The sequence below is a fragment of the Aythya ferina genome (assembly GCF_964211825.1).
Source record: "Aythya ferina genome assembly, chromosome: 1".
NCBI lineage: Eukaryota > Metazoa > Chordata > Aves > Anseriformes > Anatidae > Aythya > Aythya ferina.
Window position 1 is genome coordinate 70864898 of NC_140296.1, and position 288358 is coordinate 71153255.

General features: G+C 41.3%; 6 protein-coding genes and 2 long non-coding RNA genes across 25 annotated transcripts; 6 read left to right on the forward strand and 2 right to left on the reverse strand.

Moving 5' to 3' along the window:
• Positions 1-3396: 3396 nt before the first annotated feature.
• RGN (regucalcin) lies at positions 3397-14495 on the forward strand. Of its 2 annotated transcripts, none has more exons than XM_084506794.1 (7): positions 3397-3548; positions 4163-4327; positions 4984-5166; positions 6144-6359; positions 7683-7814; positions 13186-13340; positions 14162-14495. In XM_084506794.1, exons 2-7 carry the CDS (start codon positions 4165-4167, stop codon positions 14210-14212), a joined length of 900 nt encoding a protein of 299 aa, XP_084362920.1. In that variant the 5' UTR covers positions 3397-3548; positions 4163-4164; the 3' UTR covers positions 14213-14495. The 2 variants fall into 2 exon arrangements, with proteins under 2 accessions (XP_084362920.1, XP_084362919.1); XM_084506793.1 differs by lacking the exon at positions 3397-3548 and adding an exon at positions 3864-3937.
• Positions 14496-16352: 1857 nt separating this feature from the next.
• Positions 16353-27186, forward strand: LOC311440027 (regucalcin-like). 2 transcript variants are annotated; one of them, XM_084526425.1, is made up of 7 exons: positions 16353-16449; positions 21122-21290; positions 21611-21793; positions 23508-23723; positions 24972-25103; positions 25242-25396; positions 26557-27186. In XM_084526425.1, the coding sequence occupies exons 2-7, from the start codon at positions 21125-21127 to the stop codon at positions 26605-26607; spliced, it is 903 nt and encodes a 300-aa protein (XP_084382551.1). In that variant the 5' UTR covers positions 16353-16449; positions 21122-21124; the 3' UTR covers positions 26608-27186. The 2 variants fall into 2 exon arrangements, with proteins under 2 accessions (XP_084382551.1, XP_084382550.1); XM_084526424.1 differs by lacking the exon at positions 16353-16449 and adding an exon at positions 16542-16981.
• A 15462-nt stretch (positions 27187-42648) lies between these two features.
• On the forward strand, positions 42649-59247 carry PLCXD1 (phosphatidylinositol specific phospholipase C X domain containing 1). 3 transcript variants are annotated; one of them, XM_084525791.1, is made up of 8 exons: positions 42649-43026; positions 43682-43734; positions 46271-46413; positions 49855-49991; positions 52652-52780; positions 53881-54036; positions 56555-56738; positions 57457-59247. In XM_084525791.1, the coding sequence occupies exons 1-8, from the start codon at positions 42949-42951 to the stop codon at positions 57747-57749; spliced, it is 1173 nt and encodes a 390-aa protein (XP_084381917.1). In that variant the 5' UTR covers positions 42649-42948; the 3' UTR covers positions 57750-59247. The 3 variants fall into 3 exon arrangements, with proteins under 3 accessions (XP_084381917.1, XP_084381918.1, XP_084381919.1); XM_084525793.1 differs by lacking the exon at positions 42649-43026 and adding an exon at positions 43170-43280; XM_084525792.1 differs by lacking the exon at positions 43682-43734 and having other exon boundaries at positions 42918-43026.
• A 101-nt stretch (positions 59248-59348) lies between these two features.
• On the reverse strand, positions 59349-70296 carry GTPBP6 (GTP binding protein 6 (putative)). Of its 2 annotated transcripts, XM_084525772.1 has the most exons (10): positions 69951-70296; positions 68675-68812; positions 68174-68244; positions 66479-66609; positions 65699-65769; positions 65095-65253; positions 63551-63759; positions 60918-61066; positions 60457-60609; positions 59349-59975 (listed from the first exon to the last, which is right to left on the reverse strand). In XM_084525772.1, the coding sequence occupies exons 1-10, from the start codon at positions 70288-70290 to the stop codon at positions 59834-59836; spliced, it is 1563 nt and encodes a 520-aa protein (XP_084381898.1). In that variant the 5' UTR covers positions 70291-70296; the 3' UTR covers positions 59349-59833. The 2 variants fall into 2 exon arrangements, with proteins under 2 accessions (XP_084381898.1, XP_084381899.1); XM_084525773.1 differs by lacking the exons at positions 65699-65769; positions 66479-66609; positions 68174-68244.
• A 521-nt stretch (positions 70297-70817) lies between these two features.
• Positions 70818-134880, forward strand: LOC311429945 (cohesin subunit SA-2-like). 2 transcript variants are annotated; one of them, XM_084506209.1, is made up of 32 exons: positions 70818-70997; positions 76367-76451; positions 77059-77205; positions 78393-78489; positions 79651-79727; positions 84410-84481; positions 87893-88097; positions 89069-89220; positions 90393-90466; positions 90871-90994; positions 96744-96842; positions 98997-99076; positions 107507-107614; positions 109517-109625; positions 110475-110592; positions 111433-111536; positions 111979-112071; positions 112181-112270; positions 113295-113498; positions 114921-114997; positions 115947-116034; positions 116992-117069; positions 118984-119076; positions 119807-119975; positions 121227-121378; positions 122181-122282; positions 123619-123773; positions 123874-124002; positions 127423-127613; positions 128618-128786; positions 129806-129896; positions 131601-134880. In XM_084506209.1, the coding sequence occupies exons 1-32, from the start codon at positions 70954-70956 to the stop codon at positions 131607-131609; spliced, it is 3585 nt and encodes a 1194-aa protein (XP_084362335.1). In that variant the 5' UTR covers positions 70818-70953; the 3' UTR covers positions 131610-134880. The 2 variants fall into 2 exon arrangements, with proteins under 2 accessions (XP_084362335.1, XP_084362336.1); XM_084506210.1 differs by having other exon boundaries at positions 70830-70997; positions 131604-134880.
• On the reverse strand, positions 133783-183418 carry PPP2R3B (protein phosphatase 2 regulatory subunit B''beta). 12 transcript variants are annotated; one of them, XM_084506220.1, is made up of 16 exons: positions 182939-183106; positions 181949-182394; positions 176237-176341; positions 154039-154224; positions 152160-152263; positions 151509-151611; positions 150705-150779; positions 147148-147234; positions 146576-146732; positions 144435-144483; positions 143313-143402; positions 142427-142602; positions 138732-138850; positions 138541-138647; positions 134777-134967; positions 133783-134454 (listed from the first exon to the last, which is right to left on the reverse strand). In XM_084506220.1, the coding sequence occupies exons 2-15, from the start codon at positions 182291-182293 to the stop codon at positions 134823-134825; spliced, it is 1848 nt and encodes a 615-aa protein (XP_084362346.1). In that variant the 5' UTR covers positions 182294-182394; positions 182939-183106; the 3' UTR covers positions 133783-134454; positions 134777-134822. The 12 variants fall into 12 exon arrangements, with proteins under 12 accessions (XP_084362346.1, XP_084362345.1, XP_084362341.1 ...); XM_084506219.1 differs by having other exon boundaries at positions 133783-134591; XM_084506215.1 differs by lacking the exon at positions 182939-183106 and adding an exon at positions 183375-183413 and having other exon boundaries at positions 133783-134967.
• A 117-nt stretch (positions 183419-183535) lies between these two features.
• LOC311443055 lies at positions 183536-208714 on the forward strand. Its single transcript, XR_014697052.1, has 6 exons — positions 183536-183657; positions 185373-185426; positions 191580-191632; positions 193875-193955; positions 195077-195139; positions 208418-208714. It is a non-coding gene; the product is annotated as an uncharacterized lncRNA (long non-coding RNA).
• On the forward strand, positions 200241-201211 carry LOC311443059. Its single transcript, XR_014697054.1, has 2 exons — positions 200241-200442; positions 200547-201211. It is a non-coding gene; the product is annotated as an uncharacterized lncRNA (long non-coding RNA).
• Positions 208715-288358: the final 79644 nt, after the last annotated feature.

Sequence of the window (288358 nt, forward strand, 5' to 3'; positions counted from 1 at the left end):
GCTTTGTGAAACCGAACGTTTGGTTGCTTTTTTTCCTCCGAAACTTTCCTAGCAGCCGGGGAGCTGTCCTAAAGCAGCAGATGCGTGTGGTGCATCTGTGTTAATCCCTCGGCACAGAGCCCCGCTAAGCCCGCCTGGCTGTGTGAGGAGAAGCGGCCCCAGATACTCGCCCATCGGTTTCCCTGCCTGCTGAGTAAAGCTTCCAGCTAATCCCTTTTTCTCCGGCGGGCTTCTGGTGGCTGGGGCCCTGTCCCGGAGCCACCTCGCCCTGCCCGCTCTGCCTTTTGTTCTGCTCTGGGCTGGGCCCTTGTTTTCCCCATCTGCCCCATCGGAGGCGTTGCTTGAGATCTGCTGGGCTCGCTGATGACACCCTCACGGTTTCTTTTCACCCAGCCATCCTCAAGACATTTTTACCAGTTTCTGTCAGAAGATGTCTTCAGGAAACCTGGTCAGCCAGAAGCCTGTGACGGACACCAAGACAGGCCACTCTTCTCCTGTGGTCCCAGCAGCCACCAGAAGCCCGCTGGGGGTGGCACCTGCAAAAAGAGCCGGTGTTGGGTGCCCTTTGGGCAAAGTTTCGCCTGTTTTGGCTCTTCCTTTAGAAATGCAGGTCCTTGAGAGGGGATGGGATAGCTGGGGGGGATCATTAAGTGAGCCTGTTCTTAAAAACACCCCCTGGCACCTGAAAGGGCTGTGTCTGGTGGCATTCCTCTGAGGTTTCGCCTCCCTTATCTGGGGGTGGTGCTGCTCCAGCAGCACTGGTATGCTAGGCCTCCTTTGCATCTGCTTGGAGGGAGCCAGACAGGTGGCTCCCCTCCTCCAGACCTGATTCCTCAGCCTTTGTTCTGTTATCTCCTCTAAAAAGGTGTCTGGGCATCGCCTTGCCCTCCCGGGCCCCAGCAATCTCCCCTGGCTTAAGGAGGAAAAAGCCAAAAGCGAGGCACGCCGGGTGATGTGGAGGCTAACACAGCAACCAGACTTCTCTCAGCTCACCTGCCTGAACACACTGAGTTAAGCTTGGAGCAGTTGTCCCAAACCTGCAGTTAATTTGAGATTTGCTTCTGACCTGGGCCTGAAGAGGGGCTTGTGTGCCTGAAAGCTCAAAACACTGAGGGCACTGTTGCCAGCGGAGGTCCCTGAATGAAAGCTGCGGCCTCTCCCTCCAGTCTTGGCTCCCTGGCACAGCCTCCATTGTGCCTGTCCTCTTGCAGCTGCCACAGAACATAGCAATGCTCCTTTTTTTTTTTTTTTTTTTTTTTTTTTTTTTTTTTTTTTTTCCTGAGGCAAGCAAAATGCAAATGCAGGTCACATGGGGTACAAAGAGCAGGGAAGTAAGGCATTAACGCAACATCTCTTGGCCAGGCTCCACCGTGGAAGGCTTGCCCTTTCTGAAGCACCCTCTTTCCCACTGCGAGGAGCAGGGGCCTGGAAAGGCACGGCTGGACACTCGGGCTTTGTCAGATGGATTAGGATGGCAGGAGCTAGCACAGGCAGGTGCTGCAGTGATACAGGAGCTGGAAGGACACTTGGATGGTGATGGTGTGAGGGATGTTTGAGAAACTGCAGCGGGAAAGGCCACATAACATCTGGTTATAGCACTGCATATATGGTGTGAGGTGATTTGTCAAGGGACTGTGTCCAGCATGCACAAAATGCTCCTCAAAGAAGCCTGCATAATGCATTTTGATAAGTAAAGGGCACCTTTGCCAGATCTGAGAGAGAAACTGGACTTTTAAGGCTAAATGCTCTGATGTTACTTCATGGTAACTTGGTGCAGTCCTCTTTAGAAAAGATTCCCCATTTAAGACTCTTAATCCATTCTGCATTAACTTCCCTAACAGTGTGCTAGCAGTCTGTGTTAGACATGATGTATAAATTCATCAGTGGACAAGTCTGCTGTTAACAGCTCATGCCACCTTCTCCCAAGGAGAAGTTTGCAAAGCAGGTAAATGCTTTGGGAAACGTTCAAACCCTACGAGCATTTAAGGATGTGATTGTGATCCCCCAGACCAGTAAATGCTTGTGACCTCTCAGCAGTCTGATCATTCTTGGACCTACCTGCTGCTTACCAACAAATAAAACCTTGATCCAGACACACGAGTTTCTTCCAAGAACTATACCTGGCTGAAAACAAGCATGTCACAGCACTAGCTTTTGCTTTTCAGCCAACGGTTCACAGTGACTGATCTTAAATTTCTACTTCTTGCTTGCTTTTTTTTGGTTGTTGTTGTTGTTTGTTTTCCCAGACTGTGGTGTTACCCTGTAGAGGCAAATTCCCCCGTGCGCGCTGTGGTTACCTTTGTGGATGTGACAGCAGGGCAGGATTACATGCGTCTTTGGGCAGCAGGACCTCTCAAGTCACAGATCTATTCCTCAGGCTATTAGTGGCTGTGATAATACAAATGCACGGGAGGGGGTCTGTGAGCCCCATGGTTCCCCTTCCCCTGCTTCCTGTCAAACTGGAGGAGTAAGTGTGCGAGGAGCCCTGCCACATGAATACAAGGTGGGCCCGCTGAGCCACAGCTCTCCCCTTGGGAGGCCGCAGGGAAGCCGTGGGCTCCTTATCGCTCGCCGTGTGGTAAATGTGGTGGTTGTGACATGGCAGGGAGCAGCTGCCGGCTGGGAAGCCTTCGGCAGCCACCTTCCCTGCCCTCTTCCTTCCCCTGGTAAACCTGTGCTGCCAGAAGCACTCAGAAGGCATTCATCAATGAAGGAACCCGTGAATTCCTCCCCCTTTTACCTTCCAGCAAGCCAGGTTAGCTATTACAGCACAGGCACAAGAGAGGAGTACCGTGCCGTGTAACCAGAGACCTAAGTTCAAAAATCCTTGTCACTTCGGCAGAAGAGAGAGTTTGTGTTGTAACCTGGAGCTCGTAGGAGCTGTTAATTTTCTCCCAAGGCGGGTGCCAACACACAGCTTGTTTTGATGCCTCCAAACCATGCTGGCAAATGCCGCAGTCAGCAAGGAGCAGAGCCCCGCCAGGTGGGTTGCGGGTGTGAGCATCTCTCCTCGGTGATGTCAGGAAGATGTTGCGTGAGCCCTGCACATCCCGAGTGGCCTCGTGGCATGCAAGGACACCAGGAGAGCAGCCAACGTGGCCGAGCTTTTTAAAAAGTGGCAATGCATTTCACTGTACTTACAAATTACAGATTAATTCTGTTTATTCATTTTAAAAAATCTCTTCTTTCCTTGTAAATTGTATACAAACAACCAAAAGCCCACCAGCTGCTGCAGGCCTTTCTGGACGGGTGCTTTCTGTGTGGGCAGGCAGTGCTAACGCGCTTGCCTCAGGTCTGGGCTGAAGCCCTGCGGTGCGTTACATGACACCACAGCGGGGACAGAAAAACTGAGGCTTAGCATGGGCTGCAGTAATGCTACACAAGCCCGTAAAATAAAAAGCCAAAGTGCTTAGGCACGATGACAGTACGCTGATAGGCAGTGTGTCGGTGTTACTCTGAGGGAAGCCTGCATGAAACACGGCGTGGTGGTGCGGTTGTGTCGCCCGTCAGCTTCCCAAAAAGAAAAGGAGCCGACTGAAATCCAAGGGGTGAGTGCCTGTTGCACGGACAGAGGTAACCCACTACGGGTGCTTCAACAGCAGGAAGAAGTAGGGTCTGTGAGGAGCTAAGAAGCCACTTTTACATCATGGATCCCCCCGGGGGCGACCGGACCCAAGCCCCAAGGTGATCCACCACGTCATGGGGCGCTGGCACTAGCACAGCCGGGCACCCCAGCCACAACACCCGCAGGCTCCCCATGGCCACGGAGCCCAGCCCACCATCCCACAGCCCCCATGGGGCCGGGGGCAGCCTCAGGGCCCGCTGTGGGGCGGCGGGGACGGCCCCGGGCCCCGGCGGAGCGCGGCCGCCCCCCAGCCCCCGCCTCCCGCCCCATAAAAGCGGCGGCCGGGGCCGGCGGGCGCCCTGCTGGCAGCAGGTAGGGCCGCGGCGGGCGCTTCAGTTTATTTTTTTATTTATTATTTATTTTTTACTTTATTTATTTTTTTAATTATATTTCTAACGACCCGCGGTGGGTGGGAGGAGGAGCGGCCGGGGAGGGCTCGGTGAATGGGGCGGGGGGGGGGGGGGGGGCGCGGGTCCGGGGCTTTTCTTTTTTGGTGTCATGTCGTGCCATGTCGTGCCATGTCGTGCCGCCCCGCAGGCATGTCGTCCGTCAGGGTGGAGTGCGTGGTGAGCAGCGGCTTCGGCATCGGCGAGTCGCCGGTGTGGGACGAGAAGGAGGGCGCCCTGCTCTGCGTCGACATCCCGGGCCGGCGGGCCTGCCGCTGGAGCCCCGGCAGCGGGCAGCTGCAGGCCGTGGCCCTGGGTAAGGCGCTGCCCGGGCTCTGCCTCGGGGCAGCTCCTAAAAACCTCCGTTACTCGGCTGGCAGTGTCCCACCATTCCAGGTTTTCCTCACACTCAGTAAAACTGTTACCTAATTGCACCTCTGTATAGCTATAAAGACAAAAAATGTTACTTATCTATTTATTTTTTAATTAAAGTGTTGGTGATCAGTCCCGTGCACGTTCCTAAATCTCATCTGGTAAATACTACCCCCAGATTTTATTGCTCTATTTAAAGTTGTTATTCCTTACGTTATACCTGATTGAGGCCGAAATACTATCTCCATGCACATTTCTCTCTCTCTCTCTTTTTTTTTTTTTTTTAAACTAATTCCTTTATAATAACCTGCAATTGAGGTTTTACTGCATAACAGTGTAAACTAACCGTGGAGCGTTTCCCAATTTTCTGCTTTGCTTTAACCCCTGGAAAGCGCTGCCACTCCTCAAGTGTGCTTTTGGTGCTGCTGGAGGCATGTCTGAGCTGCACGGCATCGTGACCTGTCGCAGTGCAGTTCGTGGGTTGTTTCTCATGCCTGTGGTCCAGAGTGAACTGCTTGCGTGTCTAAAGTGAGCGGCAACTGGGTAGGAAATAAATGTCTTCATAGCACATGCCTCTTGTCCATCGCACCCTGTTTCTAGATGCTCCTGTGAGCTCCGTGGCCCTTCGGAAATCGGGGGATTATGTCGTCACCCTGGGCACCAGGTTCGCTGCTTTGAACTGGAAGGAGCAGCAGGTAACCACCATCGCGCACGTGGACAAGGATAAACCAAACAACCGATTCAACGACGGGAAGGTGGATCCCGCGGGGAGGTATTTCGCAGGTACGCTGGGTCTGCTGCCTGTCTCCTGCTGCTCCCTGCTGATCCGCTCCTCCCCTTGGGTTTCACAGACCACAGGCAGCGATCGGTTGTAGATGCAGTAAGTGTTCATTCAGAGTTGATATATACATATAAATACGAACTACATAGTTCACGTATATATTTGTAGCTTATAGGCGAGTTGTTGTTTTGTTTTTTTTTTTGTCTTCAAGCAGAGTTTAATCCCATTTAGAAATGCATTTATATCACCTGGCCAACATATTATCAGAACTATTTATGTAAAAAAAGGCCTGCGATTCAGAGCCCCCCTAGTTTAAGGCACTGACTTTGTCTCCTCCCTGTTGGTGTACTCGTTTTGATTGCTGGTAAAGAGCCAGCAGAAATGCTGGAGAAGAGAAGGGTCAGGGTATCTTATCCATGGGTACGAGTACCTGGTGGGAAGACAGAGCCAGGTTCTGCTTGGAGGTGCCTAGTGACAGGACAAGCAGCAATGGACATAGGCAGAAATTAAGGAAATCGTGTTTAAATGTTAGAAAGCTCTTTTACTGGTAATCTATTAAGATAGTCAAAAAGTGGCACAGGTTGCCCCCAGAGGCAGTGGAGTGTCCATCTGTGGAGGTATTGAAGACTGGACACAGCCCTGAGCAACCTGCTGTACCTGACCCTGCTCTGAGCAGGTTGCTCAGGGCTGTTCAGGTGTGTTGGAAGATAAATGCTGCCCTCACCTTTCTTAATTTCTGAGTGACCGAGTAAAGCATTTTGCAGAAGTCACACTGCATGCCACTTCTGTCACAGTTCAACAGACAAAACAAAGGCTCTGTGTTGAAATCTGCGAAGTGCAGCACTTCTGAAATCTGCCTTTCTCTTTTGTTTTTAACTCAGTTTCTTCCCTGAATTTCTGAAGCCCCCCTTCCTTCTGCAGACCCTGGGGAGAGCCCGCTCACTCTGAAGATGCTTTCCTCCCCGTTGTCTCCACACAGGTACGATGGCTGAGGAGATTCGACCCGCTGTGCTGGAAAGGAACCAAGGCTCTCTGTATACACTTTGCCCCGACCTCTCCGTAGTGAAGCACTTTGATCGGGTGGACATTTCTAATGGGCTGGACTGGTCGCTGGATCACAAAACCTTCTTTTACATTGACAGCTTGTCCTACTCGGTGGACGCCTTTGATTATGATATCCAAACTGGAAAAATTGGTATGAATCGTCCTATTTTAAAATACGCACTTGTGCTTGAAGATTGTGGTGTTGGTTTTCATGGTGGTTATTACCAAGAAGATGAATTCTGATCTGAGATCTGAGAGCACTTCTTGGGAATCCTCTGTAGAACAAAGGAGCAGAAGCCATATCAAAACTCGTTTGTGCCCACATAGGCTGCCATCTCAAACTAGTCAGAAGCTGTTGCTAACATTATAAAATATTTAAATCGCATGATGGGGTTTGAGTAGTAGTCTGGAGTGCTGTTATTAAACATGATGCGTATCTGATCTTCCTGTGTAAAAAGGGCAAAGTGTTTCTTGTTAGATTTTGCAGATGGGTAGATTTCCGTGGCTGCATGAGTCTGACTTTTGCAATACCTCTGCTATGCTTCTTTAGATTTTTTTTTCACCCTATTTTGTTTTTTTAAACCTCAGCTCTTAAATAAAGATCCTGCAGACAGAGCTAAGCAACAACTGGAGAGCAGTAACTCAAAGCTCTTCTTCCTTCATTTATTTAAAACAAAACAAAACACGCCCTTAAGGGCTTCTACAAGCTGGGGCAAAAGAAAATTCCAGTGACTTGGACTAAGAAATTGCTTTTGAATACATGGGCTGCAGAATTTTGCTTTAAAAGAGCCCTGTAAATTTCAAATTTAGTTAGCTTTAGCAGTGTGAATTCAGAGTTATTTTTGGTATAGCATCTTGTCCTGGTGCCTCTGCTATGTTTTTTGGTTTACAGTTGAATTTTTCTTTAGGAAGTGGTGTGGTCTCCCCCCTTCTTTTTCCGTGGGCAATCTGATAATTCTTAGCAGCACAAGGGAAACTCATTAAAAGTATTGCAACATATGAGAAACATTGAAGTTGTCAGAGCATAAAATAAACAATGTTGGAAAGTTGGTTTTAATTTTCTTTAATAACAGTGGATAAAAGTTCAGATAGAACTATTTGTTTTTAAGTTGACAGTGTGCCTTTGAAGTCGATGCTTTTCCTAACTCTCTGTTTATATAAACTCTCAGTTTATATATCTGAAGGTCAGCTTTGTGTTGGACCAGTGATTATTGGCACGTTCCAGCAATCTGTTTTGAAAGTCTTTTCTGTTTGAAAGTTCAGTTTCTCTGACTGGAAGCAACTCATACTTGGAAAAGTCCAACCTACCTTTAGAATACATAGTTCACATCCTGAATATATGTATATAATATTAATTTATTCAGTTACTTATTTGATATTGTGAGTAGGGAACATGAGCGGTGCACTAGAAAAGAGCATCAAAAAAAGGAACTACATTGTGTAATTTTGTTGTATTTTTTCTTCTATCTTGCAGACAACCGCAGGAGTGTATACAAACTGGAAAAAGAGGAGAGCATTCCTGATGGGATGTGCATTGATACGGAAGGCAAACTCTGGGTAGCTTGCTACGATGGTGGGAGAGTGATTCGTCTTGACCCTGAGACAGGTAAGCCCTTGCAAAGGGCGGACTTGAATTTTGCAGAATTCAAACAAAGAAAAAAAATGCAAGGAGTATGTTTTTTTTTTTTCTTTCCTCCATACAGAAATGGTACTACTTTTCTTTTTAAATAATTATTTTTTTTTCCTTTCTTTTTTTTTCTCTTTTTATTTAGCAGTTTTGTGTTTCTGCTCCTAAAAGTTCGCTTCATAAATAAGCCATTGTTCCAAGCCTCCGTTATGTTGGAAAAGATAAAGTTGCTGAGAGGGATTGCCATTATATGTGTTAGAATAGAATAAATAGTTGAGTTGGAAGGGACCTACAAAGATGATCAAGTCCAACTGCCTGACCACTTCAGGGCTAACCAGAAGTTAAAGCACATTACTGAGGGCATTGTCAAATGCCTCCTGAACACTGGCAGGCAGGGGCAGCAACCACCTCTCTAGAAAGTCTGTTCCAGGGTTTGACCACCCTCATAGTAAAGAGATTTCCCTAATCCCAGCCTGACCCCCCCAGCACAGCTCTGTGCCGTTCCCACGTGTCCTGTCACCAGTGCCCAGGGAGCAGAGACCGGCACCTCCCTCTGCACTCCCCTCCTCAGGACACTGCAGAGAGCCCTGGGGTCGCCTCTCGGCCTCCTTTCTCCAGACTGGGCAGCCCAGGTGTCCTCAGCCTCTCCTCACAGGACTTGCCTTCCAGCCCCTCTACCGGCTTTGCTGCCCTCCTCTGGACACTTCCAAGTACCTTAACATCCCTTTTTATGTTGTGGAGCTCAGAACTGCACAGTATTGAAGGTGAGGCCGCACCAACATTACACAGCATGTACTGGTTTGTCTCACAGTTGATAACTTGTCCAGGATGCTGTGAGGGATGGCATCAAAGGCCTTACTAAAATGCAGAGAGATTACATCCATCGCCTTCCCTTCATCCACCAAGCAGGTGACCTTATTGTTGAAGGAGATCAGGTTACTCAGCCAGGGTTTTCTCTTCATGAACCCATGTTGACTAAGCCTGATAATAGCTTTGCTCCTTAAATACCCATTGATAGCACCCAGGATCATCTTCTTCGTGACTTTTCCAGGGACTGAGCTTTGACGGGTTTGTAGTTTTCCAGGTCTTCTCTCATACCCTTCTTGTAGATCAGTATAACGCTGGCTAGCTTCCAGTCAGCAGGGACTTCTGCAGCCTCTCGAGACCCTTGGTAAATTGTTGAGGCTGGCCCAGCTGTAACATCTGCTAACTCATTCAGCACTTTGGGGTGAATCCCATCAGGCCACGTGGACTTAGGAACATTCAGCTGATACAGCTGGTCCCTTACAGACAGTTCTGGTGGCCACAAATCAAAAGACATTGCTCCTCCTGTCACAGTCCTCCGACTCAGAGGCCACCTGATGTCACCTATCTCATGAGGCCTTCTCTGTTCTCAAACAACAGGTTTAGGAGGGGCACTTTTCCTCAGTAAGTACCTGTGACAGAAAATTACCTTCAGCATGCTTTTGGAATTCCCCAGGCTTCCTCCCTGTGGCTGTATGATACTCCCAGCTTATGTCTGGGAACTTGAAATCTGCCATAAAGATAAGGGCAAATGATCCAAAGACTTCTGGTTGCCTATCAAATAGCTCAGCCATGCTATCAAACCCAGATGGAGGCTTAATAGCAGATACCCGTGATGACATCCTCTTGCATCCATCAAAGAGTTAGCATCCTCTCGTGTCCAGTGTTCACCATATTGATGATAAGTGACTTGGAAAAATATAGATAAGCCACAAAATTTCAAAGATGACTTAAGCCATTTCAAGTCCTGCTTTTTTTTTAGTGTGGTGGTTTTTTGGGCTATTTTACTAAAGTTAATACAAGTCGCACATGCCACTGATGCCAGCAACATTTTTTTATGATTGAAAATTATTTACATGGTAAGTTTTGCAACTGAAACCATAAAAGTATATTTAATAGACTCGGTGGCATTTTATCGTTCCCACAGTAATGTGTCTTGGGCACACCCAAGACATTATTGAGCCCGTCACGTGTTGCTGCTCCCATTTCAACTTTGGTGGTCTGCCAGGCATGATTTAGTCTGGGTATAAACACTTGTAAAGAGAGAGAGAGACTGCACCACGCTGTCTGCGAGATGGGAGCTTGGTTTTGACAGATTCCAGACAGCACGGGCTGCACCGAGCTGCTTTTGGGGTCTCTTGAACCCAGGTCCTGCCCTAACAGAAGTCGTGGGGTTTTGTGAGGCTGCAGGCTCAGGGATGCCAGCTTCCCTTGGTGTGTGCCCCTGCCACAGCACGCTGCAGACCCCGACACACGTGTCAGGCTGCCACCTCTTCCAAATTCTGCAGAGCCTCTTAACTGAGGCTCAGGCAGTGTTTTTCCCATCACCGTTTTATTTATACCCATCCAAGGCCCTGCCAGCCTGCGGGACTTCCTCCTGTCCTGCAGAGCCTGCTCCACAAGCCTGGTAGGATGAAGCTTCAGCTGGGAGATCCCAGCAGCTCTGGGACCTGTTCCTGGTCCCTCCTCCTAGGGGACAGAGCACACCTGGGCAAGCTCCAGCAGCCCCGTGGATGCCCTCACAGAGCACTGGACTTTACCATTTTCCTCTCCGGTTCCCTGTTTGTAACTTTTTCCTTGTAGGCTCTCACTTTCTTCTTTTTGTTTTCATTTTTCTTCCCTTTCCTGCACCCTTTTTGGAAGGAGGTAAGGTGTTTTTTTTAGGGGAAAGCTAATAACAATAGTGTCCATAAGCAGATACGTAGGAAGAATGTAAGAACAGGGGAGGTGGGGTACACAGCTTAATGCTCTCCCAGCTTCCTGCTGTTTTCATCTCAGGGTCTTCCTGAGCTGGCTGTGATGTCTGGTGCATCTCTAACTGCCAGTGCATTTCTCATCCATGAACTTGTCCTGTCTCCCTTCAACCACGTGAAGCCCTGAGCACCCACGGTGAACAGCAGCAAGAAGTTTCACAGGCTGCGTGTCCACGTCAGAAGGAGCCTTCTTTCTTTTGAAGTAGTCTGTGAAATCTGCACTTTACACAATTCTGAGGGAACTGTGACTGCTTAGGGAGGTGAACCAGACGGGTTTGAAGATGACTCCATGAAAAATCTCTCAGGTGCAGATTTCCTTGCATCTCCAGGAAGATGATGCTCGTCTCAGAGTTCTGTAAACAACATCTTCCAGGCTGTCTCTGCTGAGACCTCTCTGCAAGCACAGTCAGGGTCTCTCCCCTTATCTCAGGGGCTCATGCCTCTTCTCCTACAGCACATTTTCTCTCTCTGAATACCATTCTTGCTCCTTTTTGCCCAGACTTGCTGTCAGCCAATTTCTAGGGTGGCCTCTGGAGTGTTGTATAAGACACCGTGTAACCCATGCAGCCATGTAATCCCTCTACTTCCAGCTGACTGGATAACCACAAAGTGCTGCAGGTGCCAGTTGGCAGGAGCATTGCCTTGGAGCTCGCTTTGGTCCTCGTCACTCCCAGGCAGCGGACAGGACTTGCTCTCTCCCAGTTTTTTATGTTTTTCTATATGTTTTGCTCTTCTTAGGGGAAAAAAGGAGGTAACCAGATCTGTCTATAATCTCTGACACTCTGAGCACCATTACACTGATTGTGATTGTGACTTTTTTTATTTCTTTTGTTTTTTACTTTGGCCGCTGTGGGTGGGTCAGTGCCAAATAAGCTTGTTATACAACACCAGGAATCCCAAAGTCAGACTTCCCTGGCTATTACGTACAAGAGGCTCTTTCACCGCTGCTGGCTTGCTATTTTCTTTCATTTATTTTGGAATTAAAAGCAAGGCAAATTAAAAGTACCCAGCCCATGTGTCAGGGCATTCAGCAAGACAAAGGCAATTCCATTCGTCCTTCTCAGCCCCGAGTTTTGGATAGACTGGTTACATTCCTTCTAGCAAGTGAAATGGATCAGGAGATCTCCCTTAGTCCTGCAGCTTATGTTGCACACCCAAGCTGTCTTCCCACACCAAACCAGAGCCCGAACTGTTCATGGAGAGCAGCAACTGATGGGGTCTGAGCCGAAACTGTGCCAGGACTGCACCAGCAGCTCGGTAGTGTGGCCCTGTGCTTGTGCCCTGCTTGGTGATCTGGTGCAGGTAAAGCCATTTGGGCTGTGCTTTTGTATCTTCACTGCTCATTGCAAAAGGCCAAGGCACAGTGTGTTGGGTGAGGCAAAAGGTTTGGGGCACATAAAAGGGAAGACAAGGGTAGATACTTTGATGAACATGTCCTGGGAAATAGTGCCCAGCTCTGGAGCAGACCAAAAACTTCTCACAACGTGTTAAGTGGACCAACCTTCCCATTTTCTTCTTTCCATTTCTTCTTTCTTTCTTTTTCTTCTTCTTCCCATTGTCAAAGTTTCTGTCCCGTTGTTTCAACATGCCATGGACCAGTCAGTTGCTGTAAAGGGACCAAGCCTTCTGCACACATAAATGAGGGGCCAGGGAAATCACGTATTTTGTATGAGATCACATATTTCATATATTTTTTGTATGCGGTCACATGAATACAAAAATGAATATATAATATTTTTTTATTCATGTGCTTTAGTGTACTTCCAGAAAGAGAAAGTCAATTGTAGGTAAATAAAGCAGGCATAATGAGTACGAGCCATTATTATATTGCCCAGGTTTGGGAGGAATTTTAGAAAAATTTGCTTTGAAGTGCCTCAGCAATCTGCTGGTTGGTGCCAGGGGCACTCTGTTTACTACTGTCATTAGGATGGTAGTTATTTGTTGTATAATAAGTGCATAATATTGTTTATGGTTGCCCCGAGTTTTCTGTAAACTTCAGACGTGTCCCATGATCCCTATTTTATGCAAGCTTAATTTGAAAGGCTATTGAAATTGCAAGAAAATCTTCTAGGAATTAATCTTCCCTAACTTCAGGCGGTAGAGGCGTAGTGAGAGTTGCACGAGCTCTGCTCGCTCCAGGCTTCCTTTGTAGTTAAAATAGAGAAGTCAGCAGGTCTGGGGCGTGTTTCATGTGACCTGTTTTAAGGAGGAATTAAATCCCATTTCCATTGCCTGTATGGGCAGCCTAGATGATGAGCTCAGATGTAGATGTCTGTGCTGTGGATGTTAGCATTTAATTAGAGGACACGCTGGGTTTTGGGGCGGGATTCATTTGTGATAACTGAGATTGAAACTTGTCAAGTGATACACGGTCAACAACAAGGTGGTTTGCAGAAGTCTGCCTGCTTTGTCGCCGTGCTCATCAGTATGCTGAGGCACAGCAGGAGCCCTCCCTCGGCCCTGGGATTCCTTTTCGTGGAGCACCTGACTCCACGTTGGTTATTTGCAAGAATTTGTTTAAATCCCTTGCTGTAAGCAGACAAACAAGAAGCAGCCTGAGTGTTTTTCTCCAGGAAAAAGGATCCAGACTGTGAAGCTTCCTGTTGACAAGACAACTTCCTGCTGCTTCGGAGGAAAGGATTATTCCGAAATGTATGTGACTTCTGCCCGCGACGGGATGGATAAAGAGTGGCTTTCACGGCAGCCGCAGGCTGGTGGGATTTTCAAGGTGAACGGTTCTTCCCCCTCCCGTTTCACAAGGCCCTTCTCCTCCTGCCCTTAGACAACAAACCAGTCGGAGCGGTGGGAAGCGGGAAGAGGGTGGTCATCAAGACATCAAGAATACACGTTAAGCTATTCTTCATATCCTTGGTTCCTGTTGCAGATGGAGAGATACAGATGTATTCAGAGATTTGAAAATGCTTTTCGATTTGAAATGTTTAACTGGTCACATCCATACTAGCAAGTAAAATGGACCAAGAAGTGCCCTGTAGGTCCTGCAATATGTGGCATACCATAGCTGATACTGCAGTTTCTGTGCCATCACCTCTTTCTGCTGCTCCCCCTCCCAAGAGGGAGTTTTCTGTCTGTTACAGGAAGAAGCATGGCATGTTTTGTGTCCTAAACAATGGCAGATAAAAACGTCTGCTTTTATTTACATTCTACTTAGTTCTAACTAAATTCTCTCTTTAAAAAATGTCACTTTGGGATTGGTTTTTCAAAGCCCTAGTCTTCCATATAGGTACGTACCAAAAGTTACATTGTAAAGTGCAGAATTAAGACTTAGTAGTATCTGAGAAGAGGCTTTTGGGGAATGGACGATGGACTGAGGAACAGACTGTGGCCTGTGGTTGCTTAGCTTTAGAGAAGGAGCACAGGTTGAAATTCCAGGCTGTGACGAGCTGCAGTATACAACATACAGCAGTATGTCAAGTTGGACACGGTCCTTTTCCAAATCAGAGCATGCCTGGTTTTGAAAGAAAAGCAAGTGTTTGGCAGTGGTGACTCATTGCATTTATCTTCTTTCTTCCTCTCTTTTTTTTTTGACAGATAACTGGGCTGGGGGTGAAAGGAATCCCGCCGTATGCATTTGCAGGTTAAATGCACACTCTTCAGAATGGAGTCCAGAAGACTGGCTGAAGCAAGACAAATCAGAAGGTCTTATGTGGGTGTTCAGCATCTTTTGCTTAGAAGCCATGACACGATTACAATATCTCATCAGGAAAGGATGAAAAGCTAATGAAATACGTGGAATATTTTTAAAATCATCTTTTTTTTTTTTTTTTTTTTTTTACCCTTTAAACTCTGTTACTTTAAATATCTGATGGTATTTTTTTCTGTTGTAGTAAAAAGACTCATCCTAATAAACTATTGAATATTGTAAGTTTCTTCTCTAATGACATTTGTTTCAGTATCTTTTCTTCTTATTCCTTATTCTCCTGTCTCATTTGCAATTACAGTATATTGATATATTGATTAAACTACTCGTAGTGACTCCTTTACATATTTTCTGGAGTTTCTCATAAAATACCCATTTGTCCCATGATGTTTCCAGCAACAGAAACATCAGTACTGATTGCTGGGCATCTGCGGCTTCCTTCTTACATTATGGTTTTACAGCCCTCAGCTGTGGCTGTGCTTAAATTAACTGATGGGCTGGAGCCCATCGTCTCTCCCCACCGCATGTCATTATGTTGCTTATTTTGTTTCAGATAAAAACTTCACAATCGAACCACATCTTTGCCCATCCTTGGAAGATCTTGTCCTGTTTTGGGGAGATCTGTGGCGATAAAAAGCATCGGGTGGTGTTGGCCATGTGTGTTTTAAATAAAACCTTGCCTGCACCTCCCTCCCTCCTGCTGGACCAAACACTCCCAGAGCAGCTGGCAAGGCAAGAGGAGTCCATGTGCCCCAGTGGCAACTGCTTCCAGCAATGTGCAGAAAAGGGAAGTTTTGCTGTAATTTGCTCACAGCATCTCTCAGCATCACAGTGTCTCTCCAAATCTGTTGGAGGTAGCTTCTCTCTGCTGGATCTGCTCGTGTCTCCGAGCCCCCTGAGCGTGCAGGGGGTGACTCGGCAGCTGCCTGGCTGCTGGATGACACCAAATCCTCAGTGCTGCTTTCAGCCAAGGGGCGTGCAAGTCACCCTTTTCCCTCACTAAAGTGTGTGGGGGGTAAGTCTCATCTGCTGGAAGAGCAGGAGGTTTAAGCAGCTCACTTCAGGGCAGAAGGTGAGGAGCAAGGTGATGAAGGAAGCTGGGGCTTCTTCGAGCGTCCACCATGCCTCCACTGGCTTTACATGTGGCAAGGTAAACTCAAAGCACAGCAGTGAGGGCGTATGAGGTGAGGGAGATGGAGCGTGTGGCTAATTTAGGGCTGTGATCTCCGAAGCCATGAACCTAGCGATAGCGGCAGCTCGGGAGCTGTGCTGTAGGGCAGCTGTGGTTGAAGGCTAATGGGTGGCCGGAGATGCAGCGGAAAATAAGCAGACACAGGCAGAAATAAGCTCCCTGTACCCTAGCCATCATGCTGCAGAGGTTCCTGCGCTTCAGTCTGTATCTCTTGCTTATTCGGAAAAACAAAGATGTGGAAAATCACCAGCCAAGAGGCACCCAGGAGACCTGGGGAAGACACGCAGGGATTTTAGGGAGAAACGCCACCTCCCCCTTCTGCAAGATCACCCGCAGGGCTTCGTGCCCCTGGCTTCACAGGCACCGAGAGGCGAGGAAGAGCCAGCTGTGCCAGCAGAGCCGTTCCTGCAGCGTTACCAAACCCACCGGGCCCACGCAGCCTGTGGGGCCGAGGCCGTGGCCCTTGCAGCACCCCAGGGGCCTGACTGGGATCTCGTGATGGAGCACCCAGTCCCCACACGGGCTCAGCAGCTGCTGCTCCCCGGCCTTTCCCTGCCGGCTCCCTCCGTGGGGAGGCTTCTTGGCTTTTGTTTAATCCCTACCTTATTAGCGGCACGCACCTCTCTGAGCAAGGACTGGTGCTGATTTAAATTGGGGTTGAGCAAGAGCGCACTGACAGGAGAGGCTGTATCAGGAGCAGCAGCTGCTGCGCCCTCAGGGGTTTTCTTCATCCTCGTGACCAAAATCTATAGTCATGGGTGAAGCATATTTATGCCCAGCCAAGCTGGAGAAATCCCAAATAATCCTTCGCAGGCAAAAGAGCTCTGCTTACATAAAAGCAGGCGGCACTGACCGCCCAGGGAGCTCCTGCTCTTCCTGACTGAAGATCAGGGAGGGACCAGGCCCTTCCTACAAAAGGGCGAAACCACAAGGAGATAAGCCTTCGCTGGAGTTTTGGGCAACGCCGTTGAGTGGGCTATTGCCGGGGTGAGTAGCTACACCTGTGCCCGTCTGGACGGTTTAATGACTGTGTCTTCATTACCTCTACCCTTTGCTGCTGTTGCCAGGAGGGTGGGAATGATAGCTGCAGAAGATGACTGGCTGGCTGGAGGATGGCTTTAAGGGCTGGAGACGGCCAAATTGTATGCAAAGGAAGGTTTCCAGGGGGAGAACAGTTGGGCTGGACGCTCGAGGAGAAGAAGCTGCAGCAGGGCAATCTGGGGAGCGGTGACAAAGGGGAGCGGTGACAGATTCAGTAAATACTCGCGTGGTGGCGGTAACAAATGCAGCGCTATTGTCTGAGTGCATGCCCGTGGGTGAGAGCAGATGAGCAGCAGTGTTTAAATGCTGCGTTAATATGTATGGCGCGCCGATACACTCCCCCGACCGCGCTGCTGGGACAGACCTGGGCACTATAAGAAGCAGCAGGAGCAGCGGCACTGGAGCAGCGCCAGGCAGCGGGAGGGGAGCGAGCCAGCCCAGAAGGAAGCACCGAGGGCTGGGGAGCCCTCAGACAGAGGTACAGGGGCACGTGGCTGCCATCAGCCAACTTAGCTCTCCGTTTCTGCTTTGCAAAGCAGCCAAGTTAGAAACGGGTGAAGCGCGTGGTGGTGTTGAGGAAATTGTTAAAATAATGATTTGGCTGGGTGAGAGCAAGCGTGCACCTGTTGCTGCAGGGTCACACCGCTTGTCCCCGAAGTCCACACAGCCTTTGAGAGCAGCCTGCAGGAAGGCAGGCAGGGGGGATGTCCGCATGGTGGGTGGGGTGGGAGATGCCGCACCAGTAGACCAGGAGCTGGTGGGACTGGAATCAGAAGAACCCAAAGAGATGGTGCAGGATGGGGTGGGATCTGCACTAGGCCTGGCACGGCCGATGGGGTTACCTCCGAGCTGTTTGTCAGCATGGGATTTCACACTATATATTTTTTTTATTGTGTCCAGGTGAGTGTTTCTTCCCATTGCATGACTTGATTTTACTCCGCCACGGCATGTGGAGAGGAAGTAACTCAAGTCACCTTAGGAAGAGTTGACTGGGAAGCATGGTTTTCTCCACTGAAATTCCTTTAGAAAAAAATGCTTTGGGATGTCTTTTGTAGAAAAAAAAAAAAAAAAAAGACTTTTTTTTTTTCTTTAAAGTTATAATTCAGGTGGGAAGAAGGAACAAATGCTGTGAGGGTGGGCAGAGACGGAGGGGCCGTGCTGGCAGCCTGGGTGGCAGCTCAAGGGCAGCCCGCGGCTGGTCCCTACCTCTGGCACGACCGCGCTGCCTGAAACGCAGGCATTTGGCAAAGGATTTGGCCAAAGGATTTGGGTGGGAAGGATTGCCAGCTTTCTGCTGAGAAACGCTGGAGTTTGGCTTAGGGCCGTAGGTTTTTTTAATCTCTGCATTTGGCTAGGTGATGACTACGTCGGGATAATCCCGGGTCAAATGCGGTTATTTGCTTATCTGGGAGAAGCTTTCATCCCGTGGGCCACGTGAGCGCCAAATTAAAGCGTTTGCTTGGTTCTCACACAGGCAGAGAAATGCATTGCTGGTTCCTGTGCTGGTTCGGGACGGGTCCTGCCAGCACCCCAAGCCCCCGGAGCTGCAGCAGCCCGGGCTGGGCACCTCGCGGGGCAGCCGGCGGCACGGCCGGGAGCGGGAGCCAAGGCTCGATGGTGATAGCACAGCTTCATCACGGGAATAATCTTCCCTCGCCGTTCAAAGCAACTTATGCTACAAAACCCTCCCCTGTGTCTTATCAACCTGCCCTTTTTATCATCCGAGATGTTTATTTGCCCCTAAATTTGGGGAGAGCAGGCTATCCCCGGGGCGCACGCGTGGTGCAACGCCTGTTTTCCTCAGCTGCTCTCACGACAGGAGCAAAGCGCTGAGCCAGGGCTTTTCCCTATCACATGCCTGGCTGCTGGCACTGCCAGCCGGGCCGTTCAGGAGGGGCTTGGTGCGTGCCTCTTTGCTCAGCTGCCTGCTGACTGAAGGGGAAGCGCGGCAGGTTACCTGCTGGCCGCAGATAGCATCAGCGATTGCGCCTTGTTAAGCGGCTCCCCAAGCAGCAGCCGGGTTCATTGGAGCACTGCTGGAGAAGAGGCAGCAGCCCAGGTCTCGCAAGGCTTTCCTCGGCAGGTGTGGTGTTTTGGTTCGCTGCCGAGTGTCGCATTGGTGCCCTACGGCTTGAGAGAAGTGTTCAGCTGCCGGACCCAGGGAAAATGTGCTTAAAATTCCTTGGTTTGCACGGGCTGCCGTATTCTTCTCAGCCTCCAAACCGTGACAACTTTAAATGGTGTAACTTGGAGAGCGTGGCAGTGACACCCATCAGCCCTGTACGGGCTTTAGGCACAATTCCAGGAGTCTGAAATGCCAATAAAATTGTGCAGAGTGGATGCAGCCAGGGTGACTGTGACATTTTTAGCCTCTTGTATTTCTCTTTGGGGAGCACATGGCAGGATTTGGTGGTTTCTGCTTGGAATTGCTGTTTTTCCTGCATGCTTGTCTCTGATGCATTGGTGCTGCGGCCAGCAAGCCGAGAGGTGCCGCACAAGAAGATGCGGGGCAAAAGGATGCCTCGAGGTGATGAGCCCGGGGTGTTTTGAACAGCACTTTTTGGGGTTGATTCATCACTGGTGGTGGGACTTGGTGCCATATGAAACAGCTGGTGATGAGGTGGGTGCGTGCGCCTTGGGATGGGTCTGTGAATCAGTGCCTTGTGGTCCCTTATCTGCTGGCCCCGCTTTGCTGCAGCAGGAGGGGGATCCCACGGAGGTGAGTAGGTCTCCGCTCACCAGACCATGGCTCAATGACACGGTGTGGCCAGCGTTAAAAGTCTCTGAGCATCAAGTCAAAAATATTGCAGCCACACGGCACCAAACTTCAGCCCCACAGAAACTCACTCCTCCAGCTCCAGCACGGCTTAACAGGTTTTAGAGGGTTCATTTTTGCTGGCACCTCGTGACACAGCCTCATTTATACTTCAGAGCCAGTGTTACCTGAGCATTTCTATGCTGGAGCCTGGCCATTGTGGCTGGTATCAAAGCGGAGACCCGGAGACGCTCAGCATATATTGCATATAAATGGTATGTAGACGTGGCACTTGGGCAAAAAAAAAATGATGAGGTTGAGGAACTACCACCCCATCCCATAATGCAGGTGTGCAAAATCACTTCCTAGCCTGCGTGTTGGCTGTGTGGCCTCAGCATGTTCTTCTGACACCATTTTTGGGGACAGGTGGATACATACAGTTTTAGTTTGGGGCCCCTCGCTACAAGAAGGACATCGAGGTGCTTGAACGAGTCCAGAGAAGGGCAATGAAGCTGGTGAGGGGCCTGGAGAACAAGTCCTACGAGGAGCGGCTGAGGGAGCTGGGCTTGTTCAGCCTGGAGAAAAGGAGGCTCAGGGGCAACCTTATCGCTCTCTACAGATACCTCAAAGGAGGCTGTAGCGAGGTGGGGGTTGGCCTGTTCTCCCACGTGCCTGGTGACAGGACGAGGGGGAATGGGCTAAAGTTGTGCCAGGGGAGTTTTAGGTTGGATCTTAGGAAGAACTTCTTCACCGAAAGGGTTGTTAGGCGTTGGAACAGGCTGCCCAGGGAAGTGGTGGAGTCACCATCCCTGGAAGTCTTTAAAAGATGTTTAGATGTAGAGCTTAGGGATATGGTTTAGTGGGGACTGTTAGTGTTAGGTCAGAGGTTGGACTCGGTGATTTTAGAGGTCTCTTCCAACCTAGACGATTCTGTGATCTGGGGGAAAAAAATCAAAGCTGTGTTGTCTGAGCCTTGCCTTGTTGTGCAGAAAACAGAGCAGTCCCTGATTCCCATGTGCGAGCATTTTCACTCCTGGTGATTGCTGGCTCTTCCCGCTTACTTTGAAGCATATTAGTGCTAATTAATTATCTGCAAATCTTATCCTTGACTCACCTGCTGGGAAACAACGCCTGCACTGAGGCAGCAAGCTGTAGGAAGAACATGGTGTCAGGAACTGGCTGTCTCCCAGGGAATCTCTCCCATCTCTGGTGGGCGGGTGCAGCGGCGGCGTCTCCATCAGCGCTGAATGAGGGAGCCACCGGGGCCCCTTTTGTTTTGTAACAGCTGAGTTGTGGAAGTTATTGCTCAAATCACAGGTGGGGCCAGCGCCAGGCAGCGGCCAAGCCCTGAGGAAGCAATATGGGGTGATGTGGGGCAGAGGGATGCAAACAAGACGGATTTTTGGAAAGGATCCTGGGGAGGGACCAGCCCTCTGTGGGAGCGGGGACCCAGGATGGGAGCTCCACAGCGCTGGCAGCCTGCAGGTGGCATTGTACAGAGCATGATTAGCACATCTGCGTTGATGAGGCAGAACTTCTCTCCTCTGCGATGAGGCTTCCCCCAACCATGCCCAGCTCCTGCCCACGTCCCGTCCTGCAGTCTTCTGGGCTTTCCCTGGCACTTCTCACCTGGGAGAAGTTTGCTCAGGAGGAGCCTTGGTTTCCTGAGCCCAGTCCCAGCCCAGGAGGTGCTAGGGTAGGATGAGAGGCCACACAGATGTCACGGGGGCCTCCTAAATCACTCCGTTTTGTGGGATTTGGGGGCTTTGCCATTCGCAAATCCCACTTCTAAGCGTTGTCATTACGAACTTCCCCAGAGCGAGAGCTTTTCACGCAGTCTGTTACTGACTCTCTTCCCCTCAGGCCATGTGCTCCTCCATCAGAATTGAACCCGTGGTGAAGGAGAAGAACAGGATGGGAGAGTGCCCGGTCTGGGAGGAACGGGAGGACGCGCTTGTCTACGTCGACATTAACTCCCAGAAAGTCTGCCGCTGGAGCGCGGCCACCGGCGAGGTGCAGAGCGTGGCTGTGGGTAAGGGGCCGCTGCCTTCAGGGCCATTCGCTGCTCCGCCTCGTGAGTCTGATCCAGGTCTGCAGGGGAAAAGGTGTGGTCCTAAGGGCTGTGTCTGCACAGAACGGGGAGAGAGATGGAGAACACAGAGATGGTGAGCTGTGCTCCTCAGGGGAGGATGTTACAGACATCTGCAGAAACGTTGGCCTTGCTCTGTTGGCATCAGCTCGGCCTTTCCTGGGCCAGGGATGCCCTGATCAAGTCCTCAATGAGGTGGGGTGGGGTAGGGCCCACTGCTGGCCCCAGAGGTGCCCATCGTCTCCCATCCCTCTTTCCCGCAGATGCCCGCGTCGGCTCGGTGGCACTGCGGCAGTGCGGGGGCTACGCCATCGCCCTGGGGAAACGGTTTGCCTTTCTGGACTGGGACACCCATGTGGTCACCACCATCCTCGAGCTCGAGCAGGATAAACCCAACAACAGGTTCAATGATGGGAAAGTGGATCCAAAGGGGAGGTTTTTTGCTGGTAAGTCACCGGCAGAAATTTTCCCCGGAGCAAAGAGGAACTAAGGAGGGTGTGTTGTACACAGTGCACTTTATTCCAGGTTCTTGATTCCTTTGTTGAATTCCCCACAAAACCCACTGCCGCCAGTGCAAGCCATCGTGTGAGTAGTGTGCTCGGCTGCTGCTTCCAGTCACCTCCAGTCACCCAGGAGAGGCGGATAAGTGGTGCTGGATCCTTTGATCTAGATGAGGGCAGAGGCTGCCCAGAAGGGCCACCAGGCAGGAAGGCTCCGCTTCTACTTAGTAGATGGTGTTTCCCAAAAGTCTGCCTGTGCAGGCAGAGGAAAGCCATCAAAGGGCTTACCTGGGTGGGAAGGTTTCTGGAGGTGCAGAGGAGGATGTGGCTCCTAGACCAAAGCAGGTGCTGAGGCTCGCAGCCTTCAAATGCAAGCACTGCTCAGCCCATAGGAAAAGGTGCTGGCAGAGCAAGTGGGGCTGTTGCCACTGGCTGCAGTGCAGATAGGGACCCCTGAGGTTTTCCTCCTATCCACGCTGGGAGCAGGGAGCAACTGATGTGAGTGAAAATGGCCCTGCCAGCCAGCCACATCCTCTTATTTCAAATTTGCCAAAATCAGCAAATTTGTTTGGCTTCTGGTTGTGCTTTAGGGCTCACGTGTCACTAGAATGAGAATAGGAGAGAAGATAAAGTACACCTCTTTGTATACCTGTTCCTAGCTGTGTGTGACAGATCAATGATTTCAACAGCAGTTTTGGCCAAATGCTCTAAAACAAACTCAAGAAACCTTATAAAATGGGAGACCAATAGAAACAGATTGCCCCAACTGAAAGAAAATGTAAATGTTCCCTCTAGGGGTCTTAATATATTTCAGAGCTCTCTCCTTGGAGAAGGGTGAATCTGTAAGATTCACTTCTATAAGAGTGAAACAGAAATTAAATAATGAATGCAGCACTGAGGCATAAATTAATTAAAAATATTATCTCACCTCTGTTGTTCTTCACTTGTGATTTATAACACCTGTATTTTAAGGTCACAGCCCATCTAAATAATAAAAGTAGCCTATAAATAGCAACAACAAGAGCATATGATACTTGCCTACATCCTTGCTTCCTCTCATTGTGAGCAAAACCTCAGCACTTGGCGTCTTGTGGCTTTCTTTGTCTTTGGTGCCTACGACTGAAACCACACGGAGATGCAGAAACTCGCCCTGCTCTTGGCCAGGATCACTTCCCCAGGGGCAGCTTCTCCTGGACTGCTCCTTGTCTCCACCTCACCAGTCTTACAGCACCATTTAGTTCCGTTCTCACTGCCATGAAGAGGGCATTTTGCTCCTCTTCTATCATCCTGCTGTTTCCTGTGGGGTCTTTGCCATCCTCGGGTGTGTAGGACCTCTCCAGGCCCATTTCTGCAAGGTCTCTGTCCTTGCAGTGGCTCCATAGCTCAGCTGCTTTGTCACTGGGGATGGAGATTTTTTTGTCACCTTGGGATGGAGATATTTTTCTTCCCATTTTAGACAGCTTGTGAAATACATGCTATTGTAAGGAGGCATTCACTATCAAATGAATAGCAGGACATACCATGAGAGCTTAAAGAGCATAACAACAATATCTGGTGCTAGGATTTCTTATTAAAAGTTAAAGGTTTCTGATGGAGCATGAGGAAGTCACTCCAGTGGGAGCAAGCTGCTTCTTAATCAACACTCCTGCTTTCATTTCAGGTACGATGGCTGAAGAGACAGCGCCGGGGGTCCGAGCGAGACGACAAGGGGCTCTCTATACTCTTTTCCCTGATCTTTCGGTAATAAAACAGTTAGACCAGGTGGACATCTCCAATGGTCTGGACTGGTCCCTGGACCACAGGACCTTCTTTCACATCGACAGCCTGGCATACGCTGTGCATGCCTTCAGCTATGATGTGCACACTGGAAAGATCGGTACATGCACTTTTCTAAATTTGGTGACAAGTAGCATTATGGCTCTTTCTGCAGCAAGACCTGGGTGTGTAGTATCTTGTGATTTATCTGACAGATCTCGTATCTCTCAGCAGGCTGATCATGATTTTTCTCAAATTTAGGTATGGTGCAGGTGTATTTGGTGAGCCATCTTTTGACAGTCCTTCAGCTTTGGCATTTTCACCTGGATAGATGGCTCATATTTAGACCTGTCCAAGGAGTTGCAGGGACGAAGCCTTTTATACCGAGAATTAGCTTCTGTGATGCTGTTTATTCTTGAGTGCCACCTACTGGAATGCCTCAACTGTATTTGCTTCATAATTGCCAATACAGAATGAGCATGTGCATATCACAGAAATGTATTTAAAAAATCAAGTAATCATTGTGACTGAAGCTTAATTCTGAAGTTAAGGCTGCCTGCAGATGTTTGGCAAATTTCTCTTCAAGTCATTTTCTGGACAAAGATTTTTTTATCGTAATATCTGCGAGAAGGAAATTCAAGTGAGAGCACAACTGATGTAGTGTCATTTTAAAACTGTGTGGAGTATTTTTGTGCTGTCTCAACCTGTTATGCTCCATAGGAATTTAAGAGGCTGAACTGCCTTTCCCTGTACTGTCATCTGTGTGAACCTGGCGAATTGATGGGTGAAAGCCATACAAAGTAACTGCAATTACTCAGATTTCTGTTTTCTCCTCTAAGATTTTAGGAGATAAGATTTCCAAAGAAGATATAACACAACTTTCCCTCTCAAATACAAAATCCTGATGAGGATGCATTCCCCAAGCTTGGCCCAGTGCTGGTGCCTGCATTTTTGGGTGGTGCGGTGACTGCAGGGCCTGCACCACAGCCCAGCCTGCCAAGCATGGTTCCTGGGTCTAGTCAAAAAAGGGGGCTTTGCTGGTCATGAAAATAAGTCCAGTCCTTGATCTATACCCAGGAGAGATGCCATTATTCGTGGGGTGCATCGCCCACAACAAGACTGCCATGAGCACCGCAGCCCAGGAGAAGCAGCTGTGCCTGGGAGGTTTGTCATGGGGACAGGGCCTCTGGTCCTCGCCCCTTGGTACAGGGCAGAAGTGCTCAGAAATGCCGACACAAAATGAATTTTACAGCACAGTTTTTCTCACAGAACATGAGCTTGCCTGCTGCCAAGAGCAGGGAAGCTGCTGGGTGGGGACCTGCTGGGCACCGGTAGCCCAGGTCACCCAGCTCCGCGCCTCTGCCCGCAGCCTGCCCCAGGCTCGTGTACTGCTTGGAGGAGGAGGAGGGGATGCCCGACGGGATGTGCATTGATGCCGAGGGGAAGCTCTGGGTGGCCTGCATCGACGCCGGGAGAGTGATCCGTGTTGACCCGGAGACGGGTGAGGCCTGCCCTGGTGGCACCTTGTTTGTGGGAACATGGCCCGACCTTCACTAACAGCAATTTCCCATTTGCCTCCTCCCTACAAAAAGGGAATTGGAAAACAGTCTCTTTTTTATTTTTATTTTTTTCCCTGCAGGAAAAAGAATCCAAACTGTGAGGCTGCCGACGCCGAGGATCACCTCCTGCTGCTTTGGTGGGAAAGACTATGCAGAGATGTACGTGACGTCTGCCTACGATGGTCTGGACGATGCCACCCTCGCCAAGGAGCCTCACGCAGGAAAGATTTTCAAGGTGATGGGTGTTGATTTTTTTTTTTTTTTCCTTTTTTTTTAATCAGACCTGTACTTGCGTGTCTGTATAGCATATTCTGTAATGTACTGTAAGGAGGAACTGGGTGTCACTCCTATTTCTTACTATAATTTTGTCAGTTTCAGAAATTCCTCTCCCTTAAATCTCAGTTTTCAGTTGTGCCAGGATATCTAAATATTTACATCACAGACTGCTAGTTTAAAAGTTAAATGCTTACATTCACCAGGGCAAAAAGTTGCATCCCCATCCCCAAAATTCAGGGACTTTTTTAGTCTGTTAAGTGCTACCTTTTAAATAATTAATAACTCATGTTTTTGTCTAGGGTTCTTCAATGCAAAGCTTTTTTCTCTCATCATTTTGCAGTCCATTAGCAAAAAAGGAATTGGGAGAATAAAATGCTCCTCTGAAACAGCAATTACTGTCACTGAAAGTTGAGCATAACATGAAAGGGTTGGACTGTTAGTGAGGGGAAATGGAAAAAAATTAAACTTTATTATCAGTTTGGCAATAGGATGAAGACATGTTCCAGGAGGGACGGGGATCTAATCTGGGATCTGGGACCTCCTAACTGAAAGGGCATCCAGAACAGATTTCCCATGGCTGAGAACTGATAGATCTTTCAAGCAGACAATTTTAGGAGGTCACAGGAAAACTAAAGACCAAAAGATCATCATGAACCTTGATTTTTTTTTTCTTTTTCTTTTTCTTTTTTTTTTTTTTTATTTAATCTCTGTTCCTCAGTTCTTCAGCTATAAAAGGAAACTGATATTTTCTAAAACTCACATTCGTCTTGTACGGGCAAAGTAATTTAAAAGTTACTATGGCTTGTTTGGATAACACAGAGCTAAGTACCACATGTAACAGTCACAAATACCGTGTAAATTAGCAAAAGTCATGAGTGGTGCTTGATAATCTTGAAGATCTTAATGGTAAATGTTTCCAAAGGACTCCATGTAATGACTCTTTCTGGGTTCTTCTTGAAGCAGGGGACCCCTGATATAGGGATAGGTTGCTATGATATATTTTTGTACATTTGAATGTTTCCATTGGGCTCAGAGATTTATCTCCTTCCTTCCCTCCTTCCTATTTTCCTCTCTCCCTTCTTCCCTCCCTCTCACTTTTTTTTTCTCTTTGTTTAACAGATAACAGGCCTGGGCGTTAAAGGGATCCCCCAGAATTTCTTTGCTGCTTGAACGCTAACACTAAATAACAAAAATAACAGTGGAGAAGTGCTTGCATCTTGTAGTAATTCTGACAAGAAGTCCGATGAACTACAGAATTCATCTGTGTGAGGATTTCTAAACCCATGTTTGCGAAGGTGATTGGAATTGAAGATATTGCTATACGATAGGTTGGAGAGGTAAAGTTAATGTGTTACATTTTGATATCTTTTTGTGACTTCACATAAAATGCTTCAAGCTCAAGCTTAGGGTGCTTTTGAGCTTTCTGATGGCCAGCTCTGGATTTTTGTGTCTGTGTTGTTCCTGAAGCAGACCTGACTCCCGTTTTGTCTCGTCATGATACAGTGATAGAGCAGCAATGATATGTCAGATTTTAATACATATTTTGAGTGTGATGCCTGGAACTGGACTGCATCTCTGCTGTGGAATTTCCCCCAGGGTATTTTCTTAGTGATCAGACTTATTTGTAGTATTCAGGCTCCGATTTTAGATCCTTGCTGGCCTGCTTCCATTTGCTTTGTCACAAATTTTTGTCTTGTCTTTAGGACACCATTTATGCACTGAAAATAAACTACGCAGCCATATTTAAAAGGTGTCTATGGACTTTTTTGCTCTGCATTCAGTCATGAATGCAGAAAACATGGTGACCACCCACAGTCTGGATGCAAACAGGATGTGAGCTACCAGGATGGCCTATGGCACTAAAAACTGATGCTCCATAGAAATGGTCTGGCAGAGGTCACATTTGGCACAGGCATGGACTTCCCTTTGCTTTCCATATCTTCTTATTGAATGCACAGCTTATTTCTTCTTCTCCTGTTCCAAGTCTTTACCTGCTTTTTTTTTTCTTCTTTTTTTTCTTTTCCTTTCAGATTTTCTCTTTCTTCTCTTCACCCTGAGTTTCTATCCCCACTTAGAGTAATCTCACATTTTGTCAGCTTTCTTGTGTCTCTTTGTGGTCTGTATTGTTCAGTGTCAGGTATGAAATCCTTGTCCCTGCCTTCAGTGCTGTGCATACCTGCTCAGGTTCCTGGCTGCATTACCCTCACCTCACCTCCTCTTTCTTCTCTAGGAGGTCAAACGTGGCTTATTGACCTTTCTCCCTCTGCTGAAGATGTGCAGGTTTTTTTCCCACACCAAAGCTGACACTGGCTTCTCAGGATTCATGCAGGAGACTCTCACCCTAACCTTGCTTCTTGGAAAATAGGATTACACTTAAAAGTGAAGAAAATTGCAGCATTCGAAAGTGTTATGAACTGAATGAGACTGTTAAAGGCACTACCTAGATGTGGGAAGAGGAAGTTTTGCATTTAAAACACTTGTCTTTTAAACAGAGGCAGTGTTATTTGTGGTTTGTGAATCGAACTAACTCTTCCTTCCAAAATTTTCAGATAGAAAACTGAACTCTCCATGGACTAGTCTGAGCTGTCCAAAGCCAAACTGAAAACAAACAAACAAAAACCCACAAAACTTCCAGTTACAAGAAGAAATTAGGAAGGTATCATTTGGCAAAGCTTGAAGTTGATGGGGCACTTTCAATGCTCTGGGTCCAGGTGTGCAGTGAGTTACTTCTGCCAGTTTGGTAGGCAGCTCATTTTAAAGACTTTTTTCAGAAGCATACACCACTCAGTCATTATTTTCACTGAAATTATTTTAACAACTGGAGTAGATCTTAGTCTTAATATAGGCCATCACTATTTTAAGGAAGTTTATTTTTCAGAAACTTGTAGTTTTGCTCCAGAAATGGAAGAGAGAGATAAAGAAGGGAGACATCAGTAATTTTGGGTGCCATACTGTGAATTCTTCCTTATCGTTCAATATTTGTCAGATATGATTGTTTTCTCCTTTGATGTTACCTTTCACTGTAACTCCAATAGCTTCTGCCAGGAGTTGGGGTCCCTGTTGGCTTGGTTGAAGGGACTCCTGAATACGGGGTTTTCCCAAATGGCATCAGCATCCCTGCAGGGAGCCAGGTCCTGTCCAAACCCTGTCCAGACTGATCAGGTGGAAGTGAAGTTGTCCACTTCTTTTCATTGGAACAGGCTGCCCAGGGAAGTGGTGGAGTCACCATCCCTGGAAGTCTTCAAAAGACGCTTAGATGTACAGCTTAGGGATATGGTTTAGTGGAGGGCTGTTAGCGTTAGGTTGGAGGTTGGACTCGATGACCTTGAGGTCTCTTCCAACCTAGAAAATTCTGTGATTCTGTGATTCTGTGATTCTTCCCTCTGCTTCTATTGCACGTGCTGCAGGCAGGGCAAAAAGAGCTTCTCACATGTGAGCAAGTGAGATGCACTTTGGAAAAAGCTGACAGACATGGTTGTGTGAAAACAGAGTGCCATGGGACAGGGCAGGGGATCTCCCAATGTTTCCTGGATTTGTACAAACCTGGGCCCTGACCAAACTATTCTTGTCTCCTACAACTCCATGAACTATATAGTTCATTATCCTGTGAGCAAGAGCTGATTATACCACAGCAGTATGGAAATCCCAACTCAAGTTGTATTTTAGAGGTTATTTAAATGAGAACCCAAAGCTGTGCTGGATTCACGGAACCATTGTGACCCATTTGATCCAAGCTGGGGCAGCAGATTCTGTCCCATCAGAAGATACAGCTCTGTGGAGATCTGCTTGATCTCAGGAGGAGCTCCAGAAGCTGTTTTGAGGAAAAGCTTAGTGCACGTGCAACAACTCTTCATTGAATCAGTTCATTTTGATCTGTCTTTTGCTTGTTTTCTTTAGTTACTTTCTAGAGAAAGGTTTGATTTCTGTAGCTATCCTGTACATAGCTGGTGAAATATAGTCTTTTAATTGAATTTGGTATCTTTGTACTGCCTGGAAAGATGGACAGCACAGAATACGTTTTCAGATCCTTAATGCTGACACTGATTTTACAAAGAGTTCAACAGTGCTCGTTGCTCACCACATCGGATGTTTCAGTGCCTTTCTCTGGGGTATTTGGCCATTCTGCCACTGCTTCTCAAAGCCTTGAGTCACCTCTCAGACACCCAGCGCTTTGAGCAGGGAGTAAGAACTTGATGCCTGAGGAGGAGAATCTCCCCAGATAACTCAGGCATGGAGCAGCAGGGAAACTGCGGTTAGTTGTTTGGAAATGTCGAGCAGGATACACAGGGTAAAGGTTCTTGGCCCACTGCTCTGCTTCACTCCTACCTTGGTCTGGAAGGGTAGGTGAGTCCATGCAGCTGCACAAAGCCAATTTGACTGAGAAATAAAATGTTTGGCTCATTCTAACCTTTGCTCAAGCACCAGGCTGCTGTTTGTTTCCCCAGTGATGATTCCAGTAGTAATTAGGCTGATGGGGGTTCTTACCAGCAAAGGTGTTAAATGCCTTCTGGCACCATGCCTATGCCAGACTGGTATAAGGAACATGGACAATTATGCAAGATTTCCTGTTTACCCGCTCTGGAGAGGAATGTGAAGGCAGGATGTTTAGAGGGTAGTCAAGTGTCTTAATCTTTAATAAAATAATAATAAAAAGTAGGAAATGTATGCAGACAATTCATTTAATAAAAGATATCCAATTATTTACAGAATTGTCTGTCCAATAGCCTATGTGCTCTTCCAGAAAAGAAAAGTAGATTGTTTTGAAACACTACGCACATGACAAAACCTTATTACTCTGATATTTTTGCTAGAGCTTCCCTGGGCATGCAAGCCAGGCTGTCTTGTTTGCAATTCTCTTGCTCTCCTTCCCCCACCTCTGAAGGGAGGTACCATGTGTGCCTCTCAAACTCCAAGCTCTGAGGGCTTTGGGATCTCTCTCAGCTCAGCAGGGCCTCCCAAAAAGGAAAATCTTGAGGGCAAATTTCTCTCTGTTGCCAAAAGGCTCACTATTTCACTTTTCAGATTTCAGAAGTTATTGTTTTATGATTTTGCTTCCTAAGAAGTGTGTTTACTGAAAACTGTGGTGGGGCTGATCTCCAGCCTCATTAGTCAAGAGCAAGATGAAGGCAAGAAGGAGGGAGGTATGGGACTGAGTTTATTCACCTTGTACATTTGGGGAACAACATGGTACCTACAGTCCTCTGTCATCTCTGAGATGGCTACTGGGTGGCCCAGTAGGAGCATTGGTGTGGGTCAGCCCCGCAGGGTGTGATGCATGGCAGGGAGGCTGCTGCCTGCCCAGGGATCACCTGCTGATGGGGCATCTCCCCTGCACGGGTCATGGGCAGAACATAAAGGAGCTTGTCAACAAGGTTTCCCTTGGGAGGGATTGCTCTCCACATCCTGGCCTTCATAAGCTGTTATAAATATTTTCTGTGTTTCTGAGCTGGGTAAATTGTAGTTCTCTTGCATGCTTTCAGCTGGGGATGTTTTGGTCCTTACATTTCCTAGCTTTTGTGGACAGCCTGAATGCCCTTTTTTGCCTGCCTGAAAAGACACGTCTTTGTGGAAACCTAATTGATCTAAGCTTTGGTTTCCAAATATTCGTAAATGGAGCTAGGGTGCAAATGAAGCTGGTTAAACATCACAGCCATGCTGTCGTTGCTGCTGCACCCACAGCCCTGCAACTGGCAAATGCAGTAATGTAGGATTTGCCCAGGGAAATGGTGCCATCACCGTCCCTGGGGGTGTTCAAGGAGAGGTTGGATGTGGTGCTTCGGGACATGGTTTAGTGGGTGACATTGGTGGTAGGGGGGTGGTTGCACCAGATTATATCAAAGGTCTTTTCCAACCTTAATGAGTCTATGGTTCTTTGATTTGCTCTGCTGGCTTTTACTGTTGTCTCCAGGACTCTGGCAGAATAGAAGAAAAACAATTCTTAAACCTGGATAAGCAGACTTAATCATTTTTTTCTAGCAAGCTTTGTTTATCTGTTTATTGTTCAGATTAACCACTTAGTATTAAAGAGAAACTCTGAAGATTGTCTTTTTGTTAATGAGAAAGGGATGGACACAAAGTAAATGGCTTAAAATTAAAAGATCTCTAAGTGCCACCTACTGCAGGTAAGTAAGTCCTTGACAGAACAAAGAGGTAGCTGCCCAGGGGAAATAAACTGGCTTTGCATAGCTAGTTTATTTTACCTTGACCCTATCATGCTCCATATCCACATCAGCATCACACTGACAAACAACTTGAATTCAGATCTTTGCTACCTCCTTGCTGTTATCGCTGTGTCAATGAGAACCGAGATTTGAGTGGGTGATAATGCACAGCCTACAAAGGAGAGACATTGGACTTTGATCCACTATTCACTTGAAAACACTCTTGGAAAATGAGAAGTCATTTGCCATATAAACTATTAACAGGAATATTGGATGATCTGGGCGGGTTTGCTCAGCAGATGGGCCTGACTGGGAAAATGGCTGCAGGAGTGAGAGGCAACTCCTCAGGAGGTGTATGAGCAGGAACTGGGTGCTCTGTAAAGAACAGCTGAAGGGCAGAAAGAGCTGTAGATTAATTTGTTTTGTCCAGAACTGGAGACCACTTCAGCTGCTGAAAGAAATAGCTTATTGGCTTTGCTTGGGCTGCATGTTGCAGTATTGCCAACTTGAAACAGTTCGTGTTGGTTCTCTTCCAGCACCCAAATGAGACTCATGTGAACTATAAACGCGAGTGGTGATGACCTCCGAGGAGATGCAGGACCCTCGTTCTTCTCATTTTAATTCATCCTTTGTCTTCTTAAAGAAGAAAGTGTTAAACTCCATGTTTAGTAGCACTCAAGTAGCGTTACAGAAAACTAGACATGAGTGAATACCCTGGCAGGACAGTGGTATCTCCTGGAGACAGCTGATATCACAGTGTTGAAACACTGGGAGGATTTTAAGGAGGGAAAGAAAAAGAGTTATAAGAGATAAGACAAAAACATGGAAGCTGATGTGATAATGAAGATGAATGTGAAAACACAGACATGTTGTTGGCAGGTAAATAAGTCCTTGACTGAACAGGTGGGCTCCATAATTTGGAAGTAAAGCTTGAGCTGGCAGATTTATACCTGAAGGGATTCTTATGACTCAGAGGAAACTGAAGATGCTTGCTCCATCCTCTGCAGGACTTTCCTTGCCTTATGCTGCACTTTGTGCCTGTACCTCAGTCCCCCTTCAACCTCCATCTACCCTCTCCTGCCCCTGCACAAGCACACCCTGCTTTGGAGAGGGTTCCCCTGCCTTGCCTTGCCTCGCCTCGCCTTCCCTTCCCGTGATTCAGCATAAATTACTCTCTCTGTCCAAAAAAAAATAAATAATAATATAGAGTGCTGTGAACAAACTTGACTGTACTATCTTGGCTTGGGGAATGTTGTGTTATTTCTGGCCTGGAGCAATTTGGGACCTGGAATTGTGTCTTCCAGTGTGAGGTTGCTTCACTGCTGTTCTGGCAGTGCTCCTGGGAGGACTGGCCACAGCTGTGTGCTCTTGTCCCTTCTGCCAGGCCCAAGACTCGTCCAGGCCTCCCTCCCCTCCTCCAGCGAGCTCATTTGTGCTCTTTGATGGAAGGTTATTGCTCTGAAATCAATGAATTCTTCACCGTGCTGGCGAGAGAAACAGCCCGCTCCAGGGTGTAACTCAGCAGACGGATTTTAGATGTCTTCTCAAGGCTAGAGGGTTGCACCTTTTAATTATTTACTCTCCTTGATTGCAAAAGCAGTCTTACCTGGGTGAGCGCAGACATCAGTAGACACCTACATTGCAGGTATCTGTGGGACTGGAGGGGCTGAATCCCACCTTTGTGTCTCACTGACCTGGATTCCTCTCTCAGGTGTAGGTGGTGTTGGCCAAGAGGTTAAAAAATTAGCTGGGAGGTCACTGAGTGACGGCACAGGCTTGTGTCTGAATAGTGACAATGTTCACTTCTACTTTGTTGGTGCTCGGAGGCCTTCCCTGAGCTCCGTTCTCCAGAGATTTGTGTGGGTCAGCACTGAATTCCTCTCTGTCAGTGAATACCAGAGCCTGCCATGGCTCAGTTTGTTTTCCCTAGAAGATAGGAGCTTCTTTACTTGTGATAAATGACCGTCCCTGCAGCATGTGATGTTTGTTGTGGCAGGCTGGGGTGTAAAGAGCCCCAAGGACAGCTGATACCCTGCTGGGGAAAGCTTGCTAGAGGTGCACAGACACCGTCTGCCTGGAAGAGCTGGAGAGAGATCAGTGCTGTCATCTCTACTCTTCGGTAACTGAGGCGCAAACAGGATCGCTTAGGAAAGGTTTAGCTGATTTGGAGAGCCCCAGAGGAGCTCCATCTGCTGGTTCCTGCTCCAGCCAACACCTGGTGGGTTTTGGCAACATGAGGTCTGCGGTAGGGGTTGGTAATGCGAACCTGTGGGAGTAACTGCTGAGAGAAGGGAACGCAAAAAGTGGTGCCCAGGAAAGTGGTGACAAGTCCCATGGACTCCATCTTCCCTGTGCTGGTGGCTGCTGCTGTGGCTCCATCCTCCTCCCACCCGCTCTGGATGCTTGCACCCCCTTCACAAGGCCCAGTGGGAGTAGCTTCAGCCAGTGCTATCACTTGGTCAGTGCAGGTGAGCTCAGCTTGGCATGAAGCTACCAGGGGCAGTGTCCCAGGAATTTGCTCTTAATTTTTGTTAAGAGGCAGGCAACTGAGAAAGAGTCGCTATTTTCTGCAACCTGTCAGTAGGGATGTCCCAACAAAGCAAACCTTCTGTTTACTTTAACAGAAGGCTTGAACCATTTCAAGACTCCGTGTGCAGTTCCTTGCTGATGCAATGACAGCATCCTAGGGCAAGCAGTAGCTCATCAGGTGCGTTTCCTGCCATGATGGTGACCTTTTTTTTATAATTTAAACAGGACAATTTTATAATCTTCTAATTTGTTTTCAGCATTTACTTTAAAAATTTGTGTGTGTGGTGGAGGGACGGAGGAGGAAGAGAAGCCAAAAAATGCTATGGTTACTGAAGTCCTTTCCTTTCCTTTCCTTTCCTTTCCTTTCCTTTCCTTTCCTTTCCTTTCCTTTCCTTTCCTTTCCTTTCCTTTCCTTTCCTTTCCTTTCCTTTCCTTTCCTTTCCTTTCCTTTCCTTTCCTTTCCTTTCCTTTCCTTTCCTTTCCTTTCCTTTCCTTTCCTTTCCTTTCCTTTCCTTTCCTCTTATTATTATTTTTATTTTTTGTTCTTCTATTATTATTGTTAGGATGAGCTAGTGACTAGGACAATTCCTCTTAAAGGATACTGCATACAAATAGCTTTTAAATCTCTTCCCCCATTTAAAAAAAAAGTCATGATCTACAAGGTGAGCTATTTTTGCTAGCTAAGATGAGGAGTGACTGAGTTATGGTGATGCACTGACCTCTGTTGGCATTGTGTTTTCTTATTGAATCTCCCCCAAATGCTGAATGTAATGCTTTCAAAAATGGATGATACATCTGAGACAAGACCTGCGGCAGAACTGGGCCTATGCTGAAGCTGCGTGCTCATGCCACAATAAATCTAACACCGGGATTCTTCAACCAAGCCAAAGCGCTCGGGCATAATGACATGCTGTGCTTGTTTCCTAAATTTTCCCTAAAAAATCTCAATCAGCTGTTTTAAATATGCCAAAAAATCTGGGGATTTTCTCTTGTAGCAGCAGACTCTGTGATGGACCAGGCATTGCCTGCCTGTCCTTCTGCAGCTGGCACGGAGCCAGCCTGAAAAGGAAAAGCACCAAGATCTGACATTACTGTGGCTGTTGGTGAACCACATGCCCACCTCTGATTTTGATCTGTTTTGCGCTGCTGTATCACCCTGTAGTGTGTCGATCCCATGGTAGTGATCAGTTTTGCCTGATCATGCACTGTTGGTCTGTGGTGAGCAACCTTTTTCTCTGCAACACCCTACACAGACTTTGACCAATTATCTCCCTCATAACTCAAGCTTCATCTCCTCTGGAGACAGCCTGCCAGCGGAGCTAGTGGCCATAAGTGTTAGAGGAGCCTGGTGGAGAGAAAGAGGGGGCTGCAGTCAATCTGATTTTAGTTTGGGATGGGTTGACTTGCCCTCTAGAGGTGGTGCACAGCTAGCTCCAGTGGGGATGTCAGATGAGTTTGCCCCCTTTGGAGCAGAGACGCTTGGCACTGATCCTGTGGTGGGAACACCTTCCAGGTGCGTGCCAAGTTTGGCTTGGATGAAACTCCAGGTGACGCAGGATCTGACATGTGAAGCAATCAACATGCTGCTAAGGAGCATGATACCCCCAGGAGAATGAGGAGTGTGTGTTTAAGGAGCGGTGACAGTGGGGACGGCTATGTGAACTTTGGCTGCTCTGTAACAGGGAGCCTTCCTTCCCCATCTGTCCCTACAAGGACCGAGAATTTGGGAATTTTCTGTTTAGGAGATGTCTGTATTCCTCTCATTCCCCAGGGGGCGCCTGTATGCACAACTTGGGGAGGCACAGTGTTTAGGAATCTCCCTCGGGAGTACCAGGGCTACTGAGAAACCGTGGGGAAAATAAATAAAATTAATCCCTACTTTATTTGGACTTCTCAGTTTGCTTGCATTTTAAAGAGAAGCTGCGGCTGCAGACCATGGGCTAGCCCTTGGAGATGTGTTTTGAAGAGGAGTGGAGTAAGAAACAGGCTCTCCTGTCCTCGTTTCTCATGAGGAGAGCTTTTGTTTGGAAGGAAACCTGCCCAGCTGAGGCGTGAGGGGCATAATATGCAGGGACATGCCTGCTCCTGTGCTGCTGGAACCAAAGGTTGAGGCTGCTGCTCTGTCAGAATATCTGAGTCACATTTTCATTTGTTTTGTTCTTAGCCTGAATTGAGAAAGATCTTGTAAGAAATTTTATGGCTTTTGACATCACTCTGCGCTTTTGCAAGACAATAGCTCGGTATTTTTCCCTAGGTGTTAGATTAAAAAATAACTGGAGATTGTGCAAATATTTCTGCTTAGCCGTGGTTATCACGCCAAGGCCCTGCACCCAAGGTCCCCAGGCTGGTGACTTCTGCTGTTGGGGTGGTTCCACTAACACATGCCATTAAGATAGCAGTAAGATGTCTGTTTGCACTGCTGTTGGATGGCTCTTCTGTGAAAGCACTGGTAGAGAGCCCACATGGGAGAACCACACATCCTGACCACCCACACTTGCTATCGGGGCAAATCTTGGTGGTGTACAGAGCCTGTAGGTGACACCTGAGCAAAGGCAAGCTGCAGGTACACAGTTCTGCTGCACACAGCATTTTGACACAAGAATATCACTGGCCTTGGCTCCCTGAGGAGTCATGCTCCAGTCAGCAAGGCAATGAGAAGGAGAACAGACCACCACACAGACGTGCTTGGGCAGCTTAACTTTTCTGCAGAATTACACAGTCCTAAACTCTGTCTGTGAGAACAAAGGGACTTGAAAGAGACTGTAAGAGCAAAGAGAACTGCATTTCTCAATCTCGTGCTAACATCTACGAGCCTGAAATCATTTGGGGGATTTTATGTTCGCTTTCATTTTAAACATGAGGAAGTTCAGGGTGGCTGAGTGAAGGGGGAGTTTTACATATTCCTAATGCCTTATGGATATGTTCTCAGAGCAATTCGTGTCTCAGACCACTGCTTTCCCCTCTCCTGGCTGGTGCTGCCCCTCAGCTACACGAGGAGCACAGGCCTGAGGGCTTCCAATTTGTAGCTGACGTTTCTGGTCAGCAAACCGGTGGAGCCCACAGGCTGAAGAGACTTCTCCCATCCCAGTAGCACGGCTATTCAGGTACAAACAGTTAATGGGTGCAACGGCGTACGGTGAGTGTGCCATCATGTTCTTCACGTGGATCCGGGGAGCAGGAAAAACTCGCATTGCAACCTGCCACAAGTGTCCTTGCTCCCTGCAGCTCCGAACATGTGTGCTGTAATAAATGTGCTCGTATACTGCTGTAAGTGAGTTTTATTACTGTCCTTGATTACTGTGAATTGCTTAGTTGCCGTTGTCACGATCGCTACGGGTGGCATACCTGTGGAGATACTGCAAGGAAGACTGACATGGTTTATACAGCAAAACTTGGCAGTCATAAAAGTCTTAATCCATGGAAAAGCCCATTGCCAAAAAGACACTCTTCAGACTATCTTTTGTAGGATTTGATTTGCTTATAACAGGCAGTGGATATTTTTTTTCCTTGCAGGGAGATGTACAAAGTCCTACAGGGCGCTGGGGTGAGGGTGGAAGAAGTCTTAGTGCATCTTAGTCCAACAGAAAGAAAACTGCTGTGGGACATTAACCCGTGGGAGGAAGCAAAGACAGTCAGGTGGGGTTTGGCCACTGCTAGAGCAGCTCCTCTGTATTTCCTTGTGTCTCCTTCATGAAACACAACCAGTGGCATTCAAGCAGCTGCTGAGCCCCCAGTGCATGCTGGTGGCTTTGTACCATTGCCTCTGAAAGGAGCTGGTTTGTTAATGCTGCATTTTGAGGCTTGGCAAATCTGCTTTTGAGGCCAGACAGCACCTCATTTTGTATGTTGTGCTCAGCAGTGCTAGTAACATCCCCTAGATAGGAAAGCCATGCAACAACTTGAAGGGTACCTAATATTCTTAGAAGGTTTGGGAAAGGTGGGCTCTATCGAGTGTACATCCAGATATCGATGAATTAGCTCAGGTGAAATAAAGCACGCCCCAGGCTTGGTCCGTGGGTAGGAAGTGTCTGTAACAGGCATGTTTTTATGCACACTTCCAGCAGAGCTGCTGTCCTGCGTGTGCGAGAGTGGGATTAGCCTGGTAGCAGCAGCCCTTGTGTGTGTGGTGTGACTTTTCAGCTCTGCATTCCTGATACCAACTTTCAGCGAGTGCCAGTGGAAAACAATCCTCCAGCGAGTGGCTACTTTTAGGCCATGGTGAGGTCACTATGTTTTTTTTTTTTTTTTTTTTTACTAGGTAATAAAGTAAAAAAAATGTAATAAAGGATAAAATGCTTTGTCATGTTTCCTGGTCCCTTTGGAACTACGTAGTACATCACTTTTCTGTTGTAGATCTTAGTCTTTATTATTAGCAGCGTTTGACCCAGGCAGGCAGCCTGAACTCAGCTGCCACCAGCCCTGCACCTGCAGCCTCTGGCACAGAGGACTCGTGCTGTTTGCTCATGTCCCCTTGGAGAGCGAGCCTCTGCTACAGGTCACTTCAGACCACACCTGCACTGCCCAAGTGGCAGTGGTCATACGCCCAGGTACTTATGATAAGTGTCCTGAGGCCAAACATGAGCACCACGTCTACACAAATGCATCAGATACGGCTTTGCAGGGCACGGAGTAGGGCTGCTTTTGCACCGAGGATGTGGTTTGTCTGACCTCTGCCACCTTGTCGATAGGTGAGGCATGTTGGTGCCCAATTATGGCCCCTGAAGGGTCTTACTGTACGTCAGGCTGTGGTTATGGCTGACCATGCAAACCAGGAATGCATGGTGGTGGGGTGGGAGGGAGACAATCTTGAGGAAAATATTCATAGTTCTTTCCCAATGATCCAAGCTCAGAGCCATCAAGGCTTAATGAGAGCATCAGGAATTAAGGCCTGGATGGCTCAAAGACACAGACACTTCAGCCTCTGCCCAGTGTCAAAGGTACTGGAAACTTGTCCCTGAGGATGCAGGTGCCTGGTTTTCAGAGCTGATCACAGGGACACAAGACTTGCTCTCAGCTTCACCACTGTGATGGATTTAAGCATAAGAGTCTCTCCTCCTCCCCACTCTGCCACCACGTTAGGAGCTGCACACAGTAAAGACGTGGGCAGGGCACTGTAACACTGCAGCTCCCCTACTGCCCCAGCTGCTGCCTCTCATGCTGCTCTGAGAGCTGCCTCCTTGGAGGAAAGGTGTTGCTCTACCCTGTGGGTTCAGCTTCTGTGGGGATTGGGGTGTCATTTATTTTTATTTTTTTCCTTTTTTTCTGACTTGTCCCAGCTATCAGAAAGAGAGATTTGTGTAGGATGGGGAGTGTGGTGAGAAAACAGTTGCCAGAGCTCAGGAGTTTGCCTCGTCCCCATAATTTTTAAGGATGATTTTTAAGGAAAAGGACCAGAAAACAAAGCTGAGAAAAGGGAGGAATGAGAGGAGCAGGCTTCCTTTATTCATTACTTGTAACTGGAAATCCTTTCTAGTGTCTCCCCAGTTCCCAGGGAGATGGCTTATCACCACGCAGGGAATGGGTTCTAGCAGCAAAGCCTCCTTCTCCTCGTCCTCCTATCTTCTCAGGCTTTGGGTCTGATGAGAAAGATTTGTTTATCTTCCCCTCCAGCCTCTCTTTTTATCAGCATATTATGAGCAGCTTTGCTGTGCCCCCATGTGCTAGCTGGCCTTCTGTGGTCTGCTGATCCAGTGGACACAGCTGATTACCTGTCTGAAAGACAAGAAGAACCAGTAGCTCCACATGGCTCCTGCCCTATTTTATCATTCCCTGACTAGCAGAGGATCGCCTAGCGGGGTGTCAGGAGGGGGAATGAGTGTTTGTGGAGGACCCCGAGCCCCTAGGAGGATGTGCCACCATTGTAACAAGAAGGCTGCAAGAGTCTGTCCCATGCGCTGAGGAAACTTGTGTCATTTCTCGGGTCTTTCCCCTCCTCACAGCACACGGCTCACACTGTAGTTGACCACCTGGAAGGACTTCAGTCACTTATTTAAGGTGCTTGGAAGTCTTTTTTAAAACACTGGTGGGACCAGAACTAACCTAGCTTTACTCAGTGTTTTTTTAGGGCTTTCCAACCTTTCTTGTCAACACTGGTGTAGCAATGTTGAAATTGAAATAGCAGTTGCTTCTGTTTGAGAAGAAAATTGTTTTGCTTGGACCTTGCCTCAAGCCCACTGAAACCACAGTTAACATCAGTGGGACTGGGTCAAATTGGAGAAATCTCTTTTTTTCTTTTTCAAGAATTTCAGTTAAACTTTTTGCTAATAAAACTCAACTCCAATTTTCTTTCTCCTCTCTGTTATTCTAAAATCCACCAAAACATTTCCCTTGTCTTGCAAAACTGATGAGAAAATGCACATCGTGCAGCCCTGCTTCCCAAGTGTCCATCACATCAGGGCAGCAGTGTTGTGCTCGGTGTCAAGCTACCAGAGCAGCATTTTTACTCTGAATTCGCCTGCTGCAAATAAAGCCAGGGCTGTCCCTCTGTGATGGCGTGGATACACAGGGGTGTGTTTGGGTTACCTAAATCCCACCAAAACCCTTGTGCCAGATGATTCCTGCTGCCTGGTACTAGGTCACCAAAGACACCTCATTGACAGACACGGGGATCAGGAATCAGCGCAGCAGCCCCAGAAGCAAACACAGGGAACCAGAAACCAACTCCAGGCATGCCTGGGACATATTTTTTCTCTAGGGCACAGACCTGCAGGGTGGCTGTAGTGCTGGCCACCTTCCCAGTCCCTTTTTATTGCATAGGGTGATCTCCCTGGTGTTGCAGGCTGCCTTACCACTGTTTTCCCTGCTCTCAGGCGTCCTCACAGCTGCAGCCGTCAGATATGCAGCCTCCTCCCTGAAACGTTAGGCTGCCTGTTTGTTCCCAAAGACAGAAATTAGGTGAGGGTTGAGGGGGCTTATCAGTCTGTCAGGGCAGGAACAAACATACATTGCCAGGGTGTTGCAAATGTCCCCAGAACAGGCAAACACCTCAAATCCAGGGAATTCAGCTAAGGTTGTTTACAAGCTGCGTGGCATTTCTGCATGTTAAGGAGTAAAGAGGAGGTGTGCAATGTCTGGAAATAAAATAAAAAAACGGTGAGGGAAGAAAAAAATCTCATGCAACATCCCAGATATTGTCAGCATTCAATAAACCTCCGAAGGCTGCAAGTCCTCAGAGAAGATGACTGATTTCTCTCAGACTGAGTGCAGTTTATTTTATTTTGGGCAGCCGGGCCTGTTTAAATGTATAAAGTCCAGTTTAAGCCTCTCTGACTGGTGTCGCTCTGACCAATAAACCAGAAATATTTCGCTCTGATCCACAGCTATAAATCAGGCCTGTGTTTCCATCAAGATGCAGTGCTGAAGCTTCTGTATCTATGTGTTTTGATTCTCATAAATGTTACCAGCTTTAAACCTTTTTATTACCAAATGCTTCAAAAGCTCCTTCTGGGTAAGAAGTTCTTCTGTGTCCAATATCTTTGAACTCCACTATCCATCTTTTTAATGTAGACATTTATTTTGCAGGCATGGTGAGAAATCTTGGGCTTCTTCCCCTCTCTTCTTGAGATCTGCTATCATTACTTTTGCAAATATTGCTATAGGTTATCCTTTCCTTGACCCTTCCTTGGGAGACATGCTTATTCAGGGCTTAATCGCTTGCTGATTAATTTCCCGTCATTCCTCCTTTTACTGGCTTCCTAAATCCCCCCTAGAGAGATTGTGACCTAGGGACTAAACCAGGAGCAACTGTCTCTGGAATGATCTCCAGTAATTCCAGAGCAGCTGAAGAACAATCACAGAATCACAGAATTGGAGGGGTTGGAAGGGACCTCGAAAGATCATCGGGTCCAAGCCCCCCGCCAAAGACCTGAGACCCAAACTCAGACTTGAAAGGGTACGGATCAGAGAGGGCTTTTCCTGCTGAGGGGAGGCTTGCAAGAGTCCGTCCTTTGTAAGTCAGCAGATGCTTCACACCACTACGGTGTGAAGTCCTGTTATAATGCCTCCGGAATAAAATATTTGGGTACTTCACCTCCATAGTTTTTGTTTGTTTGTTTGTTTGTTTTTGAGCTTTCTGTTGTTCATTTCAAATCAACACAAAAATAGCTTGCAATTCTTCTTCTCCACAGCCATATTTCCCAATTAGTCCTGACAACTTCACACACGATGGTTCTCCTGAAACTGTTTGCAGCCACTTTCTGTCACGCCTATGGAAACCCCCACAGCCTATAAACAGCATCTCCTCTTTATTGCTTTCTGTTTCGCTCAACTTCACCCCTCTGGGCATCTCGTCCTTTTGGTTCCTACCTTTGCAACCTGTTCCATGTCTATTCTGTATCTCCCGAAAATTTGGGGATGATTTAGAGGAGTGTTGGTCTACAAACAGCAGTCTGAGCTGTGGCACTGGGACAGCCGAGGGAAGTGGCCCGGCGGCTGGATGTTAACCAGCTCTGCCCACTGCCACCCCGCCAAGTTTCGCTCTGTGCAAGAGCGTGGCTCTTCCTTTTTCCTCTGCAAAGCTGCGATAGTGAAGCAGGGGTATCTGGAAGATACGCCCTTGCGTGAAGAGGCACGGCACGGCAGCAGCCTGAATTTTCCCTCGTCCTGGCGGCGGTGTGACCCCGCAGCCCCACTGCAGGTGACCCCCTAGGAGGGGTGACGAGAGGCCCTGCGGGCACCCTGCTCCCAAAACCGCACCGAGGCTTTGCGTGTTTGCCTCCCTGGGGCACTCCCTCCCTGCCTCACTGCCTGCCTGCTTCCACAGGACAGCTTTTTGAGGCGCTTGCCGGCATAAATAAGGGTGCATGCCCAAACTGCCTCACGGATGCGAGACGGGCAAGAGGAGGAAAAGAAACTGAAGAACAGAAACTGTGAGAAAGGGGCGAAGCAGCAGACACCTCAGGTACCACTCATATATTTTTAAGACTTTTTATTTTTTTTTTTTTTCGGGTTTTAACGCCCTCCCCGCTGCTCCCTTCCACCCCCAGCCGGCCGCGGGCTCCTCCCGCCCCTCCGCCACCTGCACGGGGCCTGCCCCGGCCCCGGCTCCAGCCCCGGCCTCGGCCCCGCCCGGCCCCGGCTGTGCCCGCGGCTGTGCCGGGGAGCCCGGGCAGGCCCCGGGGAGCGGGATGGCGGCGGTGCCGCTGCTGCGAGGAGGTGAGGGGCTGAGGGGCTGCGGGGCTGAGGGGCTGGGGGGCTGAGGGGCTGGGGGGCTGAGGGGCTGGGGGGGGAGCCGCCCGCCCGCCCTGCTGCGGGAAGGGGACACGGCTGCGGGCAGGGCAGCGCCGGGGTTGGGTTTTGTCAGGGCGGTGGTCTCAGGCACCCCGGGGGGGTTCCGTATTTTAGGGCTCGTTTTGTTTTAAAGTGTCATTATTCTGCGCTGGGACTGCCCCGGGTCGGGTCGGAAAGCAGGCAGCGGCTCTGTGGCAGCAGGGTTAGGGCAGCGCCGTGTGGCACTGCTGTCAGGCTGGGAGCTGGGAATAAAGACACTGTGCGGGGGAATAAACTGTGAGATTTACTTATGGTTATAGCTAAGGGTTGTGATTTCGTTCCTGCAGGTTAGCTGTGGTTTCTCCCTAAAGGACGTGCCCCCTCGCCTCGCTGACACAAGGTACGAGCCGGGAGCCGGGTGTGGGGTGCGCAATGAGGGGCTGTGCTGTGCTGTGCTGTGCTCGGGGCAGAGCCTGGTGTGGTTGCTTTTTTATGGGGTTTGAGCAGCAGGACCACAGCACGGCTTGGTCTCGACATTTCTGTCACTGCTGGCTTCCCCAAGCCCAGCAGGATGCTCCTCACGGAGCGCCCTGGTCCCACTGGGGTCAGGGCAGTGACTGCGCCAGCTGAGAGGTCACTGGGCATCCCCTGTGAGGGACGAATGTGGCAGAAACCCAAATCTTTTTCAGCAGGGGTAGCTTAATTTCTGGCTTCTAATGATCTGGGTCCTTGGAGGGTCAGCAGAAAGCTGAGGCTGGATGGAGGAGGAGGAGGGAAGTGGTCTCTCCGCAAGGACTCCCGGCTTGGTGGCTTCTCACTGCCCAACCACCCCTGGGTGAAAGCCCCCGTGCAGCAGAGCTGCAGCTGGTGGAGGGCCGGGGGGCTGTGCCCGTGTCAGCCGTGGCAGTGAAAATACACGATGGCAGTGGGTACAGTGGGCATGGCCTGGGAGCATCGCTTGTGCAAAGGAGCAGGGCAGCCCCGGGGGAGCAGTGCTGTGCTGTCAGAGGAGCCACAAAATGCAGCAGAAGGGGACGAGAGCAGCAGGAAGCCTCTGCTGGCAGAGCACAGGGTCTGCAGGCGGCAGAGGGTCAGCATGTTATGTTGCAGAGCTGGGAGATGTCTGAGGTGATCCTGCTGAGATTTCAACTTAAATGTGCCAGATGTGGCACGTAGAGACCATTTGCTCATCCATGACAAGGAGATCTGCACTTTTTAAAAAATAAACCCACGGCAGTTTTTCCACTGGCCTTTGCACCGAGCCCATCAAATACCTGCTCTGTGTTTAGCAAGCAGACCAGGGGAGCAGGTTCAAACCACTTCTTCCTTGCTTGCGCAAGGGTCTTGTGCGTGTGTGCGGGTAACCTCCGAGGCAGCCGCTCTTTGCCAGGCGGAAAACCCCAGGACACGTGGGCAGTGTCGCTGTGCTGTCACCGGGCTGCGGCCGCTGGGCACTTCCCTTGGTGGATGGGATCCCGTCCTTATCGTAACTGGGGTGGAAGTACTCAATTAGACCCAGTCAAAGCCACACCAAACGTGCAGCCAGGCAGGTTGGACGAGCGATGCTACGTGCATCGTGCATCAGCAGATGTAAAAGCCAATTGTACCTGCTATGTCTGGTGTGTGCGTAAAGCTTAGGACAGCCATTCCTCACGTTACTTTTCAGATGACCTCATGTGACAGTCAAAAAAATGGATTGTGCTGTGTTTAAGGAAACCACGGGTTCTTCATATGAATAGCACAGCTTGCTTGTAAATGCTGAAGAACCGGCCACCTCCCAAAACAGCCGAAAGAATGTTTTGGGGAGAAACAACCTCGGGAATGAATGTGCAGAGATGCAGCAAGAGGGAACAGGGACGAGTCAGGAGGGCTGGTGCAGCACAAAGCCTGCATGATGCATATGTGACTGCTGTCTCTGCAGGAAGGAAACATTTACAGTGCCAGCTTTTTGAAAAGGAAATGGAAGGTGTGATGTTATTGCTGGTGATCACTGTGCCATGGTCTAAAAAAGTGTTCCACTACCTAGCTGGGGACAAAAAACAACAGGTAAAGCCTTAACACTAGTGGAAAGAAGGAAGGCTTCACAAACAAAACCCGACCTTCAGGCAACATCCTAGAAAGAAAAAAAATGGCACGAGGATCTCATCCTTGTGTTCTGTATTGTTCAGGAGAAAATAAAGTGAAAAATGAACAGCATAACTCTAGTAGGCCCTAGTGATGAGCTTGATTTCTCACCTGAGTTTCACCTGCTGGCACTCCTGTGTGACTGTTGCAAATTTTCCATGAGATCACAGAGAGATTTATCCAAGAAGAATGCTTCCAGAGTAGCTTTCAGGAAGGTCTGACCAACTGAAGTACTTGTGGTCACAGGCTCAGCAGCAGTGATAAGGACAGACATCAAGAGGTCTTGTCAAAATGGGGTGTAAGAAGATGGTAGTTTTCCTCTGACCCCAGAGGCCAGCATGATGCAAAAATCCCATGTCTGGCAGAGGCAAAGCTCTCGAGGGGCCTGCAGACCCAGCCCCTGCCTGGCCCTGCCATCATATCCCTGGGGGTTGCCAAGGATTTGGGAACAGACAGTGTTTCCCTCTGGAAGCAGGCTATAGCCTGCTGTGGTAGTTGATACAGCCAACGTAGACAGTCATTTCTCCACACTGACAAAGCTGCTCGTGTTTGTCTTGGCTCTGTTTTTCTTTCAGTTGGTCACTTTGCAAGCTCAGAGCTGGATCGTCCCTTTGGCATTGTGTGGGAAGGCAATATTAACAGGAGCAGTGTATCCTGTGCCTGTGGGGCTCTTGACGTTTTGCTGCTGCAACTTGAGAGAAGGGTTGACGTTTTATAGCATGTATAAATACATTCTGCACAGGTCCAATGGCATTAACTCAGCCACAGTGTATGGAATAATTGAGTTATCTTTTTCTTTTTTTTCCTCCCAGGACACCCTATGACATCCTAGAACAGGTACTAATGGAAGGCCCTTTGCAGACCTCCCTTCATGTGTGCCATGAAAATGGCCAGTGGATGTCAGAGTTACCTGAAAAGCTCTGGGATATTCCCCTCTATAACTTAGCTCTTCCAGGTAAAGATTAACTTTTGTCCTGTGATGCTTTATTGGCATGTCACTTCAGCACTGGAACATCCTGTTTGTGCCATTTCGGGATGGCTATATTTATTATTTGGGTCAGTGTGTGGGAGAAGGGCTTGGGGGAGTGTTTGTGTGGCGTGTGCAAGTGTGTGAATATCTTTATTTTGTATTTTGGGGGGTTTCTCAGAGGGGAGGGGAAAAATGACCTCTTGAGGAAAGGGAAGAAAGTGAGACTTCTTTGGCATCAAGATGCACAAGTTGCTTCTGAATCATCTTGTCAGGTAAGTGCTAAAAATTTAAGCATTTGCTCACCTTGGCCATTTTTTTCTAATATGGTTTTCTAGTATGTGAAATTAGATTTATCCAGTTATGGGTAAATGCACCTGCATTATAGTTGGAGTCCTCCTTGGTACTGCATCCAGACCTGCTTATCATTAGCATTTTTGGGGTCATGTTGCTGGTTCTTTCTGCTGCCTTGAGGTGATCTTTTTTTTCTCATTCTGCCTAAAGAATTTACAGGAGAACCTGTTCTCACCGGCTTGTGGGAAGGCACCAGAGGACTGTTAGCTCTTGAGCACTTTGCCTCCCCAGTGAGAATGGTACAGAAGGACAGTCCAGCCCACATTTTCTCTCACACCTTTAGATGTGACGTTTTGGGTGGAAAGCAGCACAGCATGTGGATGGATGTTTTATCTAGGTTAGAGAATCCTAGGTTAACTTAGCAAAGCTGTATTTAGAGATAACGAGGAAAATCAAGTCTTATCTTCAGTGAGCAGAGCCCTGGGAGGACCTGAGAACTGTGGTGGAGCTCTTCTACCCCTCGTGGAACAGCGGAATATGATTTAAAGTGAAAAGCAGAAACTTACTTCATGGTGACTTTTTGGATGTGAAATTTAAAGTGATGTTAACATCAAAACAAGCACACCTCTCAGTTTTGGATAAAGTCTAAATAAGAGTACTCAGATGTTATAAAGAAAATCTAATTTCTTTTTTAATCAACAAAATAAGAAAATAAGTAACTATCTTATGGCAGAAGAAAGGCCATGTTCCCTTTTTATCTTCTATTCCTCTTGCAAAAGTTGTTCCAAAAGCCAGTATCATGCTCCGTGGTTTTCAATGAAAAGGAACAGTGTTATTTCTAAAGAGCTTTCGCAGTCATGTTTCTTGGTTGAAAGCTGAGAAACTGCTGATGTGTGCTTTTGATTTCCTGGCACTTCTCCTAACAGTGACGTTGGCATTCTTGTGAATGTTTGCTGTTCTCATGAGCAAATCTGCATGCAGAACAGGCAGGCACAGAAGAACGGCTGCAGAATGGCATGAAGCTGCGGCAGGGTTGGTTCGGGCTGGATGTCAGGAAAAGGCTCTGCACCCAGAGGGTGATCGGGCACTGGGACAGGCTGCCCAGGGAAGAGGTCACAGCACCGAGCCTGACGGAGTTCAAGAAGCATTTGGGCAACACTCTTCAGACATGTGGTTTGATCTTTGGGTGGGCCTCTGTGGAGCGAGGAGTTGGAATCGATGATCCTCGTGGGTCCCTGCCAACTCAGGATATTCTGTGATTCTGAGTGCATTTTGGCAAACACTGTACAATTTTTCTGAGCACTGCAGGACACGTAGCTTGGAAGGTTTTGTTGCTTCTCCAGCTGACCTGCAAAACTCGTCCAGCCCAGGTCAGAACAAAACAAATTAAGACCAACCAGGTCAGGACAGCTCTGGCAGGTCGTCAGAGGGAGCAACGTCTGGGGGAAACTCAGTTAGGAAACGGAAGCTGTTTGACCTCCTCACAGAAGCCAGGCCTGTCCGTCTGGTCCCTAGGACATGGTAAAGGTGGCACAAGCCAAGGGGTTCCCGGAGTGGGATGGCTGGGCTCGTCTCAGATAAAGAAGACAACAATGCACTCAGGAAACCTGAGAAAGTGTGTTCTGAAATCATGACAAGGAGACAGAGGCAGCTTTCAGAAGCTGGTGCTGTGTTGTGCCAGGGTCACCACGGTGTTGCAGGGGATGCCGTTTCAAGTTCCAAAACTGCATTTTTATTTTTTTATTTTTTTTTGCTACCTCACCGTCTTTGCACTGTATTTGTTGCATCATGGATATGCCATCTTCCTCTTATCACTGTAACCCACTGACATCACAAGAAGACTCCTAAATGAAAGGTTATTATCCGCAGGCTGGTTGGCATCAGCAGATGCAACACCCATGGCTGGAATCCTGTTCCCTTCTCTCAGACTTGGATTTGGTCCATGTGGATTTAGTGGTTTGACTCCTACATCTTTTAGGGCAAACTTCTTTGACTGCCCTCATTGTCAAACTTCCCTCTGCAGTAATCTTAGTTTGGGTGCTTAAAGCAGGAAAATAGAGGCAGAAAGCAGATTGTGAAGGTGAAAAATAGTGAGACATTAAACTATTTCTGACCATTTTAAATGATTTTCTCTGTTTCAAATACAAGCCTGTCCTTTTCCTTTGGCTGCTAGAAGTATTGCCATTGGCACCAGTAAGACTGACCTTTCAAGAAGCCATCAAGATGCCAACTGCTGCTAGAAGCTCCTAGCATCAGTGAACGCTTTGACAGAAGACTTCAAAACCAAAATAATATGCAAATTCCTTGCAGATACTCTGTAAAGATCCCAGCAAATCACTTCACGGAGTTATTAGCTTATTGATGCTTTTCAAAATCAGAAGAAATAATGGAACAGAAGAAGCTAGCAAAAACGCTGGCTGCCTGTACTGAAGAAAGCGGACATAGAGGTTCATCTAAATATGATGCAAGAGCTGTGTCAGGCCTAACATTTCTTGGAAGTCAAACATTTGGACAGGCTGTACTTGACTCTAATATGTAACTTGTAATTCTCTGTGCTGGAAAGAGGTAGTTCTGAAGTCCTTAAAAGGTGGATCCTGCCCGTCTGTCACATGCAAACTTAGATTAGATTTGTCTCTGAAGCCTTCAAGCACTCATGCTTTGTTCAGGGAGGCGATCTTACCAGATATTTAAGATACAAATGCTTGAAGTGCCAGATTAGGAGTTGATCCAATCAAATGTGTAAGAAAGTGAATTTCAGCTTTCAGGCATGGTTCTGTATAGTTTCATGGGCAAAGGTGAGGGGCATGGGCATGAAATCCTGAACAAGTCTGAAATCGGGACAAATTCCAAATAGATTCAAGGAAAAGAATTGCTTCAGGGAAAAATATTGACAAGTCTCAGTGCCCTCCCTTCATGAGGATTTCGTGCTGACAATGTCACGTGGGCGATCTCTGTAGAAGAGCCCACCTTTTGACCATACCTACATGGGCAATATACATACCTACAAGCAATACACAGGTATGTTTTGGAAATGAGGTGGTGTGTCAGGCGTGTGCCTGCAATATAACCATGTCTCGTGGTGTTTGAGTAATTAAGAAATGACATTCATTTAACATTTACCTTTGTATTCCACAGGGAGTCACGACACTATGACATACTGCTTGGATAAAAACTCGGCTGTTAGTGGCAATGAATCGAAGCTGGTGGAGCTTTTAAATAAATTTATGCCCTGCATTGTACGCCCGATCATTATGAAGTGGTCTATAACACAGGTAAGAGTTGTCCAACGCTCCCAGCCCTAAACAAATCTGAAGTATGTGCTGCTGTGCTGAGGGTGGTCATGTTCTCCCACACAGCAATGAGAGAACAGAACTTCCTGTTTCTATTCCAGCCTAGAAATCTGTGCTCTTATGAAATACCTGTGCTGTACGTACCAGATCTTTTTTTATTTTTACTTTATTTTTGCAGGGAAAAATCATTCGGCTTAGGCAGGGAGGATTCACAAAGATGTTGCTTAAAACTGACCACTTGTTACTAGAAACCCATCATCCTTTTGGCATGTTTATTGTTATTGTTAACATTTAATATAAGCATTATCAAAGGAAGTTAGTAAAAAGGTTTTTCTTTTCTTGCACTGTGTTCAGAAGGTAATCCCATTGTTTGTACTGTCACTGTTGTGTGAGGTGTCTGTTGTTTTCCCTTGCTTTATTGTGTAAATATTTCAGTGAGCGGCAAAGACAAAACTATTGTGTAAGGGAACTTTTACCATTACAGATTAAGAGAATGAAGGTCTGACACCTCACATAAGGTTTAGTTCGTTTTTTAAAATGACTACACTTTAAGGTAGCAGTTATCTCTTGCTGTTCCTCACAAACGCCCGTTAAAGACAAAATTGGGAATCATAATTTAAGTTAGAGCTTTTGAAGATTTTTCTAAAGAAGAGGCTTTGCTGGCATCAAAGAGGCACCAGAAGTCCTTTCACTTTTGTTCTTTTAGAAGGAGCAGTTCATTATTAGTGAATTAAAACTGAATAATTGATAACTGGCAATGATTATGCCTAGGCTCCTTGTGCTGTGCTCGAGCAGCCCTGGCACACGGGAGGCTCGGACACTCCGGCTCACCACGTGAGTCACAGATTGATGTGCAAGGTCACTCGCTCGGCACAGCGCCTGTTCTCGAGCTGCTCCTTTGCTTTGTGACTTAAGCCCTTGTCAGATTCAGAAAGCTCCTGCCCTGCTGGCTGATGAGGTGACCCTGGAGGGGACAAAGATGCTCCACACACCTTTGCACTCATTTTCTGGCCCGAGCCCGGCTTGCTGAGCGGGAAACGTGCCGCGGTGCCCAGCCGTCCCTGCAGGGAGGTGACTCCACCCGTTGGTATCTGGAGCACCCAGATCAAGGAGTCCAACCAGTGGTAGGGCCCACACGTTCCTGGATGGCCCAGCGCCTCGGAGCTGCCTGGATTCAGCCCTGGCTGTTCTGTTTCTGTTTCAGCCCCGGTGCCCAGGTCTTGGCTGCACGGTGGCTGACGCTGGGTGTGTGATCTCCACTTGTGCTCTGGATGCCTGGCGTGAGGCTGCAGCACCAGGCAGCATCGCTCCACAAGGCCTCCTCTTACATTTTGCCCTTGGGGGCAGTATTCACGGTGTCTAATTGAGTATCCAAATGCAGGTGATGAATTAAGGAGCCAAATCTCTCTGGTTTTCCCGTGCAGCCAGTGGAAAGGAAGAAGTTTCTCCAAGGGACAGTTCAGAGCAGCTTATTCTGGTGCTCTTTCTGGCCACAAAGGTTATATATGACCTACAACCGTATACTTCCCCATCTCCAGTGACCCCTGGGTCTCTCCCTCAGCTTCTCCAGCCTGGAGGAGACCGAGCAGGCGTGGAGGTTGCTGCTGGCAGCTCCTGTGGTCAGAGGCACCCCACTACTTGCACCCCGGGTCACACAGGGCTGCTCCCTAGCCCTGCAGCTCAGGCACGGCCAGGGGAGATGAAACTCCCCTCCTAGGAGCAGAAAGTTGGATGGTGAAAGCCAGGCAGGGTGAACATCCCACTAGCTGTCTGAGCTCTGTCCAGGTGCTAATGCCACCGACGTGGCTCATCGGGCACAACACCTTGCATTGGTTTAGTTTTGCTGAAGTCTTTCAGGCCTAAATCAGTGCAGAGTATTTTTTCTGAGACCTGAAAGTGTTGTCCATACGAGCAGGTTGAACTGAGACAAATTAGTATTTAAGTGTATTAATTTGAGTTGCTTCTATTTTCTTAATGAAAGAGTCTCGATATAGATAAGAGATGTACCATTTGGGATTTTTTGCCCCAGAAACTCAGCTTTATCACATGTTCCACTTAGCCCTCAAAGTCAGTAGGGGAGGTCCAAGAGAAATTTAAAATAGAAGGGATCCTCTGTTTTGTAGGACTTCTGCAAGTTGATACAAACTTTTTTTAAGAGACTTTGCCCTAATAAAAAAGAACAATAGCTAGTATTTTTTTCTATTCTTGTTTTTCCTTCTGTTGAGGATGAGTGAGCTCCGCAGAGACATCCGTGGTGAAGTCTTTGATCTAACAAAATAAATCCAGAATTTCGAAGGTGCTGATCCTGCAGGTTTTGTTTATACAAATAGTCTTGTGAACAGTGATCGTGTATTTATGCACAGGTTAATGAATCTTTGACTTTCAGAACACGACAAATGCAGAGGTCTGAAACTAATCTAATCTGTGTCTGGGGTGTATTCTGCAGGGAAATCAGGATCCCTCTTGTCAGATAGTAAAATAATACAAATTGTGACTCGGTGCCTTACAGCACCATCTTAAAGATGAAAGACCTGTGAAAAATGTCGCAGGGCTAATTTGATACACCTCTTCCAGTTATCTAATCTAAAGAAACAGATCCCTTCCAGGCTCTCGGGACCTTTGTCTTCTGTTTCACCCTTCAGGTACTGACTGTGACGGAGCAACTTGAGGCCGGTGTTAGATACTTGGACTTTCGGATTGCCCACAAGGCCAACGATCCATCAATGAATCTGTACTTCGTGCACATGGTGTACACGACTGTTGTTGTACAGGTATTGTCCTTGCCTTCAGAATGGCTCTACGCACAGTGCTGCTTGTTTTATGTAAGAGCCATCACAGTCTGAAAACGATGGCCCAAGGTCTTCTGAATAGGTTATTTGATTTCCTAACGTGAGGACCTCAAACTAGAGAAGGTTGGCAGGGCAGGTTACTGGGCTGGAACATTTCAGCATCAATCTGGAACTGCTGTGCCTTGCTCTCTACCACCTACCCCCATAACATGTGTTTCTGGGGTTTATCTTGTGTTGTCCCAGGATGCTACCTAGGGCTGTCCCATTTCCCTGATAAGGACAGGCATTACTAAAAAGGAGAAGGTATTAAAAGCCTAATAAAATCACAGAAACTTTTTTTTTTTGAGGAAAAAGTATTTCCCTGAAAGACAATGAGACTCGAGTCTGGATCCCATGATCAAATTACTGTCAGCTACTGTGGAGACACTGCTGTGAGTTGCTCTTTTGCATGTGCTCTCTCACTGTGGACCAGTTCATGTCTTTCTTAGCTGGCTGTGCGTTCATCTGTGCCTGGCTGTACAGATCCCAGCAAATGCAGCTTCAGTTTGTAGCCTAACTGCCTGAACTTTGGTTTCATGCTTCATATTGGGGGTCTGGACCCTTCATGTCATGGCATGCTCGAGCAGACAGTTAGATGTAGTGCCTGCCCACCCTGCTAGTGACAGGTGGGCTCCAAGAAGTGTAATTGCCTGTAACAACCGGGGAGAACAGGTCCTGTTTCAGCAAGTACAGAGCTTTCCCCTGTTTTCCAGTTTCCCACTAACACAGTGTTTGCCCTTAAAGAAGCTTGGGAAGATGGGTTTACTGCTAACCTGCCTCTAAGAGGTAGGAGGTTCGTGGGTATTATTAAAATATAAAACTGCTAAGTCTGGTGTGTTAGACCCACATCCAGAGCAAATCATCACGGACTTGCAGAAAGGTTTTCCTGGCGTGCTTCTCTCTGGAACATCCTGTGGGCTGTCAGATGTCCATACTCCAAAACCTATGCTGATTTTGTGGTTCTACTTCACTGTCAATGCTCTGCTTGTTTTACTTCTTTCCCCAGGGTAACATAAATGATTTGCCATGACTATCTCTTGTAGGATATTCTGTGGGAAGTGTTAAAGTGGTTGGAAGCTCATCCGCAGGAAGTTGTTATCTTAGCCTGCAGGAATTTTGACGGATTAAACAAGAAACTTCACTGTCATCTTATTGCCTGTATAAAAGAGATCTTCCAGTGTAAGCTGTGTCCCAGAAATGTAAGTGTGAGATTTTTTCCCACCTTTTTTAAAGGATGATATATTACAGTGAGGCCTTTGGTTCAGAATTGTCATATGTTTTCTGATTTTGCTGTATTTTTAAACTAGGAAACATTTGCCTCATCAGAAATAGGTCTTTACTTAATAAAATTGAAGAAATATAGCAAACCTACATCCCTTAGTGTGGAGGAGGGAATTAAATTGGACTGTCATATCCGTTGAGTTGTGGGATAACAGTAGGGGACACAACAGTAGGGACACACCTGCCACCCACTGTTCTGACTGATTTTTTGAAGAAGGGTTGTTAAAAATACAGTCCAGACTATGGCAAGGGCTTTCAGTCTCAGGTGGAGATGTCTGCCTTCTGAGCTGATGGGATTCAGATTACCTTACAGAAGTCTTTTCACAGCAATAATTACAAATCATTTTGATGCTATACGTAGCATAAAAATCACGTAGTTTAGGTTGGAAGAGACCTCTAAGTCACCTAGTCCAACCCCAGCAGGCAACTGGGCCAACTTCCAAGTTGTGTTGGGCCACGTCCTAGCAGCTTTCAGTCACCCGACCCTCCAGAAAGGCTTTATATTTAATAATCAGAATTACTTGTATACTATATTTCATAAGTTGAGATTTTTAGCTTCCCCTTCTTTTTACAAGGTGTGGGAGCTTTTAGCAGTTAAACAATTAACATTTCAAAGATGCACAGGAACAGAGGGTTTTCTCTGGAGATGTGAGGGGTGCAGGATAATGATGACCCTGTTTGCGATTCGAATTAATCCTTTGAAGCTGGTGTGTCAGTAAGGGCTGACTATTACCACTTCAAAGCATTTTGCATGGCAGAGTTAAAATAGAACAATTCTCAGCAAAATTAGGGGATTCTGAATATTCAGGCCTCCACTGAATAACTGAAGACCTGAGTGACATTGTTTTATTGTTTCCCCAAATACCTTGAGTGTGTAAGTCGTGGATGAGCAGAGCAACGCAGGAGAAGACAGTCAAATTTACTTTTGGGTCAGCTCCAAAACTAAAAATAAAAAAAATATATATTAATTGGGAGAGGGGCAAGTTGTTGCTGATAGTTTGTTGAAGGAAGGTGATGGTTTGAGATTTTGGTTTCTTCACCTGGCTGGAGAAAGAGAATGTTTCTGAGCTGTGTCCAAGCAGAGGGAGGACAGGCAGTGGAGACAGGAGACACCAAGTATTTCCCTCAAGCAGGATCATTTCCAGGGGGCCTGTTACCAGCACAGCAGAGCTTGCCATTTCTGCAGGTGACGCCTTTGCAGGTTAGGTAGCTGTGGGGCTTGTCAGAATCACAAATTCAGAATTAACATCAAACAGCCTCGTGCTTGCTCACTTATTTTAAAATCACCTAACATCTACGGTCTCTCAAGACTGCAGCTCTGGTGTTGAACAAAAGTAAGCGTCAAAGCGTTTATGAAGCTCTAAGCAGAGGTCTGCATGTAATACTGGCACAGGCCACAGTGTGACAACATTACTTTGTGTTTAAAATTGTAATTGCCTTAACTATTCAAGGTGTCTTCCTTTGATCTGGATTATTAGGGTTTAAAAATCCCTTGTCAGACATCTGCAGTTTCATCTTTGCTTTGTTTGCAAAATAAGCACCTGTGCTTGAGTATACATCTCTGGTACTCCCTTTAAAATAAAAAAAAATAAAAAAGGTTTGAGCTTTAGAAAGGCAGCTGTAGTAAAGCAAAGGCTTCTGTCAACCACAGATTTTGTAGCTCATGAGTAGCTTGTATCTTAATTTTGCAGTATTTTCTGATCTAATTGGGGCTCACACTCTCTCTTGGATGAAGTCCAGAGGGATTTCTATGTTCATTCAACCCCTGGCTTTCTTCAAAGACTTGCATTAAAATTTTTCAACTTTGGTTTTTATTTTAAGTAAGAAGCTAATTGGAACATCCTAAAGCCACCAATTCCTCTTCACAAACAACAGACACAGCTTTTAACCACCAACGTTCTTAAAAAAAAAAAAAGATGCCTGTTAAAATGTTGGTTTCAAAAAATAAATAAATGAAGGGCTGTTGAGTCAGTTTGTGACTCAGCTCTTGCCTTCTCTCAATGCAGGATGACCAGGGCATCCCAATTTCTGAAACAATGCCCTTACAGAAATCAGAATTAATATCTTCCTTACCTTTAGCCTTACTGAGTCTGAACACTCAAGTTTTCATTAAAGGCTGTGGCAAGAAATTTGGGTCTGTGTGGGACAGCTGCCCAAACTACGGCTGCTTCTCTGCATCTGTTTCCCTACAGATGGGTGTGGTGCTTTGTGTTCCTTGTCGCTCCTTGTGCAGAACGGGCTATGTCTTCCTCTTGCAACACGTTTTCAGTTTGTAATCCATCCAGAGCTCCACCTGGCTGCAGGGTGAACTGTTTGAACCAAATCTGAGCCTCGCTGTCTAGGCGATTCCACGCTTTGGTATTTGAACTTTGGCAGACACTGCTCTTGTTGGCTCACAGCTCCCACTGACTTGCACCCGGCCGTGATTTCCCCTAGGTGGTTCCGACGCTGCGGACCATGTGGCAGCATGGCTACCAGGTCATAGTCTCGTATGAAGAAGTCGTGGAGGTGGAGAAGCACTGCGAGCTGTGGCCTGCCATCCCGTACTGGTGGGGGAACAGAACTTCCACTCACGCTCTTATCCAGTACCTGGAGCACATGAAGCGGATGGGCCGGCCAGGTACGTACGGGAGCTGCTGCAAAGAAACAAGAGGCAGGTACGGCAGTGCAACACAAACAGAAAGAGTAGGTTGGGAGTTCACAGGGGTGAGGGACGTCACCCCGCTGGGCATGCTGCATGCTCTAGACACTCACACGGTGCTGAGTGCTCTCGCCCACCCACGAGGGAGTGCAACATGCATGTCATCTTACCTGCTGATGTAAATGCGTGCGCAAGTGCACCTACGTACATAGGTTATGTCACTGCAGCAGCTGCTTCACCGGAGTGACGGTGGAAAAGAACCAAGGGATGATGAGGGGAAGAACTGCTTGAGAAGCATACTCCTGATCCGAAGAAAAATGCTTCTGTAGATGCACCGTGTGTTCTCACATGTCACGTGGGAAGTGTAGTCAGCTGGAAGCAGCCCTTGTGGAAACACACCTTGCAGAGGGAGACTGGTGGGTGGAGAACATTGAGCCTGCAACAAACACTTGAGACGGGTTTAACTGAACTGGGATGGTTCAAGGAATGAGCTGGGTTTTAGTTAATTGTTTGGTGTGGCATACAGCAGCAACAAACGAAGACAGCCCACTGAAACACTTCTAGGTCTGTGAAACAATCTTAAGTTAGCAATTTAATGATTCCCAGCAGAACTAGACCTGGAGTTAATGCAATGCCGAGCGGTTTCTGTTCTCCTCAAAGGAATATTTAATGTGTCACCTTTTGATTTTTGTTTCAGAAAAATTCTTTGTTGCGGGCATTAACCTTACTGAAAATTTAAGATACATTCTTTTACACCCATTTGGCTCACTGAAGGAAATGACACTCCGGAGTCTTCCATGCTTGAAAATCTGGGTGAGGAAGCAGTATCCAGGAACGCAAAAAGAATGTATTAACATCATTGCTGGAGACTTCATAGGAAACGATGATTTTGTCAGAGACGTGATAGAACTTAACACAAAAATTAATCCTCCATTAGACTGTCACAGCAAAGCAGCAGGAACAAATACCATTTCATTCTCAGCTTTATAATCTTTGAAAAGCTGAAAAGACTTTGTGTGCATTGAGAGTTTCCTGGTTTAAACATCTTGGACTACATAAAGGTCCAGTTAACTTAAACCAGGGATGTTTTAAAAACTCATTAAGAGAAGTGCTCTCAAAATCATCAGGCTTTCAAAGTGTTTTCATGAAAAAGAGAGCAGGAAGATCTTGCTGAAGTCTCTAGAGAACTGTTATGTGGGTGTAATTTACTTAGAGGTGCTTAGATTCTGTAGCAGCTGGCAATATTGGAAATCTCAAGAACTTACTCCTATTTTATTTTATGTCCAAGTAAGAAGAAAAATATAATGTCACTAGTTGCACAAATTGTTTTGTAATTTTATTTTTCTTGGAGTTTAAAAGATACTCTGTGCATAACTGCAACCCCAATTCTCAGTATTTTATCAGTGTGAAACTGACTTGTCTGTTTTCATAGACAGTATTAAATATGCAATATGAAAATGTTAAAAATATTTTTGATATATGAAAGATAAGGTACTGACACACTGCGGTTGTGTGCTGAGTTGTGAACCATTTTACTAGCAGGGTAGTCACAACATTCCTCACGATTTGTGAGATATGTGCATTGGAACACTTTCATTATTATCATTCATGCCCCTTCTGCAGTCGCTCCAAAGATACCAGAGCCAGGCTCCTGGACAGTTTTGTCTGCTGCAGTAAAATGTGTTTTATTAGGAGCTGCCAAAATACCCTTTATGCTGGAAATAAACACATATGAAACTAATTTCTAATCTAAACTCAGACTGCTTTAAAAATACAGTTCATGAGCTTGTCACGTTTGAGGTTTCACAACTGGTCTTCCTTTATTAACATATTTTTGTAGCGCCATAGTCATATTTCCTCTCAGTAAGTATTCTTTGATTGCGTAAATGCTGTTTTTATGCTGCTTGGCACTGTAAATTAATTCTATTTTTCTAATTTTTAAATGGACTGTGCAATAACTGATGATCATGAAGGTAAGAAAAATGCCACGTATCAGGGCTAAAAGAAAACAGGCATTGTATAAAGTTCACTATGCAGCTTCATCAATATACCTCACTTTTGATATGCACTTTACATGTAAAAGCTGAGTTCAGGTGTCTGGCAAGATGCTCATGTTTGTAGTAGATGGTTGCATAACTCTGAAATCAACTGCCACTTGATACCAGATCAAAGTTAACTTTGACTTCTAGGAATGAAAGGCCAAGATGCTCACTCCTCATCTCATGCAATCTTCCACAACTGCAGATGACATAGGAGTGAAAACCAAACATTCCATTGAGAAGACTTTTTTTTTATGGGCCTTTTAATCCGTGTTCTCGTCTCTATTTACTTCATATAGAGCAGTCATTCAGTTTAATTTTTTAAAGAGTCACCACCTGCATGAAGTGTTATTGTAACTCAGAATGTTTTTCTGCCTCTTTTGTACCCTTCAAGTGTCTTGTTACTTTACCTAATAAAACTTGATCTGTTTGTGTAATAAAGACTGAAATAGGAGTTGTGCTTCTCCTTTCTGTGATACTGATGTTTTCTCTTTTAAGAATTGATACAGTAGTAGGTATTGTGGATAAATTACCATATGCAGGAACACTATGGGGTGAAAGACGTTCACAGGTAACTTTATTAGTTGCTTAAATATACAAACCAATGTTTTCTGCTTCACTGCAATAAATTATGGCAGTTTTTTTTTAAAGTAAATATATATTCAAGCAGAATGCATGAACACACCTTATTCTGAAAAACAGGATAAAAAAAAATATGATTTAAGAAACTCAGTACTTTTCCAAAGGTTAATTTAGATGTCATCCAGTGATTCCCACGTGTTTGAGGCCCAAGGCCTGTAGCCAACAACTCTCCCAACATAAAATTTAGTGCTGTTCTTGCACTTGCTGCCAGAATGAAACTCAAAGCTCTTACTGTTTCCAGACGTTTTCTGAAACACTGTCCACTTCTACAATGTGTCAAGAACATCAACTGGTTAATAAATATACTCTTCCACATCCAGGCTAACGGGCCAGTAACTTCATTTCACATCCTCTTAATGAGATCAGTTTCTTTTTCTAGAAAAGGATGGAGTTTCATGGTATAAAAAAAGTACTGCTGGGAAAGAGGTTCCTGTATTTGCCAAAAGCAGAGTTGCTGATTATCACTGTCACCATGGCTGTGCCATCTTCAGGCATGACTTCTACTTCCTGAACTGTTGCTTCTTTATAGAGCCAACTGTAAAAGTAAAAAGTGTATTAGCATCTTAAAGGCATTCCAGAGTGCATAAAGTATGATTGTTGGTTTAGACCTGAATGTTTGCATCTAGGTAATTTAACACTTCAAAAGATGAAGTGCTTCACTTAACTTTTTGTTTGCTACTTGCTGTTTGGAAACGGGGTGTAGGGTGTTTTCATAAATGTTTCAGGTCTCTGCTTTTTCTTTTAAATCTGGCTTCAGGACCAGTGGAATGGTCTTTCAGGAAGTTTGTCTTTTTGTACTAACACAGAACTCTGTGAAGGTCACTTTGAGAAGCATGCTGTATGGTATCTACTGGTGATATTTGATAGTTTTTCAATAGGTCATAAAAACATTTACAAATATCCCTGTAATTCTTGTCACAGATTAAAATTAGTATTGTATGTTTTGGCAAATAAGTTTTGCAATATTAAGAATTTCATAGTTGTTCAAGTCCTTCATAAAATTCAGAGTTGTTTACCTTAGCTGAGGTCCCTGTAAGTTGACTTTAATTGTCAGAATCTTTTTCCCTGTTGCTTTCAAAATTTTTTTCTCTATTTCTTCTTTCAGCTCTTCTAACCCATGTCCATGTAGAGCAGAAATGGCTAACGCGTTTTCTTCAGTGGGTTCGTACCTGAAAAGTAATAATTGCCATCATACTTGTTTGCAAAGATTATATTGAGAAAATATTCCAAGCACATACAATTTAGCTGTGTTATTTTATACCGCTCTCTTCCTACAGAGATCACTTCTTGTTTGTCTCAAATGATTTTTTTTTGATATTTAAAAATAATGAATTAAATTTTTAAGACCATGGCTACATATGTAAAAGACTGAGAAACACCATTAAACATATTCAGAAGTATGGAAGCTTTTTTTCTAGAAATAAAGAGATTCCAGAACATAAGACATGTTTAAGTATACTTAGCATCTCCTGCTCACCTTTCTATCAAATCCACTTTGTTATGAACTTCTACCATTGATTCCAATAAATGGCTTGGAAGATTGAGATTCTTCAGAACGGAGAGAACGCTTGCTTTCTGGAGGACGGTTTCTGGATGAGTGATGTCCCTCACGTGAACTATCAGATCCTAGCAAGCACAAATAGACAAGATAGTTACTTAATAGAACACCCAGTTACCAGGCTGTAGAGATTTTATACCATTTTTGCATTTCTCTTTCGTACGAGTTGCTTTCCTATGCATTAGACAATGCCCTGGCAGGTTAACACTGTAAAATGACCTACCAGAACAGTATAAAATCAATACTGGTTTTTATTCAAAGACGAAAGAAAATCTGTGGCAGCGTAGTCTCACTCCAGAGAGCATGAATTGCTGCCAACAACCCCAAAACAAGCTCTGTGAATTCCTTAACTAGCTTGATTGGCAGATTTCAAATAATAAATGATATAATTTTTAATGCCAAGGCTGTATAACAGCAGAACTTCAAAAATATTGGAGAAGAAAAAATATTAATTCTAAAAATGTTTTACAAGAGTAATAGCTGAAAGAACACTTCAAATGTGGAAAAAAATGCATGTAAATTTTAATTCTGTATTCAAAATGCAGAAGACTCTTGTTATCCCTAGCTTCTGAGATACTACTATTGGTGCTTCACTTAGCACCAATAACTTTATACAGTTTATACTTTGTAACTTTATACAAAAGTTACCAGTTTCAAGTACATACATGGTTAGATAGGTTGCAAATCTAAGCCATGTATTTGCCATGACAAAAACAAACAAACAAACAAAAAACACACAAATAACCAAACAGCATTTGCATTCAAAGTATTTCAGCATCTTTGCTCAAGATAATGCTTCAAACTTCTGAAAACTGTAGTGAAAAGTACATTTCTTGCCTTTCACTTAAGACTTAAAAAGTAAACCAAACATAATAGCAGCAGCCAGCTTTTGAAATTCCTGCTATATCACAGTTAAAAAATCAATCCTTAGAAGAATTCAGACATCCAGCTACCATAGGATTTCATTACCTTTGAGGATACAGACTGTTTTAAGTCCCCATCTATATAGAATAGAATAGTTAAGGTGGAAGGGACCTACAAAGATGATCAAGTCCAACTGCCTGACCACTTCAGGGCTAACCAGAAGTTAAAGCACATTACTGAGGGCATTGTCAAATGCCTCCCGAACACTGGCAGGCAGGGGCAGCAACCACCTCTCTAGGAAGCCTGTTCCAGGGTTTGACCTCCCTCATAGTAAAGAGATTTCCCTAATCCCAGCCTGACCCCCCAGCACAGCTCTGTGCCGTTCCTGCGTGTCCTGTCACCAGTGCCCAGGGAGCAGAGACCGGCACCTCCCTCTGCGCTCCCCTCCTCAGGACGCTGCAGAGAGCACTGGGGTCGCCTCTCGGCCTTCCTTCTCCCGGCTGGGCAGCCCGGGTGTCCTCAGCCTCTCCTCGTAAGACTTGCCTTCCAGCCCTTCTACCGGCTTTGCTGCCCTCCTCTGGGCACTTTCAAGTACCTTAACATCCCTTTTCTGTTGCAGAGCCCAGAACTGCACATGGTATTCAAGGTGAGGCCACACCAGTGTTAAATCCAGTGGGAGAACCACCTCTTTTGACTGGCTGGCTGTGCAGTGTTTAATGCACCCGAAAATGTGTAAGAGGCACCCCAAAGTGCCCTCCTGGCTGCCAGGGCATGCTGCTGGCCCAGCACTCTCAAGTCCCTTTCTGCAGAACAGCCCTCCAGTCACTCATCCAGTCTGTACCTGTGCCCATCCCAGCTGCAGCACTTGGCATTAATGTTTGTTGAATTTCATGTTATTGCTGACTGCCCAATGTTCCAACAGATCTAGATCGCTCTGCAAGGCCTCTCGTCCCTCAAGAGAGTCAACAGCACGCCCCAGTTCAGTATCAGAGCAAACTTGCTAAGGATGCGCTCCACTCCTGCATCCAGCTCATTGATAAAAACACTGAATGGGACTGGCCGGAGAATTGAGCCCTGAGGAACACTGCTGGTGACTGATCGCCAGACAGACACAGCCCGCTCAGTCCGACCCTCTGCCATTTAGCCAGTTCATCAGTTCATCTGTTTATCTCAGAGTTAGACAATATGCAACTTTAAATTTTGCTGTAACAGGCAAGTAATGAAAATATTATAGGAAAAGAACACTAACATTTATTACATGCTGCCTGTATCACAACTGTCCATTTTTAGAGCTACAGGAAACCTTAAGTCAAAACCAGAGCACTCTGAAGGGTTTACTTCATTTTTTTATTCTCAAGAAAGAGAACCTCAACTTATGCCAATGCACAGTCTAGGTTTTCATGTGTTTAACAAGAAAAAAAAAATTATCTGGCTTAAACCCCATGGAAAAGGACATGTATACTCTGAATTCTGAAACCTATTCATGCTTACATATTCTGCATAAAGTATCAGAAAATTGGTTTATTATAGGATATTCACCTGATAGTTATTATGTTAGAAGACCACTACAGTCAGTCAGGTACATCACTAAGAACAGCATGCCAGTTAAGTTCCCCATTTCTGAAGGGGCGAAGACTATCTGGAAGAAAATTGAGTCAATTTCTCAATGTTTATAGTCAACTACTTACTGAGTAAGCAACTTCTTCTAAGGTAGCTGAAAAGGACTCAACCAGGTTATGTGGAAGATCAGACAGAAACCCAATAGTGTCAACATAAATAACTGCCATGTGTGAGGGCAGGTAGCCAGCGTGAGCTGTAATATCAAGAGTGGCAAACAGCTGATCTCGGGGTTGAAGTCCTGCTTCCCCGGTCAAGGCTTTGATCAAGGTGGTTTTTCCTAATTAAAATAAAAACAAAAGAAAACAGAACAACAAGACTTTAATGGCTTGTTTCAAGTGAAATATTAATTCGCAAGACTTGGGTGAGTTTTATGACACTACGTATCTTTTCGTATCTAGTTCACTAATAGAAGTCTAGCCTGTGAGTAGTTATCTGTATTATGTTATGAAACCCAAAGATAATCTTAACTTTTATAACTCAGAATTGGATTTAAGGCCATGTCTGGAAGCTGTGCTGTGGAATAACAACAAGATGATCACAGACTGAACTGACCTGCAAAGTGACCTACCTACACGTCTCACCTCTAAGACTATCTGAAGAATGCTGCCATGACAACATTAGGAAGCACACACACACACATGCTCCTCAGTGCTTCTGTTCTGAAATAAAATGATTTAACATTTCCTCGTTAAATCCAACAATCACCAGAAGCACTATTTAGTTTATTAGTTTTATGCTTTTGTTACGTGTACTGTCATGAATATGATACCAGAGAAATTTGTTTAACTCTTCATAAATATTTTACAGAATTTATAGTCATTACCTAGAGTATGAGCACTTTAGCTTAAAGTATTTCAATTATGTATGCAAAATTGTGCTATAGATGTCTTTGTTGAATCTTCAACTCTATAAGTGGCTTAAAAGTATCAGTGTAATAAATATCAAAACTAGTGCATGGTAAGTTTGCTTTTTATAAAGAAGTTGAATAATAAAATGAAATGGCTTTAAAATAATGTAATCTGAGAAGCGTCTTGTCCAAAGTCAATGTATGCCTTGTGTATGAATTCACTTACGTAAGCTACAAAAAAAAGAGAAAACCTTTAGTTTTATTTAGATTCTCTTAAGAATTTTCTCTAAACGCTATACATTAATCTATGAAAAGCTAAAGTGCTTTTTAAGCACATTTCTCAGATTCGTTGCCAACTCTCCTGAATTTTCCTTCTATGCCTCAGCATTTCCTAGTGATCTCAAAACCCACGTACTTTTCTCTATCCATTCTGATCAAGTAATAAAGATACATACAAAGGACACTAGCATGACAGTTTTCAGCATTAGATGAAAAATCTTTTTGACAAAATAGGTACTAGAAATTTCTCCAGAACATGTCTGCAAAAAAAATCTGACTGTAACAAGCATTATTTACTTTCCTAACTATAATCTAACTGACATATTCTCATTATAAAATCTAAAACGTAAACACAAAGAACTCTTCATACCAAACATTAGAACACAAAGCCTATTCATACCAAAATCAGATTCTGGCTAGAGACTCTAATTAAAAATGAGACAAGGCAAGCTTCTTTGTGTGACAATTTCATGAGTTTTTGCTTACCACAATTTGTATAGCCCATTACTGAGATAACTGGAAACTCGCGTTTTCTGCGCTGAGTTCTAAGCAGAGACCTTTTTCTTCTTAGCTTCTCCAGGACATGCCTAATTTTAAGTTCTTTTTCTTTCAAGAGGCGATTCTGTGTCTCCATGAATGTCTCACCTGAAAAATACAAATGAGTAACTGGCAGAATAGTCTACAAGAGAACAACAAAACAAGTGATGCTGTCTGTCTGGAAATTGAGTGAGTTACCATTAGGGTATATGACAGTATACATAAGCAATTAAAACTGCATATTCTTGCCAAAGACAGAGTCAGAGTGATAAATAATTATTAAGACACATGCTAAGCACTCTAGAATAACCATGTCTGGTCACAATAAACTCCTGTGGTTGCAAATGCTCTGTCCATGGCCACTTACTGAGCATGAAAACTTTACTATGGCTATGACTGAAGTTACCATCCAACACGTTTTTTCATGTTCAATTAATCAGATGCAGAACACAAACTGTCTTTCCCCTGAGCCTCCCCCTAATAAGATGCAATTTAATCTATTTTAAAGACTATGGAGAAAAAAAATCGTCTAATTCATGGGAATAGACTTTACCTGAGCCCATGATGTATCTTGATCCACCTCTCTGCTGATCTAGCTGAGACACCTCATTTTTTAGATTTGACCTGGCAGTGGAGTAATATTTAAATAAAATCAATCTTCTCTAATCAAGCTACCTTAAAATGCCTAGCAAATATGAAGCATTAGTGATATTCTAACAGTACAGATGAAAACACTACAACGCTACAAGACACAGGTAAAAATAAAGCCAGATCATGGTGAGAAAACCCAGATATTTCTGGCTCTTCAACCATAGTTTGAAAAGTCATGCAACTCTTAGTAAATCATAATGGCTGTTCAGAAACTTTAGAGAGACAAAAATGCCTCTGATACATCCACGCAACACACACCAGCATATTTTTATGCCACATAATACAGAAATGTGGAAAATTCAGATACAAATTAATGCCTTTAAACTTCCTTGTTTATAGCTTTCCTTATTAAACCTATTTATATATGAACTACACATACCTAATTCCTATACATTCTTGCAACCCATCTTCCATATCAGAAAGAACCAGGACCTATTCACTAGAAATACATTTTGTAACATTATCTATTGAACACTTTCTTGTGTTCTTGCCTGTCAGCACTGTAGGAGTTTGAAGCAATTACATTAATGCAAATATTTCTACACTCTATTCAATCATTGACCATAGTACGGAGACACCAAAACAGTGGCATTTTTTTCCCCACGATATAGCATTACCCTGATTGTTAATGTAACGAAATTTTCACTAAAATATACAAGGGTCAGTACACACTTTGAGGTACCTTAGGAGTGGAATTTCAGCCAATGCAATCTGGAGTTTTGCTTCCTTAGTGCGGGCATTGCAACGAAAAATGTGAAGTACAATGGTGTATCTGTCAAAGACTTTCACTCCCCAGGCATCTTCTAGTTCTTTCTTTAGCCATGTAAAACAAAATAACCTAGATGTTTTCTGCCCGATTCAGAATACCAGTAAATCAATTCGTACACAGCATTACAGTTACAGTTAGCTGATTGGCACCTGAACTCACAGTAATGATTATGAGCACCCAAAAGCAACATTTTGTTTGACAAGAAAGAAAGGTGAAAAAGAATTTAGAAGGTAGAACTTTTTATCTAGGACCACTGAATTCCACGAGAATCCTTCTATTGCCTTGAACAGATTCTGAAAACAGCTCCTACAGGACATCTCACAGCACTAAAAGAATGAAGAATTTCAGTGGCTAAGACCTTACAAAAAATAATTACGAAATGCTAGTATGGGAAAGGATAAAGATAACAAAGGAAAAGCAAAATAGTTATTGAAGTTAAAAGAAAAAAACAAGAGAGGAAGAAAGAAAAATTGTTTCATAACAAGCCTTCCATGAAATAATAAACTCCTCTCTTCCCACACCCCAAACTGCCCTAATTCACCAAAAGACACTCAAAGAACTTGAAGTATGCAGTAGTTTCCCTTCACCATCTCTAAAATCCAGAATGCTCATCTTCTGTGCACATTCTCAAACACTTTATTGAATCTATATCCTGTTAAAATGTACTTAAGATCTAGATTTATGAAAAGATTTTTTGTAGTAAAGCTGGGACTAAAAGAACTCATACTTCAATTTAGGGAATAAAAACTAGGTTTATAGGAAACATTTTCAACTTTCATTTAATTGATAAATTGAAGTACTCAAGATAACTATTGGATATATCTACCTCTGATAATTTTATAATTCAGGGAAAACATTCAAAACTACCTGCAAAGCATTGATGTTTGCTTGCAGTGTTTGCACTTTACACCCTGTTTGACACTGCACATGCAAAAAAGCTAAGAATTATTTATTTCAGTTTGTTTAAGCATGCTAAAGGGCATGCTTATAGTTCACATGCATATAGTTTACAAGCCAGTTATTTTATTGCCAAAGTGTTTAAAAAAAAAAAAAAAAAAAAGCAAAGCATGCTTCTCCCCACAAGCAATCTGTCTTTGTAAAATACATTTTCTTTGTAAGGATTACGAATTAAAGTTTAAAAATACAAAAAAAAATAATACAGATTTGCTCTGAATTTATACCTCATATTCAAAATACAATACAGCAGACATAGCACTACAGAAAAAGCATATAGAATTCGTAGAGGTATGAAACCCGTGCACGTATGTAATCCAAAATCTTGACATTCCTTCACAATAAAAGCTGTTATCACCCCCCTTTTGTGAGTAAGATCTGAGAAGTTTTTCCAACATTTTACATGTAAGTAGAGCCAGTGGCAAATGCACAAACACAGTCTATACTAAAAGGCTATCAGGCTGCAGGAAAACTTCATGCATGACATGTAGATACACTTATTATCAGCTGGACAAATATAACAAGAATTAAAGTTTCCATTCAGAAAAACTCAGTCCAGCTGGCTTCATATGTTATCATTAACCAACCCTCCTGATAGCATCAAGATCTTCCAAACAATATGGATGTAAAGAATATGATTTGATATTAAATTACCTTTGTTACTGAAGATATTCTTTCCACATTCAAGAAGACAGCTGTCACATGGGGCATTTTTTTAATCTTTTCTAGAAGACGGATAACCGTTACAAAATGCAGTGTTAAATGTCAATTCTCTTCTTAAAATATACGGAATATAAAACCATTTTGCACTGAGCACGGTGCTCATAAAATTCCAAATGGCATCATATTCTTTGTCCACAGAACAGCCGTATCTGCACTTAATTTCATACTATGTCAAAAACAGCTGCCAGTTTCTTTTACGTCATTCATTTAAGCATAGTGATTAAGGTGCCCCACACATTTCAAATGAATATGGGTTATTTCTATTCCATGTTGCTTTTGAAAAAAATATCTTTGAAGTTTGTCTGCAAACCTATTTGATGGATTAATAAAACCTTTACCTCTTTTCAACTTTTATAGCTATCCTTAAATAGTTTTCAGCTGCAGAAGCTTTCCTTTCTGAATGATGCAGTCCTGACAAACCTCAGTCCTTACCTGTCAAAATATCAAAGTTTCCTTTGCCAAAAACGAACTTCTTGTCAGGATTTTTTGTAGGAATAATTATTTTATCTAAAACAGTCCAGTTCGGAAGGGTATCTATGAGAGCAACGGCTTCGGCAATCTGTAACTCAGCTTTAGAGACACACACACAGAGAAAAAAAAAAAAAAAAAAAAAAAAAGTTATATCAACTGCTCAAATTGCCAGTAACTACAAGATGTGTGAACAGGGAACGACTATGCTACACTTAAATTCTACAGGTCCAATGGTTTTAATGAACAGCATAAGGTGCAAAATGCCTTACCTCTAATCAGAATAATTAAACTCCTAGTTCGATGCAATTTTACTACACAAAAGCATCTTTCTGCCAGTACAAATTATTTTTATGGTTCTTGATTTTGAATTCTGAATTGTATAGTCAATAGATTACTCACCTCTTTGCCTCTACACTGTACCTTTTTCTTAAAAAGTAAAATGCTTAACTAGCTTTAGATTAAACTGCTATTTTAGATAACCACAAGATCACAGGAATAATTCCTGGGTGTTTTGTGGCAATATGTAAAGAACTACTAATACCGCATACCTTGCTTCTTACCACTGGTACCTACTCTTATCAAGGACCTACACTGACTTCTGACTTGCTAAAGACACAGATTTCAATCTGCTTCATTAGTCTTTTTTTTTTTAAACCATCTACGTGGCAAAGCACAGATTTATGAGGATTTCATGAAATCACAAGGGCAAATCAGATCAGTAGATCCAGTTTTGATTTGCCAGACAGGAGATCCTCTTCCCATAGGAGTTTCATCATGTTTCTCTAGATAGAAAAACTCATTTGATGTATTAAAGAAGTCCAAAAGGTAATATATTTTTAATTATAACTGTGATCCTTTCTCATCCTATCGATAATATTCATCTTAGCGCTCATTTTTCTGTTGTAACTGTGGCATTTCAGCAGTCACCCTGAATCATTTGCTGACACTTCGTGCTCTTCATCTGGAGGGCCTGAACAGATGGAAAAGGCTCACCGCTGCTCTCATGTACGTTTGGACAGATGGGTGCCTTCGTAATTTTCCCCGCTTGTAAAATGGGAAGGCTTACACAAACTCTGAAAAGTTAACAATTTTATTCTGTAAAGGGGATATGGTGTTGTAGTGACCAGGGGTGCCCCCATTAATTACCAGGGCTAATAACGGGGCTGGGGGTGCCCTGCAATTATCAGGGCTGAGAAAGACACCGGGGGTGCCCCCCCCCCCCCTCCTGCCCACCCACCGGTGGTGAGCTGCGGCTTCTTGGGCCCCCAGCGGACCGCCGGCTGCACCACGGCCACCCGCTGCGCGCCGGGCACGGGGCCGAGCGGCGAGGGGCCCAGCAGCTCCTCCACATCCTCATCTTCCTCCTCCTCATCCTCGTCCTCGTCGTCGTCGTCACCGCCCGCCCTTCGCCCCCCGCCGCCCGCAAGGGGCGGCTCGCCCCTGCCCGGCGGCCGCTGAGGCGCCCAGAGGCGGAGCGCGGCGCTGAGCGGCCCCCTCACAGCCGCCCCCCGAGGCAGAGGAGGCGGCACCGCCCGGCAGCAGCGCAGCAGCGGCCGCAGGAGGCGGCCGGGCCCCATGGCGCTGCCCGCCCCCCCCCCCTTCCCCTCAGCGTGAGGCGGGGCCGTTACCGTTACGGCCGTTACGGCGGCCGCGAGGCGGCGGGGGACGGCGCGCGCCTGGCCCCGCCCCCTGGCGGCCGCGCTGCCCGCCGCTGATAGGCCGGGGGGCGGCCGTGATTGACGGCGGGAGCCGGCAGCGGCGGGCGCGCGCTCGACCGTTGGAGTGCGCGTCCCCGCGGCCGTGCCTCTGCCTCAGCGCCCCCCTCCCCCCCCTCCTCCTCCTCCTCCACCACAGCCCCTCACAGGCAGGTGAGCGGGGCGGCCCCGGAGCCTTCCTCCTCCTCCTCCTCCTCCTCCGGCCCCTCCGAGCCGCCAGGGCCGCGCCCGCCGCCCTCGGAAGGGCCCTGAAGGAAGGGGGGGGGGGAGGGGGGGATCCGGGCAGCTCCCTCCCCACCCCCCCCCTCGCTTCCCTGAGGTAATTAACGCCCCCGGCCGGCCGTGAGGGCCCTTAATGAGCGGCTCCGTCATTAGCTCGCCCTCTGCTCTTCTCCTGACAGCCCGCCCGCCCCGGGACGCGCGTTTCGGAGCCGAGCCCCGCCGCGGTGAAGTTTCCTCAGGAGCCCCCTCCTTCCCCCCCCACCATCAGCTCGCTGCCTGCGCCGCCGAAATAATGTAGTGGAAATGATAGCCGAGCCCAACGCAGCCAGCAGCCTTCCCAGCCAAAAGTAAGACCTGGCGCCGCTTATTTACTTATTTATTCATTTATTTATTCATTATTTTTTTGGGGGGGAGGGGGTTGGGGGGGTGAATTCGGGCGCTGTCCCTTCAATCTGTGTCCTGCAGATAAGTGGGGGAATGGATGGGTCATTGGGGGTGGGAGGGAAGGTAAAGGGGATTGGCTGTGTCTTGTTACTAACGGCTGCGTTTCATTTCCTTTCCCTTTCGTGTATTGTTCAGCATCTTCTAAATGTAGCTTTATGCCGATGTTCAGGGAGGTTGGTCTTACGAGCTTCTCTGTGCCCTGTTCTGTGCAAGTGAACCTAGTTTGAATAAAAACGAGCAGATTTATAGTTCTAGTGGGTGTGTTCGCTCCAGTGACAGATTTGAGGTGCTGAGAGGGAAGAGTACCAAGTTATCTGTAGTCAACCTGTTGGCATTGCGTACTCCTTGTTGCCTTAGAGCAGGGGGAGAGGATGTGCTGCTCCAGAGCTGCTTTCATCGGGGGCATGTCAAGTCTTCCCCCTTCAGAGGCTATCTTTTCCGTCATCAGTTGATTCAATTAATCAACCAAATGCATTCATATTGTTTACAGAATGGGATATGTAGGTAGAAAGAGCAGATACAGATAATAAAGTTACTAAATTTGAGCATACCTTGTGTAGTTTTGAAGAGTGAAACTTAGGTATCTAGCGTTGCCTACTTTGAGCTCACTGTAGCCTGGTCTTTGCTCATCTTGTTACCTTCCAAGCGAGTGCGGCCTCACCTCCAGTACTGGAGTGCATTTCTGGGCACCACAGTACAAGAAGGACATTAAACTGTTGGAGAGCGTCCAGAGGAGGGCGACGAAGATGGTGAAGGGCCTAGAGGGGAAGATGTATGAGGAGAGGCTGAGGACACTCGTCCTGTTCAGTCTGGAGAAAAGGAGGCTGAGGGGGGACCTCATCGTGGTCTACAACTTCCTCGCGAGAGGGAGTGGAGAGGCAGGTGACCTATCCGTGATACCAGTGATAGGGAATGGTGTTAAAGTGAGGCAGGGGAAATGTAGGCTTGACATCAGGAAGAGGTTCACTGAGAGGGTGGTTGCACACTGGAAAAGGCTCTCCAGGGACGTAGTCACTGCACCAAGCCTGTCTGAATTTAAAAAGCGATTGGACTGTGCACTTAGTCACATGGTCTAAACTTTTGGATAGACCCGTGCGGTGCCAGGAGTTGGACTTGATGATCCCTATGGGTCCCTTCCAGCTTGGGATATTCTATGGTTCTATAAGCATGCTCCAGGTCTTTTGCTTCGTTAAGCTCTGAGAGGTGTTTTCCTTGTAGGCCATGATGACAATCGGTGTAGCTTGCCAAGTGTCCTTTCCTGAATGTTTCATCTGAAGCAAACCTTTTAGTTTCAGAAGTGACAGGTAGGTGCCTGGCAATCGTTTAGCTGAGCTTCTTATTGTTTGGCGATTTGTTGTTGCTTCTAAAAGGTGAAGCAATTGCACTGGAATTTATGATTTAGAAAATATACAGGTGGGATTAATCCAGTAACGTAGGTTAATCGTTCCTTTTAGATGGCTGAAAGAATAAGCTATGATGGCATGAAAGAGGTAGCTTTCTTTTTTAAGAGTGGGTCTCTTAAGGCTGCTCCAAATATTTATTAAAATGAGAAAACTGAACTCAAAAATTTCCACGGTAGCATTGTGTGAGGGCTAGAAGAAGGGCTTTGCTTCCTTCCTGCTTCAAGTTTTTTTTTATTTTTTTAATCTCATCAGTAACACTTCCAGTGCTATTGAAAGGACTGTATTGTGGCAGGAATGTAAGGTAGAAATGTGCCTGTGAGCCATATGTTGCAGGGTCTAAAGGTCAAATTTATGATGAGATAGGAATGGAATTCCGCCTCCTGTGCTTTCTTACCGTTTGCTGATGGAAACAGAGTAAATGGCTGGCAACTGTTCCTTACAGTGCACGAGGCAGTGAGTTGAGGTATGCCCAAACACTTGGTGTGGTGTTGACAAAAAAAAAAAAAAAAAAAAAAAAAACACACAGAAGAAAAGCTTGTGATTATGTCAAAATTTGTCAAACCTCCTGTTGTACTCAAGTAGTTGAAAAGATGTTAAATGGAGTTGCACATAAGGATCACTGCGGTAGTGTTCACATCATCCTTAGGATTAGATAGAGTAATTCCTATTTTGCTCAAGAAGAAAAGAGGATGTCTTAATTCTTTTTACAGTTTCTTCAACAGAACTCTAGTTGTGCAGATAAAAACTCAAGGGAAGTATCTAAGTGGCTCCGTATGGTTCAGTTTGTAAACTCTGGTCTAGTTCCTGCAAACCTTTAACTACCTGCCTGATGAACAGCATTACTATCAGGAAATACCCGTACTAAAAGGAAGGAAAGCAACATGAGTACTGAGATGATCTGGCTTTTAAAAATCTCTACCAAAACTAAACAGAGCACTTCCAGGTACAGGGATCAGTGCAACTCTGTATATAAAGAAAGTAAATAGGAGCAAACAAGATCTAGCGGCTTCTTAAGGAATGCAAAACAAACCTAAAGATTCAGGGAATTAGAGAATACATTAAGTGTAGGAAAACATATCAGTCCAGAAGTTCATAGTTAAGTTCGTACTAAAGTGAAGATGCTTTTTTTTTCCAAAGCAGGATCTTGAGAGTGTTTTTTTGTTTAGTCACGCAATTTTATTTTTCATAGGCTTATGATGAGAAGTCTTTTTTCAAGTAACTTTTAAAGCAAGCAGATAGCTAAACCTGCTTAAATACGTTGTCTTTGCAGTCTTTGGTGTAGGATGTCTTTTGTAAGACAGTACTTCCTGTGGCATTGCTACGTGCTGTGGTGCACTGAAAGCCAAAATGATTTGGAAACTAAATGGCGTTTTAGTATATACCTAGCGCTGAGTTACATTTGGTGGGTGTTCAACAGGGATGCTCAGCATATGCGTGAAAGTTAGTCCAACTGCTCTAGTCACAGGGCTATCATTTTACATGGAACTGTTAGCCCAGCGCGAGGAAGCTGGAGGTCAACTGTCTTCTCATTACTGCTCATTTTGCTGAGCTTCAGGAAGCAGGCTGTCCCCTATACCAGGCATTCACTTACTTTGTTAACACCTTTCGCTACAGGCAGGTTTTGCCTGGCATAAAGTAGCACAGGGTCAGTGTCAGTGGACCATTGCTTGAAAGTGGTTTCGACATCCAGGATGTGCTTGGGAAAGAGCTGTGTGAGTTAAAGCTTTAGCGAGGTATATTGTAGACAAAGATGTTAAATGCAGCACGTGTTCAGACAAGTCCTTGACTAAATTGTCCTGGTGTTTTTTTGTACTGGGCGGTGTGTTTTTTTTTTTCTTCATTATTTAAATATTTTAATTCAACTTAGACTCAATTATAGTTTCCGTAATCAAATGAAATGTATTTGTTTTCATCATGGCATGTAATAAGTTGCTAAATAGTACACAGAAATAATTCGGGAAAACTGCTTGAGAGTATGTTGAGCATCGTGTGGAGGTACACTGCATAAACAGGTAACACACACTGAAATGCTGGCTGGCATCTGAGTTGTCGTTCTAGTGGAACAGCACAAGTAAGAACATGTTAGTCCAGCCCCATAATGTTGCGTTCTACTTCAAAATCACGAGTGAAAGCATTTAATCGCATAGGAGAAGCAGCTCCTTGACAAATAGGTTTGGGTCCTTTTAATTTGTCATCTGTATAAGGAATCTGAGAAGGGCTACCTGGCTTCAGAAGAGCTGTATATATTGCTGGCTATTGCTGCTTGTTCTTTTGAACTAGGAAGTTTTTTGGTAGCAGTTGAGATACTTAATCTCTGTGGTGCACAATTACAAATCAAAGGAAGCATTCTGAAAACTGCAAAGTGTTGCTTTTAGCATGCAGACTTGGTTGTGAGGCACAGTTCTTTCCTCTTTCATTGCATGCAGAAGTCCAGACAACTGATGTAAGGGTTGGTTTAGACTGATTTATTTTCTTGGCTTCCATCTGTCACCACCATGGCACGTTTTGAACTTTTCTATGATGAGAAGTTCACTAAATTTAACTTCAGTGGGATTTTTCTCTGTAGGGAAGTTAATCATTTGCATCATTTTATTTAGAAATTTGATATATTTTTATGGGATCTAGAGAGCAGCATGGGAATCTTTGGAAGCCTAATTCTACATCGCTTACGGTCTAGTGCTCCAATAAATTCAGAACCAGAGATGTGTTTAAATAGAAACTTCTCACTAATGAAATAACATCAGGACCTAGGCCCTGCAGCGGATGGTACGCAGCCTCAGGATCTGCTTTGCAGAGGCACTGTCTGACTGAAGCTGTCTTGGGAAGATGAATAGTGTTTATCTGGCATTGATAAACCCCTCTGGACTCGATCTGGCTCTGCATCCGTAGCATGGTTAATGTTCCATCTGGGTTAGTCAACACTGGATACTGGAGATTTGACTGTATGTGACAGGGTAATACTCTGCTTTGTTCTCTGCAAAGTGCTTGCTCATGTTAGTACGCTCTCCTGTTGCAGCACGATCATGAAAAATAAAGTAACTGTACAGTCTCATGTTTACTTTCCTTTTGTGCCTTCCTAGAGCACAAGTCAACTGGCTTCATGTCCTGGCCATGAGGTAGCCATCCAGTTTTCAAGGAGGCCATAGCAGCCGGCCACCAGTACTGGATCTGCTGCACAAGTGGGATCTAGCTCGTCTGCCCAAACATGAGCTTTGGCAAGACATGTTGTTAGCATTAGGAATGCTGAAAAATGGCATGGTTTCATTGCAGTTAAATGTATGGCTTCAGATCCCCCAAAAGGTGCATCTTTGCTTATAACATTATTCCTGCATCATGTTAGCAATGAATACGAATATATACCTGTAAATGAAAAGAACGTTCTTATGTGTCTTCTTCCTTAAGCGTGTTTTACAGGACAAGTAAAACAGTTTCTTCCTCGCATTTTAAATTGTAGAGCCACCAAATGTTGTTTTCTTGTTTTCTGTAGAGGACCTAAAATGTGATATATGCTTGTTATTGGCTGATGGCTCTTACAAGCTACTTCAAGTCAACATCAGCTTTCTACATGTATTTCAACTACTTGCTTTCTGCTTCCTTGATGGTTTTGATAGTTTCACTAGTTTTCTAATTATCTATGTATCAGATAGGAAAGGAAATAATCTGAAGAAGGCCCTGAACTTCTGTTGTACTTTTAAAGTTTTTTTTCCTGTTTGTTTATTTTAGCAACAAAAAAGGCATAACTTCCAAACCATTCTATATTCTTAGGAACATTAAAATGCATATGCATAATCTTACTTTCTTCTGCTGTTTATACCAAGTATACGGTTCTTTGTTCTCACGGCTGTTTCAACATGTTTGTTATGCTTTAGAGAGAATGCTGTCCGTGATGAGACTGTGCCTGAGTCTGCAGTGCAGAACAGCGGAGGTGTGAGAAATGGCAACCTGAAAACAACAGTAAGTTTATATATTTTTTTTATTTAAGGAATTTATTTTCTGTCTCATTCAATTGTTTCAAGAAACACTCCATTTTGTAACAATACAGTACATCTAAAACCTAGTCAGTGGCTGCAGCTTGATCCCCAAATTCTGTTGGCATCAGAGCCTCAGTACTGGCTTTTGCACAGTCAGTTCACTTCAGCATGTGCTCTGCTTTATCTGTACACTGCGTGCAGCTGATGGTACTTTGCAGGTTGTGCGCTTGCCCTGTGAGTGAAGAGGTGTAGAAGAGCTTTTGTGCTTGCCGTCTGCTCTTCAGAAATTACAGCTGCCACTGAAAAATGCCTTTTGGGCAGTACATAACTGTTCAGAAGCTTCTTTCCGCTTATACCTTGCTATGTTTATGACTTGTTGAGGAAAAAATTTCAAACTGATAAATCCTTTCCTTCATACTCATGTTTGATAAGTCTTCATCAGCCTCAGTGAGGCTTAAAAGTTAGCACCCTTGGGAAATCCTTACGGTGAGAGTAAAATAAACTTGTTATTAGGGAATAGTTCATTTATCTGTGGATGGCTGTTAAGTATCTTCTTTCCTCATATTCTTTCTTTGCTTGACTCATTTCAGAGAGAGAAACGGAAGGTCCGAGAACAGAGTGAAAATATAAGGAGAAATTCTTCCAGCAGTAGAAGAGTGAGACGGCTGCAGAATGGAGCAGTGGTTGAGGCGGTTACATTGTTTGAAGTGGTTATCATGGGGAAGCGGGCCATGCAGGTATTTCCAGCTCTGAGTTCTGAGAGGAGTTGGTGGAGGGACGATGGATAAACAACAATCACTTCAGTTATCACTCCGGAGCATTGAAATTGTGTTCTGTTTTTGGCATAGGTGTGAAGAAACATGTTCAGAAAACTGCTGTGAGCATGGTTCTTGAAAAGAATGCATCTTCATTAGTGAAAACGTAGCTGTAAGATATTTAAAAAGAGGAAGGAAAGGCATATCTAAAACAGTCTTGCTAAAGCAATGTCTGAACACATGAAAAGCCAATTATTTAAAAAAAGTATAGAAAGGGTTCTTTAGTAGGAAATTGTGGTTGTTCAGAATTCTGAAAATCAGGCCACTTTTTTTTTTCTGGGAGCCTGCCTTTAGGCAGTTTTCTTTTGACCCCGTTCTGATGCGTGATGGCATGTTGCATAATCAGCTTTTCTGTAGATGTTTACTTAGCAACTTTCTTCAGTGTGAGGAAGTCCACCAGTGTATCTATATATCATGTTCGTATATGTGTATGAAAGATTAAAACCTGGAGCTTCAAATATTTTTAATCCAGGGTTATACATATGCCTCCAGTATGTAGTGTCTGTAAGTAAACTGCATGTGTGCACACGTGAAAAACACATTCATATTTTGGAGGCGAGACCCTACTTTCTCCAAGATCTGTGGCTGGGCTTTAGCTGTGTGACAGCTGTGTTAGCTTCAGTAGAGCTCCCTGAAGAGCACAGCTTCTGCTGTGTGAAACATGATGAGAAGGGCTTGAAAAGGCAGCAGCTTGAGTGCGGGCTGCTGCTGCTGGAATTCATCAGACCTGTGTGGCAGTACAGGTGGGCTGAAGGCTGCATGAGTTGTCCCAGCAGGCCTAGTGTCGCGTACAGGCTGGAGGCTGGGCTGCCCTAGAAATGAAATTTGAGGTTAGCTTTTAGGTTAAGTATAATATGTGAACTATTTCAGCCTTCTGCCTAAGCCAGACAGAAGTTGGTAATGAGCGGTTAAAGGCTTCATTTTGCCCCAGAAAGGCTCTTTTATATGTTCTGTTAGAAATGGAATGTAAAGGTATGGAGTTAATTCTCATTTTTATAATTCAATGTAGACGGAAAAATGTAGTTTGTGTGTGCATTATGGATGTCCTCAGCGAAGTGCAGCATGTTGTGTTCAGCTCTTGGCTAATGAGTTTATTTAATCTGTTCTAGTCTGTGGTAGATGACTGGGTTGAAGCTTATAAACAAGACAGGAATGTGGCACTTCTAGATCTGATCAACTTCTTCATTCAGTGCTCAGGCTGCCAAGGTAATTCACCCTCTTAATATCCCTTTCTATTGCCTGTGGGGGGAGAGTAATCTGAAGTATGTTATCTAGCTAAAAGCTTCAGGATGGCAAATAAGAGATTTAAGAAGACTGTTCTGTTAGGTTGATACTTCTGAGTATATTTAAGCAGCTAGAAAGTACCTCTTACACTTCAGATTTTTTTCCAGGTCTTTGACTAATATGCCTTCTCTGGAAAATGTTCTGGGATCTTTGACTAACAGTGGGCTAAATGTTAGTAAATCTTTGAAGTCAGTGAATGGACAGATTAAATAGAATCACAGAATATTCTGAGTTGGAAGGGACCCACAAGGATCATCAAGTCCAACTGCTGGCTCCACAGAGGACTAATCATAAATCAGACCCTATGTCTGAGAGCATTGCTAAAATACTTCTTGAACTCTGGCAGGCTTGGTGCTATGACCTCGTCCCTGGGCAGCCTGTCCCAGTGCCTGACCCCCCTCTGGGTGCAGACCCTTTCCCTAACCCCCAGCCTGACCCTCCCCTGTCCCAGCTCCATGCCGTTCCCTCAGGTCCTGTCGCTGTCCCCAGAGAGCAGAGCTCAGCGCCTGCCCCTCCGCTCCCCTCGTGAGGGAGCTGCAGGCCGCCATGAGGCCTCCCCTCAGCCTGCTCTGCTCTGGGATGAGCAAACCAAGGGACCTCAGCTGCTCCTCATATGTTTTGCCCTCTAAACCCTTCACCATCTTTGTAGCCCTCCTTTGGATGCTTTCTAGTAGTTTTATGTACTTATATTGTGCACCCAAACCTGTACATAGCACTTGAGGTGAGGCTGTGCCAGCGCAGAGAAGAGCAGGACATTCCTTTCCCTCAACTTGCTAGTGGTGCTGTGCATGGTGTACCCCAGGATGCCATTAGCCTATTTGACTGCTAGGGCAAATAGCCAAATAGCCATGCAAGAAGACACAGTAGATTTCTTTAATGTATATTTCAGTTCTGGTTCATCAGCACTTCCTACTGTAAATGTGTTTATATGTCTACCAATGTATATGTTGCCCGTGTCAGTGTAAACAGATAAAACTGCTCAAGTACCCCTCTCTTGGTATTTCTAAATTTAAATTAAAGTCCTTTTTGGGGTTTCTGAAGTACGGTTCTCAACATTCTTCTTTTTAAAATATACTTTTCTAGGCATGGTAACAGCAGAAATGTTTCAAAGTACACACAAGAATGATGTCATGCAAAAAATGACAGAGACCTTCGATGAGGTAGGTACAGCTTTGACTTTGTGTGACTTTTTAATATAGATAAGAGGCTTTACCTTAATAGTCAACCTAGACAAAGTTCCTGCTGCTTATCAGGAGCTGTATCCCACTTCCTTTCTTTAGAAAATTAATTCTGGCACAGGAGAGTTGTAATGACCTATTTTAGCAGCACTAGAGTATTTTTTTGTAAGTGACATTTATTTTCGGAGTTAGGGCTGTCTCACTTAGCCTTCCTAAATCGTAGGAGTTCTTCTCGTAGTGGGTTTATAGAGGTACATGTAACCTGACATTGCAACAGGTAAACAGTTCCTCTGGTATTCAGGTGATAGGTCCTTTTAAATGCTATTGTAAATTATTGAAGAGCTGTTTTGAAGATAATTTTTATTTGGTATTTTTATTTAAATCTTCCTGTTTTGCTGACAGCATTAATTTTTATAACTATGTTGTCACAAGAAAGAAGGAAAATGCATTTGTGATTTTAGATAATTGTCAAAACAATAGTGAATATCTCATTTCTTGAGGATTATTAAGAAAAATGCACACCTTCACTACACTGTTTCTCTGTTTGACTGGTTCTTGGTTAATTATGCCAACATCAGATTTTCTGCGGCACTTTCTCAGTTACTTCTGTGCTTTTTTTTCCCCATGAATTTGCCACCTCTGAATTGATTTGTCAAGCTACAGCCATCAGCCTTGCTTTAATTGAGCATCTCTCAAAGACCAGCTGCTGTAGAAATTCCCACAGAAGACGAATTTGCCAATATGGTTTTCCTCCTTTTAGAACTGCAGTAGCACTTGGGCTAATTTTTGACAGAAATGATCCAGTATGTGTCTGGCCATATGAATTAGTAATCTGGCACTTCTGTCCTAACTAAATTAACCCTGAATAGCACTCATGATAGTGAAGGTCCTTCACTCTGGAAGGTACACAGATCGGATTACTGTGATCATCACTCTGGATGTGTTACTGCTCTGTAGCCTTTTCTCCTGTCCTGGTGGGTAAAGGGAAAGATTCTACATTTGCCTTAGAAGCATGCATAAAAACAAGGTAGCTTTTCTTCTGAGGCAGTATTTTAACATGCTACTCCAGTGAAGCATTTTACTCATGGAAAATAAGAAATGGTATTCCCTGTGTTGGATGCTCTCTATTTTTGTTTGTCATTTCTAAATCTGATGAGTTCTGAAATTCTCTTAATCTGCTTTTAAGTTGACTGACTCTAAAATAAACTCCAAAAATAATTTATACAGAATGAAGTATTTCTAAAGACAGTGTCAGACAGCTTGTTTGGTTTACTTGTGATATAACTATCAAATTAATATAGAAAAATATGTCTGAAGCAACCATTTTTATGCTAATCATGTATTAGGTGATTGAAATAATGCTTGAGGATTTAACTGATTTCTTTTAAAGCAGAACTCGTAAGAGCAAGAGGAAAGTAGAGTTACTTTAAAATTAGTTGTTTCCTCCTTGTGGTTGCATTTCTTTTCTCAAGCAGTTCTCTCTCATCTTTGTAATGGAACAGTTATGGAAAAGTGATTTAGGGAATAAGTTTGTTGAGTAGTGCCATGGAGGACTACTGAGATTTCAAACATATTTTTGAAAACAGACAATAATAATGGTGTGAGTAATAACGGGAGTGGAGAGTATTACTAGCTAACTGCTTGATTACTTCTTCTCTATTAAATTGTATTGGTTGTTTCTAGCGTTCAGAGGACAGGAAATTAGACACTGCAATTAATTCCAACGCTGTATCTGTGTATCCTTGCTTCCTCCCAAAATTCTCACTAATGTTGGTGGAGTTCTGTGATTCTGTGAGTTGAACCTGGCGAGAAATGCAAAGGGCAAGAAGAAAAGATTCTGCAAGTATATCAGCAGTAAAAGGAAGACTAAGGAAAAAATGTCTGCACTGCTAAATGGAGCTGCAGCCCCAGTGACAAAGGACACAGAGCCTGAGGAACTCAATTGGCATCTTTGCCTTGGTCTTGACTGTTAAAACTGGCTTTAAGGAATACCAGGTCTCTGAGACCAGAGGGAAATTCTGGAGCAAAGCCTTACTGTCAGCGGAGAATAAGGTTAGGGAACACTTAAACAGACTGAACATACATAAGGCCATGGGCCCTGATGGGATGCATTTGCAGTGTGCTGAAGGAGCTGGCTGATGTCATTGCAAGGTCACTTTTAATTACCTCTGAAAGGTCATGGGGACTGAGAGAGAGTCACAAAGACTGGAAGAAAGCAGACATCATTCCTGTCTTCAGGAAGGAGGATTGGGGAACTACAGGCTGGTCAGGTTCACCTCAGTTCCTGGGAAAATGATGAAACAACTGATACTGGACATCATTTCTGAACACATGAAGGACAAGAAGATCAGGACTGGTCAGCATGGATTTACAAAGGGGAAATTGTGCTTAACTGACCTGATAGCCTTCTATAATGAAGTGACTAGTTTGGAGGGTGAGGAGAGTACAGAGGATGTTTATTTTGACTTCATTAAGACTTCTTCCACTGTCTCCCATAACATCCTCAGACAAGCTGCTGAGGTTTGAGTTCGGTAAATGGATAGTGAGATGGATTGAAACCTTGCTGATTAACCAGGCCCATGGGGTTGTGATCAGTGGCACAAAGCCCAGTTGGAGGCCAGTCACTAGTGGTGTATATTGATATTTGGGCCTATATGGTTTAATGTCTTTATTAAAAACCTGGACAATGGGGCAGACTTACTTTTGGCAAGTTTGAAGGTGATGCGAAACTGGGAGGAGTGACTGATGGTCCAGGTGATTGTGCTGCTGTCCAGAGGTGCATGAATGAGTGGAGAGAGAGCAAATCTGCAAAGAAGGACTTGGTGGTGCTGCTGGATGAAGAGCTTGACGTGGTGAGGCCTTGGCACAGGCTGCCCAGAGAAGCTGTGGCTGCCCCATCCCTGGGGGTGTTCAAAGCCAGGCTGGATGAGGCTTTGGGCAACCTGGTCTGGTGGGAGGTGTCCCTGCCCATGGCAGGGGGGTGGAACTGGATGGGCTTTAGGTCCCGTCCAGGCCAGGTCATTCTGAGTCTATGAACAGGCTGGAGAACCTCACAGAGGAAATCCCACGCATATGAGGAGATAAAAAACAAAACAACAACAAAAAAAAAACACGCGTGCAATTACATGCCTACCAGCAGGCTGGATGGAAGCTCTGTGGAGTAGGATCTTTGTGTCCTTGTGAGCATCAAGATGAGCATGAGCCAGCAATGTGCCCTTGCAGCAAACAAGGCTAACAGCTTCCTGAAGTAGGCAGAGCATTGACAGCAAGTGGAGGGAGGTGATCCTTCCTCTTTGCTTATACTGGTGAGACACATCTGGAGTGCTGAGCCTGGATCTGGGCTCTCCAGTATAAAAGTACAAATTTATTGTATTGAGTCCAGTGAAGGCCCACAAAGATGGTTAATGATTTTTTGTACAAGGAGAGGCCGAGAGGGGTGAGACTGTTCCATCTGGAAAGAAGAAGGTTCAGAGGGATCTTACCCATGTATAAAAGTGTCTGTTGGGATGCGGAAGAGGAATCTAGACTCTGGTGCCCAGTGAGACAGTGGGCATAAAGTCAAGGCAAGACAAGACCTGGCAATGAGTTCAAATTGAACCATGTGAAACTTCATCTGAACATGTTTACTGTGAGGGGAGTCTAACAGTGGAACAAACTGGCCAGAGAGGATGTGGGGTGTCCACCAGTGGAAATATTCAGAGCCTGACTGGTTCTGGCACTGGGCAGCTTGCTGTTGCTGACCTTGCTTGAGCAGGTGGGGTTGGGTAAAATAATCTCAAATAGTCCTTTTGAAACTCAGTGCTTCTGTGATTCTGTGAAAACTTGTACAGGCATTGGAAGGAGATGGCTTTAATATAGTCATTCAGAGGCATTTTTCCTTTGTGGGCTGCAGTATTTGTCATCGGAGAGGCAGACCTATCTTTAGGACCACCAATTTTTATTTTCCTTTCTTTCTTAATCAGTTCTCTTTCCCTCTGCTGCTTTTCTTCCTGTATGCATTGTTTTATTTCTTGCAGTAGTTATTTATTATTTGTAGGCTTCCTTTCCTCTCACGTTTCATTGCTGAAAAGTTTAGCAATGGAAGAGATGAGCTTTATTTCTAACTGTAGAGCCAGATAGGGATAGAAATACTTGTTGTGCTTCACTGAGTCTAATAAAAATGGCAGATTTCCTGTCTTTTGTTTTGGAATAATTGTAGATTTGAGAAACATCTCTGACGCTTATTCTGAAAAAATTTCTGTATAATTTCAAAAGCTCAGAACGTTTTATTTTAGAGGTTAGCTGTTTAACAGTATGTAGTTACTAAGTGTTGGAAAGGGATATGTTCTTAGACTTGCTGGAAAGGCATATGTCAGACTTAACTTTGAGGATTACATTTTGTATATTTTTGCTTGTAAGTTTTAAAAACAAGTCTTTCACTTGTAGCGAGAAAACTACAGTTTTATATAAAAATACATTTTTCTTCTATCATTGCTCATAACTGAAGAATAATAAGGGATTACATCTTAACACATTGGACTCTGTGAACCATTTATAATACAAATTGTCCGAAGTTTTAATAGCCATTTAAATATGATGCATTGGTTGTGCTGTTTTTATCTTTTTCAATTAACTGTGCAATTTCATTGAAAAGCCTTTAATTTTTTTTTTCTCCTGCATTACAGGAATCTGGGTTGCAATACAAGAGATTCATGGCCTTTCCTTGGATCCTGACAGTTACTTGGCCAGTGGACATGGTACGGCTCTTTTGTAGTTCTTCCAGTTGTAGCATGGCTCTTTCTGTAACTTTCTCCAGTTTAGGCAAATACATCAGAAGTAGTCAGCTTAAACTGTGTGTTAGTGAACAGAGATAATCATACACTTCAGAAGTCTACTTCATCTGGTCTATTTTAGACCTCTGTATTTGAAAGAACCCATGCGCACTTTGGAGTTGCCCATTCCTTGCTATTGTTTTTAAAGGGAGGCGAACAGAACCTGCTAATTTGGATAAGATGAATCACTCTGTCCTGGTTTTGGTTGTGATGGAGTTAATTTTCTTCCTGGTAGCTGGTATGCTGCTGTGTTTTGGATTTAGGATGAGAATGATGCTGATAACACACCGGTGTGTAAGCTGAGCAGTGCTTATATAGAGTCGAGCACTTTTCAGCTTCTCGTGCTGCCCTGCCAGCGAGGAGGCTGGGGCGCACCAGGAGCTGGGAGCAGACACAGCCAGGACAGCTGGCCCCAACTGCCCAAAGGGGTATTCTGCCATGCCATATGATGTCTTGTTCAGCAACAAAACTGGGGGAGTTGGCTGGGGGGGCTCCTGTTGCTCAGGGACTGGCTGGGCACTGGTTGGCTGGTGGTGAGCAATTGCCTTGTGCATCACTTGTTTTATTTTTTTTTGTCGTTACTATTTTTTTTTTCCTTTTTTTTTTTCCCTTCTTTCTTCTTATTAAACTGTTCTTATCTCTCAACCCATGAGTTCTTGCACTTATCAGTTTTCTCCCCCATCCCACTGAGGAGTGGAGAGTAAGCAAATGTCTGTGTGGCATTTTTGCTGTCTGCCAGGTTAAACCACAACATGCTCCTGTAGTGTTTTAAGCAGCCTGGTGTATGTCAAGCTGCAATGGTATTCAGGAACATTTCCCCAACTCTTCCAGCAACCTCTGAGCATGCACACAAGAGCTTTTGGCAGACAGTTTCGTTCAGAAGCTTGTTTCATAAATAATTATATTTACAAGAGAATGTTTTTAATTAGAAGAATATTTTAGAAACAGCTATTCTGTAATGCCTCTTGCCATACATTGCTTGCAGCTTTGTGGGGGTTTCATCTTGTCTCCTTGTTAGCACTTCACTCTGACTTTCCTCTCTTTCCATAGATTCCAAATTTCTTGGGTTGCAGGCATCCCTAAGATCTGCCTGTGTTTGTTTTTCAAAAAAAGCAGTGGGTTTGGTGCTCTGGAAACAGTTAAAAGAGAAAAGCATCAAGTGCACTTCAGATGTACCTGGGGTTGCTCTGGGTGTGAAGCTGCCTGTTGGAATACATCTCAGAAGGTGTTTGGAAGGACTAGCGGAGTAGTGGGTTTCCTTCAGAATAACATTTTCCATAATGAGTGAAATCTGGGAATTCCCTGGTTCCATACACAACTATCAGGATGCAAATCAATATTCAGAGCCATTCATGGGATCTGTGAGATGCAAATGAAATAAATGTTTATGCTGTCTGATACTGGCATCTACAACATCCTACTATTGTGTTCTTCACATGAGGCTCACCGTTTTGTGTGAGAAGTTGTGTGAACTGCCATCTGTCTGCTTTCTTCTTGGCATTATCAAGTGTAGTGTGAACACTCCTGGGGCTTTATTATAACTCACCCACTCACCCTAAGTGGGATGGGGGAGAGAATCGGAAACGTAAAAGTGAATGAAGTCATGGGTTGAGATAAATAAAGTTTAATGAGTAAAGTGAAATCTGTGCAAGCAAAGCAAAATAAGGAATTCTTTACTTCCCAGTGGCAGACACGTGTTCAGTCATTTCCAGGAAAGCGGGGTTGCATCATGTGTAGTGGTTTCTTGGGAAATGAATGCCATCAAGCTGAATGCTCCTGAACATTCCCCCCTCACCCCCAAGCCCCCATTTCTTACCTGCAGCTTTTATTGCTGAGCATGTTTTATAGTACAGGACATCCCTTCGGACCATGGGGGGCAGCTGTCCTGGCTGTATCCCCTCCCAGCTGCTTGTGCACCACCAGTGCAGCATAAGAAACTGAACTGTCCTTGACTTAGTGTAAACACTGCTCAGCAACAACTAAAACACTGGTGTGTTATTACCACTGTTTGTATCCGTGGTAATTTTACCCAGCTGGGCAGCTGAGCTCCACCACAACTACTCTCTCACTCCCCCCCCCCCCCTCCAAAGGGAAAGGGGGAGAAAACATGACAAAAAGGGCTCAGGGGGTGAGATAAGGACAGGGAGATCACTCAACAATTATCATCATGTGCAATGATTATTGTCACAGGCAAACAGACTCAGTAAAGGGAGATTAATTTCTTAGAGTGAGAAACTAACAGCGGGCTACAACCACCTTCCCCCCATCTTTTCCACATCTTCTGCCTTACTGGTACAGGGGAGCGGGGGCTGTGGTCAGTCCCTAACACTTTGTCTCTGCCTCTCCTTCATCTCCTGCTCCCACACGGCTCCGTCCCCACGGGGTCCATCCCCCAGGAGCAAACTGCTCCAGCACAGGTCCCCTACGGGCGGCAGCTCCCCTCAGACCCCCTGCTCCTGCGTGGGCTCCTCTCTACAGGCCACAGGGGAACTGCTGCTGCGTGCCTGGAGCACCTCCTGCTGCACTGACCTTGGGGGCTGCAGGGCTGGTTCTTCTCTCATGTCCTCTCTCCCAGTTGATGTTGCCCAGCAGCTTTTTCCCCTTCCTTAAATCTGCTGTCCCAGAGGCCCACCCAGTGTCGTCCCCTGGCTCGGCTCTGGCCAGCAGCAGGACCCTTTTGGAGCTGCCTCTGATCTGACATAGGGCAGCTGCTGGGCTCTGCTCATAGAAGCCATTCCTGCAACCACTCTGCTACCAAAACCTTGCCCCATAAACCCAATACATCATCACAAATCCAAAGCAGCTGCTATGGAAAAAATTAACTCTACCCCAGACAAAACCAATACAACCACCTCAGGGAACTGATCCAATTGAAAAACAGTTTGGCAAAGTAACAGTTCTTTTTCAATCATGTCATTTTCCTCTTGAATTTTACTGTGCAGTTGCAGGAGGGACAGAGCAGTGGGGATGCACTGCTATCTGTGAGGAAGTAGGAGAGGCCAGGAGTGCTTTTGGTTTATGTCAGTGAAAGGCATTCATGATACTGTGGCTTCGCATGTCCTTTCCCATGTGTTCACAGATGCCTCACAACTTCTGCTTTAAGTTGTGAGCTGTCATTACAGTGTAGCTCTCATGAGGCTAGTTTGTATCTGTGCTTGCCTGTAATGTAGTTGCATGTCCCTTCTTTGGAATAATAACCATGAAAAAAGTTACAGGGGAGCTGAGATGAAGCTGACTGTCAGCAAAATTCTCTGGTGTTCGGTGGGAGACATGTATGTGGTGTGCACAAACAAAACTATTTAGTGTGTTTTCTCTTGTCTCTTTTTGCTTGTGCAGGACGGTGAAGACTACCCACTGACCAGAACAGGATCCTATTGGAAGAAGTTCAGGGCCAATTTCTGTGAATTCATTGCAGTGCTGGTCCAACAGTGCCAGTGCAGCATCCTGTATGATAGCTACCTGATGGACGCTATCATCTCACTGCTTACAGGCTTAGCGGACTCCATGATCAGAGCATTCAGACACACAAGCACTTTGGCAGGTAAAACAAGTCATAGACTTGCTGTAGCCCATGGGTTTTTCTGACTTACGTGCAGAATAAAACTTTTCAAAATTGAAAAGGTCTCTACTGGAGCAATTGTTTTCTTTTTATGTATTGACAGTGCTTTCCTCCTAGTGTTTATTAATGTAATATAAATAAATTGTTCCCATTTATATCTGAATGGAATTTGAATGTTTTCAGTCTGATCCAGACTGATTTTTCTTTCTAAAGATGTGTTCTTTAATGTCTGATATGACTAACTTCAAAATTATGTTGTGATTTTTTTTTAATCAGTAACTGATTTTTCAGTCAGTTTTCTATTTTGTTGGTTTCCCTCCCTCTAATAATTAATGCAGTGAGGTTACATTAAATGCATTGTGTATGAAAGCTTCCTTTAGAGAGCTGTTGTTCTTGTGGTATCTATGCTAAAAGGAAAAAAAACTTCTAACAAATTTTTATTTGGTTCAGCATAGTGATATTAAAGCTACTTTTTAAAATTTAAAGTCACTAAGTACCCTTTTTGCCATACAAAGAACACACTAAACTATAATTTTTTGACAAAATAAGTTAAATATTGAGGTTCCCAGTGTTTTTTGGGACTTCACTGTGTTTTTTTTTTTCATTCTGAAACTTACATATTCCACAGCTTTAGATACTTTTGCAAACAAATCAAGATTACTTAATATAAGAAGAGAGTTGTCCGGTAAATCACTTCTCTTACTAGTCAACAAATAAGCTCTTGCCAAAATCTATAAATTACTAGTAGTATCACTAAATTTTCCTTTCTGATCATCGCCTGCCCTTAAAACAAACACTGTGGTTTGAAAGAAATTACTATAATCTAGTCATTTGCAATGTGGATAATAAATTGGATTTGGCTAGCCCTATGCTTTTTGTGGTAATGTGGTGAATATATTTATGTTACATATCTCTGAGCTAAACTAAATATGTTGGGTTTGTTTCCTTTTCAGCAATGAAGCTTCTGACAGCAGTTGTAGGCGTACATCTGAACCTTGATGTCAACAAGCACAATGCTCAAAGATTATATGAGGTGGAGAAGAACAGAATAAGTGGCAAGAAGACCAATTACAGACTTGACCAGCTAGAGAGAAAAAGGAAAGAGGTTAGGCAGGTGTCTTGTATGGGAGATGAGTGAAGATTTAAAAAGAGGGATTGCTGACAGCTTGCTTTTGGGTTACTGCAGTTCTTTGAGGCTTATCTAATGCAAGCTGCAGAGCTTTTGTGCCCACCCAGATTAAGTGGTACAAAAATGACTAAGGTAATAACTGACCTATATACTGTTAGCTTGCGGTGCCTGTCCCACTAATTGCTTCATTAGCCCTTGATCTCTACACACACATAGATCTGCACACACATGTAATGGCATTAATCGCTCTGGTGTTGTGGGAGAGTGCTTTATATGGCTACACAAATTAAAAGCCAAGATTTTAGGTTTTTAACTGAGTTTCAGTGAGTGAAATGAACACAAAAGGACACAAGATAGCTGTCATCTCTGTATAAGTAACGCATTGTAAAAATGGTCATAACTTCGAGTATGACCTGTATCTTTGTTGTGTTTGGTTTCTGTCATGTCTTCTCTGCTCAGCTAGACAGCTCCTTATCACCTCCCAGAGACAGGCCTTTAGCTGTAAGGTATAAATCTGGCTTTAGAACCTTTTAGAACCTTTTACCTCTGTTCCGAGGTTTAGATGCTGAAGAATATTTCTGTTATAGAAGCAGCCCCCTTTTTGATAGGAAGTGTTTGGGTGAGATGTAAGTCTTCAGCATCATCAGAAATCTGATCTGACAGGAAAAACAGAGCAAATGTGTCTGTTGGGGGGGAAAAGCAAACTTCTTACCCTTTCTGATGCTTTTGATGAGAGAATGTTTACATAAAGTGTCATGTTTCCAAATTTTCAAAACTAGATTTCCTTGGCATGTCTGCCTTTCCTCCATCTTTGTTAAAGTGCATAAAAGGAGAATTTTGACCTATACGTGAAGATTGCTTAGCAATTGTGCTGTGTGTGGGTAGAGCAGGAGTCACCATATCAAAAATATTACGTGCTGAACCTTGTTTTCCAGGTTTGTGGTTGGTACCTGATGAATCTTTCATCAGTGTGTAGCTACAAAAAGGCCAATTGCCAGTGTAGATACAGACCACTCATTCTGTGTTGGTACCATGTGTAAACAATGGTGATTTAGACCACAGTAGTCTTGTAAGTGCACTGATGCAAATTTATCGTGTGAAATGAACTGTGGAATCACTGTAAACATTCAGTTCTCTTTCTCTTTCAGTATGAGCAGAAGCTCCTGGAGATACAGAACATGATGAATGCTATTTTCAAAGGGACGTTTCTAAGCCGTTACCGGTAAGAATAAAGCTGTGAAGTGTATCTGCATTCCCAAGAGACTGTTGCTCAGATTGTCTGGATACTAGTGTTAAATGCCACCCTGTCAAGAAAAATGTAGCATTTAAATTATTTTAAGGAATTTGGTATTAGAAAAGGACATCTCAATTTTGTTTCTGAAATTTTACATGGAGTACATTTGTTATTGAGAAGATATCCAGAACTTCAAGATAATTATTGTATGAAACATTTGTAGCTAAATGGATTAACTGTTGATTGATGACTTAGTACATTAATATATAAATATTGGAAATATTTTGGATTGTACATACTTCAGCAATTCCAGGAAAAAATATGGCGAATGATATAATTAAAGTATATTAGGCATGTTAATGTATTAATATTACCATTTTATAATTTCACAGTGATGTGATCCCTGAGATCCGAGCTACTTGTATGGAAGAAATTGGCAGCTTGATTAACACATACCCAGATACATATTTAAATGATAGCTACTTAAAATACATTGGGTGGATGCTGTATGATAAGGTAACGTTTTTAGTTTTTTTTACTTCACTATGGGGGCAATATATAGGAAGACTTTTTTTTTTTTTTTTTTTTTTTTTTTAATTTGGAAGAATCCTAAAGTTTAAGTTTCCAAGACTAGATATTAAAACTGTGATGGTACAAAAAAATCTCTCTTCCCTATTCCAGGTTTCATTTTTAAAGCCATTGTTTCATTAAACAACAACATTTTTTCTAGTTCTGTAGCAATCTGAGTGTTCTTATTCCATGCAGCTTTTTAATACGTTGTTGAATTAGCAATTATACTAAGTTGTAACATGTCCTATATCCTTTGAGCACATGCAGCATTAAAGGTTGACTAAAACCGTGATTTTAGGTTTGATGGCTACATTTAAAATTTTGTCTGATTTTATAAAGATGAACAGATACAGTACCTATAGTAAAACAGTCTTCAGTCCTGCATTTCTCATTTGGAATACAGAGATTATTTTCAGAAAGTCTATTTCAGTCACTTCCCAAAAGTTTTTCACCTTTTCCTTTTAATATATATTTTTTTCTTTTCAAGTAGATGCACATTAAAAAAAAGAAAAGTAACTGAAAAATACGCTTTTTCTCATGCTTCTAAAATACATGACAAATTTTAGGGAGATAGGTATATTTATCATGAATGGCTAAGTACCGGAATTGGTACACTGTATTTCTTGCAGGCCACCTTTTAAAGTGTATGTAGTATCTGAACAAATTCTGACACCTTCAGTTTTGTGTCAACTTTGGGTAATGTCCATGTTCTGTGAACAAAATTGTAGTTTACCACAAAGCCAGGAGGGGGAGCACAAAGCCTCTTATTTCCTTGCTTTCTGCCATTTCTGTAAAGGTAGCATTCAGATTTTCAGAAGCAACACATCTGTCAGGAACTGTTGTCTTTTCCTGCATGAATTTTATCTGATCAGAATATCTTTTTTAGTGTTTGTTCAGCTGGGAGAATTCTCAAACTGTGAGAATAAGAAGTAATTTTTGACGATGATGTGTCTCCATTCCCAGTGCTGTACAGTGAAAATTAACAGCTGGTGTCTTTGATTAATGCACATAGCTTCTCCAGTGTAATTTGTTGGAAACTAGAAATGGTTATTTGTCTAAAGCATAGTAGGTGAAAGCAGTGGTGCAGATGCCAGCAGAGCAAGAAGTCTTTCATATTCCACATTTGGCTGAGGCCTGGTAGTATGCCACTAGTGGCGGTTGCAGTCCCGGCTGTGCTTTGTGATTTGCAGCCACTGTTAAATTGCCCAATTCTGAAATGAGAGCAGGGCATTTCTGACGCTGACAGTAGTGCTTTTAAATACATCTGAATGTTACTTCCCTCTACTCCTCCTTAATAAGCATTTCCATTCCACTGTGATGATGGTGTGCAGCAAGAAACTGACATCTCCCAGAGCCAATTTTCTTTTAGAATATAACATAGAGACATTTGCCAGATAATTTAGGCCCCAGAGTTAGAATACTTCAGTGGTTGTTTAACCGTGGGGAGAAATCTGGCCATCATCATCTACAGCGTTGTAAACAAATATGAAGTTCAGTCATTTGGGAGACTTTAAAGAGGAAAACAAAAAAGCAGATATAAAATTAATGTTTTGTCAGCAATGTCTTTTCTTTGAATATAATCATTTTTCCCCATGAAATACCATTTTGCTGTTATACTCCAATTTGAAGCATGTTTTTTTTACATGGAAGGCTATTTCCTAGGTGCAAGAGGGTTCTCCAAATTCAGTAGTAATACTCTTAAAGTTGTATATGAATACAACTCTTTGGCCCAGGAGGAGTTGTTGAAAAGTGCTATAAAAATAAATTTTCAAGATACATTTTTGTTCGTCTATTAGAACTAATGTAACTTTACTTTTTGAAGATCAAGCAACACTTGACATTAAATGTGAGAGCCCTATGCTACTGAACAATGTTACACGTAAGCCCAGTCACCTATCACTGCATTTGTGAAACAGAGGCACTTAACTTGTGCTCAAAGGCACCCAAAGGGGTATATAGCTACTACTGCATCAGCAGCCAGACCTAAGGGGAGTTCTGTCTAAAAAGTTCAGAGTTAAAGACCAGAAAAACTGAGATGATGAAGAGTAAGGGTGCGGAACGGGGAAGGCAGAACCCGCAGAGAGGAATGCAAAGGCAATGAAAATGGAGATGTGCACAGATACACATGCACATGTGTGTGTGCACACACTTGAGACCTCCCAGCATGTTAGACTAGCTTTGTCTGGAACTTTAGGGCAAGTTGCTGAGGTTTTCTCACTAGACCATAAAAAAATATCCAAAGAAATCCTGTGGGAAACAAACTTTATGTTAAAATGAACTTTTGTGTCCTGGCCATGCAATACTCCTGGCAAATTTCAGGAAATGGAAGAGGTTTTTAGGTTTACCTCCCATGCGACGTGGCTATAAAAACTGATCCCATTGTTATGACAATTTCTGAAGTACTTCTTTCTTCAAGTGTTCATGCTAGAAGTGTGGTTTTCTCTCCAAAAATCATCTTTCTGCATATATACTGACTTTTTTTTTTTTTTTTTGGGGGGGGACAGTATTGCTGTTTTTTTTTTTTTTTTTTTAAACTATGTTTTACCTTGACAGCACAGCTAAGCTATATTGTCTTCACTCTTCACGTCTACTTTTGGAATATTCTTGTTTTTCACAATTTATTATTTGGAGGGTATTGAGGAGGAACAGTGACTCAACCCTAGCTCAAAATCATCCATGTACCAGCCTGTACTTACACGGCTTACAGAATGACTCCATCTCTTTGATTGCAGCAACACTGAAATCTCATAACTGAACGTGTCTAAATAGTGCTGGAGCCCATGCAGAGCTCCTTGATGTCACTAGAGCTGCTCACCATCTTACTGATTTTCCCTGCCAGTCTGTTTGCAGGTCAGGGTCAGAGTACACTATGATACAGCTGAGGGACAGTGTATGTTCCGAGTATCCCGAATGAAGATGTGCTTATATAATTCCCCTTCGCTCTGTCACGGCTTTGAAAGACTAAACAGGCAGGTGTTTGTGTCAAGATTAGAAGGATAGTTTTGGTGAAGGGAATAGGTGGCTAGGTGTTTTCTGTACTTGCCTACATGACTGCCCAAAGGAGCTGAAGGTAAGTGGTGAGATAGTTTTAGAAGGATGTGAAATAGATTTGAGTGATCAAGAAACTGTGAAGAGTGATGAATCTGGAAAAGGACAGGTAGCTGAGAAGGAGAAAATGCAGCAGAAAACATAGGAAGACAGCAGAAATCGCCATAGCAGAAGTACTTATGTATTCATAGTTCTAACACAGTTTTCTCAAACATATAGATACAGGGTTATGACTGAGAGCTTCTGAGTGGGAAGTGAATACCTTAGAAGAAAGCAGGTGGTTTAGTTTAATGTATTAATCCATATATCTGCAAACCTACACTTGAATGCCACCTGATTGACAAGTGCAAGTGACTGATTGCTAGCCATGCTTGAAGAGCTATATGACCATCACAAGCATTTTAAACATATGTATTTATTTATCCCAACCACAAATAAAGTCCCTATTCACAAGGAAAACCTCATGATAAAATAGTGAGAGCAGCTGAAGCCAGAATGGCATTACGCTGGCTGAGCTGAGTTTGTGCAAGTGTGCAAACCTCCTGCCTGTGGCACTCCTGGCGGCAGGCAGTGATGGGTTCCAAGCTGAGACTGTGAGCGAGTTGTATGTGGAGCCCTTGTGGGTGTAGGAAGCAGCAAGTGGGGGCAAGAGTCTCTTTCTCTGAGAATGCCTTTAATTTTAAAGGTGAACACAATTTAGAATATGTACTGCTGGTGAGTTGTGGGCAGGTTAGAGAGCATTTGTCATCAACTATTGATTTTATATTTTATTTTTTAGCAAAAAGCTGCCTTATGTAAAATTGTTGGTCAGACCCTGCTACTGGATATCATCCTTTGCTTTCCATCCTAAGCAGGTGAACAGGAACTTGTAGCAATACATAGCCTATGTGTAGGTGGTCTCCTTTCTTAGGTTTCCTTGAATTTTCCTACTGCTATTGTTAGCAGGAAAAAAAAAGGAATAAACATGAAGAGACTGATTCAAGGCCTACAGTGTCTGCTGATATCCCTAGCATTCTAAGTTTATGGAACACTGATTTTTTTTTTAAATGTTAGATCCTCAGAATAAATTTCTTAATGACATCCAAAGCTTTTGTAGTTTGAAAGGTTTAGCAATAGACATGAGATTAATTAAAAATTGGGTCAGGGAAACGTCCTCTTTTCTGGGACATTTGTGAAGCAGGAATACTAACAGCAGGAAGTAACAGGGATGACTGTTTTGCCTAAATTTGCCAACTAGGCCAAACTTAAAACTTTTCTCTTTTTAAAATGCTTAAAATACATCATTCTAGAGTAAAACAGAAACAGGCAGAAGGCATAATATTTGTATGTATGACACACTAGAGGGAAGGGATGGCACCCAGAGGTCAGGCTCGAGAGGTGGGCCTGCATGAACCTCGTGGAGTTCAGTAAGGCCAAGTGTAAGGTCCTGCACCTGGGTCAGGGCAATGCCAAAATGAATACAGGCTGGGTGGTGAGCAGATTGAGAGCAGCACTAAGGGGAAGGACTTGGGGGTACTGGTGGATGAAAAACTCAGCATGAGCTGGCGATACACGCTACACAGAAGAAACCTGGCCAGCAGGTTGAGGGAGGTGATTCTCCCCCTCTGCTTCTGTTCTCATGAGACCCTGCCTGGAGCACTGCGTTCAACTCTGGGGCCCCCAGCACAGAAAGACATGGATGTATTAGAACAAGTCCAGAGGAGAGCCATGAAGATGATCAGAGGGCTGGAGCACCTCTCCTACAAAGACAGGCTGAGGGAGTTGGGGTTGTTCAGCCTGGAGAAGAGAAGGCTCCAAGGAGACCTTATAGTGGCCTTCCAATACCTAAGAGGGAGCCTACAGGAAAACTGGGGAGGGACTCTTTGTCAGGGAGTGGAGTGATAGGACAAGGGGTAGTGGCTGTAAAGTAAAAGAGGGTAGGTTTTGATTAGATGCTAGGAAGAAATTAGCACTGGCACAGGTTGCTCAGAGAAGCAGTGGCTGCCCCATCCCTGTTCAAGGCCAGGCTGGATGGGGCTTTGGGCAACCTGGTCTGGTGGGAGGTGTCCCTGCCCATGGCAGGGGGGTGGAACTGGGTAATCTTTAAAGTTCCTTCCAACCCAAACCATTCTGTGATTCTATGAGAGTCCACAGTGATAAGCCAATGCAATGCTAAGGTACACATCTTCCTCAGGGAGGTTTTTCTGGACTGGAATTTCTTAGAATCCTTGTTGGAGTTTAACTGTTGTCTGAGACAAATTGTTGAAAGGAAGCAAAGTCTGGTATACATAAGAGTGATGATTGTATTAAGTAGGTCATCCATACTCTTGTCTTTGTATATCTTTAACAGGTGAATAGCGCAATTCTTGTGTCTTTTGTATTCTGTTGCTTATAATATCTGTAGTTTCTGCGAGAGTTTCGCTGAATCTTAGGGAGCCTACAACCTTTGATGTCACCTTTAAGTTTGGCTCATTGCAGGCTTTCTCAGAGAGAGGGAGGGAAAAAGAGAGAGGGAGAGATGCAGTACTGGTATCACTAATAAAGAAAATGGGGTGGTATTTGGGTAATCTGCTGTAGGTACCCACAAGGAACTCTTATTTGCATAATATAAATGCCAGGAGTAAATAATCAGAGATAACATATTAGCAGATTTCTCTTTGTCTTGTAGCAACCTGAAGTGCGGTTGAAATGTCTTCTGGGACTGCAGGGAATTTATAGCAGAAGAGAACTTGTTTACAAGATGGATCTCTTTACAAGCAGATTCAAGGTAAATAGATGATTGTTCTCTAGTTTTTATGTCTGGGTTGGGTGTGTGCACAGGGTGTGATGTTTTTGGTCAGAGCTCATCTCCCCACTCCCTTGAGTGACAGAAGCTTAGAGTATTGCAGAAGCAGCCTGCTTGACTGAGTGGATGAAGGAGTTTTGCAGAGGTGTTTCCCCCTGCTTCTGTGGAATTTTCACGGTTCCATTTCACTGTAGTTTACGCACAGAATGGTGTTAACATGCACTGTAGTTAAGTATTTCCATCATTTATCCAGGATGGCCCATATTTTTTTACAGGATCTTTGACAGATGGGAGGGAATTTGATGCTCCAGCCGTTCCTTTTTTTTTTTTTTTTTGCTGTTTTTGATAATTGGTTAGGCTCTTAGATATTTGATTAGCTATGTATTACACGTGTATTACACTGATGCAAGAATGACTCTTTGTTGATCCACCATGTCAGTATGACTCTTGAAGAAGGATTCCTTACCTCCTGTCTGAATGAGTCAGACGATATGCTGAAGTTCTGTGAGCTTGTTCTGTGACTGCACTGACCCTGTAGGCTTTATGTACACGTCTTTATCATATTCCAACATTATGTATATATACTTTTATTATATTCCAACACCTTCACTCATTTAAGAAGTAAGCTCTTACTTTTTTAATCCTGCCCTTTGTAATGATTTAATCAGCTATTCTTATCCCAGCGGGGCAGGATCTTTAGGATCTTTTCAGTACGTGAATAAGAAAGCTCAAGATGCTGTGAGAGAGGGGATTGACACCACAGTCCCTCTGAATCAGCACACAATCAATGCCTGCATGTGGTGGCAATTCGTGGTTTCTTTTTTTTGTTTGTTTGTTTTCAAAAGGTGCAGTCCTTACCCATATGTCAGAGCAGTTAGTAGGAAGTACCTTTAGAACATTGCTGAAGAACAAGATACTGATTGATATTGGTAACTTAGGAATAAATTGTTCAGACTGGGTCTCGGCTATCTAAGATTAACCCATTTTAAACAGTTTTGTAGTGATGTTCTCTCTTTGCTGTTAAAGGAAGGTTGTTACAAGCTACTGTATGCTGTATAAGCATCTGCAGGATTGGTATTCAAAGGCTGATGAACAGCTCCAGTCTGTTTTCACTGAGATCTCTCTTTCTATGGAGGGCACTATATAACTAGATTATTGCAAACTCTACCTCCCCAGTGTAAAAAGCAAACAAACCAACCCAACCCCTCCTTCTCCTCTAAAGAAAAGAAATCCAAACAGCAGATACAGACAGATCTGAAATCTCCCAGGGTTGAAACACTACTTTCTTGGTGATGGGCAATGTAAATATATAATTGTCAATCCGTTTCCAACAAGCTGGATTTTCACATGCTCCCTGTTACCCTTGAGTTTCCAAACTCAGGATTCATGGACTTCCAGACCTTACATCTGGGTTGTTAGAAAAGGAAGGTGCAAAGAAAAATGAATCTAGACTTTTAGAAATGATATATGTAATGAGAAAGCTGCTAGTCCCCAAACAAGCTATTCTGAAGGTTTAATATGCCTTAAAGTTGTAGGCTGCACTGAGGAGTATCAGTTCTTGGGTACTTCCCAAGAGTTTCCACTGTTTCCTGAGATGTATGTGCACCAAGTTGCAATAGGGTGAGTTCTAGAGGTCAGGAATATTACCGCTATTTCATGAAGCACCTTTATGACTCAATTCCTAATTATCTTTCCAGCAAGGCACTGGCTTCTGTAATGTGTAGGTACACACACTTTATTGTTGATGGGAGAAACTGATTATATAATGCTTGTAATTTGAGGCTTACCTTCATTTAACATATTGAAGTGTCAGTAGTAACATCTTAGAAACAAGTTGTCAGTCACTTTTAATTTGTAGACTGTAGTTGATTTCTTGTGAACGCATACATTACATCTATAAAAAAATACCATATTACTGCATGATTAATTCAGTTAAAAAATTAACATGCTGTTAATTTTCAGGGGCTGGGGAACTACTTGGTAGTAATCAAGTTGCCTTATGTCTCTTAGGAAATAGCTGCTGAAATAAAAATAAATCTCTGCTCTACTAGTGTAGATGATCTATCTGTAGCAAAAATAATGTTTATTGAGAACAAAACATGTTACATCTTTTTATTGTCATTTTACATCCATTAGGATCGAATTGTGTCCATGCCTCTGGACAAGGACCATGAAGTAGCAGTTCAAGCCATGAAACTCTTGATGCTTATGTCACAGTAAATAATTTCTTTTTTAATTTACTGTATTGTTTTAATGGCAACAAGATCCAGATAAAATCCTGATGAATCTTCCTGTAATCAATTACATGCTGGGAAAAAATTGGTCCCAGCAGGATATGAGTTACAGTTAAAGCTGCTCAAGACATGATATTTTCTTTCTGTGGGAAACACCAATATTTAAGAAAACCTTTGTGGTCAGATTCAATGTGAAAACTAATTGTTTTTATCTTTATACTTCCCCCCGAAAGAAAATTTCAAAGCACTTTCAATTTGGCTTTTCTCAAATAGACTGTCTGTCTGTCTCCTGGGAAGTCCGCACCATACAATCTTCTGTCCCAGCATTGCCAGGTCTTGACTAGGAGCTCAGGGAACTCTGGCATCTTCCCTGTCTCCCCACCTGATGCAGGAAGCCTTAAACTTTGTTGCTAGAATTTGGGCTTCCAGATTCTTTGCTCCATGACAGAAAATCTGGGAGCTATCAAGCCCACAGCAGCCTAACTGACAGCAAATGAATAAGTATATGGCATCTTGTTTTTGCTGAAATGGAAAAGTAACAGAAAAGTTGTTTTGTTGGGAAATTACCTGCCAGCCATAGAATTGGTAAGGTAATGGCAAATTGAACCTGTGGGGAAAAACTAGACTAACATTACAGAAGCACATGATTCCTATTCCAATACATCCTTGAGAAACATGTTTATTTTAGAAACAACTTTTTTTTTTTTTTTTTTGGCAAAATATATGAAGAGTAAATTCTCTGTCCCTCTTTTTCAGAGCAAAATAAGAATAACAAAACCCACTGCATTACATTGTTTGATATAGTTGAGATTTTAGTACTCCAGAAGTGTCCCTTCTGGTTTGGAGCTTAAGTTGAATTCTGCTGATGCAGATGCTTATCTCCATGTACAGCACGGTGCATTGTCCAATAGCCTTGAGCCATTTGCTTTCCCATTTAAGCCAGAAGTATTGGTCATTGCTAGAAGAGGATGTAGAGCTTAATGGACCAAAAATACAGTGGTGTAGATATTTACATTAAATTTTAAGTACACGTATATGTTGAAGTGATGCTTTATTATCTGGACTCACTCCTCTTTCACTTCACACTCTATTGATTTGAGTGGCATTTCTCTAGGTTACTCCAACATATGCATCAGAACAGCATGTGACTACTTCACAGTAGCGCAACATGCTTTTCTGAAGCAAGTACTATTACTCGTGTCTCGCTAGTAGTAGATAGGGTTTATTGTTTCTGTGTTTACAATATCCATTTCTACATCACTTGCTTCTCTGTGACGTGTAGCTATTGGAACAAAGCACAATGCTGTGTCTGTGTGTAACGTGTCCCTGTGCTAGGAGGAGTAGCACACCATTGTTGAAGTACAAAGATGTTGAACACCAGTTATGGCTGCACTTGTTCTGTCTCTGAACTAACAAGTGCTATATTGGCACTGCAGCTGTTTAGGGTCTCTGGCTTTATTATGTGGGATCATGTTCTCATTAATGAGAGCTGCAGCTATAAAAGTCTGATCATTTTTTTTTCCCCTGAAGCAATTTTTCCCCCCAAATTTCTCTTAAAATACAGTTAGGTTTTCAATGTAAGTACCATCTAAAGTTTTTCTGAATGACATTTTTCCATCATAAAATATAATTTTAATGATCAGAAGGAATACATTTTAAAATTGTTTTCAATTAGGCTGTGTGGAGCATACATGCTTCTTTCTTTTTGCTTGTCTGTTGTCTAGCCATCCTCCTTTCTGTCCCCCTCTTCCCCCATCTGCTTTGAGCACTGCTGATTTTGCTTAATTACTATAATGATGAAAGTGAGAATTGGGAAGTCAATGAGCAAATTCAAGGACAGATCTTTTTTTTGATGTGGCTAGTGCTGATCCATCTATAAAACCTGTGCGAAGGGAATGCAGACAATATAGACACTATCCAGTGTCTATATCATAATCTATATCCAATGTCTATTTCATAATAAGAGCCTGAATCAAGGTGCTTTTCTTGAAGCAGGGACAAACCTTATGCCACAGAACCTACAGGTATCAGAAGGGACTCACTGCTGACATTGCAGGAGCAAAGAAGTTTCAGGCTCTCTAGTAGGTGCATATCATGGTTCAAAACCATTACCTGCATATCGAGCAGTAAAGCTGCCTGATAAATGCAATAAAGCATGAAACGATGTTGTAGACAGTGACTCCACTGCCTGTAAAGAATAATAAATGACAACTTCTATAAATGGCACTGCTGCTTGTATGTATTTATTTAATTCATAGAGAGCACTCAGTCATGCTGTATTGACTTCTCTGCGGATGGTCAATCTGCAAATTTAGCAACTAGTTGCCCAAACTACATTTTTAGTGAGGCATGAAAGACCTTTCAGATCAAGTTTCCATTTTTAAAGCTACCAGTAAGAACATCCATCAGTAAGAACTCTCTCTATTTGATTTGGAATCGTGATATTATGGAATTGGCTAACAATAAGTCATTTTTTTTTTTTTTTTTTTAAACGAACAATATAAACTTGACTAGTCAGGTACTGATCTTTAGGACTTGCGTCTAGTTCTGGAATGCATATTTTGTTATTTAGTGACATGTATGAGAGAGAGGCAAGGCTGGGAGTAACTTTTATTTTCCCCTCACAATTAGTCTGCTGGGTGCTCTGTCACTTTCCTGGGGAAAATTTACTATATTAGCAACTCTCTTTTATGAGTTTTCATAATTGTCTTTTGGGCGAGTATAGTAGCAAGACCTCTTTGCCAGTTTTTATTTTATTTTTTTCAGTTGCAGTGGAACTCTGCATATTTGTTAGTACTAACTATGTCTCTCTCTTAACCATCACTGCATTCTAGTGCAGTGGAATATATACCTGACTGCTGTGTGCACTGCTGGCCCATAACATTTCTGTGCTGGCCTTTACATTCTTTCTCTTTCTTGCTAGCTAGACGGGCAATGAAAATACCAATCTTTTTGATTCACTTAACCATGCTACACTATTAAAAAAATAATAATAAAATCCATTGCTGACTTAAAATGCTCTTGCTATGCATATACCTGTGTGTTTTTTTTTTTCAAATCCATATTTGTATTTTCATTTTGTCTCTCTCCGAGCTGATTTTTTTCTTCTTGTTTGTTGCGTGTTGTCTCAATTGAATGCCAAGGTTTTTGGGCTGGTGGATTTCTATTTTTACACAGCGTGGTGTGATCCTGAAACTGAAATGAGCCTATGAGGTTTAGCATAACAGAAATTATTAATGCTACTGAATTATGCATAATAGTTAGCATTAATGTTGCAAAGGATCTGAGAGGGAGTAGAACTAGGAAGGAGAAAAAATGAGTGACAGTGAGAAGCCAAGGAATCTTACTGCAAACATCGCCCTTCAGGAGGTAAATTAGTTTAGCGTGGCTACTGCCAGACAATTCAGTTCAGTTTTGTATGCTTAAGTACCTGAAAGAGTTGAGGGAGTTTGGAAAAGAGAGCAAAAGTAATTAGATAACTGAAGTAGGTGAATGTGATTACAAGTGGTGCATGGAGTGATACAAATTTATAAACGGCTTTAAAGGTAAAGAGCAAAGAGGGAGAAAATTATCTTGTATCACATTAGTTAAATGTAAGTAGAAATTAAACTGTGTTTTAAACACAAAGCTCTGAAATTTGAAATCTGGAAGATTTCAAATCTGCCTCAGTGAGAACAGTGGGTATATTGAGGACTCATTGAGGACTTGTTTAAATTACTTGTTGGAGCTGATGAATACATTAATTTTCATTTCAGTACTTTGACAGTATTAAGTAGGGTTTATCCAACTTAAAGGTCAGGAAACTGAAGCTTACAAGTTTTGGGTGTTCTGCTTAGCACAGGAGGCCCAAGTCAAGTAGAGATTCATCATTCTTGCACTTAAAAAATAAAATTTTAGTCTCCCTTCTTATTCTGAGTTAGACTGGTTGGGGGGGGGTTACATTCTAGGAGAAGCTCAAAAACTGGATTGGCAAAGCATGCCATGGCAAATAATTCATCGTCAGCAAAGAGATGAACTCTGATTCTCTGGTGTTATTTCATAGCTGAGCCATGGACTTCGGAGAAGGAAGTGACAAATGCAAATGCATTATATCTAGCAAGGTTATTCAGAAAGCCACTATTCAGAGAAATGGTTAAGTTGTGTTGAAGGCTTAAATGCTATTATTGTTGAATCATAGAATGGCTTGGGTTGGAAGGGACATTAAAGATCACCTAATTCCAACCCCCTGCCCTGGGCACAGACACCTCCCACTAGATCTGGTTACCCAGGGCCCCACCCAGCCTGGCCTCAAACATGAACTTCTACTACAAAGTGTTTTACTGTCATTGTAAAAAGTAAGCTGAAGAGAGATGTGTATGCTTTGCATACATGTAAGGAATTTACCCCCCTTTGTTTTGTCTAATGGCTTTGAGAAAAAATAAAGAAATGTTACTGTGAAGTTGATAGAGGTAGCGACATAAAGATCTCTCTTCAGTAAAGCAAATTACACAGCACAGTTCTGATTTCTTGCATGAGTAACTTGACTAGCAGTACTAGTGGAAAGGAATCGTGCTGGGAGTCCTCTCAGCTCCTCTGTGATTCCTGCAGGTCCACACTCCTATTAAGGTAGAGTTATGGTAGTGCTGTAGAGGAGTCAAACTTATTCCAAACAAAGCAGAAATGAAAGACCAAAATGGAACAAAGGTTTGTGCCTTCTCCTCTGCCTTCTCCTTTTTTCTATCTTCTCAGTTGTATGCTTTCATGGAAGTTAACCATCAGCAATTTTGTCATCTGTGCACCTCTGTTCAAGAACTTTCACGTCTGTTCTGAAATATTCTTATCTTTCCTGTCTGAAGAGTTGACAAGAAAAAATTAAGGTTGCTTGTCTCGTAGGGTTATGTTTCTTAACCAGAACAGAATACCATATAGCATCTGTTTAACGTGCATCTTCCCGTGCTCTGTCACAGCATAACCACGGAATCACAGCACATTGCAACATACTAGTGCTATTTTCAAGTGGGTGGCAAAGGACTCTTGTTCTACTGTAGTGTGGCAACCACGTTATCAGCTCTTTCTGATCACCAAAGTGCCATCTTGAAATACCTGCAATAACAGTAGGGTAGAATGAAGGAAATAACATTTTTAAGTATAAAAAATAGATAAGCTGTTCTGTTATTTTGAACAGAATGCTTTCAAGAGGTATTTTTTGAATAGCAGTGCTCAGTGCAACAGTGATGTTTTTAAAATGTGCTTGTAGATTAGTATATTTAATTTGTATTTATTTAAATGAAAAATAAACTGAGTTTTTAAAGTTGAGATGCTGACCTTGAATTACCCATGCCCAAATAACATGGGCTTAATCTTTCCCTGCCAGATCCTCCTCTAACATTAAAAACAAAAAAAAAGTAAGTTGGTAAGCCTTGAAAATAGCATCAGGTGTATTTTTATTTTACTGTTTTGATTTTTATTGTCATGCTTAGCGTAAGCTGTAGTGCAGACCAAGAGAAGTGATTCCAGCAATCATGTATAGCCACGTCTCTTGCTTACAGTAAAATGGCACAAAAAGCAAGATATGAAATCTTTCATCTGGTGCCATAGGCAGAACAAAATAGGGCTGTGATCTCTCCCTAGAAGATCCCAACTTCTTCATGCCATGTTCACACTGAACTGCAGAGAAAATGGTATGTCATAACATTGCTATGTGGAAGGCCGTGCCTGTTTATTTTTAGACACCTAAACACTGGCAGGCACTTCTGGCTTAACCTTTATCTGTTGCTTGGCATTCTGAGGGCTGTAAATTAGCAGCAGTGTTATTGCTGTATTTAAACTATTCTTTGAATGTGTGATTATTGGCTTACGTTTGCAAAAAGAAAGGCACCCATTTATTGTAGTAGTATTAGTGGTAGTGGCAGCAGGTGTAGCCAAGTGTTGTTACTTCCAGAGGCAAGTAAAACCGCTCAGCTCTCACTGGAGTGGGAATTTTGAGTGTAAAGCATGTTGTCTCAGAGAGAGTGGTGGTCAGAGCTATTACATCTCACCTGCTCTTTTCCTGAAGACAGACATAATAGCACTATTGCAGACGAATGTAACTGGGGCAAATTCTTTGAAGGCATAGTCAATACCAAGGAGGCTGGAATTTCACTTGTGCTAGAAAACAGCAAAGTCCTTAACTTCTACCCAAAGAGACTGCAGGCATGCTACTGAGCACTTTGAGTCATCTAAACAATTTAGGCAAGATACTTTTTTAAAACAGACTCACAGGTCTCACTATTTCTATAAACTTTCCATAGTTTATGGAAACTTTCCAAACTATTTCCATAAAATAAGAGAAAACCTGACATACGAGTACATTCAAATATCAGAAAACATGTACACTTGAGTGGTGTGTTCATGCTGAAAAATCCATTTAAATATACAAAAAACAGTTTTTTACTCTGGTGGCAGTCAAACGCTGGAACAGATTGTCAGAGAGGCTGACTGGACACAACCCACAGCAACCTGCTGTGGCTGACCCTCTGAGCAGAGGGTAGGACTAGGTGATCTACCTACTCCAGAGGTACTCTCCAGCCTTGGCTGTTTGTGATTCAGTGTTGGCACACTCCAGATCACCGTGTGTTCATATGGAATTTTCTTTTTCAAGCTGTCTGCTGTTTAAAAAAAAATATGTGTGCATAGAGAAAATGAGAAGGGGAGCTTAGCAGTAATTAGTGCTTTAAAAGAATTAAATAACGGACATATTAAAAAGAATGAATGCAAACTTTTTGGATGGCTTCACTAAATTCCCATGGTCTTTTAATATAAAGGCATGCTCTGTGATCCATTCTTACTCCTATAGGTGCAGTTTGTTGTCAGTCTTAGTTTACTCTCACTTGTTAACCTCATAGAAGTAATAATTCAATACTTTATTCAGGGCTTTTCCGGACATGACAATGCTTATTCGGAGATGCTAATGCACCATATTATCTCTTTCAGTTTCTTATTGTTTAGCAACAATAAGCACATTTTTATGCTATTTCCCCATTTCTGTAGATGGCTGAATAAGAACTTGCATTAATATTTTCCTGTATGCTGATTACATGATATATGTACTCAGAGCACTTTCTTTTTCTTCTGTTACCACAACTGTGTACTCAAGGGAACTGTGTGATAAAAGAAGCCACCAAAACCTGCCAGAATTTCTTTTTTATTCACTGCAAGTATTATCTTGCAAGATTGACCCATGACTTTTGAAGATACACCATCAGCATTTCCATTTAAACAGCTTTTTACTATGCTTATGACTGTCGTGAACATACACATAAAAATATTTGCAAGGAACAGTCCAGTGATACTCTTAGTATGACTCTTCCTTAGTGTGAGCTCACTTTCTTTCAGTCAGATTTGAGGATATTTTGGGACGTTGGGTCTTGTGAGGATGCTGAAGGATGCAACAGGATTGGACACAATTGCTTGGGCAAGCCAGGAAGGGGTTTTAATTTTCTAAGCCATCACTCCCACCAAATGGGGAATCCTCAGTTTTAAAAGAGGTACTGGACTGCAGCTGCAGGTGATTTAAAACTAGTACTAGCTGAGAACTCAGCACAATAATAAATAAAAACTCTTTTCCCCTCACCTATCTATAGGAAGTGGAAGGATGTCATATGTTGCTGTTTCATTCGCTCAAGTAGCTTAGTCCAGTGATGTTGTTACTGCAGTAAGAAGCAAGCATTTTGAAACTGTACCCCTTCTTTTGGTCTTCACTTAGCTGGTATCTCTTTGGTGGGTTATTTGACCTCAATGCTTCATTTTCCTGTTTTGTAACAAGTTGCAGTTAACACCAAGTGCTACCTCCCATAGTATGTTCTAGCTTTATTAGTTACCATGTGGCATTCTCAAGATGCATAGCTTAATGGCTGTAAAATAAAAGTTGTGATTTTCAGTGTGGTAGGACAGAAAGGTTGCAGGCGTAAGCATGCTATCTAGAATGTGTTTCGCTTTCTTTTTGTGTGCGACTCTGTATAAGCCCAGTGTAATAGAGTATAAATATTAAAATGCTGTTAAAAAAAATCATTTTAAAAGAATTTGTTCTGCAAGATGAAGGCTTCTTGTTTATTATCTTCTATAATGGTCATCTAAGCACAGAGGCACAACTTGCCTCTTTCATTATTATTACTCTTTTTACCAAGTCCACTAATCAATTTAATTATACTTTAAAATAATATTCTGTCCAATGGGCCTGATTTCTCATGGCTTGTACAGACCTCTTGCTTCTCTACAAAATGAGTAAAAAATGCTGCTAGTTCCATTTGATAGCATTTGTAGATATGTCCTACAAAACTTTATAAACAAGTTGCAAGGCTAAGGAGCATCAAGTCTAATAAAGCTGGACATACCATTCATTGTATTCTTTGCAGATAAACCTGAACTATAACTTCCGTTGTTATTTTTGCCTAGGAACTACGAGGATGTGTTATCAGATGAAGACTGTGAAACCTTATACCGGCTGGTTTATACCACACACCGTCCACTTGCAGTAGCAGCTGGGGAATTCCTATATAAAAGGTATCTCTGCCTATTTCTTGCATATTCTCATTTGTTTCAGAATGAAGGTGGATTTATTTAAGAGGGACATTAAGCATTCATTTTTCTGCTGGAAGCGTGTGTGCCGTGAGGATAGTAGATGTACTTTCTTCTTTTGATTCGGAAGGGAAAGGCTGTCTGGGGGTGATCATTTGTTCCTCGGCACGGCCTTCCGCAATAGGCATGAGAAAAGTTGCAAGACTAACACAGAGAATATGAAACAATTGACTGATCCACAGATACCATGCCATGTTGAGAATACACCTCCTTTCTTTCTACTTTCTTTGCCTGTTGCTTTGCTTCTTACAAGCTAATTCATCACCTAGCATCTGCTGGATTTCCATAGCATTGGTGATTAATCACAAGAATGGCCTCCTCTTCCCTTTGGAAGTTGCCGTATACATTGTAAAGGCTTTGAATAATGAGAGATGCAGCAGATTAAAAAGCCCTCCCAATTTTCTGTCAGGTTAATGAAGTACAGGGTTTATCTTCCCCAGGAGTAAGTCTTATAAATGGGCTTCTTATAACAATGGTTGCATGAAGTGAATGGAGTTGGCATGCTAAAAAGAGAAGAAATAAATATTCTGTCTCTGTGGCTGAGAGAAATAATTTTGCTTTACGAAGAGGAATGAAAACAAAAATATTTTGGCAAGACTTTTGTGGGGAAAAATTTGGAAGTAATAATGGTTGGTGTTTCTCACATGTGCAGAATCTCCTCCTAGCTGCCTGTTCCTATCTGGCTGAACTGCTGATATTCCAGGGGTTGTGGAGTCAAGTCCAGCAGAAAGACAAAAGACAATAAATCTCTTTCGATGAGTCTTCTATCACATCTGTTGGCCTTACTTAGTCTTTTCTGTTTGTCCCAATATTCTATCATAAATCAGCTGTTTTTCCTCTCAGAACGTCTGTCTCTTGCTACTAAATTGTTTGCCTTGGTAACTTTACTTTTGATACTCAGCTTTGCAGTGCAGCATGGACATTCTGACCCTCTAAACGTCTTTCTTCCTTGTTCTTGTTTGCCCAGGTCTTCTCTCTGGCACTTCTACTACTATCAAAATCTTATTTCTGGTGTGATAGAAATGTTAATGACAATGTCCTTTCCCTAGTTATACTGATAACAGTTTTAGTATAAAGTTTATTTATTTTTTTTCTTCTTTATGGTGTGTATGAAATCTCAGTGCTTTCATTCTTAGATTACTTACTGAGCTGGCATCAATTACACCAGCAGAAGCACTTTTGGAAAGTCTAAGTCTATACTGACATTGAGTAGTGTGGTCCTGCTTTTAAATCCAAGACATTTGGGCCTGTATGTGTTTTGGGATTAGCACTCTCCATGAGCAATACTGTCACACTCATTTGGGGCAAAGAGGGAAATGGAAACTGTTGTAAACAGTTTTTCCACTGTATTTGTGAAATGGAATAAATTGTCTCTTGTAAATACAAGGTACTATGCTTTCTTTAAGAAGCTTTGGTTCTTAGATGTACCGTAATGCGACTAATGGTTGGGTAGTAATATTTTTACTGCGTTGTTAAGGTTTAAATTCAGCCTAGAGTAAGCCCCTTCTCAGGCGTGAGAAAATGCCTACCTCAGGATATATTCAACACTGTGAAATCTGCATCTGCTGTCCAGAAAGTTGGCAGGGTACCTGTTAAACTGTCAGAAACAGTCTCTGCATCCACAGGGACAGCAGATCTCTCCTGATGGAAAACAATCTAACCTCCTTTCCTTTCATCTCATAAGAAAGTCTAATGTGATTTACAGTAAATAAGAATACATTTAGAAAAAATATAGTCCTTGGGATCTTGAAAGAATGAGCATTATATTGGCAAATGATCATAAGGGGAACGTGGCAGAAATGAACTGACTTCCTTTTCTGTTGGCAGGCTGCTTAGTTATGAGGGAGACGAAGAAGTTCTGCCCAAAGAAGGAGGGAACGCTGGGACAAATGCTCACCAGTTGAAAAGATTAATACAGTTTTTCCTGGACAGTGAGGTGAGAATAGGCCCTGCAGTAAACCTTTTCAATTCACTGTTGCATGTTGATTATCAAGTTCTGGCTTCCTTTTGAGGGGTATTTCTGGTGGTGAGCTCTGAAATGTTTGGTGTTTGGCACATTCTCACTCTCCAGGATGAGTTGTTAATGGAGACAGAATTTGGCATTTCTGTTCTGTGTTTTAAGACTAATTTACAACTCTGCCAGTGGAGAGAATCAAAGCTGAAGCAGCTTCTGAAAACAACCTAAAAGATTAATGGCACCATGTGAATGGTTTTTGGTGTGTCTGTGTCTTTCTGCAGGCAGATGGAGGTTGCTGTACTGTAGCTCCATGCTGACTAAGAACTGTGTAGTTTTTCTGAGATTTTATCAGTTTAAGTGCTGTACTTTTCTATTTGGCTTTTGTGGTGGTGCAGACCTATGTCTGGCCAAAACGTCTAAGGCACTGCCGTTTCGAATCAAAGTGCAAAGAATTTCACAGACATTATCTAAAATGTTAACTCATTTTTAGTCCCATGGTTGGATTTTTAGTTACGATCAGCAGTATAAAAGCAATACAGAAACTAGTTTTAGAGAGATTGCTTAAATTACAAAGCAAAGATACCATAATAAGAGGAAAGAAAAGCTTCTTTCCTGATTTATATCCTTTTTTTTCCCACTTTCCTGCATTGTATCAGACTGAAGGCAGTGTTTAAATGTTGAATAGCCTCAAACTAAATATGTTGGAATACTGTATGTGACTGTATGTGTGAATGACAGCTCTGTGATTGGAAAAGGAGAGGACCATAGGAAGTTGTATTTCTTTTAATGATGTGTTTGCTTTTATAAGTTTGTGTTTTTAATCCCTAGGTGCACAAACATGTTGCATACCTCGTAGACAGCTTGTGGGACTGGGCTGGCACATTCCTGAAGGACTGGGAGTGCATGACCACACTTCTATTAAAAAATGATGGAGGAGATGGAGAAGGTGGGTGAGCAAAGAGCTTAGCTTTGTCTGGATTAATCTCTTGTTGTTGTTTTTTGCACTTTGCCTCAGCTACTTTAGGATCATTTCATATTGCAGTGCCCTTTGATCCCAGATTGTGGTCGCCAAGATGTACAAAGCAGATGTACTGCTGATTACATGATCTGCAGCAACATACTTGTTTTATTCAGTATTCTGCATTTATGTAATGTTAGTTTAGAAATTTTGCAAGAACGCTTGCATAATTAAGCTTAAGTAACATTCCCTTCTTTTGTTTGTTCAAAACTTGAGAATCTAACAGAATTGAATGAAGTGTGGTATTTTTGGACTGCTGTTCATGCCTGAAGAGAAGAAGAACAATGTGTTGAGTTCATTGACATCTAACATGTTAGAGAACTCTAAGATATTTTTACAAAAAAAAAAAAAAAGTGAACTTTAATAATAGTTGTACTAGAACTGGAGGTGGTTGTACAATTGAAATCAAAGTTTGCAGACCCAGTGAGTTAAAGCATTTTGTTGCTCAGAAGAGTAGTTTTATCCTAAATGAGATAGTAGTTAATAAAGATAGGCTTCATGGAAGCTGCTTGTATTTTTGGTAACCCAAGTGCCCTAAAAAGTTTAGTCATGAGGCAAATAATCAGCTTTGTGTTCAGTGAATATAGAAAATAGTTTTCTTCAAGTTAAATCAAATGCACTCTAGGTGTTTATTTAGCAACACTGCATCTTTCTTTCTGTAGTGTCCTTCCACAGTTGTCCGGATAAATGAATAGGCATTTCATTAGCTGTTGCTGCAACTTCATTTTTCTTTTGTGTGATGCTGAAAGGAGACTGGTTTACTTACAGCACTGAACGATGCCCAGAAAAGTGCTCTCACTGAAATTATCCTCGCGACGGTTAGAGAAGCAGCTGAAGGTCATCCTCCAGCCGGCAGAGGTGCAGCCAAAAAAGTCAGTGCATCTTATTCTTACATATGGTGCTGTAATCACAATCTCTTTGTCTTATGTGCTTTGCCAGATAGCGTGCTCCCAGCGGTAGGTATATCTTCAGAAATGAACTGGCATACTTTTACGAAATGTCACACTGTTGTTTGACCTGTGGATCTTATTAGTAGTGGATGTTGAAGGGGATGAACATTAGAAAAAAGCCAGTTAAAGCAAGTTATTGACAAATGGTGAGCATTTTATCCATGCAGAATTGTTGTTCAGTGCTTTGTATCTAATTTAAAGTTAACAAAAAATAAAAAAAGCATCTGGTTGTCTCCACGGAAAATATCTTTATCTTGGCTTCATTTGATTTAGATAAAGGCATATAAGTTAACCTTGAATTACATGTAAAATTCCACTCAGATCTAAGAGATTTTATAATTGAAACAAAATGCTTTGTCTGCAGATTCTGTCAGTAAAAGAGAAGAAAATACAATCGGAAGATTGTACCAAAATTACTGAACATTTTATTATGGTGCTTCCTCAGCTCTTGGCAAAGGTAACTAACAGCTGCTCTGTGAATGCATGTTAAATATTTCATTAAAATTCCTGCAGTGCACTCATATCCTGTTTTTTTTGTTTTTTTTTTTTTTTTTTCTTCTCTGCAGTATTCAACAGATGCACAAAAAGTGGCAAATCTTCTGCAGATTCCACAATATTATGATTTAGATGTTTACAGTACGGGACATCTAGAGAAGGTGAATAGGAATTGGGGTAGTCGGTGCATGTGGAAAGTGCTAAATTTATGTGACAGTGTACAGAATTCAGTGTGACTTGGAACAAATAGAAGCCTGTTGAAATATTAAGAAACAGTCTCGTACCTTGAGGAAAGCGGTCTTTTTCAGGCTTTACTTTTTGATTGGAAGCTGCCAAAGAAAAGCGTTAGCGCTTGTCAGTTCCGATATGCCGTGACTGGCCCTGCTGGGTGATGGGTTGTGTTTTCATGCGATAGGCCTGCCCCTGGGTTTTTCATTGATGGGTGGAGAGAGGGTGGGTTATGCTATGTGTCTAAGCTGGCATCTCCCTGGAGTTTTCTGCAGAGTAGGTTTCATTCTCCTTGAGGACTGACTCCCAGCTGCTAGGGGGTGATAGGAACTGAAAGATAAGAATGGAGATAGTGTAACTGCTGATGGGAAAGGGATGGTCAGAAATGGATTGATTAAATCCTTGAAATAGTGTAATGTATTCTAAAGCAGGGATGTTTACAGGAAGGTAACAAGCAAACACGCCTAGATTACTTTCAGCACAAAACATTAACTGGAAGAGGGGGAGAGTCAGTGGCATGGCACAAGTTAAGTTTCCTCCTGCCAGTAAGAGTGAAGATGGCAGTTGCTGACATGATCTGAAACAGTATCTGTCCTCTGCTGCTGGGGGAGACAACTTCCATTGTTTGGAGACACACCTTTCCTTTGGAAAGACATCTTTATTCCCTAACATTTTATTTATTTTTTTTATAGTAGTAGTAGTGCCAAAGGTGTATTACTGAAGCGAGACTTAAAACAGTTGCTTAATTTTTCACAAAGATTCAGACAGTAATGAAATAGAACCATAAAGCCAGAAAAAAAATTGTATCTACTAGCCCTGCCCCTCTGCTCCTTAGACTGACAGTTATTTGGTACTGGTTGTGTGACCTACAGAGATGCATAGTCCAAGCGAAATGTGTCTGAAGCCTAAGTGGATTTGCATGCATTTCACCTGTAATACCCCTTTTATCACTTGCAGCATTTGGATGCTTTGCTGAAAGAGGTAAAAGACATTGTGGTCAAACACTCTGACATGTCTGTCCTTGAGGCATCCTCCAGGACTTATTATATCCTCTGCAGTGAAGAAATTGCCGTCTACAATCAGGTGGATCGCGCCCGAACTCAGCTGATAGATGAGTTGGCGGGACAGCTTAACCAGCTACTAGATGGCTTCTGGCAAAAGGTGAGCGTGACTCATTGCGAAGACAAACAGCCTGTTTCCATATGAAAACAGAAGAGAAAAAATTAAAGGGGATATGGAACAATTTTTTGCCTGCTGTTTCTCTGCTTGGAGGGAGCAGAGCTTTCAAGGTTGGGTTTGCTCCTCTAAAATGACTGATGGTTTACTTTTTTTTGATTTGGCAGGAATAGAGTGGTGAAAATAGTAAATGAGGTAGTCCACAGCAGCAAAGGGACATTTTATGTTGTCTAAATATTCTGGACATGGGTTCCACTGTTGTAGTATTACTATGCCAAAAATATTATGTAAAAGATCAGCTAAGAAGGACCGTGGATCTGTAGGTGATGGGATTGTTCCCAAAATACCGGTTACTGCTTTGGTTCTATACTTCTTCATATTTGACTGCATGCAAGATAGCTTTTGTAGTTTGACTTTGGCTGCGTATTTCTAGGAAAAAAAAAAAAACACAAACAAACACAACAAAACATCAGTCTGTGATGCAGACTGCATAGCTTTGGGGTCTTCGAAATGATGACTTTCCCCTTGAAGGAGGACTGTAGAGTCTTCCTCAAAGTTTTTCATTAGTTCTAAAAAGCAGAAACAGCTGGTGGTGATATGAATAGCTTGCTGGCTGAACTGAACAACAGAAGCCCGCAGCTGATCTGATCAACTGTGCCGTCATGAACAGGTGTCATGCCATGGTATGGGAGTAAACGCTGGCAGGTTTTTATTGGACACTGGGATATTGTAAAATGTGTCAAGCCAAAAAATCCCCTAACCTCAGATTGGATTTATTTTGTTGGTCTTAAATAGATACCTATGTCAATATGGGAGAATGTGCACTTATGAGAAACAAGATAAGTGCTAGACCAGGGATTCTTCAACTCCTTCATAGAGTAATCCGTATCTAAATAAAGAGATTTTCTCCTGCAGCCCCTCCCTTCTAATTCCTGGTCGTATATACCATCTCCCATAATCACGTAGCATCCTTGTGGAAACTGCAGCAATTGCATCTATGGGAAAGTATTTTAATATATTTTTAGCTATCTTTGAATGTGATCTGGCAGCTGGAAGCATGGAGAGTCAGCGCCATGTGAATGGTTAGCTTTCCAGAGATACCTAGCAACTGTGTGAGGTTTCGCACTTCAGTGGTAGCCTAATTGCTAGTTTTACTCTGTTTTAGCAGTGCTGTAGTCTAGGGAGGCTGCTGGGGGTTTAGTAGGGACAGGGACAGATACAAAATTTCTGTGCAGTCAACACGTTGTTTTCTGTTTACTGTAGGGGAATGCATAAGTTGCATGTGTGAAGGGGCGAGGGCTGGAGGAGAGTAATTCAAGTCTGTGGGCTGGGTGGGAAGAGAACTTAGCAATTACTTTGCCCCATGCTGGCTAATGCCTTTCTCTTTCCTAAACCTGCATGATTTAGCAAAGAGGATTTTGCACGGATGCAAGAGAAGTTGCCCGGATGTGCGCTGCTTTGAGAAGAATAGCAGCTTTTCACAAGTGAGATGTTTTTTTACGTACTGCTAATTTACTTTCCCATATTCTTTAGTGTTGCCTTAACAGATGTCAAGTGAGAATTGCTCTTGCTTGTTGGGTTTAGTAAGAATTTCACAAGAAAATGGAAACTATTCCTATAAGAGATATTGCAAGGCTTAGTTTCTCCTGAACAGAGCTGTGCTCTTGGGTATGGAGTATTATTATTATTTTTGATTTACTGAGGTTGGAGAATCAGCCCTAGTGGGGCTAAGAAGTGTGTATAATGGAGTTGGGATGTCAGAGTGGATGTTGACATCCTCTCAGCTACATTGTTACGGTGCCTCCCTCCTAGCTGCATGCTGTTGCACTGCCTTATGGTCAACACTGATGGCCAGTCTGAAGAGGTGTAATGAGAGCAGCAGGTGTTATCTGCTTCGTTTGCTTTAATTTACTTGGTCTTCTCCTGTTAAAACATGGATTTCTCAAAAAGCTTGGTTCTGCAGGGGTTGTTCACCAAGTAAATTACCATGTGAGATAGTGGAGGGTTGGGGAATTGGCCTTCTGCTCAGTGTGTCTTTTGCTTATCCTACATACTAGAGCTGCTCTTCTCATGCAAAGAAAAACCTAAAGTTGAGCTGCAACACTGGATAATATTCAAAGTACTCTTTTAAAGTGTGTATGGGGGAATTTTTCTTCAGACGTTTTTGGGCACTTCGAGAATGTGAATATAATGCATAGGAAAATATACAGAGGTCCAGCTTCCTTCTCCTCTCCTCACAGATGCTGCAGTTTTGTGGCAGGAATGCAGACTGTATTCCTCCCCACTCCCTTAGAATTAATTATTAGTTGTTCATGCTGCTGTACATCAGAGGAAGGCAAAACCAGGATTCATTTAACCTACTTGATTAGGTGAGATTTCATTTCTTGCTTAGTGTGACATTGTTTTTTCTGTTTGTTTTTTTTCCACTTGCAGTGCCCATGATCTCACCAAGTGGAAGCTGTATGATAAGACTTTACGGTTGCTGTTGTATGAAATACAACATGGGAGCTTGTCCGTTCTGGTGAGTTGTTGATACTTAAGGTTGAAAGCAGGAAAAACAGCAAATATTACATAATCTTATGTATTAGTGTTGTATGAAGCAGGAGGATGTTGTTTCCCAGATTGACAAATGGAAACTAAGGTTTTGGTATAATGTTATTTAGAATCAATGGATTATAGCCATGTATTCATTAATTTGGAGATTTTCCAGAGCTACGACAGAATAATCATCTGACAACTTGAATAATCCTTTCTCATGCTCAGTACTTCCTGCTGGTTGCAAAACCTCGCTCTGTGTACATATGGAATTGTTGGGACCATGAGGAGCATGGTTTCCTTGTAACCAGAAATTGAAATATTTTGGACCTGTTGCTTGCAAATTGACACTTGATGAGGATAGTTTGTAATTACCTGTTGTCTCAACTGCAGCCTTTTCTTTGTCTGATTGCCTCAACTCAAACATTGGCTGTGCCAAGGTAGAGGTATATCATGGTATTTTAAGTACTTGAGCAGTTAATTGGACTGCATTTCCAGGAGAATTTGGGCTTATTTGGAAAAAGGCAAAATATAGCCAAAGAGGGAAAGTCTGAAGCGTGTGGGTAGACTCCTTTAGTTGTAGAACCAGAGAACTAAGGTTTGGCTTCTATTCTAAATTGCCCTTTGGAGGAGTCAGCCTTTCACCAAAGACAGCAGAGAAATCCTAAGAAGCTCAGCTGAAGTTAGCCTCTGTGAATACCCCTCGTATTACAGAGTTATGTTCCATTGAACGCATCAGGATGTCAGAGTTACACAGAAGTAGCACTTTAGTAATGAAGTTTCTCAGCAGGCAATGTTTACTTGGGTGTAAACCTACTGTGTTTATTTTGAAGACCTACATTCTTGGCAGTGTAGAAATGGCAGTGCAAGCAGCAAGCAGAATGCCAGGCTTTTTGCTGTCAAGCCTTTCATGTAAATAAAGGACATGTGTTTTTATTTGCAGGTGATCCTGCCAGCTCTCCAGTGCACATATTTTTCTCTCCTGTGGCAAGTAGCTGCAGCTGCAGAAGATTCTTCCAAGGTTGGCCATTCCACATCATTTTGAAACCCAGGGGTTGTGCTTGTAGAAGTTCAAGATGTTTTTCTATTCTCAGATAGCCAGAAAAAAAAACAAACTTTCTCAAGAAGACAATTTCTATATTTTCTTGAGGAAATCAAACTGAGTTGGGACGTTTTCTCTCTCTGTATATCTCCCCTTATCTTCCACACCCTTCCCTATTTTTTAAAGTGTTTATGCCTTTTCAGTATGCAAGAGAATAAGGGAACAACAGTTCACCTCTATTTTTACTGCAAAACATGTGCAGCGAATTCCTCATGCTTGATGGAGATAAGGAACTTGTTCCACTGCCAAACAGTTCATTCTCCTGCTTTAAGCAACAAATAATATTCAAGGAAAACTCCAGGAAGTCCTGTTGCTTTGTTTTATTCTTACGTTCTTATTTTACTTATCCATTCTGTGACATCCCACTTTCTTCAAACTTTGTGTAATTTTTTCATCAGCTGACTACTTTACTTTCCTAATTGGTTTTGCATAGTGCCAGTCTCTGCCAGATACTTCAGAAGATATTCTAGTTTAAGATACCAGAGAGGAAAACTCTTTTATACTTTGAATCCCATGTGAATCTATACCTTTGCAGTTTTACTTCGTGGTGAATCCTGACTACGCCAAGTGTTGCTGTTTCTGTCATTCCGCCCCCTTCCTCTGGTGCTGCTGTGTGTACAGAATAGGGCGCTGACATGGGCATTTGTTTTGTGTGAGAAATGTTAGCTGGGAGGTTACCCGTTTGGTGACTGATTCACTATCTATTCCCGTCCCATTCCATTCCTGAGTGGATGTCTGCATCTCTCACTGCTCTAATATGTTCTGCCTTCCAGCCCAGACACTGTTAGCTTGACTGATAATGGGGCAGCACATTTTTGAACTTGGCCTTTCATACAGGGGCAGATTTTGATTGGAAGCACAGTGTTACGGCCCACTCTGCAGGACCAAATCTAGATATTGGCAAAGAGAGAAGTTCCGAGAGCAAAAAACATCATTTCCTGGACAGCAGCTCTGGGACTGTTCCTTCCCCCCTCCTCCTCTAATGGTGTTAAGGCAGTGTTTTACCTCCCCCTCTGCTCCTTCTCAGTATGCCCTGGGATGGATCCCCTTTCTTACAAAGATCCAGTTGCATGGCATGAAATCCTCTTGTAAAGGCGTTCTTCTGTTGATTGGTCTGTGCAGTGCAACAGATGGGACCTAGTGAAGGATCAGGAGGTCTTTTATTTGGCTCTGGGCAAATCAAGTAGACTGTCTTAACTAATAGACTTGTCTATTTCCACAATTAGCAGTGTAGTTAAACTGGGCTTCCTCTGTAATCAGTAGAAGGGGAGAGAAGAGCAACTCTAGAAGGCAATTCACATGTTGGGTGCTGAAAATAAGGTGGGGTGGACTAGAGTTTTTGTGACTCTACACCTGTCTCTAAAGTGGAAATTATTATCCCTGCTTTATAAGGGTAAGCTGAAGTGAGTTCTGCAGACCTCCTAGTTGCTTGGAGGGCTGTATCAGGGAATAAATGATACTGGAGCTGCTAATCCTACAGATGGAGAACCAAAGAGTTTGTGACTTGCTGAACACCGCTAGCCTCAGCAAGACGCACATGTCCCTCTGTTTGTCACTTTTCTGCACCAGAGTGGGGGGAAAAAGTATGTATTTTTATGGATTCACCTTTCTATCGTAGATATCGTGGCTGAAAGCAAGACATATTTTTAAAGTTGTTCATATCTGGTGAGCTGTTGCTACTGTGAGATGTCAGCTTCTTTCATAATGGCATCTGCTGTGCTATCTTAAATGAATCAGTGGAGAAAGATGCAACTGTTGTTTATTCTATAATTCTCTATTGGGTCATAGTCCCTAACATCTCAGTCCTGCCACTTTCCTTACATATGTTTTTAGGGCGCTCTTTTGGCATTAAGAAGAGAACTGAGGCGTTTCAGTGAGATTTGCATGTACTTCCTCACCCATAAGGAAAAAGACGTGAGAGAAAAGGTTTGTGTTCTTATATCACTTAACTGGCATGCATCCTCAGTCCTCCTTTTAAATGCCTTTCTTTCTTTTCATACCAGTATTTCCTTCTGCTGGTTTTGTAATTTTTTGTCTCTTAGCAGAGAAATGACTCTTTAAAATAAACAATCCTCAACTATTTATTTGAAATAAATGCTATCTATTTTAACATAAAGTTAGTTAAAATGCTACAAAAGTTAGTGCTTTAGACAAACACAGGTATGTCTCTGCATGGTCCATATGCAGAATCAAAGCCTGAATCTGAATGACTTGATTTGCCACTTGATAGTCACTACATTTTCTACTTAGAATAATCAGTATACTGCTTACTTTCATTGCTTTTTTAATGCCTTGTTATGAATGTCACTTAAAAAATGGAACATTTGGAGAAATTGTCCAGTGATTCACATGTTGAAAGAGAGATGTTGTGGCGTAATAGAGCTCATTGTCCTTTTCAGAGAAGTCTGAAATTCAAATCTTTAGGTGGTGTTCATGCATGATACTTGCATATACCATATCCTAAAGTGTAGGTTCTGGAAGGGCTCAGCTGTGGCATTTCATCACAGGGTGGGGCCAACAGAAATCCTCAGCTTGTGAGGAAGAAGTAGGATAGAAACCAGATTCTGACTTGTGTTTGATGGAGATGCAAATGGGGGTTGGCATGAAAAGTAAGATGGTCTCTGCATCCTTCCTTGGCTTTGTTTGCTTGATACAGGCCTTCGTGATACTCTGTGACTGGCTACTGATTTTGAGTCATCAAGATTCAAATAATAACGAAGAAGAAGTGGGATTTCTGGATTACCTTCCCAGCACTTCCCTTCAGGAAAAACTGCTTTTGTTTGTCCAAGAACATATTTTTGTGGAGGAGAAAGAGGAAAGCAAAGGTCAGACATCTTCAGCACTGAAGAAACACTCTACCATTTTCGCTGCTATTTGCCGGCTGCGCTGAAAGGGGTCGAGTCATTGTTGGCCCCCTTACAAAGTTGCTTGATGAATATAAATTCAGTGATTTGTCTCCACTGTGGCTCAATCACAGGCAACGATTGCCAATTTAGTCCCAGGTAGAAAGGGCTGATGTAATGCAGGCATGGGTGGAAACGTACAGGTATTTGACAGACCGACTTTGGTGGTAGAGATGGTGTCATCCACCTCGGTGGAAAGCCTTGCAGTGTTACAGTGCAACTCTGTTGATGCATGGGCTCTTCCAAGCCATCAGAGTAAAGGACTGGAGGATTTTGATGTGGGGATGCAGAGCAGTTTTTGTGGGAAACAGCTATGTAATTGTTGCTGTGTTGCCTTTTTCAAACAAATTCAGATGCCAAGCTGAGGATGTTATTGTGAAGGCTGGTTTCTTTTGGGAGTGTTTTGAAAATAGATTGTTGGCTCATTGTGGTTTGAGTCTGAGTTCAAGTGTCGTGCTTTGAAAAACCAAGCACCATCCTAGATTACTGGGCTGAACTCTTGCCCTTCAGCTGTTCATGGAGTTCTGTGTTCAGTATTGGGCGCATTACCTATGTTATGTACCTGAAACTGATTGAGTCTGGCCTGTTTTGGGTTAGATGGCCTTCTGAGATCAGTTTCAAACCTGTTCTGTAAGATGCTTTCAATTTCTAAGTCCTCCCCACAAAGGATCCTTGTCAACCTGTTGCAGGTTCCTTCCCTAAAGAAGTGATTTTTTTTTAATGCTGTGGGTGTGCTTGTTTGTGCTTAAAAAAAAAAAAAAAGGAAAGAAAAAAACACACACAAAAACAAACCCACAAAACACAACATGATTGCAATGTGTCTGGTTTCTTCCATTTTGTGTGTTTGTGCCTTTTATTCTGCACTGTTTGGTCCTGTTCTGCAGTTGAGCAGTGTTATACAGGAGATTCTGCCTAGTAGAAATGAGAAATCCCTGTGAAGATCAGAGTAGAAGACTGTGCAAACAACTCGCTTTCACTGTCATCAGCTGAAAGCTTTGAAATGGAAATGGAAAGCTGTGTTTTCTGACATACACAGAGCTGAGCGTAGCATCTGTTGCTTAGTATGTTGGCTGAACGGCTGAGTCTGTGCTATTCGGATGAAAGTTGGTCATTAAAATTGAGATACCTTGAATAAAATACTGGAACAAAGCTGCAACGCTTTTGTTTCCCTAGACCTGACAAAAGAGGAGGAGAGAAAAGACGAAAGCTACAAACTTGACGACTTGCACAAAAAGCGGAGTCTTCTTGCAGCATATTGCAAGTTAATAGTGTTTAATGTGGTGGAGACGACTGCAGCTGCTGAGATCTATAAGCATTATGTGAAGGTAATGTTTTAGATAACGTGGCTTTGCCTATCAGTGCATTTCAGTGTTTGAAAATGACTCCAGTGTTTATGAAAGATGTGGTTAATCGTTTATGGCTCAGAATCCTCGTGTACTCACAGAAGGGCTATAAAACCAAGCAAGAGCGGAAGAGTCTCGCCTCCTTGCTCTGGAAAGGTGTGTCATTGCAGACAAAGTAACTGAAAGTTGAGTAGAGGCTATATGTCTGAACATCTGCTCCTTGGCTTCTCCAAAGAGGCCATTACGGAGAAGCAGTTTATGGCTGGGAGAGTGTTTTAACTATGGAGAGTCTCACACTGAAGTGGTCAGCAGATTTCATAAAGCTCCCACAGTTCACATTCAGATGGCCTAGGTGTCATGTGGGTCCCTGTGCTTAGACAGCTGCTAGAGCCTCAGCCACTCTGAAATGTGTGTGGAGAGGGCTAAGAACAGCACAGAGCGGGCAATTGCCACTGGAAATACCTGAGTGTGGATATTGACCCTCACTTCATTGGGCAGGCACTGGTTGAATATGTAAAACTCTGTTCTTCCTCTAAGAAGGATTGTTCTTTTGTTATAATACTTAACAATTTCAGAGTAACTTTAACATACACATTACTCTTAAGGGAGCAGACCTTTGCTTTAAACTTAAAATAAAATGTCCAATTTTGATTTTATAGTTTGGGTGTACTGATACTGGGAGTGTTTTATAAACTTCTTGTGTGATGTGAACATAGTCATCTGTTTTGTGTATTCCCAGCACTATGGAAGGGAAACACTAATTTTCATCTGTTGCTGTTAATAGGCTTACAACGATTTTGGGGATATAATTAAAGAAACTCTAAGCAGGACGAGGCACAATAACAGAATTGAGAGTGCCAGGGCACTGATTCTCTGTCTGCAGCAGGTAAGGTTATAATTAAAATGAGAGGATGGGGGTTCTTATGACAGCTGTGTTTCATATTAGCCTTTTCCCTACCTTTCTGTAATTATTCAAATTAATTTTTAAAGCCTAGTGAAAGAAATTGGTTCCTTGGCTTTGCTTTCTATTTAGATGTGTTTTTGCATGTCTTAATGAAACTCCTTACACCTATTTTACTCATTACACCTATTTTAAACTTTAATTTTGTGCACAGGTTTACAGTTTTTTTTTTTGTTTGTTTTTGTTTTTTTTTTCCAATCTTCAAAGGCATAGCATGCTGGGATTGATGTAATCGTTGAGATTACAGAGTCTCCCTTGGGACATGGTGGGTGTCTCTTAACCTTAAGGTTAAGGACAGTATTCTAGGTTTTACTGACTACCTCAATTCCTGTTGAGTGTGAGGAACTGTGAGTAAGTGTGCCGGTGGCTGGCCAGCTCTAAGCCCCAGTACTTTCAGTGTTTTTTTTTGTGGAAGAAAGTGGGGCACAGCCCTTTTGAAGGGTTTTGCAGCTGCTGACTGATGAGGCCAGTCAGCTATTTTAGCAGCTGCTTCTGCCAGCTCTGCCCATGGCCAGAGCTGCTTCTAGCTCGAGTTGAGTCGTGCTGTAAGCCCCAGAGCAGGCTCCTCCCAGGGGGTACTGATACATGAGCTTTGCTTATTTCACACCCATTGCCAGGGGCTTAGATCTGCGAACCAGCCCCTGAAATCTGAGCTTAGACCAGGCTAAGCAGCATTTGGCTACATGTATTCTGCTGACATAGTCAGCACTTTGTGTTTGTGTATCACATAGACAACAGGCCCTTTCTGGTCTTGGCTTGACCTTGAAAGTTAACAGGTTGAAGCTACCTCCATGTTCTGTTAGGAAAAAAATCCCGAAACGTAGTAATTGGTTTTGAGACTTGCTTTTAACCCAGTCTCACTCTCAGAAATTGGGCTGTCCTGCTGCCAGACCTGTGTGCTATATCTGCATTCTGATACCCTGAAAACCTCTCAGGCATATTACTTCTCTTGGGCTTGATTCAGAAGACTCAACAACAGATGGGGCCCTCACCTTCAGGAATTGATTCTCTTTGTATGCATGTCTTTTTTTTTTTTTTCTTTTTTATTTTACTTTTCAGTTCGTGCATGTCTGTTAAGCACTTGTCTTTTGTGTCAGTTCCTAGTGCTTGTTGTGTGCTTTTGAAGAACATGACTTAACTACTCTTTTGTAAGGCTTCTATCTTTTAAGCTGTTACTGGGCGCACGTGTCTCTCTGTCCTCCTGAAGCTTTGTTTGCCTGTAGGGTTCCATGTGGTTGCTTATCTTGGACTTCTTTTGCAGCTGTTTCAGACGTGTGCAGAAAGCCAAGACAGCAGTACTGGTGTGGACTTGGCATCTGCTTCCTTCACAAACATGAAAGAACTGGCTCGTCGGTTTTCGCTAACGTTTGGCTGGGACCAGGTGAAATCTAGAGAATCTGTAGCCATGATACACAAGTATGTGCCACGTACAATGCCCATGGTCATTGCTTTTGTTAGCTGTCTGTTTTATTACTTAATTCTCTCTCTTTTTGTTTGTTTTGTTTTGTTTCAATAGGGAAGGGATCGAATTTGCCTTTCAAGGAGCTACTGGAACAGACGGAAAGAGCTTTCCTCCTAACTTAAGCTTTCTGTTAATCATCAGTGAATTTTCCTATAAGCTGCTAAAGCCTGACAAAAAAATAGTGTAAGTTAAATTCTTCCACATTTTCATGCGTGGGTTGTATTTTGTATATCTCTGTACATGGGACACTTGACCTGCAGTGCTGGAGAAGTCGCTCAAAGGCTTTTTAGAGACCTTTTGAAATCAATCTGCCCCTGAAGCTCTTGGTTTTAGAGACACTTGTTGAATTTTATCATAGTATTTACTTACATGTGCAGTACCCTTTCTACACCTTTTTCTAGAATGGTTGTGACTTTATGTGGCAATTAGTGTAAGGGAAAGACAATGCGAACTTTGTGGCAGAGATTTGCAACTTGACTGGCTAGTGGAGTGGGAGGAATGCTTTTCTGAAGAGAAAAGTAAAACACAAAAGATTGAGGAGGATGTAGTGCCTAGATAATTATTTTGTAACAATCTAATTCCACAGGGTCAGGACTGAGCCATTTGATCATTGTCTTTATTTCCCTGGTCAGTAGTGTGTATTTTGGATATCTGTACTTCAGTCCTCTTCTTTACAAGACACTGCAAAAGTTATTTCAAAATATATAACAAGTATTTCCATTTTCCTGAGAGCACATTTGAAGACATGGGAAAGTTAGATGAGACATGAAGACACATCTGCCTTTTGGAATTCCTTAGCAAATTACTGCAATACCTGTCAAGAAAGGTTCTGCTTTGGAGAAGCAATGAAACAAAAGAAAAACTCATCTTGCTGAGCCCTGTGTCACTTGTTTGGTCCTGTGTCACTTTGTCTGAAATTGGAGGTTAATCTCCATGGGGACTGTCAACCATTTTTTATATAACATAGGTCAAGATTGGTAAAATGTCTAATTCTTTGCTGCTTTACATGACAAATAAAGTTTATTAATGATTGCCAGTTACCCACACAACATGCTTTTAAAAAATAAATTAAAACCTAAAATGCAAAATAGGAAAGAAAAATATCTGACATACACCGGTCACAGCCCTGGTAAATCTAGGGTGGATAATCGACAGGAAGTGATAACTTCCCTTTTTGTTTGTGCATTCTTCTTGGAGAGAATCTTTGAGATCTATGACTAGATTTTTGTCATAGATTTTGTATGTACTGGTTTTGTACAGTTCCTGTACATCTGTGTCCATGTTGTCAGGATTTTGAAGTTCTCTTATTACCCGTGTGGTGATACTTGTGCAATAAGTAGATGTCTGTTAATTCATCCTTGAAAAAAAATGTAATTTCATGTACCTTCAAGGAGTATTTTTTCAATTAAACAAGAGAAAAAAAATCATAATTGAAGTAGGCAGATATAAAGTTATATCCGGATTATTCTTTCCTGTGGTTCTATTTAACTTCTTGACTGGTGGATATATTCCAGAAGTATATCCCTAATTGTAATCTATACATTCAGGTAGGTTTAGACATTGAAAACTTTTGTGGGAAACAGAGAACCTAGTAGGGAATGCTCCTTGAGTTTGCTGCCTCAGACCCACCCACTGCTGCTGGGGACAAATGGGAAACAATAAAATTCACAAGGGGGGAAATTGGAATTTTATCCACAACGACTTTCAGACAATGTTTCTAGAGTAACGGTTTCTATTCTGGGAGGCTTAAAACGCCTTGCAGGGGCAGGAGATTATATTTCCTCCTAGAAATATTTAGGTTTAGCTGTATCATAAATTACTGGGTGGAATGCTTTGGGTCAACATGAACTTTCAGAAATAAACATCTGGTTATTTTCATTTTTATTATTAATCATGGGATTGATGTCCAGGTCTGTATATTCACATATGTGAATGTACCTATAACAGATGAGATACAGAATATGGGCATTTGATAGAAAGGAGTATATTTCAACGCCATCAAAGTATATGGATTTTAACCTTCTCTGCCTGTAATTGCCCAGGCTGTAGCAGTAAAATACCTGACGTGTCAACTGCTCTGTGCCACAAAATGCACACAAGAAATGGATTATTGAATAACAAGCAGTACGAAGAGCTTGACTCCTGAATAAGTAGGAGTCTTTCCATTGACATGGACAGCAGTTGGATTAGGTCCTAAAAGAGTAGTTACAATACGTGCTTGTTTGAAACCAACAAATCCCATTACTGGGGTTTCGCCATTCCCAAGGCGCTCAGGGTGTACGACTCTAATTGAGTCGTGCTTACCCTAACCACCTCCCAGCAATGATTTTCCTTCTTTCCTTCTTTCCTTCTTTCCTTCTTTCCTTCTTTCCTTCTTTCCTTCTTTCCTTCTTTCCTTCTTTCCTTCTTTCCTTCTTTCCTTCTTTCCTTCTTTCCTTCTTTCCTTCTTTCCTTCTTTCCTTCTTTCCTTCTTTCCTTCTTTCCTTCTTTCCTTCTTTCCTTCTTTCCTTCTTTCCTTCTTTCCTTCTTTTTTTTTGCAAAGCAAATGAAATGTCTGATATTTTCCAGGCCACTCTCTTAATCAAAGAAAAAATAATATACTGTACAGGCTGGTGTTAAAACTGTCACTTTTGGTTTTGCTAAGGTAGGGTCTGTTTTAACAAGATGGGGCTTGATTCTGAAGTGATGAGCTGTAGCTGAAATGTAGTGAATACCCACTTTCTAATCCTGAGTCAGGCTGTGATTTTGTTTTCTTATTGTTGTGATGTAGGAATGGATCAGAAAAACTGTGTCGGAAATATCCTATTTTTCAAAAATGTTTGAAGGGGACCTCTTTGCTCCAGAAGGTCTGGTAGCCTGGTGATTAAGTTATTCACCTGAGACTTAGGGGGGTACAACGTCAAGTCTGTGAATCGAATCAAGCAGAACAGGGATTTGAAGCAATGCTTCCTGCGTCCTGTGCATTGTCACAACTGCAGAGCTGTTAACTGCTTTTTTCAGACACTCAAAAACTTATTGTGAACCTGCGAGGATCGGATTGGGGCTGATATGATATTCCAGAGAAGTGTTTTTATTGCTTGTTCATTTAAAAAAAAAAATAAATATTGACAAAACAGGCACTTGCGGTGCAAATACCCTGCTTCCTGACCTGCTGTGCTATTGAATCACGAGAAGTGTCTGTCACCTGGGATCTCCTTTTCGCGGCAGTCCAAGAGGCAGGAAAGGGCCCCCAGGAAAAGTGGCATGCCCTCAGAGTTCTGCTCCGTTCAAGCTGCCCCTGGCAGCAGCAATGGGCAGTGACTTCCTACGTGGGGACTTCTTTTTAGAGACTGGTGTAATTCTGTAATTCCTGTGAACCAAACGTCGCCTCTAATGCTGAAATTCAAGCACTCTCTTAGCTTTGAAGGCATTTGCATTTTAACTATTCCCATATTTCAGAGATGTCAGACAAGAGAAAAAGGGTGTCTTTTCTTTTCACTGCATTGACAGTTCTGCCTGCACCTTTGGACAATAAAGGCAAAATGCCTTTCTAGCAAAACCTTCCCTTGATGTTGACGGGAAGGATACTGAGTTTTTTTTATGCTTGCTTTTGTTTTTCTCCAGGTATGCTTACTTACAGAGGTACGCAGTCGAGCCGCTGCCTTACAGCCGAGACGAATGGCAGCCGTTGATCTGGTACAAAAACTCCTTACTGGCCAACGAAGATGAGGAGAGCTCTGTCCTCGGCAGCTTAGGGGAGTGGTCCCAAGTGGGCACCTCTAAGGCATCTTCTTGCAAAAGGAAATTGTCGAATGGTATGGGAATGGGGCTGCTGGGAATCAGCTGTGCTGGCTTTGTCCCAGCGAAAATGCGCGTCGTGCTTTGCGTTAGCGGTGCCGCAGTGTGTTGGACCTCGTGGCCTCTCCAGTTGGAAACATGGTGTTTGCCTTCAGCTTTATTGCCAAACGTTTTTAGCTGTTGTTAAAGGTCTCTTCGTTACTCAGTTGGAGGAAGATTGGTCTGGAGACCTTGTGTGAGCCAAATTCAGATGATCTTGAATTAAGCTCTGCCATTTGTCTGTGCCACTGGGGCTTGGCTCGGTGCTTTCAGCTGTTACGTTAAGGGCGTTGTTGATTTGGGCCCTGTGGGTGATTGAGAAAGGGGCGATATTCCCAGAAACTGGTTCGTGTCTTCAGCCCAGGTAGTCTGGGACAAATCATTCTCTGGGTTCTTTCTATCTGTTGAGGTTTCAGGGGGTCTAGCCTTCTAAATTGGAATCATATTCCTAACTTAGTGAGTTACGTGGGCTGCTCGCATGGACTTCCAATCTGTAAAGACATGGTGGGGATTAGTTATATGTAGTAAAGCCACAATGAAAGCAGTTGCCAGTAAAACTCCTAAGTGCTATGGACATGTGCAGGTCTATGGGGAGGAAAGGGAATTTCTCCCAAAGACCTTCAGTTTCTCTCTCATTCTTTCTCAGAATTTCTCTTGTTAGTGCTCTGCCTTCCAAAACCTTGTCCTTTTGTGTCCAAGTGGCCCTCGTCTAGTGAGGGTGACACAGAGTCAGCAGTGCTGGTAGCACGAAAGGACTGGGGCTAAGATCGTAAGCCTACATTGCAAAAATGATCGGGGCAAATTAAATTGTTTTTCTTTTGTGTGCCTTTTAGTTGCACCTTTCAATAAATGGCTGCTTTGCCCCAAATCTCTCCTTGAGCTTGGCTTCCGCTGCTCCCCTGCAGCAGGGACGCTGCTGTTGGAAATGCCCAGCCTCTGAGGGCGAGGTTGAAGAACGGGGTCTGTTCGCTGTCTCCTACAGGGTCTTTGCCTGAAGCCAGCCCTGCTGAAGCAGCAAGCCAAGATCCAGCCTTACAGCCTGCTTCCCAGCTCGCCTCCGCAGCAGGGAAGAGCAGAAAGAGGCTGAAATCTCGAGAGACGAACTCACAGGAGCACGTGCCACTCCCTTGTCCCGGCGGGCTGCAGCAAAGGTACTGGCGAGATGTCTTAGAAGCTCTTTCACGTGTCCCAGTGCTGGGAGCTGGGGTCTCTTGACCCACCTCTGCTTCTGCTTTTTGTAGTCCTGCCATGGGCAAAGCGCAGTGTTGTGCGAGCCGTGTCCCAAGGACAGGCTGTGTTCTTCATTTCCTCGGGCTGATAGCTGCATTTGCTGCCTTGCCCTCATCGTTCCCCACTGCCACGGAGCTTCCAGTACTTCTTGGGCAAATACCGAGCGTGTGGGGAAACAGACAAGGCGGGAGGAGTTCCCTGTCCCACTTCTCTTGTCTCTGGTCCTGATCAGAGGCCTGTGCTGTCAGCTGTTCCCTGGCTGTGTGGTGCAGCCCAACACTGGGTGTTTTCTGCACCTCTGGAAATGAAAGAGAGAATTCTTGTCTCTGCAGATCCGTTGTTAACTGCTGTGTTGCTGGTGGCTTTCTTTTAAAGAGCTGCGTGTCTACGTGCAGCGTGCACACACATGGGAGTGGAACCCACCAGAACTGGATGTAAGAGAGGTGTTGCAGAAGTAGCAAGCCTTCAGTCTACTTCTGAGCTGTGTAAAGAGCTCAGAGTGCTCAGCTGGGATAATGTCCTGCAATGCAATTCATTTATTGAGCTGGTGGGTTCCACTTCCCATGTTGGCAGGGTAAAAGCTGACACACAAATCCCAGAAGGAGGACACATGCTTTTTCAGGTTTTGGGACACCTGTTGAATGGACCTGGTGAATACTAGTAAAATAGAACAACAAAAAAAAAGAAACATAGGAGATTGTAGGTCCAGCCAGTTTAAATGAAGATATTGTTTCTGATCTGCCTTTTTCAGACATTCCTCAGAGCACCACCTATGTCATACCTAGGCAATACTGAGCCAGAAGCTTTGGGCTACCTCCTGTGGGTGCCTCAGCAACAGATTATGATGCATGCACCACTCTGCCTTAATAAAACCTGCGCAACGTATGACTTCCCTCATAAAGTTTCTCAAGACTTAGCTTTTTTTTTTTTTTTTTTTCAGCGAAGGTGAGATTGAGACAGATGTCTCGATGAAGCGACAAGCGGGAGATAAAAGTGAAGATGCCGATGTTGATGTGATTGATGCAGACCAGGTAATTTCGGATTGGGTTTTCCAGCTCTGTGGACAGCTGTACTTGGGGTGGGTGAACGTGAGTTCAGAACCTCGTGAGTACCCACCTGGCTGTCGTGCTCATTTTGTGGCCCCTTTTAGGCTGAGGAAAGAAGTTCTCTCCTCTTCCCTTTCCAGCTGTGTCTGAGGTCTCCTTCTTCAGGTCGTTTATTTGCGTGCCATACGGCAATTGGTAGCGTAGCTTCTGGACACCCTTAGGTATGTTGGAGACCAGCTAGGACGCGTTACGAGGAAGATCCAGTTTCCTTTTCCCATACTGCGAAGCTCCTTAATTAGGAACCCTCTGCAGCTGCTTCATGTTACTGACACATTGCAGGGATGGCATTGCTGCGTGGCCTGGAGGGAATGTCTGCCTCAGAGGAGGTGTGTGCGTTGTGCTCCCAGCCATTGATCGCTGTGGCTGGAGCGTCCCTTGGCTTTTGTCCTTCTCCATTCGAGGCTGTTGGGGGATTAAATTGTCCTCAGGCCAAGTAGGGATTCAAAGGGAAGCACCTGAGCGTTGTGGGCTCGGGGTGACAGACGGCGCAGCCCCGTGTTATTCTTGAGGGCACCTCTGGGGTCAGGTAGGAGTGTGGCCACGCTGCAGCTGCCTGCCTGGGTCTGAGCGCAGGCGGGTAACGGATCCTAGCAGCAGGGAAGGGCTCGTGGCCCTGGGGCAGCCGAGTGCCAAGGGCTCAACCAGGCTGCTGCACACCACGGGCCTCGCAGCACTGCCTTTCCTTCCTCCCAGGGTTTGCTCTGTCAGCCATTGCAAGGGCCTGAGTGTTTCTGTTGTTTTTTTTTTTGTATTTCCTCCTGCTCTCTGAACTTGTAATGTGTTACAAACCCAGGGTTTTACTTTTGCTTGAGGACTAGAAGGAAAGAAAGGACTTCTGTGTTTTCTGCCAGTTGTATGCCTGTTAAAATGTAAAATACTGGTTTAGGCAATGGGCTTGGAGCAGCTCCTATTGAAGATCGATAATAAAATAATGTAAATCAGCAGACCAAGGTTGAAATTTTACAGAAAATGGACAGCTTCTAACTGGTGTATGTGGCCTTTCCCTGTCGTTCATTTTCCGGGCTCCATGTGGTGTAGAAATACCTCTTCCCTTTTGTGGCAGCCAGCGTGCTTTCTGAGAGCCACCTACGGCCGCCTTGCTGAGTGGTTAGAGGCTGCACAGAACCATGGAATGGCTTGGGTTGGAAGGGGCCTTACAGAGCATCTAACTCCAACCCCCGGCCATGGGCAGGGACACCTCCCGCCAGACCAGGCTGCCCAGGACCTGGGCTCGAACACCTCCAGGGACAGAGCTCACCACCAGGGCCTCACAGTGAAGAATTTCTTCCTTATATCTAATCTAAATCTCCCCTCTTTTCGTTTAAAGCCACTATCCCTCATCCTCTCACTATCTGCCTGAGCAAAAAGCCCCTCTCCATCTTTTTTATGAGACCCTGTAAGTACTGAAAAGCTGCAGTGAGGTCACCCCAGAGCCTTTTCTTCTCCAGGCTGAACAGCCCCAACGCTCTCAGCCTGTCTTCCTAGGAAAGGTGCTCCAGCGCCTTGGTTGTCTTCATGGCCCTTTAGCCTGATATTCAGACATCTCTGCCCTGACACCTTACAAGCTGCTCCTCTGTGATGTTTCCTTGATAATATGAGCCTGACTAATGTGTCTTTTGTCTGGTCTAGAAGAGTTAAGGTGACAATGAGGGGATAAATGGAAGTGAAGAACACGCTACTACTGCTTTCTGCCAATTGCTGAAGTGAACAGTGCGGTTGTGACGGCATCAACCAAGGCAGCAGGAGATGCACAGCAGCTCAAGGCAAGTCTCCCCCTGTAGGCATCCACCCAGTACCAGCTCCTAGCACCGTGGGCGATTTCTCCACTCTGCTGCTCATCAGTATCACTGCTTTGGCTGGTGGCGTGCTTCTGAGGTGTGGGAGCGGCAACTATCATTATTGCTGCACTTCATCCTGGACTTCAGTGCCCTCGTGGATAAATTCCCACCCCAAGGATCGCAGGCAGGGTACTGACAAACACTCAGTGACTCTGTGAACTGGATGAGACAGAGACGAGGGTGCTCAGCTCAGAGCAGCGCCCTGCTGGGTGTGAGAGGCCCGAGAGGGCGATGCGCTCGTGCCCTCGCACCCCGTCACAGCGCAAGGAGCCTGGCCCGGCTGTGGACAGGGCCCTGCTGGGTGCCGGATGGCGAGGGACGCGGCAGGGCTGCTCGCTTCCTGCCTGTAAGGTGCAAATCGTGGCTCACAGCGTCTGAAAGCATTTCTGAACGCCAGCGCTCACAGAAACAGGGCTGGTTGCCGTTGGGGATCAGGACACAGTCTCAGAAGACTTGCAGCAACAACACAACAGTGGACCAGTTGACTCAGTATTTTCCTCTGGAATAAATCCGTCATGCACAGCAAGCACGTAGTAGTTACTGGGGATATGAAAAGCTTGAAAAGACAATGTAAATAGACTGTAAATACAGCCCTTCAGAAGCAGTCTTTCCATGACAGGTTTGGAAACGTTCTTCACTCGAGTGCTTTGTTACTGCTCCATGGAATTGTACACTGCATTAATCCTAAAAGCTTTTTTAAAATTTTAATCTATGTATATATTTTGGATCATGACTGTAAAATAAACTGTATAACCGTTGCTGTCCATTAGTACAGAAGGTGCATGCGACAGTCCCACAGTGACTGGAGAAAGCCCAGCGGTGCTGCTGGCCTCTGGTTGGCCCTGTTATTAAATGCAGCGGGAGCGCAGCTCCCAGGAACGTGACTGCAAGCTGTGATCACTGCTGAGGCAGCGGGTGTGTGTTTCAGATTGAGCAGTGATGTTCCCCTCATCCCCCTGCAGTGTGGATCTCAGCCTGGCCCCTCACAGTAGGCAGCGTGCAGCTGCACCAAGAACACAGGTCTAGGACCGCAGGCACAAATGCTCTCAAGCTTTTGGGAAAAACCATTAGGGATGGGAACTACGCTTCAGGGGAAGGTACAGTAATCATCCTTCAAGGAAGAAGACTTCTACAGCAACACACTCATTTGCTCCATTAAACCTCTGCACATCCTCTAGGAAAAAAGAGCCTTGGATATCAAATGTATAGTGAAATCTCTTCACTCCTGCTCTCAATTAAAACACAAAGCATCAATCATGGCTACAGGTTCTACCATTCACCATGGCTCTGCTCTGTTTAATGAATTGTGATGAGAAAAGTTTTGGCTGCTCATCTACAGCTGTTTCTGAGAAGCCAGCTCCCAGCTGAAGGGTTTGGGTAGGGAAGATTAGGATGCCACAACCTCCCTGATGCTCAGGCTCATCAGCCAGAAAGCCAGTTTGGCATCTTTCTAACAGCACATTTGGCGAATAGAGCTTAATAAATGCTCTGTGTAGAGCTTAAAAGAAATGCTCTGTGTATCTTCAGTGTTTGCAAATGTAAGAAAAACATGGAAGTAGTGAAAGGTGTCTGCATAACACTTAGAGAAATTTGACATTCATACATTCCTATTAAAGGTGGCATAATGGACCACAACATTATTTCTTCAAATAATATTCTAAGGATTTTAATTACTTTAATTTTTTTGGGTGAGGCTGTGAGTGATGAGCTCCATTACTGAAAGGTCCACAGGTTTGTAAGTTTGTAAGTCTCAGTAGAAGGCCATGCGATGAGCTGAGGGCACAGACTGCTCCGTACCTCCTCCAGCTGTGTAGCATCACTGCCATGTGGATGGGGAAAAACCTGCTAGAACTCATCTGCTTTGAATATGCAGCTTGGTGTAATTATCTAACCAGACTGCATACATATGGAACCCATAGCTTAAGTGGTTCTTTCAGAACTTAATTGGATGTAGTACATAACAATTAGAGCTGTTAAATTACATGTATGAAAATCTTTATTTCAAAATACAAACATGATTTTTAAACATTTTAAACAGATCTACACTGCAAACAAAATAACTTACATCTTTTTGTACATTTTTTTCAACAAAATCTGTTTAACAGTAAGAGTGAGGCAACAATTTCAAGCTGCTGTGACACTATGAATATCCATGGAATGTGTCAATAGCAAACAACTGAAGGGGAGGACAGACAAAAGCACTGAATGCCCACAACAAATTAGTGCACATCACTGATCAAGTAACATTTATACAAAGGATTTAAAAAAATTGGTTCCTTCTACAAGAAATAACACACTCGTTTTGGATCAAGTATGGACACTAAAACAGACTGCACTATTTAATAGTATTTTTATAATGAACGTCAGTGAAAACACTGAAGTTTAAAGGCCAAGCAAAGTTAAAGTTGGGGCAAACAAGGACTATACAGAGAAGAGAAGCAACTTGTTTCGGCATTAGTCTTCCTTATGCACCAATATGCTCAGCTTGTCCAATAAAACTGCGTCTGTAAGTAAGAGCTGGGTCACACGCTCGGTCACGTCTCCGACAAGGCACAAGAACCCTAGCGCTGTCTGTGAGCACATAAGCATTGCCGGCCAGGTAGAAGTCGTCTCCTTACCTCCCTTAGCAAGGCAGGAATGCCTCTCTACATAAGGGACGGAGACTGTCAGTGCACCACTCCTCAACTTAGAGAGAATTACACCAGTTCTCTTAAAAAAACAGTAGATTACTCTTCTCTAAAGTCAAATATTGTTATTCTTCCAAGAAGGAATTATGCAACATCTGTAAATAAATATTTTAATCAATTTTAAAAACTATAGACTATTGAATAAATACAAAAGTTTCATCATCCCATACAAATGCATTTCTTTTAAAAGGTAGTCTAGTGATTAAATATTTTTTTAAGCACAAAACTAAGCTGACTTCCTGGAAACAAACCCCACTGAAATGTGTAGTGTGTAGCAGACCTGCTGCAGACTGTCCCTTCTCTTCTGCAAGTGTCGACCGCAACAGCTACTCAAAGTCCTCTTCATAGTCATATTCATCCAAGTCTACATCAGCCAGGTGTGAAGGCATTTCAAAAAACGGTCTTTTTTCCATTTGATACTTCAGGACGTTGGCCTTCTGATGGTCTACAGGATTCAGTTCAGCTTCGTACCTACAAATGAGCAAAAAAAAAAAAAAGTTTAGATACATTGGGAAGTGCCCAAATGTCCCAGCACTAACAAGGCACCTGCAGGAAGAACATCACTTCCAGTGTTTCATATTTTCAGGAAATAAACAATCACATGCACCACAGTTTCTGCAAAAATTAGTTCAATTTGAGCTGGTTTACCAACAAGTTCTGCATGTGACAGAAGAGTGAAATACACACAGCTATACTGAAAACAAAATGCTCTAGTACATAATGCTGTAGTGGACTACTCTTCAGTTAGACGCTGTCAGATGCAAGATTTATGCATCTGACAGAAATCCTGTTTTTTTTTTTTTTTTTTCTCCAAGAAAGCAGAAATTAAGCTGGGTTAGGAAAAACAACATTCCTGCAGTAGATGCAATAAAACAAAGAACACCAAAAGCATTAATAAAATGGGTATGAACACAAGGAAGTGATAGCAACCGTGTATTTAAAGCAGAGGCTAGAAAGCAATTTGTTTAGTGAGAAATTACTGATAATCACCTGCTGAACATGAAAATGAACAGATGGATAATGAAATGTTTAGCTAAAGTCAGTGACAGCTGATATTGAAAAAGGATCTGCTTTGGCATTGCCTAGATGGAAGCAATCAGAGTCACAGAATGGTTTGGGTTGGAAGAGACCTTAAAGCCCACCCAGTTCCAGCCCCCTGCCATGGGCAGGGACACCTCCCACTAGACCAGGTTGCCCAAAGCCCCATCCAGCCTGGCCTTGAACACCTCCAGGGATGGGGCAGCCACAGCTTCTCTGGGCAGCCTGTGCCAGCGCCTCACCACCCTCTGAGTAAAGAATTTCTTCCTAGTATTTAATTAAACCTGCCCTCTTTTAGTTTAAAACCATTCCCCCTTGTTCTGTTCCACTCCCTGACAAAGTCCATCCCCATCTTTCCTGTAGGTACTGGAAGGCAGCTGTGAGGTTTCCCTGGAGCCTTTGCTTACCCAGGCTGAACAACCCCAACTCTCTCTGCCTGTCTTTGTAGGAGAGGCGCTCCAGCCCTCTGATATGTGGCCCTCCTCAGGACTCATTCTAATACTTGCATGTCCTTCTTCTGCTAGGAAAAACAGAGCTGAACACAGCACTCCAGGTGGGGCCTGATAAGAGCAGAGTAGAAGGGGAGAGTCACCTCCCTCATCCTGCTGTCCAAACTTCTTTTGATGCAGCCCAGCACATGGCTGGTTTTCTGGGCTGCGAGTGCAGATTGCCAGCTCATGTTGAGCTTCTTGTCAGCCAACACCCCCAGGTCCTTCTCGTCACAGAGCTGCTCTCCATCCGTTCTCCGCCCACCCTGAATTTGTGCTTGGGATTGCCCTGGCCCTGACGCAAAACTATATTCTATTCTTAGAGCAACACACTGATTTTCCTGAAGGAGTGTATTAACACGGTGAAGGTAAACATCTCCCTCCTCCCCTCAAGTTTTAGGGTTATTAGGATTCTGTTTTACAGAAGTTCTACACTGTCTGAAGTTCCACAAGTCTGTAATACTTGACTGTATAAACCTCTAAAGGCAACAGTGCCTATGCCGTGGAGAAAATCTTCATGGAAATACCTGAAAAGGTAAGTGTCCAAGAGCTGTTAGCAGTCTACTGAAGAGGGAAGTTAAAGGTGAATTTTTAAATATAATCTGGAAGCTTGAAAAACATGTTGCATTTTAGTTAGTTTTGTTCATTTTATGCATAAAGCTATAGAACCATGGTTTCAGATACACCTTGAATAGATTTATGGGAAAGAACAAAAACAATCTGAGGTAAGCATACTTGCAGTGAATTTTGTGGCTTTCATCTTCACTAAGAGCAGCCATCTTTGTCAAAAACATCTGACTTTTGCAACTTTGTGTCTCAGAATAGACAAAATGGGATTACCACTTTGCAACAGCAACAGTGTTTTAAAACAGGAAGGTGGAGAGAGACAACTACCATGACAGAAGTAAACAGACCAGTGGAAAAGAAAAAAGAGTAAAACCACAAGGTTGTAAAATGTTTCAGGAAGTGGTTTTAATTAAGATAAAAGATGTTCAGATTTAAGAGTATTCAAGTCTTTTCTAAAGCTATTCCTGTCTTGAGCCTGGTCTCTCACGCTGACCTGCTGATACACTGATTTACTGCGCTTTATTACGTCCACCAGTAACTTCAAGTTTTGACTCTTGATAGTTCTAACTTGTTAATTTTAGAAGAACATTCTAAAAGGAGGGCCAAAAATCTGAATCCGTCACTGGTTTATAAGAATCCCACTAGTTTTATCAGCTGATTTATCAGAGTAACGCTTCACAGCCAGCAAGACTGCAGAAGCTACTCTTTCTTTTGATGCATCAAATCTAAGCTATTATACTCTGTATTAGTGTCAGACGAGTATCAAAAATGCAAATACACATTCTATACCTACCACAAGCTTAACATAAATTAAGCTTTAGAGATGGAAAGATAAATGCAATGAAGGCTTAATATTGCCTAACTCACAGCAAAACAAAACTTCAGGTTTTTTTTGGCTTGTTAATTCTGTAATATTAATCACTTCTGGGGAGGCTTCGACAAAGAGTTAACAGTGTGATGCCCTCACTGTTGAGGAGACTGGGTGACAATTCTTCCCTCATATGCTTTCTTTTAAGAAGTTTTTTGAATTTAGTTTCTTGAACTTAGTACGTTAAGAAGATTTTGCTTGCATGTTTTACAACCGTAGAATAGTTTGGTTGGAAAGGATCACCTAATTCCAACCCCACTCCCAAGGGCCGGGACACCTTTTAGAACAGTTTCCTAAACATCAAGCCAGTGATTCTCTAAATCCTTGCCAAGAACAACAGACATTTTAAAAATGAATATTGCTGTCTGGCATAGAAGATGATCTTGTTTTTCTGATATAGGGAAAGCAGGAAAACGTGTTTTCTCTAGACACGTCCCTCAACTTAAGGCCTAAAACAAGTTAAAGTTGTACCTTTTTACTTATCTTTTTAAATAATGAAAAGGTGAAAGGCAAATTCAGGATTTTGGAAGCAGAGCTTTAGTGCTTCCACCTGAAAACAAGATTTGAAAACCTGACTCCAAGTACAGCACGATTCCAAGAGGTTCTGGAAGTCGCCTAGCAAATTGAAAGGAGTGATTCTGAAAGAGCAAGAATTTTCATGTTTACTCTCACAGAACAATTAGGAAATACTTTAAGCCAATATAATTTTTAGTTCAGAACTCAGTCTTTCCCCCATAAAACTCCTAATGATGCTCTTCATTGACTCAACAAGCTAGAGAAACTGCATTGTATCATGTTTAGCTGTGAAGCTGTTTAAAATCATCTTTCCGCTGAAAATTTGATGTAGGACCTTTTCTTTGACAAAATTAGTGTGATCACGAACTGTCAAAGAGTATTTCATTCCAGACACTTTCATTCTAGATACAAGGGAGGTTCTAAGGGAGGTTCTTTCTGCCTCACTGAGCACATGGCTAAACACAACCAACAACAATGGTCTACAAAAACAGCATTAACAGTGGCAGTGATTGTGAGGCTCTGAATCAGTAAAAAGGACTTGTGCCAGCTCTCCTGCGATGTTCTTACCCGTCATTCCACTGGTCACTTGCTGCCTCTTCTGCTACCAAGATATCATACTCTTCAGCAGCATACTTCTCCCAGTCAGACAACTCTTGACTTTCACCTTCACCATCCTAAACAATCACATTGCAAGTTATACAAAGCTGCATTAATCATTAAGCACGTAGCTAAAGAGACTTTTACAGCTTCAAACTCACCCGCAACATAGAAAATTGATCTTTCTGTTCATGGTCGAGGTATTTTTCAATGTTGAAAAAAGTATCAAAAAACACATTTGTCAACTTGCATCTCTTTAAATCATGCAGAGTAATTTTTCCTGTAAACAAGATTAAGAGAGAGGATAATTGTAACTCTAAATATCTTTTGCCAAAAACTTTTGAGTAATATTCTTTCTTAAATCATCATCATGCTCAAGATCATTTGCTACTGATGCTCAATGCAATAGCACAGGACTGAAAAGATGAAATACCTACCTAGAAAAGTGTCCTTCAAAACAGACAAAACCTTTAAGTACTTCAGATTTTTTTCTGTGCTTTAGCTATCACCCTAGTGAAGCACTTCCTATTGAAGAAGTCTACCATACCTAGATTTAAAGATCATTTAAGCCAATTGTCCAAGCTTCCTATGAGACAGAAGCCTTCAGAGAGCTAGCCATTCCTTCCTAAGAAGTGTTTGGGTAGCAGGTAGGAATCTCCTCTTTCAGCATCCCTTTGTCTTCCCTGAATGAAGGAGATTCCCCCTTTTTTTTTCCTAAGTTATTCTGCATTATACAAGTGAAGGTAATCCATCTCACTAAGCTCCTTCAACTCCTACTTGAAAAATAATTTCTATTTGGCCCAAAAATTCCAGCATCTATTTTAGACCTGAGCATGTGACTGTGCTTCATACGAGTGAATTTTCAATAAAAGTAATTTGTCTCATTTGTCTAGGCTGACCAGTATTTATTGTTTGAGTGGAACGCAAAGCGTTCAGAAGTATTTTATTTTATAAACCGACCCTTCAAAAGCCCAAAACAATGGATCTGCTAAGTGTTATAAGTATTTGTCATGTTGCTCAGAAATGTTACCTTATTTCAAGGCTGAATATTAAGCTTCTGCAGAAAGACTCAGAAATGCCAGACATACAAGGAAAGACAGATGGCTGTCCTTAAAACCCTCCTTTATTAATTCACCTTATATATGGGCAGTCTTCTGTTGTCAAGGAGTAGCTCACTGCAGATGTTATGGAAGAGCTCAAAAGCCAGACTTACAACAGTGTTTCCTCAGCAGAGCATCCCATCTTTAACAATGTATAACTCAAGGGCATCAGAGGGAAGCAGAGGTCTTTGAATCTGAATCCCATTTGGAAATGGTTGCCACACATCTGCCACCATCTGAGGAGCCCTCATGTATTCTGCCTGGCTTACAGCTGATGCTCCAGAACGACAAATCCCTCACGGCACCTGTGTCGTATCTGTCAGACTGGCACAGATGTCTGGTGTATCGGGTCATCTCAAGTGGCAGCATCTCTCCACAACCAAGCAACTGATTTGAGTCCTAGTTATATAAGCTCCCAATTTAAGTTAGATGCCTATACTTGGTTCACTGATTTGCTCTCCAGTTTCCATTTACTGCAATGGGAGCTTCACTACTGCTCATGCAGACACCCACACTGTCTCTCAAAGACCAACAGGAACAGAACGAAATTGAAATTGCTAGATCTACGTCTGTACAAATTCATGAATTCGGGTTTTGGTACAAAGCATCCTTTAGCAAATTGTATCACAGTGCAGCTACATGTTATATGAAGTTACCTTTTTGTTTCAAATCTACCAACTGAAGTATCAATTGCTGAGGCTGGGTTGTGTTAGAAAAATGGATGAATCCTTTTAGTAATCCATCTTTTTAGCAAAAACTGTGTGACATGGAAAACAATCAGCTCTTTATGAGTAGCTTTTATTTTTGTTGTCCTAAATAACTCTTCTCTTGGTTGAGACCTTTCACAGCCTCCTTTCATCAAGTTCATCATATGGATCAGACACGCCAATCTTGTTTCATTTCAAATGCAGAACTGAGGCACCATCAAAAACATCTGCCTTTCAGAAGCACAACATACAAGACTGGAAGGACACTTTAAGTCTGGAATGTTACTGTAGGCAAGCATATAACAAATGCTTTCTTCAGAGTTTATTTCAACTTCTTTAGTTCTCCCTGACCCCCCTTGCATTACACATGAATGTTGATGTAGGACTCCATTCCACTGATATCTAGGACTAGGCTTCCAGCCAGAACATACTTATTACAACTTTTTCTTTTTACATTTCTAAAGGATGTAAAATGATGATAAATGAGTGTTTTTACTTAGCAAATTCATTTCAACTTGGTTGAAATAATGTGAAGCTTTTATTTCTTTAAAACTAGTTTTGAGCTATTTCAGTTCCTTTGGCATGTGAAATTTACCTCCATAAAAGATAAGTGTCTTTTTTTCAACAGAGCTAAGTTTCCTGTAATTAAATGTTCTTAATACTGGAAAGAAGGTGGGCAATAGGCAAGACTACATATTTTTATACACTAGCCATAATTTTATGAACAGTAAACAGAGCCACCCTTTTACACACTATTGAAGTGATACTTGAAATTCAAGTAGGCAACTCAGTGCTTCATCTACAAAAGTGCGTAAGTGTGAGACACTAGCACAACATATTTGATAGACAAAAGAATAAGCATTCAACAATTTCCTTTTACCACAAAAAACAGACAATAGTATAAGAGTTAGACGTTATCATTCCTATCAAACACTTCAAGTGCAAATATGCAAGTTCTACATTTGTTGCAATGCAGGCTCTGTACAAGAATAGCAATTAGAGCATAAGCCAAGTCCTTTTACACACTGAAGTTCACATTAAAAAGCTTAGCCATAATAAGGATTATTAGTGTTAACTATAAAGGAGTGTTCAGACATTAAATTCAGATGCAGGTTGACCTCAGTTGTCCTGAGTTCAAGAAGTCCCTGAAGACCAATCCACTGCTGATAGAACAGTTTTATCAAACTCAAGACAAATAGCAGAAACAGCAGAGGTAGAGGCCATGAACATGCAGGATGTCACTTTAACACTGCAATAATATGTTTACCAAAGCATTCAAAACACTTATAGTACAGAGCAGCACAGAACAGCAATTAAGAAACAAGTGTCATGCTCCATTATAATTTTTTTTTTTTCCTTTTTCCAGGCATAAAATGTAGGCTGGGTTTTGATCAGCTAAAGATCACGTGTCAAATGCAGGAAAGTAGAATGCAGGCCTATTGAAGGTTCAAATGAATGTAGAAAATGGCCAACAACTATGGATGGTTTAAAATTCAGCTACCTAAGACCATTGTCATGAATTTCACAGAATCACAGAATTTCTAGGTTGGAAGAGACCTCAACATCATCGAGTCCAAGATGATCTTGGACTGATTTCCTAATGGGAGTTTAGGCTTGTAACCTAAAAGAAGTCTGATAATAATGATCTATAGACACAAACACCATTTAGAAATTGCTCTATCTGAAGGAATCTCATTTAACTGAGTTGTGGAATAGGTAAGCAGCAAGTCAGCAGAACAGTCAGGAGCATTTCTTGAGGGCATCACCTCAGGCAGCAGGAAAGATTTTATATGAGACAAATTTGGGCTTGTAGCCATGTTTAAGATTTCACAGAATTTTAAAGCAGTATATTGTGTATTCAATTTTAGTGTGGAAATGAATGCCTGCCTGTCCTTGGAAGACCATTCAATTAATAAACACTAATAGGCTTTAGAGACGACCACCAAATAAAGGTTTATTCTTGGTATAACCAACTGATTGCTCTTAGGGGTAACACTAACTCCTAGCCCAGAGAAGCAGAAGTTAAAGAATGGAAAAGAATTTCATTACCTTCATATTGCGGCTTCACGAGATCCAGCATCTGGCACAAACAGTCTTCAAATGGCAAAGGTTCTATGGCCATGTTATCTAATTTTTGGCACTGCTCTTCATAAAAGTACTCCAATTCATACATAGACAAAACACCATCCCCATCAAGATCCATGCAGCGAAACCAGTATTCAATGCTGAAATTATGTATTTAATAACAAAGAACTGTTCATGCAAACAGTTTTAAGAATTTATGATGCTTGTTTTAAAGGCTATGCTACTTACAGATTTAAAACTTAAGACTACATTCTGTAATACCATAGGAAGTCATTAGACAAGAAACACCTATTGTGATAAAAGCTTCTGGTAGTTGCCCTACCACACAACGTTTGCATTTGAAAACACACTTTAATTGTGAGGGGTAAAAAAAGGAAAGGACTAGAACATATAGCTTTACATAAAAAAAATAATCAAGGGAGCCAATGGAAAATTAAATTGGGCATCAGAACTAAGTTCTTTTTTCAAATTGAACAAGCCAATAATGCAATAAAATCAAGCAATAAGTTTGCGAATGTTCTATAGCTAGTGCTAACTGCATAGCTCCCCAAAGCCACTGGCATCAAGAAACACCTGTGGTTTCCTTTTATATTGTTGTCAATAACAAGCAACATATGAATAATAACATGTAGTTAGCTTGTTAGAAACCACTGAAACAGATCTTTATACCAGCAACAATAGAACAACACTAAAAAATAACAATGATTCAACCAACTGAGCCAGTTTCCCCAGTCAATTTTTATAGTTCAGTCTCTTCTAAAGTTCTATCTGAGCAACAGAAATCTCCCCTTTTTAGGGCTGGAAAACCAATAAAGCCAGTCTATTTCTGCTAAAACAAAATCACTCTTACCTAGTTGGTGTCTTCTTGTCTTCTTCAGATATCAAAAACCAGACAAAGTCAGCATAGCTTATTTTTCCATCTTTTTGTGCTTTTCTACCTCTTGACAGCCGATGTGGGAAAAAATATGGAGAATTTATTTTAAAACAGGTAGGTTTTACTAGAATTAAGGAATATTTTCCCTTGGTGCTATTAACTACATTTATCTCCCAAAAGATGCATTGTTTGATTGTTTGAAGGAAATATGTCAGTGCCTATGGTCACTCAGGATAAGGGAGCTTGTGAGCTCTGTTTCTACTGCAACGGATATTTAAAGAGGAAGGTAGTAGAAGGTGGACAGCACTCTGTCTAGAAGAACCAAAAGTTTTACTTATCTTCCTCAGCTAGAAGTAGTGTTGGAATACAAGTATAAAGATAGAAATGAAAAAAATATTAAGTGTATGTGACAAGAACATAGTTATATCTGTTTCTACTCATACTACAGAACATAGCACCCAAATGTCAGCCTCTCTAGCAAAGAGTCAGGTAGGCAGTTAATAGGCATGTTATATTTCATTCCCCCCAAAATTCCTTTTTTTTGCTGTTATCTTTATGATATCTAGAAAGATACAATGTATGTTTTGTCTTGCCCAAAAAACTCGTGATGGAATGAACTGTAGACATGCCTGCCAATGTCTATACCATTCATTTCAGCTTTTGTTATTTCAGTTTATTGGTAACTTTCTAGCTGCATATATCATATAGATTCATTTTTGTAAACTTGTTATGCAAGTGTTCATTTTATTAGTAGTAGTTAAAAAGCCCAAATCCCTTTGAAAATTCTACAGGTTAGAGGGACAGAAAGACAATGCCAACATTTTTTCCTCCCTCATTCCCATCCCTGCTATGCTATATAATAGCAAACGAGTGTTCATATGGATAAAGAAAGAAGAGTAAAGATTAAAGAGTAAATCCAATCTTGGATTGAGCCAGAGATTCCATGAATACTCTTAAGTTTTAACAACAATATTAAGTACTGAAATTCAATGTTCTGTTTCAAATGAGGTCATTTTATCCTGGGAATAATCACACACAATTTAACCAGCAAGCATATAAGTATTAGATTGGATTTAGATCAGTATACAAAATAATTACCTTGTTACTGCTCCTGAGAAGATCCTCTCTATCATTCTACTTGATATTGCTGTGAAAGAAGGGTTTAAAGTTCTGTCAGTTATGTACAAATTATTTTTGCTTTGTACTGTCTGGTTGAAGAGTTTATTGGAAACCTCACATAATCACACACCTGTAAGAAAGATCAGCTCTAGCACTCATTAATCCCTTTGAGTTCTCTCAGAAAGGACGACTTAACAGTCTCCAGAGCAAAGCTAGAGCCAAACAACCAGCTTTGAATTCAGACTTGATACAGAAATAGTAGCATAACAGAAGTAATGACTGGCTGATTAGTAAAACATCATTTACTAGTTCTAAGACAAGTAAACAATGTTTTCAAGTACCATTAGCTTGTGACCCTGCTTTTGGCAAAGGGCCAAAACAGAATTGCATATTAATGCATAATGAGCATACCTAGTTGATTCTGACATGGGTCTATTTCTGACATGGTTGTGATTCATATTTCTATTTTGAAACAATTCCAGGGATTTTCAGATACATGTCTTAACTGAACACTACCCCTGTACGGGACATGCAGAGCAACTTGAGGAATTTGTGGAAGGCACTCAAAGCAGCATACAACCCTATTCTCATAGAAGCAGAATTACTTCTGATTATTCTAGCTCTCAATTCCTTTTTCAACACTGTAGAAATACTGATAATTCAGCCAAGTGGTTAACCATTCAAACTGGTCATCTGTTTTATATACTTTAGAAGATGCCACCACCACATTATTTCAGTAGGAATATTGGCCCCTACTAACATCTATCCGCAGAACTGTAGGATTGCCAATTTGTTTCAGACATATGCTGCTATCTTCCTATCTAGTTTTGAAACACTGAAGTTGCTCAGTCTTTCCAACAATACCTAAATACTTCAGTACTTTCTTTCCATGCTCTTTCCACATGTTTGATCTAATTTTAAACCAGTGACAAGAAAGGAAGGGATTGATGAATGTAGATTTGATTTTTACACAAAAATAGAAGCTTTTATGACTAAATCCGTGTATCAGGTCCATTTTATGCTCTTATTTAGTCTAGGTCTCATCAGACAGCAACTGTTAAGCTTTAATCAATATTTCTAGGCTTAAAGGATACAAAAACAGTGCAAAATAAACTGCCTGTGGCCTGATATCAGTTCTGCTTGCTTTCTTACACTGTACCTACTAAAGCAACCTCTCAAATGAAAAAAGCTTCCCTTCCTTGGTGTGCTAAAGTATAGACTTCTGCAGGCAAGCTTTCAGAAGCTATCAGAATGCTTTTTGTTCCTTTTTAATGCAGCATCATATTCCTTAGTCACTTAGCATTTAAGTAAGCTTTCTAGTCCTGAAGAGGACAAAGATGACAATAGACACAGCAAACAGAACAAGAAAACACAGCAGTTCCATAAAAGCTACAAGAATATTTAAAATAGGTGCGAGTATACAAGACTATAGGATCTCAAAGTCATTGTATGTTGTGAATGCAGAAGAGGTAAAGCCACTAAATGGTATTAAAACAAAATGTCCTGCAGCTGAGTCAACAAAACCTTAAAATAAGCAAAGCAACAACGTATGTTTGCAAGAATCACAGAATAACAGAATCATTTAGGTTGGAAAAGACCTCTGAGATCATCTGGTCCAACCTTTAACTAGCACTGCCAAGCTGACTGTTAAACCATGTCACTAAGCACTACATCTACACATTTTTTGAAGACCTCTAGGGATAGCAACTCAACTACTTCCCTGGGCAGCCTGTTCCAATATTTCACAACTCCTTCAGTAAAGACAACTCTTTCAGTGAAGAAATTTCTCCTAATATTCAATTTAAACCTCCCCTGGCACAACTTGACGTCATTTCCTCTTGTCTCCCCTTCTCCCCAGTCAAGCCTACAGACTTTCAAACTTATTTCCTTTTCCTCTTCTTCACCACAGTCAGAATTCAAATTGAGGGTTTTCCTCAAATTAGGTATTGCTAGACACAAGATAGCATCAGAAATAACTTGCCCTACTTTATTTCCTGAGTCAGCAGGATCACCTACACCTACAGACTCATGAACGCTGTCCTTTGTGGCTAACCACTTCCTCAGGTGAAAGCTTACAGGTCATTTAACACATGTAAAGAAAGATGCTTCATTTGTCATACCATGATCATTATGTCGAGCTAAATCCTTCCGATCAATATAGAGGTCATGGTCTGTGTCCAGCTCCCAAAATTTGCAATAGATAACGTAGAAATGTTCATATGAGAAGTACTCTGTCAGCTGGTTAATATCAGCTTCCTCTTCCAATAATGCCACATTCTATTATCAGAAGGATAAGTAGAACACATTAAAGAATTTAAGACAGCTACTGAGTGATCTGAGTTCTGATAACCAAACTAATTACTATTACCTAACAATATTTCAATGGATAAGTTTTTATCTTCAGAGACAGGGCACACCATGCAGAATGACAGCAAAGACTTAACAGAAAAGGTTGAAAGCTAATATGTCCATAGAAAAACGAAAACAGATTTCTGCTAATCAAATTTACACATAGACAGGTCTAGATAAAAGATGACATTTAAACATACTCTCCTGTATAAGTGTTAATGCAATTTAGTCCCACTAGTTTTGCAAAAAGAAGAAATGCTTCTTACATTACTCCCTTAAACATTTAGTTAATACAGTTTTTAAACTTGTAGAAACATCTTGCAAAGCTTTAGATATTGTGTACCTGCAAAAAGTTGCTTTTCCTGAGCTCATTACAGGTTATTTTCCCAGACCAGGACCTATTTACTGTATAAAATATTCTCTGTATAACCTGTAAGAAAAAGAAAACGAAGAGGTGATCTTCAGTATGCTACCTAAGCACCCTCCCAAAAATTTGTGATCAAAGATAAGCCTTAGCTACATTACAGGACTCCGTCTTTCCCCAAAACTGAAGGGCTTAGAAGTCTGTTCTTTCCATTACTTGCACTTTGATGCTTCTGTTATGTCATGTCATATTCCCAAGCTACTTCCATCTATATCTAATCTAGGTAACTCTTACTTTGATGCTGCAGTACCCATGCCCCACACAGTGAAGCTGCAGAATATTCACAAGCTATCCAGAATTCATCTGTTGACAATTTCACTGCCTCCCAATCTTCTAACACTTTAGGATATCATCTGATAAACCCATTAATGTATCTCATGGCTTTGGATTTAAAAGACCCATATTTGCTATGAAAATTTTACTTCATAAAAGAAGTGACAAACAAAAAGGGGACATGGATGCCATGACTTCTCAAGTCCACAAATACAACCAACCAACACCTAACAGGAACAATACTTCCTGCAGGTGGACAGACAATGCATCCCTCCCCCCCCATTTCATTCTATTTAAAGTTAGATGGAAAAAACTGACACTACTACTAAAAGTAGCACAAATTATTTCTAACTGAGTAACAAAAAGCTAGCAAGAAATACACTATTTTCTATGGCAAGAGTGATACTGGAACCAGAAGCAAATTCATTCAGTTAAGTATCCAACACTTCTACTTAAATCAGTTTCACTGGTGGATCATTTTGGTAAACTCATGCATTCAGCATAACCTGCTTAGCTTTAATTTACAAACATGAGCCTTTAAAACACAATTTCTTTTAGTTTTTAAGTAAAACATTTTTGAGGTGAATACTGGATTCAACCAGATAAACATTCTAAATAATTCATTCATCAATAATAAAGTAGACCAAAAAAAATTTAAGATATTATCAACCGTAATTGCTTAACTGGAAATGGATTATACCTGCTGATTAGCAATGCACTAAATGTTGCATGCACAGCATTTTACTCACAACAGTAGTTATTAGCCAAGAAAGGCCACATTTTTAGAAATTTCTTCCTCTCCCAATAAAAACCTCTTTCAAACTAAAGACCTTTTCATTACCTCAGGTTTTAATTGAAGCATACCAATAGTTTAAAGACAACAACAATTTTAAAGTACAAACAGAAGAGTTTTGTTCATGATTCTTTAAAATAAAGCTTAAACTGTTGCATACAGTAAGCTCTGCAGCACACACTTTGAAAAAGAACAGCTGGCTCCCTAGATGTAGAAAGGAGAATAGACCAGCCTGCTTCTGAAACTTAATTAGCTCAATTCTAATTGTGAGTTTAGGGAAGGCCCATTTTTGGCTTATACTACAAAGCAATTTTTTCTAAAAAGGTTTTGCCTTAGCTTTGCAACTTAATCCATCTGCATGTCATTATCTCATCTGTTATACATTTAACTGGTCTAAAAATAAAAACAAAATTGAATGTTTGCTGGAGACAACTGGGAACAGGCATAAAAGACAGTTTTCTAAAGTGAATTGAAGCAGAGTACAAGCCAATTGTCAGAGAATTGCCTTCCTTACTAGGCTGCACAACGGTTTGTCATAAGGGAGAGGAAACTGTGGAGACTGCAATTTCAAGAATTCATAGTTAAGATGTACATACAACATACTTGCAGACTAAACGTAGTATCCCATTTGTCAGGACAAGTGTTTGTAATGTAATTCAGCTTTATCTTGAACATGTGCACCTAACCTTACCACTAGGCTGACCAACCAACCGATATCACTGCCTAGCAGACAGAATCAGTTGCTTCCATGGTTGAAGAATACTTAAACACCTGCTGCACTAAATTTATGAAGCGTATGTATGCATACACATGCACACACACACACATATATATATACACACAAACTGCAAAAAAATGCAAAAAAAATGGTTCATTTAACTGCTAACTGGAATTAGCATGAACAGAGATTAAATATTCAACTACAATGCTTACAACACCCTTTAAAGCTTCACGTAGCAAGATTAAGGCCATTCTGAATACAGGTGAATACATAAAATCATAGAATCATAAAGGTTGGAAAAGACCTCCAGGATCACCTGGTCCAAAATGCCTTACTTTATCTTCTAGAAGAGTCACCTATATTAGTAACAGTTTCTAGGACAGAGTTTTAGAAGGCTGTATAGGTCAATTTACCACTAACAGTTACTCCATCCTGAAACAAGACAAGAAATAACAGCAGAGTCCTCTTGCCATTTTTTTAACTGCAGAATGGCATTCCAAATATTCTTACTACATTATTAAAAAATACTAGCTTCTTTTTTGGAATTTTGATTAAATGTGGATTTCTCTTGAAACTATACTAAGTGTTGTCAGTAAAGTGCTGCCAGCACTGGTTTACTCAATATTGCTAGGCCCAAACCTACTCAAATAAGCTGTTCATCCAAAGAAAAGTAACTGGAAGTGGCAGGATTTTTTCCTTCCTTCAGCAAGCTTTCATGATTTTAAGCAGAGCAGGCTTTGATACAAACCACAATCCATTAATCAAGAGAACTACTCTCACAGGCAGAACATTTCCTCTAGTCACATTTGGCAAGGCGGCTCCGGGAGCTCATGTAATGATTACAAAAAGTAAAAACTAATACATCAGGACCTACTTGATAGGCTGGCAGTCTCTATAGGAAGGATAGGAGGAACCAAAACCAAACACTTCAAAAAGTCTTCCACATTTAGGTCTGGGTAAAACTATAAGCTGGATAAAACATGACCAACTCCACATGGTTTGTGTTGGTGAATATTTGTTAAACTAGTTTTCATGTGCACAGAATGAATGGAATGTCATTTTGTGGAGTTTTCATCTTTTGAGACTTCAGTGGAATTGGGTATCTAGTCTACGGCCAAGGAAATATAATGTCACTGATTTTTCCCTTGTGTACCTAAAGAATACTTCAGTCATGTAACTGCATGAAGAAAGAAATGGAGCTTTTTTGTTTTGTATAAAAAAACCTGCCTAGAAAGAAAAACCCCCAGAGAGAAAAATGGTAAGCAGCTTCAGTATTAACATTACTTTACTTGATGCTGAACATAATCATGTTAATATAGACTTTTCATTCAAAATTGCATTTAATTAATCGCAGAATAAGGGTGGGATTCTAATGAGTACAGTCTAAACCCACAATCTAGTCAGTCTAAGATAACAGCACATTCTTTGTTCAATTTTCATTAACTTATTGTACACTGTTACAATTCAGTGTTTCTCTTCCTAGTATTAAGTTCACCACTTTCTACTACAATGCTAAAATAAATCAATTTTCTTTGTAATACCTCTAGTTAAGTAGAAATTAAGACTGACAGCATACTCAACTTTTTTTTTTCCCCTCCAAAGGACAAAGATGCTTATTGACTAACTTTAACCATTCTGATTTTTGTACTTAATTAACAAGAACAGATTTTCCAAATAAAAAACACTTACCGTGGTAATGTACCGAGAATGAAACTCAGATGCTTCTTTTAAAAATGATAGGCCAGGATGACTATTCACCACATCCTACAGAGAAAGGAATAACAATATCCTGAACAGTATTCATTAGTGACTGTATAAAATAAATAGCACAGATTAGCATATCTCCTTCCTTAAGCAAGAGGGTTCAAATTAACTAGAATAATTAATAACTTCATTTATAGCATGCTTCATGTAAACACTGATGACTTTAAGAATAAAATAATCTCTTAATAGCCATATAACCTGAAGGTTTCCTGTATTTTACATAGGCAGATTTTGAATAAACTAGCCAGATAAATACTGACTGTTGTAGCTTGTAATTGTGTCTGACAACACATTAAAAGTCAATTCAGGTTTTATAAATTTGTTCGCTGCTCTTTGAGAGAAATTGTATTAAGTCTTGAATTTACAGGCCACTTTTCCTTTGCCCTCCAAAGGGCCTCCTTGACATAAGTAACTTCAACTGCTTTTCAAAATCCCAAAAATTCTAAAAATACAAGCTACTCCTGCAAACAATTTCAAATCCATACATCTAACTGCAGATATATAAAAATATAAAAAAATATAAATATAAAAAAATATATATATATAACCAGCCATAAAATGATTAACTTTAAAAGAAGTCACTAGCACTCAGTGGACAACACAAAGTGAGCTACACGAAGTATTAATAAACTTTAATGAAGACCATGAAAACGCATGTTTAGCTAAAAAAAACTCTGCAAGCTCATAACTTTGTTTTGTTTTCTAGAACTAGTTTCAGTTGCAATTTACTTGTAAAAAAGGAATGAAGTCTTCTTGCACCAAATAGTTGCATCCAGGGTTCATTAGAAGATGAACAAACTTTGCAGCATCATCATAGCAGGTCTGAAGTATTCTGAAATGTAAAGATATGCATTTACTAGCATACACAGAAAATTGCTCCTAGGATGCCCATACAAATTAGCACGAACAAGTCTTACAGAACTGCAACCACAACATTTAATTCAAAAGATAATTAATCACACATTGCAAAGTTCACTCTAAGGGAAGTTAAAGCACGCTAGTCTTGTACATTTACATTTGAGGAGGGGTACTCAAAGTAATTGCTTATATGAAAGGACATTTTCAAGTTAGAACTAGGAAACTAAAGAGAAAGTAAAAAGAGAAAGCATTTTGTCCAGAAATGACATCTGTAAATTAGTGCCGTGGTTTTCACTTTTCCCATCAATAGCCAGTCATTTATCACAAGCATTTAAAAATCTTTAAGTGTAATATAGAGTTGTTTGCTTGTTTTAAAGGAAAGATCTACTTACGTTGTCCAAGGTAAAAGTTTACTGACAATGGTTATGGTAGTGTTTTCTTCCCCTTTACAAACTCATTCAGAACTTAGACTACCATGTTTCATTTAAAAATACCATCTCTCTGAAAAAGTGATCTACTTACTTCCTCCACATTGCAACAAACTTATGAACTGACACGTATCCTGTTCGTTCTCCTCCAGCACAATAAAACAGAGGACCTTTCCAGTAAAGTGGGCATTCACAAGCCTATAATTAAAGTATACATCAAGTCAATTCATTGATGAGATTGCTTATCTGAGGGTTACTCCCTCATAAGTCTTTCAAAAAATTAAGTTTTACAGGTGTTAAGGAAAAACATTGAGGAAATATAATGGGAAAAACCTTTTTGTAACATTGCATGTATCTGTAGGGGATTAGAAGCATTACTGAAACCATGGTAAGCACAGATTTATTTTATTTTATTTTTATTTTGTTTCTGAAACTAGCTACACCCTCCAAACTAGCTAATTTAAAGCAACTGCTTTAGGCCAAGATTCAGAAGTGGAAAGAAAAACAAAGCAACTTGCAGCATTCCTAATAGATGAATGCAGTCACATGTCTGGTCTGTCCACCCTCCAAGCAGCTGAGCAGAGCCCTTGCTATTGGGCTGGATATGTTTAAATTGAGCTCCAGGCAGCACAAACAGTTACACAACTTCTGGACCACAGCCAGTTTACATTTACCTGGCTCAGAGGATAGCTCAAGTCATCTGCATCATTGCATATACATGCACATCTTTCCCACTTTTGGTAGCAGGCTGCCCTGTCCTGTCCAGCAGCACTTCACAGTAACCAGCAGGTACTCCTCCACACCTTGAGTGTTCCCATACAGCTACAGCACTGCTTCTGCGTCTGCTCCAAGCTTCCTCAGTCCTCACTGCAAAGTGCTGCTCTCTTGCCTGACACTGACTATGCCTTGGAGTCATCAGATGTGCCAACATCTGTGAGAAGCTCATTTGGATCTCAAAGAATACTAAATATTACAAGATGTGCACGGTCACTGGCAGAAAAGGACAGTTATTTCTCATGCAGTAGTTTAACCAGTACTTACAGAAGCGTTTCTAACAAATACCCTGCTCAGCCTGAGAGGCTTTTCCCTACCCTTCAGGAGGCTGCCTTTTATCACTGAGTTGTAGCTGACTGGACCCTTCCAGCTCACTTGCTGAAGCACCCCTTCTAGTTGGAAAGGAGCTGTGGAAGGAGGGAATCCTACTGCTCAGCTTAGCAGTTAAACTCTTCTGGTGAGATAGGCTAGGAGCTCCCCAACTTCAGAGAAGCAGGCTCTTCTCTAGAGAAGAGCCTGCTTCTATTCTTCTAGGCCCTGGACTTGAAATGCAAAGTGACAGGAACAAGGATGAGAACCTAAGACTCATGACCAAGACCATGACTTGCACTGATATTTCAAGTATTGCTTAGAAATTTAAAGTTTGATTTAACTAGCTTATTGTGTATGACAAAATTTACAAATAATCTTAGCTGCTTTGTAAGCCTACTATTTTGTTACTCTACAGTAACTTTAAATTAACTCTTCACTACTGACTAAACAGTTATAATTTCAGTTTACCAAATGATTCTGTGTTTCAGCATCTTTACAGTGGATGTTCATGACACTGCTTTAAGAAAAATAGCACTTGGAAGATTTTATACCACTGACAGGAACATTTTCCACCACATGACTAATTCTGTAGAGGTCTAAAATCAAAGTGCATACCAAGAGTGGCTTTTGTCTTAAGTCTGTGGGTCAACAAAGAACACATTTTGTTTTATGGTTTGTTACATTTTCTAAGAATAATGTAAATTTTAAGACAGACTTAATGCAAAGCTTTCCACTCATAACTGTGCTATCAACATCAGCAGGTATGCCGTCTTACTAGCACTACCTTACTGGAAATGAAAACCCATAATGCAAGAAAACAAAGCACAATTCTTGTTTCCTTTCCATAGGTATGTAGTATTGAAAGAAGCCAGCCAGCAAATTCTCACCTTTGCAACTTTCCCCATGTCGTCTAAAGTTGCCCTCTCATTCGGAAACTGAGAGAAAGTTCTCTCAATTTTGGCAATCACAGCATCTATATTCACTTTTTCCTTAGGACATCCTCGAGGAAAATAGAAAGTTGGAATGGTTTGACTAAGCGATGGTGGCAAAGTTTCTTCTTTCTTCGCCTGAACCTAAATAGATAAATATACGGTTGACAGCCAGGTACAATGAAATCATGTATAATAGGCATCCTCAGATGACTTGATTCTCTTGGTATTATCTGTTACAACACACCTTCAAAAAGATTTCTGATGACAGGCTGAATGAGAGCACATTGGAAAAATTCATGAGTATTTCCAAAAACTGTCATTTAGGAAGATTTCTGGTATGTTAAAATTTAATAAAAACAATTTCAGTCTTCAACCTATCAAGTTTCAAGATTAATATACCAGACAGCTTCTTGGAGACCTCTGAAATACTTGAATTTTTTCTTCTGAAACTGATAGCATAACATAACTTCTAGTTTAACAGACAGGTCATGAAAGAATCTGCTTTTGAAGTATTTCTAGTTTTACAACTTCAAACTGTTGAAATAAGCATGACAGCTTTGTTGTGAACTACCATCCTGTTAATAGAATTACAGAGAAGGTGCTTGGTGTTTTTGTTCCTAAAAATCATTCAGTTTCATAAAGGAAATATTAGTGTTTTATTTTTTTTTTTGGTACACTGTACACAATTATGGCATGAGCTTTGAAGTTTGTTTCTCAAGAAATTTCTGATACAGCACGTTACTGAAAAATCAATGACCAGTAACAAGAGAAATTATTTAAACACATTTAGCCCAAGTAAAGACGAATTCACCTTGTACTTAGCGTCAAAAAAAAAAAGTCCAATAACACAGAGAAACCAAGATAGCAAGCAAGGCAAAAATAGAATTGTGGCAACTTAATGTTGGTGGTTAAACATGAAGTCTTTCATCCCAAGGCCACTACCCAAATGTAGAAACAATGTTTAATGCTATATGATGGCTTATTGTAGTGTAAATATGCTCAAAATCCAGAATTACATCTCATTTCCAACCAGAGTTGAAGAAAAAACAACCAGAGATTGAAGAAAAAAGCAACAAACCAAAGAACCCTCATTTTACTTCTTACCATCTTGCAAAGGGCCTGTACAGAGACCCTTCCACATCTCAGTGAAAGAAAGAGGTACCTACCGAGAGCAGTTTTAAATTTTCTGGGTTCCAATCTAGGAGCCTTTGCTGGAATACTACACATGCTAAACCAGCCTGAATTAACCTTTCTTTCCCTTCCTTGACTTTGAGCCAGTGATCATGCTCCCAGCTGCAGAAATCCCTTAACTGAGTTACAACTCCTATTTCCTAGAGGAAAAAGTTACCTTGAAACGGATGCCTGGAGTCAGTTGCTGCCTATTATTTTCTAAGAAACCTATAAATTAGATTTTCTGACACCTCAACATTAGTTTAGGGGCTCAGCTAACAAGGCCTCAGTTTGTAAGAGAAGTGCCATAGGGTATCAAAAATCCCTTCCACCTGTAGACTCCAAAAACTTTGGGAAAGAACAAAGACAGCAACACTTTCACCTTCAAAGTAATATTACCATCAGCACTACAAATAACATATGTAATTGGGTTAATACCTTGTTTAGTTCTAGAAACCCAGTGCTACACATCAGCACTTTAGCAGGGCCCTAGCAGTTACCCTAGGCAGATCAAAGACCTGCTCCTCAGGCTGGTACCACACAAAAGCATGCTAGTTATAGCATGCTTTTGAGCACTGGCAGTCAAACGATCTTTTATTTAACAGAACCAAAGTCTTATGTTTGTTGCAAAGGGCAAAGTTACCTTATTTCCCCTTTCCCCAACTGCCCGGCCAGCTGCTCCCACACGAGTTGCTCCACTCACCACAGAGAAGCAGGCATTAACATGCTGGTGAGCGAGGCCCCAGCTGAGAGGAGGACAGGTGGCGATTACAGACCACTGATGTGCCCTTCACATTTCAGGTAACATGAGGTAAAACAGTTATTCAAAAAAACCTAGTACAGACAGACATGGCACTTCAAAATCAAGAGCTAAGAAAATTTTGAGCCTCAGATCAAAGGGAAAGTTTTCTTTTAAAAGGAAAAGTAGGGTCAGAGGGAAAACTGTATTTGAAAAGGTCCCAGGAGAAAGAGAATGCTAGCCACAGAGCTATTTCACTGCAAAGATTACTTCTCAGAAACTACTCATTTACTTCAGGAACCTCAGAGTACATAATAAATGATTTCCATTAGCCCAGGTCAAAAGTTGTTCTTAAGTGCCTGTAGAAATCTCAGTTCAGGATCTGTAGTAAAGTTACACCTACTAGAGTAGCTCTTCTTGGTGTTATTTAAGAGTTATGCAATAGAGGCTTTTTATTTTTCATCTTTTTGTCTGTCATAAAGATGTTCCAGATAGTGATCCTGAGGAAGAAGCTAAGCAACAGATTCAGAACTGGAGACAGGAAAAATCAATTTTCTTCACATATATATCTAAGGTAAGTGATACATTTAGGCCTCATGTTGAATTCTGCATGCTTAGCATAAGAACATCTAATATTTAATCTGTAAAACAGTAAATTTATTCAAGTCAAGTATAGAATACAGACTCACTGTAAGACAAAACCCTTCTCCTTATCATGAAGGACGATACCTGTTTCTACATGCTGGTTCCTCAAATTGGGTGAGAGGAAAAAAAACAAAGATGTTTCATTTGCTTCAGAAAATGTAAGACCTGCCCTTCTGATGGATTAATTTGGTGCTTACATACAGGCCTCTAGTGAGAATACCATCGATGCAAAGTGACCCTGAATATTCCCTGTGCTCTCCAGCAGCCGGCTCAGAGCACAGCTCTCCCACCATATCTGCTATGGGGACGTTCTGAGCACACCGATGCTTCTTCAAGGCCACAAGCAACTTCCAGCTGAATAATCAGACTGAACTGTTAGCATCAGTCAACACAGGGATAAAAGCCTGCACCAAAGAAAGAAACTGGTCATGCGAAACGAGCAGCTCCAACTAATGCACTACAGAGTTAGTATTAACCTCCTCTCTCTCCTTGCCTTCCCAAGAAGGGCCAGGGATTCTTCTCTTCTCTTCTGTCAGCTTCAACTCTGCTGACAACTGAAAGGCCTCCAGTACAGCTGAGGCTCCTCTCCTGTATGCACTTTAATGAGGGGATGTGTGACGGGCTCCGAGTGCCACTGCACTCTACAATTTCAGCTAGATCCTTCTGTGGAGGCATGTGTTGTACAGCTGGTAAAGCAAACTTCTTTCAGGGCAGTCAAAATGCGTAATTGTGGGAGATTAAGCTCTTCTAAAATGAATTAAAACTAACCATGGGATTTCTTCCTTAATAAGAAATGGCAGAAGTCTGCTAGTGGCAAAACTTTGAATTGGAAGTCTGCAACAGCTGTTCATTACTCTTTTGACACAACTATGCCACTTCAGTGGTCAATTTAGCGTTTACAAAAACTGACCTACATTTTCTTAAACCCTTTAATACTAGTCTAGTACTGGCAAGCTAAACTGCCCAAAGAAACTTGCTTGGTAAGAGATGAGTTCCACTGAAACTTGGCAAGGCATAAAAAATAACATACTTGGAGTTAGGAATGTTGACTGTATGAGCTCGTAAATAACTCATCCAAGCAGACGCATGCTGAACTGTTAGGACTGAATGGTGCACTGGCCTTTGCAATACCTGTATGTAAAGTCCTTGACTTGTAATTGTATTGTAAGTTGCAAATGTAGTTTATGTTTTTTGCTAAAAGATGGAAAGCGATGGTTCCCTGAAAATTCCTTGTTTATAGAAACATCAACAAGTTTGTTAGATTTCTCTATGAAGAATTCATTAAAAACTCTTAACACATGATCAGTTTTCATTTCCAAACTGATAAGGATTGTCCAGTTATCCAACACGTATTTGCCTTCACTTTTACAAAGGAAGCAGAAATGTATATCCCAGTGGGGTCATTGTTCAAAGGGCAGCTTTCTATTTTATTTTGCTGCTCTCTAGACCCTTTACCAACTGTTACCAGCGGATGGAAAGTAAATTATTAGAACTACAGTAGAGCAATATGGTAGTAATTGGACTGGGGAACACAGATTCCCCACCCCTCACCCCAATGAGAGAGGTTCAGTCTTGTTTTACGTTCTTACATCTGCCAACAGATGAGTTACACTCAGCAGTGAACTTGGTTCTAAACAAAAATGAAGATACCTCATTTTAAAAACACCACGGTGATTTTCCCTCTCCCCACTTAATGAATGAAAGAGTTCTCCAATGACAGGATGTCTTCCTGAAACACAAAGGAAGGGGGCATTTGCTCCCAGATATTTTAACACTGTACACTCAGTCAAGTCTATTTCCATCTACAGGTAAGCACAGAACCTCACAGATGGGCTTCACATTCAAAGGCTAGTGAGTGAAACCTCACTTAAAAAGGACTTTGTGGAAAAACGAGCAAGGTAAATATGTTTATAAATGTAGTGTTTTATAGATATTTTGCTGATTAGGACAAACTCATTGAACTTAATTGTTATCTGCATTGACTACAGAAAAAGATAGGTTCATGTAAAACCTTTTATGCCTTCAAACATTTGACAGACACTAACACCTGTAATACCAGTTCCTCTGGAAACATTCAAAATGTGTTTTCAGAGACAGCATTCAGCTTTTATTGTACTATTTACCATAAGCTGCCATAAAGACTTCCAGATTAGAAAAGTCAATGGAATATACACAATAGGGTCAAGACAATAGGACCTCCCTCCAAGAATTGTACTTTGCATTTACTTACAAGAGCACATTACATTGTGGCACACCGTAATTCCAAACAAAGTGGCATTAACTAGTGAAAAAAATATTTTGTACTAAAAAAAAAAAAAAAAAAAAGATATTTTTCCCTCTCCAACAGGTAAATGTTTGGTTCAACACCTGACTATTAAACTAGTGATGTTACCAAAAAAAAAAAAAAAAAAAAACAACAGAAGAATGTTGCAATACTTTTCAAGCATGCTATGCATAAATGATTCTAGTTCTTCCACTGGCTGAGTCCTCTGCTCTTGCATATCACATTTTATGCAAATATTACCTAGGAATATCAAAGTGAGTAATAAGCTAAAAGCTATTCTGCAGAGGTATACAATTTGGTTCTTTAAAGTCTAACATCCCTGCAAACACCCACTTAGAGATACTTTGAGTCACCCACCAGGAAAACCAGATGCTGCACGAAGTTCCCTTCTTTAACTGCTACAACAGAAAATAAAAGTTAAAATGGAGACCTGAGAGACAGTAGGGTGGTAGTAGAGACATAAATGCTGTTTAGCACGTGAACTTGAAAGTTCTAAACAAAACAAGAAATATTGCAGCATAAACTTAAAGATTTAATTACTGCATTCTGTAGGATTATACTGAATTTTATGCCCTATTGTCTATCAAAGGTGCATGTTACTTGCGAATCTAAGAAAATGTGACCAGTATGCAGGTATAAAAGGAGTACCCAATCAGCCTTCCTGCCTTCCCCTTTTTTCAAGTCTGACCAATAAAGTCTGAGAAATATTTCTGCTTTGAGTTACTATCTATTTGATTGTACAGCAAATGTCAACACTTCCTCTAGATAAGTAAGTGGCATGGTAACTTTTATAAAACCTAACTCCTGAAAACACCAGGTTAAAGATTCATGCTACCAATACCTAGAAAATGATTCACTGACATGCAAGGAAAAAATATTATTTTAGAAAATCTATTCCAAACTCCCAAATGTTTTGGCATGTTAAAGTTCTTTCAAAGATCTGCTTCAGAATAGGTAAGCAAGCTTAATTTTACAGCTACCCTCAGGACAAGCCAAGAAAAACTTCTCTAACATAAGCTTGCTTGACCTTGTGGCAGACATTCAGATTTCCAATTATCTAATTCAAAGAAATGATGTTTTTCCCTTGTTCTCTGTAAGCTCTTAGATATCTTCCTTCTAGCCAAACTAGAAAGACAGATTTATTACTGCAAGAGTTCACTGACTGCATCGTTTCCCATTCGGCTTCACATGCTTAACAAGAGTATCCTTTGACAATTTAAAGCTTTCAAAATTATTTTTCCAGACAGACTTTCTGTAAAATCTAGTTATTACCCTGAAAAATAGCTTGAAAACAGTAATTTAGTCTGAAAGCTTACTAACGAAGTTTCACAGCACAGCATAAGGCAAGCCAAACCAAAGTACACCTGCATCTTCCCCCACTCCTGTATCTTGTTTGGGTTTACTGACCTTTGCGTCAGTACCAGTGGCAGTGCTGCAGCATGGGGAATTGCCCCAGGTCACCGAGGCAGCTGAAAAGCAGTGTGAAACTACTTATTCTCATCCAGTCTCCCACAGTTGACTCCACTTAGAAGCAACATGGTTCTGGTGATAACCTGAAGAAGGTTAGAGGAATACTCTGGCAATGCTGTTTGAAATAAGTTTACATTACCCTTAGAACTATGCTAAGACTGTGATTGATCTTGCCAAGCATAATCCGAAAGTTAAGACATGTGGTCAAGCTCAGAGACACACCTACAGAGAATGAACCTATGCCAAAAACAGGTGCCAGGGTATACACGCACAAGTCCTCTGGCAACACATGCTTTTTCAGTCCCAGTTGCTTCCTATCCTTCAGTTATTATTTGGCAGCTGTTTTTGGATGTGCTATAGAAACTAATTATATCATACATGCTCTTCTTTCCTTTCCACGGTAAGGGATAAACATCTATTAATTTTAACCCTGATAGTTTTTAAACTGGCTTGCTTTTGCTTTCAGCCTTAACTCAGATCAGTTCTCTGATCCAGTTTGGCCTGTAGTCACTTAAAATTGGTGCTACAATGAGTGGGAGGAAATGAGAAAAGGAATGCAGCTTTCCACAAAGTTCTAGCCATGTACTGTTAGAAGGAAAAAAGTACTTTAAAGTACACTGTTTCTGATTTTATACATATCACTTCGATCGATACAAGGGAGCAGCTGTTCAGCAGCTCCCCAAAGTGCAGTCTGTATTTGCCTTAAAATTCTGCCCAGACAATTATGTTGGGTGTCCCCTGCTGGTGTGCCACATCATGCCTCGTCTCAGTTTCACACACCACCTATCATTCTTATCTGACTTATGCATGTTCTTGGCAGTTTACTCTCAAACCTGTTTCTGTACAAGAGTTTAAGGTCTCTTCGTGTTGTCATCTAGTGACAATGATAATCCCCAATTTTAAAACAACTTTATTCTAGATACCAAGCCGTATATCGCACTGTCACATTTTGGCAGAATTAACATGCCCTGGCGTTTCTGGAATCAGTAAAATGAAGTTTAAGGAAGACCCTCGACTTGCACTGCTACTCACAGAAGTATGGAATTACAGCTAGAGTTCCATGACCTATATATATATATATATATATATATATATATATATATATATTAGTTTTCTTACTTGCTACAAACATAAAAACAGCTCTAGGGATAGATAACCTTTCTCTTGGTGTTTGGTTCAACTCTGTCAGCCTCACTGTGTTCAGAGGTCAACAGTTCAGAGTGCAGACCCTGGTACTGCCAGTTAGAGACAAAGCAGTTGGTGAACCTAACTGGTCTGATCTCTCTTCCATCCACTAAGTCAGGCAGAACCCTCACTGATTCATCACCTGGTGGTTGAACTATAAATAGAAAGCTCAGAAGAGTTGGTTGATTTGTATGATTTTTTTTTTCCTCAAATACTCAGCACCAAGTTCTACTGTATTTCTAGTGCAATAATGAACTACTAATGTGGTCCACTTTAATAGCAAATATCAACATCACCAGCAAAGTATTGATCCTAGAATATCACTGGCTATCAAGTTGCAGAGATATCAGTTTACATTCATTTTATAAATTAATATTGGAAAATTCAGCTTCTTAACAAGCTAGAATCAGATCTATTTTGTCACTGAAACAATGCTTGTCTGCTAACCTCTGATTTTGAAGGAAAAAAGATTTTGTCGCTTGCTACCTGAAGGAAATTCCTCCTGTCATTTTCAGGGTCAGGACAGCAGAGTAACAGGTAGTTCAGCTACTTACTTTCTGATGGTCACAAGAGCTATGAGTAATTCGTTTCCCCTTTGAATTAAGCAAGTCACATTTAAGCAGCCAACGCGAGCTCCACAAGAAAGCCACTGAACTGAATCCATGTTCAAGTCTAAGTATTTCTGCAGAGCAGAGCATGCAGAAGTCTGGACCATGTACACAAAGCTATTTGGGATAGTGTGTTAATTCTCACGTAGGAGGAGGTGGTAGGTAGTGGTATCCAGAAAAGGGTTCCACTTAAAGTACAAGATACATTCCATGCATACCATCTTTTGCATTGACATTAAAAATACATTCAACTAAAAGCATGTCACCACAGATGAGCGGTATTCCACACACATGTAAAAAAGCAGCATGCAATGAACTTACAAGCTGGTACAGCTGAAACAGACAAATAATGCAGTCCTGCTGGGAACTGAAGTACTCTACTGCACATGCATTATTGCTGTAGAAAGACCTTAAAATACAGCTACATATATTTAGTTGTCCCCCACATTTTAATTACACAGAACTCCTGCATTAAGTTTCTAGTTACGCAGTTAGAAACAGTTCCATGATTTCCATGATTCATTCAGAATTCCCTTGGGGTGGGGTACAGGTGGAATGGTAAAAAAAAAAAAAAAAAAAAAAAAAGAGGCAGTTACATTTTATATCCCCCCCCCCCCAAAAAAAAAAAAAAAAAAAAAAAAAGCATGAGCCCAGGAGGAGTTTGTATCTTATATGTCCACAAGTAACTTGCTTTATTTGCTGACAGAGCTTTTACCAGAGCCTTCAGAGGTAGGATCCTCTAAGCATTTGCTGTTGCTGACCAGTGGAAGTACTTTTTGCTTCCCCTGCTAATTCAGGAAATGAAAATGGTACAGATTATAAAATGGAAAAGTAAACTTCAGAAAAAATACCTCATGAAAGGCAACATCTACTATGTTTTGTGCCAAGACAGAAGGGGTACAAAATATTAGTCACTGCCTGGGAATTGTTGTCAGACAGCCTCCATTTTATGAGCTATATCAAAACAAGCATCCGCGTCAGTAATACACCCAGTTTTGCATATAGCTGCAGCTTTCTCAGAAAATACTTTGATCATAGGTTAAATCCGTATTCCTGTTCCTTACCAGCACGTTCTGTTTCAGGAGACTAGCTGGTAAGAGCCTCCTAGTACATAATCATTGTGATTGTACACAGCCAGTGGATCACACTGGGACTCACTACCTGCACAGGAGTCATGACTGCCTAAACATCATTTTAATGGGGAAAAACTGACAGCCAGTTACCTCAGGCAATTCTAACATTTGTCTATGGAAAACAGCCCTTGTCAGGACAGGCCATCAGTTCAGCATCAGAAGTAGCAAATAGGGCTAAGACAGACAGCCACTTAATTCGTAAGCTCTGCAGCCTTCCATGTTTGCAACAAAACAACTTTCAGTCACTCAGGGCAATTGAGCTTAGAAAAAAATCCACTCAAACAAGAAAAATATCAGCCAGCTCAGCCTTGTTACTGAGCTGTGGAGTCATCAGTGTAGTAAGTATTCTGTTACCTTTTTGTCTGGCAATGCCCCAGCAAATTCTGATTTGGACAATTGTGAAAACAATTGCACATTCCTCTGATCCTTAAGAAGTTGAAGGCTATTTTCTTTAATACAGAAACGTGCCAAACTGTTTCAGGCTTTCTAGGATACAAAGTACTATTGTTGACAGTCAGAGCACACCTGCTATATTAGGTAGTGTAAATGATTATAAAGGTAAGAGAAGTATGTTAAAATAGAGAAAAGGCATGTGAACCTTTTATTCCAAAGGCAAGAAAAAGACTAAATCTTAAGTCTCCGGTACCTGAATTGTTTGGTCAGGACTTATCTGCAGAGGGTACTGACGTGTAGACTCTTAAATCATGTGTGCAAGTGAGCTGTAACAAACGTGCACCATATTGGCTTTGCTACAGAAACAGCACACACGCATGAATTTATGACCAGCCACCAGCAGGTGAAGAAGCTGCTGTCACAGTGCAGCCAATACATTTTAAGCTTGCACAGGGAGTCTCCCATCACCCAAGTGGCAGAAAACTGACTATTTGCTTCTGGCTTCCTCTGCATGGCTAGAGCTGAGGACCTGGCAATCCATTAGTGACAGACTGTCTAGGGGAATCTCTCACCTTAACAAGCCAGTCTCGGTGGGCAGCTTAGATACTCTCATTCTGTCTTAAATGTTGGCATTACACCAAACTAACATCAAGCATAGCTATAAGCTACACTCAGAATGACACTTCCATTCCACCCCACCCTGCAAATTTATTCCCCCCCCCCAAAAAGGGAAAAACGTTGTGTAAAAGCAGATATCATGTCTCCCTCTGTGGTATTAATTCATCTCCAAACAAAATAAAATTAGAAAATTGACCCTGTTAGGAAAGCTGGCCTGCTGAAGACCTCCAATTACTATACAACTTACGTCTTGACTACCGATGTAAAACCAACTGCCTCAATTAAGCTTTTCAAAATCCACTTTCCCTCAGAAACGGCAATGTTAACTCCATCACTGGAAGAACCAGTACACTACAGCAGAAGCATACACCAGCCCAGCACACATTAACACCTACAGGCTGTAGGTGTTGTCATCTTGAATGCGTCACTAGAGTTTATAAAACATTTTGGTAACAGAGGAGTGCAAAAGCAATCAAGAGGCACTAATGCACGCCTAACTTCACTCAGAAGGAAAGCTAATCTTGGGAGGCCCAGTGGAGAAGTTGAAGAAATATTTCACATACAGCTGACATAAATAGCATGCGAAAGCAGCAGCATTTAGTATCATTAACAGGTGGTCATGGAACCAGTAGCTTGCCATTTCCACACTGAGGTGTGACGCATACAGCTACAGGGACCGCCAAGCAGTAACAGCAGACAGACGTACGATGCAGTTCAAGTATCAGAAAATACACCAGCACATAGATCTGGCACTGAAATTCAGGGGATGAGTTTGAGATTTAGGGCAATTTTTCTTTATTTTTAAATCATATTCAGTGCAAATTTGACTTCAGTGAAGTCTAGTTTGTGTTAGAACTCAACCAATTTACGTGAGCAGTGTGAGACTAAGCTAAACTAGGAAAATAGGTGTTTTTCTGCTAACACTAAGCTACATGGGTGTAAGGATGTCACTGCACACAGATTTATTTTATTCTGTTACCATTTTGTTTCCAACTTCAGATATATTTTCCTCAAATAGCCTAGGTAATGATGCTGCTTACATTCCAGCTCTGACAGGTAGGGATGTCACCAGCTGTTGGCAGTCCATTTGACATGGTGATAAGTTCCCTCTCCCTCAAAAGTTTCAGAGAACTGATGAGCAAGATGGATACAGTGTCTCTTCAAGTGTTGCATTTCCAGCTTACTATATTCTGTAGACACAAAATTGCCTAAAAATGGTCTTTCCTACAACTAATGCAAGGAGATGAATTAATGTTCTTTGGTCTGTGCAAAATTATGTATTCAAGCTCAGTTCCAAATTCAGTTCCCCATAACAGAGAACATTTCAACAGTTGTGTATTGTTTTAATCTTATTTTTGAGAAACAGTCTTTCCAGAAATAGCTATTTTGCTCAGTTCTATCAATAAATGCAACCGCTGAGAAGCAGCCTGTTCCACCACTTACCAAACCTACCCACCTCACTACTGATCATCCATTTAAAGATTTTTCCGTACAGCTTGATTTGCTACACTCCACTGAATGCCAATTCCAAAGGACAGGTGATTATCTATGGAAAATGCACATGGCTCTATGCAAAAAACACCACCTCAGAATTCTTAGAAACTGTGCAAGACCCAGTCACTCCAAACCACGTCAGAGCAGATGTTGAGCCATCACCATCCATGACCATTAGCTGTTTCACTTCAGGAGAATAACTCCTACAGCACTGCATTTCTTCAAAAGAATCTGACTTTTGTTTAACATCTTACAGAAACTTCACGGATATGAACGCTTATAGAAGTATAGTACAGGCATGGAAAAACAGGTCAGCCTTCAGTTACACTTGATTTTAGCATTCTGATTTTACATCAATTTCAAGAACTGTTCTGTCTGAAAGTAAATATTGCAGTGGTATAGAAGACTGTAAATTCCAACGGCAATGAAGCTCAGCAACTGAGAAAAGGTTTTCAAGTTATTCTACAAAAGCTTTAAGCAGTCTTTCATTTCAACATGAAATTTCTTCAGAGATTATGTCGTAAAATATAAACAGATATTCTTTGAAATGCACCTGGCCCATGAGGCACAACTTGAAATTACCATTAGCATGAAGGTAAAGAATATTCATCTTCTTCTATATCAATAGTTACTGACACTTGCATATTTAAGGTACTTTCATAAAGGTCTTCTAAAAATCACGTAGAAATAGTAGAAATAAAATAGCATTTATAAAGGAACCCCAGATAAAATACTTTATATCAGATTGAGCAAAGACATCAGATTTTAGTTTTATATTCCTATTGAGTTTGTTCTGCCCAAACAGTTTTGTCTGTAATACAATTAAGAGGTTTAACATGTTATTCTACAATTGCCATTTATCCAAGGGAAAATCTGGTTGAAAGTGAAAATTGATTGTTCGTTTTCTGCATTGTAAGGTAACAGCTAGCAGGATATCAAAACTGAAAACACACATTAGACAAGCTATTTTCCAAAGTATTTAGTTGCTTTTAGATATGCATTGCCATACTATATTGAGACCTTTTCTAGCTCAACACAAAAAAACCTCGTACAAGTGCAAGCGATCCAGCTATCACTCGATGAAAGGCAGATCAAGTTAACGGGCACCACACAAGGTAATAATAGTGTTTGTTTACAGCGGGATGCCATGACTAGACTAAGCTCGCCTCATGCTCTGAGTTTCAGAAATATTAACTGCTACTTCGGGGTAATTAAAGATAACATTTTCCTTTTTGGCTGTTTCTAGTTTTTGAATTAAAAAATTCAAAAATCCTTTCATTCACAAGTTTATTCTGAACAGCATAAACCTGATAGGTCAGCATTTGAATTAGTCTTTCCACAAAGGCACAAACATTGTTTATATAGCTCAGCTGAAATAAATTTGAAGTAAAAATATAACAGGTACACGGCTAACACTTTTTTAGGGTCACAGGGCTCCAGCTCCATTGCCCTCTCTTGAAGGTCACCCAGAAGGGACACTAGTGCTCTGAACACAAAATTAAGTGGTTGGCTATATTTATAATGATTTGAAAAGTAAAAGAAATCTTAAGATAATGTAATTTTTGTTCAACTACCAAACTTTCTTTAATTAAAAACAAGTAAAAAAATGTCAAACATACTGTCACTGATACACCTTTAGTACATGAGTTAGAAGTGAGGGTGAGGTAAGGACAAAGTGAATGTTTTCACATACCACCAAAACACTTAAAGTTTGGTGCTGGTTGAGGAAATACCGACTTTCTCCAATAAAACAGTTTTAAGATTTTGCCCTCACAAAAGAATCTCTTTGAAACATTTATAAGTAGTTTTCCTATGAACCACGCATTTCAAACGCTTCTATTCTCAATGAGGAGCTCACTTTAAAATGGTGGATTTAACTCACTGTTGCAAAACAGCAGAGGCACATGTATGAACTACGTAGCAACAACTGATCTCATCCAAATAAAAGCCTAAAAGAACAACAACGCAAAGGCATTCAGAATCATCATGGACAAATAAAAGCACTTTGACATATTCTGAGTTAAAGTTACATCCTACTTCAGTAGATTTTAGTAAAATGTAAATTAATCCCCCAGGGGAAATACACAGATTGTGACTATGCAGATTAAGGAAAACTGTCCAAAAAGTCAAATGGCAATAGGCACACCAACTTTCTACTGCATATGTCTCTGTGCAAACATACTTCATCTATACTACATGACTCGGTAAGCTCTCCTGTCTTTTTGTTTGCAGAGAAGCACCTGTGCAACCTTCTAAAATACAGAAAACATACATGAAACCTAGTGAAATACTGCTAGTTGAGGAATAACTGCCATGTATTTCCTGAAATTTGCACAGTTGTAAACATACAGCTGAATACAATAACTTAATTGTATAAGAACTGAAAGACAAACCTGGACCTGCTGAAAAGCTTTCAGTCTCTTCTTGAATCTAGAAGGTAAAACAAAATCACATCCTCGAGCTAGCAATGCCAACTCCTTTCTTAGATCAGGGTCTTGCCGCAAAGAAATTTCCTTTATCCTCATGCTTTCGGATTTCATATAATGTCTCTGTGCCAGTCCAGGCACTTGAGTCCCAGTAAATAGCAGAGCTGTTGTATTATCACACAGTGCCACTTAAAGCAGCAGCAGCTGCGCCTGAGTTCTGTGATATTATAAGAGACTCAGCTCAACTTCGCCTGCTCCATACATTAAAGGGAACTTGGCTGGAATCACAAAAACAGATTGGAAAGTCACTTTGGGGGCCTGCCCTTTCGTACATGCATTCCAAAGTCTAAACGGGATAGTATGGAAAAAAACAAACCTGTTTGGAGGAGCATCTATAAAAGCAGCTTCCAATTTTAAAAAAGCAAGCCCTAGAGGAATGTGAAGAGGCCAGCCGTGGTCATTTCGTAGCTTCCTCCTCCTCCCATCCCCCCTCAGCTTTTCCTTCTGTCACAAAACACTCACTGTCTAGCTTCAATTAAGTACCTCACCAAAGGATAAGGCTTACTGAGCAGCAATTAAACTCCTTTTAAGCTCTCCAGTCCTTTAGCAGGAATCCTATCACATTGGAAAAATGAAGACAACAGAAAAAGCTGCAAACTTCCATGGAGTGGCTCACCTAGTTTCACATAGAAATACATCAGGAATATCAATGATTTAACAAAATCCCCCCAAAATTGACAGGATACATTTTTCTTGCTTAAATAGTAGTTTTTATAGAACTTAATATCCGTGTATTAGATTGCATGCCTATCCCATTTCAGTAGCACTAAAGTTAGAGTTAGCTACCATTCTACTCTATTTTAAGTTTACTGAATCTTACATACATTTTGTGGGGAATAAGGGTACTTTTTGGTCCACAGCAATCTCCTTCCCAGAAACAGACATTTGATAATCTTTTTTGGTAATCTTTTGTGGAAGGTAGTAACATTGTGTCCTTCCTCTTCTACATTTTTATGTACATTAAAAGATAACAGGTGAAGTTTTTGCAATATAACACTCTTAGCCCCCCAAATTCTTTAAGATATTTTACGTTGCATATTTTATGTTGCCTGATTAATGCCTCTAAACTGTCACGCATGGGTGTAGTTACTAATAGCATAAATAGGAAGATGTGGCCAGTCTTCTTGTTTTCATCCCTCATGCTCTAAATAACCTTCTTGATTAGATAAAAATGTATGCAGCCAAGAAACACTGAAACAACTATTTCACCATGAAGCTCAAGTTTTCTTATTTGACTGCATTATTTTAGCTCCACCGTGTTTATCTATAATCTTTAGCCTCATCCGTCTACTCATAGCCATTCTGTCATATCAATATATTAAAAACTCCACAACACACAGCTTGCGAGATTTCGAAAAAGGGAATTTATGAAAAGGTACCAGTGAAACATGATTTGCCTTAATTAAATCCTTTTTACTTTAACACATGTTGTTAGGAAGTAAGTGATGACAGAAAGCCTGTTCTCTTGGTTTTAAGTCAGTATCTAGTTTTTCCCCACCTCCTTTGTTATTGCAACTTATGAAGACATTTATTTATCTCAGAAGTAGAGCAAGTAAGGAGTTGACTAGGCAAGAGTCAGACATGGTTGGCATGATGAGGCTGTCAACCTGCACAGAACAAAGCTGGCTGTCACTTGCTGCCTTTTAGGAAGACCAAATCAACCAACCTGTGGTAACCCTGGGCCACAAGGAAGCCAGAGGGGAGCAGGGAATGCAGCGCACAACAGCAGCATGCCTGGAACTTGAGACGAAGGACTGAGGTGTTAGAGTAGAAGAATCCTACTTGGGCAGCAGATGCCAATTCCAGACTAAGATGTTTGGGGAAGGTCAGGAAGGTTGTATTGCACACAGGCAAGGCAGATTGCATTTCAGGTTAGGGAAAAAAGGCCTTCCTTCAGAGAAGGAAAATATGTAAGGAAAGGTATCTGCTTACATAAATTGCTCTGTTTTCATCCCTTCTCACAAGGTAATGCACTCCAGTTCACTAGTACAATCACGGTCTTGGTCGAGGTGGCCACAGTATGTCATTAAGATGACTGGCTGCCACAAGGAGAGTGAGGCTGAAGGACTGGAGCTCCTGTTCACCTGAACCTGCTGAAGGAACCTCAGTAAGAAATTGTTGCTCTGAACTGCACTTTGAAGAGCTGTGAATTTCACTCCATTTTTCAAATGAAGCTCTGAGTCTGTCACCAGTTACTAATATATTGCATTCAGTATTTTGGATGTTCTGTTTCATTGGTTTAATACCACTTCACAGCCCAGTAGACGGTACATCAATCCCACTGCTAGCTTAATGTTGTTCTAGCCCTACTGTCACTAGCCTGGTTTCAAACCTAGTAGTTATGTACCTGCATGCAGTATAGTTTTTGAAAGCAGACAGGCTGCAATATGTGAAGAATCTACATGCAAGTAAACATTTAGTTGCAATGCACTGAGAGGTAAATACAGTGGCAGCTCTCACTTCCTTTACACCATCTGAACACTAAAAGGTTCTGTACTGCCACATTTAAGCAGGTACAAGCATTACTGAAGACATGTGGTCAAGAGCCCCTTAAGATCAGTTTTCCCTTTTTCAGTCATGAATTAGTCACAGGAGAAAGGGAAAGTCAGCTTCCATCTAGATTGAACCAGGAATGTTCAGGTGTAGTGTTACACTCACCCTAACTGTGCATTCTCTCCAGTGAAAGCTAAGGCAAAATCCTTTCCTGGGTGAAGGGCTGGATGCCAGCCACGAAGCTGTTCAAGTATCCTGGCAGCTTATTATTAGCTAGATAAACAGAAGGGAAGATGCATGCTCAGAGCTTCCTTCCAAAGCTAAAGATACACACTATGAATGGATCTGACTCAAAGGACTGTGGTTAAAGAGTTCACCACTTTAGCAGTGGTCTGAACATGTAGTGTAATACTTATGTGGCTGCAACACAGAAGTATTCAGGTTGGACAAATCTTACTTACTCTGTTTTGGGGAATAGAGAAGAAATAGAAACCTGAAGCATAACTCAGAAAAACTGAAACATTTGTCTACAAAATGCAGTTTTTTCTATATTTTCTTCTCAGTGAAAAGCATATACTGACTAATCTTCTAAAGTCTTAGGAGATTATCAGAAACTGGCCTTAAAATCATACAAAAAAAAAAAAAAAAAGCATCCAAACATTACAGGAAGCTTCCAAGAAAATAAGGAGCTCAATATGTAACAAACTGCATTCAGCCATACAAAACCTGCGTTCCAGACTTCAACCCAATCACACGAGAACCACGGTGACAGAAGGCCCATTTGGCCTCACGCACTTTAAGGCTGCGTGAGTAAACTCAATGGCTACAATGTGCATTATAATTGAATCCTTCAGCCTGCAATGCTGCAGAAATTAGCTTTCCCCTTAACCCAGAACACACACTCTGCCTTATCTCCACAGCAGAGAACACATACAACTTCCCAAAAGGAACTGACTAGTGAGGGGCAGAGAAGAGCAGTTAGGAGAAGATAACTAAGGCAAGGTAACATATTTCTGAGTACATTGAAGAGATATAAGTTAGCATGACTAACTTCGTACAAAGGATATATTTCAGATGTTTTAAGTAGAAAAAGCACTATTAGCAAATAGCTCAAGAAGATATACAAAAAAGTTAATCAGCTAAAGCTGCTAAGCAAAATACAGCTACTATAAGGCAAGAAAAATAAATAAATGAGAAGCGAGAAATATACCAGAAGGATGACAAATGGAAGCAGCAGTTCTTTGCTAGACCAGAGAAACAAGCAGACAATACAAAAAGCCCTAAAAGGATGAGTTGCCCACCTCATCTTCAACAAAGATTGTAACTAGAATATCACCATTATTTAATATTATCTAATCTAGAAATAACTCTTGATAGTCTTTATCTGGCCTTTGATATACTGAAAGATGTTGCAACTAGATATTTAATTTATGCAAATGAGGCATATTTAATCGATCATTACTTGGTTCCCTATTCCTTACTCCAAAGCTCCACAGTCCAACTGAGTGTCCAGCAAGTCTAGATTTCCGCAAAAAACTTACTGCACAACAGGAGATGCAAGTGACATTGAGCAAACATAACACTGGTTGGGCAGATACACTATTTACGCTAACCTGGAGATCTTTAACCCTGCAAGCCAGTGTTAGCCTATGGACCATTATTGTATCAGCAGCTCTTAAGGTACAAAGTGAGAAATAAGGGGAAAGATTAAAAAGATGATGTCCATTTCAGTCAGACTGGTATTATGACCAAAGAGATAAAACACAGCTTAGGCAGGCTCCCTAGCATCAGCAGTACTGCTCTATTTAATACTGTACACAGCAACTTCCACTGACAAAGTCTGAATAAATGAGGAATGACAATACTTCGACAGAAATCTAAAATTACCCTTCAAGTCTTCAGAAAGGCCTTTGGAAGGAAAAAGCTTCTTTATAGGAATGGACTAAAGCCTCAGTTGTCAGTGTGTTATTTTCCATTATTATGACCAATAAACAAAACATTCTCTTCTCAGGAGAATGCATTTCATAACAAGATTTAATGATCTCAAATTTTAGTAGGATGGGCCCTGTAAAACATGACCTTTTTAGAGAATGGGAACCTCCAAGAATAAATAGAAAGCCGCAAAGAACATTCTGCTTTTTGATCCTGCCTAAGCAACCTAAGCACATTAATACTTATTGACAAGCTGACCCATTCAGGGGTGGGGAGAACCTATTGATACTGATTTTTCAATATTGAATTCACAAATATTTTTATTTTCATTGACTAAAACCTATGGTCGTATGAAATAAGGATGCACAAAGTTGAAACTTATCTGTTCTTATACTGATGGATAAGGAAAGGGATTTAATAGCATCCCAGACATGCAGTTTTCCCAGTTCTTCAGATACTTATTTAACTTGCTTCTTACTAAGACCTTCCCATTTCAAACTGCTTTGAAGAGATCCGAACAAGATGATGTGAGATGAACAGAATGACACAGCATTATTATCCATCCCTAACTCCCCTGTGAGTGGGTCGCCTCTAAGATCCAGAGCCCAAACAGCTTGTCCAGCAGTAGTCTGACAAAAGCCAAGGGAGACAGTCTACAAAGTACAGACCACAGAAGGAATCAAGTTTTTTTTTTTTTCTTGAAGGATGCAGTGCCTCCGCCACAGAACATTCAGACATTGTGTATGTCTTTTCTAATGATTTAATTTTTCCAGTACTCTTGGAGTAGACAAAACAATGCCTGGAGGTTCTTTCCAGAGTTACTGGGAGAATCCCAAGTTTTTAGGAGGTAAGACAGTGAACAGCAAGACACCAATTAGATGGAAGATATATGTTGATAGCTCAGGAAGGATGGGCTGATCAGATTCTCTGCGCATTATGAGAAGAATGCCATGTATGTACACCACGCCACGGGCTGTTATCAGATTAGAAGCAAGATAAGATACATGTCACCTTGCTATGATTACACTGCCTGGACTCCAAAGACATAGCACAAGCCTTTTTAGATTGCTAACTGCATCTGGCAGACTAACTTCAGCAAGCGTCAACACGAGATATTATAAAACTGAAGTCTGGCAGTTAAAGGATAGTAAAGTACCCCGTTCAGTACAATTCTCACGTTGTCTGCCATCTTAGGAAAAGATTCAGTTCACATTTTATTTATTTCTGTATAGCATAAACAGAGTTCTGATGGAAACAGGTTGCTGGAATGGTCTTTACAGGTGAAACCTCTTTACTATTTGTGATCTTCAGATGAACCTGTTCATTAGACCATGGAAAAAGCTGCACCCAAACTGATGCTACTGAAGTGGCTGTTAAACAGATAGATACAATAAAAATATTTATTTTGGCTCATACAAATTAAAGCTACACCTGCCATTATAGAACGCTGTTTTTAGATTAACCATGACGCTAATGAAGTGTATCCACAGAGGAAGCCACCGTTTGTGCATTTGGAGCTTATCAAGGTATGCCTGTGCGTAGCAGAACACATTGAAATGAAGTGTCAGTTCAAGCTGATTACGAATGACACTTAGACTTTCCTACAGGAGACAGGTACTTTTATAATGGAGCCTAATTTATGCATTATGCAACTTTTCAAAGTCACACAGATATTTGGATATTTACTTGTTTCCAGGTTGGTATTATTTACCTTGTATCACCTTAATTTAGAAGTTGACAAAGTAATCTGGTATATAAAACATTGTCATTCATGTTCTTAGATTGCCCCCCAGCAATTTATTTAAACATAGGACCAACTGTTCAGTACTTACCACTTTCACATGAACTGAATTTTCAACGAATCCCTTCAGAAACACACAGCTTAGAATTTCATTATTTCCAAAACTAAAATGATTGGTGTACAACAGCTACTTTAATTTGGGCATCATAAGCGAACACCTCATGTAATTTAGTCCCTGAAATCACAAGACCATAATTTTGAGTCAGTGACAGCTGCAGGACAGCTTACTGCATATGCTTGAGAGATCATTGAGTGACTTGCTGTAAGGTACAAATATTTTTCAAGCAGTCTAGCTTACACTTAAGTTGTTACTTGATAAATAAGCCACTGTTCAATACTTTAGGAGATGCCCTTCAGTATGTTAACAGCAAATAAGGCAATGATAAAGGTGATCTCTGTTCCAAAGCTACAGTTTTAACTGAAAACTTTAGAAAGGTGTTTGATGCAAATGAAGACTATTTATGAATACTAATGTTAGACTGAAGTAAGAAAAACCTAGTCTATTGAGTACCTTCAACATTATTTAATTTCAAAATTTGCTTGATATATGAGTCAATGAGATACTCCACAAGAATAAAGACTGTTCACTATATCCAATATATCTAGTAGAATTGTTTACCAAATCTAGATCAGCTGATTACCAATACAGATCTAGCTTCTATAGGAATAAAATTGTTTAGAAACTGTTCTCCTGATTCTGACGAATTTTAAAAAACAGATTAAGTCAAGCAGTTTCGTAAGCTCTACAAGCCTTGTTTTGTTTAGGAAGCCCTAGATGAAGACTGTTCATGCTGGGCATATTTACAGCTGCATTTTATTGATAATTTTGCTGTTTCCCTTCTTCACCCACTGAGAACTTCTTTCTTTGCATTCTCCTTTCTCATCTATTTCTATAAATGCTGTGGAAGTCTCCTTGTAATCTTCCAACACATCTTATTTGTTGCCTGAAACATGCAGAAGTTTCTAGTAAGATCTGCACAGAACAAATACATAAGGCTTGTTTCATATGAAATAGAAACTATAGAACCTAATAGAAACAGTATGCAAAAGGTTATTTAAGCACTACCTCAGCAGCCCTAAGAGCCAGTTATCACTGCTAGTACCCGTGGTCAAGAGATGGTACACGGGTGACTCAAGTTTCTACCTACTATTAATATGGAATAGTGATTGCTGTGGGAAAGAGGCACATCTAACATGAAGTACCAGCACATACTTATGAACACACCACTTGATCACTGGTTAGCTTTCTGTGCAATAACTTCAAATTGTATCTGTTGTTGACAGAATACAAACTAATCTTAACCACCAGTGCACTAGTACCATCTGGTTAACTTGAAGACGAGAACACAATACTTCAACCCAACAACAAAAAGGAGTTATTTTGTATATTGTGACACAGTTAAAACATTAAATTTGGTACCCACTTGTTGTGGACCGTACAAAACAACAAATGAGCTTAACTGGTATCTTCTCCAATTAAGCTACTTAAATTGCCTAATTTTCATTTAGTTCAAAACAGTTGTGTGCAAAGCCTCTACTTTTGAAAGACAGAACCATGATATTACCACTGGAATTTTAGAGATTCTTCCTGTAGCACTGCTTGCTGAAAATTTCTGTGCAGCCATTTACTATGTCCAACAACAGACAAACTAGTTCACTGGATGAACCACATTGTTTTGTACTGAAGTAAGCCCACACATACTTTTGGCCTGAAGATCATTTCTTGCTGACAGAGTAAGTGTAGGGCATGTGAAGGAGAGGTTCTCAAAAATCCAAGATGGGTTCTCAGCTGTGGATCCTCTTGCATCTTTGAGGCAAGAAAAAAAAAAAAAAAAAGCTGTCTTCATTATATCAAGATCTAATTTCCTCCGAGACTGCTCACCTGCTAAAACAATGAACTGTTTCAATGACTGATGTAGATCTATAATTAGCTTAAATGTTTCAAAAGACTGGGAATAGACAAGTAACTGTAAATATCTGAATATAACGATCTCATGCAACTATGAAGTTTTTTTTGCTTATTTGCTTTTAAGCAACAGTTACTCCTACAGGAAAGAGTGCCTCTGAATAATCAATTTCAACCAAATATTTGCATTTGTCCTGTGTCAGGAGTCACATGAATTTTAAATTTAAAGAAGGCCACATATAGTTCCAAATTCAGTTTTTCAGCACTAGAAGTGTCAAAAACTTTAGAAATGGTTGCAGCATATAAGGAATATTTATGAGTTCCCAATAGGATAGATATATCTCCTCTTTCATGTGGAACTGCCACTTTGAAAGAGGACTGTAAGAGATTACTATTTCTTCTAACAAAGCACAATGTGTAAACAAAATAAATACTATTACTGCCAAGCATAATATTAATGTTCTTGGGTCCAATATACAGCAATAATAAAGAACACTACCAAAAGGCTGTAACAGTGAATAAGTGTTTGTCATTTTTACATAAAATGAATAATTGGTTCTCTAATCAGGATAACGGTTCTTCTGTTCCAAGCTATTCAGTACAGCAAAGCTTAAGAATAACACAGGATATACCACTGGTACTGCTTATGTTGACCATTATTATCTCACCCCAGTTGAAACTAATAATGATTTTCTAGGAATACCTATAGTTACAATCTTCCAGACCTTTATATGAACTTCTGGCTGTCCTTCCTTTGTTGGCACCATAGAAGGACCTTTACTGTGAACACGTTAGTGCTGACATCTGTCATATTGCCTTGTTATCATCCTAAAAGTACATCAGCTTGATACCAGGTTATTTACAGTCTGCTTTTAAGTCACAGGCTTGAGTTGGAAGCCAAGTCTGCCACCCTCCCAACCTACTGATGGGAGACAGCACCACTAACACTAGCTTTGCTCAATGTGGAGTTCGGAAGTACACGTTACGTAAGACTGAGTACGGTCTAACCTAGTTTGCCATGCAATCCCAATGCAGCTAGTGTTTCCCAGGCTGTACTTAACACCACTTCTAGTGTTAAGGTGTACGAGGTAGCAATTCTGATGCAGGCAACATGCAAAACAAGACACGTGAAGTGCCAAGACCGACCAAGTTTAATGATATTTAATAATGACCAAAGTGAAAACCTCTCTGGATTTGAAAGCTCATTCCTCTTACTTTTCTAGTATTTTATGAAGTTTCTCTCCTTGTTAACAAAAGGAGGTTCCCCAAAAACATTACAGCCCACCTGGAGAACACAGAGACTGATCTAAAGGATGCAGATCTAAGCCTTGCTACCCACCCTTTAACTCAAGCCATCAGTTCAGTTGTTCCAATAAGCAATTATTAGTGCTGTTATGCTTAAACCTTTGTCTTAATGGTAAATGGTTTCATTTTAGTCTCCCTTTAAACTAAAATAGATTCTAGTAGTACCACTCCATTTGAATCGACTAACTGGAAACTGAAATCCTTCAAGAATGGCAGTGATGAATAAAGCTATACTGCAATATAGTACAGCAGTAGGGAAAATTACAAATTAGAGAAATACAAGACAATGAGTTTTAATAATTGTCATAGTATAACGAGCAGGAACAGTTTGCTTTTCAAGAAAAGGACATACAGAAACCAACCTAAGAAGTATCTTTATATTAAAGATTGACCCTGCAGAGAAATGGAAAATAACTTTGAACTTCGTCAGATCATATCACACTCTGTCTGCAACTCCCCTCCCTTCCAAAATGCCCATAGGGAATTCTGTGAATTGTTTCCCCAGATGCCTAGCACACCAGCTGGTTTGGATTAAACATTTTGCCTGCGGCATCTTTTAGGCCTTGAGGCCTGGCATTTTTGACAGTGTGATGAACAGTGTACAATTGTGTATTCTCCATATGTTTAAGATAATTTAGAGTGCCAGAAACACTGTTAAACCCGTGTACAGTAGTGATAAGGGTTAGAAGAAAGCTACAGCAACAATTCCTCAAGTTTCAAAGTTACAGCTCTAGAATTTCTTGACTATTTTATAGTATGCTGTTTTTAAAGACAATTGCAGAAGTTTATCTATGCCTCTGGTTTCTTGCTATTTTAATACATTTAGCATATAAAAAAGTCACAAATCTCCTTGAAGAATATTGAGTGCTAGCAAGCACTTTACCTCACATAATGAAGTTCACCAGAACTTTGCAGTTACTGTGCTTGTAGACAAGTTACTTGTGCAACAGACACAAGACAGACACTGACCTCCCTGAGTGACATCATACAAGCAAAGGCAAAGAACCTTCCCTAAGGGAAAATTAACCAAAAGCATCTATACAAACACTGTTTCGTTTTCACCCACATCAAAACACACTCTCAAATGAATTTTCATGGTTGAATTCTGTATGCATTTCAAGACTGGTGTTCCAAGAAAGCATTCTACAATACTTGGCTTTCTAAAAACAAACTTGTATTATGAAAATGGCGTTTCCTACACAGTTACTTACTACTTAGTAATGACCTGTGGATGTCAGCTTGCTGTTACCAGCTTTACTGCCTGATGTCCTTCGGAAAAGTTCCAATAGGAATATTCCCAGAGACAGCAGAAGTTGTACAGCAGCCTTACCCATAATTAAATGCAGTGATTCAGCTCAATGATACCGAAAAAGTATCCTACTAAAACAAATTTACTACCTATACGCTCCATTACAGGAATACTTTGTTAAAGCTTTTCTTACTGTATACAGAAGATGCCTATGTTGACTTCTATAGTACTAAAGAAAATCATTCTCCAGCTCTTTATGACTGGGTGTAGAAGCCCTTTCCAAATGTCACTCTTGGGCACACAGAGTTAAGCAAATTATTATTATTAAGCATTTTTTAGAACTGTTCCTTAGAGTTTAAGTCTCGGTCACTAGAGCTACAGTACAAGCTTTCTTCTTAAAAAAGTTATTCAAAACATTGTTTTCCACTTATAGAAGCATAAGTGAAGCATAAGAATGCCAAGGACCTCAAGCTTAAACTCAAATGAAGTAGGTAAAAATACTATGGCTCAGTTTATGAACAATGGTGAAGTGCACAAAGCCAGATGCATCGCTTTTGACACTGAATGGGTAATTTATGACTGCATGAGAAGGAAAAGGGGTATATTTTGCTTTCTGTGAGAAAACTCACTGTCACAATAGAATGTGCAATTATGCAGCTCTTGGGATTTCTTAAGAGCTGGTGCTTATTCCAAATAAAATTCACATTTCGAAGATTAGGAACCTTTTGCATGATGCTTCAGTTCAGCTGAATAAAGTCACAAGTAAGTTTCTTATCGCATAGAAACTTCCCTCCATACAACACTTTGGATGAAAAAACCACCAACCTACCCATCTAGTTTGCTTCTCAGTGCTATACAAGTGATTCCAATTAAGCAACTGTCACACCTTCATGAATTTCTTATTTCTTCTTTATGGTACCTACTTAAAGCAATCAACATACGCAAAGAGAAATTAGAATAAACAAATTAGTGATGGAATACATCATGTAACAGTGGCATGTAATGCAAACTCGTCCTTTGCTCACTTATCTGATGCAGGAGTAGACCGAGCATCTGCTAACTACCTACAATTCACTAGAACAGAAGATACGAGGGTATGAACATAAAGGAAAGTGTAAATCAATTGTCATGCTTTGTAGTCTGGATAGTGATTATGCATAAAATACAGCTCTATTATTATAAAGGCAATCTGACAAATTTTGGACTCTGTGATGTCTTGAATCTAAGAAGTGAGTACTCCACGTTGAACTAGATTTGAAAATTAATATTTAAAAAAAAATAAAGGTAACACTTCAGATTAAATGTTTTAGCACAAAACTGTCATATTGTTATGCCAGTGGGTAAAAATACAGGTATATGCACACAGCAGACACCTATAACAGAATATTAACTGACATTCTTAATCTTCTTCAGCTGTGACTGCTCTACCCATACCAACCCGAGATGGCTTGCCTGGGACATGAGAGGGTTTGGCTAGTGGACGGAGTCAGGCAGGAAGGTATGGAGACTGGCTGAGAGCAACAACCACTTACTACTTGCCAGTATTATTAAGTAACTGGAATTTATAGCACTACAGCAGAAACAGCACGCCTCTGTTAACAACTCCTTTGATACAAGGCAGATCATACATGCAATGCTTAGTTTCATCAGTCATCACACTTTCTATCCTGTGGTGTTTTTTTTTTTTTTTTTTTTTTTTTTTTACTATTTCTTAAGAGGCCCACAAGTTAGAATGAACTGAACTGCAAGCCACAAAAAAACACGTCAGGCTGGGGACAGGGATGCCATTCTTGCATAGAAGACATTGTCTTTTATAAACCAAGACCTTCTTAGAACGGAAGCACTGAGTGTACCATGCAGTACCAAAACAATTACTTTGTTAATATGCAGATTCAGCAGAGCCAAATTTGAGTCCTGGACTAACAATAGTGCCTGGTATCATCAGACAGAGGAATATTTGCAGTCAAGGCAGTATTTTGTAAAAGTAACAGTGCAAACAAACACAGGGAACTCACAATTGTGGACAAATGCATTTACAGTGGAAGGCCTTCTTATGGGAAGCATGGTATTTGAAACATCAACATTTTGGTTACTTCTCACAAAACTAAGTTAAAGAAGAAATGGCCAGGAACTGTGATCTGTTTACTAAACTAAATAAATAATCTCTGTACACTATTATGTCTGATAATCTGATAAAACATTAGATATTTAATATAAAACATTAAATGCATTTCATGCAGGATACCCTATTAGCCAAGGCTATCTGCCCCATCTATCCAAGTTTTGGCTATTAAAATTATTTGTTCACAAAGGCATTATGGAAAACCACTTTTTAAAAGTAAAAAAAAAAAAGTTATTTGTAGCTTTTCTACCACTTGTAGTTTGTTCATGACTTCAGAAACACAGGAATACAGATACCAGCCTTATCCTTATTGCACAGGACAATCCTTCAGAAAGCAGGAAGCACTTATCCTGACCCTTCCTCACATATGCTGTACCCACTGGAGTGACCAGGACACGTACATTACCAGCAAGACAGATCAGTATTGCTTATTTGAAGTTACCGCTCAAACTAGGGTAGATATACCAAATGAGTCAGCTGTACCAGATCAACCATCTTACAATGCTTCCCGTTCTGCTGTTTTAAGGAACCAGGGCAATATTTTATTGATAGAAAAAATATTGGAAATAAAAGCAATCCATTTCTCAGTTTGTGTCAGGCACGTACAACTTATAAAAAGCAACAGAACTCCAAGGAGCCAAGACAGTGTTTCAGAAGCTCAGGCCACCGAGCACTGATGACATGCCAACGTTGACATTTCATGTTCTGTGGTGCTGCTTCGCTTCCAGACACCTCCTGTGGAGGAACTAATTGCTTGTATAACTCAAAGCCACAACCACAAAATTCACTTCAATTTCAACAAATAGGTCTAATAACTAAGAAACAGACTTACTACTCTGGTTCCTGAAGATCTACGTGTTCCTTTAACATTAGAAACTTTCCTTGAGCTGGATGAAGTTGACAATGGAAGAGTAGTGGAAAGCTGAGGAGGGCTGAAAGACAAAGGTAGTCTGACATCTCCTAATACGCTTTGCTTGGAGTCAGAATTCGTAGCAGCAAACCTCTCATTTTTACTGTTTCCTGAATCTCCATTTCTGATCTCAGTTTTCTCCTCATTCTTGATCCTTCTCAAGCAGTCCTTTAATATCAGCTGCGTTGCAGGCTGGCTAAACCAGCACAAAAACAGTTCATCCACCTTCATTTTCAATACAGGTTGCAAAACTTTCCCGGGTGTCATTTTCTACAAGTTTCCCTTCTTGTTGGAAGAAATTCCAAACAAAGGTCTGAGTTATCTACTTATTCCACATAACTTTCAGAGTTTCACAGAAACCAAGGGTCCTGTTAAAAACAGCAAAACACTTATTTAATGTTACAGTTCTAACGAAGTGCTGGTAGTTATTCCCCTCTGATATCAGCAGGTGTGGGGAGAGACGTGATAGCATGAGATTACAAAGGCACAGAAACATTTTGTAAGCATAAGTCATTAATTAGAAGCCAAATCCAGAAAATTGCTCTTCATAAAAGCATACTTTGTAAGTGATGGACAGTGGAGAAAAAGAAACTGCACCCAAGCACAGCTGTCTACAAGTGTTCTCCAGGAATGTATAATAAATACTCATTCGGGACAAACTGGCTTCAAAAATTGTAGTTGAACTTGGAAATAACTACCTACAAGCAAACAGCTCATGCAGAGCCTGTGGTGCTAGCACAGAGAAGACTTAAGAAGCAAGCCTTCCAGTGAGAGGGTTTGGGGCTAAGTCCTAAGGCTGGATTTTCATCCTGAAGGCTGTGCACGCTGATCTGGTACCTCTTATTAAAAAACACAGTAGGAACTGCAGGGCTTCGCTATTTAAGCCCCTCACGGTTTACCCTTCGCCCTTACACATGCTTATGGCGGTGCTGATGCTTTAAGCCCTCACATTTACGCACGCTGAACCCCCGTGCTGTGGGGATACACGAGCCCCGCTGCCGAGGGAGCCCTGACACGGCCAACACCCGGGGAGCCCAGGCACCGCCACCGCCGCGTCAGCAGGCAGCGAGCCGCGGCCATACCCCGCCTCCACCCCCCCCCATCCCCGCCCCGCTGAGGCAGAGCCGCGGGCGAGGCCCCCGGAGGCTGCCGCCCCCGCCCCCCCCCCTTCCCCTTCCCGCCCTCCCAACGGCACACCTGCCGCCAACCGCACACCTGCGGCCGTTGGCGAGCGCGCGCACGGGGGGGGAGGGGGATAAACAGCGCCCAACGGCAGCAGCGCGCGGCCCCGCGAGGAAAGGCGGGAAGGGGCACGCGGAGGGGGGGGACACGCACACACAGAACCCACCTGCCCCGCGCGGCGCCTCCCGCCGCCGCCTTCAAATCCGCCCCGCCCCGCCCCGCCCCGCGCCCACCGCCCCGGCCCGCCGACATCTCGCGAGAACTGCCCCGCTCCCGGGCTGGCGGCGGGGGGTTGCCGTGGAAACGAGGAGGGGCGGGGGAGGCGCCGCCATTTTGTGCCCGCCTCGCCTCGCCTCGGGGTGCGGTGTGGTGGGGATGCCCGCCCGTGTCACTGTGTCCCCGCAGCCTCCCCGCTGCCCTCGCTCTCCCTGAGCTCACAGAATTTCTAGGTTGGAAGAGACCTCAAGATCACCGAGTCTAACCTCTGACCTAACGCTAGCAGTCCCCACTAAACCATATCCCTAAGCTCTACATCTAAACGTCTTTTAAAGACCTCCACGGATGGTGACTCCACCACTTCCCTGGGCAGCCCGTTCCAAAGCCTCACAACCCTTTCAGTAAAGAAGTTCTTCCTAACATCCAACCTAAACTTCTCAATGGCTTGTACACTTCTCAATGGCTTGTTACATTGCATGGTCTTGCGCAGTGCAGCTTTTTCCTTGGTGTTTTGTACATCAGGGGATCATCTATATTTTTACCTCAGATCCCTACTTCAATTTCCCTGTATTTCCCTTATGTGGCTATGCTTCACTTCTGCACTCTGCTTCTTTTAATATGAGAGGTGCTCTGAACATTTCTGCCAAGTTGATGCCACAGATCCTTCAAATACTAGTGTGGAACTGAGGCTGTACCAGAGAGGATACCATTTCCATATTTCAATGGTTTCAAGCAAATGACTGAAAATGCAGACAAGGTTAACATAGGGTATGTGAAGGGATGACCTTGCTTTCTAATTTCTGGGGGCTTGGAGAAAGGACAAAGTGAGGGAAAAAATAAGGTAAAGCACAAGATTAGATGCCATGAGAGAGATCTGATAGAGATCAAAACAATTATATTCTGATAATACTGAGAATGTTAGCATTTGGCAAAAACAATGCTGCCGTTGTAAGCATTTTGAATGGCTTTGACTTGCTGTTGTAGATGCCAAAAAGCATTTACACAAGCCTTAAAATGAAATTCTGCATTCAAGAAAACCTGTGAGGTGTTGGAATTTCTGGAGGGAATCTCCACTTTTTGAAACAAAGTAGTGCTTTGTTTCCTTCACCTGGTTGGTGAAGTTTAGAAAGTCTGTTTTGGACAAAAAAAAAAAAAAAAAAAGGATAAAATGGCATTATTCTAAACTTGTGTAAAGCATTCGATATAAAGCAGAGGAAGCAGGTGTCAAAGTGTGGATAAATCTGTAAATACTGTGGAAGTAGCTTTAAAGCAGGGGAAGGGAAAATGAGAGCTCTGTTGTGGATCACGGTAAGATTTTTGGCCTAGAACTGAAGGGCTGAATTAAGAAGACTGATAGCAGAGCCACAGACATGGAACAAAGAGGACTTTTAAAACATTTTGAATGCCTTTGAAGCATTCCTTAGTGATGGTGTAGCCATCTGCTGATTGACATGCTGAAGACAGGTGGCAAGAAGGGGATCAGAGAGTGAGTTGACAGAGTTGTAGAGTTGGATATCATCTGCATAGAGATGATGCCCTTTGTTGAAACTGGCAATGAGATCTCCCAGAGGAAAAGGAGAAATAAGAAAAAAGAAATGAAAAAATATCTGAGAAATACACACAGTCAGAGTATTCTCCCGTGCATGCTAGTGTATATTCAAAGCAATTTAATTCTGACTTTATTAGAATTTGTCATGATTAACATTGGTATGAGAGAGGAATCAATTCCACATGTCTTCTGTTAAACTAAAGTGCTTTGGGCGCCATCACCAAGTCATAAAAATACTTGCAATTGACAGGGATATTTTGAACATGCCTCTGGATGGATCAGGTCTCTTCAACAGCATATCTGCCATTAGGGATGTGTGTTTGGAGAGTTATATGAGCCCCAAAAGTTGGCCCAAAGTGGCAGAATACCTAAAATTAACCTCTTTGTTCTTCCACCAAGGACTGAAACTTGAAACTCATTTCTGACCATGATTTCCCTGTTTTTGCTGGCATGGTAAGTAGAGAGGCTATGCCTTTTCTATGTTGGTTTCAATGTAAGGAAAACAGAAATCTTTTCTATTGTGTTTCAATGTATGTGTCTCTGTTTCAAGGATGAGCTCCTTTAAAAGTCTGGTTGAATAATTATGATCTATAAAAGCACCGAGCATGCAATATCCTACTGACACCTGAAAGTTGAAGTGACGGGGTCACGGCCAGTGTTGTTAAAGATGCAGACTACTCGTTAGGTAAGGCAGGAATCTGTTCATAAGAGGTGCAGGAGAGTGCTGTACCGGTGTAACTCACACCAGTTATTAATAAGGGGGTGCTTGTGTGAAGCTGTGCTGGGCAGTGGGGCTAGCACACCCATACTGGTGTGTCCATGTAGTGCAGCACCTCCCTGTAGTTTTTGGATGTGCTTAGGGGTGCAGAAACTGAGGAGCCATGTTAGCTTCCAGTTCTTGTTGGCTCTGGTGCACACAGCTTGTTTCTGACCTTGTTTTACCAGTGTTGATGCTCAAAGTGATCCCAGCAGTGCTGCTAATGTACAGGCATGGCTAAACGTCAAAGTCCTTTGCCCTGCTTTGTCACTCTTGCGGTGACACCAGGCAGTGGTGTTCATTGGGAATATTCCTGCTCTGTCAGCATTTCATGTACAAGAGGGACTGGGCTTTTTCCCTCATACCCTTGGGTATGTACAACTTAGAAATTTGGCTAAGAAAGTGTTGTCTGCTCTCACTTTGTGTTTGGTGGGAGTGAAGAGGCATTTCTAAGGCCTGATTAACTTTGTCCCGAGGTAGACATCTAACATAAGTCAGATGAATCGTGACTTAAAAGTGCTCATTTTTCGCTACTAAATAAGGATACAGTTTGTTGTCTGAGGTATCCACAACTGCATTTTCGACGGCTAAAGTTAGGTCAGGTAAATGCATGTGCAGTAGCAAGCATAACTGGCTGCACAGGGCTGTGCGAGATGTCGCCTTATGCAATGTAGAGTTGTCACCGTTCCACAGGGCATGTAAGGTTGAGGTGAAATTCATGCTCTAGATCAAAGCGAGGTTCACCCAGCAGGATCTTTCTGAGTCCTTATTCTAGAGCTTTTCAAATGCGTGTTATATGGGGAGGAGAACTGCAGTATTTCCTTAGGATGTTGCTTTAAGAAGAATATTTAACTTCGCTCAGACTTCTGACAGCACTTTTGCTGACACATTTCACAATTTTCAAATTTAGGCATCTGAAGTTAGGTTCTAACCTATATATAAGAACGAAAATAACTGTGTCCTGATTCCTTAATGTGTTAACGTAGTTGGAAGTAAGTGTGCTGAATATTTCTGACAAGCTGGTCACTTTTTTTAAGTTGCTATAATTGAAAATTTTGTCCAGAATTGCTCATTGAGGATGCGCTGCCAAGGTGATGTTCCTCATAAACCTGCTTACGGTATGCTGTCAGAGAGACTTGAGGGGAGAGTAAAAGCTGTGTTCCACTTACTGCAAGATAAAATCCAGCATTCTGTCACTCAAAAATTGTTAGTCCTGGTACTATTTTGGGGAGGGGGGCTGGAATGGAGAGGACGTTGGGCGCTTTATGCAGCCTCGTTTAAACTGAAGGCTAAGAAAATGTTAATAACTGGGAATCCCTTAAACTACCCACCCATACCAGCTAACCATGCCACTTCATCCTTTCTTGCAGCTGCTTACCGAAAATAGAGCTAGGATGGTGAACTACAGATCATATGGCCTCCAGAAGTAGCATCATATGCAGAGAAAAAATGTCAGCAATGCTGACTTGGTGCACATGTTTTGCAGCCAGCTATGCTCTGAGAAGAACATGAGAGTGAGACCTGAGGCTTGAATTTTGTTGACCTCCTACCACTTTGAGGTGGAATACTGCAGTTGTATCAGTTCTGGTTGATTGCTTGCAGATTTGCAGCTCCTTCTGTGCAAACGGGAGGTATAATTACAAATTCCTTTGTAGGTTATCAGTTTGTGTCCTGGCTCCAGGCATTTCAGCATTCTGTGTTTGCAAACACGTTTTATTTCCACTTTAGCACACTGTGTAGTCAGACTAAGGCCTGATTGCTGTCTTTCTCTTTATGTGAGTGGTTGGTTTCATGTGGGAGTATTTACATTCCTGCAGGAAAAAAAGAAAGAGAGCATAAAATGCAGACACTGTAAGAGCAGGTGCATTACAAGCCAAAGTAGAAAATTGGTTCAGCAGTTGTTTTCCACCATGGCTTTAGATTAATTCTACTGCATATCACTGTGGGGCTAGCAGTGAACATTTCTTGAACGTTTTGCTGAATTACTATCAGTGTGATGTTTTTTCCACAAGGTCCCTGGCTCAGGCAATGTTTACAGCAGTCCAGATGTGAAGGCTGGTTCCTCATTAAGTCCCCGTGATCTTCTAATCCCAGGTTCACGTATTTCTAGTGCTGTATTTTATCCGATGGTTTTATCTAGCATTGTATCCAGGTCACCTGGAGTTTATGGAAAACTGCTTGAAATGCAGTCTCTTGGGTGGTGTTTAACAAGGTGTGCATGAGGATGTTTATGGGGTGTGAGAATGGGAGCCTATTCATTCTCCATGGTGAGTGTTACCGAGCCCAGTTCTCTTCCAGCCTTGTCCTGGTGCAACCATTAGAGGGAAGAGGAGGCTCTCAGCTATTGCAGGCAGCAGCCTGCAGCGTCTGCCAGCTACTTTCTGCTACCATACTGTGAACCGTGCCTGGCTGCCTGGCCCATGCATCTCCACCACCTGGCTAGGACCCAGTCTGAAAAACTGAGAATTAAACTTGTTTTGGGGTAGAATATGCATTTCCCTGCGTATCACCAGAGCGGTCTTTGTGAGATTACCAGGGGAGCAGCATAAAACAGATAATGCCTCTACTCATTTTCTACCCCGACAGTTCTAAAGAAATGTAAGTCATGCGACCGGCAAGTGTATTTTATCACTTGGCATCCAGAAGGGTTTCTGAAATAATGTGTACTTCTAGGGGATGGTCTTTGAATATCTGTACATAAAGAAAAACTGCAGTAAAACATAGGATTATGCTGGCTACTAGTGTGCTAATTAGCTCCATGTACTAAAAATAATCAACGTAGTTAATTGCTGGATTACAGCACAATGAGAAGCAGACACCTAATAAATCACACTTTTTTATTATTATCTGTTAAGTGTCTGGCTGCTTGAACAATATTTTACAACTTTGGTTAGATTTACTCTGTGCACTTCAAAGCCAGTAGCAAAACTTCCAGTTCTCATAATGCTATGGGATCAGACACTTACGCTCAGGGGTTTTTAATTCACCATTGCATTACTCCAGTCCCAAGATCTGATCTGTGATTTGACCACTATTTTCATTCAGCAAAATTAAAAGATCAACTATTCCTAAATTTATGAGCTAATTAGTACCCTAATACAAACCACATTTATCATTTTCCTGAGTTTGCTTAATCCTTCTTCGTTACAAAAGTCAGCTCAGATGTCCATAAAAGCTTATAGGGAAAAAAAAAAAAAAAAAAAAAAAAAAAAAGATTTGTTTTCATTTCCATTAGGGAAAAGTAAAAATTCCAAAAGATTTTGGGTAGACAGAGCCACATTCTCTGGCTCTCATTAAAGTCTTTTTAGTTACAGTATTAAGAGGAGGAAAATGCTGCAGCTCTAGGCATAGGTCTGCAAGGTTGCCAACACCAATAGTTTTATCACAAGTTTAATAAGAGTTAGTATTTTTCTTATAAAGCTGCAGCTTCAGAGTCTCATGATTATGAAACAATATTATCTTCCATTAAATATGCATGTTAAAAAGAGCCCTTGTTGCACAGAAAATCTTGGAAGTATAAAATTAATGGCTCAAAAAATCTAATTAAAAATTATAGGAGCCCCAAATTAATTATTTTACAATCGAGACTTTAGAAGCCATCTCAGATTTTGAGAAGTGTTTATTCATCTAGACGTTGTGCCAGCAGCGTCACTAATTCCAGCAGAATGGCTTTTCAAGTGTTTCTGCACAGGATCTGGTGCTACATTCTTGATATTCTTTTCCTGCTGTAGAAATTTAGTTTAAGAGACAAAAAAATACACGTTTTTGTGATTTAAATGCACCAGAGCACTGCGACGTAGGGTTAAGAGTGGTTACATATTTCAGGTATTGGAGCCAGACAGCAATTCAGTCTAATAATGTGCATGTCTACTATTTCCTGAAAATTTGCTGCTACATGACCCCTTATATGCATATGCGTGACCCTACAACAAACTCTGTTATCTGGTGCCAAAAAATGGCATTAGCTTTAGCTGCTTTATTAAATTGCTACCCGAGCTGGCTCGCATTCACAGTGAACAGGACGCGGCGTATCCGCAGCTACCGCCTGCTGTGCCAGCCAACAGGGGAGCCTCCGCTGCCGGCCGCATTTGCTGGAGTTAGGTACAGAGGAAGAGCGAAAGCCCTGTGAATGCTGGGCTGGGGTATTCTGCACGCTGCTACGAGGTTGCTTGTGCTGCTCTCTGAAGAAGGCACTCCGGGCGTGCTGCCTCCTGCGTGCCATGAGCCCCACGAGTCCTGCTCAGGGCCCCGTCTCGCCTGGTCACTGGTGATGCCGAGTAGTTGGCAGAAAGTGGTCTGGTTTTTAAGGAGCACTTGTCAATTAGGCTGCAGCTGTGCCCGGCTGTACTGTTCCCAACTAAATCTTCTGTCCTGGAGACAAGGTTAGGGAAGTAGGTCCTTGTCTCCCTTCAAGGAGACGAGGTTAGAGAAGTACGGCCTGTAATTAATGTCTAGCTTTTAATATTATTGGCTGAAAAGAGTTGCAAATGTGACAGCAGACAGCAACTGCCAAGATACAGATACAGTAAACTCAGGAAAGATCTCAGTCATTAGAAGACCACCAGAATAATTTGAAAAGGAGAAGGAAGAAGACAAGGTTTGTATAATGTCCCACACAGTCCTAGGGAAAATAATTTAGGCTAAATATTCTTTGGATGTATGGAGAGCATTCGCAGGGCTAAATTTATCCGGGTGACACAGACATTGCTGGGCTTGAGCTGGGTTCCTGATCTGACCTGCCCTCCAGAGGAGCCTGTTGTTATCCCTTGGTTGGGAAAGGTCCCCGTGTCCTCAGGCTAAAAAGGCCTTTGGGAATAGCCCCCATGGTAACATAAAACCAGATTGTACTAATTTCAGCGCGGGCATTCCCTGACTGCTAGCACCTCCTCCCACAGCCCTACTGGCCCGGCTGCGTGTGTACCTCGCTCTTCCGCAGGGAAGGGCACCAAGAACTCTTATGGCAGGATCAAGAGCTGAATGCAGCTTTTCAAGAAAATTTCCCCCCCCTTTTTTTCGTTTTGTATTCACACAGAGAACTTCAAAGAAGTTCCAAATAAATGTCAACAGAAGTAAGCACGTGCAGCACGTTATCCTTACTGTTCTGGACTGTGAAATGCACTTTATAGGTTAGTCTGAAGTGTGTGCTTATTTCCCCTCCCATTTAGGACAGAGAGCAAACGTACTTGAATTACTTCAAAACTGCATACTTAAATCCTGATCTATGACAAACACATCTTAAGTTCAGTATCTTAAGTAACATATCTTAAGACAAAGTATCTTAAGTTCATTTTTGTGTTTCTGGGTATGTAAAACACTCAGCACTTTCTTCCTTTGTGTATCTCTTTGTTATCAGTTCATATTAACTTCTAAAATCTTGCATTTTGGTGACTTCTATTCCTGCTAGTCCTGAAGAGGTAAGGGCCCTTGGAACAGTAGTTGGACTCTATTTTTCTCGTTCGTCAGTGTAGCAGTTAGTGGCTTTCATTGCAGAGCCTCCCTTACACCAATACAGCGATGACATGTAATGTTTGGTTCCTAAATTGCCCTTGTGGGGCTAAGTTGGAAAAATTAAGCCTTTTTTTTTTTTTTTTTAAGTCTGGAACTTGATTGAAATGGATATATTCATGTGTCTCTTTAGGTTCTGTTCTTCGTCCATTACTCCGTTGCTGGTGGATCACAAGTTACCACTCCGAGCATTCACCGTTTCCTGGCAATCTTTCTTAATTTGAAAGAGGTAGTTCAACGTCAAAAGCTTCTGCTTTAAAATGGTTTTGTCATGTCCATTGTCCCTGACAGTGGGAGCACGTAAGCCGTTCCTGAGAGTGCTTATGTGTGTGCTTTTTCCACAGGCCTCACTCCTTTGGCTTTACTCTGTGGCTGTGAAATTGCCCCAGCTGTTAAGGTAAACTTATGGGTTTTGCACAGAAAATCAGTGGCCAGTGAGGAGGCCCGGCGTCATGCAGAGCTCTGTATTTCCACGTAGGGAGCTTGAGTAGCAGTAGCAGTAGCAGGAGGATCCTGGCTTGTGAAGGCCACCTCAGATCTATGGGCCATGGGGACATCTCCCTGAAGGGGAGGCTCATCTCTGCCCTTCCCGTGCAAGGACTGTGCGCCAGCTGCCCATGTGTAAGGGGAGGGAATGAGCACGGAGCCGGCTTCCCCTCCTGCACCAGGTATAGTACAGCCTGGAAGGGCAGCTCACTGCTATGTTTGTAACACAGTGCCTTAACAATTAATTGCTGCACTGCAATTTTAATTAAATGCTCGTGGCGCCGACGGTTAATCATTCCTTGTGGCTTAAGTACTCCGAACAAATAGAAAATAAATAACTTTAATTAAGTATTTAAAAACGAGACGGGGTAATTCCATGCTTCTCTAGAAGAAATGGACTATTGATGGAGTTTTAAGAACCACATTCATGCAGCATCGTTATCCCCTTGTTTTCCTGGAGACATCTTGTCCATGTCCAAGTGTCCAAGCATGCTACATCAGGAGAGTGGTGCCAAGCTGAAGTTGATCTAACCCGTTGTTGCTCTGGGGCTGTGCTTCACAACCAGCAGGACAGTTTTCCAAAATGGAGCCACCAGTCCTTTCGAAATAATGAGATACCCAATGCTGTTTCTTGACAAAACTTTTGGGAATTGAAATGAAGCATTACAATAATTCAAGGTATCAGGCAACTTGAAATGATTCAAGAGGCTATGTTTCTTTCTTGAAAAGCATTTAAAAACATATTATAAGGCTTTGGTAAGCCAGCATTGAAATTGTGGGTACATATGGGAAACAGATCTGGTTTTCCCCCCCGTTTTGTGCTTGTTCATTTGAGCACTCTCAGGAAGATGCCTGCTTTTTCCCTCAGTGGCTGCTTCTCACGTGTTGTAACCTACATAAATTCTTAATGTTTTACTATACTTTTTGCAATGGAGATGTTATTGGTTAGGTAATAAGAAAAAACCCCAGTTCTACGGTGTAATGTGCATTTTTTGCACCTTATGAGAATATTGAATAGACTTCATTATTTTTTTCAATACAAGTCTGAATTCTACCATTTGATTACCTGAACCAAAAGCATTTCAATATGCCATCCATCACCCTGACCAGTGTAAAATGCTGAATATTCAGATTAAATTGGAACTTTTTTTCTATGAATAAGGAATTTGATTCAATTCTATAATATACAGTGTCTCTGGGGAGAGGAAATTGAGCTGAAGGTCGCTGAAGGCAAGTGAGAAAATTGTATTATCCAAATACAAAATTCTTTTTCTTATCATCAAAACCTGAAATACAGCCATGGGGAATAAGGGGGTCAAGAGAGAATTCAATTAGAGATGAAAATGGAAAAGGTGCATTTTTCAACTTACCTTTCATTTTTCCAAACAAGTGGCAGCAGTGAGCTGTATGAGGACAATGAAATATTTGTCAAGCAGTTTGAACTTTTTTTTTTTTTAATAGAATTCAGAAAACATTCTCAATCGGTTATAAAGAGATAGTAAAACTCCATGTGAACATGGAATCTCCAATTCTTTATAACCTTAACCATTTCAGTTTTGGGTTGTTCATCAGTGGTACAAGGTAGAGAATGAGTATCTAATTGTAACAATTTATGTGCATAGAATTGTATGGTGAAGGAAAAAAAAAAACATTCTCAAATGCTTATCATTAGTTTCCCCTGTAATTTTCTGCAGTTTTCCCTCTCCGACTCATAATGCTAAATGATTAATGTTCAAAATAATTGTAGAAGTATGATACTGTCATGCCATAAAATGCTTGCTTTTCTCTTCATTTATTTTAGTGTAGGTACCAAGAACTTATAAGCCAGACCCTTTTGAATGTGGCCACCTCTGAAATGTCAACAATTGCAAATTCAGGCCATGGTTTAGCAAAGAGCTGCCATGCTCGCTCCGTTTTAAACTGCTTGTATGGTGTCGCTGTGTTGGCATGCCTGTGTCAGCAGGACAGCTTTCCTGCTGTTAAAGGCATTTGAGCTAACTCTAGGGCTAATTTTAGAGGAAAGAAGATTTCCAGTGAGATCCTGGAATGCTCATACAGCAATCTTCTAAACTTGCTGTGTAAATTACAGAGTGCTTTATGCGAGTACCTCTACATAGCTTCCGGAGTTCTTAGCCTGTGTCTATACTTTTCAGTTTTATTTGCAGTGTTTCCTAAACATTTGTTCTTTCGGAGACAAAATAACTGTGGTGTTCACAGAGACCTTTTTGTGGTTGGTAAGTATTCAATTTTAATAGTTTATCATTTCATAATCGCTCATAGCCTCTTTTGTTAGGATAGATAGTACCATATATAACCCAACTTCCAAATACATTTTAATTCTTAGAGACACAGGTTTGACGTTGCAGGTATCAGTTCTGAGTTTGGGTTGGATCCAACATCAGTTAGAAGGTAGTGAAACTTCTCTCATGTTTTGTGAAAAGTAAGTTGAAAATGTTGCTGCCCTCTAAGTCCAATGAAGTGGTATCACCTGAAAAGAAAATCTTCAAAGTTTACCGCAGTGTAATAACGTGAATCCAAACACTGCCTTTTTGCTATATTTGTAATACTGGGTAATTATTAAATGTGTGATGTATTGACTCTGCAGCTATTCTTTCTGTCAACAAATTAGCCTCTTAAAAAACTGACATGAGCAAACACAATCTGCATTCTCTTGACAGAGGAGCCCTGGTGCAAATGTTGGCTGTGCAGATGTGAAATTTGGCCTTTCACTGCTTTGAGAGCACCTGTGTTCGGTATGGTCAGGGAACAGAAGCAAGGAGCTGCTGGTCAGCAAGTTGCTGAATTCCTGAAGGGCAGAGAAGGGAGAATGCAGGGAGATGAATCATGTCCCCCCAAATCCTGTGGTCCTTCAGAATGTATGACTTGAGCCTTTCCCAAAACAGCCTTTTCTTGTGCCATAGGATAGAAATCCCAATTCTTGGAGCGTTTTTGTAAAATAATTGCATTTCGATTTTGTTGGCTTGTTTAATTTAAAGTATAATGTGTTGTGCTACAGACACTGTAGTGAATTTATTTCTGTGAGAATTCACTTCCTATACTTTTTTGAAGATTCTTCTGTGAACCCATCTGTAGTTTCAAGTGCCAAAATACCTTTGTAAGCCCAATGCCTAATGGATTCACTGGATTTCAGTGGAAGTGAAAGGGCTCTTCTGTTCAGATTGGATTGCAAAATTGGGGTCTTTGTAAAGAAAAATTCCTACTAGATGGATCAGGAATGTCTGCATGCTACTTATATAGAGATCTGAATATGTATTTTTGAAGAGTGACAAGGAGTTTTATATTTCACAACTAATGAAATAACACTTACTTTAATTTTCTTTTCAACCTATCACAGGAACAAGAATTTCATCAACAGTTGCTGAATTTTTCAAAGTGAAGGAAAAAGGACATTAGATAGGTAAGATTATTCAGTCTGGTTTTATTTGAATCTACTGAACTTCCTTCTATTTGACAAAATGTAAAATTAATGTTTTTGGAATCTAGGGACTTCTATAACCTAAGAAAATTAAAAAATAAAGGGAGTTTTACTGAACTGAAATGAAATAGGCTGTTAGAAGAAAATCAGCCTCTGGTAAAGAGAAGGGAAGAAAAATTATAAAGAGAAATCACATTGACAGAAACCTCAAACATTATGGAAACAAGTAGGTCAAAAGAGTTGTTCAAAACAATATACCTTTGGAGTATATGTTATCAAAAGCACCATTAATTCTTTAGGCAGAAAGACACCTAAGATCAAACAGATGCAAATTTATAGCTAACCGTTAAAGAACTGCTTGGGTGATGGAAACAAAAGGAAATAAATACAGTGCTGAAAATAAAACCAGGTGATTATTAGAATTAAAATAAATTATAGCAAAATAATATAAAATAAATGTCAAATAAAATAAATGCCTTTAATATTTGAAAGCAAACAGTGTTTGAAAATACAGTTCTATGGGGTAGACCTCCTGCAGAAGTTTTATGATTAAATACTAAAATTTGGGAAAGGGAATTAAAAGCAATGTAAACCACCTGGGCTGTAAAGAAGAATTTAATTTTTGTAACCAACTTTGTAAAAGAATAGAGAGACTGTGGACTTCTGGAGCATGCAATAAAATAGAGGCTATGCAGTAAAACAATAGTTGGGGAGAGGCAACCATCAAGGCGAACTACATATACATTGCAAATGTGTCACGATATAAGAGAACTCCATCTCATCACGTCAGAGGCTTCACTTTAAGATCAGAGGGGCCAGAAGATGTAGGCAACATAGAAGAACAAATGTTATACAGGAGACCTGAGGGTGACTTGCCCTACATGTCTCTAGTAAGATGCTGGAGATCCATAGCTCAGGTGAAATCAATGGGAGTTGAGGCCAGGTACCAGCTCAGACATGTAAGGCCAAACCAATGATGTAGATTGCCATAGATAAACAATAAAGGGCATGTGGACATGTACGGATTTTTTTAGCTTAATTTAGGTAAATCACTTGAATGGTAAAACACGGCTTGGAAGTGCAGCCTGACGACTGTTCTGTGTTAACATCAAGGAAATGTGTTGTCTAGGTGAGAGACTGACCTACTTAATTAAATACTTCTGGGAAGACTTCTTAAATATCAAAACCATTTTCTACACAGTGTTAGGATTATGAGATCAATCATTCAAGAGCTGGGAGTTCCCAGTGGTTAAAGTATTTGTACATACAGCTCTATTGTATTTTACTGTGGAGAAACTACTACACAAGTGGAGCAGTAGACAAAGTACGGTGTTAGAGCAACATGACCATGGGGAATTGCTTGTCCTTGAGGTCCTGGGCGGGCATCATTAGAGCCAAATTGCAGCAAGACTTGCATGCTGGTGAATGGAGAGTGCACTGCTTTGTATCATGTTCAGCAGTCCAGGGGATGAGCCAGGCTCCTTGGAGCAGTTTCAACTCTGACCTTGTCTCTCTGTGTCTGTACCACCCCAGGGGAATGGTGGAAAAGAAGTCACTGTCCCCTTCTATAACCCCTGCTAGACTCATGGAAAATGAGCATCAAATGCTTAACAGTATGGGATTGCCCTTCCTAATGCTGGTCTTAAATTTGCTGCCATTTTACCGAGATATTTAGAAAAGTCCCCAAAGAGTGGAAGATACATTTTTGGAGATGGAATCCTGGAGGGAGCTCCCTTGAGTAGATGACAAATTTTTCATGGTTGTGCCAGCACACACATCTTTTCTTTTTCCTTTGAAGTTTTCAACTTGAATGACTTCTAAACACTGTTTGTTTTGTGGGCCATGGTATGGTGACCTAAGGATCCATTCCAGCTCCCATTTATATTGCTGGAGCCATCCTCTCTGACTGTAAGGAAGCATGACCTTAGCCAGCAGCATTCACCTCAGGTATAAGGGAAGATCCTACCCATGTCAGCAAAACAATTTCTAAACAGCCAAATGTGAAATGGTGTCAAGTGTAACAGACCACCTGGTGGAAGAAGGCTCTGCACAGTGAACTGTGATTTGAAGTGTACTCTAGCAAAAATGAGTACTTCAGTTACTTCTGCTATTTTGGATCAAAATCTCAGTGAGATGTTGAACACCTTGAGCCCTTGTTGAACCCTCGTTGAACTTGAACCCTTGTTGAAGTGTTGTTGAACCCTTGATGAACTCAGTGAAAATGTTGCAACAACCAGGATGCTGCTGTAGCAGGACAAATACAGATTCAGATGTAGTAGAAGTCAGTTTTCTTCAGGAAAATGTAATTAGAAGAAACACAAGCAGAAACTGCTAGAACTGTGTAGCCATGGGGCTGTTTCTTCCATTTAAGAGAAATTTGCAGAATGAACTCCCCCCCCCCCCAACACTTTCCTTCTCTGTTTTTATAACTACAATATGAGGGAAGCATCTTAACATGAATATGACTGGGTTCCTCTTATGTATAAGCATAAAACATTTATTTTCAGTTGCAGAGCCATTATTGCAACAGTAAACAAGAAATGAGTGATCAATTTTAAATTGATGAACAGGAAAGAGTTCCAGTGGATAGAATAAGTTATGTTGAAGTTATTTGGTGGGAGCAGATTAGGCAAAATCCAACACTTGTGTTCACTGAACTTTTCTAACGAAAAGTAGACTCACAGAGCCTTGTTTATTAGCTTTTTTTTTTTTTATTAGCAACAAATTGCGTACTGTGGTATGCATATTGATAGTTAAATCCGTACTTGTTCTCCCCCATGCATGAATATATACACATGTACTAATTGCTTTACATACAGAAGCAGTCAGCTGAAAAGCCCAGAGAGAGTCTGGCTGCAGCAGAGCTTTTCCTGTTTACTTTGTTGTCAGTGGGATCATAGACTTATTAAAATACAGCTATAAACTGGTAAAATTCTCCAGCCTTTACTCAAGCAAGATTTGTCCAAGAGGATTCTCTGCATTAAGTGCAGTGTGCAACGAAAACCTTGTAATCGGGAAGAAATAAATACATATGAAAAGATAAATTCAATCATGTAATTGGATTACACGGGTGTATTACATAATAGTCTTTTTTTTAGAAAAGATACTAGATTGGTAGACATGGAATTTTCATAATTATTTCTTTTGGTACCTGGTTTTCACCAGGAGAGAAGAAACATCCCTTTTCTTCTTTTTTTTTGCTTCAGAAGCAGAAGCTCTTCTTTACACCATACCATTTATTTACCACATATATGGCTCCTGAAGACTCAACTCATGGAGGATATATACCATATTCATGATAGACTCGACAGCCTTGCCTGACTGGGATGGAGATTCCTGATGGGAGAATGTGAAAGTTAAAAGTTAAGCAGTATCTGAAGACTCTTGAGTTCTGAAGTCCAAATGATTCTGTACAGGGCAGGACTTCTGAAGTGTCTGAAACATGAAGCTGCATCAGTGGAGGGTCAGTTTGGATGTTAGGGTAAGGTTCTTCACCAAGAGGGTGATCGAGCACTGGAACAGGCTCCCCAGGGCAGTGGTCACAGCACCGAGCCTGCTGGAGTTCAAGAAGCTTTTGGACAAAGCTCTCAGACATACGGTATGATTTTTAGGTGGTCCTGTGTGAGGCAGGAGCTGGACTTGATGATCTTGTTGTGAGTCCCTTCCAACCCAACATATTCTCTGATTCCATGATTCTAAGTGTCCTCCCTGGACAGAAAAAGTACTGCTAGTGTGAAAAACTAAGTCTAAACTAAGATTAAATCCATACTTGGGGGTCCATAGTCAACTACAAAGGCTCACTATGGACAAGTTACTGCGAGATGTAGAAAAGAGAAACCTATTAAGTTTTGGGAAACTCTTTTCTATATTCTCTGGTGGCCATGCTGCTGTCTGATGAAGAAAGAAGATGAAAATTATATTGCTAGAGAACGTGTGCAGGAATTCCTCGGTGGTAACTATGCACAGTTCACTAACTAATGCCTCTCTTTCTGCAGTCCCCAGAGGTTGAAACAGTTAGTCGAATGAGCTTTTATCTGAACAGGGCATAAAACACACATCAGCTGGTATGCTTCTGATATAATTTTAAGTGTTTTGCTTAAAAATACATAACTGTGAATACTGAACTCCTTAGATGATTCCTTCATGGATGAATAAGGAAGCTTCAGATTCATCTGTTCCAGCTAAGTCAGGTGTCTGTAAAGAATCTGTGCATGTGGTACCCACTCTTTGCACTGAAGAAACAAGAGAAAGTGCTTCTAGCCCTATGAAGGGAGTGGAGTGCTTGTCCTTGTCAGGAGTCTCTGAAGGCATCCCAGGTGAATTTTGTTTCAAAAGTAAATACGAAAACTCTTTCCATTTCTATGAATCCTCACTTCCTAAGACAGACTTGTAGTAACCTCTCATGTAACCTTGACCTCAGTTGCAATCAGCTCTTCCAAAATGTTCGTCTAAGGAAAGAAAAATCTAAAGAATCTCTCATTACTGCTGCTGCAGCTAGAAGATCCTTTTTCTTTCCCTACATCCTAGGAGCTCATCTAACTGCTACGTGTCTAGTCCTACCTTTTGGGAAATGGTAACAATGTGAACCTGCAAAAAATAAAGGAAAGGGAAAAGATTTTTTTTTTTTTCTTCTGACACCTGCACAAATCAGAGGCTGTGCATGTACAGTGTCTTCAGTACTGCCACTGCAGTGACTGCAGGTCGTGTTTGGAGTGGTAAGCTTCATCATCAGCACTGTAGAATTCCTAAATATTTACTGAAAATGTTGGACTTGCTGTTTCTGCAGTGAAGCTTATAAATTGCAGTATGAACAACCAGGAGAAGACATGCAAATATATTTATTCGTATGTGTAAATTAAGCTAAATAGGTGCATGTCCATGTTATCTATTCGATGCATGAAGAATCACCTCTCTCCTTGCTATCAAAAGCAATGCATCAGATAGGCACCTGTTTCTCAAATGATAGTAACATGATGATATACTCTCTCATTATATAAGAAGAGATGTATTTCTGAGTCTCCTTGTAATGCTTTGGTACTTTCTTCATTCACATTAAATTGTAATTTCCAAATTGTGAGAGACTTCTTGTGGTATTTGGGATGGGCTAGGCAGAGAGAAAACCAGCCATTTCAATCCATTGCTTTTGTTATTTCTTCTTCTTGCAGAAACTTCAGCCCTCTAGCTGCTCGTGAGGTAGTAACGTATGTGTAACTGTTAGTCTGACTGAGCATGCCTCCGGTTTTTGCTGTTCTTTTTGAGATAGCTTAAGAAGCAATACATTTATGGTAAGTCAAGTAAATGGTGTGTCAGAGGCACATAAAACTGTCTTATACAAGCATTCATAAAAGACTTTTCTTGTGGTAAAAAATGGCATCTATTTTTCTTACAGTGGAATATACCTTATTCTGAAGATCTAAATAAAACCCATGACTGTGCAGAGGGAAGATTTTTGAATGCTGCAAACAAACAGAGGTCTGCACTGTTATTTTTCTCCCCAAGTGCAGTGCTGACTGACTGGTCTACTGAAATGAATTTTTCCTTTAATTTTGCACTTTTTCATAATATGAGTGTACAAGGGAATGTGACAATATGCTCGCATCATAACTGCTTCCCCTAATGTAATGCATATGAACTGTAGTCTATAAAAATACCATGAAACAAGAGGTCTAGAGTTCAGCAAAAATAAGATCAGTATTTATGTGGAAGGATTGTTGTCATTCTGTGTCGTTTATTGTAGCTGCTGGCAGCCTAGAAGTTTATTGCATTCGTTCTCCCTGTTCTGCAGTACTGACAAGTCAGCCTGATCCTGTACCCTTTAGAGAAAGTGCAAATTTAGAAAATGTGTCTGCATTGTGGCAAATAAAGGCAGCCAGAGCTGAGAAAAGTGAACCTGTGTTTTATTTAGCACATCTTTTAAATGACATTCTGTTGTCTGTGTGGTAGCATCTATGAACCAATGATCTTGATGGTTTTAATTAGTTTCATGTAAACAGTCTCGATAAACAGAAATGCTGTACATGGTACAGGTCAATAAACTGTATACAAGAGGCTGTTATGAATAGCGGGTGTTCTTGGTATAAGCTGGTTTCATTTGCACTGACATTTGTGGTAGAAACAGAGGTGCGTCCATACTTCTAAATTTCCACTTCAAAACCTGTTCCTAGTGAAATAATAACATGCAAAACTCAAATAACACATCTTTGATTTTTGTGATCTCAGTCCATCTGTTTTGTCACAGAAGAAGATAATATGCACTCCCTCCCCCCCCCCCATCCTTCCAACTGCATTGTGCTGTAGGCCAGAATAAAAATGTTAAATGTGACTCTAAATAGGTTCTCAGCATTTTTGCTGGCTTCTTTCAGGACTAGGAGAAAGAGCTGACATTTGCTGGGAAACCAGGAGTCTTCCAGTGTGTCAGAGCTCTCATTGCCATGGTGTTTTTAGCTGTTGAACTTTTGAGCAGGGATGTTGTTACATACATGTTTTTCTCACAAATCGGGGATGAAATTTTGTCATTCTTTGCACAAGTTAGCATAATGTTTAGCAAAAGTGATTCTGTATTTGTGGGGAAGGAAGAGTACTTTTTCCTGACCACTTGATCTAAGGAAAACAGAGATGTGCATTACAGCTGTTCAGCACTGTGCAGTCTTAGCATGAGGCCCTGAAAGATAGATAAGAGGGCAAAGGGGAAAAGAACCAGTCAAAGATATATAACAAATTAATAAACCACGTCTGTGGCTCCAGAAGTTATTGGGAGGCTAACACCCCCACCTATGTAATGCTATTACTAGGTATTGATTCCCGTGACAGTGAAAATGACAGAGGAATAGTTCACAGAAAATGAGGACAGCCAGAAAATAACATGTTTAAAGTGGCATTGGGCTGATCGAGGGAGGAGGAAAATCCAGCTGCCAAAGTCTATATCCTTAAATGTAGCAGAAATGTATACTTTCCTTTCTCATATATACATTACACATAGCAAATACCATATCAAGTCTTCTTTTTTCCTCATTTGAACCCCATGGGAAGGGTCTTGCATGTAGGCTAAGTGCTTTGCTGAAGGTAAGAGGCAGAGAAGCCGAAAAATCGGTGTTTGATATAAAGGAGCAGGTGTCAAACAGGACTTGGAGGCTGGTGTAACTCTGATGGCTGACACTGGGAAGCACGGAGTGACCCCTGGCTTAGGACAAACCAGTGCAACAGCAATGTAAGAAAGGGGGACATACTGAATAAATTCACATAACTTGTGTTTGTAACTTTAGCACTGTGTGCATGGAGTGTCTTGACTGCTACCTGCACTCCCCATGCACCAGTTTTTCTCTTGCCAACACCATGCTTCTGGCCAAATTGACAGCCTGCAGAGGGAACAAACAGCTCTTCGGAGCCCACTTAATGGGCACTGGCTCAGCAAAAATAGTCTCCGGTTGGTCCCAAAATGCAGCATTCCCAGATTTGGAATGTACTGCTGCCTCCATGTGTGGTGTAGCTGACTTTTCTACAATTGACTCCTCTCATTGTCCTTGTTTGCCTTTGCTTATTATCCCCTGCTTATTTGTACCATGTCAGACCACAGTCCTGTTACTCATCGGGCTTCTACATTTTCTGTCCTATTTACCTGCTGCTTCTGATAGGAGCAGGCATCTGTTTGGTTTGGGTCTCCAAGGCCTGTGGCTAATGGTGCGTCTGCGTCATTGAGCCCGTCGTCCTCATTTGCTGGGAACACTCCTCCTCACGCTGCTGTTTCTCCTCATAGAAATGTGCATATATTTCACAGGTAGTTGAGTACAATTAACCCTGGGTCATATACGGGCCTTCATTTTTCTGGTTCCCTTTTTCAGACATATCTTTGCTAGGGATAATTTGATGCTTTCATTTTGACATATTTTTTCCTCCTAATCTTCTACATCCATGTGAACCACACTTAAACTTTTTAATAAAAAAGGAGTAGCATGCAGGAGATGACCAGATAATATACATTTTTGTAGTGCAGCTGTGCATACCTGGTAGTCTTGATATTCAATTTCAGTAAATAGATTTTCTGTTGGAAACTGCAGTCAGGGGATACTTCAGTGAAAGGAATTCTCTTGCAACAGCTGCAAACCTAAAAAAAAAAAAAAAAAAAATCCTAATAATAAATAATTGGGGTGACCTTGAGAAGTAGTCTCACATATTAGTTAAATGTTTATCTCTCTCTTTTTTTTTTTTTTTCTTTTTTTTTTTTTTTCCCACTTCAACTGTCATGTAGCGGAGGAATGAAAATTCAATAGGTTATAAACCATTCCACAGAGAACAAAATGTTTGAGCAGCTGAGTTACATTTTCCTCCAGTCCTTTCTGCTGCACTTCTGTGAGGGTGGTTTGCTCTCATTTTCCACACAGAGAAAAAGTGATTTCACCAGCTTCTGTGGGCCTGATTCTGCTCCAAGCAAACTTGTGCATCTTCTCTGGAGCTCATATGGTCTGAATCAGGCATGGCAGGGACTGCAGGGCTAGGAAGAAGCAGCCTCCTCTTCCTGTTTCTGAGCAAAAGATGAATGAGTGTGGTACAAGATGAAAGGCAGTGGTGAGTCTAACGTAATTAGTTTACAGGGAAACCTCCACCCAAACAAATTTTATTTGTCTTCCAGCTACAAAAGAAATTCATTTGTTTTAGACTTCCTGACAGATTCAAATGCGTCAAAACAGTGGGGTCATGAAGGTGGTTGTTTTGCATCAACAACTGCGTTTTTAGTGGCATGCTGTGTTAAATCAGTGGATTTCAAACAGGTTTTATACTGAAGTTTGGGGTGGTGTTGGACCCAATTTTCAGGACGAGTTGCAGCGTGTGAACAGATTTATATGGCTGATCAGTAGCTGGAAACAAAGCCGTTAATGCTTGAGCATCTCTGGATGTTATCTGGGAAACCGGAAAAGCAGTTAAGTGCTTGGAGAGACATTTAGAGGCAGAAAATAAAATCAAATGTGAAATAAAGGCTTAGGGAAGTTAGTAATATGAGGGAATAAGACTGGAGAGATGCTTGAAGAGGAAGTTGCAGTAGAAAGGGATAATACTGATCAGAGGATAGGAGAATTAAGCCGAATAAAGTTGAAATCAGTCAGAGAACCCCAAACCCTTCATCTTTAAAGTGATTTCTTTATCTAGGTCACAGGGTGCAAATGCTAGGCGTTTTTTATTATCTGCATTACCAAGAAATGCATTCATTTAAATTTGGCCAAGCTAAAGATGTGCTAATTAAATTAAAGCCTTGAGCCAGCTTGGCAGAGTGAGGCTTGGTCTTACATCTCTCTTTCAGATGAGAGTCTAATGTTCTCTTGCAAAGGCCAGCTGCCAGAAAGGTGATGCTTCTCAGGGAAAACGTTAGGACATTTAAGTAGGTTATCTGTGAAAATGGCAGCATCATTTATAAGGACAAGGAGTGAAGCTGGTTATGTTGCTGTTGGTGCATCAAAATGCAAAATGTGGACTGGACATTGCTATTGCATAAAATTTCTAGCAAGTATCGATTAGCAGCAAGATGAAAGGGAAAAGCCAGGCTGGCAGTCGAGTTGGATATACCTATTCATGAATGGTGTTTGTGTAAAGGTTAGTGATAAGAAATTCATACATCTTTATCTTGCTTATTCATGGTTGAATGTGTGTGCAACTACAGATTGTTCCATAGGCTAGTACTGTTAAAAGAAATGGTGTTTTACCTGTGCACTTTAGGTTTCAGAAAAGTGTGAATATTAAAGCTTCAAGGGCAACTTAAAATACGTTTTTCTTTGGAGATACTAGTTATCCAGATTTGAGATGCATCTCCTTTATAAAAACTTGTATATTCTCAGTGCTTTAAATACACCGTTCATAGAAATTTGCACTTATAGCATAAAAGTGATACCCGAAATTTTGAATACTTACATTTCTCACTTTGAACACATTTCATTTGAGAAGTTATCTTAAAACATTAATACAACTGGTGAGCTCACTGTAGCAACTTTACTTAGTCTCCGTAACATTTATAAATGCTTTTACACTTAGGCTTTTTTTTTTTTTTTAATTTGGATGTTATGGTACATTACACTCAGCTATCTAGGTCAAATCATATTAGTTATTTATATTTAATAGGTTTAAAAAGAGCTTGAGCGTTTGGTACGTACATTTTTCCCCAGGTAATGAGCAGAGTGGCTATGCAGAGACCTGATGGGCCTGATGGTTGTCATGGCACTCGGTGTCAGGGAACGGAGCTATTCCAGCCCCATGATGGGGGAATTAAAAATGAAAATGAGAAAGATTAGGTCAGTTCATATTGATTTTTCTTACGACATCTACTTCCTCTGTGAAAAATAAATGCAATATTTTTAATGAGAAAAAAAACACCTCTTGGATATACTTGTTATTTGGAGATGTCAGCATTTTGTGTGACAGCTTATTTCTAGCTTGACCGTGTTTCTGTTTATAAGCCATCATTAGAGGTTTACAATGGAAGGAGATGATGTTCCAGGTGATTTGTGCGTACTGCCTATAGCAATACTCCTTAGAAACTAGCCAAATTTAACTCGGATATGTAAATAAGATTACTTCAATACACTGTAATATTCAGGAAGGTTGATGTGCAAGGTGCCTTAACAGTTTTGTGAGGGTAACTGCTCTCCCTAGCCTGTCACCTTACCTCTTTCTTCCCTAGTGCTTGCCTGGCCCCTTCTCTACTAGCTTCCCTCAGCCCAGCCCAGCTGAAGCATCTCCAGAAAGTTGCCCAGGAGCTGCTCATCTCCTGTACCTGGTGGCACGTGCAGAATGTGAGGGGCTGCAGTCCACCTTGGCCTGCCCAGGCCTTGGCCAAGGGTGCAGCTTAAACTGGGCACACTGTGCACTGCGTTTTCCCACCCCTCATTTATAACGTGCAGTCTGAGGGACTGTAGCCAATTTGATCTTCTGGGATTATTGCTTAGGGAAGGAAACTGGTGGGCTCATATCAACAGTGGACTGCAGTGATGAAGCGTGGAGATCTGGTTATTTGCAGGTCACAGCCCCTGTAGAACCCATTTCCCCATAGAATATATATATTTTTTTCTTATTTGTGACCATTTGCCAAAAAATAAGTGTATCCTAACCACAGCAGCTACACTGAGAGCCCAGAGGCCTACCAGCTGACAATTGAGTGCCACTCCAGAAGGACCTTCATCTTGCACAGGTTCTCTGTTGTCTGCCAGCCCTGGACACATAATTCGGATACCCTGCTGCCCAGAACAGCATTACTCACATATGCATAGGTTCTGAATTGTCTTGATGTCAGGTTGTGGTACAAATAAAGAAGAAATGGTCTAGTCCAGGAGAGATCAAACTTTTAAATGTTTTCATATGGCTGAAAGCTGCCTGTCCCTTTCTACTCCTGTCCCCACCCTGCCTTTCCCAGAGGATGCTCCTGCTGGTACTTCTCATCTCCCAGCACACCGGACTGCTGCCTGTCTTAGGACCCCCCAGACCATACATCTTTCCCCACACTGTCACTGTAGACACCTTGCGCCTCCTTCCTCTCAGCTTCCCCAGGCACTGGGAATTTCCTACTTCCTTTTCATGACTTCTCTAAGTCTTTGTGCCACAGAATCTGTGTCCTTCAAGATTGCCAGGTTGACATCCTCTTACAGGCATACCGTGTCTTTCCACCCCTTGGGAACTGCATGCAGGGTCTTACTGAGTGCTTGCAGTCCCATACTGGGAGAAAGGTGGCCATGCTGAGCAGGAAATGTAAAGCTCCCACTGAGCCCTGAGAGAAGACGAATGCTTCCTGTCTTTCCAGAATTGACAGCTATTTTAAGTGATAATTTTGATGTTCCACCCTTTGGAGCAAGATGGTTCAGAAGCAAGCTGTAGATATTCAGGCAGAAGATGGTGGAGTAGGTGGATGTACGGTTTCACACTCTAATGGAGGCCTTACATCTTCCATAGAGTAGACTCTGCATATTTAATAACCCATGGACAGCGAACTAGGGTCAGAGAATATGCAAACTGGAATAACAGTGGTTTGACTGCAATACTTACATAGCCTCAATCTTCTCTGTAACTCAAGAGCATAGAAAAGTTAAGTGGTAACAAATGTTGCCTGTTAATTTGACTCATCTTCAAATTACCAGCAGCATGCTCCTGCAGGATTTCCCTTTTCCCAAGGTGCATTTGCAAATGTGTATTCACATTTACTGGATAGAATTCAGTGACAAGAATTATCTGAAATGAAATTATGAAGTGCACTGCTCGGATCAGTCAATTGCAGAAAGGAAACAGATTAGGCAGAGAACAATCTATTCGGGATGCTGCCAGGCCATGCTGCAGAAAAATGGCAATCTATATTCATTAAAGATATTTAATAATTTTCTGAAAAAAAAAAGTAAAAAATATTTCAAGTCAGGAAATATGAACTTTATTATTGATTAAGCATTTGAAAAGGGATTTTTCTCAATAAAGGAAAACATATTTTCTATTTTCTCTCTCTTGTGTTTTCATTAAGCAATTTAATATGTCTGAATCTTACTTTATGTTGTATTTCCTCTTTATTACTTTATATTACATCTCTGTTTTCATAGATTGAATGATATAATGCCTAGCTAGAAAGAAAATATGCTTTCTGTTCAAACAGGTATAATAATTTCAGGCCAACTTTACTCTTTTTATTGGGAAAAAAGTTATTAAAAAGCCTGTAAGATGTGTTTGTTTTCTGTTTGATCAAAGACTTTGGTACTCAGATTTTTCTTTTTCATATTTAGTAGGAAATAAAAAAGTGCCCCGTCTGTTTTGTAAAAAGCATGTGTTGCCCTATTAAAGTCAATGGGAAATTTGCTTCTAACTTTAGTGAGAGTACGATCAGACCCTACGTTAATAGCAGAGAGCGGTATTCAGCTTGGTGTAAAGGAAAGGATGTGATGGCATTTCACGTACCTGCCGGTCTTTCTTGCTTGGTTTAGCTAAGCAGCCAGTAGCAATGTGTCCTCAAGGCCAACAAGAAAATGAAAATGTTGGTGCTGAGGAACACAGAATATCTAAAGAAAAAAAACTTTCAGGTGCCTTTCTTTTTCCTCATCTTTTTCTTGCAGGCTAGTGCTCTGATAATGACCTTTTTTTTTTTTTGAAGACGCATGTGCTATGATAAAATGTTCTTTAAGTCAGCCTGAGGCAAATAAAACACACGAAGGAAAATTTCCTTTGGTTTAGAATCCTCTCTGTTGGGTCGTGTGTTGTACAGTGGTGGCAGCCTGGGTGTTGACACGTCTTGCTTTTGACATCCTGCAGCAGCAGCAGCAGCTGTGTATGTGTTTCCTCAGACATCTCCAACAGTTCAAGCATCCACCTCGTCAAGTCCGTGGGGGACAAGCCTTAGAGTCAACGAAGATGAGCTTCCATTGATTTCTTTGGGATTTGGCCTGCCATAGACCATAACCAACGATGGAAGATTTACTTCTGGGAGATGTCCCTTCATCAGAAACAGAGCAGCTGAAGATCAGGGCTACTTCACATTTCAAATTAGCAAGCTCTGTTTGTACCTACTTCTTTGAAAGTACAATACAGAACTCTGTCTTTTGATCAAAATGCTTTCCTCTAACCTATCTAAAATCAAGGACTTTTTATGTTAAAAAACCACCTGTGTGTCATAATAACAGCCAGAACCCAGCAAGCACATGCACAGACCTGGTGGCATCTAGCAGTGACAAACTTTAAAGCTGCAAATACCCCATGGGCAGCAGCAGGGGTACAAAAAGAGCTGCAGTGTGTAAACTAAATCTCAGTCTTCTGTGATAGCCTCAGAAAAATCATGGGAGGTTATAAGCACACTTTAAGTATTTGAAGAAAAAGTTGGCCATGGTGACATGCAGTGAAAGGTTCTGAATGTTTAGCAGAGAATTCAACTGTGACTTTACTGTAGATTTCATCAGGAACAAAATTCACAGCTTTAACACTAAGCTTCTATGACTATTGCCAAGGGTATAGCCTTAGAAACCCTTATCAAAAAATTAAGTTCCCTGCTAGACATACATATTACTAGTTTGGGAACCTGAGCACATTTCCTCTTCCAGAAACGGGTTCCTACATTTAATGAGGTATTAACAAAAGCAACAACTGCTAGTCAGACTTCGGGGTTTTCATGTTAAACATCTTTTATGGAGTTACGTGTTTACAGAGTTAAGAAAACTTGGTTTCTGTAAGAAGATAGGATGATAGGAGATATTCTCTGAATGTTTCAGCAAGGAGCAGAAAAATCTGGAACTAGTTTTAATAGAAAAATTAATAAAATAGAAATATAGATTAGGACTGAAAAGGAAATTTGTGCTTCTTCTGACCTCTTTTTCCAGGAAAAATTCAAGGAGCAAAACGTTCACTTTTTGTATTTTTTTTTTTTATTTTATTTTTTATTTTTTGTATATGTGTTTTTGTATGGGTAAAGAAAGCCATTCTTGTTCATCTAAGCAGATAAGCCCATACTGGGGTCCTGTTTAAGTTTGTGAGGTGTCATTGCTACATTTGAATTAAAAAAATTAAGTTATGTACACCATTACCCTCAGCCACATTTATTATTTAAACTATTTAACAAATAGCATGCCCCCAAATATATATGTACCTCTGCCTAAAAGTTTTTTTCCCTTATTTGCTTACTGTCACAAACTGGAAATCTGGAATAGATGGTCCTTGAGCTATGAAACCAGTTCTTAAATCGCTGTCTCTAGCAGCCACTCTGCTCCCCAGGGACAGAAGGCAGATCCCCCAGGTGATCCAAATTTTCTATGATCTCTCCCTTGAGCGTGTGTCCTTGTGCACACAGTCACACCCTCTCCTCGCACGCATGGCTGTAGCTGAATCGAGTTCACACCAGCAGAAGATTTACCCCCTCGTGCTTTTGATGTGTTACAGTGATCACCTGCCCTCTAAGAGAGGCTGTAGGATACATGCTGAGCTTCTATATTTTCAGAAGATGGTTTTGTGATAAAAGTGCTTGGGTGGTAAACTGGGCATGTAACTTACCTCTGCGAGTGCCAGCGTCCCGTCCTTGAGACGGCAGTGGAGTTTTCCTTCGTTTCCTTCCAAGATTTTTCATTCTATTTATTTATTTATTTATTTATCCCCCCCCCCCCCCCCCCCGGGCTGCCACATCCCCTTTACACCGCTCGAAGCACTCGGTGCCACCTAGCGGGCGAGGAACAGCACGGAAACGTGGAGACTTGCTGCTAGCTAATGCCATGCTGGTGGCTTCGTCCCGGTCACTGATGCCGCAAAGCTTGGAAGAGGTCCCCCAGCACAAGCCAGGCACAAATACAGAAATAATCTGCTTCTGTGCAAGTCGCTTCGTGCTGCCGATAACGACCCGTGCCAGCGGCTGAAAGCTTGGTTGTGGAAACTCATTGAATTTCCTCGTACAGAGAGCAAAATGCATCAACTTGTGCAGGTCACAAAAGAAACCTTCCTCCGTTGGAAAAAGAAATCATGAGCTGCACCGTGGGTACATAGACATTTATTTTTATGATTTTCTGCACTTCAGCACTATTATTTTTGAAGGAAATGCTACTGAGGGGCAACTGTGAGCTGGGACAGTTTAGAAATGCATACAAACACGCTAGAAAAATCACTCGATTACTTGGAGGAATGGAAATAACCACAACAACCAAACTCCTATAATCCATGGTGGGATAAAAATACACCTAAATCTCTCCTTTCCCAGTTAATAAGGTGACAATGACATTACAGGACAGCCCTGTCACAGATGAACTGATAAGTAAATGACAATCCATACTGGTAAATTAATATTCTTGACACAAGATGATTTCATCACAATCCTAGTAAAAGCCAAGTAGATGGGTAAGGAAACTGAAGCACGGAGAGTTGAGTGATGTACTCAAGGTCATTGAGAAAATGTTGTCAAAACTGGCAGTCAAATTTAGGAAGACAAGTCATCCTAATCATCTCGAACTACTAAGCCACCTCCACACAGCTAAGAAACTATGGGTTTTGTCACAAATAGTTACAATGGATTTGAAGATTTTGATTAAAAAACAAAACAAAACAAACAAAAACCACAAACAAAACACAATGCCAAGACCAGCTTGCTTGAGGCAACTCAGTGTGTTTAATTATCAGGTTGTTTAACACTTTCTAATCCTTCCTATCTGAAAGGGAGTTCAATTTGTAAACAAAATTATCTTTTCAAGTAAAAATTGTAGTGTTTTATTTGGAAGATGAGGATACAAGATGTTGATGTTTCAGAAATAAGATGTTACATTAAAAAATATTGAAAAGTATTTTGGCATTTTTGATATTTTTACTCATTTTGTTTTGGCTAAAACTGTCTGTAATAATTGATTTGATTCAGCAAATATTCTGACTCCTTAGAAAAGCAATTTGGCAAATTTTCTTTTCCGTGATACAATTTTCACCAGATTTATGGCTCATGCTTATTTTGTATCGTTAACAGAAGTTAACCACAAGCTAACCCTTGTGCTTTCATCAAGTATGTCTTTCTTAAAGCCTTAGATCCTTGGAGTAAAGTGTCTATGCAAGACCCCCTCTTTTCACCCACAAAAGTAAAATGAATTGCTAAGTCTTGTGGTTGTAGGAACAATTTAAAAATGTGATGTAAGTGGAGCCAATTGGATCAATAGGTTCTAAAAACCAGAAGGCAAACACCCTATGTCAAGACTGTCTGAAGATCTGACTACTGGTTAGGCTATAAAATTAATTTCTGGAAGTGCATGGACAAGTTTGGTGAAGCTGGGGTTCAGCTTAATACAACTGAATGGTTGAGCTGGACTTTGTGAAGCTGGGGTTTGCTTTGCTGAGCTGGACTTCAACTAAGGCATGAACTTACCCCCCCAAAAAAAGGCCATGCAGCACTCATCAAAGAAAAATCAAATAATTTGCCCCGTAGAGGCTTTTAACTGGCTTCACAGGTGTGCGAAGGCCCCTTTGTCTGGTGCCTTTGTAGCAGCAAGTGTGACCCTAGGTGGTCAGTCCCACAGACCATCGCCATTGGAGGCACGTGACTGGAGAGAGGGTATAACTGAGGCATGAAATTACTACTGACCACTACGAATATTAAAATGTTCTGTATAGTCTCTGTCATGTCTTCTTCTTGAAATAATTTTTGCAGATGCTTTACTAACATATGTTGTGTAATACACCTTTACAAGAAGGGTTATAAATATAAGCACAAACACACACACACACACTTGTGCACACACCCCCCTCTGTGTTCTTACATACATGTATGAGTATTATTGTTGATACTATGTTATGGTGGTTTCTTCTATACTCCCCCAGGCACACTAGCTTATTAATTTGATTTCTGTAGTTCTAAGTTCTTAATTTTATGATTTTTGGCTGTTATTCAAGAAGGTACTTAAGGAAAATGTTAAGTAAAGTTTCTGCAGAGATATACTAGATGAGTGTGATTTTTAGGTGAAAGGAAAAGGGGTAAGAAAAAAGAGACTCTTAGTCAGCATTTTATGTCACTGTGGCTTATAAAATGCCTCAGTCGTGTATACAAATAACCCTGTTTTTTTGTTTTTCAGAGACACCACGACAGCAAGGCTGGAACTGCCTAAATGCTGCAAGGTAAGGACTTGGCAGAAATTTCGTTGTATTCAGTTTGCATTTGGCAATGACTGGGTGCCTCTTTTTATACTGTTTGTGGTTTGTCAATGGCGTTGGATTTATTAATGTGTGGGTTTGGGGGTAAGTAACATGTGTAATGCAATATTAATGTGAACAGTTGTTGTTCTCTATTATCTATTTGTACCTTTTTCTCTCGTTAAATTTTGTCATCTAATCAAGGAGTAGAAATGTCTGTGTATTGATCTAAGGTAAGAATCACCCAGTGTAAATAACAAATGTCAAATATTCAAAAATAAATGATCCAAGAAAACCACCTCCTATTTGTCCAATCTATTTGCAGTAGCTTCTGATGAATAAAGATGTCAGTACGAATAAGTTGGTTGGTAATAAAGGAAATTCGCTTAACGTATTGGGTGCTTTATTTTTGATGAAAATCTCAGCCATGTATTCTGCAGAAGACAATATAATTTTTGCGACCATTAGAAGGTACATAGCTGTGGAACATATTATTTGACTAGATAGGCCTGGCTCAAAATGCTCGCCTTGCTCAGAAAGTTCAAAACAAGCTGCAGGCTCTAAAGTATGGACAAATCCCTGTAAAAATCCTAAATAGCAAATGCAGCCTCAGGAAAGCTCTAATCACAGGTAGGGTGCATCAATAGTTAATAAGAAACTGTTGAGATCCATTTGTTATACGTGCTTAGCTAATGTCCAGAAATGTATTCTTTATGAAATTTATTCAGTCTCTCTGGTGTATCGCTAGAGAAAAAATGATCTTATGCTGAGTGCTACCCATAAGGATCTAAATATGTACCAAGCATTCACTTGAAGGATATATAGCAAAGTAATGTGATGGGAAACTTTTTGCAATCTGAATAGGGAAAATAATGAAGCAGTGACATGAGATTCATGGCCATACCAGTCTGTGACTCCTAAATGTGATATGTTTCAACAAGTAGAAAGTGCTTTCTGAGTTACTTTCATTAGCAGAGTGACAACATATAGCAGAGAAAGGGAAAGTCCAGCAGCAATTCTGGGCACCTACCCTGCCTCGTCAGTGTGAGATGTAGCAGTCAACAGGTCTTGTTCTCTGGAAGGGGGTATCCTAAAGAGGTTTTTAAGGACAAAATAGGTACATAGGCAATGTGCAGGCCTCAAATCCTATGTCTGATTTTACAGTGTCTGGTATTGATTGAGTGGAAGATATAGGATATATATACAGAGATAGGATATATATACAGCTCAGTTGCTTGCACCAAGGTCTCTAATACCACTTGAAACAATAGTGGGTAGCTAAAATATCTGCACAAGGCTGGCAGATGTCCCAGGGGATGACAGGTCCTATGGGAGACATGCAATTTGGAGGAACAGCTAGAGGCTGAGCCAGATACCCTGGGACGTCTCAAACAGCACAAGGTGGGCACTTGACCTTGTGCTCCTATGAATGCCTGCAGGACTGTGATGGACAGAAAATCATCTGCTGCTGGGTGGCTGGAGCACGGTGCTGGGAGACAAGAGACGTGGAAGGTTAGGGGAGAATTGGGACCTTCCTTTCTTCCTGGACTAGCATCCCAACTCCTGCCTTATTGCCCAGTTGCTCCTCTTCCCGTCCTGTGACAGACAAAAGCGGTACCTGTTGCAGTGTGGAGAGGAATGGCAGAGGTGGTGAAGCACATGGGCTATGAATCCTCATCTGACATTGATGTTTCCCTGGGGCCTTAGTGGTCTTAGCATGAGCAGTCAGGGTTTTTATTAAACACCCTTCATCCCAGCTTTTCCTATCAGTTAATTTCAATAACACTGTGGTCTAGATGGCTGCTAAGAATCCTGTTAGAAGCAGCCAGCTCTTTTCCATGCAGTTCATGGCAAAATTAGGTATGAACTGCAGAGTTTGTCTCACAAACCTGATGTCCATGCACAAATTTCAGTACTGGGTCATGCTGCAGGTTCACATAGCTCCATAGCCTTTCCAGAAAGTAAAGAAACTGGAAAAGGCTTGATTGCATCTCAGTTTGAGACTGCTGATGCAATTGTTGTATTCACATAAACTAAAGATGTCAATTCTAAATATATAGGGCTAGTGTTCTCATAAACATCACTGTGCTTCTGTCTCACCTGTGCCATTAGTAATTTTCTCATAACTAAGATACTTCTGTTCAAGATCATTCATTCTTGTAAGAGAAGTTGTCTAAATGAAGACAACCAATCTTAATATACCAGCATTTAGCTGTGGGAACATTATTTTTGAGCTGGTTTGTGCCAGGCTCAGCCCCCTAAGTGCTATCTAGTCTTTTGTGGCTGGCTGTAGGCTGCCACCTGTACCTACTCAAGCAAAAACTCTAGGCTGGGGAATTTAGGCAGAAGTTAGACTATGGAAATCTGTGCTGGATGCAAGACTGCATTCCTTGTTCTCCTATTTCTTGCTTTAAACTGTGTCAGACTTACTTTCAGTTGTCAATTTTAATAATCTCTGTAAATGAGGTGAATTATAAAGTAAATTGGCACAATTAAAGACAAAGAGTCTTGTAGGTAAGGCATTAAATCAGGTTCGGGAATGTAAATGAATGTTGAGCTCTGTCATGGGTTTTCAGCGTAATTTGAGGCTTCAGTTTAACATGGATAAAACTGGAATGCATTTGTCCCACCCATTTTGTTTGTAAATTCTTTGAGACAGTGTTTGTCATGTCATGCACTGGAGACTTTATCCAGCATCAGGCACATTTCCAGTTTTCCTCTGAAGCTCTGTAAAGCAGTGCAAGTATATAAAACTGAGTCAATTCTTCAAGAATGCCTCAAACCTATTGAAATAATCAAGATATATGTTTTTTTTTTTTTTTGTCAGCAATGAGAAAGAGTTTTTTATTTTTTATATTGAAGCAGGGGAACCAGAAGCCTTCCTTCAACTTTAAAATCTTGAAGACCCATTGGTCCCATGGCTCATTTTCCTTGCCCTTCTCAGTCAGTACAGAAACGAGGCACTATGTTCTTAGGACACTTCTTCATTGGTCTTGCTTTTTGGGTTGGCCCTGGAGCACCGGGGTTTGGATGGGGGAACTGTCTTTTTAGCATGTGAGATTTTCAGCTTTTAAAATTTCCATGGCTTTTCTGATTTTTTTTTTCTTCATTTTACTACTTGATTAAAACAAAATTCAGAGCAGAAAAACCTACCTGTGACTGCACTGGTAGGCGAGAGGAACTGATATCTGCACTGTGAAAGGTTGGAGCAAAGTTTGTTTGCTGTGGCAGGAGAACTAAAGCTTTGTTGTTTTCCTTTAATAAATTCTGGGGGATTAAAACACGTCCTGACTGTGTAGAAGTGCACCAAAAACCGGCTGCTTAGCCTGGCTGGAATTTGTCTCAGCCCAGCAATCAGTAATGAAGGTTTGAAGAAAGTGCAGCATGCGCGTGGAGCGCGGGTGCTGCTTTCCATTAATTTCCACCTCCAGAGATCTGCGGCCTGCTAGAAAGCTGTGGCCTGCAAAGCATTAGGTACCAGTCTTGTGATTTCCACCTTCGCTAATTACAATTTGAGAACCTGTATATCCAGGAGAGGCTGTATCTCCCTCACCAAAACGTGTCAGGTTTCAATATTTCCCCCCAAGTTTCTGCATTCCCAGCCTATGTAAGGCAGAGGCTGTCATTTTTGTTCAGAAGAGGGGCAGCTGGGCTTACTGCAGGTGTAAACACGGACAGTCAATTTTTGATCAGCTGTGTGAGGATTATTTGTGTTGTGGATTAACCACTTCCCCTGCCACCTCATTTTCATTATGTTTACTACCTCATTCTTCATTTCAGCTTTGCTTTTCAAAGTTAAACGTATTTATTCTTTTCTTACAACCTAATTTACATCTGTTTTGTGTTACCCGCGTTCTTGCTTTATTTGGGTTATTCTCCCTTCAACCTCCCCCATTGCCAGGAATAATTGAGAGCTCATTACCTAAAAAATAATGAAAAAGTGCAATGCATAATCAACACAAGATTGTAAGATTGCACAAAATGAGCATTCGGTTGTTCCATAGAAATGCAGTGCTTCTACTGTTATGGCCATTAAAATCAGAGTTATTTAGCAAGGTGCCTTAAACTAGACACTTATAGCACAATCAATGTATGTGTCAGAGCTACCATGTCTTCTTTTTAAAGCAATGGACTGAGAACAGGAGGCCCTGAGCCAGTGGTTTGCCTCTGTATGACCACAGATGGTGCTTTGGGAATGGCTGTCCCCTCCTGCGTGGTGCCAGCACAGGAGCTCTTCTGCTGGACTGCTGCTCTTGTGGCAGCAAGTACTGGTAACAGTCACTGTCTGGGAGAGACAGGATAAAGCAATTGCCCTTACCCTTCTCTTTGGTAAACCTGAGCCCAAGAACTGCAGTCAAATGAATCGTTGTCCCATGGCGCTTGATTTTTTGGTGATGCTTTTCTACTTAAAAAAACATAAGGTCTTTTTTTGGTTAAGGAGAAGTGCTGTGAAACTTCAGAGAGTGTGCTAGTTCTGAGCGTTGTGGTCTCTTGCTTGTAATTCCCTGTGTTTCAGATCTCAATTAGCTGTCTTTCAGAGCTAGCATTGTTAATTTACACCGAGATATTGCTTCTCTTATTTCTTCAATGATTAGCTAATGTAGCCTAATTTCAGTGAGGGGCATGCATATTAAATGGCCTGCTGCAATCAAAATGCTTTTTAGTTTTGAAGTTTCTTTAATGCTGTTACAAATGCGTTCTTTGTGATAACATGTATTTATACTACTGAGAATCCCGTTCTGTAGATCATTTCATTTGTGCAAATTACAAAAATATAAGTATAAATAAATTAGGGAACACTGTCTTTCCTCATGAGTAGTGAAAGCCAGAAAATGTACTTGTTACAACCATAAAAAGAGAATTCACTGGAGAACTGGATGGCCTGGGAGATGGATAATGGATAAAGGAGTATGCAGGATTTCACAACCAGGACATCTGCACAAGTGCTACCCAAATGTCTAGTCCAGCAAATATTAACATTTTTCCCACAGCGATCTACAAAAGTGAACAAAACATCAGAGTGTTCAAGAAATGGCATGTAAAATAGCTTGGAAGAAAAGGTAGCTATTTGTCTTAAAAAAAAAAAAAAAAAAAGAGAACTAAGGAGAACGACATGGTATCTGTGCCACACTCCCCTCTGTCGGTGAGCACCCGGTCCAGTAGTCTTTTCTGTTTTTACCCTGGGTCCATCTTTTGGTGTTTGCTGAGGCTGGATCTGCTGTTTTTTTTTGCTGTTTTCCTTCTCCTTGGGCTTCTTTTTTTGGCTCTCTTTCATATCCATACCAACCTTCAGAGCAGTAGGAGATAGCAGAATCCTCCAGCCTGTATGCTTTTGTTGGTGACTTGAGATGTTTGAAAGCCACTGTTTCTTCTACCTACTTCAAAAATATTAATATCTTCCAGTGATCTTAAATCCAATCCATATATATATAGATAGATATTTGGGATGAGAATTGGGTGGGGGGAAATTTCACCCTTTGGTGTTTAAATCTGGTGTTTCTCTGAGCAGGCTAGCCAGTACTTCAGCCCGATAAACTCTTCCATGCCACTGCGCTCTGTCTGGCTCTGCCAATAATGGATTGACTCTAGCCATCCCTTAATCAAATATTTTATGGGCAGTTTTATGTTAGAATGGGGTGAATGCTTAGACTTGTGGCTCTTATATGGGCCTGTGGGTTCTTAATCACTCTTAAACCACTTCTCATATTCATCTAGCAATGAATTTGTCCTTTTCCTTCCATTAAGTTCTGTTCTCTGAACATCTGGAAGTCCCTTTGACTTTATTGCTAAATCTATTTCTAACTTATGATTTGGCTTCATGTATTCTTATGTCAGGGACATCCTAGTAATATGCACACCTATAAAAAGGAGTAAAATATCACCAGATAGTCCGTAAAGTGATGTGTTTGCCTTGCATGTTTTCCTTTCCATCATAATAGAAGGCTCTGGCTTTCCTCTAACTTTCAGCTCGTGGTTTTTACCTTTCATTAATCAGGAAGTAGAATAAGTTTAGGTGGGTCATGCATCTTCTGAGATAGTTGTTTAAAGGCCTTTTGTTTTCTAGGTATGCAGGGGGGTCAAATCCACAATGTATGCCTGCATCTTCCATTAGTATGGCGATATCCCTTGAAAGCGTCCTTCATCATTCGGCTGCTCTAGAAAGCCTGTCAAGAGAAGATTCCTGAGTAGGTATCTGCACTGTGCAGACTGGCGTCAAGTATTTTGGGATGCAAGTTGAGTAGTTGCCACTAGATGACAGTGTAATCTACTGATACAGTACCTAAATCAGCATTTCAATACATTATAATACTGAATTTATTCTGTGTACTAGCAGTTAGACTTGTTTCATCAGATCCAGCCAGAGCCCACTGGACTTCAGGCAATAGTAAAATGGTCTATTTTACTTTTTTTCTGTCCTAAATCTTATTACCTGGAAGGTCAAAAGTATCGTCCACAAGTCCTGGGCAAATGCTAGAGAAAAAATCTTGCAATAAATAGATTCCTGATTACTTAGCTGCAACTCATGTCCAGATCTCTCCCTAAGCTCCCTTTCATGCTGCCTGGCATCTCAGGTGGTTATTTGCACTGTGTGTTGCCCCTCTGACCTGATGGGGCCTTTCTCAGGTGTCTGTGTCTGCCTGAGAGGAGGAGGCTGTGAGTCAGGTCCCTATTTACTGCACTGCATTACACATAAGCATCGTGTCGAAGAAACACTGGCAAACTGGTTTAAAAGGAGACTGTATGTACACTATTGCTTTTAGCCTGACTCATGAGTTTGTTCTCTCTATTTCATGACTTATTTCTGAAAGAGTTAAAAATAAAAAGTGTTTAGTGTGAACTTTGGGCTTCTTAGACAAATGGAAGCAATGATGGTCCCTGTATTCACCTCCCTCCTTCCTCTGCCTTGCGCTCGGCAAAACCAGTAACAACTGTAACATAAAAAACCTCATAATTACTAATTTTTTTGGTACCCTTTTAATATTTATGTTCACCTTCCTCGTGTCCACCTTTAAAAATGCATTATTTTATCCAGACTTTATTGAGAAGAGACTCGATGCAATGAATAGGACAGCACCTGAATTGCAGATCCAGCCTTGCTGTTACAGCAGTGGCTGGGACAATCACCTGTGGTTTAGTTTATCTTCTGCTTCATGGCTTTTGTAGAAAAAAATATTTTGAAGACCAATGACTTTTAGGACTTAAGAAGTGTACCTTTGTTTGTAATGGACATTTATTTCTAGGCTGCTCCGTGCTGTGAAACAAGGAAGTGCTCTGTCACAGGAGTCACCCATCACACAAGTTTTCACTGCATCATAAAAAGCACCAGAGAATCTAAGCTCCCAAACACTATAAAATAACGTCCCCTTTTCACTTTTTAATTTCAGGTTTGTGTGTCAATTGTTGGTTGAAGAGCACTAAATAGCTGAGAAGTGTCAAACTAAGATCCTCTGAGGGCAATGAGAGTTAGCAGTGCAATTAGCTGGGCTAGGCAGCCTCCAGGAAGAGCTTCAATTTCCTCACATGCTTTTTAGAAGACTACCTTTGCATTCCAAGGGTCACATTTAAAATTTGCCAGATCACATGGTATTGACAAAGGCAGTCTCCTGTAAAACAATTTCTGTTCAAAATCCTAGGATAGCAATGACATTGAACACTGGCACAAATAACCACTGCAAATCAAGTTATTGTGTGACTCAAATGTTTTCAGCCTGACAGTCCTGTGCATTTATATTCCCTTGTATTATTGTCCTGGAAGAAGTCACAGCTCAGAAAATATTAATGCGATAAATGCATGTAGTCAGAAGTACGGGAAATAAGCAATATACAGCCATAAAGCTGAATGGAAATGGAAGACTGAATGCACGGGCCAAAACTAAGCTGTGATAGGAGAGAACCTGCTAGCTCTCCGTTATTACAGGCTGAGTTCATTTCTTCCAGGGACCTGTATTTGGTTGAACTGGGAGATCCTTGGAATAAATCACTGGAAATAAAATTGATAAGAACGGATGCACAACGGTGTTGCCAAATCTATGTCAGAGAAGACAACGACAGTGATTATTTTTTTTTTTACCTCTTTTCAGCTGGCAACTGCTTTCCTGCTAATTCTGTCTTCAGCTAATGTGGACAGCGACTGCAGCGGCTGTTTGTTGGTGCATCGATTGTAAGTCAGGTTCAGCAGGCAGGACGTGCAGAATGTCTTGTGGCATGCCTGCATGGGCAGGTGAGGGGGAGGGAGAGCACTGCACATTTGCAAACTTGAAATCAAGTTGCTGCTACTGAGAGGACTTTGTACAAGAGACGGAGGGGAAGTGAAATGCCAGTTTTGCTGAAAGGTCCACATTTCTTCTCTTTGGGGTGCTATCCTTGCAATGGTGCTTGCTGCTGGGATGCCGCCAGCAGCTGTGTGGGCAGGGTCTGCAAGTGGCTGTGGCAAGGCAGCGATCATTTCTGTAGCACTGTGCCTCATGCTAGGGTGTAAGACAATACTTCCAGGAACGTTTTTCTTTGCAAGCGTCTAGCTTCAATTTCTGGCTTAACACAAACAGCGACTATGGCGAAAGGAAGGTATTTTTAAGCCTGAAGGCCACACACAGCAGTGGTAGGAAGGGGTGGGCCCAGGTCTCTGAAGGTCTACGTGTCGCAGGGCTGGGGCTGTGGACTTTCCTTCTGTGTGAGCCCGCAGTAAAGCACCATCACTCAGGCTGAAGAAGAAAGATGTTAGCTGCGTGAGAAGAGGGGTCTGAGCCTGGCTTGTGCTTTCTGGAATTCCACAGCTCCAGAGGTTTTTTTTAACCATTGAAAAGGACTAGTATTCAGCACAAAGCAGCGGGGACTCGGAGTGAGAACTGAGACAAGAACTAGTAAAGGGTTTGATGCATTTCACAATGCGTCCCCTTGTGCATTCATGGGGAGAGCGGAAGTGCTACCATTATTTATTTCCACAAACAGTGATTTGCTTGATGGCCCTGCTGTAGGTGTTTCACATACCTGTCCACACAACTCACCCGCTGTTCCTGTGGGGAAACGCGATGAGCACAGCAACATGACGAGAAAGATGGAAGAGAGCAGGATGGGAGTTCAGCCAGCTGAATATTTGCTGTGTGCATTCAAGTATGTTTGCTTGCATGTGAGTGTGCCACCCTTAGCTAGTGAAGGTATCTGCCCAGCTCTAGCATGTGTGCGTATGGAACATTTTCCTTAGCTTCATCTTCAACCTACATGCCAAAGTTTAAGGGGAAAAAAGCAAGCTCCCTCTCCAGGTGCTGTTTGTGGGGATGTTTGAAGTAGGTTGAGAAGGCCTTGACAACCCAAGTGTGCAGGTGGATCAGAAATGATTGAATATCCCTTAGTGCTGGGTGTCACGTCCCATTTTCTTGGTGAGTTCAGAATGAAACTTACAGATCTCTGAGGTGCACATATGCAGCACTCTGGTTCACATTGACAGGCACATAAACCCCATTTGAAGAAAGCAACTGAAGAAAAGGCTTGTTTCAGTGATAAACTGTCCTGTATGTTGGTGCTTGTAATGATGTGAGAGGTTTGAACTAGAAATCCATCTGTGGAAGAAGCACCCTCCACGATTTTCACTTCCTCTGGATTGAACTGAAAAGGCACAAATAGTTCTTCCTAAAACAGGTAGAAGTCAGGCAGAGGAAGTAATCACTCTAAATTAAAAACAAAAAACAAACAAAAAATAAATGGAGACACAGAAAGAAAGAAATGAGCAATCTCCTCAAATCATCAAACCTTCCTATTGATAAGGGTTTACTTGAGCACCTGCCTTTGTGGATAGCATATAGACCTTGAAAAAGTGTAGCTCTTCTGTGCTCTGTATGCAGTGTATGACTGTACACTCAGATAGAGGGGCACACCACAGACTTTTCTGACCTGGAAACATTTTCTACCTCTGCTTTGCTTTCACTTGCATACATGTAAATCCCCACAATTGCAGGTAGCTGAGGAGACAGCTCCTTGCTTCCTTGCAATTGTCCGGTGTCCAAGGTGTCTTGTTAACCATAATCTCCTTCTCCCAGCTAGTTGAATGAGTATACAAGTTATTCATCACTGGCACCCAGAAGAAAACATGACACCCTCCAAAGCCTGATAAAGTGGGGATAGAAATTCTACCTACTTTTAAATGGGTGAGTACAACATCTACCTCGTCATCACTTGAGCCTTGAGGCTCATTTACACATTCCTCACCTTGGAGTGATGGTACAAAGCTGTTAGACAGCATTTGTTTTTACCATCTTGCTCTAAGATTTCTGCACTTAAGGTCCAAGCCCTTCTGCACCAACCAAATGCGCATGGGTGTAAACATTGAATCAGAAGTCATGCACAGGCTCACGGGAAAGGCACAAGAGCTCCGTGTTTCTGACATCTGATGAGGAGAAAGGTAGAAATTACAACATTGCAGAATGAATGAAAAGCCACAGGGTGTTACTCCTGGTCAATGTAATAGAAGCAATTGGGGATGGCGGAGACTGCTGTGGGAAGTGAGAATTTCCTTAGTTTCAGATTAGAAAAAAACAACCATAAAACAGCATTGCTGTTTCAGTAATGCTGCACTGCATTAATGTCTTCCTATTTATAACCTCAGTTTAATCTTAACAAAGTCCCCACTTTCTCCCCAAAAATGTTCCCTGGAGAATTGTCCAATCTGGCTTTAAATAACTCAAGCAACAGTGCTTCATCATTTACCTTTGGAGATGATTACTTGGCCTAATATTAATAATTGTGAGAATTCTGTGAGGTTTTGTTCATGAGGATGTTTGCAGACTGAATTCTGTAATTCTGTTTATAAGGCTTTGACAGTAAATCACAGCATTCAGTTTTTTCCTGAGATTTGAATGAACCAATTCAGGTGCCTCACAGCACATTTTGAATAGGAGGTTAGTGCTTAAATAGCTTTAAGAACCTGTCTCTAACTGAATGTCCACTGCTAGCTAGTAGCAAGCCCTTCCTCTGCTAGCCTGCCCTGGTACAATACTGTGTGGAATTGCCCTACTTGCCCAATAGCCTTTTCTCAGTCTTTTTTTTTTTTTTTTTTTTTTTTTTTTTTTTTTTGTAGATCTGTTGCTTTCCCTGAGGCTGAATGAACAGGAATTAGATTCACACTCAGTATTACTGTGGTAAAACACCAATGGCTGGGCATCCTGGTCAGATGCTCTTTTCTTCCGAAGATGTGCTCAGTGGCCCCTCCATCTCTTTGTAGTAAAGGTAGTTGCTTTAACCAGTGATTCCAAGCTTTTTGGACAATGGTCCACTGTCACTCCTAAAATGTCATGCAGACCACCTGCATTCCTTGCAGCCAAATATCGATACACAGCCTTTTTGTTGAAAACACCGACTTGCTGATAGAATCCCATCAGTTGCCCAAATGTCAGATACCATAATCTTGCTTACTTCTCAATCTGCAGCTGAGGAATAACGTGTCTGTGTTACAGACAGATATATATAGCTTAGGGAAATGGTTTAGTGGGGACTGTTAGCGTTAGGTCAGAGGTTGGACTCGATGACCTTGAGGTCTCTTCCAACCTAGAAAATTCTGTGTGATTCTGTGTGTGTGATATATATTTTTGGTTTAAAACCAAAAGAGTTCAGGACAACTTCTTCACTGAGGCCAAAATCCACTCTTAAACAAGCAGAGTTTCCTGCAGTCCCAATGAGTGGGATTTGGGATTCTAAAATGGATAAGGCGCAGTGACAGTTTTTAGAAAAAGGCTTAGGTAAGTAGTAAGGATCGCATGATTTGCCTGTTATCCTGGCAGGATGGTTCCCTTCTATTGGAACTTGCACTTCTTTAGAAGTTTTGTCACATACTTCATGAAAAAGTTGAGACTTTTGAATTGAGCCCAAACTGAGAAAGAAATGGAGTTCTGGCTAAGGGCCAGTGTTTTCAGAATTGTTGATCAAAGATAAGCTTTATCACAGTTGGTCTTTAGAAAAATACTGACATCTCAGAGAAAAAATGAGCTAAAACAGATGGAATTTGAGCCCTTACAGTTTGAGCTGAGCTAGCTTTTTCTTCTTCTTTTTCTTCTATTTTTTTTTTCTTTTTGACCTGTGATCACAAAAAATGAAAAGATGGAGGTAATACAGGTGTAAAATTTCTTGTAACTTGCAAACTCTTGAGGGTCTTTAGAAAGCAAAACACATGCAAACCTGCATTCGACCTTAACTGTTACTTATTCCCATGGTGGTTGGGTACGATTAAGCCATTTTTAATGTAGTGGAAGTTGGGGTCATGCTCCACTTCTCCTAAAGCTCTTTAAAGGTGAAGCTGCTATAATAACTATAATAAATTTAATAAACTATAGAAAAGTGCAATCCACAGTAGGCTTGTTGCACACATCAGTTAGCCAAAACACCCAAATCTGTTCTTGGGCGTGCATTCTGGGTTGTCAGTGGCTTAAACTGCAGTGAGTGTGGCAATTATTAGGAAAGCAGAGAGACTATGTGGGAAAATGCAGACATTGCTGTCAACTACATCAGGCTCTTGGCCCAGTTGGTTTTTGGCAGTTCTTTTATATTACTATCAAGGCTGTGGAGCCACAGATTAGATCCATGGGCAGATTTTGGGCAGAAGGGAGTTCTGGAGGGTGTTTGGTACAAACCCCTGCTTCCAAGCGAGATTAAGCTGCTCAAGGCCCTTCGAGTTTCATTCTGAGTGTCTCTGAGGACAGGCAGATTGCAGATTGTTTCCATCCATAGGCAGTTTCACTGTGAAATATTTCCCCTCATACGCAATCAGAATTTTTGTAATCCTGTTTATTACTTACTCCTTAAAACCCCCTTTGCTTTTTGAAAAGTTAAAGCAGTTTCAGGCTTCTCCAGCTACCATTCTTTTTATAAAAGGGATATCATCTTATGAGGAGAGAAGGAGCATGCCAAATGATATATATAACCACACATACAACCTGGGTTTTGAATTCTAAAAGGCAGAAGCCCCGTGGTACACTCATTATGAATATTGATGGGAAATCCGTAAACCCAAATATATTCATAAAAGCAATCAGTCAAACAGTTATGAAGAGCACTCAAGCTCAGAAGAAAATCTTGTTCCATGTGTGGAGAATTTGCAAAGGGGGAAAGAAAAGGCCCCAGCAGAGGAGTCCATTGTTTGCAGCCTGTTCTGATTAGGGCCAAACACACTGGAGTCAGTGGGAGCCACATACAGGCTCTAGAAGGGATAGATTTGACTCTGAAAAACAAGACTCTATGTTGAAAAGCTTTGGATTTTTGCTCTTTACTTGGTATTCCTTTTATGTGATTAAAATTTAACTCTTTGAAGAACCAATTCTTTCTTTAGTCAGATATTTCTGCATTAGTCATGCTGAACTCCACTCCTTTTTTGCTGTGACAATTTCAGAAACACATTGCTTGCACCAGCACAAGGAAAAGAATGAGGTTCTTGCCCATCAGTGGCAAATGAAGAAATGGCATCTTGCAAGACGAATTGTACAAGGGCAAACTGATCTTATAGACAGATGACTGCAGAATAAAAGATACATAAATGACATACTCTGCAATGCTGAAAAAAGTCAATGGATTTACTTTCAAAACCGAAAGAGACAAGAGTGTGAAATTTCATCCATTTCTGTTTTGTCTGGTAGAAAAAAAAAAAAAGAATACCCTCTCACAATACAAGAATTTTGAATCATGACGAGCAAAATGAATTTGTAAAGTATTTTAAAATACACAGGCAGGCCTGCCTAGCATCACAGTTTAAATCACCTCTTTATTTCCACTGTAACTTAACTCAAATTCTGACGTGTTTTTTTTTAAATTCATTATGTCAACATAAGTAGGTGCAGCTTATCATCACTTGGATCGTTGTTATTTTTTAGCTGTTTAATTCATTGACTCACATCCGGCAATAATTCATGCAAAATGGGCTCTGAACTCCTTTGCAATATGCAGATTTGTGTGCAAATGAGCGTTACCTATGGTGTTCACACTGAAGCGTTTTTCTTTGATGTACATTTCTGACATTCTGAGATTGTAAAGAAGAAAATAACTTTAAAAATTTTAAGAAACCTTAATTGAAGTTAACATAAAAGAAGATACATGGTGTTAATTGGTCTGTTTCAGGCATAATTTGGGCCTTTGAGACCATGTCCCTTACCCCCCGCCAAAGTGTCAAGACTCACATCTTTAATTCAACAATCTTTGTATTAATTACCTCTGGATAAGGTAAGCTTTGATTGGGAGTCCTTTATTGTAAAATTACAGTACATTGCCTGCTTTAAGATAAATAAATTAGGGTTGAACTTGAAAAAAAATTTCCATCCAACTGTGAATGGGAAAGTGCATTTGAGTATCAAATGCTAGATGAAAGAACAGTTTTCATCAGACTTTCTTAATGGGAGAAAAGTGTTTTCCTTTGGTTTCTCTTTTTTTCATATATATATATATTTTTAATTTATTATTTTTTTTTTTTTCACATTGAAAAATAATATCTTCATCAAGAAATGGAAACACTTGGGCTCTAGGGTTGCCAATATTTTTCTCCCTGGAGGCCACTTTTTGACTCATGGGAACTCAGCTTTCTCTTCCGAGAGTAATTCCCTGGCACCTGGTGCATTTGTCACAGAGTCATCAGTGAGCTAGGCATGCTCCCTATTTCCCCACTTGCTAATTATCTCCACTTGGCTGTCCATTAAGACCAGAACTTGATTTTGTTTTCAGGGACACGAGGACAAAAAGTGAAGAGGCCTTGAAGAGTGAAGAAAATTGTAGAAAGACAACCAGCCAGAGGGCCTGGAGATCTGCAGGCAATGAGGGAAGGATAAATGCAGCTTGTATGCCTCACTCATCCCGAAGAAGGATAGGCCATTCCTGGCTTTGGTGTAATGGAGCTGCTCAGCTATGTCTGGAGGCTGGGGCCTAGGTGCTCGGGAGGCTGTATGCTTTGTGTACAGGTAAGAGGGCTGACTCCAGCATGCTGCCCACACATGTGCTTCCAGTGCAATGAAGTGATCTGAAAAATCATATCAGGGAACACTGATAGAGATTTTCAGCCTGCAGGCTCAGATCTGACCTCAGAGGTGCCCGTGTGACTTCTCTGGATCAGTGAGATACACCATGGGCCATGTGTCCCTTTAAGGACCAACATTCGTTGCATCTGAGGCAAAGACTGCTAGATCAAATAGTAGCTGTATTGCTTCAAATTTTGTCCGATGAAGCTGGTAATGTTAGTACAGTTGGTGTTAAGGACACTTATGCTAAAGTTTCAGAGCTGACACCGCAATGGTTTCATTGGACCTCAGCAGAGAGACACACCTGATGGCTCTTCAAAAGATTTTCAGCATGTACAAAAGACCTTATCATAAAGGCCCTGTTTTTTTTTTTGTTTTTTTTTTTCTCTTACCTGACAGTCTTTCACCTGTCTTCCATTCTTGCCTCTCTTAGTGCAGAGTTGCCACATTTGCCCAGTTAGCTTGGAAGGTGTGCTAGTAATAAAGGGATGCTTGAAACTTCAGTTTTGCCACCTGAGCTATTGACTGCCTCAGTAAATCAGTCTTTAGCCTATGTTTTTGGAATGAAATTGTGGGGTGTAGAGTCACTACTGCTTGGGCCCCTTATTTGTATTGAAAACAACTCAAATGAAAGATAACTAGCAGAAAAAGAGGCAAGAAGTTTGTGTTCCCCCTCCTTCTTTTTTTTTTTTTTTTTTTTTTTTTTTTTTTTTTTTTTAATGATCAGAAAGCCCAGAAATGATGACATAGCAAGATGCAGTGCACCTATTCAACCCTCCCCTGCTCTGGATGGGGCATGGTACCAACAACACCTCAAAACCTCTGTGGGAGCTTGACCCAAGAGCTGGTTGTATACTGCTGTAGCTCATTGTGATAGGCCCCTGTGATTTTTTCATCCTACTACATTTTGCCATCCCCTAGAGGCAGACTTGTCAAGAAGCCTTTTGTCTGGCACAGTGTTTTCAAATCCAAACTCTGATAATTATCTGTGGTTCTGCTGCCGACTTGAAAGGCGATTGCTAGACATTGAATCCCCATTCCCTTCAATACAAAAATTAAGAGTAAGGAGAAGAGGCATTTCTGTGCCTGCTTCTCTCTCCAACACTTGACACCAAATGCACATGTGAGGCTGACCGCCAAAGATAAATGAGTTCAATAGAAAAGAGCAGGCGCATACTTGGATCTCAGTGTAATACAGTACAAATCAGTAGAAAGTGCAACACAAAGGCTTTGCATGGCAGACTCTGCTAATCAGAAGAGGTGAGTGTTTTAGCATATTTAAACGAGGAGAGGGCATCCACTAATCAAACAACAGAATCCAGAGGTACTGAAAGAACAGGGGAAAGACTGTTGCTTAAAACTTTTCAACACGGATTGAGGATTTTTGAAATACCATTAAATGTGATGATCTAGGTTTATAGGAAGATAATGAGCTAAGTAACAAATATGTCAAAACTAAACTATTAAACATTGTAATTATGCCAGATACAGATTAGTTGTTGAAAAAGTTTCCCATTATTATAGTGTAACTGTCAGAAAAGTGCAGTAAAATAATGGGTTTTCTTTTCATTTGATTGATTTAGCATAAGGTACTCTGTGGTAACTTTTTAACAGCTTTCATAGGATGCAATAAAAATTGCATCATGAGCCTACATCTTCTTCAATATAAATTGGTGCAAAGTATACATAGGTGATAAAAACTCATTTTTCATACACAAGATTTTAAAAGCTTTCATGCTGTCTAAGCAAGCTGTTTAAAAAGTATTACCTTTAAACATTTCTCTTACAGTTTTCCACCTTTCTTCTACTGTTTTTCAAATCAAGGCCAGGTTGCTGTCACATTCACTGACATTTCTCCTCCACAGTAGCAATATTTTTTTGTTAATCAGTCAGGAAAGAGAATTAGTTCTACATCAACATTTTAAAGGGATATTTTCTTAAAACCTCCCAGGGAAAAAATTACCTTTTACTGAGAATTATACAAAGTGTACATGCTTCCTAGGCCAATAGATCATTGCCATATGAGTATAGCAAAGGTTACTTAGCAGTCACGGGTTTTCTTTGGGAATATTGCCTTCACAGAAGCAGATCTCTAAGGAGATGAGCTTATTTTAAGCTGATATTCATTAGAAAGCTGCTAAGCCACTAGAGACATTCTGGATACAAAATAGGATATCTGGCTTATATTTTCTTTTGTAGGTAATAAGAGATAATATCTGTGATCACGGTCAGAACCTTTGATTTATTGCTATCATAGGTTATATCATGTAACTTGGTACTCTGAGCTTTTTACCTCTGTTTATTTAAGGAATAATTTAAATGGATTTTAAGCACATGACAGCATCAGGCTGATAGCTTGAAGACTGGCATCTTCCACCATTTATGAAAATGATGCCTCCTTCTGGATATGCGCTGGATTTGTAGGTGCTTGTCAAGGGGCTGAACTAGCTGCTTTAAAGGCAGAATTTATACTTTCATTGTCTTCAGTAGAATTTTGATGGAGGCTGCATACCTCACTAGATTAAGAGGGGGATAAGTATGATCTTTTGAAGGTAGGAGGGGGTAAGTGTTCAATGTGTTATTGGATCTTTTGATGAAATATGTATCTTTCTCAAGGCACAAACAGTTGAAGAAAAAAATAAGTATTGGACAGAAGAAAGAGATGACTGCATGTATTAAACAGTAAGATTCTTCATGCTAAATACTAGATAAAAATGATAATTTAATTGGATTGAATACTTGAAGTCAGAAAAGAAACAAAGAAAGAAACAGGAAGATCTTTGTTAAGAGTAAAAAATAGTTATTGAAAAATTGGGAAATGGTTGTTTTAATAAAAAATAAAGAATCTAGAATGAAGAGTGCATGCATTTACACAGTAATCTCATCTGTGATAAAAACGCTACAATCAGATCTGAAAGGAGACTTGGGAAATATAGCTTTTCAGCTGTACAAAAGAAAGCTTTTGACTTATCACTTTTGACAATATGGATACAATGGGAAAAGAGCAGAATGGTATCTGTAGGGACAATGCCGTACAGTCAGGGATTGACTAAAGGGCAAATCCTGCTCTTTCTCCATTATGTTTTGGGTGGCAGCAATCTACTCTGCACACTGAATCCACAGTATTTTCAGGCATACAGAAAGGCTAGTGGCAAAACAAAGGGAGGCATTAAATAGAAGTTCAGTGCCCATGCTCCTGAGATTTCTTTTGTATGCACAGAATGACAGCACTTCTGGATCAGGGCAGGAGCATTCTGAAGAAGAAAAGAAGGGAGCACAAACGGAACAGTTGCAGGACCGAAGAGGGAACGTATTACTCCTCAATGGCTTTGAGGTACTGGCAGCCACAAATTTCTTGTAAGGTTTTTACCTTTTCTGTAATTGAATTTGTAGGCAGAGAGGTGCCATTGACCAAGAACTCCCTGTGACTTGAGCACTACTGATCAACAGATAAAACACAGGACTGATATCTCAGTTATGCAGCTTGGTTCTCATCCTAGTCATGCCACAGGCTCTCTCTGAAAGTCTCATAAGCCACTTTTCACACTTGTTTCCTTGGGTTGCCACTTTCAGAAAATGGTTTTGTTTTCATACAGCTCTGGCATTCCCCACCAAGAGTCATCTAGATATCTCCTGATGAGAAGGAGCATGTCAATGACTTTTTCCAGGAGCTGTGCTTTTTTCCATGAAAGGGAAAAGTATCTGTTAAGTTATTCTCTGCCTTTTATATTTGAAATGAAGTACTAAACAGGTATCCTTCTCCTCCACATCAGCAGTCACTTTCTTTAATATAATTCACCTCACCAATCTGCCAACAGAGATGGGAGATATGAAGGCAAAAATCTTTGGTATTTTCAAACTTTTTGATTTGCTATGTGGTACGGTTTGTCCAGAAGCGTGGATTGCAACTGGTAGAGTTGACTATGAAAGGTGGAGAGACTGAAGAACATCAAGTAGGTTCTGTCATGGTACGTAACCACCAGAAGTTGCTACATCTGCAATAAAATTATTCACATATGCATACACATGCATTATTTTTCTTATTGTGGCTGCCTCAACTTTACTTTAAGCCTGGAAATTCGTAAACATAAGAGCATATGGGTATATGCATGAAATAGAGGTTCTCTGCTAATGTTGACAAGTGTCTGTCCTCATTAGGGTGCAGATGATTAGGTAGTGACTAAAGGTCTTCAAAAATGAACATGCATGCCTTCAGTACAGAGACATGGATACACATGGAATTTGTGCTTGTGTTGCCTCTTGTAAAACGTGCTATCTATCAAAGGGTGGACAGATTAAGCTGTAAGCAAGGTTCTGGGCAGAGGGGTAGTGAGATCCCATGGCTTGCTGGTCTGACAGTAACACACCAATTAGCTTTTATCTGCAAAAAATGGAATTCTGGGGTTTCCTGACAGAGCTTTCTCCCATGTTACTATTGTACGGTTGCTCTCCTGTGACTTAACTACTTAAAAATGTCTCCAACAAAGCAAGATAACAGATTTAAGGAAATTTGTATTGGTATAAATAACTCCACCCAGCAAGTTACAACATATATTGTGACCAGGTAAATCAAAGTGAGGTTTATCTGAAGCAGATTTACAATGAAATGAGTTGAAGGGTAAGAGAAGATGAAGAAATTACTGGGAAATGAGATTATTTTTCTATAAGTTGGGCATCCAAGCACTGCATGAATGTGGAGAGTGTCTGAAGACAAGCCTTAGAAAATATTTTTTATATTGTCATCATAACATTTTATGTCAAAAGCTCAAAACCACAAAGTACTAGGCATGATTGAATAAGGAAACGTGGGAACACAGAGACTAAGAGAGCACCTTTTTAAAGATTCACTTAAAAACTCACTTATCTGTCTGTAATTAAATTAGTATGTGCCATTTTAAGAGACCTGATGCAAGGTGCAGTAAAGTCAGTGGAAAGACTCATGCAACCATCTACATGTAATGATGCCCTTTAAACAGTCACCAAGATAAACAGCCATTCTGAACATTCCCTAAATCTGTGGAATTCATGGGACATTTTCAACATTGATTATCAAGTCCAGATCTTCCTCATTGCTGTCTACAAGGCAGCCTAAACAATGAATGATTCATTTTCATGACACACTTTGTTTGGTCCACCTCCAGCCCAGTGATTTCAATATGTTATTTAAGCACCTGTCTGCTGAGTCCTAAATGATGCAATGCAAGGATACCATCAAGCCATATCTGAAAACACCATTTGCTCCCCCTCACAGTGGTGTTCTCATTTCTTTATGGAATATTTAAGGGGTGAGTGTTGTTCTGACAGCATATCAAAGCAACATCTTCTTTGATGATGTAATGACTGTTAACAGCTTAACACTTCCATAACCAGCTAGTAATGGGAAGGGTATGCCTGATTCTACCAGTTTTGAAGTGATGTCAGCCAAAGATTTGTAGGATCATAGTTTTCCCTAGCTTCTTGAAATAGCTACATCTGGCATACTTTACATTTTATTCTACTCTGCTTTGGATTGTGCAGTGCTTTGTGATGTACCTTGCAAGATCTACACTTTTTCACCTTGACTTGACCTTTTTCTTGATAACCTTGGACTAGGCTTCAAGGATTCAAGTTTCATGCACAAAACCTGTTGTCAACAGTCATTAAAATACAAATTGCTCATGTGTTTCATGACTAATACTGTGTAAAATCCTGCTTGCTGAGCATCTGATTTGCTTCCATTGCTGGGACACAGAAAGTTTTTATCCTTACCACAAATTTCAAAAGTTGTCAGTGATGTGTTGAGCTAACTTTCAGCCTGTTTCTGTAGTGTTAATGCTTGAGTCCCAGTCTGGAGCTGATGTACTAGGTGGTTAACATTGTTTAAATCTTTCATCTCCCATGAATTCTACCATATTTAAAAACTATATAATGATATCTAGACTTACAGAGAAGTGTGGAGGTTTGTTAATATCTGTGTGCCTCTCTGAAGAACATGACATGGGAAACAGGCTCAGGAGGGAGTAACACGACATATTGCAAATGTTGATTTTGTTTTGATTTTGAAGGCTGAATCTAAATTCACTTAGGCTTAAAAGATGCTGTATTTTGAAACATTCAGGCATTTCAGGTATGCAGACAGATACATGCTGATGAAAAAATGGGCAGAAAGTGATTGATTATTACTCATTCAGAGCTTTTTATTAGGAATGAATCAGCAACTCTTCTAATCTTCCTGGAAACCTGAAATCCTTCTCAAACACATGTAATGTATTACCACATGCAAAAAGGAAGACCTCAGAAATGTCAGATTAGCTTTTGAAAGAGACTAGCTTTCAAGAGTCTCTCAAATTTAGCAAGTTGCTCCACAGGAGAAGTTGGAATTTTTCATATATACATTTTTTTCATTCTCCTACAATACAGTGCTACCACATGGGATGGGAATCTTTCTTCTCATATGTGTCTCTTGCACCGTTCATATCAAAGTATTCAAGAGACTGCACTTTCATACCTTTTATTTCTAGTCCTACAAAGTACATTTTTAAAGGAACTTAAGGGTATCAGTTGCCATAACACCCTGTTCTTTTATGACTTAAAGAATGCTAAAGCACTGCATTTAATTCCAAAACACTTCTTGAAAGAAAAAGAAAAGAATAGTAGAAACAGTGGATACACAGGTCAGGAATATTGCTAATGCTAAGGCACATTATGAAAGGAATAGTTGATGTGTTGCTGTACCTGTGCAGATGTAAGGTTACAAGTCAGTTAAAGTTTGTAAGGGTAACTAATATCTTTGATTGGACAAGCTGATAAAATAGAAAATTCCTCAGAGCCATTTACAGCTGCAAAGTGAGTGGGAAAGCTAGTTGTTGCAGCATTGTGTGATTAGGAATGTCTATGCTCCAGTGAGCTTGACTGAGAGCTACTGTCTGGTTCTGTCCTCTAGTAAATTTGCACCAATGTCTTGTGACTACTAGGCTGAATTAAACTGTCCTCAAAGTTGATTTTTGCTGGTACAGTCTTTGCAAACCCTCTACCTCCCCTTCTGCTAGAAGTAATGGGCAGCTGACAAGATTTAGGACCAATGTTGTCTAGGATTACATATATCAACAGATTCAAACCCACCTCCTTAAAGTCCACCTGGACACCAAACAGCTCTAAGTATAAATTATAAAGCTCTGGGACTATATGCCTGACAAATGAATGACCTTAGTGGCAGGAGGAGCAGCTCTATAGCCAAAGCAGACAAACACTGCATTTATTTCCTTCAACATGTAGTAGCTGATTAAAGATACTGTCGATCTTTTTCAGAAATGATCCAGTCAGATCCAAGCACCTGTAATGAAATGAATTTCTTACTTTTGGAGACTAGAAAGACAGGGAAAAAGAAGAAGTGAAAAAGAAAAAGTGAAAAAGAAGAAGTCAAAAAGAAGAAGTGAAAAAGGAAAAGGAAAAGGAAAAGAAAAAGAAAAAGAAAAAGAAAAAGAAAAAGAAAAAGAAAAAGAAAAAGAAAAAGAAAAAGAAAAAGAAAAAGAAAAAGAAAAAGAAAAAGAAAAAGAAAAAGAAAAAGAAAAAGAAAAAGAAAAAGAAAAAGAAAGACCCCTTTCTGTAAGCTCTGCAGCCCAGGGAATATCAGAAAGTACTTAAAAGAGCACAAGCTGTGCAAGAATGCTAAGCAGAAAAGTGCTAGTCAAGAGATAAGGAAAGTATTGGACCTCTTAACTTGTAGAAATGGGATTAACTCCACTAACATCCTAGAGGTCAAGGAATATGGATTTTCATGTATTGCCTGGGTGGTAGCAAAACAACTCTGCTGCTTGCTGTTTCAGACTGAAGGTCAAGTGTATTGAGGTCTTTCAGCTGGCAGGTGCTTGTTTTTCCTAAACAGTTACAGCTGACAAATACACCTCTTGTTCTGCTGACCATTACGGGTACATCGTGATGTCCTGTTTAGTTCAATTTCAGTTAGCAAGATATGAACACAGCAGGGACAAAAGAAGGGAGGAGGCTGGAGAGGAGATGGAAAAGTACAGAAGTAAGAACCAGGTGTCAAACAGCTTGCCCACAGGATGGCTCTCTGTTGTTTGATGCATTTCTACGGATGATGTGGTAGGTTCAGATTCTGTAGGATTTAGGCTTTTATTTAAAGGGGAAAAACCTAAAATATTTGTATGCTAGCCACAAGGCTGGAAACTTTTAAATGCATGCTGATGCAGACAGCGTTCTTCCTCGGTGAGCTCACAAGCTAAAACAACCCCTCAAAACAAGAACATCTCTCCACGCCCATTTCTTCATTTTGTGAACTCTAAAGTCAGGGGAAGAATGAGTTAGTGGGGCTCCCCTGCACATAGCAGGGACAAATGGGATGGGAGAAAGGTGGGGACACGCCCCCGAATTAAGGGCATGTTAAAAAGCTGGCGTGAGGTATAACCAGCAAGGGCCTGGTGAAGGAGGGGACAGCAACAAGGCTGGTCACCATCTATTAAGCTTGAAGTTTAATGCTAATCATTTGGCATGCAGCAGTCTCAGCGCAACGCCTTTGCAGCCTGCACACAGTCCTAAGTCTTAAGCACTACAATTCAACATCTGCTCCAAAGAGGAGATTGTCTTCAATCACATAGTTAAAGCAGGTCAATAAATAATTAGACCTCTTTTACTAACACTCAGGTTTTGGAGCCATTAGTGTTCATGTGGGTCATATTTACAAGCATTTGTCCACACCCAGGAGGGTTAGAAAATTGCTTACCTAGTAAAATGAAAGCTACGATTCTAATTTATGACTCCAGGAGATGAAGTTTCAATAAAAACATGGGTACTAATGGTGTTTGTGGGAATCAAGTATCTGAAAGTGCAGAGAGGAATAGATAATCATTCTGGCTCCATGCTGTCCCTCACTCACAGCTTCAGATGCTTGGTCCAGCCCTAAGCCTGAGTGCTTTTTTTATGTTGACCTCTTGTGCTAGCCTAGAACGATAAGTTTATTGCATAAACACCTCAGTTGGGGGCTTGATTGTTACATTTATTCTTATAAATTTTAATTATTGCCAGAATTGAACCTCAGAAATTAAGATAAAGTGAAAGTTATCTCAGAAACATTTTTCACTGATGTCAGGGTATCCACACAGTGTGGTTGGACTGGCACTGGACATTTCAGAAGGGAGAAGTCTTGTCAAACTGACCGTCTCTATGTTTAAAAGTATCTTATGCATTCCTTCTGGAGGGTAAATTTCCATTAAATCTATCAGGGAAGGCCCAAATGTCATACTTGGATCTGTTTTCCCATTGTGCCCTTGCACTAGCAGGTAATATTATCAGCACAACTGCTGAGGACCAAGGAACCTAACATCTCTTTCTACTCCACATGAGGTTTTGCCCATTTTGAGGGAGAACAAAGGGCAGAAAGGCGAACCCAGTCCCCGAGTGGATGCACATGACCCCCTGTGCTGGCAAGGGATGCAGAACTGAGCTGGCCCCAAGCTGGCTGTATGGGGCAGGAGCTGGATGTCAGACACAAGGGGCAGGGGAGGAAATAGATGCAAGCAAGGTTGAGCGTGACATATGGTTCTCTTTGCTCTTAGTCTAGCAGAAGTTTCTTAGTGGATATGAAGTCCTGTGCCTGGTTGTGCAAAGCCCATTAGCATATGTCTCTGCAGTGGGTTTCTGTGGCAGAGTTCCAGTAATTACTGTTCATTAGTATTCATTAGTACCAGGTCTTGCCTGATCTTGAGTTCATGTTGAATCAGCTCTGCTGTAACATTTTTGATATGGGCTGGATGTAGAGGTCAGCATGGAGGCATTAATTAGGCCTGGTAGTCAGAAGTTATTTTCATGGCTCTTCAGATAGGGTTTGTTTCAGATGCACCATAGCTTTTCCTTCTGAAGTGGAAAGCATATATGTAAAGTGGAGCAGTGGTGAGCCTGACACTCATCGGCTTGTGAATACAAACACATGAATTTAAAGAAAGCACTAAACTTGCTCTCTGGAGTGACCTGTTAAAATCTGCAGAGGTTTCAGGGACTTTTCTTTAGTGTCAGTGTGGCTCAGGAATGTTGACACTGAAAAAAATTTGAAGGTGCAAAATATGGATGATGGATAATAATGCGTTTTGTATTTCTGACTGTTCATTTCTCTCTTGGACAAGTATTGCTGGTAATAATGTAGCTATGAGCTTTTAGGGTATGACCTCTGACCTCTACAAAAAAAAAAAAAAAGGAATACTGAACAACAAACCTACTCATGTCTTATTAAAAAAAAAAGGGTAAAAAGTCATGTCAGACTAGTTGTTATTATATTAAACAGTCAAGTTTAAGGTACTCTTGGAACCCAGAGATACTTTTGAGAGGATACAAGAACTTTTCTGTAAGGGCTGAGTAAAATCTGAAGGTTTGTTTTTTTTTTTTTTTTTTTTTTTCTTGAACAGTTTTAAAGAAACTGAAAATTCAGTTCAAATGACTATCTTTAGAGAAAATTGTGTTTTCTATGGAAATCTTAAACTATACCTTAATCTAAAAGCACGGCTCTATCTATCTTTTTCTGTACTTCAACAACCTGGAAAACCATAATTCTCAACATGTAAATCTATAATTAATTGTAGTCATAAGCAGGCTCAGGAGAATGTTACTCACCTGAGAAGGAGAAAGTGGACAAAGACTCCTACATTCAAGAATACAGTCAAGATACAGACTTTCCCATAGACCACACCTCCTCTAATAGAACTAAAGCCTGATGTGCAGAGATACCACTGGTGGTATCAGTCATTTCAGTAGCACAGGACATGGACATTATTTGAGGATGAACCCCAAGAAATGTGACTGATGGATGGGGGAATGAAAGATTTTTTCCAGACTTTCTCATCTTCACTAATGAATACAATGTTTAAGAGGGAGCAGGAAAAATTGTTCTCATAAAGAAGATTCACAGAATGGGACTGCTCTCCTCATGAAACCTTTTATTTCTGCACAACACAACTAATAGAGTTGTATATCTAGATGAACTTCAAATTACAAGGCACAAAGTCATCTCCTGCTTGGAGTAATCAAAAGATTCCAGACAATGACAACAAGACGAGACAGCTCCTAGCCCCTTCCTGTCTTCCTTTGTGGTAGGTCTTTTGTAGCATTCCGCTGCTCTTTTTCCATTTTATGGATCCTGGGTAAGCTGCTCAAAAGTGTGAAGTGAGGCTTTGCTTGAAACAATCTGTAGTTAGGCTGTGAAACTCCTGCTGGGGATGCTTACATTTAAATAGTGACACAATGAGTGGACGCATTCTTGGAAGAAAAATCCACTGGTGTCTATTACATATAAAGACACCATCTTTGCCTCACAAGGTTACTGAATGACAAATTGTTGGGGGCTAGAAGCAGTCTGGGGGAAGCACCGCTACTTGACCTGTTTCTACACTCTTTGTCTGGCTAATGATGGAGACAGGATACTGGGCAAATGGACCTCTGCTCTGACCCAACATTGTCAATGTTACATTCTTATGTTATGGCTCCATGACGTGTTATGGTCATGTTGGGTCCTGAAGGCAAAAGATTTAATTTTCAAATTCAAAGAGGATGGAACAGATGCTATCATGAAGAAATACCCTTGTTTTAAATGAAAACAACAAGAATACAAAAGATATAAATTAGGAAAGTGCAAAAGTAACACCTCATAGAGCAAAGAGATCTCTGTTAGTAGTATGGACTACAGAGGAAGTCACTGCCTGTACGTGAAGCCTTTTGAAATATTGCCTTGCTGTACACAGAAACAAGGAATGATTTTATAGCTTCAAGAGATGCAAGAGCCACCATGACCGTGGGCAGACTGTAGGTGTGTTTGGTGAAGGAGCTGGAGGGATCTGCAGCCAGCAGTAGAAGAGGGAATGAAAAACCTAGTATCACATCCTGTTTGGGCTGGTTCCCCAGCCCAAAAAATCTGGCACCCTCCGGGTTGACCTTTGGCACCAGCTGGTTTATAGCTCAGACTCACACATCTGTCTCCAGAGCAGAACACTTTTTGGGCCTCACCTTGCCCTCCACCAAAAAGCGCACGGTCTCTGGATCCCAGCTGAACTGGATACTTTTCAATTCCAAATGATTTAAAAGGAGCCACAATCCTTTTGTGGGGTTTTGATGCGTGAGATTTCTTTAAAGTTATGCTAGGGCTTTTTGCAGTTTAATGATGCAAACTTGTCAAACATATTTGGGATGCAGTATGGAATACATAGCTTGGTGACTGCCGGACAGAGTATGATTCATAGATATCCTTAATTAAGCATTTTATGCAAACTGGCCTTGAAATAGATAGGCTTTGAGCCAGAACATTTAAAGTCAAGAAAGTTTCAATTGCAGGATCACTTATGTTTTGCTAGGATCTATTTGACTAAAAGGCAACGTGGATGTTGTAAATGAAACTTCTTCCCTCAAGAAAAATAAAACGCAGACTCCACTAAATAAGAAATAGCAAGCCTTTTCTGCCAATAAAAAAAAAATAAAATTCTCTTTACCTGAGGATAAGAAAAAATTAAGTTCAGTGGTGGTACCTTCTGCATAGAGGACTCCTTTACTTTCTTTTCATGCTTGGCATCTTGTTTTAGGATCCCTCTTTGATGTTGTACTCCTGCTGCAAGAGAATTGTTTCTAGTTCAGGGAAAGAATGATGAGTGTTTAATAAACAAACCTGGGAACTAATACAAATCTGTGTTGACAAATGCTTGTCAAGAAGGAAACCAAAGAAACAAAATCAATACATGGTCTTGCATTAAATCACATTGTTTACAGATAGCTATCTTGCAACTTCTTCTTCTTCTTCTTCTTTTATTTTTATTTTTTATTTTTTTTCTTTACTAAATAGCTGTCCCTGATTAATTTAAGATAAACCAGAATTTGGCTTTATAGCAACAAAAGTTTAAAAAAAAAGTTTACAGCCAACCTCTTCAAATATTCTGTCGTTTTTAAGGAAAAAAACATTCCTCCCAGCCTTCCTTATTCTGACACCATTTTACTTTAGAAGATCTCAAAGTACAAGTGAATACATGACACTCGCAGTGTCTCCAGTGTACACATTTTACGTTTGATTTATGACATTACTATATAGGTGCACTTGACAGCTTTCAGATTGAAGCAGAGACAAGAGAGCTTTAAAGTGAGATGGGTTATCTGGGTAAATCTATCAAGGGTTCGTCCTGGGAGAACAAGGAGAGAGGCTTTGTAGAGCCCTGCTGTGTAGCAAGCCTCCATGCTGAGCACATCCCAAGCTCCCTGACAGTTGCGCTCAGCCTTCACTGTAATAACGAATAAAAGGGAGCTCCCTGTAGATTACAGATCTTCCGTGTTTTGACATTGACCTTAATACATAATTTAACCACAAAGCCTGAGAAGTGTGGAACAAGATAAGAAAAGACCACAGAACTGGCAAATAAAGTGATGTTCAATCAGAAATCATATTTGTTCCTGATAGTGGAGATGTGGGCATTAAAAAGGGAGACAGAGAGAGATTGAGAGAGAGAGAGGGAAGAAGAGAGAGGGAAGAACAGTCTGGGTTATTTGAAGACTTATGGATCTCTTTTAAAGGACATACGGTTGTCAAATAAAAGTTTGTCCTGGATTCACAGTAAGAAATAATAATAATAAAAAAGTCAATGGTTATTAAATTTTCATAGACACTGGATAGCTTCTTTTCTCAAAATACTGTGATGGCACTTGCCATGTTTGCCTCATGTTTGTGTTTTTGCTTTTAGCTCAATGGACAGTGGAGGAGGTGGTACATAGTGTTACCATAAAGTTGTCTTCAGGCAGTTATTTAGACTAATTGTGTTTAATATCTGCCTATTCTTGACCTTAGCTTGGGCTTCTACATTAAAAGAAACAATTGTTTGGATGCAAGGAGTTTGTAGGTTTTTCTGCTTATTTACAGAGAACACTCAATACACAAGTGAAGTGCACAGCGGGATGGGCTGGCTGCATGGCAATGGCATATTTTTACAGTAGTTGAAGGCTCATGCAAAGGAACAGGATTTTTAGCATAAAGGGTGTGACTATAGACACTGTTAAAATTAGGCACAATTCTTATGGGAACATTATCAGAGATAAAACAATGTAAAAAATTAAAAAGAATGCTTTTCATCTATCACAAAGGAGGTAAGGAGTTGGGTAAAAGTGACTTTTCACCATTTGTATTGGTTTTATTATTTCATCTTTATCTGAGGTAGGATGTGGGAACATAGGCCCAGTTAATCTTACATTTTTGCTTCTAAGCCTTTTCTTTATAACTCATGACTCACTTGCTCTTGTTATGTTACAACATCTGGATGGCAATGGCTTCAAGAAAATGTTCCTACTTAAGTCAATGGAATTTTAAACGCAAAATCACTGAATATATTTACATTGAATGAAATTTAAATTTAAATTAGAGTTTGAGTCTGGTTACAGAGCTAAAAATTGATGCAAACTTATGGATGGCATTTCCAGCCTCCCCCTCACTCCCAAGTCTTTCCTATGTTGGAAATCCATGTAGGTGCCTAAGTCACTTGAGTGGTTATGAATGATGCACCCAGTGGTTCTTTAGTTGCAGAGCACAGGTATGTAATTGGACTGGTCTGAGTATAACACTTTAAATTGGGTGTGAATATTGTGACGCTTAAAATAAGGCCAGACGCTGAGAATGAAGAATTAAACATGAAAGACAATACACTCTCTGATGTACAAAGCTGGGATTTCATTTCTTTTATTTTCAAAAGCAAACAAGTGAGCAAACCACTCTAAGGGAATTAGGGTATCTCGGTATCATCATTTGGGACCTTTGTTTTGTGCTTACTTTGTAACAGTATTTTTTTTTTCCTGTTTGTTTTAAATGTATATATGTTTAAAATATGGTGTCAGACATATGTTTTTTTCACAGCAGTCTGCACAACCAGAAAGAGCTCAAGTCGGAAATAAGGTTTTAAGTGAACACAGTACAATGGTCGTCACATTAGCTCCCTATCACCACGGCACTCCACCCGCCCCATAACCCCTCTGACACGCTCACTTTCATTTCAGCAATACAACCTACCCTGCTGCATACTTCAAAGGGCTGAATATAATACTTCAGCCCTCGACCGCCTGCTACATTATTGAAGAACATTATGACAGTTAAAATCCCAAAGCTACACGGCAAAGCCTTCGCCAGGATAAACTGGCTTAGATAATACTAAGGATCAGACCCTAAGTGAACTTCACAGTGTTTACACCAGACTTGTTAAGAACACAAAATTTACTACTTCTGCAACAATTTTACCATTAAAAAAAAAAGGAAGAAAAAATAAAATAAAACCCCCACATCTCAAAAAAAAATCTCAGTTATTTCAAGTCCACATATGCAGTTTTTTGACAGTATGCTAAACTATACAAATACCAAACAAAACTTGGTATTGATATGGAGAGAACTGAGTGAACCAGTTGAAGCTCTTTGAAAGAAATCCAGGACAAGAAACTGAAATGACTCATGGAGAGTACAGTCAGTGAGGTTTTTACTTACATTGGAGAGGAGACAAAGCAATTTAGTTCTGGTTAAAAATGATCCTGCATTAAACCTGGCAGGAAGGTTGGTGAGGCAGTTTCAGAGAGGGGGAGATACACTGTACTAGGTCGGCTAAGTTAGCAGCAGTAAATGAAGTCCTTGCCCATCCATTTGGATCCAGATGTGTTAGCTTGTCTTTCAAACCTCCTGTTACACAGCTTCATCTTTTTCATGATCATGTGTGATTGATTTATAAAAAGACGCCATAGATTTCCCTGAAAATACATTACTAGAGGTACAATGCTACAGGTGATGCCTGTTGTATAACACTGCCATATCAGCTGCAGCTCCAAATTTAGTAGCCTGCCTTCCTGGTACACCAGTATGAAGATCTGCCTGTGCAATGCTTTGCAAACCAGGGCATTAAGAGTCCAAGAAAAGGGACAAATGGCAAGAGGAACTGGGAAGTGAAACAGAGCATTTTGGAATTGGCAAAAAGTCCAGGGAATTGTAATCTGGTGTGACATTTTCCTGTCCTCATTAGTACTAACTTTCACAAACTGATGGAGAGCTGGCAGGTCTGCAAATCTTCTGTGATTGCCTGTAGAGTCATAAAGGCTGGAAACGCAGTGATCGCTCACAGGATGGCTGATGGGGCAGTTACTGATTTATGGAAGGGACATACTACTCTCATCGCATAGAGGCACCATTAGAGTGGCTACCTGAGTTGATCAGCAGGCCACCAAGAGGATCTATTTCAGGAAAAAGCAGACAAACAACCAATCAAAAAACAAACAAACAAACAAACAAAAAACAAAAACAAAAACAAACAAACAAAAAAACCCAAACAACAACAACAACAAAAAAACCACAAACAAACAAAAAAAATAACAAAAGCAAATTCTACTGAGGGTCTTCCTTGAGGAGAAAAATGGAAGTTTATTTTTCTTTTTGCTAAAGAGACAGTACCTGGAGTAGATAAAAGCATCCAATGATTTAAAATTAGGATGAATGCTAAAAAGATGAAGACAAGGATCAGACAGGTGCATAGAGGCTATATGAAAGCTGTAATGGAAAATAAAACAGGAGAAGGACAAAATTTTAGACTGAGCTTGGTGCACAGAATTACCAATTTTTTCAAGAGTGTAGTGGCAGAAAGGATATTTGATCATCAAAGTTCCTCCAGGAAGTAAAACTCCCTGGAGGAGATATTATTGAAAATATAAATGGAACAATAGAGTAATTTATCACAAACTCAAAACTACCAGGCCAATTCTTGTGAATTAAGGGCATTGAAAAGTGCCCTTGTTCAAAACCGCACTCTCCATGGTGGATCAGTTGAAAGCTTTCTTAATAGTCAGACTAAATGTTTGAGCCCATGACTGTGAATGCCAGTTAAATTGGTCTGTAGGAGAAATTCAAGCACTTTTTTTTTTTTTTTTTTAGGCCAAAAATAGCTTTGGCAGCTGATGTGAATAAATATAAAAAAGTCCAGTATATGTGCCAATATCAAGAAAGGAACAGAATTCACGCATTTGCAAAAACACTCAGACTACAACAGGTAATGAAATGAATAAATAGAGTGCAGGAGAAAGCTGTGGATTTGCTCAACAAAGAAAGATGCTGCAAAGTCAAAAGAATGGCTAATAAAAGAAAGCACAAATGGCCTCCATGTGATGCACAAATTAGGCCCAGGAGCCCAAATGAAAGAAGTGAGAGAAACTGAAACACACTTGTTCAAAAGAAAGTATAAAATTGGAGAAGTCAAAGGTGAGACTGAAATTTGAAAGCAGGGGACAAATTCCAGGCCTGGCCAAGTGTGAAATGTCACTGATGTTCAAAGGCACAAAGAGTAAAGCAAGACTTTGTGGTAATGCATTAAAGGAAACAAGTAGTCCATGGGCATAAGCTTGGTCTCGTCACCAGAATGTGTGCAAAAGCCCAGTAGATTCATAGCCCCAGGAACAAACCTGAACCAGACGTGAATGTGCCAATGCGTGAAGTGAAGTGTGCTCGCAGAAAAAAGGGGTCACCTGGTGACATTCAAGGTACAGTTAATGGAAGATGCAGAATCTCTTACATGTGGCACTAATAAAAGTGCAGCAAAACATGACAACAGATGGCTTCATTCACAGGATCAGCCAGCGCAATAAAACAGGCTTGTTCTTTGTAGCTGTGGAGAAAAATAGCAGAAAGGATTGGTCTTAGGTTTTGCAGTGACCACAAGAAGCTGAACAAGATCATTTAAAAAGGAAAACATTTCCATTTGCTCTCAAGGAATTAAATGCTTGCTAAGATGGCAAAAGCCAAGTTCTTCAGAAGATAAGATACAGAGAAGGGATTTTGGCAGATTCTCCTGGACACTGAATGCTTCAAAATTTGCACTTTCACATCACCATTTTGCAGATGCTGCTTCTTGAGATAGTCTTTTGGAAGCAATTTAGAACCAGAAGCATTTTGAAGCACCATGACCCAAACACTAGGAGGTCTCCCAGGGATGAAAATGCATGACAATTACATAATAGAAAGTGGAAGCACTATTATTGAACACCAAGACTGCTTGTGAAGAATACTGGAAACTGCAAGAAGAAAAAAACTTAACAACACCAAATTGTCAATCTCAAACTAATGAGAGAAATAGAACATGAAATGAGTGACACCTGACTCATCTACAGTAGAGACCTCAAGGGCTATGGTGACAGGACAGGTGCATGAATGCATATTCTAAGTAGAACATGCAAATGGCCACAGAAAGTTTTTTGGTTTTGTCTGGAATCAAAAGGCAAGGGACTAAGCATAGACCACTTGAATCAAAAGCCAAGAGACTGAGCATAGAACACTTTTGGCAAAACCCAAGAAAGGACTTGGTGAAACATTGTCAAGATCACCACCTTTACAGACAATACGGTTTGCTTGAAGAATGCAACCAAGTGAACTGGAATGAGCTGTAACAGAATGTATGACCACTACAAATGTATGAAACTGTCTTTATCCTGGATGTGGAGTGAGTTATCCAAGTGGTCATACAAATTAAAAGCAGAGAATGATAAAAAAACAGTACTTTTCATGCTCACATTGGATCTTCTGGAAATCAGTCACAAAAAGTCCAAGAATAGCTGTTATCGCAGTAAGGCAAAAGAAAATGTAGGGAAGAAGTTCATTGAGAAGGACACCTTGGATTGGCTAGTCAAAAAACATACTAGTGAAGGTGTACTTTAGTCAGAGATAAAGAGAAAGATAACAAATGGTGAACATCAAATTTGCTTTAACTGCTTCAGTAGATTTATAAGTTTGGCAATAATGTCTATATTAATTGTAAGTTCCAGGTTCTAGACTGAGAAGTGACCTATGATTTCTGTTGATAAGCATAACATCTGCCATGGCATATAACTAACTGAAAAGATCACAGGTTTAGGTGTGATCAAGTGAGTTATAGCCAATGCGTAGTTGTTAAGAAAGGGAACAGATATTACTGCACTAATTCTGAACTCCCAAATGCCTCTACAGCATATCCATTGCAACATAAGACATCAAAGGCTTGATTCACTTGCCCATATATAGGCCACCTGTTCCATTTAAGATGTGCAGGCATATCCAAAACATCCACAGGAAACTGTCAGATACAATGCAGGACTTAGAGGAGACCTGAGTCTTACTAGACTGGCAGATGGAGGCCATGGTGGACACCCTAGGCATTTCAAATCCTGTAGGTACACATATGTGAGCAACTCAATTGAGCCTTTAACCACGCATACCCAGAGGCAAACCAGAGCACGTGCTCTGCATGAGGAAGAAAATTCTTGACACAAGAGAAACCTGTAAACAAAATGGAAAATCAGAATAGATATTTGAGACCCAGAGATGAGCATTAATCAGAGGACAACATATAATTGTGATTTTTGGCAAAGAGCCTAGAGGAGCCAGAATGGATGCAACACTGTAACAGTCACCAGGTGTTTGCCACAGCCAGAAATACAGACTTCAGCATGATTGCTGCTATCAGAAAAGAGGAGTGAAGATACATCACCTGGTTTACATTCTGGGATGGGAGCCAGTGAATGGACTTCACAAACTTACTGTCTTGATATTGTGCTTATAGGAAAACTTATTTACACTTTGGTATTTGGCTCATATCCCTGTTTTTTTTTTTTTTTTTTTTTTTTTTTTTGAATTAGAGCTACAAGGTCACCTTATAAAAGAGCTGGAGAATTCCCCTGATTAGCTAGCTCAGCTCAAACCTGGTGTGGCACATGTGGTGTGTTGGGGGCTTAGTGTTTAGTAAGGAGTTAGTTATCCCATCACCAGGGTGAAAATGAGTGTGACCTTGATCTTCTGGTCTTCAAGACGTAAAGAAGAGGCACCAAGTAGCTTCTAGAACAACATGGCTCTTGGATCAGCAGTACTCAGCTGTTGATGCTGAGCACAGTCACCTTTGTACTTCAAAGGTCGGGCTAACTTGGGGAAGAGTTGAATTAATCTGAAGAGCTGTTTCCCAGTCATTTCTGTGAGTTCTCCTTTCACTTCTGTTGACAGGTAAAAACTACCTCCAGCTGCCATTGATAAGATCACTCCGAGCTCTTCCTTCCGCAGGTTTCCCCTTCATGTTTGGTATCCAGGTCAATCTGTGGTCATCCAAAGCAGGTCCTTTCAGAGCCGGTAGGCTGCAACTGAGCTGTGCTGAGCACTGCAGTGCTCACTGGAAGGGAAGCTGCAGATGTGCAGTGCTCAGGGTTGAGAGCCTTCCTGATGGGGAGGGCAGACACCGTGGTGACAGGGGGGTTTTTCTTGTGGAACATGCCCGTGGCACTTTGCAGACAAGGATTAATCTCTGTCCTAACACAGAGTTGTCATTTCAAAGCTGTTTTAGAATTACAGATATAAATAAAAAGCGACCCATCCCACCAGATTGCTACATTTGCATTTTTTTCTCTTTTAACTTGCACACAGCTGAACCAAATTATTTTTTGTCCAGTAAAAAGAGAAAAACCTCTCCCCAAAATGTGCTGTTTCCTTTCATATCAATTTTTTCCGTATGCTTTATGAACTTTTGAAAACGCAGGGTGAATAATTGCACTGTTGATAAAAATAAAAGTAGCAGAGACTAAAGAAGGAAAGAAACATCTTTAAAAATTATTTTTATTTTTTGAGTAAAAAGGCCTGGGAGAAATCAAAGTCCTCTTGGAAACTTCAGTGGTAGCTTTGCTTGACTGCATATTATGGACTCAAGAGTTCTGTGAGTGGACAGGCCAGTCCATTTAATTTCTATGACATATGGATTTTCTTTAATAGGATGGTTACAAACAAAATTCCCATGCTGGAAAACTATCTTGAATGGATCTGAGGTCCCAGCATAAATCACAATTCATCCTTTGTTGCTTTAGGAAATGTTCAAAGCTGTGGAGGAAGTTTTCCTCTCTCTGTTGTATACATGTACATGGAGAACAGGATATTAATGGGTGTCTTCAATCATTTTAGCTACTGTCTTGGAACTGGGGTACAGGACAAACAACACTATGTCTTATGTTTACAATGTCTTCAGATGAAACCTGAAGGTGTTCAGGTGAACAGGACACCTTCATGCAGAAGAAGAGGAATGTGTGGATTCAGAAAACTGGTAAGAGGGATGGCAGGTTTCCTAAAGTCCCTCAATATATTTTTCATAAGTAACTAATTCCCTTCTACTAAAAAAAATAGTTGAACCAATTTAATAACATGTTCAATTGAAAAAAAATTGTTAAAAGGAGGAAACCTTTTGGGTCCCAATTACTGTTAATTTGTAATCCAGTGAGGTCAAGTACCTGATTAAATATTTATATAGGAGAAAGGTCATAGTCTTTTGTGATCTTCTTTGCCCTGTGTTAATTTTCCATCGTATACGATGTCTTCCTTTTGGAGAACACATTATCAGAGAAAGGAAGCCTTGCTTTTGGCCTCAGAGAAAGCAACTGTTGGGTTTTGATGTCGAACAACTGAAATCAATCTCTTGTAGTTAGGTACATTTTTAGTTTAAGATTTTCCAAAGCTATGTAGTGATTTTAGGTTTCTCAGTGTTTGAATACTCAGCTTGAGACCTTTGAAAAGAACAAGGCTTAAAGGAAATGAAGAGTATCTGATTCCTGGAAGTTTGGCCTTCCAAAATCACGTCACTTTTGAAAGCCTTGGATCCAAAGAACACAAAATTATATTAGTTTTATATCTGTTATAATTTGTTATGTAATTTAAAATCCCCAGAAGAGGCTTTTCATAACAGCTCAAGGGTTTCTGATGAGGAAACAAGCATCTAGGCAGAACTCAGCCAAAAGTAAAAGGAACCAGCAGAGATTTGCCAGAGTCGGTGTGCCCACTGTATGTATGGAGGGGCAACCCACATGCAAACCATTCTGCCAGCTGCAGGAATGGGGCAGGTGCAGCTCAGCCAGGGCCTTCTCTAGCTGTGGCACTGCATGGGGCAGTTGGGGCGTGGGGGCTTGGACATCCGCATGGGGTGAAACCAGCATCTTCAAGAGGGCTCTCAGGTATGGCCGGTGTGTGCAGCATCTCCCTGCCAGTGGCAACCTTTGGCACCCTCATGCAGCACAAAGCCTCTGTGGAAAAACTATTTTGTCTTCCTCACATTAAAATTAATATCTCTTTCTACACACTTGGTTTTGTGTGCGTGTGTTTCTTCTTGTTTATCCTGATATAATTCTGTCCTTTTACTCCATTTTAATTTTCTATGTATCTGTGTAATTGAGACACACACACACACATACTTTAGAAATGTTATACTTTCAGTTGAAAGGTTTTATACCTGGCAAATATATTAGATAATCTGGAAGCCAGAGAAAACATTTAGGACAACTATTGTGCAGAAGCATGACAACAATTTCTACGTGTGGTTCATTTGCCATAAACACTTACACCATGTATCATCCAAACAAAACCTGGGAGTGTGAGACAGTTACAGGGTTTTCTATTTACAAGGCAGATTTTTAGCTGAGAAAAATCTGAATGAGGTAGTTCATACAAAAGCCAGTGGAGCTGTAACGCTCCTATAAGGGCACGCAGTCAAGGGCATTGCTCCTGTGCCCATCCTGTGCTGTTTCAATGAGATGGGAGCAGGACCCTAAGTGCCGCTCCAGAAGTCCCCTGCCTCCTGCAGTCCTGGCCTTTTAACTTTAAGAACAACTGAAAGGCTGTTTTCGTTGCACTGGATAGCATTCACTTTTATTTTAATTGCACACTAAATAATATTTTGAAATGATATTTGACGATATTTTCCCAGTGTGTGCATTTTCCTCACTGCCAGCCATTAGTTTAGCTCGGTTGAATAAAAAATTGTCTTTCAGCCAGAAAATGCCATACAGTACTGCAAGGAAGTAAAAGAAAAATTACAATTTGTATTTAATTTTATAATGTTAATTCTGAAATCTTTAGACATAACCCATCTTTTACAAAGTGTACGCTTGTTCATAAAGCTTTATTATTTTTAAATTAAAAAAATGAAAGCAAACAGATATATCATTATGTTTCTTATGTTAAATGAATGATGGCACAGAAATCCCAACTTCTCCCAGTTAGAGGAGTGCAAATCCAATGAAACAATTCTGGGAATTCAATAATGTTTTTTTCTGGACATTCTATTGCAGTGCTCAGGTTGGGTAGAACTTGGACTGGCAACTGTGCTTTATTTTCCTGCCAGTTTTAACTTAACCCTCAATTACTTATTGGCTAAATTAAATGTCTTTGGCCAGTGCACAGTGAGTGGTGTCAGGAGAAAGATAAGACTGTTCACCTATTTGCTATAACATTTTCCCCCCTTGCTGATGTGTAGAAGAAATGGAGTCCCACTGCTAACACTTTGGAGATGGAAGATGGCTGAGACATAGCAAGTATTGGTTACCTTAGGGGGGGTGTTTTCTGTAATTTCTATCTTCTTGACTGTGTGGAAAGGAAAGCACTGCCTGCTGATTTCTCCATGGGCCGATGGCACAGATGCAGGGAGAAGTAAGAACCACGTGGAACACAGGCCTCTGTGCAGGACTATTTATTTCAGTTTAGAAAGAAAATGAGCTTTTCTGGAAGTTTTCTGTTTCTTTATTGCCATGTTGTCTCTCAGTGCAAACTGAGGCAGGTGAAATTCTCATGGCCTTACATCCTGGTTTGTTTCTCTGGCATTTGTTAGGGTGGTGAAGCCTAGAATTGATACTATATCAAGATAGAAAGATAGAATTAGCTTGATAAAGCACACTCTCCAAGTCTAACAGAGAGCTGTCAGAGACACATGGAAAGACTCCGCTCGCTAATGATGCTGAGACAAGATGTCTTCTATTGAACTATTTTGTACCATTATCCTCACTAACTGGGTTTTCTTTGTAAATTTCTAGCCCACCTACAGCCAATGGATGAGGCTTCCAGAGCCCCACATGGCATAAGTAGAGGCTTCAGAGGATGCTTCTGTCCAATAATAAACAAAATTAAGGGATGTCTTCCAGAGGGCCTCTCTTTCCCTGGCCAAATTTCAGAGAACACTACAGTTTCAAATCTTGCTATACATCTACCAACTGGATATTTGCCTTCACGGCTTCTCTTCCTCACAATGTCATAATGTCTGCTTGGCTTTTTCTTAACTTAACCTCATCTTACTTCTCTGTTGCTCTCACATTCATCTCTTCCATGTCTTTTCATCTTTTACTCTCCTCCTCTTTATCTCCTCCACATTACCCTGCCCTTTCATGAAGAACAACTGAAGAATTAACAGAACATTTGCTGTCATAATTCTAGACTTTTCCTTTGTCAAGCTTGGAATGTGGGTTTTTGGGCATATTGGCTACGTGTAATTCCCTGTGTATGTAATATTGAGGAGAGTGAGACGGTAATCTTGTTGGGTCATTAGAAGACAGAATTAACTAATCTGATATTACACAGTCCAACATGAACTAGCTAACCTCTGTTCACATTTAATTCATCGGGTAGAAGGTGGCACTTAAGAAGGATTTTATTTTAGAATAGAACCTTTTAGTACAGAGAGAGAATCCTTGTTATAAGAAATCATATCTCTTCTTCTCCCAGAACATGTAGAGTTGAAGGCCAGAAAGTGATCATTTAGTCAAGCCTTCTGTTACCATCACAGATGATTATGTATCCCAAATTACAAAAATAAAATCCAAATCACTTGTGCTTCATTGAAATAATATCTCCAGAAAAGTGACCAGTCTTACATGGAAAAGGCTAAGAAATTAAAAAAAAAAAAAAAAAGCTGCAGAGTTTTCAAACTTAATTGCCATCCCCCAGTGCTAAAAACATACACTTCTTCTGATCTAAATTTTCTGTCTTCAGCTCCTCAGCCTCTGGGTTCTCATTTTTCTTCTCTCTTCTAGAATTTTGCACTGGATTTGCTACCTGAGAAGGTGTTTATGTACTGAAATCATGTAGCCTCTCAGTCTTGCTTCAATAAAATAAATACATTGAGCTCCCTGAGAGTCTAACTGTAAAGTATTTTCTCCAGGATTTATATACCTCTTGTAGTGCTTTCTTCACATTTTCCATTTTTTCCATTTCCCTCTTAAAGTATGGACAACACATCTGCTCACCATTGTCGTAAACTATCTCTTTCTCTTGTTCCTGCCTCCCCTATTTAAACATACAAAGGCTGTGCTTTTTTTTTTTTTTTTTTTTTTGTCACTCTAAGACTCTTTGTGTTCTTGCTGAGCTGTAGTTACACTGGAGTTTGTTTATTTTAATTTATCTGCAGATATTTTTTGTGTAATATTCTAGAATTGCATGGTAAGTTATTACCATAAAGCTTCAGGGTAATTGCCTGCTAGTGTGTTCCATGTAACGTTAAAGGTCCAGTAGTTCTCACTGTGCTCCCAGCAGAAAGAGCTTGAACACTGGGTATACAATGACATTTTTCCAAAATCTATCAAATCTGGGTATTAACACAGTGACAGACTTCTGCAGAGTGACACTAGCCAAATAATTTGACTCACCATGTTGCATTAGATTTTTGTGCATGTCAACAGTCTGTGTTGTGATGAGCCAAAACACTAAGGGAAACAGTGCTCTTCCAGAAATGACAATTTAAGCCCGTTTTAATTTTGTTACTTCACTAAGCTTACAGGTTGGCAGCTGAGAATCTAGCTCACCCCCCCAATAAGGCTGTTGCTTTCAGCCAAGGAATTTGCAGTATGTTTTAATGGAGAAAATTAATTGCATAGCAAAGAGCCTGGTAACTTTGGAAGCCAAACTATGGACTCAGAAGAGAGCACATTTCTAAAAGAGGATACTAAAGAGCAAACTCCTACTCTTAAGTGCATAAAAATACCATTTTGGATTCAACATTATGGGCTGTTAATCTGCATTTTTCTACTTGTGTTCCACCCTAAGTAAGGATTTCCTACTGTCATTTTCAGATTTCTCCCTGGCTTTTTTTTATTTTTTTTATTTTTTTTTAACTGGTACAGTTTGAAAGGGAGAAACCCCATGCCTGATGACTGTCTCATAACATCTGTGTTACTAGAACTGGATTAGGAGATACAGGAAGGCCTTGATCCAACAGAACCCTTGAATGTACGCTAAACCTGAAGAAAGCTTAGACTGTAAGGTGCTAGGAACAGAGTTGTTTTGTTGCTGTTCACACAGTGCCTTTCACAATGGCATTCTTGCCATGACAAAAAGCTTCCAGGTGCTCAAGTAATATAACTGAAAAATATGCAAATAGTCTCATTGAAGATCCAGTGCTTTGACGGATCAGGGCCACAACTCAGCGGATGAATGATGTTGGCTCACAGCAGCTGAACAAGCCCTATTGTTTTAGGAAGCTGTCATCTTGTGCTCCAAATTCTAATCCTTCATTAAAAATAGCCTCTAGCATATAATTGCAAAAATAGCCTTCCCCACTTGGACTGACAGCAAATTGATGCCGTGTTGCCTCTAGCTTCTGTAATAACTGGAGACAGCAGCTCAGAATGGCCTATATTCACTCCTTTCACTTCAATATCTTGTTGACTCTGAAGCCTAATGATGGCTTTCTCAGAGTCCATGCTATTATTTAACTTAGGAGCAAATACACAAGAAACATGAAGAAAATGATCAACAGGATTTTATGTCTTTAGAGCATTCAAAACTTAAAATGTGTGATAATTGTTTTCCAAGTGATCCTTTTCTTCAGATATGATCCTCTGTTTCATGACAGGGAAAGGCCACCATCTGCCTCTCCATGGTGAGTTCTGTATTTTGTAAAAAAACATATTTGTTACTATGGAGGGAATTGGAACTTGTTCTTAAAAAGTCACACTTTTAAGGTTCTTCTGTTTTGCTTTACACACATAAGAATGTAATTTTAGGTAATTTCCAGATTACCATGTTTACAATAAAGAGTTACATGTTTATTCACAATGGCTTACATTTAAGTTCGCTAGCTTGCCTTCTGACTGTAAATGTGCATAACGTGCTCATGTGAACTATTCATTTTTTCCCCCATTCAGTTTGCAGATGAAAGAAACATGGAATGAACTGAGTAATATAACTAACTAACCAAATAAATATCCAAGACAAGGCCAACTGTACTGCAGCCAGTCAAGAACATTTTTTTTTTTTTTCAACATCTGTTGAAAAGCATCTGTGGCATTGGACTAAGAGCAGGTGCAGGATTCAGGAACATGGATATTTGAGATGCAGATGGACAATGTGTATAAAAATTTTTTTGAGAATCTGGCAGTTAAAATAACATATTCCAAGGTAGCCCTGGGAATTAAAGGATGATCTTTTCCTGAGGTTCAGACTTAAATATTTGGTGTTCAGTATGTGTGAATGAAGGGGAAGTTTTGAAATCTGGATAAATCCTAGCATGGTCTAAGGAAAGTATTTTGATCTGGAACGCTGCAACTAAAGACAGTTACAGTTTCAATAGAAACCTTTTTATCTATTTATCTATATCTATTTTAGAAAAGGCATTAGTCCTTGTGAAAATGTGCTTTTATAAACAAAGAATATATGTAAGACTGAAAAAAGTCATACAGTTTGATAACAATTTGCTCTTTCACTGTAATAATTTGTGCTAACGAAAATTGAAATAATGTTAGACTTGTGAGAATGTCTTTATGACCCACCTTAAGGAATATACAAGAAAAAATATTTAGTAAGAAATGCTTACATTTTTTTTTTTTTCCTTTTTCCTGTGAAATCCTCTTGGTGTTTGTTAATTTGCTAAAGACATTTCAGAATGTAGTCTTCTGTGACACAGCTGGTATCAGGGGCTGCATAAAACCTGCAATGTCACAGAATGACGCAGTCTATGATATGTTCTATAAATCAAAAAACACCATTTAATTTCAAAGGCAAGATGTGAAAAAAACGTTTTCTAGATTTTTTTTTTAATATTTATTTATTTATTTATTTATTTATTTATTTTCTGAGGACTTCTTGATACTCAGAAAGATTACTTACTTGAAGAAACCAGAACATAATCTGGGTATTAAGTCAGTTTTTCTACCATCTCTGCAGGCCTCTGTAATTAGAGATTTTTTCCCTGCTGTGACAAAGACTGTTGAGTTGAAGTATTTCAGAATATTCAAAATACTTCCCATTTACTGTAGTGGAAATACAAGGAAAAATACAATGCATGCAAAGGAGATGAAAATAACCTACTACCAAAGAATTTGTTTTCATGTGGTTCTTAGTTTATTTTGCCAAAGTATTTTTGTAAGATACTGATATTCGTCTTTGCAGGTGGGTTATGACTTGCCCTATTTATAACAATGTATGATTATTTTACTTGTGAATTTCTGTTCACCAGGGTGATAATAAACATACGCTCTGCTTTCCTGCCTCTACAGAGCTGGAGGCGGGTTTTCACCTTGTCCTAGTTAGACCAGTCATTGATACAATGTAGAGCCAATCATTAAATACAGCTGTATAGTTTGCCTTACTTCTCCTTCAAAATATATCTGAGACACCTTATAGTTTTAGCTGTATCAGGCTCTTCCTTAGCAAGTAAAGAAATGCTAGAGGAGATTGTCTACAAACTTAATTGCACTTTCACTTATGTCTGACAAACTAATTGTTAATTACTAATTTAATGTAGCTTTGTTGATCTGTTTATCAGACAAAAAAAGTATACTGTGCTTGTCTTTTATTATTGTTGCATGTCAAATGGAGGTGGGATTTGCCTCAATTTTTGAAGACCTGTTTCAACAGAGCATAGCTAAAATTTGCAAGAATTATTTTGTGTAATATTTCCCCACAAGGCTGGCTTGTCAGCCTTATCAAGGCGCTTTATGCTGTCCTTATAATGTAATATTTAACAACTTTGTTTTCTGCATTTGGTTTCCTTGGTACCATTAGAGTAGGACAGGAAAAAAGACAGACACAAAAGCATAAATGTTGCTTTAGCAATTAATCTGCCAAACTATATACAACCATTTGGATCACTAGAGAGCAGCACCCCAATTCTACAAGCACCCACTAGAGCACTTTGCTTTCTTTGTGTGGGTAATTCCACTATTTCCTTCCTGCTTTGTTGTGTGGGGAAATGCTATGTAGCACAGCTGAGATGTATTGTGACAGTTTGCCCCCTTGTTTTATCTCTCTACTGAATTTGAAGGGGTAGGGCTCAAACATGAGTGAAGTATGTACATCTAGAAGAGCCAACCATACAATTCTAAATGCATAGGGTCCTTGGTTTGGGCTTCCTGTAACATTTTGCAGCCTGCTCAGGTAACTTCAGAAATACCACTCAATTTCTGTGGCTTCTTGGAGGTGTTGAATTCTTCCCCTAATCTGAGTTTTTGGATTGATAGATGTATTGCAGATTTCAGGAGGGCCTATTTGAACCAGTGCTGCTAGAAGCTAAGTGAACATAGTTCACACTCCCCAAATACAAGGAATTAAAATACAACGTTGTCAAATTTGGGGTATTATGTCCTGATAATTTTCAGTTTTAGGGAGAGGTTCTCATCCCAAATTTCAGGATGAGATGACAAATTCAGATTTCCACTTCTGTTAACACTAAAATGCGTACCTTTCCTCTCCATGCTCATTCCCACTGGCAGTCATTGTAACTGAGTACCAGTTGCATCTTACATGAACTGGGGAATGTGCTTCCCTCAGTCCTTTGCCAGCTTCTTCACTTATCCCTCTCCTGAAGCTTCTAAATCCACCCCAGTAATATTGCTCCAGAAAGGCATTCCAGTCCTATTTCTATCTCTATTTTTAAATTTATTTTCTATTTATTACAGTTCTATTTCTTTATTTCCTCCTCAGTCTTCCTTGCCTTCTGTTATTCACAATTTGCTCCCCATAGAGGAGCAATGGGACTCATCATTTTTATTTTTTTTTTTACCTCACTTTTACTCTCTGGTCACTTCTGACCAAAATGGGCATGCCTACTAGAAGCAACAGCTTCTGTGAAGAAAAATTGCTCCCCATAGAGGAGCAATGGGACTCATCATTTTTATTTTTTTTTTTACCTCACTTTTACTCTTTGGTCACTTCTGACCAAAATGGGCATGCCTACTAGAAGCAACAGCTTCTGTGAAGAAAAAAAGAGACAGGCCTCTTAAATAAGAGTGCCTTATAGAGTCAGTCCTTGTTAAGAAGATGTGTGAGATGACAGCCATTTCCAGGCACAATCTTTGAAAGGAAGCCAGGCATTCTGTGTTGATTTCAAAGCCTTTTGTTACCAGAGAACATTTTTTACATTCCCAAATGCCTGTCCTTTTAGTGGTATTCTGTATCAAATCCAAACAGTATTTTGAAATGTCCTTCATTTTGGATAAATTAGCATAGACACACTAATATGACAGTAAATCATTGTACATTGCCCAAGTCTTCATTAGTTTAACTGATGCCATCTTTTCTGAGTCCAGTTGAACTCCTTTATCATATGTCCTACAGAACTAATCGCATCCAGCCAAAGTTGGCACAAGCTGCAGCTGGATTTAGATTTACTTGCTATGTCTTTCTTTCAAGGATGGGTGAATCATTTTCAACTCCAAGGAGCAGATAAGCAACCTGTACTGCTACCTGACTGAATTTGTCATGAATGTGAGATGTGATACTTTAATACACAATGGGCAGTACAGCAAACTCAAAAGGATGTAGATAGCCATTGACACTTTAGGGTGGAAAACATCTAGAAAACAAACATTTTATGTTCAACTCCTATTAAAGGGAATAGTGCTGAGCAGCTATCTGAAGTGCACAAGAACTGCTTGTGTTCTGCTCCTCTTACAGAAATATTTTTGGATTTTATTATTATTATTTTATTGTTTGAAACAGAGCTACTGAGGCTGTGTATTCTTGCCCTAGCAAGCTTTGGCATTTTTCATAAATTATATGCACTCATTAGCCACTTTCTCAGACATGCTAAGCACCAGAGGACTGCAGTGTTCATGGTGGAAGTTACTAATCAGCACTGAAAACTGAATTGCATGAGCGAAAATTTTCTTACTTACCAGCTTTTGTTTCACTAAGCAGTGTTTCTGGCCATATGCGCTCTGCACAGGGAAACTTTTGTAGTGTTTGCAATATTGTTTCAGAAATGGTTTTATGATTTGTGGCTTCCAGAAAAACATATTCCAATAAAACAGCTTTGACACTTGCTTCACCTGGTTACTCTAAATATTAACATCTCTGTTGAGTGAAGGTATGGCAAGTGCATCGAGGACATAGTAATCTTGGGCACTTCCTCTTTCATCACAGACAACTGACACAGAAATTGTTCCAGCTAATTTCTTTTTTCCCCCGGCAACATGGTAATCAAAGACTTTAGGGAGATACTCAGTATGCAACCATTGAGATGTTGGCATGACCCCAGGAGATTTTAGGTTTGCTTCAAGGTAGTAATACAGACTTGGGTTATCGAGATCACTGAGTGCCACATTAACACATGTAAATGCTCCCACCATACAGAAAAAAAAAATCCACCCCCCAGAAAAACAACTAAAAAACCCATCCAACTTGCTGAATTGTTTCAGTCCTAAACAGTTACCTGTTTTTCTGTGGGGCACATGGGAAGAAAACCAGGCTTTCCCCTCGCAATGAGCCCAGCAGCTCTGGGATGGCTGATGGTGGGCGGTGTTTGTGTGCAAAACCAGGGATATTAAATGGCATTTCATGGTGTAAAGGCTGAAACCGGATGGAAATGTTTCTTAATACAGTGCATGTTTTTGTCCGTCTCAGTCTGTCTCTGTTATTAAGGCCTGTCCTTTTCTTGGGCAAAGGGTGTGGCTGGTGTCTGCCTGCTCTGAGGGTGACTGATCCACTGGGAGGTGGGGAAATGAGGAAAACCCACAAAATTTCTGCCATTTCCTTTCTCTCTCCATCTGGTAAAAGAGTACTTTAGGGGTCTTGGGTTGTGGTGATGTTGTATGCTGCCTTTTTTTACAGATGTGGGAGGCCTCTCTGCCCCAAAGTCTGCGGCTGTGTCTTGTTCTCCACACACCTGCCCCGGGTGAGGGTGCTCCCTACAGCAGTGGCAACATGGAGGACCTTTCCCTGGCAGAGTGAGGAGCTCTCTCACACCTCTTTCTTTTCAAAAGTTTCAGGCATCCTCTTTCAATTGCATCTTGGGGATTTTCCTCTCTGCTCCCCAGCGCCAGGGACCCCAATGGTAGGCTGGGTCCGAAGCTGCCTGGGGGTGGCCAGTGGCTTCTGGCACCTTCCTGACAGTGTCACTCTTGGGGGTCGGTGCAAATACACAAAAAAAGGGGCTTATAATGGGGAACACACCAGGTGTGGTGTCACTGTGGGGCAGCACTGGGAAACACATGTGGACTGGGGACCTCTGGCATGTTTTTGGGAAGCGTCACTACCTGGAGCAAGCAGTTCTGCTCATCTGAGGGGCTTGGCCCCATGAGCGTCCCATCCTGGTAGCATGAGTGCAGGGTGAGCCAAGGATTTAGGATTTAAAGGTTAGTTAAATATGCCCCTCCGAAGAAGAGAAAAAAAAAAAAAGGAAAAGTTTTCTCACTTTTTTGATACAGTACTTCTGTTATCATGATATTAATAATTTCGAGGACACTGTGGAAGACTGTACTAAGCTGTTGCCGTGTCAATTACACAGAGCTATATTTTTGTGCTCATTATTATTCTTGGATGTCTCTAATTTACATCTAAATGTACTGACTAATTTTGATTCAATCATGTCAAAAATGATAGGTCATGTGTGGGAGGAGATGACAGTCCTACCATCAGGAATTGCCAGAATGTGAATTCCTCGGGGCAATGATTTAATGCCCAAGTCAAGCAGTGCTGTCAGAATTGGAGGCCAAATTATGACACATTATGCTGTACTATGGACTTGCACATACAATACATATGAAAAAAGTGACTGAGATTGGAGTTATTAAACTATGCTTTAACCGCTGCTACATTTCCTTCTCGCTCTTACTCTCCCCCCTGCTGCCCTTTTTTTACCCGCTCACCGCATTTGTTCAGAGGTACTAATAATGGTACAGAAACCTCTTCTGTAACAACCAACATCCCAAGCCATTCTGAATAGCAGTGTGTGATTAAAGTGGGTGATGAAATAATGGCACTTGATGTACATTTCAGCTTAGCCTTTCTTTAAATCATTTACATTTTTTTAGCAAGCGACATGTCAGCTAGATGTTCTGTGAAAGGGCAGGTTCTCTTCATTCCTTCATTGTGTTTTTTTTTTTTTTTTTTTTTCCCGGGATTTTTTTTTTTTTTTTTTTTTTTTTTAAGGAATCCACTGTCTCTTGATAAACCTGCTGAATAAACTTCAGCATCTCCAGAGCAATCTGCAGGAACTGATTTGCATATTGGATAACACATCCTAATTATTGCATCTTATTTGCCCTTTTTTAGCTTAAGGGGTTTTATCTGTCTGAAGTGAGATTTTTTAAAAGAGATGTTTATTTTTCTACCTGGCCTTTTACTACAAGGGGAGAAGCTGCAGAGCTGTTTACCATGAATGCTGTATAGGCATTTCGTTGCATAATCTTGTTCTGTTAGGGCTGCAGTTAGTGTCTTAACATTCTTGGTCAGAGTTTCTGAGTAGCTGTTGAATTTGATGATCTTTTGTTTTCCTATCTCTATAATATGTTCATCTTTTGTAGTTCCAGAATAATGCAGTAAGGTACCTAATAGCTATATAATTGATAGCTGAGTCAGAATATATTTTTTTTTCTTGGCTATATAAAATGACTCCTAAAAAAGTCTTAATAAGTTGAGGTTGCAAATCATTTGTTTGAGAAACATCATGCTAATTGATTTTATTGGCACAGGAATGAATGATTTTTACAGTGCCTGCTTAGTTCTGGAATGTTTAAATGAAATCCTTAGTCTTTTTTGAGGTATTGGAGATAAGCAAAAGGGGAGTTTTTGTGTACCATGACAAGTATAATATTTTAGACATTGATTGAGAATCTGGCTCTAGCAAAAAAAAGTCTGACATTTAAGCCTATAAACTGAGAATGGGCACTGAGATGAAGCGCCATTGCTGAATTTGGAAAAGAATGGTTTGATTGCCACCAAATTTGGGTAATCGAATCAATGATCTGGATGAAGTGCAGTGACATTGTCAGAGAGTATTCAGAATATTGTTTAAGAACCTTGAGGCTTAATGTTCATAAAGTCCCAAATCCTCAGAAGTAAGTCTCATCCCAAGCAGACTTGCCTTGTTACAGACACGTGGCTTGTGCTGTTCTTACCTTACTCCCCTGAGATCATTAAAATTCAGTGTCTCAACTTTCTCAGCTGGACTGGGGCTAAATGCCAGCATGGGGACTGCCTCAATGCTCCATGTGGCTGTGGCTCCTCATCGCTCCAAATACCCAAACATGTGCTGGAAGTGTAAGAGGCTTCCAAATGGTTTTTGTTCTCTGTGAGTTGATCTAACAACTGTTCCTGATTTCCTCCGAGGCCACAGGAAAAAAAGGCAGCAGGATGGATGGACTGCGTGGGCCAGATCTGCCAGTTGGATCGATCAGCCCCATTTACATCATTGCAATACAAATGACAAGTGTTGCACTAGGTGAAGAGTGTTTCACACCCACTCACGCAGAGGTGAGATGACTGCCCAATGTGCAAAACATTGGAGAAAGGTCTGTCTGGCTTGAGGGAGGTTTCTCAGGCAGTTGGGATGGCTCCCAAACTCTCTGGATTTTTGATGTGGTTGTTGATGTCCGTGCCAAAGCTGCAATGCTGAGTGCTCCAAAGGGTAGTACAGACAGCAGTAGAAATGAAAAATTCAATCCAATCAAGTTCATCTTTCCCAGGGGCCACTTTGGGGAAAGAGGAGGAGAATTTGTCAGGACTTGGAAGGAAATGAACAGGAGGTTGTAGGGATTGGATCGGATGTTGGGATTGTAAGAGGCAACAAGAAGAATCTACAGATCTGAATTCACTTCTCCAGGCACGCAACCGAAATTCCTCCTTGTACTGAAATGGAGTAGAAATGATCTGCAGCCAAGTGGATTTCATACTTCAGTCTGCATTTCCCTGAATGTGGAGAGTTCTTATCCTTGATAATTAAACTTCAAAAGCTAACACTCTATTAAATGAATAAAGCTATTATTTCAGTCTGTTTGGCCACAGAGTCTGTTGGTTGACATAGTGAAGGCATTAAAGAGGGCTATAAACTTCATTGTTTTTCAAACAAAAGTGGTGTTTTAGAAAATGCAGCAAAATCATCAGGAATCCCTTAATCTCATCATGTCTGCAGAATTTTCTGTGTGCCTGAACATCTATTTTCAGTGTTTAAGAAAAATATGGACTAAGCCATTTTTTCCCACTTCTGCTGATCTTGGGCTTGCTAAAAAGAAAGCACTTTCAATCGGCAGAGAGAAAGTAAACAGCTGACAGGGTCCATACCTGGAAAGACATTTTTTCCTTGTAGCTCAGTCACAGACTCTCAAAAATGTGAAGAACAGAAGCTCGTTGGGTAAAACAGAAAGCCGTAGCTCAATAAACCACCATGCCTTTTTGCTGGTACTTGAAAGAAATGTGTTTTTCTATCAGACCCATGTAAGTTTGCACAGTTTTGTGCAAAATTATTTTTGGACTTCTATCTGTGGTCCTACATATAAAGCCAATTGCTTCTTTTGGATTCCTGAGCTCTGGAAACAGCTGATACTTTGCAGATAGACCTGTGTCAAGTCTCCATCATTCCATTTTTGCCAGTCTGCTTAACCCAATTTTTTCCTGATTTTCCTGGAAATTTTGCATGTTTTCTCTCTCTCTCTCTCTCTCTCTCTCTCTCTCTCTCTCTCTTTTTTTTTTTTTTTTAATTTTATTTCCTTTTTTTTCCCAAAACAAAAAACCCTCTATTCCACAGCATAAAGTGCAACTTCTTAAGTAAGCCAGTCACTAGCTTATGTAACAGACTTATTTTTTTCAAGATAAGTGTAGAGGAGGAACCAGGATAGACCAGGATAGATGTTGTTTGAATAGACTGCAGCTTTATTAACACATCTGGGAACTATCCAGCAATAACTTGTACAGAACAGATCATTCTTCCTTCCATAATCCACTCCACCTGTTGGAGGGCTGCCATCAGGACGGCTGGCCAGTGTGACCATTCTGGCTTGTTTTCTGGCCTTACTTTCTATGTGGCCAACAGCGCAGCAAAGAAATGATCAGACTCTGAGCCTCCTTTGCTGGTTTCTGTTTGCTAGCCTCCTAGATTTGTGGTCTGACTGCCCCATGCTGGACTCCTTGCAGGTTTTAAAATATTGAATGTAATTTTCCAATTCCTTTTTGGGTTCCTGGACTGCTGAAGTGACTTTTCTTGACCTGTTCCATCTGTAATCCCAGCCCAGTGGCTCTCTGGCCAAATGAGAGGAGGGGAAGAAATTTTCCCTGGTGTGGAGGAATGTGGCTTTTATTCAATATATTCAATATATTCCTAAACTTTGTCTTTTCAAATGCACTGTAAGCTAATACCAACACACGCATGTTTTCTTTCCCCATTACACATCTGTGATTTTTTTTTTCTTTTTGTTTAAGACCAGAAGATGGCTGGATTATCTGTTTCAACTGCAACTACTAGTGTCTCATTGTTTTCTCTTTTCTGTCCTTCTGAGTTGAACTGGCTGAGCTGGCATGAAATTGTGTTTCTGCTGCAGGTTAGCCAAAAGTGGTATTTGATTTATTCATGGTCTCTGTCATGAACATGGTTGATTTCATGCACTTCAGCCATTTAAAAGTCCAGGTGGTGTATACTAGTCATTGAGCTTCTCTTGATAGCCAGCCGAGAGAAAAACCTTCAGAGAGCAAATCACACAGTCTTAGTGACTTATTTTGCCTGTCATGAATTGCTTTTTGACACTGGTGCATAGAGGGCCAAAATGGCTAGATAAAGGTAGATGCCAAAGGTAAAGATACCAGAGGTAAAGATATCAAATCACTCTCAAGAGACTTGCGACAGAACTATAAAAACTTTCTGTCTTACTGAATTATTTCTTAGAGGATTTTTCCATTATGCCAGCTGGACCAGCCTAGTACGTCTTACCTAAGCATCTCCACAGGGGCACATATATTAAAAACAGCTGTGAAAAAACAGACACAGATAGGTGCTGAGGTAGCCATCCCATGCAGAATAATTAGAGAAGGGCATTTCAGACATACTTGGCCCTTTCCATTCCTGGAATCCCTGTGCAGTACAATAGCAATAATTCTTGGTGGTGGAATGATTTTCCACTGTGGAGTTATAAGACTGGATCCAAACTTTTGTGACCTGGCAAGCTGTGTTTTGTAATCCTCCAGGTAAGCTAGAAGTAGCCTGAACATGGTGAAGTTCTGTAACCTGTGTAATAGGTGTATTTTGCCACCTTATCCATGGGATGGATCCTGGCTGGCCAGCAAAGATTTTCTCTTAGTGTCCACAGTCATGTTTTCCTCTCTCCTCCCAGTATTATAGCTATCAGCCACTGCTATCAACCATTTTTTATTTTTTTTTTACTGTGTTAGCAACTGACCCACAATGCCCTTTGCTGATAGATGGAAGAGTGAGAGTTTGGCAGAGACAGGTCAAGATCCTTTTTGAGTTCTTTTCATAGCACGGAAAGTCTCTAAGGAGGTAGGTGGATCTTTTCCTGTTCATGAAAAGGATGTCTGACCCTCAAAAAAATGAGGAATATGAAGAAGGGGAAGAATACCAGCCAACAGAAAACTCACGCTTGAATGTGTGTGTGTGGGAGGACAGTGTAGAAGCCAGCCACTGCTGGAAAAGGATGTTTGTAAAATGGCTTACACTGGAAGAGCAGCTGTTAGCAAAAGACATGGAGGATGCGTGTTGCTTGCTGATGGGAAAAGGATGTAGGAAGGATGGCACATCTAAGTCCTTGGCAGAAGACAGGTTCAATTTGCATTTGGTACTTTTCCTCTTATTTCTTTCCCTGCCCATGTGGTATGGAAAGTCTATTTTAACTAGTGTATAAAAGCATTCCAAATTAGACCTTGTTATGAGTAAAGGAGGAAAAAAGCAGATGTGAGTACACGCTCTAATTAAATGGAATGGTCCAGCTGCATCCTGGCACTGCTTTTGCCGAAGATTGGCATACAAAAAATATTTTTTTAAAGTAATATATTTCTATACAGAAAACTTTCCTGTTTGGCATAATGGTAAGATGAGTTTATTATTCAGATTCCAACAAATGCTGTTTTCCAGATGTGACTTCACTAGTTACTCCAAGCTATTAAACTCTCAGTGCCCTCGGACTTGACACATATTTGACATATAAACACCATTACACAAATAAAATATAAATTCCTCAGAAAGCTGAGCTAATAACATTGGAGGGATAAACCTTTAATGTTAGTTGAGGATAATGTGAATTACCAATAGCAAATAACAGACTTGGAAATTGTGTTAACAGGACAATGCCTGTGGTGTAAAGAAACACAAACAGGCAGAGCAAACAAAATATTATGCCTGGAATGTGATTTGGAGAACTGCTCCGGTGCGTAGCTGTGTATAAGACAAACAAGACTGTGTGTGCATGTCTTTACACGGGTGGTGGTTGCGTCATAGTTTCTTTTTGAATAATCAGTAATTAAAGAAAGGCCTTCAAAATAGCTGTTATGATTTATTGGCTTAGAGTAGACTCTGTTGGTTTCTGTCATAAACTCAAGTTGAGATTTGTGAGGGCTTCCTTCGTATGGCTCACTCAGGGAGAAAGTGGAACTGATTTAGCACTTTCTGCTTACACCTTTGTATGAAATGACTAATGCTTTTGTTTCTTCTGCCTGACTTTGTGGAATGATTTACATTCAGGAAAAATGGGTCCCCGTGGAAATAACAGTTATTAATTTCTAGTACCAAGGCTGTTAAAACAGTCTTGGTACCTTCATGATAAAGAATAGTGTGGTTAGAATCACTGTGGTATAGCATTCACTATGACTTTTTTAAATGTTAATTTTTTAAAATGTTAATTTAGTCTCTTAATTTGACCTCCTGTTAGGCACTTTATGAAATGAAGATAAAAGTGGAAAGTGCTTCATCCACTTAATCAAATAGGATTTCCTTTGTGATTCCATATAAATTAGAGTACAACTGCTACTATTTTACCTGACACAATAATAGAGATGAAATTAATTCTCAGCTGTAAATGCTTGCAGTGGTCACTTTACCCTTGTGGATTAGTGCATTTTACCATTGTCCAGAAAACTCAGGTTATTTATTTATTTATTTTTTTACTTTGTGCTGTTTTCAACTTACTGCAGTTGTTTTCCTCCTGTGTCTGATACCCTGCAGATGTGAAGAATGCTGGGGATTAATATACACCAAGGGGAAGATTAATAATGGTATGTTCCTCATACAGGACTGTTTTAAGGTGGGTTGCACAGGTCACTGTATTGTTTCACTTTCTTTTCCAAACTCATGGCAAGTGATTAAGAGGTGGAGGAACAAGAGAGGCTTTGGAAGAAATAATTTGAATACCTTTTTGTCTTCATGATGCTTATTATAAGACATCCAGGTTTGAAGGCTGTGTCCTGTGGATATTAAACATTGCTCCCTGAGGTGAGCCTTTCCATGGTGTCTATATGATTACTGGCACCTCAACAGACACACTGGGGATTGAACCAATGATGTCAAAACTGTGAACAGCAACAGCTTGAGCTAAACCTCTCTCACACTGGGAGGTCATTGATTCTGTGGAGTTTGCAAAGGGGGAAGACCAGCAGCATGCACTATTGTGCCTTCATGTTCAAGGACCTTTAGAGCATTAACCAGTGGTTAATCTTCCCTCATCAAACCCATGCATTTCAGAGAAAAACAAGCAGGTAACAAACTGATATTGGAGTAGATGAACTCTTTAAAGGACCAGGATGCTATTTAAAAATGTACTTTTCTATTCAGATGCAACATTATTTATGTTTTGCTGATGAGTTCATGAGGCTTGTGGAGCCAATAACACTGTGGGCCGATAAAGATTTCTTCCTATCTATTTTGCACTCTTGCAACCCCTATGGAAACACTGGAAGTACTCCTCATTTATAGGCATATGATATCATAATCAGCTCACTCTACCACCACTGGCTACAGGCAGCTGCTTTTAACATGAACATGTTTTCCCCCTTCTGCCGGTGGGTTTGACTTGTACCAACTCTGTATGTGGTTTTGGTTGAGGAATAAATTCCCAGCTATTCAGTGCAGTGTTCTGCCTCTTCGTTTACATCAGCAGGACTTTTCCATTAATGTACAACCTTGTATTCAGTTGGGACCAAGTAATATTCCATGTGTACTGATTTTAGTCCATTAAAATATTACACATTTTATATTTTTAAAAGGAACCACAGGAAATTCAATTCTTTCTTTCTTTGAGTTTCATTATTCCTATATCAAAAACCATATGTGGGTTTCTACTCTGTTGTTTGTTGTAACATGTGGCTGAAAAATAATATAAAATTGGTACTTAATTGGACTATGCTTGGCAGAGTAGCTGCATCTGGTTTAAAGAAAACCTAAACATCTTCCTTTCTGAAGACTGTGGGGCCTAGAGAGTAGTAAAAAGAGAAGGCTTTAAAATAATTGTCTATCTGGTTAGACAGGAGAGCCTGGGTTATGGGGCCTGATTCTGATACTTCTTGCCTTGGTAAAAAACAAAACATCAGTGGTCCACTAGAGTCAGTCCACTACTTTAATTCAAGTAGTATAAAACCCATTAATGTGAGATCAGGTTAAGGTCAATTATTTGGAGTTCAGAGGACTGTAGTCCAAGATCTGCAGTCCCTGCCTTTTGAAGTGTAATAGCTTAGAGCACTGGGCCCCAACAGCTTTATATGCTTTGCTGGGAAAATCTGCTTCTGGCCTTTTAATGATTAGAAGAAATTGGAAAGGAGTTAGTTTCACCTGGTGGGGTGGCTGAGAGATAGGAGAACTTGCAGCAGGCAGGCAGATTTTGTCACTTGTGACACTGTAGTGGACACCCAGGTGAGGCAGGGCTTGGGACATCCAACTTGGCCCCACTTCATGTCATCTCCCAGGGCGTCCTGGGCTGACAGAGGGTTTACTTTTGCTTTGGTGAAGGGTGGGCCAAATCCCTACGAATGGCAGGCATCACCATCTGAGTGCGGAGGGTTGGCTTGGGGTGGAGGAAGGAGACAGTCAAGCTGGGACAGGATTCTTATGTATTAATGTATCAGATTAAGGTAAACAGAGAAAAAAAGGAAATAAGTAGCTCATAAAGCGTATTTTTCTGTTGGAAGTGTTGTTTAAATTAAATGTGAACTTCCATTACCTAGAAGCTCAGAAAGCATCATCAAGTATCAAACCAACTAGAATCATTAGGGAGAATGGCAAATTTAAGTGTATCCTGAACTTCCTTTTAACACTATGTATGTCATTTCAGTTGTGTGCAGCAAGCATCCAGCCAGAAGTGTTTGAACCAGATTGGAGCAAAAGCTAGGCAGGCTTTCTCACTTCAGGAACATTTACTTGCTTTAAGTGATAGCAGGGCATTTTCAGGCCTTCCACAATGTTTCTCTGTGCTCCTGCCGTTCAGGAAAAATATCCTGAAGCCGCTTAAACTAGAATAATTAAAAGTACTTAGCACTTGTATGTGGTGATTCCCGTCTGTGGGAATGTAAGCCATGCTTTTCTGACAGTGAAGATGAGGTGTGGGGAAATTAAGTGGTTTGCATATGGTGAAACATTAAGTTGGTAGCAGCTCTTGGAAAATGGAAATTGGATCTTCATATTGCCCACCCATTTTCTCCACAGCATGGTCTCTCAGCATGGACATTAATACCAACATTTGTATTTCTGTGTCAGTTTTTTTTTTTTTTTTTTTTTTTTTTCCAATGAATATTTATCAGAACGTGGTTGGGGGAGGAGAATAAGTGTAACCCTCATCTTCCCCCCCAGGGTCCTGCCTTTAGCCATTCATAGGTACATTACAGATGAAGATGGAAGATTTGTGGGTCAGTAAGTTAATGGATTTCTTTATCACCCACTTGGGTTTCAACCTATCCCACTCAAAACCTATCATTTGCAAAAAACATGCCAGCTCTGAAGGCTGTAAATTCTGAATGTTAATTCAGTGAGTGGTGATTCAAAAGGAAAACAAGGAATTAAAGGGTAAATGACCTAACGGAAGAGAAAACAAAAATACTGACTATAGCTGGGTTCAAGTCCAAATGAAATATAGATTGCTGCCTGTTTTGTGACACCAAGGGTAGTGTTTCTAAATCCATTTTTCTTGATTGCCATGAGGTACTTAGATTGTGTCAATAGTACTTTTGGAAGCAAAACAAGCAAATGAAAAATTATTTTTTCAATGGGTAAGAGAAACCAAAAAATCTTGTCATATGTATATATATATATATAACTTTCCTTGGGATTAAGACACAGGAAACCAAATTTTCTCGCCACTGAATATGAATGAGTCCCATTAACTTCAGTAGATTCAGAAAATGGGAGATTTTTTTGTTCTTTTTGTTTTGTTTGGAACTCATGATAGCTAAGCAAATTTTGTTTTTGCTCTCAATGTTGCATATCAGCACTACATTCAAATGGAGCATAGATTTTTAATGCCAAAAGCTGCAGAAACTCTGGGTCACTGTGTTTTGCAAAGTGGCTGGCTGTATTGAACAATAAAATACCATAAAATGAGACACAGATTCCATCTGTAAAGCACCTTACAAGAATGGTGAAAGAAAGACATTCCCAGGCTAGCAAGTTTTTTTCTTCTCTTCCCCAAAGCTGAACCCTTGGAATAGGAATATACTAAGACTGTAGACCATCTAGTAAAGTTGCTGGTTGGGAAAGAGCAGTTTACTTTATTGATTTTTTCAGCTAGAAGCTTGTTACCTCCTCACACTACCTGGTGGAAATGAAGTTTATGTTGCTAGAGTCAGGCGGCTGAGATCAATAATGATATGGTGAAGGTAAGCAATTTCTGTGTAAGTTAGCCTTTATAGACAGATCAGTCATATAATGAAAATAAAAGGCAGGGATTTTCTTGAAGTACAGGTGTTTAAAGGGTTGCTAGAACTCAGCCTAGATTCCTGGGGAGTTTTTAGGAAGGCTAGTTGCTTGCAAAGGCAAGTGATTTTTGTTGAGCATACAAAGGGTGGCCAAATCCTGAAATAGTGGCCTTGCTTGGGAATGGTGCATTAAAATGATCCTTCCCGGTTTTGAAGCTAAAAGTTGTAATGAACATTAATTGCAAGCACTCTTGCATGCTTTGGCTCCAATTTAGCCTCCATCTAAATTAGCTAAAAATCTATGGGCTTGATTTATTGCATTTGCAACAGTCGCACTAAAGGAAGGTAATTCCTTCTGAAAATGCCACATGCAGGCAGGAACAGGAAACCAATTAGGAATCAGTGGATGATAAATGGGCATTTTTACCAGCAGTTTACTTAATATCCCCATTAAATAAGCCTCTTTGCATTTATCATTTCATTCTCCCTCAGTCTATAAGGTCCTTTAATTGCTGCCTAAATGAGCCCTGTGTTTCAGTCCAAATTTAATCTTGGATTGCGAGAGAGATATCCTTTCCAATGCTTCCCTGCCCAGCTGCCAAGAACTGTCAGAAATGATCACATAGCTTTGCACATTTCTCACAGTCTCATTGGAGAAATATAAGATTGACAGAAAAAAAAAAAAAAAAGCACACACACAACCACCAAGGCCATATTTTTGCTTTAAATTGTAAACTGTAGTGCAAGCAGCTCTTTTCCTCAATTGCATTTCCTATATATTTTTTTTAAAGTTGCACTAAAAATAGATGGAAGTTGTAATGTTGCCCTGTGCTTTTTTCGTTTGGGAAGTTACCTTCAGTGGAAGTAGATGTGTGGCAGAACTAATGAAGTGTTACAGAGTTTGTGCAGCAAACAATTACTGGCTAGCTGTGGCTGTGTGGATTGGTTGCTGAACATGTGATTTGTGGGTGGGACAAGGCATCTCTGGCTAAAAAGCAGTCAAAAATGATAAAGAATTCCAGAGCAGTTGCCTTAACCTATTTTATTTTATTTTATTTTATTTTATTTTATTTTATTTTATTTTATTTTATTTTATTTTATTTTATTTTATTTTATTTTATTTTATCTTAATATTCTATTTTATTTTATTTATTTATTTTACTTATATATATATTATTTTTTTTTTGCAGTAAGGCTCAAATTTGTTTGTATAGGGCTTGGGCTCTTGGAAGCAACAAATCAGTTGTGGTATTTATTTGCTTCTGTTATTTCTGTTATATTAAAGGTCTTCTTCTGAGCTCGGTGGGTAAGCAGATGTTTGCAGCATGTGTAGAATTCATGGATCAGCCCCTAAACACCATTTTGAAAGTGGACATTCTTAGGCATTTAGAAGGAACTGACTCCTGAACTGCAGTGGACTTTCACCTGGGTGGTCCAGATGTCAGACCTTGTGCCAAGAGTACAAAGCGTAATCACCAGTGCTCTAAACCTCACATATTTATGAAATATTGGCAGCAAGAAACAAGGGCCAGTGGAGGATTATCATGCAGATATTCACTGTTGATTAGTCTTCCTAATGTCAAAAGAAAATGTCTGCCTTGGTACAAAATGTGAATCAACACAAATACTACTACCTTGTTTTTCATCCAGACTCTTCTGCTGCTAATTTAAAATATCAATCAAGGTAGAGCCAGGTGTTAATACTACAGAGACTTTTAGTTAATGGCAGTGGGAAAATCTAGGACCCAGCCACTCAAATCTGGTGTTACATAATGGCAAGTGTTTTAATAATCTCCCCAAATAAAAGAACAACCTAATTTATTGTATAACTTGTCTTTTCAACACTATAAAACAACAAATATGACAAGAAAAGCAGAAAATACAGCTTCTGTGGAGCATAGACATGGGGTTATAAAGTGTTTGTTTTATATATCAGCTTGCTTGCTATTTTTCTTTCTTTAAAATAAATAAATAAATAAATAAATAAATAAAGAAATACAGAACATATAGATAATAAGACCATGGGAAATATTAGATGGATCTCAAAAATATTTTTCTCTTAATTCATTGAAAGGTGCTTGGGCATGGACAATGTCATGTGGATTCAAAACTGTAGGAAAAATCATAAACAAAGGTAATCATATTCTGTTGAGAAAGGGAAATGATTGATGGGCTCCAGGGTGCACTAATATAAGATTTGTCTTATTTTACCATCTCCATTAAAGATTCGCAGGTGAGAGTAAGCAGGAAGTTATTTACATTCTGACATGATACAAAGCTGTCATCCTATGCCATCCAAAATCAGCCACTTTTGAACATTTTTGTCTTAATGATTTCCTTATATCATTCGTCATCACAGGGAGTCTGGGGAAAACCCGACCTGAAACCTAATATTTCAGATAATGAAGATGAGATTACTGCATAAGAACGGCTGTACCTAGCTAGACCAAAGGCCCATTTATCCCAGCTTCTGTCTCAGAAGTGACCAATGGCAGATGCCTAGGGAAGACTATAAAAACAGGGCAACCATTTAGGGAGATTTTCATTGAATAAGGAAGCTGAGGTGTGAAAAGATGAGACATCCATCCAAATTAATTCATTCAGCACCTGAGAGGCTAGTCAGGACTACTTGTTAGTTGTCCTCAGCTTCTGAGAACTAACAGTTACAGTTTTTATTTCTCAAAAAGCCACTGAGAAAAGCAAGTCATCAAAATCCTATCATTAAGGGAAGGGGAGAGGGGTGGAATTCTGTCACTGACAGAATTTGGGCTTTGAGGCCCCCCAAAAAAATGGTATAAATGGATGGTTTTCAGTACGATATGGTGATGTTACTGTGCATGATCCCAAGACTTTAGCAGGTCCATTTATAAACTGTAAGAAGATGGGGATGGAACTGATGAGGTTGCACAATCTGCAAAATTATTTAGCTTAGTCCAGATGAAATAAGAGTGTGAGGAACTCTGGTGGGACTTAACAAAGCTAGGCAACTGGGGAACATGATGTCAGATGAAATTCAGTGATGACAAGTACATGGTAATACATATTGGTAGGAATAATTTGATCTACTTTGTTCACATTGCTGGGTTCTAAATGAACAGCAGCAGCTGCAGAAAAAGGATAGCCTGTCACTGTGGACAAATCAGTAAGCAACAGTGTCTAAAAACAAGAAAAATGTGAAAACCAGGGGATAAGAGAACACTGAAAATACTGGAATGTCATCATGTAATTATAACTGAAAATATAGAGCATAAATAGGAGGGGCAAAGAATAGAAGTGATAAAATTTATTAAAGGCATTGGGAAGACTCTAGTGGGAAATGAAAAGATTACAGTGTGAGGACAGTAAGAAGGGAGCATGATAGAAGTATGTGATGAAGGATATATCATGGGTTCTTATTTATCCTTTTTTCTAACAACAACAACAACAAAATAGGGTTACAAAACAAAAGCCCAGAATAGGGCTACAGGAGTTCAAATGTCCATCAGTCCCTCTTTAAGCTGACAAAGAACTCGCCCAAAATGTTTATGCTAACGAGGTATGATCTCCGAGAGTCTTTATTGACCAATTTCTTTGCTCCTCTCCTCCCCTTTTACATCAGGGAAAACTGTATGAGGGAAAAAGAAAGCTAACCCTTAGCTTGGTAGATATAATATCTATCCATATATCACTCCCCAGTGTTTGGCAATAATGCATTTACCATGCTTCCTACTGGCCAGCTTTAACATCTGATACGCAGATCTCTGTCTGCCATGCTGTCTCCCTCTTCCACACCTCTTGATCTGCTCAAGGCTTGTGGCTGGGTGATGGTGTAGTGCCAGAGCTCTGGGCTCTGCCTGGACCAACCTGGCCAGCACACCCTGTGCTGAGGCTCCCTTGCTCACTTCTTCCTACTGATTTCAGCTCTCTGAAGGGATCAGAAATGTCAGCCTAAAACTCTGTCTGTAGATACTGTATGACCAACCACACAACTCCTTGACAACTGTTGCCACTGGGGCAATGACATTACCAGTGAAAAACATAGACTTGTATGGATAGAAAGATTCATTTACAGGTGGATAGACCATTATTACATGATGCAGGAGAGAGTCTTGTTTCCTTGATCATATTGTTTGGCAATCATCCCTTAAAAATTTTTGAAAACTTTTAGCTAGCAATCTGAAACTGTCAACTATAAGATACTGGAACTGACTTTTTCCCCTAAGTCTTAGACAAGCCCCATGCAAAGGGATATGGCCACTGTTTAGTGGCACAAAACTTCCTGTCATGGCTTGACACTGTCCAAGCATTCCTCTAAGCTGGTGAATTTCAGAACATCCCTTGAGACAGGCCTACAGCTAGTGCGACGTCGTAAAGTCATGGTCTGAGGATTGCACATGATGTCTTATGCAGTAAGAGCATAGAGAAAGATTTTTTTTTTTAATACTATGTATATATATGTGTGTGTGTATGTATACATATACACTTAATTCTTAGTTTATTCTTGAGCTACAGTAATAAAGATAAGGAGCTGATCCTGACTGAGTGTGGGTAGGTGGTAGGCCTGTGGGCATGCATGTGGATGCTTAGTAGCATGGCTGAGTCTGCAGTATTCCACTTTTCATGTCTGGTTCTTGACCCTGTCCCTCTCCTGCAGAAGCAAGTCTGTGACCAAGGCTATACATACAGCCTATGGCTGGCTATACATGTGGCCATGTGGAAGGGCATTCTGCAGTCAGCTGCTGTGCAGGAGCACTTCAAGATGTGGGGCAAGCCCAGGTCCCAGAAACAGAAACTCTGTCAGACCCTGGTCCTTCCATCACACAGGAAGGATGAGAGAGGGACATGTTAGCCACAGAACCTTGTCTAGAGCTGTGCAGCAGCTTCATAGTTTTGTAGGAGAAATATTCTCTGTAGTCTGTGGTGTTCCCTCTGATCCCACAATTTATTCAAGTTCTGAGAAGGAATAACACTTATTCCCTCAGAAAATTAGCCATTATACTGCACTAGCATCATGAACTATAAATATAAGTGGACTTTGTATGCCTTTTTTTTTTTTTTTTTTATGGCTGCTGAGGTGCAGAGAGCCAAGGTGGGTGCCCAGCATTGCTAGCAGACTACTGGCAGAGCCAAGAACAAAAGCCTGATCTATGGCATGGCATCTCGCCTTCGCAGCTTTGCAAAAGCTGGATTGCAAGGTCACTGGGGTAATGCTTGTGTCTTCCTATTTGTCCTGTAAAACACATGTCTCTCCTGATAAAAAAAATAATAAGGAAATGGCCTGTCAGAATAGGGTGAATTTCTGTACAAAGACTCTGCCTATTATTGCTTGGATTTTTTTTTTTCTTGACAGCATAGCTGTTATGCTGATGTTGGCCAGTGAACTATAAAAAATATAGAAGGGAAAAGGAAAAAAAAATTAAAAAATGAGTGCACAACTATTTTGTGCATATCCTAAATATTCTCCGTAATTTAATAGTTTGTCTGTGCCCTCATGAAAATCTGTACACTGCTCAAAGTGCTGAATGTCTTTGAAAATAGAGGCTGTACCAGCAGAAACATAATTAAGAGAAAAATGCTAATAGCCTTTATATCCAGGGTGACATTAGGGGTTAAGAGTGCATATGTGTTTGTGTCTGGATTTCAGTCCTAAATTTAGGGCTGAATCCAAACAATGTAACCTCATAAAAGTGGTGAATAATATAAGAAATTCCTTTCCAGTAAAGTGTCTTTGCCTTTGAGAAAGTAACTGTCATTAACTTGCAACAGCACATACTGGCACTTTTAAATTAGTATTTTCCAGGATAATAATCTCTCTGAAGAAATTTAATGAGAAAACTATTTCTTGCACACATTTCTTGAAACCAATGCCTGCAACCTGACCAAACTATACAGCAGTGAATGTCTCGATTGCATTCATGTTGCACAGACTTCCACTTTTTGAAGGATTGGGTATATTTTCCTAGCCTAGTCACATTTTCATTGAGCACCTGTTGTGTTTAAAATTATCAACCAATTTTCAATTGCCCATACAACTGTGGGTTCATTTAGTCAGTCAGAACATGCAGACACTGCCTTTCCTCTCCCTTATACTGATAAAGCTATCTCAGTCCTGCCGGAAGGCTCTATGGTATTAGTAAAGGTTGAACAGCCAGAGGTACTTCTTGACATTTTGCTCTGAGGAAGCACTGTGTTGGGACCAGAAGACTTTGAGATCGAGGACAATTAATCAGATATGGTGGCCCAGTGATACAGTTGCTGTTCTTCACCATGAAATGGAATAGTGTCTGTAGAGCAATTCAGAGAAGCATTAAGGTTTCACATGATAGTGTCCATCCATGGGGAGTTCATGGAGCATGATTATCTAGATGATGTTGCAGACTATTGGGCAGGAAGTGATTGGTGTAAAACCATCATTTTTATTTATTTATTTATTTATTTATTTATTTATTTATTTATTTATTATTACCTCCTTGCTATGTCAAAATATAAAATGATGAAATTTTCTAATTCATTTAATTGAGTTAGAAGGAAATTAATAAAGTATCTTCACTCACACAGCACATGTCTAAACTGTGCTTTGGTCCCTGTTAAATCTTGTAAGTGTTTCAAATGATATGGTCCCTTAGCTTCATTCCTCTGTGTTTGATGCACATTAAAATGGTATGGCACAGAACTCAAACAATTTTTGGAAGCAGCTTAGAGTTGTGTGTCAGCAAGGCTTTCATGCCAGATACTGTATTTCATCATATTCTTTTCCATTTCTATGCCTGAAAATCTTATCATGCATGTAATCCCTTAATTATAGATCAAGCTGCAGCAATTATTAATCCGTTATGTTAGCCATTGTACCTTCATTCATTTACATAAAATGATTAATAATAAAGTACAATAGAGTAAACTGCGATTGTCCATAAACCATCATTCTTCTCAAGCTTTGCAGGAATGGTAAGAAAGAAGTGTGCAGGGCTTTGTATCACCATTCCTCAATATAATCTTTTGTATTTTGCCTATTAAACTGCTTCAGCAAATCCATGGTGACTCAGTAATGTCACGGTTGTCACTATGCTCTGCACCGTGGCTAGTCGGAGCAGGGTGGCAGTAACAGAAATGGGATTCAGTCCTTCTATTCCTACACTCCAGGTTTTCCCTACTTACGATACCAGTAATCACGTGGGGTTTACAGAATGGACAGAGGTGCACAGTATGTTTGGTGGAGACTGGTACATACTCAAAGAATCAAATTAATAAGTATTGATGTACAACATCACTGAATTATGGCAATATTATAGTGAGTCCCAAAATCTTTAGTTCAATCAGTTTGGAAATCTGAAAGATAGGTGAAATCTTGGAATCCACTTCTGTATTTTTCATTAGTTTAAATAAATAAGTGATTTTTTTCTACTCATTTTCTGGATGAGGAGCAATGCAGCTTATATCTATCTGCTGTAATGTTATTATTTTAATTTATTACTGAAACTGGTGACTTGATCAATGATCTGAGACATCTGTAATATCCACTTTCAGTAACTCATGACTTTTGTCATGCTGATGCTTTCTAGAAGTAGGGGTTTTCTAGGAAGGCCCTCTTTCGCATGTCAATAGGACAAGGGGTAATGGTTTTATATGAAAAGAAAGTAGATATAGATTAGATAATAAAGAAGAAATTCTTTACTATGAGAGTGGTGAGGCAATGGAACAGGTTTACCAGAGAAGTTGTGGATGCTCCATCACTGGAAATGTTCAAGGCCAGGTTGAGTGGGGCTTTGGGCAACTTGGTCTTGTAGGAGGTGTTCCTGCCCATGACAGGGGGTTGGAACTGGGTGATCTTTAAGGTCCCTTCCAACCCAAACCATTCTGTGGTTCTATGAATCTGTGTTGATGAATAGAGGACCTGAAATGAGGACAAGAAGGGAGACTGGCAGAAAGCTTGCAGACACCATATATCAAAATGGAGCAGAAAATTACTGCTGTTCTACCCCTCAAGCAGGGTTGAGATCAGAAAGATATACCAGACAAGAAAGTAAGACCACATCTTCTGGTGGTGTAAGTAGATCTGGCATTGTGAAAATGCCCCATAAATTGTCAAACATGCTCAGAAGAAAGCTCTACAAAAAGCTTTGTTAAGGATGATTCTCATAAACTCTAAACCAGGCCCCAAACTGGAATATGTTGTGTCAGCTCCCTTTATTGATTTTTTTTTTTTTAATCCCATTTTTCATGTTGTTATTATTATTATTTTTAATAAACAAAATACTTTGAAAATAAGGAAAGCTTCACTATCTTATCTGATTCTTGTATTTTCCTAGTCAAGTCTGGAATAATAGCATCTGGCTGGAAGCTGTCTTGCTGGGGGAACTAGTTAGTAATGAATGACACAGCCTTATATCTCTCATCTGCTGATTTGTAAACACCCCGGACACAGGTAAGCCGAAGTATCAATTGCTCTTAGTGTTAATGCATAGCTGTTCAGGAGGCATTATGGGGTGTGACATAATGCCCACCTATTTTCCTCTAGATTGGTCTGCATTGTAGTACCTGAGAGCATATTCGATGGCAGTCTTAACAGAGAGCTTAAATCTCCATGGAAATGATCTTTTCAGGGTTACTGTCATGGCCAGACTGAAGACCTAGGCATTGCCCCTCATACAGAGAGCACTAACTCTAGAGATAACAACAAAACTTTTGCTTTTTAAATGTACTGGTGGTATTAAAAATACGGGCTCTTAGATTACTGCGATATGCTGTGCTTCTCTCCCTCTGATGTCTGCCTCTATCTCATTTTTATTGTCTTTATGGAAAAAATGCAAAGAGTTAGAGGGTAGAGGAGACTTTCTTGTAAAGTTGCTTTGTGTTCAATAGGTCTACCCTACAGAAGGCAGTATATAAGGCTTTTTCAGATGCTTTAAAAGCTTGCGTATTCACTGCCTTAATAGCTCTGTTTAGACCCTGTACTTACACACCTGCATACATACACACACTCGTATGAATGTTTGCTCATGCTGTAAGTTTCTTCTGAAGTATTTTGTGAAGATATTCTTATAATGCAGCCCTTGTCTAAACCCGCTGCTGAGAAATAATGGTGTTTGACTCCTACCTAAAGTTTTTCCCTGGATTTCCAGTTCTCTCTCTCTCTCTCTGAGAATCAGATCCTCAGCAGTGAGGGATTAAAGTCTCATGCTGTAACATTCATCCTTCTTGCTGAATGAATAACATGATTAAGGTATATGGGGAAGTGGAGTGACAGTAGCAAGTTCCATAGGTACAAACCCCCTCAGGGGTTGTGCTGCAATATACAATGATTTATTTGGCAGCTATTTGCATGCAACAAATGCCTGCGAACATTTCTGTGGAACTCTGGACAATTTCTGTGGTGGAGGAAGCAGAAGAAGGCTCATTTGGGAAAGGAGCAGCATTTCTTTCCGCTAGTACATGGACAGCTCAGAGCAGGAGCAGGGTAGGAAAAGAGACTAGAATGTTCTGCATGTATTTTATGTCCCATACATGAAACAAAGTATCTGGTCCTGTACTCCAGGGTGTGATAAAAACAGTCAGTGACACAGATGAAAAACTGGTGATCAGCTACAACAGACTAACTTCTCTTCAGTCAGTGCAGTCCTGGGCTAGGTGCATGGCTTCACTGATCCAGAGGGAAAGTGTGTTTTCTGAGAGCTTGCTGGTGGTTGAGCACAAACTTTGCAAAAAACATTTATGAATTATAGTTTCTGTTTCAAAGGTTTGCATTATTTCTTTAAGCTTCGTTCCTTCACAAATGTTGTTGTGTGGATTTTTTTCAGCGTTCCTGTTAGAGAAGAGTGTGATCCTATCTTCATTGTGCAGAAGGGGAATGAAAGCACTGGAAAAAAAAAAAAAAAAAAAAAAAAAAAAAAAAAAAAAAAAAGAGGGCCACATCCATGAAAGAATAAAAGCTTTAAAGTGGGGCTTTGATATTTCAGTCCAAAATGTAGGTTCTCAAAACTGCTCAGCAACCGCTTAAACTTTGCAGCTGCTTTTGTCTTTGACATTTGGATTTTTCAGGAACCTAAATTCTGCTTCTGGGCATTCTCAGAAGCACCTCCACATTGACAGTCCCAGCAGCTCAGAGCCTGTTTAATGTTTCAAATTTGTTTGAGTCCACAAATGAGGTATTCCTTCTGTTTTCTTGCCTGAGGGGATCGATGCAATAGGTGTTGTCCAAACATACCAACTTCTTTGGGTTCTGCAGAAGATATAGTTGCTACGTACCTCTCCATCTGCCCCTCCCCCTTCCCCCCCTCAGCTAGGTGGTTACCTGTTGTCTAGGCTGTGTGAGAAAACTAGCATTGGATTCTCTCTGTACCTAAAGTTATTCAGAGCCACATCTTCTATGCAGAGTGAAAAATCTTCCAAGATGGACTGAAACTGGACTCTTCTCTTGACAGAACAGCCTTGAGGAAGAAGATGAAAACACATGTGAAATAAGACACCTGAATCCTACCAGGTAGAAGGAAATAACTGTTTGTGGCTCATGCTATCAAAATTCTAATGGAGTTATGAATGAAAGCAGTGACCTCTTCTAATTTTGAACCAAAACTTTCAGATAGCTTCCACTGGGAGAGCAGTCAGGGCTCTGAATGTCTTGGTACTATGCCTGAAGCACAGGGAGGAGAAGCATCTCCATTTGGAAATACCAGCATAAGTCCTAATACCTGCAAAACCACATCAGAATGGTAATACAATTGGGTTCTTCTGGTCCACTTTCCTATGAGCAATATACACTAAATTGGCAGCACTGGGAAAATGGGTTGTGGCTTGAGAACAAATTCAGAGCTATTATGAGGATCTTTGCCTAGTGGATAGTAGCAGTGAAGGTCTGGTCCAAGAGCTTTTTAGCATCAAGCAAGAGTGGCGAAGTTTATATTGACTCCACATCTTCAGAAACACAAAATTATGCTTTGATTACGATTCATGTGTCAATTCAAATTCAAAATGAAATAAAGCTAAGCTGTTGTGGATAAATTGCCACAAGTAACTTCAAGATGCAGGCTGGGCCAAATTCTAGTCTCTGATGGGACTTCTGGCTCCACTTGCTTTGACCAATGTTTTCCATGTGTGTGGCTTCAGTTGTCTTTTGTATGACTTCTAGTATTTTTTCCCACTGCAAGAGGCCAGGTAGCTACCAATATAGATGTTCTGATTTAAAAACTGAAAACATAAAAGAAAATCCACAGCTGTAATAATGTGTGTTTAATCAACTGCCCATTGGGTATGGAAGAAAGCCTTTTTTTTTTTTTTTTTTCCTTTTCTTTTTTACTGCGTAAGCATGTAATTGCCTGGGAGACCAGAAAGATGAGTTTTGGTCTCTTGTGCAAATATTTTTTTTTAAAATCTGTCTAAATGTTTTGGAGGCAGAAGCTTGGTCTGATCTCTCGGGTAAATACAATGAGTTTTAGAACTAAACATGAAAGATATACTAAAAAATATTTTAAAGGAGAAGCCTGAATGTACTAACAAGAGTTGGCAAGTATCAGGAAGGCTCGCATGGCACTATCTTCTGTAGTGATCAAAACACTCTAACTATGGTTGAACTTCCTTTGCTCAGTGACATTTTTCCACTTGCCTTGAAAGAAGTACTGCAAGTGCTTGAATAAGTGATAAGAACATTTGTTTTAGCAGAGTCTCAAAGTGCCTCACTATGTTGTAGTGAAAAGTTGCTTGTAACTTCTTTTGCTGACTCTCTTCTGGTGAACTGCAACGTTCTTCTCCAGGAACCTGACAGTGGGATAGGGCAGTGGGCTGGGAGAAGCTGTGCTGGAGGTCATGGGAGAGGCAATAAGTACAGTTGTACTGCTGCTTGAATACAGAGCTTCATGCTGTTTGTTATTTGTATTTCTACACATTTTTGCTAGGAAAAAACAAAACAAAACAAAACACAAAATTGAAGCCTCCCTGGAAAGGTGAATATATTTTATTTCTTCTTCATCTTCTTCATCTTCTTCCTCTTCTTCTTTTTTTTTTTTTTCCTTTTTTTCTTTTTTTTTTTTTTTCTTCCCCTTCATGACCTCCAAAATAACTACCTGATAAACTACCTAGGAAAATTATTATTTAAATACATCTGTTTTGTCTGTATTTTTTCCACTGTTGCAAGCTGAATGGAAAGAGCTGAACATATGCATTGTCTGTTTTCCTGTAAAGCAGCTGTGCTCTCTTATTAGATTTAGTATTGAATTGAATATTTGTTATGAATTGGCTCAACATTTAAAGACTTGACTCAGCAACTAATATTCTTTTTTTTTTTTTTTCTTTTTTTTTTTTTTTTCTTTTTTTTTTCCTGTCTTTTTAGCAAACAAACATGAGGATTTTTATCAGTGTGACATTTTGGGGAAGACTACAATCTAAGGATTCTTTTTGATGTGGTGGATTCCTATCTCTATCAGAATCAAACTGTATACATCACTTTAAATATGGGCTTGGCTGCATTTTCTACAGTCTTTTACTTCCATGTTGACAGGAGAAAACATGTTGACAGGTGTTAACATCAGAAAGTCTTTTAACTTTTAAGATCTTCCAGTTCAATGGCCCTTAGGAACGAGAAGGGACGTGTCCATACCAAAACTGTTTTTCTCATGTTGATCCTGTGGTGATGATACCTAAATGACAGACTTGTGTGGAAGGGAGGAAAACAACCTGACTATCTGATGAAGGTAAGTGAATCAAATGACAAAGCAGAACTGGAGAATGCAGTTTGCACAGAAGCAAAGAAAGCTTGTGCAAACCACAGGAAATAAAAGTCAAGTTTTCATGATGTCAGATCATTTTTGAATGTGGATTTGCCTGAGAAGATAAAAAGTAACTGCATAGAAGAGAGGCAGTGAACGTCCATTATTTATAGGAGAAACCATGTGGGATTTTGAACTTTTGCTGGACTTTAACAGGTATCACAAAAGTGTTTGAGGGAGTATGAAGAAACTCGGGACCAAAAATAAGTATAAGCGTGTTTATAAATTTTGCCAAGAGTTATCTTTTCATTGTGCTGGTTTGTCAATCTAACAAGATTGTTGGAGAGGTTTACCCCATTTTTTTTCTTACCTATTTATGTCTATTATTTTATATTTTTCTCTTTCTATAAAAAATACATTTTCTGTAGATATGCTCTGGAGAGTAAAGAGGTAAAAATAAACACCAGGGAAACAGAAGAGCTACAGGCCAGTGTTAAGTCCAGAATTAATAAGCAGAAGCTTGTTATACTTTGAGGTTGCAACCTAGAATAAAGTTTCCATTTCTAAAGTATCTATTGCACCAGTGAGATTATGGAACAATCTTCCCGTAAAGGTGATAATCCCCAAATATACATATATATATACACACATATGTATATATGCACTTTTTTTTTGAGTTAGAACCTAGTCTCGTTAGTGAAAGGATTTATATGAGTGGTCCTGTTAAGAGCAAGGACTCTCAGTTTAGAAGTCCTTTCCAGTCTTTTGTCCCTAAAAATTAATTGCTTATGGAACCCTACTGCACCTCTAGGTTTGCTGGGTTCAGCTAACATGTCCCTGAAGAGTGAAGAGATTTGCAAATGCAAGAAAGGTCGTATTTCAAGTTCTGAAATGCATCTAGGTTCTAGGCCTTAAGCATCTGGGCCCTTATGACAGGCATTAATAGAGGGGTGTTTGAGAAATGTGCTCAAAAGATGGTGAGGTAAGAACAAGTACCAAAGGCATTCAGACCCCTCGAAACTTAGAGGTACACAGAGCCCAGGACTTAGACAACAGCTTGGTGGCTGTGCTGATGAGCAGAAGCACATCCAGATTCACAACACTTAAAAATATGATTATGAAATAAGAGAAATTTTCACTCAGTCAACTTGTTTATAATTTCCTACTTTAAGATCAATGTTTCTTTTGTTAAGGAGTCCTCTTAGGCAAAGGAGACTAATGCTTCTGGGGGTTATGGCTGTTATGTGTCCCCACCACACCCTGTGGTTCTCTACCTGCAGGCTGAAGATGACAGGCAGTGCTATAGCACTTCTTCATAAGCTTAAGCCTGATGTTGCCAAACCTTTCTTCCTCTTAAGCTGGTTGATACTGCAGCTATTATGCTGTTTCCTAGCAGGAAAATAAACTATCAGGTCTGTAAGTCTGACCTAGAGAAGTCTTTGGATGTATACCACTAGGCAGATACTAGGCAGACGCCTCACTGGATTTGGGTCTTCCAGGAACTGTTTGCAAGATCCTGCTATAACCGTCACCATCCTTCTTGCATCTAACTTCCATACTGCCATACTGTGGATAATATTAGTGGTCACCTTTTCATTCTGGTGGTCTTCTTATTATAGGTTGTCACAATCTGCCACTCAGTGTGTATGTACAGACCTTTGTGAATTTTAGCTGAGTTGAAATAGGACATATTCCAAGAGGGTAGCTCTTTATTTACAGAGGAAGATAAATGAACCTGCCTTTAGTTTTCTTCCTCCTTTTGGTGTGCACTTTTTTTTTTTTTTTCTTTTTTTTTTTCTTTTCTGTTGGGGGAACTAATCTGTCTTGATGTTTCCTTTGAAAGCAAACCAGACCCTATGAATAAAACGTATACTTTGAAAATGTGATGCTAAAACACAGAAGGGAAGCACCTGGAAAAAATGGATTCCTAGCTAAAATGCATTAAAAGAAAGGTAGTTATGTCAGGATCAGTCAGTGACAGTCTAAAGAGCATTATGCCAATAATTGTAAGGAGCCTTGTTGCCTGCAATAACTGGGGATGAGGCACTGTCACGAAAGGAGGGAACAGCCTGCAAGTAGACAGAGTGGAAGTTATGTGGGGTCATGTTACAAGGAAAACGTAGCAGTCCATGCCTAGACCTCTGCCAGGTGAATGCTGATACTGCCAGCACTAGTTACCAGAGATTTTTGTTTAAGATGCTCTGGGCTGTTTGAAGCAGGCAAAACTATTTGGAAAATCGCAGAGGTCAAATCCAGCAGAGAATATGGGTCAACAAGTGCCTGCAGAGAGCTACCTGCTCAGGTAAGTGCCATCAATTCCCCTCTCCATCAAGCAATGATACCTTAGCAAGGAGGGTCATTAAGTTTGCACCTTCTGATGCTGCCTGCTGTTCTGCTCTGTTTCTGCATTACAAACATTTTCAGCCACAATTTCTGACACATTAGAAGTACAGCAGACACTGCAAGGGTGCTTCTCTCTGGGGTTGCTCTGGCTACTGAAGTCACTGAGGCTCTAGATGGCTTAAGGAGGCAATGTGTCTGCTCCTGTGTGGGTTTGTTAGTGTGGGGTGCATGTAGGGGATCTGTATGGTTCTTGGGTTGTGGCAGACCATGTGTCAGACTGTCATAATTGTTTTAACCTCAGTAAGTATAACTGAGAACACCTGTTTTCTCTGAGTGATGTTTTCTCTTAACATATGTCACAGCTATTCTCATTATTTACAGATTATTTTTAGACCTCACATTTAATCACAGCATAAAAGTGCAAAAATCTCTTTTCCACAGGAAAAAAATTAAAAATATTTTTCATTATCTTGTTGTTGTTTTTTTTTTTTTTTTTTTTTTTTTTTTTTTTTTTTTAAATAATTGTATCATATTTTTGACAGCTAAATAAATGGATTTTATTAAACAGGATTATGGGCTGAGATTATTTAGTATTCCTTTTTTATTATCTGGTGTAGCCTCTGCTGGGAGCTGTGAGTTTCTTTTCTTCATTTCCAACATTGATTCTTGCATTAGACGGTTACATTGAATAATTAATATACTTCCCGTGATTGATGATTTGCATGGCCTGAATATTAGGTTATCAATCATGACCCACTTGTTCTAATGTAATCATATTGAAAACGTGTCAAAAGCTGTTTACCCAACAATGACAACAGGAGCTGCGATATTGAAGGTGCCTGATGCACTACAGCAGGAAATATCCTGGTTGAACATTCATAATGCAGAGATTATGAGTTCCTCAAATTGATGTAACAAAAGCCTGGAGCCCTTGGTGAGAGTTATCAGCTCCAATAAGAAAAGCTCTTTTTTCAGCGAGAAAATCATACTGATTTCTTTGCCTTTTATCAGCTGCTTAGTGACTTTTTGAGCCTACAGTGTAAAGTAATTATGTTCTGTGCTGCACAGCATAAAGAAACTGGGGGAAAAAAAAAGGAAAGTGCTTTTTGAAAAAAGGAATGACACTGCCTAGATCCGTTGTCACTGGAAGGAGAGAGCATTGTTAAGGTCTTGCAGTAGTTCACTTTCACTGGATTACCACAAACATTGAAAAAGTGGGCTTTGCCTCTGTGGGAATCATAAAAGCAGAGCACCATGTTTTAACACTCAGGATATAGTGTACATTTTGATTGCAATATATTTCTTAGCTCATACATGTTTCTGCAGACCATACTGGTTCCATATCAAGATCCTACTACTCTACCTAGGCCAGCTACACTGACTCTCTTTAGTTGTGCATGTTTATTTGTCCTTTTCTTTCCCTTTTTCTGTGACAACACAGATTAAGGTGGGCATTGTAGTGAGGTTCAGTCCTTCAAACTCATATTAATGGAAATGCTCCGTGACCACAACAAAATCACTTACTTGAGCCAAAGCCTCTTGAGGTGTAGGAGTCTGAAGCACTGGATTTTGTAACTCCAGACAGCAAAGCAAAACCACTTCCTTCAACCCCTACCTGGCTTCCACACTGAACAGTGCAGTACATATGCTTTCCAGGCTCCTTTGTTCACAGAAGGTCATGCAGTGATACTTTTCTTGGCATTAGGCAGTGCTTTAATCCTTGCATCACCCTTTAGCTTTGATGGAGTCCTCAAAAGCATAGCTGCTTCCAGCTCCCCTATGGTCCCAAAGTTAGGCAACTTAACTTAATTGGTAGATGTAGACCACAATCAGATTATTCACTAAGAGTACCACAGTTTTGCCCAAATGTAAGGACCCTGCTAGTCCTGGCGAGCCTCCAAGTTATATATTCATAGAATTCATGCTGGAGTGGTCTCTGAATAGCTGGAAGAGTTGACAGTCATAAGAAAGACAACTGAAAATTTTAAAACTTCAGGAAAAATGAAGAAAAAAGACCCTACGATCCTACACTTTAACTCCCCTTTTCCATTCTTTAGCCAGTAGTTTACTTGGATCTTCTAAAAGAGGGAAAGTGTATAGGAGCTATGCAGTCTAAGCAATGCAACCCAGCAGGAGGGGTAATCTCTTGGGATATCACTGCACTCGAAAGCCAAGTGTTTCAATTACTTAATATACGACAATATTAGCCTTGTTGTGTCTCACAATAATTAAAACAGCGAACAAGTATGTTCATTGTTATAGGAAAAAAAGATTCCTAAAGTAATTTGTAATAACAAAACCACAGAAACCTGGAACCAGAGAAAGTGTAGATGGAAAAGACCTAGTCATTTGATTTCTCTGCCAGTGCCTGATTTTAGTGTGCATTTTTAGTGTATTCTTTGTGTTACTTAGAAAGCTATGCACCAACCTGTTGGATCTGAACCACAGCGATTCATGGGCTTTATGATTTCTTGGCTTGAATGACCGTACTTAATTCAAAGCGCCTCAAACACTGGTGCTTCTACAACCATGGGAAATTAAGCAAATGAATTTTATTGTAAGAAAAGCTAAGATGCTTCTCAGAGTCAAAAAATTGCGTCTTCTTCTATTACTTTTTATCACACTATATTGTTCCAGAATTGCTAGCTCGAGTCAGTGAGAAAAATTGTGTTAGATTTCTCCCGGGTCATGAAATTGTGTTCAAAATGAGGGAATGCATAAAGCCAGTATATCCTGAACCTTCTCGTTTTGCCCTATGTTTTTAAAGACTTTGTTACACATA

Excerpts from the sequence above, each read along its gene's own strand:
- RGN (XM_084506794.1), top strand. The coding sequence starts at position 4,165 with ATGTCGTCCGTCAGGGTGGAGTGCGTGGTGAGCAGCGGCTTCGGCATC. Across the intron at positions 6,360-7,682 it reads TATCCAAACTGGAAAAATTG|ACAACCGCAGGAGTGTATAC; the intron begins GTATGAATCGTC and ends TCTATCTTGCAG. Across the intron at positions 7,815-13,185 it reads TCGTCTTGACCCTGAGACAG|GAAAAAGGATCCAGACTGTG; the intron begins GTAAGCCCTTGC and ends GTTTTTCTCCAG.
- LOC311440027 (XM_084526424.1), top strand. The coding sequence starts at position 16,820 with ATGTATGGCGCGCCGATACACTCCCCCGACCGCGCTGCTGGGACAGAC. Across the intron at positions 16,982-21,121 it reads TGGGGAGCCCTCAGACAGAG|GCCATGTGCTCCTCCATCAG; the intron begins GTACAGGGGCAC and ends TCTTCCCCTCAG. Across the intron at positions 21,291-21,610 it reads GGTGCAGAGCGTGGCTGTGG|ATGCCCGCGTCGGCTCGGTG; the intron begins GTAAGGGGCCGC and ends TCTTTCCCGCAG.
- PLCXD1 (XM_084525791.1), top strand. The coding sequence starts at position 42,949 with ATGCGAGACGGGCAAGAGGAGGAAAAGAAACTGAAGAACAGAAACTGT. Across the intron at positions 49,992-52,651 it reads TGAAGTGGTCTATAACACAG|GTACTGACTGTGACGGAGCA; the intron begins GTAAGAGTTGTC and ends TTCACCCTTCAG. Across the intron at positions 56,739-57,456 it reads GAAGCGGATGGGCCGGCCAG|AAAAATTCTTTGTTGCGGGC; the intron begins GTACGTACGGGA and ends TTTTTGTTTCAG.
- GTPBP6 (XM_084525772.1), bottom strand. The coding sequence starts at position 70,290 with ATGGGGCCCGGCCGCCTCCTGCGGCCGCTGCTGCGCTGCTGCCGGGCG. Across the intron at positions 68,813-69,950 it reads GAAGCCGCAGCTCACCACCG|CTGAGTTACAGATTGCCGAA; the intron begins GTGGGTGGGCAG and ends GTGTCTCTAAAG. Across the intron at positions 63,760-65,094 it reads AATGGGCTATACAAATTGTG|GAAAAACCACCTTGATCAAA; the intron begins GTAAGCAAAAAC and ends TATTTTAATTAG.
- LOC311429945 (XM_084506209.1), top strand. The coding sequence starts at position 70,954 with ATGATAGCCGAGCCCAACGCAGCCAGCAGCCTTCCCAGCCAAAA. Across the intron at positions 99,077-107,506 it reads CTCTTGATGCTTATGTCACA|GAACTACGAGGATGTGTTAT; the intron begins GTAAATAATTTC and ends ATTTTTGCCTAG. Across the intron at positions 112,271-113,294 it reads GTACGGGACATCTAGAGAAG|CATTTGGATGCTTTGCTGAA; the intron begins GTGAATAGGAAT and ends TATCACTTGCAG.
- PPP2R3B (XM_084506215.1), bottom strand. The coding sequence starts at position 182,293 with ATGACACCCGGGAAAGTTTTGCAACCTGTATTGAAAATGAAGGTGGAT. Across the intron at positions 152,264-154,038 it reads ACATGGGGAAAGTTGCAAAG|GCTTGTGAATGCCCACTTTA; the intron begins GTGAGAATTTGC and ends CTTTAATTATAG. Across the intron at positions 138,648-138,731 it reads ATCAATTTTCTATGTTGCGG|GATGGTGAAGGTGAAAGTCA; the intron begins GTGAGTTTGAAG and ends GTGATTGTTTAG.